The sequence below is a fragment of the Mya arenaria genome, chromosome 3 (assembly GCF_026914265.1).
Source record: "Mya arenaria isolate MELC-2E11 chromosome 3, ASM2691426v1".
In the NCBI taxonomy this organism is placed as follows: domain Eukaryota; kingdom Metazoa; phylum Mollusca; class Bivalvia; order Myida; family Myidae; genus Mya; species Mya arenaria.
Window position 1 is genome coordinate 37,491,310 of NC_069124.1, and position 272,961 is coordinate 37,764,270.

General features: G+C 35.2%; 3 protein-coding genes and 2 long non-coding RNA genes across 6 annotated transcripts; 1 reads left to right on the forward strand and 4 right to left on the reverse strand.

Annotated features, from left to right (window-relative positions):
- The first annotated feature begins 8,014 nt into the window (after window positions 1-8,014).
- LOC128229384 (ras-specific guanine nucleotide-releasing factor 2-like) lies at window positions 8,015-212,491 on the forward strand. 2 transcript variants are annotated; one of them, XM_052941274.1, is made up of 21 exons: window positions 8,015-8,134; window positions 14,531-14,697; window positions 35,773-35,851; window positions 61,185-61,387; window positions 83,766-83,848; window positions 84,687-84,762; window positions 92,100-92,299; window positions 92,579-92,750; window positions 104,222-104,309; window positions 108,478-109,185; window positions 128,980-129,106; window positions 133,204-133,313; window positions 138,027-138,133; window positions 187,425-187,601; window positions 197,684-197,781; window positions 199,670-199,754; window positions 200,890-201,087; window positions 201,449-201,528; window positions 203,430-203,547; window positions 204,140-204,208; window positions 204,752-212,491. In XM_052941274.1, exons 5-21 carry the CDS (start codon window positions 83,808-83,810, stop codon window positions 204,875-204,877), a joined length of 2,580 nt encoding a protein of 859 aa, XP_052797234.1. In that variant the 5' UTR covers window positions 8,015-8,134; window positions 14,531-14,697; window positions 35,773-35,851; window positions 61,185-61,387; window positions 83,766-83,807; the 3' UTR covers window positions 204,878-212,491. The 2 variants fall into 2 exon arrangements, with proteins under 2 accessions (XP_052797234.1, XP_052797233.1); XM_052941273.1 differs by lacking the exons at window positions 8,015-8,134; window positions 14,531-14,697; window positions 35,773-35,851 and adding an exon at window positions 49,723-50,177.
- Window positions 26,574-33,023, reverse strand: LOC128229386 (uncharacterized). Its single transcript, XR_008260086.1, has 4 exons — window positions 32,832-33,023; window positions 30,549-30,730; window positions 28,097-28,302; window positions 26,574-26,967 (listed from the first exon to the last, which is right to left on the reverse strand). It is a non-coding gene; the product is annotated as an uncharacterized LOC128229386 (long non-coding RNA).
- On the reverse strand, window positions 84,843-91,425 carry LOC128229385 (uncharacterized). The gene is made up of 2 exons (XM_052941275.1): window positions 90,411-91,425; window positions 84,843-89,799 (listed from the first exon to the last, which is right to left on the reverse strand). Exon 2 carries the CDS (start codon window positions 88,234-88,236, stop codon window positions 87,205-87,207), a length of 1,032 nt encoding a protein of 343 aa, XP_052797235.1. The 5' UTR covers window positions 88,237-89,799; window positions 90,411-91,425; the 3' UTR covers window positions 84,843-87,204.
- LOC128229387 (uncharacterized) lies at window positions 114,271-147,574 on the reverse strand. Its single transcript, XR_008260087.1, has 5 exons — window positions 147,451-147,574; window positions 144,490-144,564; window positions 144,224-144,300; window positions 138,225-138,349; window positions 114,271-115,022 (listed from the first exon to the last, which is right to left on the reverse strand). It is a non-coding gene; the product is annotated as an uncharacterized LOC128229387 (long non-coding RNA).
- Window positions 212,492-235,798: 23,307 nt separating the features above from the next.
- LOC128225996 (plexin-A4-like) lies at window positions 235,799-246,399 on the reverse strand. Its single transcript, XM_052935889.1, has 7 exons — window positions 246,344-246,399; window positions 244,951-245,975; window positions 244,248-244,457; window positions 242,470-242,610; window positions 242,089-242,201; window positions 236,537-236,639; window positions 235,799-235,828 (listed from the first exon to the last, which is right to left on the reverse strand). Exons 2-7 carry the CDS (start codon window positions 245,926-245,928, stop codon window positions 235,799-235,801), a joined length of 1,575 nt encoding a protein of 524 aa, XP_052791849.1. The 5' UTR covers window positions 245,929-245,975; window positions 246,344-246,399.
- Between the last annotated feature and the right edge of the window lie 26,562 nt (window positions 246,400-272,961).

Below are 272,961 nucleotides of genomic sequence, written 5' to 3' on the forward strand. Positions count from 1 at the left end.
AAGAATAAACTGAGGTATTATCAAAGCCTTGGTGTATTTGTCATCATCGACATGGTTTTGCAAAAACATAAACCTTAGACATAAGTTATTCACATATGAATAAAACTGTTCAAGTTATTTGAAATGGAACTTAAAAGGTATTGCCAGAGGCAGTATGCACATATATGTCAATGCCATTTACCCTGACTTAATCAAGTCTAACATATTACATGTACTATATACACAACTTAGGCAGCAACATATCTGTGGATTATAGTGATGATTTCTTAAATATTCCTGGTATAAACACAACATGGACAGCTACTCCCCTGAAGAATAAGGATTTCTAACATATTCCTGGTTCTATATACACATAGACTGTACCTTACCTGAGGACTATAATGATGATTTCTAACATATTCCTGGTACTATATACGCATAGACTGTACCTTACCTGAGGACTATAATGATGATTTCTAACATATTCCTGGTACTATATACGCATAGACTGTACCTTACCTGAGGACTATAATGATGATTTCTAACATATTCCTGGTACTATATACACATAGACTGTACCTTACCTGAGGACTATAATGATGATTTCTAACATATTCCCAGTACTTATATACACAACATAGACTGTACCTTACCTGAGGACTATAATGATGATTTCTAACATGTTCCCAGTACTTATATACACAACATAGACTGTACCTTACATGAAGACTATAATGGTGATTACTAACATGTCCTGGTACTTATATACACAACATGGATTGTACCTTACCTGAGGACTATAATGATGATTTCTAACATATTCCCAGTACTTATATACACAACATAGACTGTACCTTACCTGCGGACTATAATGATTATTTCTAACATATTCCCAGTACTTATATACACAACATAGACTGTACCTTACCTGAGGACTATAATGATGATTTCTAACATATTCCCAGTACTTATATACACAACATAGACTGTACCTTACCTGAGGCCTATAATGATGATTTCAAACATATTCCCAGTACTTATATATACACAACATAGACTGTACCTTACCTAGAGACTATAATGATGATTTCTAACATATTCCCAGTACTATATACACAACATAGACTGTACCTTACCTGGGGCCTATAATGATGATTTCTAAGATGTCCAGGTACTATATACACAACATAGACTTTACCTTACCTGAGGACTATAATGATGATTTCTAACATGTCCAGGTACTATATACACAACATAGACTATACCTTACCTGAGGACTATAATGATGATTTCTAACATGTCCAGGTACTATATACACAACATAGACTGTACCTTACCTGAGGCCTATAATGATGATTTCTAACATGTCCAGGTACTATATACACAACATAGACTATACCTTACCTGAGGACTATAATGATGATTTCTAACATATTCCTGGTACTATATACACATAGACTGTACCTTACCTGAGGACTATAATGATGATTTCTTACATATTCCCAGTACGTATATACACAACATAGACTGTACCTTACCTGAGGACTATAATGATGATTTCTAACATATTCCCAGTACTTATATACACAACATAGACTGTACCTTACCTGAGGCCTATAATGATGATTTCAAACATATTCCCAGTACTTATATACACAACATAGACTGTACCTTACCTGCGGACTATAAAGATGATTTCTAACATATTCCCAGTACTTATATACACAACATAGACTGTACCTTACCTGAGGACTATAATGATGATTTCAAACATATTCCTAGTACTTATATACACAACATAGACTGTACCTTACCTGAGGACTATAATGATTACTTCTAACATATTCCCAGTACTTATATACACAACATAGACTGTACCTTACCTGAGGACTATAATGATGATTTCTAACATATTCCCAGTACTTATATACACAACATAGACTGTACCTTACCTGCGGACTATAATGATGATTTCTAACATATTCCCAGTACTTATATACACAACATAGACTGTACCTTACCTGAAGACTATAATGATGATTTCTTATATATTCCCAGTACTTATATACACAACATAGACTGTACCTTACCTGCGGACTATAATGATTACTTCTAACATATTCCCAGTACTTATATACACAACATAGACTGTACCTTACCTGAGGCCTATAATGATGATTTTTAACATATTCCCAGTACTTATATACACAACATAGACTGTATCTTACCTGAAGACTATAATGATTACTTCTAACATATTCCCAGTACTTATATACACAACATAGACTGTACCTTACCTGCGGACTATAATGATTACTTCTAACATATTCCCAGTACTTATATACACAACATAGACTGTACCTTACCTGAGGCCTATAATGATGATTTCTAACATATTCCCAGTACTTATATACACAACATAGACTGTACCTTACCTGAAGACTATAATGATGATTTCTTATATATTCCCAGTACTTATATACACAACATAGACTGTACCTTACCTAGAGACTATAATGATGATTTCTAATATATTCCCAGTACTTATATACACAACATAGACTGTACCTTACCTAGAGAATATAATGATGATTTCTAACATATTCCCAGTACTTATATACACAACATAGACTGTACCTTACCTGAGGCCTATAATGATTACTTCTAACATATTCCCAGTACTTATATACACAACATAGACTGTACCTTACCTGAGGACTTTAATGATGTTTTCTAACATGTCCAGGTACTATATACACAACATAGACTGTACCTTACCTGAAGACTATAATGATGATTTCTTATATATTCCCAGTACTTATATACACAACATAGACTGTACCTTACCTAGAGAATATAATTATGATTTCTAACATATTCCCAGTACTTATATACACAACATATACTGTACCTTACCTGAGGACTATAATGATGATTTCTAACATGTCCAGGTACTTATATACACAACATAGACTGTACCTTACCTAGAGACTATAATGATGTTTTCTAACATGTCCAGGTACTATATACACAGCATAGACTGTACCTTACCTGAGGCCTATAATGATGATTTCTAACATGTCCAGGTACTATATACACAACATAGACTGTACCTTACCTGAGGCCTATAATGATGATTTCTAACATATTCCCAGTACTATATACACAACATAGACTGTACCTTACCTGAGGCCTATAATGATGATTTCTAACATATTCCCAGTACTATATACACAACATAGACTGTACCTTACCTGAGGCCTATAATGATGATTTCTAACATGTCCAGGTACTATATACACAACATAGACTGTACCTTACCTGAAGACAATAATGATGATTTCTAACAGTTCCAGGTACTATATACACAAAATAGACTGTACCTTACCTGAGGACTATAGATGTTTTCTGACATATTCCCAGTACTTATATACACAACATAGACTGTACCTTACCTGAAGACTATTATGGTGATTACTAACATATTCCCAGTACTTATATACACAACATAGGCTGTACCTTACCTGAGGACTTTAATGATGTTTTCTAACATGTCCAGGTACTATATACACAACATAGACTGTACCTTACCTGAAGACTATAATGATGATTTCTAACATGTCCAGGTACCATATACACAACATAGACTGTACCTTACCTGAGGCCTATATTGATGATTTCTAACATATTCCCAGTACTATATACACAACATAGACTGTACCTTACCTGAGGCCTATAATGATGATTTCTAACATGTCCAGGTACTTATATACACAACATAGACTTTACCTTACCTAGAGACTATAATGATGTTTTCTAACATGTCCAGGTACTATATACACAGCATAGACTGTACCTTACCTGAGGCCTATAATGATGATTTCTAACATGTCCAGGTACTATATACACAACATAGACTGTACCTTACCTGAGGCCTATAATGATGATTTCTAACATATTCCCAGTACTATATACACAACATAGACTGTACCTTACCTGAGGACTATAATGATGATTTCTAACATATTCCCAGTACTATATACACAACATAGACTGTACCTTACCTGAGGCCTATAATGATGATTTCTAACATGTCCAGGTACTATATACACAACATAGACTGTACCTTACCTGAAGACAATAATGATGATTTCTAACAGTTCCAGGTACTATATACACAAAATAGACTGTACCTTACCTTTGGACTATAGATGTTTTCTGACATATTCCCAGTACTTATATACACAACATAGACTGTACCTTACCTGATGACTATTATGGTGATTACTAACATATTCCCAGTACTTATATACACAACATAGGCTGTACCTTACCTGAGGACTTTAATGATGTTTTCTAACATGTCCAGGTACTATATACACAACATAGACTGTACCTTACCTGAAGACTATAATGATGATTTCTAACATGTCCAGGTACTATATACACAACAGAGACTGTACCTTACCTGAGGCCTATATTGATGATTTCTAACATATTCCCAGTACTATATACACAACATAGACTGTACCTTACCTGAGCCCTATAATGATGATTTCTAACATGTCCAGGTACTTATATACACAACATAGACTTTACCTTACCTAGAGACTATAATGATGTTTTCTAACATGTCCAGGTACTATATACACAGCATAGACTGTACCTTACCTGAGGCCTATAATGATGATTTCTAACATGTCCAGGTACTATATACACAACATGGACTATACCTTACCTGAGGCCTATAATGATGATTTCTAACATATTCCCAGTACTATATACACAACATAGACTGTACCTTACCTGAGGCCTATAATGATGATTTCTAACATGTCCAGATACTTATATACACAACATAGACTTTACCTTACCTAGAGACTATAAAGATGATTTCTAACATGTCCAGGTACTATATACACAACATAGACTGTACCTTACCTGAAGAACATAATGATAATTTCTAACATGTCCAGGTACTATATACACAACATAGACTGTACCTTACCTGAGGACTGTAATGATGATTTCTAGGGTGTGTAAGCTTATTTATACTCGTGCTCGGGCCTTGCCCATTTGAGAGTGCTCCATTAAGATTGTTAGTCATTTAAGGTTTTTGGAGCATAGTGCACAGACAGAATGTAACCCTGGTTAGAGCTACCATGGTTCTTTAATGTGCACCAGTGTATAGCACTGCCACACGGGATCCCCATTTAACATCCCTCCTAGAAGACGATTAGTATTTTTAGTGATGTGACGGGGAATCGAACCTGCCACCCCTGGATTGATAGTCAAGTGAGTTACCACTAGACCACGGATCCGCAACAAAATGGCTGATGATTTCTAACTTATTCCCAGTACTTATATTCACAACATAGACTGTACCTTACCTAAAGACTATAATGGTGATTACTTACATGTCAAGGTACTATATACACAACATAGACTGTACCTTACCTGAAGACTATAATGGTGATTACTTACATGTCAAGGTAATATATACACAACATAGACTGTACCTTACCTGAAGACTATAATGGTGATTACTTACATGTCAAGGTACTATATACACAACATAGACTGTACCTTACCTGAAGACTATAATGGTGATTACTTACATGTCAAGGTACTATATACACAACATAGACTGTACCTTACCTGAAGACTATAATGGTGATTACTTACATGTCAAGGTACTATATACACAACATAGACTGTACCTTACCTGAGGACTCGGAATTACTATAATGGTGATTTCTAACTTTCTAGGTACAGTAAAACTGCGATCGCTCGAGGACGCCGGGGTCCGAGGTGAAACCTCGAGGGAACCGATGTTTCGATCAACCCGAGTTTCAATTTCCCAGTCTGTTATGAAATATCTTTCAGTGTATTTTAAGTTTGAAGTTGTCAAACAGACTGTTTACTACGACACCGATTATGTGTTGCGTTGTGGAAATTGCTCATATGTTTAAAGGCTGTTGTATACTAAATGTATAAGACAAAAAAATTATAAATGAATAAATAGTTATGTTTAACTTAAAAAAAAGCAAATTTTCTAAACAAGCAACATTTAGATATGACAGTTCTTATTATGGCATTAGTCAGATTTAAGTTTTGCAAAATCAAGGATTAATAATTGGCACATATTGTCTGTCTCGCGAAACTGTTCAAACTCATAATTATCTTCTCAAATGCCTTTATCAACTGTTAGCAGTCATGCGTAAACAGTGATAAACAGTTTTTTCACATCTTATGAAATTTCGGTTCAACTGTCATCCCATTTTTTACAACTTGCAAACACCTAGCAATTGTGTTTATTTTTGAACACGCGATCGGAAAAAAAGTGTGAAATTATTACCTGGAGGGAGCCATAAGGATTTGTGCATGATTTGTGTATTTGGGACCGGCTATTGTACTTGACTCCTCGACTTATTTCGGTTTGATACAGCGTCAGTATATTTTATATGAAAATAGAAGGAAACATGTATTGGACCAAGCTCCTACCTTGAGGGACCGCAGGTTCTCGAACAACTGCAGTTTTACTGTACTTATATATAAATAACATTGACAGCACTCAATTTACCTGAGGACTATAATGATGATAATATGATGATTTCTTACATATTCCTGGCACTTTTGTCCATTTGGTAAAATTGGGGTGCAAAAATACATATATATTTATATTGACCTGACATTCACCTATAATTTGCAAAATTATATGAGTCATCTGGGACAATAAGAAGGCATCACTCTAGTTTTATTTAAGGTAAATCATCTTTGAAATTATCCGGTAGACAGTCATTCATTATTTGAATTAGTAATGAGTATACAATTTTGATTTGACCAGTCAATAGTCAGCTAAAATTTGTAAGCAATAATAAATTGTATTTGGACCATAAAATAATATTGCTATCTCAGATAATCAATACTTTTTGTATTTTTTAAGGGCCTGTATTGCACATACCATGAATAATCTCAACCACGATCAAATACTAAAATTGTTTGGGAAGTTCACTGACTTTTAACCTAAAACTAATAAATTCTGTTGAAAACGTTTTTTAATTGGTACAAAAAATGTTCAATGCAAATTACATTGAGAGAATGTGTGTATTTCATCAAATGCTACATCTACAGGTCTATTAAAATTTTCTCAACTGTTGCAAAAAAGGTGTAATTTAAATCTTATGAAATCACCTTAATAATTTCCCAAACAACCCTCTTGGTTATCATTTAATTGATAGATTAAACAAAACTTACCAATGTGAAGTTTAAACTCCTGTTCCCACAGAGATGACTGTGTGCTCCAGCTCTTTTAGTGGACTACTCTAGTTTATAGTTGAGCCTGACCTGTCAGTGTTGTTTCCCTTTAACAGAGGGCATTATGACGGTCATTGGCAAAGAGTCTCCTTTTGGATAGTGGGGCACATTTATGAGACTGTCCTCAACATCATCAAATTTGTTTTAGCCTGAATTCATGACACATTAAACTCTATTTCTTTTTCAAAAAAGGTATGAAACAACCCAAGACTAGGCTGATTGCATGAATTTATCCATATTTGCTGCTATCAGCAGTTTAGTGTATGTATTCTTTAAATACTTCCTAACAACTGTGGTCATAATAATTAGCATGATTCCTGTAAACCTTGGAGGGATCAATATTCACTAAGTGCATTATCTCTGTACTAAACTCTGTCTTATTGGAAACTTCAACAACTGACTTTCTCAATATTTTCTTAGCCTTTCATGTTTGCATTAAGGTTAACAGATATTGATTATTTGTTCCAAAAATATCATGGTGAAATGTATTTCCATAAAAATCTCAACTTTGAAGTAACTGCTAGTTGGAAGAATCATGTATAGGCAGTATAGGCCATGATTGTGTTTTTTTCATAGAAAACTCAGCTGGATGGTCAGTATTGGATTTTGTTATGTGAATTCTGTGTCAAGGTCTATATTTAGAACAGTATTTCTGAAAATAATTGATAATGTGTGCCTTTTCACAGAACTGGTGAATGTACAATGTAGAGTAGTGTCCCTTCGTGCCCTCAATGGCAAACTTAAGAGGGCAGGACTATTTTTACCCATGTCTACAGAAGCGAAAAGTATACAGGGGCTTTGTTCTACTGGGGAGGAAATTATTTGGACTAGGATATCGGTAATGGTGGTTTCAGTTTTCTCAGAAAATGCCTCAAGCTTGATGTTTTTAAATGACGATGTCTTACATTTCTTACTGCTAATTATAATATATATATATGCTTTAATATGACTTTGGCTGTGTTATATGTTTTAAAGGAAAAAATAAGTTTTTAAATGTTGCAAGTGGATCATTTGTCAAATTCTTATATCAAGCTGTTGAAGATGTTTATATAAATATCAGCATTTGTACATGCATTAAGTAAACAAAATGCATCCAAAGGAAATCAAAGCTGATATTTATGTTTATTATGTGGTTTCCTGGCCTAGCTTTTATTTCAGGATTTTGTTGAGCTAGCAGGAACAGGATTAGGTGGACTGATTAAAATTGGACAATTTTACATTACAGCAAAACTTTTGACTGATTATTGATTCTCAGACTCTTAAGTGCACAACCCCCAGTCCAAATCAGTTTCTAGCTTTATCACAGTGGATCACCCTATACCAGATAAAGTAGCCCAAATGAGATGTAAACAAAGTAATTTACACAGATAAGATCAGTATATGAGTATAAACATATCCCAGGGTCTGTAGACACAACTGTGGTGAATAGCTTTTTAAAACATTAATAAACTCATGAATTGGTGGTTAAGTAGAAAGCAAATGGGAAAAGGCAGAGTTAACCAAAATATTTTAATCAAATAACAAAATTCTGAATCGAGGATTTTCTTTATTAGTTTGTCAAGTTCCTTTGGTTTTAAGCATTTTAAGAGCTTCTTATGCACCAGTCAATTGTAACCACGGCCCTCCCAGGTCCGGGGAATAGCGGAGACTTTGACTTTCAGTCATGCCAAGCCCGGGTAAAATCCCTGTCCTGTGGGAACAAACAGCTGGTAAAATCCCCCCCAAATGCCCCTGCACCCCAGGGACCCTAGGTAAGGCCCAATTCCCCGCTATTTTTGATGCTAAGACAAAACCACCACATGCACCCAGCACTGCGGGGCCACCTGGTAGGTAAAAACATGGCCCATTTCCCCCCGGCTATCCCCGGTATACCCCTGGATCTGGAGGGCAGTGGTTGCAATTGACTGGTGCATTAGTTACATCTGAGAATTTAAATTTATGGTAATGTACTGAGTATAGATATTTTAACTCAGATACTGTAGGGAGTATAGCCTTTATGTGTACTGGGATGGTTGTGGCATTGACAATTGCGCTCTATGAATATTCTAAATCACAGTGTTGATATTTAGCATTCTTAGTCAAAGATTGTAAGTTTCAGAAAGGATATGTTCATTTTACTTTTTTATTTCTTCCTATTAACAATGCTTTGTTTAGACTTTGTACCGTCATTAAGTGATTAGCGGTAAGTATTGTGACATAACATCATATGACGATGTGGTATTGATTGTCCTGCATATGCTCTACCATATTTCATCTTGTTTAGACAAAATTTCTCTAATAATGTCTTAAATAGAAGTAGCTAGCCCTTTCTTTACTGGCCATGTCTAAACATGACAATGAAAGTTCTCCCCATCATTTACCCTGATTGGATGATGTATGATGAATATATATTGCATGAAAACATGTTTAAAAATAGTGGATTTTAGACTATGCTGAATGCAGATAATTTCCCTACTAACCAGGCACATCTATCGGCTCCATGGGCACTGTCATTGTGACCCCATTTGATTAACATTTCAAATAAAATGTATAGAGATTTTACGTAATCTATCTGACATCACAAAAGTTCAGGTAAAGTGTCAGTGATTGGGACCAACACCCTCCAATATTTTGTTGGCCTGACTGAAAATTTGCCGGTCCAACAATTCTTGTTTGAAAACTTGCTTTTTTAAAGCCTTTGTTGCTAATTTTACATTGACAAGGAATTAAACAAGAGTTTTCGTAGAAGTGAATACAATAATGATGTATGTGCCTGTCAAAAGCCAAAAAATAAATCATATTAAAAAGTAAACAACTTGGCCATAACTCTTGGGCCCAAAACACAATCTCATGAAAGGTCTCTATAAACTCTTTATATATATTATAAGTTTGCTTGCAATATGTCAACCCTTACTTAAGTTATTCAATACCAACCATTTTTCTATTAATAGTAACCTTGACCTTGATCCTAGGGGCCTCAAATGCAATCACATGAAAGGTCTCCGTAAACGCTTTCTATATACCAAGTTTAGTCACTATATGTCAAACCTAGCTAAAATTATTCAATATATAAGGTGATTTTGACGCTGCCCTCCCACCAGCCCGCCCAAAAAATATACTGTAATATATACATATCTACAATAGATACTACGTTACGTAGCTTTTACTACAAATTTCTTTTAAGGACAATACCAACCAACAAACTGCTTTTTAAATTGAAACTTGTCGATTGTAGCTTATGTACATTCTGTAACTCGGGTATTGAATCTATTGAACATTTATACTGGGAATGTTACAAGACACAACAATTATGGAATAAATTAAACAACTTCATAGCTTCAACAACAATTAACATAATTATAGGTAAACGCGAAGCTTTATTGGGAACAGTGACAAAAAACAAATACAACAACATATGCAACTTTCTTATTATTCTTATGAAATTTTATATACATTCAACCAAGTATAATAAAAGAACACTATCCTTTGATGCATACTTGACGTATTTGAGATTAAGGATTAAAATAGAAGAACAAATTGCGTTGAACAATGACAAACTTGAAACCCACAACAAAAAATGGGAAGTACTTAAACATACAATATAATTCAACAATAAAAAGACACAATTAGCCATACAAAGAACTCTTAGACTTAAAAAAACAACAGCAACATTAATGGAATCTAATACAGGGGACACCGATCGTATAAACATCAGACGATCGGGTGTGTATGAAATGTGTATGTGTGCGTGCGTGTGTGCGCGTGTGGGAGCGAGTGTTTGTGCGTGTGCATGTGTGAGAGCATTATTGTTTCTGAATATATGTATTTCCTATCAACATACATAGATATGTTGTATATGTTGAGAATTTAAAACTGTACTGATATATGTATCTATGTGAAAAATAAATGAGAAAAAAAAAAAGAAATTTTAAAAAAAGGGCCATAATTACATCTAGGGTTAAAATGGAGTTATGTAACCTTATTGTAAGATGGTCATCATTAATTGTGCGATTGTATTAAGTCAATTGAATGAAGGTTATAGAAGTGTTTTTTTATTAAAATCCAAATTTCCCCTTAAACTAACCTGCCCTAAAACTTCAACATTAGTTCCTAAGTCAATCAGGGGCCATAACTTTTATTAAGGATAAAATGGAGTTATGTAACCTCATTGTGTGATGGTCCTGAATAACTGTGTGAAGTGAATTGAATGAAGGGTATAGAAGTTATTAATAAATATTCCAACCTGCCCTAAAACTTTAACCTTAGTTCCATAGTCAATCAGGGGACATCATTTGTATAAAGGATAATATGGAGTTATCTAACCTTATTATGTGATGGCCCTGAACAACTGTGTTAAATATTAAGTGAATTGAATGAAGGTTATTAGACTTATAAGTGGAAATCCCAACTCGCCCTAAAACTTTAACCGGACGCTGACACTGACACCAACGCCGACGTCGGGGCAAGTAATATAGCCCTCTTTGTTCAGCGAATAGTTGGGCTGAAAAAGGTATAAAGATATTACCCGGTAACCAGATTTTTTTGCCAGGATTTATTCTGAAATATTTTTTTAACGACACCATATTTTGACACTTGAACTATCCTTTACAACGCTACAATGTGCATGACAAAGTTTATCATTTAGCGTTTCAAAACATGGCGCGATATAAACAGTAATATACATTATTTGGTAATATATTGAAAAGGGAGACAAATGCTGCATTGTGTTTGACTTCGGACATCTTTACTACGGAATATGACATCAGATTTATAAACAAATGATTATTTGACAATATATTTGATAAATCATGATTTTTGTGTCGCCTGAAAAGACGACATATAGGGGTTACTTTTGTCAGCGGCGTCGGCAGCGGCGTCCGCGTCCCATTTACGCTTGTCCGGGGTATATCTCCTAAACTATTAGTGGTATCAACTTGAAACTTCATATGTAGATAGATCTAATTGAGGGCAACTAAAGTGCACAAGAACTGTTACTCTTGCTTCCATATTTTTAGAGTTATTGCCCTTTGTTATTTTTCATGCTTAAAGTTTTGTCCAGGGCATATCTTGTAGAATATAAGAGTTATCAACTTGAAACTTCATATGTAGATAGATCTCATGGAGGGCAAGTGCAGTGCACGATAACAGTAACTCTTGCTTTCTTAGTTTTAAAATTATTGCCCTTTGTTAATTTTCATGCTTAAAGTTTTGTCCGGGGCATATCTTGAAGAATATAAGAGGTATCAACTTGAAACTTCATAGCTAGATAGATCTCATTGAGGGCAAGTGCAGTGCACAATAACAGTAACTCTTGCTTTCTTAGTTTTAAAGTTATTGCCCTTTGTTAATTTTCATGCTTAAAGTTTTGTCCGGGGCATATCTTGAAGAATATAAGAGGTATCAACTCGACACTTCATAGCTAGATAAATCTCATTGAGGGCAAGTGCAGTGTACAATAACAGTAACGCTTGCTTTCTTAGTTTTAAAGTTATTGCCCTTTGTTAATTTTCATGCTTAAAGTTTTGTCCGGGCATATCTTGAAGAATATAAGAGGTATCAACTTGAAACTTCATAGCTAGATAGATCTCATTGAGGGCAAGTGTAGTGCACAAGAACCGTTACTCTTGCTGCCATATTTTTAGAGTTATTGCCCTTTGTTAATTTTCTTGCTTAGGTTTTGTCCGTGGCATATCTCGTAAACTATAGGAGGTTTCAACCTGAAACTTATTCCGTAGGTATATCTGATTGAGGGTTCAAATGCCACCTACACTTGAAAGTTAAATGGCAACATCATTGTCTATAAATGAATAAAATGCCAATCTAACAGCTATAATGTCGACAGTAAATAATTCGTCAGGCGACACATCCAACTCGCGGAGTTCTAGTCTATTTACAAAATATATTTTTCTTACTTTTTAGCGGTGTTTAATAATTAATGATTAAATTTTTATTATTTTTTACATATGGACATGAAAACTGTCGGTCAGATGGACTGACTCCATAACAAATTTAGTCAGACCTATTCTCCCAAAGAGGGCTTTTCCCTTTAATCTAATGAACTGATTGACTTATGCTAAACACTTCTGTGAATTTTGACTTACATCTTAGAAAAAGCAGTTTGTGCAATGCATTATATATTCCTAATTTAAGTGGGAAAGCTATTAGTAAAGATAAAGTGTGTAAATTTTGACCGAGCTGTTTAAATTTCAAAAACGAATTGTACTGCTTTCAAAGAAAATCTGATAGCAATCATGTCTTTTCTGGATGGATAAAATATCTGACGATTGAAATCAGTATCTATTTTAGTTTAAAACTAACAATCAGGAGAAATATCATGTGCAAGCTTAATTACCTGTTGTATACATAAATATTGCTATATTGCATTGCTTTCATCTCACTAGTGCTACTATATCCGGTGTACGATGATCAAACATTTTAACCAGGCCAGGCGGTGGCAAACTCTCCTATGAAACTGAATAATTTCAGTAAGGGTCCACATATCTTGACCAAACTTGGTCTATAGGAAAAGTTTATGAATACCTTTCATGGGATAGCGTTTAGGATCCCTAGAGTCAAGGTTAAGGTCACTTTTACTAAAATAGGAAAATGGTTGAAACTGAATAACTTTAGTTAGGGTTGACATATCTTGACCCAACTTGGTTAAAGGAAAAGTTTATGGATACCTTTTATGGGATTGTGTATGGGGTCCCTATAGGGTCAAGGTCAAGGTCACTGTTACTAAAAATAGAAAAACTGTTGAAACTGAATAACTTGAGTTAGGGTTGACATATCTTGAGCCAGCTTGGTACATGGGAAGAGTTTATGTAGACCTTTCATTGGATTGCGAATAGGGCCCTAGGGTCAAGGTCACTGTTACTAAAAAGAGAAAAATGGTTGAAACTAAATAACTTTGGCATGTTCTCATACATACACACAACTCACAACAAATCAACTTAATTATAATTCTCACAACACAGGTTGAAGTTCTTCTGTCAATCATTGAAAACCTGATTTCTTCGCATTGCGGCGTATTCTTGTTATAGTGTTTTAGAACAGTTCAAACAAATTGAGTGTGCCAGTCAGTATTATATATACTAGTATTTCATGCTAATCATAATGTACACAAGTTTCCATGGCATTATAAGTTATAATCTTCAATATTCCTGAATCTAAGAAGTGATTAGAATTTATTCATTTCAGTTAAAATCTTAATATTTCATTTATTAATGGCAGTGCTGTTTTGAATACGTTACAGGTCCTCTTCTTCAAGTATTCCAAGAGAAATATCGCACAAACCGTGGCAGACTTCCCTCCCTTGGGGGCTCTTCAAAGAAGGAGGAAGTCCGCCAAGTATACTTGTTTACCAATCATCTGCTGTTGACTACACGTGCTAAAGAAAATGGCCGCCTCCATCTCGTCAAGGTACGCTTATCTCTGTTCTGCAGGAAAAGGTTGGCTATACTATGAATTATATTTTAATACATGTAGGTGTTGTTGTAGGCATCAGTGTTGTGTTGTATAATACTTTAACCCAGTCAGTGAAATTAGACTTTTGGAAGAACAAGCCAGAATTCTTATAATAGTGCATGACATGGCCATGGTTAACCTAGGCCAAAGTTCAAAACAGTAGAGGATAACACATCAAACCTATTACATAATTATGTAACCATGCAGTGACAAGATACAAATGTGTTACAAGTCCCATAATTCTGGCTTCAACAATTGAAGATACCAGTAACCCTTGTAGAAAACTGGATGAGTGTTGGTACCCGGTTGCAGTGCTCTAATGTAAGATTAGTAAGTTTAGCATGTTCCCTTTAAGCATTTATTGATCTCAAAGGGAATTTCTCATGTTTTGTAAAATGCACTTTTTTATTATGAAATAAAGAGTGGCAAATCATTAGCACTGTTAAAACTAAGTTACCAAAAGCTGGAACCCTTCAGCAAAGTTAATATTTACTCAATATTTGTCTATTAAGACCATAGTTTTCATAAGCGTTTTAATAACGGCTTTGAGTGATTCGTTATTGTATGATTGGTTGATCCACATTATCACATGATGTTATCAATATATTGTTAAAAAGTCAAAATATTCCTCTCTGTTGTATAAGTCCTGGTGGGCTAGTGGTTATGGCATCTGATTTTCTTGACTTTACCAGCTTCAACACCCAACTAAAACTAAAATACTGTTTTATACTTTAATTGTACATATTCTGCACTTTCGATATTATAGAGTGAAATAATGATAAAATAAGTGTTTTCAGATGTGTTACTTGGAAAACTAATTTTTGGTCTAAAAACATGAGCGAGTCCCTCAAAATAAAAATTGTGTAATTATACGCCATCTTACAAACAGTAACAAGCTTTTGACATTTTTTTCTGAGGATGATTTCAGGCCAAAATTGCCTCTCCAGAGAAATAAATGGTGAAAGACTGGTTTGTTTAGATTTATGTAAAAGGGAAGTCACTCACATCATCTCGATTGAGTTTGTACGCCGGTTAAAATGGCAGTTGAAGATCGGGATATGGTGTATCATAAAAGGTTTATTATTTTAATTTTGTATAAAACAATTATTAAACATGCATATAAATAAGCATCTCTATGCACTGCCGAAATATTTTTTGTCAGTGGTATGATAAGGTGTGAAAAACTTGCACTGTTTTTAAGCAGTTTAACATACCAATAGTACAAACTGGTGCGATAATAGTCTTGTTTTTTTCACACTGAAATGCCACGTTCTTTATACTTTCCTGAAAGTGTTGACATTTTGAGAACAAACACGTACACTATAAGGTTTTTGCTTTACAATTTTTTTTTTCATTCTGGACAGGTTATCATTTACAATACACCGTCAGAAAGAATATTTTGCTTTGTATTATAGTATTGCATGGTTTTAAATAACCATCGCCAGTTTCAAAACAATCATCACTGTGAACAAACATGGTGGCCAATGATGATTTAAAAAAAATTCAATGCGTCCTATATATATATAACCCATAACATAGATAAAAAGTTTTTTTCTCGATTTTTTCACAGACTTTTTTGCCTGCGCCTTATAACCACTATAGTCTTATAACCAGTCATTTACGGTATATAAGTACAGTCCCTAGAGGTATTTGTGTGCATTTTTGTCCAGAGATTTCATCGCTTATTTGTGTTGGGGAATGTCTGAAGTTCATTATTAGCATGGGTGGATAGCTGGCATTTTGCAAGTTACCATGGTAACCAAGACAACAGCCAAGATGGCCACTGTATAGCGAGCCGATGACTAATCTTACTGCTGAAAAATCAGTTATTTACCTCTCATTGTTTTCACAAACTAATGCAAGATTCCATTGAAAGATCATAGTTCTATAACATATAATCAATTCCCATCAGAAAAAATCCAAAAGAGGACCGCAGAAGATGTACTGGTAAGATACATCAGCCAATTACATATCACCACCTTATTCCTTATTGTTATATTATTAAACAAGCAACCATCTTTTAAAGTTATTTTACAGCTGCACTCTCACAGATTTACTTTTTTAATTTTTTGTCTTGGAACGAGCAAGTTATTGCGTACATATTATCTGCAAACCAGTGATAAAAGACTGCTGACAAAAGATTAGATCGCGGATTTCCAAATTTCCATTCCAAATTTAATGTTTCATGGCTAAAAGTGTTACTAAGTTAGTAACGGTTTAAGAAAAATGCTTAAAACATCAAATTTGGAGCAGAAATATGAACATCTACGATCTAATCTTTTGTCACATTTGTTACTGGTCACCCGACAGACCATACTTTTTACCGGCCCGACCATTATTTTTGTTTTCCCAAAAAAATGACTCTGTTAACCAAACGTCCCAGTGCCGAAAAATAACAATATATACTGTGAACAGGGCTTTCAATTTATCTGAGATCCAGAGAAAATATAAATGACTCAAAGTTGATGCATAAATTTATATTAGGCATCAACTTGGACCCAAAGAATTTCAGTGAAAGAGTCGGTTTTTGTTGGTAGTCCAATTTTTGTTGGTACTCCTGAATCTGAAGATGAAAGGAGCAGCAAACCATGTGCTGAATGTTTGTTTATTCAATTATATATTTCACATATATATGTACACATGTATATTTAACACATGCCAAGAGCAAAAAACGCCCCAAGTGACAAGTGAATTAAGACCAAAGTGTCAATAAGCAGCAGTCAAACTAAATGATGTGAATAACTCTTTATGTAAATTAATGGATATATCTTCAGCAGTTTTTGCTAATAACGCTGGCTTTGAAAAACAGCAATGCCTAAAAATAAAATTTATTCAATTTTACATTATTTATTAGCTTAAAAAAAAGGATACATTTTTCTTAGTATTATGAAGCAATTTTGTGTCAAATTGTCTTCGTAATATTTGTTATCTTTTATTTGATATTTCTTAATAATTCTGTTCCATTTATAAGTCAGATATATATATGCTGTCTCTTTTGTTGTTCAGATGTTTATCTTTAATTGATATAAAATATATAATATTTGGTATGAAATTGATGGTCATTTTTTAAGGAATACATTATTTTAATATTTATACTATTGTACCTTTAAATTATATACAATATTTGATACATATTATTTATTTCCTTTTTACATCTGATGGGTTTCATAATGGTTCCTTATTCTTAAACAAGCTGTTATTTCTTGTGTCTATATGTTTCCTATGATTTTAGCACCTTTATTATATTATGCTCTAGATCATCTTTATGCAACAGGCTTTAATAAGCTAGACAAGTTTTGATAGCTAAGCCTGAGTGAGACATTTCAAAGATTCCTGTTATTTCTTAACCTTTTAAAACAACAATATGTTGGATATAAAAGCCTTAAGGGTCACTTTTATTCAGAACTTCGAACTGTATGGTGTTCCATTACATTTTTTTAAGACTTTGTGTGTTACCAAAGCAAGGACAATTAATTTGTGTTACAAATACATATTTATTAGGAACAGTTTAATAAGGCATTAAATTTGGGTTACAAATTTATAATACTTAAACACTTGTGTTACAAGACAATTTTGATGACATTGTATGATTTATTTCTATCGGTGTTCCATAGAACTGCATACATGCGTTTATATCGTGGAGATTAATAAATCTTTAAAAACATTGCGAGTTGCGTCAGGACTTTTATCCACACATTCACGTCATATTACTAGCATAAGGTCTAAAAAGTGCATGAAACACACGTTTTTAATTACGTCCTGTCAATTTTAATGAAAGTGAAAAGAGAACTGTTGAAGGTAAATTGTTGTCAATGAACAGTTAAGTTCTATTTCAGGCGCGTAGTCTTGGATACTCAAGAACTTGTTCAAGTAAACTGTGGAAAAGAAAACCAAAAATTTAAACTCTTGAACTTCAAAAAGTACAATAAAAAATGAGGTACAATATAGATTCTTCAGAACTTATTTTCAGATAATTTTTCTCATTTTCACATCTTCTTTAAGTTTTTATTGTCAATTGAATTTCATCTTAATTTTGCCTTCCTATTTAAAACAATGTAGATTTCCATTAATTCGACCACTGTTATGTCCCTTATTATATAGCATGACGTGATCTTTTCCTCCGATTTGTCTGTAAGCATGAACCTTATCCAGATATTTTTGAAGAATCAAGCAGAGATGAAAACTTCAAGATGAAGATTCTTACATCCAAATGGGATTTAGCACACAATTTTTCCTTTCCGTCCAGGTAGAGTATCCAATTCTGTGTTTACACATACAACATGAAGTGATGATGTAGTATGCTATTTGACATTGAGTTTTTCTATAAAAAGTTTAAATGTTTTTCTTGAGAAGCATTCTCACACTCATAACCAGATAGCCTACATTAATTGTCAAACAATTTTATTGTGCTCAAAGCAAGATAATTGTTGTGTATCACATTATGTAGTAATGTTTTTGTTGAAATGACTGTTTATTTATAATATTTAGCAAAAGTTTTTTCATTACTCCAACCTGCTGTTTTAATAAAGTCAGTTAGCGGAACCCCTTTTTCAAATGCAAATGATGTGGCTGCCGCTCCATTTGTTTGGGCACTTTGGCATGTGGCTCTGATGTTGAAACAAGTAAGCTGTCATCTTTCCTAAGATATTTCGTTCTGTCAATGTATTCATTCAAAGTTTTTACAATGCATATATTTTCATCTGTCCTGTATGCATTTAACACAATTGGGTTCAAATGGACGCCTGGCCGACTCTGCTTGATCAGTTCCGAAACATGTATGACAATGCCTTCGGCAGTTTGATGAATATCCAACAGTTTGATAACATGAAGTGTTTGACAACGTTAAGCTGTTACAAGAAAAAACAGCATGCATAGTTTGCAAGATAGGGACAATAATGACCCTGTATCTATTTGTTTCAAATATTGTAATACAGTCTTCACACCACAAAGTGGTTTTGTACTTAGCAATGATGGTTTCTCATTGAATACCCCTTTCATAAACCTTCTGATCATTTCATCATTGTGAATATTTGTAATACCAGTTAATCTTAGAAAACAACTTATAGCCGACATTGTGGTATTTAATGTGGAGTAGCTTAATCCTTGTACAAACAATTGTGTAAGAAAGCTAACAACCACACTTATAGGTGCACTAAAGGGATAAGCCCTCTCTTCACAGCAACATAACCGTTTTGTAATATAGGTGTTATACTGGAGTTTTGTCCCTTGTCTCCAGGAGTTGAGAATGAGATCTTGAGCTGTTCCCGAAATGCCTCGCTTTCCGAAAGCTCGCCTGATATGCTGTTTTCATCTCCCCTGTTTTTGTTTGGTTGATGTTCTAATTTCAAAACGTTCTGGGTGTTTGGTACCACTAATACATAATGTTTTTTGTTAACTTCAAAAGATCTGGCCACCAACTTTGCGTTGGCCAAATTGGCGCGACAAGAATTGCCTGCGTTTTGTCTTCTTCCACCTTTTGAAGAATCCTCGACAGTAGACTGAAAGAAGGGAATATATAAAATAAATGCCCTGACCATTGTAAAGCAAATGCGTCTACAGCAAATGATTTTGGTTCAGGATGTCTCGATACAAATTTCTTCAGTTTGGTGTTCAAACCTGAAGCAAATAAATCTATCTCCATCTTAGGGAAATGTATAATTTCAATTTATTGAAGACCCCTTAGTCCAATGACCATTCAATATCATCATTAGTGGATCTACTGAGTTTGTCTGCTGTTTTATTTTATGTGTAACTTATTTATATATTTTTTCAACATTATGTATCCACCACTGTAAGGAAACGTCTATGCTTCTCTGAACGTTCATAAAGCTATCAAAATTACCTTTATGCTTTTACATTGGATTAGTTTTATCTTTTCAAGAGGCCTCATGTATAAAGGAGCGTGTTGAACACCTGGTTCTTCCTCGATTAGTTTACCGATCAGTTTAGAAAAGTTTCTTATTGTTGTTCTATTGGTAAAATACATGTCTCTACATACTGCGATAATATCTTGGCATTTCTCCTTAGTCAACCTTACTGTCATTGATACTGAACACAATACAAAACCTATAAATATAATCTTTGTTCATGGAATAAGAACGGACTTTTCTGAATTTACCGTTAAACCCAGGCTGTCCATTTATTTTACGGTATCAATTACATTCTGTGTACACGAATTAAAGTTATCTCCGCCCTAACACGAATCATCGATAAAGTAAACACTACTGTGACCAATGGACCTGAGATAAGCAAATACTGGTTTCATCAAATTTGTCCAAATTCTAGGGCTGCATGAATATCCCATGATTAGCGCGGTAAACTGCCACTTTTGACCCTCGAAGATAAACCGGAAATATTTACGATCTTGTTCTCTGATTCGAATTGAATAGGCGTCCCTTCAATCCACAGATGCAAGATAACAATCTTTTCTGACCATGTTAATTGCCGCTCGTAAAGATTCCATCTTAAATTGTTATTTTTCAACATAATGTTCATTGAAGTACTTAAGGCTTAGTATTACGCTTACGCGTCCATCTTTTTTCGGTCTAATAAAAATGGTAGAAATAAATTCATTGTTTGTGGTTTCTGGTGCCTTATCAATTTTTCTACATTCCAAAAATCTTTGTACTGCATTGCGAATTTAAGTATTGTCCTCGTCCGAAAATGTTATTGGTTTTGTTGCGGAATGTGGAATAGCTCAATAGTGCAACCTGTTATAGTATTAAGTATCCATTTGTATCTAGAAATTGTTTCCCATACATTATTGATATTATCCTTGGTTTTTCCAGCTCGAAAGTTTTCAGCTGTGCTGCAAAACGTACATTGATATCTTTACTTACAGATATTATTTTCGGTTTGTTTTTGTGTACTTTTGTTGTTGGCGTTTGACGTTGATAGTTCATCTGTGCTTGATTGTTGCGAGGAGGGTAAGCAGTGAACTTTCTGTTGTTTATCGGTGCCCCCGTCCTCTTTTCGATAAAAGGCTTGTTTGGTTGATTTGGTGTTAGTTTTGCCTTGGTTTCTTTCATTTTCTTAATATCTTCTTCCAGTTTGTCCCCGAATAGCATTGCTGCCGAGTGTGGGTTGTCACACAATTTTTGTATGCCGGTAGTAAATTGTTTTTTAATCTTTTGTCTCCGATTTTCGTTTGATGAGACAACTCTCTGTGCTAGTATTTTAAAAACGTCACCAACTAATTCTTTATTTTCCTTGTTACAGTCTGTTTTGGTAGTTTGCATCAATCCCACAACTGGAACAAGAGCCTGACAATGGACGGATTGTTACTTCTGCTGCCCATAAACGTAGGCCTTTGTCTCCGGTTTTAATTGATTCCACAGTATCTCGTCAACTTTGGTAACTTCAAGATTTTCAATGTTTTTTGGTCTTTTGTGTTTGTTTTGGAGATCTGTCATTTTTTCCTCTTTTGTTTTTGATCTCAATGATTTATTCACCACCGTTGCCAATCCATCTTGAACTGGATCTCCAGTTTCTATGTCCTGGATGAATAAATCTGACAGGGCGTCTCATTCATTTACTTCCCCGTCACAGACTCCTTCAATCTTATCAATAAAAACTGATCAATATCATCTTTATCTGAGCTCTCATAATCTTTATCAAGGCAATTCTGTTTCTCAAACGGCGAGGGGTCATCACTTTCTTGGGAATTCCCCCGTTTTAAGGGGGTCACCTCTCTTTGTAAGCATTTCATGCTTTCCGTCATCGTTTCCATACATCTTGATAATAGGCTCCATTCGGTAAACCCTGTTGATGAAGATGACGTGCTATTCCCCATTTTGTCAGCCTATCAAAAAGGCTCTCTTGAGGCACATGTTCGCTTTTACTTCCGCCCTGGCCATCTGCCAATTCCGCCTGAGAGGTAATATTTTTCTGTGTACTTCTCTCTCTTAATACATATAGTCGAATTTCTAGGACGTGGTATCCGTCCGATTTGCTTACTTTTTGTAGAGTATCATTTGTATTCATAATAACGACGTGGGATCCGTCGAATCATTTATATCAAATACAACAAATAGGACGTGGTATCCGTCATATACTTAAATGTAATACATCTACTCACGACGTGGGATTCGTCGTTTAATTCCGTAAAATACATGTAATTCCGAAGTGGTATCCGACGGATGAATTAATAATATATTTGTAATTCCGACGTGGTATCCGTCGAATAATGTGATAAAATACTTGTTAACCCGACGTGGTATTCGTCTGATAATCTTATAAAATACATGAAATCCTGACGTGGTATCCGCCGGATAAATTAATAATATATATGTAATTCCGACGTGGTATCCGTCGGAAAATTCAATAAAATACATGCAATCTTGACGTGGTATTCGTCGGATAATTGACAATACACATGTAATTCTGACGTGGTATCCGCCGGATGAATTAATAATATACATGTAATTCCGACGTGGTATCCGTCGTATAATAAGATAAAATACTTGTTATCCCGACGTGGTATCCGTCTGATAATATTATAAAAAAACATGAAATCCCGACGTGGTATCCGCCGGGTAAATTAATAATATACATGTAATTCTGAAGTGGTATCCGTCGGATAATTTGATAAAATACATGTAATCTTGACACGGTATTCATCGGATAATTTGACAATACACATGAAATTCTGACGTGGTATCAGTCGTATATTTAAGATAAAGAACATCTTTTATTTTCCAATTCCACCAATATAATTTTCCATTCGACGTAATTCGTCATATATGAACGAATTTGAAATGTGGTCTCCATTTCAAATACATTTGATACAACTGTGTAGTCGTGTCGTATTTTTTTTTCCTTTTGAAAAAGAATGCGATATACCTTCTCTGTACTATCAGTAATTATTTCAATTATTGATTTTCTTCAAACCAACAACTAAACTATTATTAACTAATTAATTTCTTGAGCATTGTATATTAATATACCCGCCATATATGTATTATTACATACCTCTGCTTCCGCATTCATGCTTGCTCTATCATAAATAATATCCGCTATTTTCACTATTCACATATTTATAGTTTCTAATAACTGCTGAGCAAATTTCGTTGACCGTTCTCGGTGCGCTGTAGCCTCGTAATGACCACTTTGGTTTGCTGATAAGCTGCGTCGGTTATCTGTGGGGCTCAGAAGGGATTTTATGTGTTGGATGAAATAAGCACATGTCATTGCATTTCCTGTGATAATAAAAACAAAATTTAGTCTATGTTATATGGAGTCTGATGTTTGATGATGCCTGTGTAAGTGATCATTTTTTTACAAATCCCAAATCAATCCTAAGTTATGTCTAAATACAGTTGCATATGATGTTAAACTGATTCAGGTAGATTTATATAAGTCGTTTCAAACTTTTTACTATAAGCAGGGTTATTTATTATTATGAATGATCGTCCTATTAAAGTACGTTTTAATTATATAAGAAATTAGATTTGTCCATATAATGTTTGTACTAAACAGGGATGAATAAATAGTGTGTATTCCGACATTTTCCCAATGTCCATTAGAGGTTCAGTTCAAGATGGCATTGGGTTTAAGGGCAATTATTTTGAACAATTTCTTATTTATATTGAATATAAGGAAAAATATATTTTTTGCTCTTCGCTCGCTTCTGTTTTTATGAAAACTGACAAAAATTTTTTTTTTTTTTTTTTTCGCTCGCTCGCTCCAATTTTTTTTGGCAAAAATCCGAGGAACTAAACATTAATTTGGTGTGGCCTTAATAGTATTTAAACAATCAATACCAAAAATCATGCTGTATTTAAAAAGTGCTGAGTGCCATGCAATGATTAGATAAATAATAAACTTTGTATTTAAAAAGAAAATGTCACGGACACATGCAAATTATGTCGAAAAAAAGAACAGCCCTGTTAATAAATTAATACCAACATTCTATACAAAGGATAACAATACTTTTTAAAAAAAACAACAACAAATATCCTGGTTGTTTACTACTTAGACCGCACGCTTGATTCGGTTTACGGACCCACAAGACATTTCGAATGCGCGACGGGCACCATGGTTAGCTGATACTGGTCGCTTTTCAGATAAAAGAGAAAGCGGCTACCAGTCTATCAATAAAGAGCTTTGAACGGAAAATTTTGATGCGTACTTTTCCAATATGTTCATATTCTTATTGCATTTAATCTGAGCGTATGCAAGAACATTCATGTAGTTAACCCGATTAACTCACTCGCTACGTACCCATTTCTTGTGCTTCATTAAAAGAACATACAATTAGCTTGTCTTGTTAGGAGAACTATTGTTATTGGATGTTTTCATTGTAATCAGTTCAGGTACTACTTTGATTATTCAAATTCGCTAACGGCAATCCAATCAAAATACAGCGTATGAATACATTACGTCAATGAACCCCAAGATGCGGCTTGAAAATGCAGACATCGCGGTTATGGCTATGAACTAGGCCACAAGTGCCCTAGTCCAATCAAAGCGCTGAAAGCGCTGCAAGACTGTCGGTGATGTTACTGAAGCAAGCAAACACTGCCGCTACGTTCTTTCAAATGAAACATGATCAAATGATTTCATATAAATGATGAACATCCTTTAAGGTAGATTATAAAAAGCACAAATATATTGGCTCTACTTAACCATGTATCTAATGGCCTTCAAAAATCTTAATTCAAGTTTCCTAAATGTTAACCGCTTTAAATCAGTTAAATGCATATTCATTATGTTAGAAATGCTTAAATATATGCTATTTGACGTCGCTTCAGTAAGCAATTACATGCCTTCATTTCATTAGGGTTTGTTGAAGCCAATGACTTTAAAATGCAAATACAATACAAACTATACCCAAGATTCAGAGGACATAATAAAAATATAACATTAAAATCTTGTTCAAGCTTAAAAATGCCCCCACAACTCCTATCAACAGATTCCACATATCTACAAAATTTGTGCTCTTTTTTGGTTACTTTCTTTGATATAAAAGTGAAAATATATATGCATGGTGCTGTGGCGTCATACAAAAAAAACTAATATCTGGACAATTGAATAAAATATGCATGGAACGAACTGACAGCTGGTTTTTCATTGACTTTGAGGCAGTTTTTAAATTTTGACCATTCAAAGTATGAGGGTAGTTGGTACAGTTTTCGATCATATTCAAATGATGGCTGATATTTGCTTATAAACATGTATCCTCTTAGCAGAAGGGTATAAGTAAATGACATAGTTTTAATGTCCATTATTGGAGTTGTGACCTTGACCTCAAAATCCAAAGGGTTCATCTGCTGGTCACCACAACCTAAATTTCAAGTTTGAAGGCCATGGGTGCAGGCTTACCGAGTTGTCACACAGGCAAGCTTTTTGCGTTCAATGTCTCTGAAACAAATCATTAGGGTTTACCTACTGGTCAGGCCCAACCTCGAAATTGTTGAAGGGCCATGGGTGCAGGCTTTGTCCAGTCATTATTAGCACAACCTTTAAGCATTCATGGTCACTGTGACCTTGAATTTCGACCCAATGACCCCTTAAATCAATAGGGGTCATATTATGGTAAGGGTTAGCCTCCATGTTGAGTTTGAGGGCCATAGGTGCAGGCATTGTCGACTTATCAGTCAGACATGCTGTAACACCTTCCTGTTCAAGGTCACTGTGACCTTTGACCCAATTAACCCTAAAATCAAACAGGGTCATCTACAGGTTAAGCCCAACTTTCATGTCAAGTTTGACAATAGGTCTAGGAGTTGTGGAGTCTACTGGCCGACATATGTGCAAAGCAATATACTCCTCTTTTTTGAAGGGGGCCTAATAAACTGAAATTGATTTAATATTTTTGTTTATTATTTTAATTAACTTACATTACATACAACAAGTACCATTTTGATAATTTTGAATACTCATTTGGGTATGTACATGGGTTTTGGTCTGATGATGAACCAGAAACTATATAGTGATATTCCCTCCTATCAATTCTAAATTAAAATAACCATGAGAAAATAAGCATGTTTTCACTGCACCATGAATAAATATGTCAAACAAAATAAATGTCAAGTTATTCATGATTAATTTCACACTGTTCTTTTGATGATTTACGTGCATTCCTGACGGCAGGTTTTCCCCATTTTCCCACACAGTTATTTTATATTGGCATAACAAGGTTAGATCTTGAGTTGGGTTTTCATTGCTGGACACTATCTGTTTGTCTCCACAGAAAACAAACTGGTGCAAATTTCACTGTGACACCTGCAAAAAAGATATTATATTCTAACTGAACTCTGCATCAATATTCAATTATTTTTATTGGATTTAGGAAATGTCTTTGTTTTAAAGGGTTTATATATCTTAATGCATTTTATTCAATTTAATGCATGATCATGCTGAACTCTTTGACATTGATAATGATGGATAAAACAAACAAGAGCTGTCACAGAGACAGCGCGCTCGACTATTCCGCCGCTTTTCGGTGTATGAATTGAAAAGTTTTGGCGAAATATGCATGGATCACTGTTAGATTAGATTTCAATAAAATACATGATGTGCTGAGATATTTACATAAATTGAATGGAAAATATTAGAGGTGGTACGCAAACTTTAACGTAAATTCTAAGTAAAAAAGTGGCATAATTTTGTCAAAATGCTTGATAGAGTTACCTCCTCCTGTGTACAGGTTGGGGGTATGATGGTGAACAAGCGTGCAAAGTTTCAAAGCCAGATGTCAGTGGACTTTGAAAATATTTGAGATGGATTGCAAACTTTAACGTAAATTCTGAGTAGAAAAAGGGGCATAATTTTGTCAAAATGCTTGATAGAGTTACCTCCTCCTGTGTACAGACTGGGGGCATGATGGTGAACAAGTGTGCAAAGTTTCAAAGCCAGATGTCAATGGACTTTGAAAATATTTGAGGTGGTACGCAAACTTTAACATAAATTGTAAGTTGAAAAAGGGGCATAATTTTGTCAAAATGCTTGATAAAGTACCTCCTCCTGTGTACAGGCTGGGGGCATAATGGTGAACAAGCTTGCACAGTTTCAAAGCCAGATGTCAATGGACTTTGAAAATAGTTGAGGTGGTACGCAAACTTTAATGTAAATTCTAAGTTGAAAAAGGGGTATAATTTTGTCAAAATGCTTGATAGAGTTACCTCCTCCTGTGTATAGGGTGGGGGCATAATGGTGAACAAGCAAATTTTAACATAAGTGCTTTGATCATTTAAGTCAAATTAATTAGACATGATAATGCATTAAAATTAGAAATATTTTTTGGGCATCAATCTATTGTGTGTGCCTTCAATCTTGAAATAAATTTCTTCTCAACAGAGGATCAATTTATCATTTTTTTTTAATAAAAATCAAGATTTTGATTATGACATACCTGCATAGTTAGTGGTCTCCATAACTGCTCAGAAATGCTCTCTATGACAAACAAAGTGCTGGTGTATGGCCAGGGAATAGTGCTGCTCCAACCAGTAGCGCATTTCTTCCTACAGGCAGACAAGCTCCTCAATATGGTTTCTGTCATGGCTGTGATAACAGTATGTAACAGCCCTTTTCTACTTTCCAGAAAATGAATCTTCCAATCTAAATTACAAATTTAAGAACAAATTTAAACATATGCACATGTAACAGTGTGTGTATACCACGTGATAAATTACGTCATATATGCTACGTCGGAAGGCAACATTTTGCTCAAAATGAAGACTTAAATCAAAGATAACTTTTCTTTTACAACACCATTTTAAATGAAACAAAGGGCAGTCAATGCCGCTTAAAGAGCCCCGCATTTTTTTTTATTTCCGAAATTTGATGAGGTCATTAGTTTCATCAAACACTTCGACAAACCTGTTTCCAAAATAATGTTTTGACAGTGCTCCGTCAGACGGCCGGATTGTGAAAAAGTTTGTCGAAGTGTTTAAAGAAACTAAACTGGCAATCAAACTCTGGTAAAAGACCGAAGGTTGGGGTCTGTATAAGTGCCGTAGTCTACGCTTTGTTTCATTTAAAATGGTGAAGAAATAGTGAAGTTATCTTTGTTTAAAGTCTTTTTTCAAATCAAAATATTGCCTTCCGACGTAGCATTTATGACGCAATTTATCACGTGGTATACACACACTGTGTAATGTTGTTAAAAACAAATCATTTAGGTGCCACAACACTATAAAATATTAGGTGAGAATTGAGCCAAATCACACTTAGTCATTTAAAGGGACTGTACACCTGGTTGGCACCAAAACAAGTTTGTTTTTTCTGTAACCAATCTCAGGACAATTATTTAATAAAATGTTTTACTCCTTGATATCATAATTTAAAAAAATATATATAAAAAAATTTGAGTCAGAGGCCAGTTTTGAACTGGGGTCGCCGAAATTGCATTCCAGTGTTGTATCCACTGTGCTACGAAGGTTTACTCTATGCGGTTGGAATATTTAAGCTATATACCTAACTTGGTAATACCACATGATAACATCGACTAGCCAATCACGCAGAAGGAATGAATTCTACTAGCTAGACATAACTACTAATATTTTTAATGGAAAAAAATAAGAAAAAACTGCAAAAAAGAAATTAATTGTAAACTATGTGGTACTTACGTTAGTAAATTTCAATGCACTGTATACCAAAATATCAAAATCAAGTTTATGTCGGTTTTCGACAATTTTCGCTTTTTTTCGCTATTTTATCATACGTTGTACAGCCCCCTTAAAGCTGCACTCTCACAGATTTACCGTTTTTACAACTTTTGTATTTTTTGCCTTGGAATGACCAATTTGCGTAAATATCTGCAAACCTGAGTGATATAAGAATGCTGACAAAATATTGCATTCCAGTCTTTCGAAACATTTCAGGTCGAAAACTAAGGTTTTTAACTTAAGCGTTACTAACGGTTTAAGAAAAATGCATAAAACATTTGGAACTTAAAATATAAAAAAAATTCTGACTAATTTACGGTATTGTCAACAATCTTATATTAATGGTTTCCATGCATTTTCGCATATATTGGCTTGTTCCAAGACAAACATAAGTTGCTGCACTCTCAGTCATAGATTGAAGGTTTTGACAACTTCTTTTACTTTTAAGCTTGGAATAAGCTAATGAAAAGCAGTATGAAAACTGATGATATAAGATTGCTGACAAAAGATAAGATCATGTTTTTTATATTTACATTCGTAACTAATGGTTTTATGGTAAAAAGCATTACTAACGCTTTACTTATAATCTGTGCTGCACTCTCACAGATTAAAGGTTTTGACAACTTTTTTCATGGTTAAAAGCATTACTTATACTTTAATACTGATAATGAGATTTTTATCATAAAACATCATCTTTTGACCATATTAAAATAAGAAAACAGTGATCCAATTTTTTCAGCTGTCTTTTTTTACTTCAAATTAATATATGAAAACAGCAATCCACTTTTTCCAGTTGTCTGTTATGACCAGTGTTCAGAAATTCGCATAAAAATAATTCATTCCAAGACCAAGAAATAAAAAGAAAGTTGTTAAAACAGTCAATCTGTGAGAGTGCAGCTTGAACTGTCAGAACATTTAAAGCGATATGCATTATCAGCCAAGTATGGACCTTAGGATTCACATCCAGGCTTCACAACTAGTACATTCATCAGCTTTATTGAACCAGGCACATTTATATTGGTAGACTAGCATTTTACCATTCTGTGCTGGCCAGTAAAGTTCTCAAATGAATTAGAATTCAAAATGTATATATACCTTTGTTCATTTTTTTTTGCCTACTCTGTTTCAACTGAATTTCCTAAACGAATGAGAAATTTCAAAAATAATTACAATATCTCAGCAAATACCTGCACTTACGTGTTTCTTGAACAATCTGTCAGCTTTGGTAGGCTCAGGTTTCACTTGAACCATCTCAATACTTATAGTCTTCTTGTCTGATGTATTGCCATCCTATTTTTAAGTCAGGTCAGGGAGCCATTAATAAGCTTTGTTCCAGTTGATGCTAACAATACTAGCCTTGTAGCTATGCACTTTTTAATCTGAAAGTTTACAAAAGAACATGGCTGTAATATTTAATAAAAAAAATCATAATTGTCAACCCCGGGATGATGGGTTCTAAAATAAACCTGTGAGAAAAGGTGCTACTGGTATGGTGCTTGAACCCACCACCATGTGAACAATTGCATGGAGATATATCAAACTGAGCTAACCGGGTAACTGATTTTTAGGCAGTTCCCAGCTTGGCTTGACTGGTGCATTATGCATTACAAAGACAATAAATCAAACACTTGAAGCACTAGTCCAAATAATGGGTAGTTAATTCTATCAGGATTCTGGGTTATAGCATCTTTCAACATAAAATGTCATTAAAACAAGAAATATTATCAGATAATGATATTAAATATGAGTTATGTACACACAAAATAAAATCCGACAAATTATTATGAGTTTGATGAGTGTTTATCTTCATTTCAAAACATAATGATATAAACTGTTATATATGAAGAGCACCTGCACGGCTGGAGTGCAAAGATTTACAACAATCGGAGCCTTTTGGCCATGGCCGAGTTGTTACGATTATATATACAAGGTGACTAGTCTATCTCGAAATTTACCTTGATGGTCGAGTTGTGGTTAAATGCATTAAATGCTTGTTTTGTGAAAAAATCTTTGCACTTGCACATGGTAAAAACTAAAATACAAATATAAACATTTAATATCTATTTCAAACATATTATAATTATATAACTACAATTTCAATACCTTTCAACCCCCACCCTGTTTTGCACAAACCCGATAAGATGTAAGGGATCAGAAAATTCCCATATACAGTACACTCCACGTGGAACTACCACTTTCTGTTTTCCACCATGGATTTTCGTTATTGCTGACATGACATCCAATTTATCTAAATCGGCTTTCCTTGTTCTTTTCACTCGTTCACCCACTGAGGCTTAACAGTGGACTGTATAATTACAATCGTCGCGTAACTCGGGAGTGAAAACACCACGAAACCCTAAGGAAACCAATAAGAATGTCCTACTAAACATGTAGCTGATTTTGTGTAATTAATTTAAATACTGTTCTGTATTGTGTTGTTTTAATGTTTTTCAGACTAACTTGCACATAATACGACTTGTAATCCTTTGACGACTTGTAATCCTTTGACGGAGCAAAATTTGCAATATATGTTGATGTCAATTTTTGATCCATATCTTACTCATTTGACTTTAGTCCCAGTTACTTAAAGTAATGTAAACATTTTGTTTGCTATGTATATTCAATTAATTTCTTTTAACTTTTTTACATTAAAACCTCCAGTTAGATAAAAAAAAATATGCATTTTTCGCAATAACAGACATGCCAGATAACCAAAAGTAGTCTAAATTCAGTGCACAATACGTCACTACGAAATTTGCGTATCACGTGACTTCCACATTGATAAAAATACTAGATTGAGTTTTAAACTAATAATTTCAAATTACTAACTAAGAAGTAATGGTTTCAATATATATTATAAACACAATATATATATATATTATATTTATTTAGAGAAGGAAATAGATTACGACAATATCTTCATACAGATGTAGATTGTTTGATTGAATATGTCTTCTTTCTTTCTTCACGAGAAAAAAATGATTTCGATGAACAGAATAGCTATTAATTGCATATGTCATTATTTATTTTCAATAGTAGCAAGGTCCGCTTTGAGGCCAATAAAACAACACGACACAATCACTGGCCATACTGGCAATAAAACCCTCTTCGGAAAAAGAGCAATCTCGGCGGAAAAAGAGAAACTCGGCAGATTTTAGCGATGAAAGTGGACAACTACTCGGCTGTCTGCGATAAATTAAAAACCCTTGGAGTGACCGAGGAAAGTGGTAGTTGCACATGGAGTGTACTGTAACACGTCTATTTTTTTTAGAATATTGAAGCACAATGTTCTTTTTTGATGGTTGATGCGTTTCAGATTAAACAACAATAAAAAATGCAAAATAATTTTAGTGAATAATCAACTCTGACTTGAAAGTAGCATGAAAACGTTACGGTGAAGGATTTGCCATATCATTTTTTTTTTAAATCGTAAAATGTCCGTCAACGCACAAATATTTGGACTAAGAGCGCTAGACGTACCTTCGGTGTCCAAAAATCGATCACTTCCTGGCAGCTCATTTCTGGATTGTCTCCATCTAAATTGAACGTTTTTAGATGCATACATTGATGCCATTTTGGCTTCGACGAATGTTAAAGCAGTAACACTTAATGCAGGTTGTTTTTTTGTAGAGGAACGGGTTCGAAGTAACATTCAATTTCATTTCTGCATAATCGCCGCCATATTGTATGACTTTAAAAACTACACCCAATAGTACAGAACAACAATAGGCATAACGTTGACACACTGTGATAGTTATAATCCGAATAACAAACACAAACAAATACAATAGTTTGATTGCCGCTGAAAAACAATCATTTGAAACAGATAAGCTATTTAACAAAATATTACATGACATGAACTCTTTAACCGCGTATGATTTATTTCTGAATAGCTTTCATTCATAAAATATGTTCTTCGCCGGGTCAGTCGGGGTCAGTCTTGAATGCCGGGATATATGTGACGTCACACGGGTTGCAAACATGTGGCGTAGCTTACTATTGGTTGTAGGGTAAAATGACTTCGTATGTAAATGCGTTGTTTTCATTATTTTGTTCAATAAAACTCATCAAATTGCAAATGCAACTATTCTAAGAGTACCACGCAATGTTTTGTCATGAAAAATGCAATAACGCGTCAAATACACATAAGCAAGTAATTGACACCCCACATCCACGTAAGTAGTTCTGTTCCTATGCAGGTGGTGTGTATTAATATATTCATGTTCAATATGTCGTGTCAGGCGACTAGTCGCGTTTCTGAAATACCGCTCTCTAAAGACTGTCAGCTTGCAGTCGACAGTCTAAAAACTAAACAAAATAAGCTTTAAAGATGCACATTTACTCCCAATTAAGATTTACCACAATTAATACTATTGTTTTAATATTCTAAAAAGGATGAATAAATGTTGAAAACAATGATTCTTATGAAGGATACCGAGTTTAATTTGAATAAAACTTGGTGTTTCTACCTTATGAAACTATAGTAGATCACAGTTAATCTTTTAGCATTCACCAATCATCTAATATTTTTGTGCTTTCTGCTATTAAATGCATGGTTAATTACAATCTTGTTATCAGTAATTAATATTTTCCACAAATGCATTATTTAGTTAGTAGTTAAAGGTTCATCAGTCAAAATTGATGTTTGTTATACATGTGTTTGTATTGATTTTGAATAAGAGAGTCACTTTAAAAGAAAAAAAGAATACAGGAAAAATCAAATTAAAATAAAATATTAAGATATTTTACCTACTTTTACCTTGAAATGACCTAGACATTAACATTGAAGTGGTCAATGTTGTATGTCAATTTGATGCACATTATTGTATAAAGTAATATTCATGTGAATATTCACTTGTATCTTTTAAAGCTGCACTTTCACAGATTGAGCATGTTGACAACTTCTTATTTTTTGTCTTGAAATAACCAAATTTTGCATACATGTCGGTAAGCTGGCAATATAAGACTGCTGATAAAAGATCAGATCGCAGTTTTACTTGCTTGAAAATTGATGGTTTATGTTTAAAAGTGTTACTAATGCTTTAAGAAAAAGGGAAATTTTGGCAGTTTTAAAACCAATTAAGATCTGATCTAATGTGAGTTATCTGAAATGACTGAATTGAAAGTATTGATGCCCAAATCAGCTGATTCTGAGACACAAAATGAAAAAGTCCTCAAATTGGTCAATCTGTGAGAGTGCAGCTGAATATTGCCATGTTCAATCACAACATTGAGTTTGCAATTATGGTATTATTTGGTCAGCACCATGTGAAGGCACTTTATGACACCACTCCATTAAAATTTAAATTTGTACATGACCATGGTCATTTATAAATTAGGATTTGAAGCATCAATGTATATTGATTACCATTTTAAAATACAAATAACATATATAGTCTATTAAGAAATGTTGCTTGTTTTTAATATTATAATCCGAACATTTCCAGCCAAAATCAGAATAAGGTGGTGGTTAATGTAATTGGCTGCTGTATCTTCTCAGTATTTCTGATGGGAAATGATAATATATTATAGAACTCTGCTTTTTTAATAGAATTATAATTGCACTAGTTTGTAAATGATTAAAGACAAAAGTTACAAAAATAACCTTGAAATGACCTTGATCTTTGGTGACTGTAATGGGCAGTATGTTATAAAGCTAATGACATCTGTTCATAACTTACTACAACAGTAAGAAAATGTTTGTGTTAAATAGGTTATAACATAAAGTAAGACAGGTCATGGGCCCCGAAAAGAATGGTAGCCTGCATGATGCCAACTGTCCACCCTCCCTAAAAATGAATTTCAGACATGCCTAAACACAAATATTCTGAGAAACGCTCTGGACAAAAAATGCACACAATTACCTTTAGGGACTAGACTATAAAAAAATTATGGCTGTCTTACCAAACTGTAAAATTCAAATTATAAATAAAGTACCATAACAGTTTAAAAATAACATTAGGAAGCACACGAAGAATGCTGACAATTCCTGTTTTTTATAGCTCCGATTTTGACTTAAATTTTGACTATCCTTTGCCTTTCTTTTTTTTCCATGTTTGAAATAAAAACAAAACCTACCTTTTCATGTGATAGGGCCCAGCATATACACACTTTATAATGGCAGGTTTCAATACACATTTCATTATCACTGGTTATTTATTATGCCTAATGTATGTCCCAACTGCAATCCAAACAAACACCTGCGAGAGTTTAACCTATTTGCATGTGCATTGAAAAGCTTCATATGAATCGGCTGCAGATCAAGTGGCTGCAGATCAAGTGGTACACAATGTGATGTCAACGTGCACTTGGACCAATTGGTATTTCAAACTTTTAGAAGCCTTGCTATCTTATAATACACAAAAGATAGCATACCAGTAACTAACATTATCATATTGTAACTATATTTATCTGATTGCAGGGTGTTGGAAAGATACCATTGGCAGAATGCACAATCATAGAAGATCCTAGCTCAGATACATTCTTCTTTGATGAAGACAGTAAGTGGACAATCTGTTTATGCATGTTTTACCAAGGATAAGATGACAATCAAATATATGATCGAATAATTGTGCTGGGATGTTTTGTATGTTGAGTAGTGATGGGCAATCGGTTGGATTTCCATTATCGCTAATTAGTCGAATAAATTGATTATTATCAAAGAATTAAGACAAATATTTTTTTGTCATTTTGCATCTAGTTAGTTGGTACCAGACAATGCGAATGTCCATCGGACATGTCCGGTATATTTCCATTTTAACCGACAAAACTTTGGTTTTGGTCAGTCACAATGACTGGTGAAAAATTACAGTCAGCACCATTTAATTTTCTGAAAGTTTTCTTTTAGTTTCTATTTGATAGTTTTCAATAAATGTTCAGTGTTATTTTTAACTATTATATCACAATTATGTGTTAGTCCGTGTATCACTATTTGTAAACCCATTTTTTTGGACATGTTTCCGTAAAGCCAAAAATACACGTAAGTTTCCTATTATTTGTTTGTTGTTGAGATGTAATGGAATTTATCGATTCCTTATCTTGTATATTAACATGAGGGCACTAAAAAGACAGTATTGAAGGTGATTCAGGTGTAAATAAGCGATGAATTGCCTAAGAATGTTGTTAAAATTGACGTATTTTGGACCTGAAGCCATAATATACAACTCCTTTGTGGCAAGTCAGCAGCCAAAAAGTGTCTGTGTTTACATTGAAATAGATATGTCAAAATAGAGAAAACCAAATACATTTAATACAGCATGCATTGAAAGTAAAAAGGCTTCTGTTCCAGATACAGTGTGAAAAAGTATGTCATGGGTGCTAGGTCAGAATTAAACATTTTGCTTCGAATGAAGACTAAAACACAGATACTGACTTTCCCTTTTGCACCATTTTCACTGAAACACAGAGCAGTCTATGCCGCTTATTTAAGAGCCCCTCTTTCGTTTTATCACCGGAGCTTGATTAGGTGATTAGTTTCTTAAACACTTTGACAAAATAATGTTTTGACAGTGCTTTATCAGGAGACGTTTGGGAAAAGGTTTGTCAAAGTGTTTTAAGGAACTAAACTCTCAACCAAACTTTGGTAAATACCAAAGGGATCTGTGAGTGTCCTTCTGACAGTGTTCTGTTATCTTTGTGTAATGTATTCGTTCGTAGCAAAATTTGCCTTTCACGAGAAGCATTTGTGCCGTATCTGGCACATGCAATTTATCACATGGTATCACAGACCTATCATGAAACCAATTGTACACTGAGATAGTGCAAGAAAAAGAAAACAAACAAACTTAAAACAATATGAAATGCATTTCTGGACACCGAACAATGATTGAACTTAATTCTGTTTTATACATTAAATATAACGATTGAAACAGTTGGATATATACAGAATGCAAGAGCATACAGTAGTTAGGTTTGACAACCGTGATGATCAGCGTTTAAACAACTATTCCAGTTTTATGCAACAGTTTGTGTGCGTGGCATTGTGAGCCTCATGCAGCGCCATTTTGTTTTCAACATATAGTATAATAATGAATAGTTTAACTTAAATGTAGAAGTCTAATTATTAGCTCGTTCAATGAAATTGAGTCACTTAGAATGTTCACACAGTTTAAGATGCACACAAAGTCAAGCACAAAAGTTTACACAGAGAGAAAGAGAGTATAATGTCTTTCACAAAGTTGTTACGTTATTGATTACTAAATCTTCACTACTTAAATGAAAACAGATTTCATTAACTCTTTCCTATTTAAAGAAGGCACAACTAATTGTTTGGTAACATTAAATTTATCCAATTTTACCTTGCGAAATAATACTCCATCTACTATGCATAGTGAATCCCATTGAAGCCACAAATTCCGTACTTCAACTGGTTCACCAGCAATTTCTACCTGGCTAAATTCTGACCATTCCTGATGCCGCCTTCTGCATTTTTTGCACCCTCCACATGGCAAGCTTGTAAGGACTGAGTTAATATCATAACAGTCACATTTCTCTGGATCACATGGAATCCGGCTGAGACTGTCACAGTTTAAATGCTTTAATCCCTTCCTGTGCTCAATTTTAAAATCAAATTGTGACAAAACCTCTAACCACCTGGCCATCTGGTCTGTAGGTGATTTGAACGACATTATCCATCGGAGACTCGAATGGTCCGTCCTAACCAGAAATTGCTTTCCCAGCAGATAATGTCTAAATTTATGCATGAAGGTTACCATAGCAAGTAATTCCCTTCTTGTGACACAATAACGTCTTTTGGTTTTGGTAAGAGACTTACTAGCAAACATGATAGGTCTCTCAACTTCACTCTGAGATTTCCTACACCATTGCATCTGAGATAAACATCCCCCTATTCCTGTGTCACTTGCATCAACATCCAGTATGAATAATCCATCATTATTTGGGTATGCCATCACTTCATTTCCCATTAATGATGATTTTAGATCCAAAAATGCTTCTTGTTGTTCTGGACCCCATCTAAACAACTGACCGGCCCCCATCAGTAAATTCAGTGGTGCTGCTCTAGTAGAAAATGATTTAATGAACCGTCTATAGTATGAGCAAAATTGGACAAAACTTCTCACTTCAGTAATATTTTTCGGGACAGGCCAATTCTTTATTGTAAGTATGTTATCATTTGTTGGTTTGACACCTTCCTCACTCACAATATATCCGAGAAAATTGACTGAAGTCTGGAAAAGGTAACACTTTCCAGGTTTTAATTTAAGATTCGCTCGCTTTTTCAAATATTTATTTAACCTGATCAAATGTTCCCCAAAATTCTTGCCAAAACAGATAATATCATCCAAATATATAAGTAAAGTTTTCCACTGCAATCCCCGAAAGATAAGTTCCATGCAACGTTGAAAAATACTAGGGGAATTTGATAACCCCATCGGCATAGTCACGTACTCGTAAAGTCTGTTTTTACTTGTGCAAAAGCTGTTCTAGGCCGGTCCCTTTCATCAAGTGCTATTTGCCAAAATCCTGAAGACAAATCACAACAGCTAAAATATGCTGCATCTTCTAAACTGTCCAAACATTCGTCAATTTTTGGCAAAGGATATGCATCTTTCACTGTTACATCATTTAATTGTCTGTAATCGATACATGCACGAGTAGATCCGTCCCTCTTTTTCACAAAACAAAAAGGAAAAGACCATGGACTATTACTTTCTTGTATGACACCAGCTTCAAGTTGTTGTTGTATAATTTTGTCTTCTTCACCAGCAAATGCACGAGGAACCGCCTTGGTGGAATTTTTATTGGTTGGGATCACCCAGTGTTAATGGTATGTTTAACAACATTTGTCCTTCCGAGGTCAGATGGTCCAGTTGAGAATATATCTTTAAACTCGTCTAACAAAGTAAGAAGCATTAATTGTTGCTCATCGTTTATGTCTTTTGAAGAGCGATCAAATAAATCTTGCAATGGCTTACTCCAACTTGATCTTATATTACTAGTGTTAAGTTTGGTTTTCTTAGAAGCTGATGTAGAAATTGCGTTCTCGAAACTGTTTCTTAGAATATTGTCTTCATCTAACTCTTCAATATATCCCAATGGAGTTCCTTTCTTTAACACTAAGGTTTCTTTGGAAGTATTTTAAAGTCTATTTATCACTTGTTCAGTCTTTAAAACAGCACTTCCAATGACTAGGTCTTCACTTAGATTATTACAAGTGTTAATTCTTTAAATTGGGCATATTTAGAGTGTAAGTCTTTGGATTTTATTTCACCTGATATAATACATTCACTATCAGCAGAAAGAATAGTGTCCTCTTTACAACTCACTCTGACAGCTCTAAATGGCACTTGTTCAAGCAGTATTTCATATTTCTGGCCACAAAGTTTAAGTCCATTTTTATTCATATTATAATTAAAGTGATGAAGAAAATCAAGTTCCAATAATCCATCTTCACGAATGGTAGCCACAAATACATCCCACTCATAAATATCTTTACCAATTTTGAAATCCAAGCAGGTTTTTCCTTACACTTGTAATAGTCCGTCGTCAGCAACTTCTAAACGCAAAGAAGAACTCACAGGTTGAAGATCTGGCCTTAAGTGATTCGGAATTTTATTGAAAAGAGCAGTTGAAATTATGGTTGCGCTAGCACCTTTGTCAACAACAAAATGAGCCGATGTGTCACATACAGATACAGGTAATAAGATAGAAGTCCCAAAATTTATTCCTCTACACTTCAAGATATCACTGTCTTTAGTTTGGACTAATACTGGGCCGTTGGCATTAGTCCTTTTCAGTTTCCCTTTTTAGTTGGGTCATTCAATTTTAAAGGACAATTTCTGGCATAATGTCCCATTTCATGACACTGATAGCATTCCACATCTTGCAAATAGTCCTTATTTACCTGTCGTTTTGACTGGTACTGATAGGGTTGCCTTCTAGCTGGCTTGCCATTTGAAGACATACCAGTAACATGCTGGGATAACTGGTCAATTTTCTTTCCCAATGATGTCTTGATGTCTCGACCAAATGCTTGCAGACGTCCTTCTGTGACAAAATCTGCAGGTGTAGCTTTTTGAGCAGATGTGGCATCTACACTGCGTAACCTGGCACCACCTTTTACTTCCTCTTTGAGACTGTGATATGTCTCCAAAATTGTGCGGGCTTCATCAACGGTTTGGGGGTCTTTCATGCCAATGAACAATGCAGCCTGCTGATCAACCAATCCCTTTATAAAATGGTGAACATTTAAAGTCTCCCTAGTAAAATTGTCTGCAGTCAGATATCCTTTGATTACCAATTTCCGGATATCTGAAACATACTCAGCTAGCTTTTCTTTTGGCTCCAGTTTCCTATTTTCAAGCTCAGCAAGATATGAAGAACTTGTCCTGCGTTCCTTATACCGTGACTCCAAGGCTTCCATCAACTTATCAAATGTCTTCATGGTCTCTGGTGTTGTTTGGTTAAATGCGAAATCAGCTGCTTCCCCTCGAAGACTGCTCTGTAATCGAAATAATTTCTCTCTATCATCCCATTGGCATGTATCTATTAGTGCTCTGAATGGTTGTGCAAAACTCTCCCAAGTTATTTTACCATCAAAAAGAATTTGTCTTGGTTAAGGTATATCATGCCTTTGCTTCTCAGGCTTGCTAATATCACTCGTCACTTGTTTTCTATAGAGCTCATGTACCCGTTCTAGTGTTTGGATTTCATCAATCTTTTGACATGAAATTTTATTCAACTCTTCCTGGTGTTTTCCAATTATAATGTCCTTTTCACGAGCAGATTCAGACAATGAATTTTCACGTGTTTCTTCTGAAATTCGTAATTTTTGTCTTAACCAGGGCTTTTTCTGCCCATTTTGGGAAAAAGACCCTAGACATTTTGGGAAATTTTGCGTCGTGAAAATGCGGAAATTGGGAAATTTTACAGTGAAAAGAAAAAGCTGTCTAGTCTCCTGTGAATAAGGAAATGATTTAATATTAGTTTATTTTCCCTTTAAAAGACCCACAATGGCTGAAATATCAATCCTTGGGGTGTAAATATCTATTGAAATAAATCATGACATATAATAGTTCATATGTCTGAATGTAATGAAAATCAATGATTTCTCAGTTCAATTACCAAAAAAACTTACAATCACATAATTTATTAGGATGTTGAAAATGAACCAGTACAGGTAAAAAGAATTTCTAAAAAAAAAAAAAAAAAAAAAATTCTTTTTTTTTTTTTTTTTGATTGGGATTTTTTTCTGAAGATTGGGAAAAATATCTTATATTTTGCTTTGGGAATGGGTCCGATAGTCGGACCCGTGGGTACTATAGAAAAAGCCCTGTTAACGCTGCTATTTCCTGCCTTAAATCAGAAACTTCACCACTCATGATGTCGTCTTCTTCATCAGATGATACATCCTGTGTAAGAGCTTGCTTTTTGGGAGGCATTTTGTCTAATAATACCTTAAATATCCACAGGCAAACAGAATGTCTTATTTAGTTGTCCGAACATTTCACAGAAAGTAAATCCAATCAACACTTCTGCTCTTTGTATGTATTCCATTATGGTATTCTTTGCATGTTTTCCTTTTGTAATGACAAAATGTTAATGGTCCTTTTAATGTCTTGTAAATCACCTTCCATATTGAAAAACACCTAAACATTAGTCTCTTCAGAATTGTGTTGAAGTCCAATCCCACAGCTGGACACCAGTGTCGCCGATTTTTACTTTAATCGGTGCTTTTAATTATTCGGTATTTTACTTATTAAGGAATTGTTTCCTTTTCTTTCTGCTGCCACCATCCAATATATCATTGGAAAAACAATTAAAATCATTAAGTGTCTAACATTTTATTTCTACACAAATACACAAAGTCTTGATTAATATTTACAGTTTAAAAATACATCTTTAATTAAGTCCAAAAGTCATTCTTTAATTTCTACTTAGTCTCTCTCCTCATCTCAATCTCTCATCTCAACTCCCATCATCTCAACTCCCCCTTTCCTCAGAAAGGCTCGGTTTATATATCCAGTTTTAAACGGACAGTGGCCGAAGAAATGTGGACAGTATTACATAATAGTGGCCCCGAGATAAGTGGACACTCTGGCCGAAGAAAGCCGGACACTATGGCCGAAGAAACCCCGGACACTATGGCCGAAGAAAGCCGGACACTATCATATAATACTGCATAACATTGACTGAGGCCACTGAATACACAAATGCATGATTAATATTCTCTCTAGAGACCTGGGAAGGATAAGAGTGGCAGAAAGTAGACATTACAGCTACTACTCAGAAGCTTATACTGATAATTTAGATAACACCATCTGTGCATAATAATTTCTCCCAACAGAAATACTAATTAAAAGAAAACTTCACTTTTCAGTGTTTTACATAACATTTTATAGATATAAAATTGCCACAATACAAAGTTTTATAAAAAAAAATGACAGGTGATGGATGTGCTTATCAGAGCAATAAAAAATGAAATTATTTGTCTCCAAGCATATTAAATACTGACACAATTTGTCAATTACTGATTGATCATTTAGTGATTATTTAGATCCTGTCTCAACCTTAGATGTGAGAAGTGATTATTGATACTTATGTGTCCTAAAAAAAATATCTAAGTATTTGAGGAAATGCCATTTATATTTAATTATGATCTCCTGACATAATTACTATTATGTTTTTATTTGTTAAAAACAAACATTTAGTAGGCTGAAAATGCAAGGCATAATAAAAGTACTGAATATTGATATTCGTTCAGCATTTCTTGTTTCGTGGTATAAAGAACTTATTGGCTGCTAGCAACTAACTGGCTGCAAGTTGCTGCGAATGATCTTGACCCCGGGACATTCAACAATTATGCCTAACAAAGGTAGAAGAATGAGACAATGGATTATTAAAGGATGCAGAAACAGCCAGGGAGATGTTTTACGAATGCTGGGCTTACTGAAATATGCTTTATTACCGAAAGACGGAGAAAATTACCGAAAGAAGCAAGAAAGTTACCGAAAGACGCCTCCTACACATTTATTTTTATTGTTCTTGTATTAACATGATATAAATACATTACCAACCCAAATTTTAGAGAAAAATATTGAAATATAATGATATTGTAGACATTTGAAAGTTCATTTTTCGAGATCGAATTCCTTGTTCTGACTCGCCAACTGAAAGACAGATAAAAGCTACCAAAATACACAATTTATCCCATTAACGTTCATACCCTGATAATGACATCAACCCCGCAATTCATTCCTTATATTTACACCAATAGTTCATTATTTTATTCAAGAAACGTTAAAAAAATGATGATGTTTTAACATCACCTGATTTTGTGTACTTGATGTGTTCAGGTTCATATTTTCCATAAGTAAGCAAATTTATTTAAGGAATGAATTGCGGGGTTGATGTCATTATCGGGGTATGAACGCAATTGGGCTGGTCTAAGTGTGTGGAGTCCGAAGGACTCCACACGTACTTTGACCCAACATCATCATTATCACCTGATTTATGATAAGGTGACAAAGTATTGACACATGTTTATTTACTATGTTCTTAAGTGACAGTTTGATATAATTGAAAGTTTGTTAATTGGGGTAATCCTTTTTCGGCAATGTCAGTGACACGTGTTGAGTAAATACAATAATAATGCATTAAAGGACCGCAGTACGTGTACATTTAATTTACACAATCATTTAATTGCCAGTAGTTTTTCACACAAATGGACGGCGTTCTTTAACCATATTAATTTTGAAAATTTATTTGATTTCACATTACAAACAATATTTAAACATTTTACCCAAGTTATATAGAGTGTCTACTCATTCATTAAGAATTAAGGTATATATGTGCAAATAATACTAAAATGATCTAGAGGAATTACATTATATATTAATATGTCCTAATTTGTTATGATATCAGAAGGAAATACATTAAGAAATGTACTTAGAATTGACATGTCGAACCGTATATGACTGTGTATTGACGACTGTAAGGGATGTTAAGTATATTAAGATCATATGGCTTATGTTTTCACTTATTTACATCATTATAAACAAAAATACATTGAATTCTTCTGTGTATTATTTAATACTGAAACTTGCTGTTTTAGCTAAGACAGTATGTTAATCACATGTCGATGTTTTGGAAGAATTAATTTACTATTCGTTTTGACATTGAAAATTTTACTATGTATTTTTTATCTACCGTTAGCAAAGCCGCTTCTTCTATTAAATAATTCAAAAACTTAATTTCTTTTACTTACTAGACTTTGGCACTGGTCCCCAAATTTTCTTGGTATAAATATATAAAATAAAGCATTTTAAGGTATAACTATTTCATTTCAATAATGAACAAATCTCCATAGTTACAAATGATATTTTTTATACATACTAATAAAATATCATTTGATTCAAGGCAATGCCAACATTTATACCGGTATGAACTTAGGTAGTTACAATTTGTTTTTTCATGATCATATTTAAGCATGGTGCATTCAATGGTAAATTTTAATATTTTCTTAATACTCGATGTCAATTTTATTGTCTTGTGTGAATAGTATAAAACAACGCATTTTCAGTTCATAAGCATTGCTTTTAACAAGGGATCATTTCTCCATATTCTATGTTATTCATTTGTATAGGTCATTTGTGTAAAGAATAAGCGAAAAATAAAATAAATATTTAGTATATAGATAGAACTGTGTGTATCTGTTTTGTTTTTACTTCAGTTTAACCATATCCATAAGTCGTATTTCAGTTGACGATGGGAGAAAACTCTTATTGGCTAAATAAAGGAAATTATTTTGTCAATAAACTAGTTATTTCCCCCCAAAAAATTGTAATTTTTGGCTACAATGCGTATAATAAATATATAAATAAGATTATTGAAAAATATATATACATTAGAAGTTTATCCATCTTTTGGTAAATAAGCGTATATCCCGATGTTTTATAATTGAAAAAGGCAATTTGCTGAAAACATGCATTGCCATTTCAAAATTCCATTGTTTAGAATGAGGTGACGTCACTTAACGGAAACTTGTTTACTTTTTGAAAATAATACAAAAAACAAGACATAGAAATATTTTGTGACTGGTTATCAAAAAGTTGAATTAGAAAACATCAGAATAAAGAATTAACGAGCATTCTGGTGAAATTTGTGTGAAAATCAACCGACGAAAAGTGAAATAAACAGGTTTTAAAATTTCGGTGTTGACAGAATCAGCTGATTGGAAATTCTGGCGATAAAAAATTGGCAACAAAGTTAAGTCGACACATTCGTTTGAAACAAGGTGGATGCTGATTTGAAGTTCCTTTTTGAAGACTTTGTAAGGTAAAAACTTTATTTTATCCAATTTAAACCATTTTAAACCTAAATCATGGATATGGAAAAATGGCTGGAAAAAGAAAGACATGTAAGAAGAAAAATAGTACACAAAAATCACCGTTGCCTCCTAAATCACCTATTTCTTTGAATAGTGAAATGTCCCAAAAAACAACCTGCTGCGCTTGTAGAAGCCAAGAGCCTCCTGACCAGATCAAAAGATATCCTGAAATACCCTGGATCCATTGTGATGGCTGTAACTCTTGGTGGCACTTAGAATGATCTTTTCTAAGAGTTGAAGATTTAAAGAAAATAGATAAGCATAAGATACTGTTTCCATGCACACTATGTATAATCAAACACTTCCCTTGGATTCAGTTTGAAAATTCAAAAGACAAAATTTCAAACAAGATATCATTTAAAAGTGCTGAAACCCAGACAGACACAGTGAGTACCTTCACCAAACTTCATTCTTGTTGAAAGCCCTATCATAAAACAGAACATTTCAAAAACAGAAAGTGTTAAAGAGAAGTCGCATGTTCCAAAGCTGCGTCAGGTGAACAAGCCTACATTATTGGATACAGAGAGCCACACAGACAATTTTGTTATAATTGATGGAATAACAGCTCCATCAGATTTCCAAGACAGCAGAGAAATTAAAAAGGAAATCATGAAACACAAGAAGGTGAAAGCAAAATACACTCATCCCTTATCAAGAGGTGGAATTGGAGTTCACACGGAGAACCAAGCTGACATTAGGAATCAAAGCGCTGAAAGCGCTGCAAGACTGTCGGTGATGTTACTGAAGCAAGCAAACACTGCCGCTACGTTCTTTCAAATGAAACATGATCAAATGATTTCATATAAATGATGAACATCCTTTAAGGTAGATTATAATAAGCACAAATATATTGGCTCTACTTAACCATGTATCTAATGGACTTCAAAAATCTTAATTCAAGTTTCCTAAATGTTAACCGCTTTAAATCAGTTAAATGCATATTCAGTATGTTAGAAATGCTTAAATATATGCTATTTGACGTCGCTTCAGTAAGCAATTACATGCCTTCATTTCATTAGGGTTTGTTGAAGCCAATGACTTTAAAATGCAAATACAATACAAACTATACCCAAGATTCAGAGGACATAATAAAAATATCACATTAAAATGATTCTCGTTCAAGCTTAAAAATGCCCCCACAACTCCTATCAACAGATTCCACATATCTACAAAATTTGTGCTCTTTTTTGGTTACTTTCTTTGATATAAAAGTGAAAATATATATGCATGGTGCTGTGGCGTCATACAAAAAAAACTAATATCTGGACAATTGAATCAAATATGCATGGAACGAACTGACAGCTGGTTTTTCATTGACTTTGAGGCAGTTTTTAAATTTTGACCATTCAAAGTATGAGGGTAGTTGGTACAGTTTTCGATCATATTCAAATGATGGCTGATATTTGCTTATAAACATGTATCCTCTTAGCAGAAGGGTATAAGTAAATGACATAGTTTTAATGTCCATTATTGGAGTTGTGACCTTGACCTCAAAATCCAAAGGGTTCATCTGCTGGTCACCACAACCTAAATTTTAAGTTTGAAGGCCATGGGTGCAGGCTTACCGAGTTGTCACACAGGCAAGCTTTTTGCGTTCAATGTCTCTGTGACAAATCATTAGGGTTTACCTACTGGTCAGGCCCAACCTCGAAATTGTTCACTGTGACCTTGAATTTCGACCCAATGACCCCTTAAATCAATAGGGGTCATATTATGGTAAGGGTTAGCCTCCATGTTGAGTTTGAGGGCCATAGGTGCAGGCATTGTCGACTTATCAGTCAGACATGCTGTAACACCTTCCTGTTCAAGGTCACTGTGACCTTTGACCCAATTAACCCTAAAATCAAACAGGGTCATCTACAGGTTTAGCCCAACTTTCATGTCAAGTTTGACAATAGGTCTAGGAGTTGTGGAGTCTACTGGCCGACATATGTGCAAAGCAATATACTCCTTTTTTTTGAAGGGGGCCTAATAAACTGAAATTGATTTAATATTTTTGTTTATTATTTTAATTAACTTACATTACATACAACAAGTACCATTTTGATAATTTTGAATACTCATTTGGGCATGTACATGGGTTTTGGTCTGATGATGAACCAGAAACTATATAGTGATATTCCCTCCTATCAATTCTAAATTAAAATAACCATGAGAAAATAAGCATGTTTTCACTGCACCATGAATAAATATGTCAAACAAAATAAATGTCAAGTTATTCATGATTAATTTCACACTGTTCTTTTGATGATTTACGTGCATTCCTGACTGCAGGTTTTTCCCATTTTCCCACACAGTTATTTTATATTGGCATAACAAGGTTAGATCTTGAGTTGGGTTTTCATTGCTGGACACTATATCTTTGTCTCCACAGAAAACAAACTGGTGCAAATTTCACTGTGACACCTGCAAAAAAGATATTATATTCTAACTGAACTCTGCATCAATATTCAATTATTTTTATTGGATTTAGGAAATGTCTTTGCGTGTTTTAAAGGGTTTATATAACTTAATGTATTTTATTCAATTTAATGCATGATCATGGTGAACTCTTTGACATTGATAATGATGGATAAAACAAACAAGAGCTGTCGCAGAGACAGCGCGCTCGACTATTCCACCGCTTTTCGGTGCATGAATTGAAAAGTTTTGGCGAAATATGTATGGATCACTGTTAGATTAGATTTCAATACAATACATGATGTGCTGAGATATTTACATAAATTGAATGGAAAATATTAGAGGTGGTACGCAAACTTTAACGTAAATTCTAAGTAAAAAAAAGTGGCATAATTTTGTCAAAATGCTTGATAGAGTTACCTCCTCCTGTGTACAGGTTGGGGGTATGATGGTGAACAAGCGTGCAAAGTTTCAAAGCCAGATGTCAATGGACTTTGAAAATATTTGAGATGGATTGCAAACTTTAACGTAAATTCTGAGTAGAAAAAGGGGCATAATTTTGTCAAAATGCTTGATAGAGTTACCTCCTCCTGTGTACAGACTGGGGGCATGATGGTGAACAAGTGTGCAAAGTTTCAAAGCCAGATGTCAATGGACTTTGAAAATATTTGAGGTGGTACGCAAACTTTAACATAAATTGTAAGTTGAAAAAGGGGCATAATTTTGTCAAAATGCTTGATAAAGTACCTCCTCCTGTGTACAGGCTGGGGGCATAATGGTGAACAAGCGTGCACAGTTTCAAAGCCAGATGTCAATGGACTTTGAAAATATTTGAGGTGGTACGCAAACTTTAACGTAAATTCTAAGTTGAAAAAGGGGTATAATTTTGTCAAAATGCTTGATAGAGTTACCTCCTCCTGTGTATAGGGTGGGGGCATAATGGTGAACAAGCAAATTTTAACATAAGTGGTTACGCCAACGCCGACACCGACGCCGACACTCGGGTGAGTAGGATAGCTCTCCTTATTCTTCGAATAGTCGAGCTAAAAAGGCATATGATTTGTGTACAGATTAAACATTATTGAATTAATTGTAAATGTGTTCTTTAATTAATAGACAAGTGACAACAATTTCCCCAGTCAAAAAGCACCTAAATAGTAACTTAACACTTCGGCCGAGATATTAAATGCAAGTTAACAGTATGGTACAAAATACCACTTATCAGCATGCTTTGTTAATTGGCATCCTACTAATCAGCATTTTTGTTAATCTCAAAGATATTATAAAACTGTCAAAACATTAACCCTTTAGCGCATGTATACATACGAGATAGGCCGACATAGCTCATTAGCAGATGTTAACGCATCTGACCGACCCTATACACTACTGGATGTAAACGCATCTCCCGCATATTTCAATAGGGTCATTTCAATTCTTCAATTTTGCATCTTTTTTTTTGTAAACAATATCCCGGATGTTTATAAAGCTAAAGCTTAACCTTTTGTGTATTGATTTTCCCTCGAAAATGTCGTCTGCTAAAACTTGAAGGTTATTATTTATACTGCCAATCACAGGTGTGAGATCCCACTGTGACGTAATAAATCCTCGAGGAATAGCAGTACTGTACAGTATGGAATTTCCCCAAAAACATTGATGCGTAAATCATTGAATATATTATGTCAGTTGAATTAACCATTAAAATCAATAAAGATTATAATTATTTGAAGATAATATTTTGTGTTACAAACAATAGAAACAATAAGTAGCCGAGAAAATGATGAGTAAATTTTCTGCTGAGCTAATTGATGGCCAGCATGGTTCCGGTCGTAAAATAGGTCAAGTAAACACATTTGTGCAAGCGTTTCATGATCTAGATCTTTTTATTCATTACTTTGAAAACATTTCTCGGCTTTCTTTTTGTAAAGAATTTTATGAGGGGGTAATAAAGTTAAACAGACACTCTGGACTGGATCTCTCAGCTGGATGGCACCGGATATTCCTGCCACATTATTGTGTATTATACACAAGAACATCAATTGTCGGCTTTTTAATCCATATGGGTCTTTTTTATGATAGGGGTAATACAATTTAGATCGATCTCAGCATTTTATTACGCTTTGATTTAATGCAATTATGACATTTCAAAGAAATGTTACAATTCCATCTTGAAAATGCATTCACAGATGAAACAAAATAATTTTATATTTCATTATTGACACCATTCATTAGATAATTTAATTATCTATAAAAATGTATTCACATTCAAAGAATTGGAAACAATTATTTGGAGTTATATTGATTTTAAGGTCATACTGCTGTATTCATTTTCTCATTTTCAAATATCCTGAAAATACCTATGCAGATAAGGACTGCTTATCAGTAAGTTGGCTATTGACTGGGAGGTGTAATCTGGCCACTAGTCTATGTGTTAAGGGTTAAAGAAGCAACATTTCCAAGTTGTTATTAATTATCTACAGTTTATAAAATTCTGACATAAATTTATTATTGGCGGGAAAATTAACATACACAATTCTGCATTTGTCTGCACTTACACTCTTGACCTGTTTTGACAGTCTGATTTGATTTATTAGCAGCGAATTTAAACTAGTTTTTACAAGTCAGAGGTAATATTCCTTCTGTTTCTCAATCAAAAACACTGACATTTTACATTACTCTGAACCATGACGTATTTTATGCGTATTTTCCCAAAACCTAAAAATAGTTTTTGTTTTCATTGTTTCCATCATTGTTTTTGACTGAAAATGAAAGGAATAAGAAATTCTACCGCTTTTAAATCCTACCTACCGCTTTAGAGACCTAAATCTACCTCTCTGTCATTGCCAAAGGTTCACAGATGTCTGTAACCAAAAAATCTAAACATGTTATAGCAGGAAATTACGATTTAGCCTTATGTTACTGAATACTGTTTGAAACATTGCGACAGGTAAACATTTGTTGTGACATGTACATTTTTAGTGTTTACCTGTCGCATTATGTCCTGTGAACAAAAAAAGGTTTTCTTGTTTTTTGAGGTACCTGTACGAAATTTTACAACCATAAAACAAACGTAAAACTTTAATTTTTGCGTTCGGAATCATGGAAATTACGCCCAGAATTAAGAACAATAAAGAACGATTTACGTACGCTAAACAGACGGAAACTGACCGTAAAAGTGGACATAATATTTAAATTAACCAGAATTTCGGAACAGGAATTTTTATAAAATTCTGTGCGTAAAAATTTCCGTACGTAAAATTAAGATAGAATTTACGTGCGCTTAACGGATGGAATCTGACCGTTAAAGTGGACGTAATATTTAAATTAACCAGAATTTTGGAACAGGAATTTTTCAAAAATCTGACCGTAAAATGGCACGTAATATTTAATGTAACTGGAATTTACAACATTTCTATAACTCAATTCACTGCTTTTCACTACATGCCTGCTTAAACTTTTCCAACTCTTGTTTAAATAAAATAATATAATTTTCTTTCATATGATTTATTATATTATATACTTTATTTACATTTGCATGAGTTTAATTTTTTTGTGATTTTAAAATCAATAAACTGATTATAATGATATAATCTGCAATATAAATGTATCATGAAATGAAGAGACATTAAGTCTACAAAGACTTATTTGAAAATAAAAGTTATAGTGTTTTTGGAATCGTCTGTGAGTTTAACGTCCATGGTTATTTTCACTTTTTTAACACAGACTCAACTTGCTGGATTGATGTTGCCTTTTTTTCCAGTCAGATCCAAATGTATTCTGTCCAGCAACTATGACGTCACACAATCTGCAGTAAAATTTAATATCATGTAAAATTATTTTATCACTAGTATCAAAATGCATCATTTTTAATCCATTTATACATTCTCAACATCCTCACAGCTTAAAGTGACTCCCTCATGATTTTGGACCAAAAATAAGTTTTCCCGGTTATGCATCTGAAAACACTTATCATTATTTTATTCATATCAAAATTGCACAAAAAGATACAGTTAAAGCATAAAAAAGGATTTTGGTTATAGTGGGGTTCGAACCAACGCCGGTTAAGTCAAGAAAATATTAGAAAACAGCAGGCTTGTCCACACAGCCACCAGGACTTATACAGATTGGTGGATATGTTGACAAGGATGATGCCCAGCAGTCAAACCCTGTTTTATGGCTTTGGGCAATGGCTAGAAACATGCAACAAAACACACAAATGCAAACATTCAATCAACATAGCCTGCATTTTAATTACCCACTACATAAAAATGTTACTCATCACAAATGTAATTTTGTTGTTTTTTACATGAGTAACATTACTGCTTAAAAACTATAAGACTACAAAAAACAGCATGATTTCCATATTGATATATTTCTTTCTGAATTAAAATACAATCCTTCACAAACCTTCTATGAGTGTAAGGTCTGCTTTATATGCTCCAACTGTTACTTTCAGATCTTGTTTTCTCCCTCGCCATTGAATATTAAAGCCATCTACAAGCATTTTAACAAAGAATAACATACATATACAGAAAAACATAATTAAAACTCACAATTTTTCTGTCAGACTTGTCACTTACAGTTTCTTAAGTTGATAGTTATTTAAGTTATTTATATACTTTTTATTATGCAATGTATCATGCATGTACATTTATATGGCTTTATGACACACTCAATTTAAACATTTCCCTTTTCCACATACAAACGTAAAGTTCTGACCATGTTTTCTATACAAATACAATCTGAAATACCATGTGTTATGAACTCATAGTGAGGGGAATAGCATTATTTTACTTATCTATAGCATAACTTTTTAAAAGACTCATAATTATGTAACAAATAGGATAAAATGAATGACACATAATTTAAGATACATTTTGAAATAAGTGTTTACCTTCAAACCATGAGAGATTCTGATTATATCCAGCAAAACAATAGGAATCTTCAGAAGGTTAAATCACCATGGCTGCCGTGTTTACATCAAGAAAACCAAAAAACCGCCTGAACATTTGAAATCCACTGATCTTATTGGCTACTAAGCCCTGATTCTCTGCATTCTCACTGAAATTCTCTGCCTGACCTTTGATAATCTGATAAGCCCAGGCAATGTGTACTGTGAGAAATAGCTTGGTCAATAAACTAAAAGAGCACACTGATAAAAGGCTTCTAATTTCTGAAGAATACAAAACTGAATTATTTATGTTCATGTTTTGCTTTAGAAAAGTGTAAAGTGTGTAAGGAAGAACAATTAACATTAATAAGGTTTACCGTTATAAACCAATAACATTAGAATGTATGTTTATCTTTTTTTGTGCTTTCTTAAACTTATGCAATGAAAATTTAATAATAATAATAATAATAATAATAATAATAATAATAATAATAATAGTAATAATAAAAATAAAATAATAATAATAATAATAATAATAATAATAATAATAATAATAATTAATAATAATAATGATAATAATTAATAATAATAATAATAATAATAATAATAATAATAATAATAATAAATAAATAATAATAATAATAATAATAATAATAATAATAATAATAATAAATAAATAAATAAATAATATTAATAATAATATTAATAATAAGAATAAAAATAAAGACAAATTCTGATGTCATTAAGAAAAAAAATGGAAGTCCCTATTTACGGCCAGAAAAATGAAATTTACGTGTGTCATGTAAAACTTACTCTGTTTTAGCAGTGAAAAGTATTTCAGAAATTTTCTAAGTTTGAAATTACGGCCAGAATCAGTTTCCAACCGTAATTTTGTAATATTTTGTTTATTTTCCGTATGTAAATGAATGAAGTTCCAGTCCAGGTACATAGCTTTCCTGCCCACAAATAAATTACTGCCAGATTACGAGCGTAAATATGATATTCCTGCCACTTTCCTGCCAAATTCTGGCCGGATTCCTGCTAAAAATTTCATACAGGTACAATCACACAAATTGGCTAAAGAATCAAATCAAATTAAGAAGTATAATATTCATGTATTTTATATATTTGTACAAGCAGAATATACATCAAATTGTCAACAAAACAATCGAAAACAAGCACTTACACTCTCAGCAATAATGATTAGTAGTACTAGGGACTAGCAGTTGAACATGACCTCGAGATAATAAAATAACCAGTAACAAATAGCTAAATACTATATTACTAGATTATTGATATAACAACAAACAGCTGCATGGGTTTTTATTCTTCATCATTTTCCATGGTAATTGTTTATATTTCATTAATTTGGTCATTATCTGCTTGTAAGGGCTATTTAGGCGTCCTGATGATGATGCTTTTTCTAGAGTGATTTCCTTTGTTTAATTAGGCAAAAGATTTTTGAGCAGAAAGATGAATAAAAAAAATGGAAAGATATTGAACACAGATTGGGAACAAGATTACACGTCACCTATACTTCAATTATTTGATACTGACAAAGCATTGTTGCTGATCATTGACTTTTAGCTGCAGCGACTATTACCATTATCAACTATCACTAATAGTTGGCCTACAACTTATATTCAGTGAATCATAATTAAATACATGTAAAATAAATAGGACATTTTTGAACATTTCTATTATTCCAAGTAAAGTAGTAGTTACAATAAGTAGAACTGTTTTAATACTGTTTATTTTGGCCTGTTTGCAAGTCATGTTAGAAAAACTTTCTATGAGAGCAATTTATATACACATCATGCCAGTAGACCACGCTCACTCTAATCCAGCCAATCAGCACATTATGCCAGTAGACCACGCTCACTCTAATCCAGCCAATTGGCACATCATGCCAGTAGACCACGCTCACTCTAATCCAGCCAATTGGCACATCATACCAGTAGACCACGCTCACTCTAATTCAGCCAATCGGCACATCTTGCCAGTAGACCACGCTCACTCTTATCCAGCTAATCGGCACATCATTCCAGTAGACCACGCTCACTCTAATCCAGCCAATTGGCACATCATGCCAGTAGACCACGCTCACTCTAATCCAGCCAATCGGCACATCATGCCAGTAGACCACGCTCACTCTTATCCAGCCAATCGGCACATCATGCCAGTAGACCACGCTCACTCTAATCCAGCCAATTGGCACATCATGCCAGTAGACCACGTTCACTCTAATCCAGCCAGTCAGCACATCATACCAGTAGACCACGCTCACTCTAATCCAGCCAGTCGGCACATCATGCCAGTAGACCACGCTCACTCTAATCCAGCCAATCAGCACATCATGCCAGTAGACCACGCTCACTCTAATCCAGCCAATCAGCACATCATGCCAGTAGACCACGCTCACTCTAATCCAGCCAATTGGCACATCATGCCAGTAGACCATGCTCACTCTAATCCAGCCAATTGGCACATCATGCCAGTAGACCACGCTCACTCTTATCTAGCCAATCAGCACATCATGCCAGTAGACCACGCTCACTCTAATCCAGCCAATCGGCACATCATGCCAGTAGACCACGCTCACTCTAATCCAGCCAATTGGCGCATCATGCCAGTAGACCACACTCACTCTAATCCAGCCAATTGGCACATCATACCAGTAGACCACGCTCACTCTAATTCAGCCAATCGGCACATCTTGCCAGTAGACCACGCTCACTCTTATCCAGCCAATCGGCACATCATGCCAGTAGACCACGCTCACTCTAATCCAGCCAATTGGCACATCATGCCAGTAGACCACGCTCACTCTATTCCAGCCAATCGGCACATCATGCCAGTAGACCACGCTCACTCTAAACCAGCCAATCGGCAAATCATGCCAGTAGACCACGCTCACTCTAATCCAGCCAATTGGCACATCATGCCAGTAGACCACGTTCACTCTAATCCAGCCAGTCAGCACATCATGCCAGTAGACCACGCTCACTCTAATCCAGCCAGTCGGCACATCATGCCAGTAGACCACGCTCACTCTAATCCAGCCAGTCGGCACATCATGCCAGTAGACCATGCTCACTCTAATCCAGCCAGTCGGCACATCATGCCAGTAGACCACGCTCACTCTAATCCAGCCAATCGGCACATCATGCCAGTAGACCACGCTCACTCTAATCCAGCCAATTGGCACATCATGCCAGTAGACCACGCTCACTCTAATCCAGCCAATTGGCACATCATGCCAGTAGACCACGCTCACTCTTATCTAGCCAATCGGCACATCATGCCAGTAGACCACGCTCACTCTAATCCAGCCAATCGGCACATCATGCCAGTAGACCACGCTCACTCTAATCCAGCCAATCGGCACATCATACCAGTAGACCACGCTCACTCTAATTCAGCCAATCGGCACATCTTGCCAGTAGACCACGCTCACTCTTATCCAGCCAATCGGCACATCATGCCAGTAGATATGAATGTAGGTATATTTTGTCACTAATGTGGCTGTATTTGTTGACTTACTGGATATTTCTGTGACTTAAGTGGCCTGCATTATCTGGTTTGGCGGAACATTGTTATCAGAAAGTTTTTGAACTAGAAGCTTTCTGGCACTATGATTCATTAGCCATTTGTCTCAAGGAAGTCCTACAGCTTCATTATTGAGGTAAGTATTGGTTGACGTTTAAACCATTTTGTTTACAAACAATGCGGAGGGATATCTAGGTCGCGTGTGATCAGTTTAGCCAATAGAATTGTCTGATATCTTCCTTACATATGTGTAAGATAAAAATATTTGTAATGGGTATATTACACGGAAAACAAGGGTAAGCATGTGAAAATATATAATATTAACATAATGTGATAAAATTGCCATGTTTCCATACCATTATGCACCTGAACACCTTTAAAGCAATACAATTAATAACTGGTTGGTTTTTCTAGGGGTCATAAAACTGCCATCTGCCAAATGACTTACCAGTTATTGGAAATTGGTCATATTGGGTCAATTAATTTAGGTTACTTTAATAAAGTCATTATTTAGTATAAATGTGTTACACTGTGTAATTCCAGATTTGTCAGGAATCTCTAATTTTGACAGAAAGGGAACAAAAGATGCTTGAGACTGTCTTTATTTACAGCAGCCTACAGTTTCATAATTTTCTATCATATTTTTACCACTAAGTAAAATGTTGTTATTTTATTTCTAACTTTTACAAATATGTACTTATTTGTTTGACAGTATATACATTATGTCCAATTACAAGTGTCATGTTAGATTAATTATAAAATAAAAAAAGTATGTGTAAACTCATGTTTAGGAAATTTAAAATAAACAAAATGCATATCCATTTATTTTTATGTTTAATATTTTAATATTTTTAATGGTTCAATAAAGTGTTATATATATTTTTTTCCCCCAAAACATACACTTTTAATGCAGATAAAATGAGTTTGAGTGCGTTAATGCACTTTTAGTTCCAATTAAATCGGTTTAAACACATTAAGAACGCACTTTAAATGCAGTAAAAATGTGCTTTTAACACAGTAAAAATGTGCTTTTAATGCAGAAAAAATAATATTATGCTTTATCGGTGACCGGGGTGAAGTGAAAGTCAGGTGACATTTGGCAGTTTTTCTTTATTTTGTCAAGACTTAAGGGTGTTTATCTTTAACCTAAGTTCCAAATATTCCAATATTTTTGGCTATATTAGTGTAAAATGAGTTCATTTTATTGGCCACTAAAAAATGAACTCATTTTACATTAATATAGCATTCGAATCAATCGATTACCCGGTATTTGAATATTGGAATATTCGTTTGCATCCCTAGTAAAAATGTATTAAAGTATGACCTCAAGGTAATCATTAGGTTTTCTGCAAGATTTGTGTATTTGGAACCAGATATCCAGTCCTCGACTTATTTAGGTTTTGAACCATTGTTGAACCATTTTATATGAAAATAGAAGGAATTATAGTCGGTACTTTTGAAGCCCGACCTCAACCAATCACCAGTTTTCAAACTACGACCTGTTGAATGGCCTCTTTATTGGTTAACGTCATTAATATCAATCTCAACAACCAGTATATTATTCCCCCTGTCTTTCAGCGCTTCGAACTGTTACAAATATATCGACAGCAAGGAATCTGCACATCGATTATGAAACACATCAATTTCTACTACATTTATAGGTGTTTTAATGCAAAAAATTACAATGCACTTTAAAATTGCTTATCAAGTACTTTCACATTTAAGATTAATAGATATATTCCATTACAAATCGATAACTTTAAAGTCGTAAACGAGAAACTGCTGTCTTAGCCAAACTACAGTATTTAACTTGGGGCAGTTTCGATGCCCCATTAACATTTGCCTTAGGTTTCATGACTCTAGGTAATATACCGTAAATTACTGGGTATAAGACGATAGGGGGTATTAGACGCAGGGAAAAAAATATGTGAAAAATCCGAGAAAAAAACTTTTAATCTATGTTTTTGGTTAAAAGACGCATAGAAAAAATGTCAAAATCGTCCGGCATTTTCAGCCACCTTGTTTGTTGACAGTGACAAAAAAAATTTTTTCGTGAAAATGGCGATGGTTATCTTTAAAACCATACAACCATACTGTCGAGAATGAAGTTATGTTATGCAAAAAATATTTTGACAGTGCCCAACTTTGTTTTTTATATGTAAGTTTGATTATTGTTTAATTCAATTTATTATTCAAAATAATATTGAATACCGTAATTAACAAGAGTTCGGACACCATAAATTAATTATTTTTTTCGCTCTCCGAATACATAGAAAATTATCATTTTTACATTTTATTTACATGTTTGTTTAACCTGCCTTTTTTCTTCATGTTTGGTTTTTACCACTTATTAATTTATCCGTAGTAATCAATGGTCATAAACTTATTTATTACGCCTATAAGTGTAAATCCTTCATGAAGTTAATTAAAACACCATTTTATACATGCACTGAACTGAATAAACACATTCTATCGGCTTCAGATCAAAGAGTCACACTGTGTGACGTCACATAACTTACAGTTATACCCACGAGGATCTCGTGGAGAGCATGGACATTGCTATGCAGGATTAATGTACGATTATTGCTTCATATAGTCTATAAGTGTGGTACAAGTTTGAAAGCTTATTGGCAGATCGTTTTACAAACATGCCATGTCGATGTTTTTTTAATCCCTTGATTGCCCTTGTTGTTTGTTTAATCCTCAAATAAATATATCACACATCCTTTTCAACAGGCAATAAATCGTTTAGGATGGGTAGTAACTAATTAAATTGTCACAGTGGTGTATACGGTTAGGTAATCTAGCCAGGCATTGTAAAGATAAAAATCAATAATCTTCGTCTGTGAAACTTGGTAACTATGAAAGTTATGATTGATGTATTTGGGAAATAATTATGGGTGTCCAAATATTTAGAGTGTACGAACTCTTAGGTGAATTATCGTAACTTTAATCGAAAAATGTTTTTGTTGAAATTATAAACGTCTTACGATATACCGTATCCCGATCTTCAAGTGCCGTTTTAACCTGTATATACTCGATCAATATGACGCGAGTAACATCCCTTTCTACATAAATCTAAACAAACTCTCGGCTAGAAATTGACCTCAGAAAAAAAGTTCAAAAAATTGTTACTGGGTATTATACGCAGGCATTTTTTTACATCAAAATCTGAGGGAAAAAAGTGCGTCTAATACCCAGTCATTTACGGTAGTTAGGATTTTTGAGCGACACAAGTCATACTAAAAAAAGTGGGGATCGAAACCCCATGTGCAAAACTTTATCACCTTAATAACATTCCACCAATGTTTTGGAATCTAACTGAAAAGGTTTTGGAGTTTTGAGCGACACAACTTCGCATAATACTTAATTTCAGTCCTACATATATAAATGTTTTACTGTGTGGCATCCAAGCATCTGTGCGTCTCTAATTTAAAGCCGTTAGGTCCAAAATGCCATTCATCAAAGTCTTTTAAAGCATCAAATGGCGCAGTTCTACACATCCTTTCATTTTCAGTCACTTTTTTTTTGTCACTTTTGAGTTTAATTTTCTGAGTTCCTAGAACATTTAGTGTGGTAATGATATATATTTCTGAACAACAATTTTAGAATCAGTTTCAAATACATGGAATGTCAATGTCTTGCTGATTTATTTGGGTATTTTATTTCATATGGACTTATTTTAACTCAGTAACTCAGTTTGTGATGTCATCCATTGTTCTTTTGTACTTCATATGGGTTATTGGACTGTGTCCCTAACTTTATTTTTACTAACTGTCCAAAATTTGACGAATGGAAAATCCAATATTTAAAGAATGGTTAGTCATTGTTCAAGTAATGGAGAGTGAATAGAAATAGTAGTCTGGTGTGAATAGAATACTGAAGAAACAAGAAGTGTGTTGACAAACCTTTTTATTGAGGTATAATAAAAAATTATAAAAAAGATATATTTTTTTATAAAAAGCGGATTTAAGTTTGTAACAACACAATGAAGGTTATATATTTGTATAAGTTTAATTGGGGTTTGGGCAGAAGCTAGGGAAAAGGAACATGTTTATTTGTTGTTTGTCCCTTAAAGAGCAGGAAGAAAAAAGTTTCCGTTATTAAGCAAATAATGCACAATATACCTTTCTAAATAAATGTAACAAAGTTTTTTGCCCATTTATTTCTCTGAAGAGCCAAATTCAGCCGAAAATCAAATTCAGAAAAAATGTCAAAAGCTAAAAAATTACTGTTTGTAAGACGCAGGAATTTTTTTAAATCAAAATCTGAGGGAAAAAAGTGTGTCTTATAATCAGTCACTTACGGTATTTACAATTTATATGTATAAAAGCACAAAATAATTTTGATTTGCCAAAGGGATTCACATGATTAGTATATATTCAATGGGTCAGCCAGTGTCCTATAAGTTGACAATAACACCATGAAATTCATGATTTGGATGTCGCTGTTTACATGTTTTAAAGAAGTGAAATGCCTCAAATTGTCCTTTATGTCAGCAAAAAAATACAAAAAAACTCAGCTCTGTGTGCCTCAGATTGTTCTTTCTCTGACATAATGGACAGGTTTTGGCTTTCAACCTCCCTTTATAATAAATACACTGTTACGGTAACAGTCACATTGAAAATAGTCTTTTATTTTTTTCCAGCAACATCTTTAGACTCATTATCCAGCGCCTTGAGTTCATCATCACAGAGCACTCTATTGCCAGTTTCCTCTGATAAGCTTGTCGACTACAATGGACTCGATTTTCGCCTCATTGTGGACTCAAAGAGTGGACCTCAGGTCACTGTGACATTCATTGCCTCAACGCATATAGAGAAAGCAGCCTGGTGCAGTGACATCAGTCAAGTAAGTCAGCAACGGGCGTAACTTGATTTGTCATATCAGATTATGATGAATTATTTTACTCAAAATTGATACTTTTGTGATAATTGATAAGTTATTTGCAAGTTCAATTCATTATATTTACACCTCAACTTCCATTTCTTATATGAATTGCCTTCCAGCAACTGTGATTATCATCCAATGAACGTCATCACATAACAATATACATGTATATTGAAAATTATTTATTTTGTTATTGTTTGTATTGTGTCAGCAGGCCCCGAGAAACTTAAATCAACATGCTAGAAAAATTCATTTATGATATGTTTTTTGTTGTCATAAGAGTCTTGGTATTATGTTTAAAAGTGTTTTAAAGTGATGTTTTTTTTCCTGTGTTATTGTGACGTCATTTGAAAAACTGTTTCCAGTCACGGTCAGGTTATTGTGTTTACAGAATGGGTGAGGAAGAACTACTGTAAGTTTTTTTTAAATGAAATGAAGTGTTTTTTAACAGTTTTTGAATTAAATAATGAACTATTGGTGTAAATATAAGTAATGAACTGCGTAATTGATGTCATTATCGGGGATATGAATGCATTAGGGCTAGCAAAAGTACAAACTCCACCAGCCCAATTACGTTCATTCCCTGATAATGACATCAATCATGCAATTCATTCCTTAATTGGGTGCTACTCCACCAGCCCAATTATGTTCATACCCTGATAATGACATCAATCATGCAATTCATTCCTTAATTGGGTGCAACAGTGATTTTTTATGCCCCTGAATGGAGGCATACTTTGGTAGTTGCATTGTCCATTCAAATAAAGAAGTGCATGAGTCTTGTCATTACCGGGGTATTATGAAAGCAGTTGGGCTGGTTTAAGTTTTTCGTGGCCTGCTGACACACTTTATATTATTATGCAATGATTGACGATCTGAACCTATCTGCAGATGCATTCATTTGAAAATATAAGCAATTGCCGAAAGGCCTTTCATTTAAGGAATGGAAGTTGAGGTGTAAATATTCAATTATGAATCAAACTAAATCACATAATTGTAAGGCATTGTTGGAAAGTGTGTGTTTTATAAATTTTGTCCCTTCATAAAGGAACATCAAGGTTATTGATTTCATTGATTTCATTGCAACTCTTTGTGTCTCAGACATAATGTTGTAACTACTAATTGTTAGTCAATTAAACTTCATAGAATTGAAGAGCAGCATTGGAAGGTGTGTTGGGTATAAAAATGTGTGCTCTAATCTCAATGTCAAATTGCACAAGGAGGTCAATATTGAATGAGACATAAGCATTGTAACTATGCAATGGGGATTCAATCAAACCTTATAGAATTGTCTAGCATCATGGGAAAGAGTGTTGCTCATACAATCTGTGCTCTCAACTCGAAGGTCAAGGTCACATTTGGCGGTCAATATTGCAAAATATGGATTTCAACTAAAATACTACCAACTTTTCTATATTATAGAGCAACATTGGAAGGTGTGTCATGCATAGAATTTGTGCCCTCATGTCAAAAGTCATGGTCACATTTGGAGATCAATATTGCACATTATTAATCAACTATTATGTATTTGACGGGATATTGGGACAAACGTGGTACTAATGCACCAGTCAATTGTAACCACGGCCCCCCAAGATCCGGGGGTATAACGCGGATAGCCGGGGAAATGGGCCGTGTTTTTACCATCCCGGTGGCCCCACAGTGCCGGGTGAATGCGGTGGTTTTGTATTGCGCCAAATATAGCGGGGAATGTGCCTTACTTAGGGTCACTGGGGTGCAGGGACATTTTGCGGGAATTTGACCATCAGTTCGTCCCCGCAGGGCGGGGGTTTTACCCGGGCTTGGCTAGACCTAAAGTCAAAGTCCCCGCTATTCTCCGGACCTGGAGGGGCCGTGGTTACAATTGACTGGTGCATAATACTAGACAATTGACCACAAAATATGACAAAGCTCGCCCAATATCAACATAAGTTGGCCAATATGAGTTTCTCCCGTTTTGATTGGCTACTAAACTCGCCAAATAAAGGCTTTGAGAAATGGACCATTTTCATTGGCTGTTGAAATATGAGAATGCTGTTAATTATTTTTGAAGGCAGCCATTTTGTTTTCTGTTTTGGAAATTGTGTGCTTTGTTTCAAACATATTTGGAATTACTAGCCTATAAAAAACTCAACCACTGTGTACGGTTTGATATTACAGTTGTATTTAACCTGTTGCTGGATTTTATGACAATTATATTTTTGGAAACGAACAAAAAAGGACGAAAAAGGAGTAAATAATCGTGAAAACAATTTTGAACTTTTGGCAAACGGTTTACGAAATAATCACTAAAAGATATGCTTCCTTTGACTGTACAGTGCCGTTTGCTTTATTTTAGTCTGTGCAATGTCACTATAAGGAATGCATGTCAAATTCAGCAAAGACTAGTGTATAAAAGCAGACTCCATGAATGAAAAAAGGGAAATGGGCATCAATATTAAGGTATTAGGATGTTTTTATCAAAATGACATATCATAGGTGATAGTTAATTAATAAAATACTCATGAATTAGGTGATTTCATATTGGCCTTGTTATTTGTCCTCAATCAGCTGTATTGCTGTTGTAATACAACTAACCTCAGAAATATGTATTGTAAATAGATAGATATAAAGAATTTGCCATAAGTAAAGCGCTACGTAAAATATAATAGACATACCGTATTATGCTATGCATAGGACGCACCTTTTTACCCCAGATTATCATCTAAATAAATGCCTGCATCCTTTCCATGCTATTAGGATTTTATCAGTTTTTCTTAAGTCCATTTTACCGAAATACGTTAATTCGCCAATATACGAAGATAATTACCGAATTACACAAGAAAGATATCGAAATACACCTAATATTCAAACAAATTTATTGTTTTTAATTTAATATATGTTATAAATGCCTCACCAAACTAAATTTTTCGGCTCCGATTTTGACATTTTACCGCTGTATCCTTTCTTTTGTATTAAGGGGTTTTACCCGTTTTCTCACCATTCTTTTTGCCTGCGTCCTATCTATGCTAGCGTCCTATACATAGTATAATATGGTATATGTATTTTCAAGTACCGTATTATATCATGTATAGGACGCTAGCATAGATAGGACGCAGGCAAAAAAATTGTTGAGAAAATGGGTAAAAACCCTTAATATATAAGATAGGACGCAGCGGAAAAATGTCAAAATCGGAGCCGAAAAATTGAGGTTGGTAAAGTATTGATAACATATAATGAAGTAAAAAAAATGTATATAAGGCATATTTCAATAACTGTCTTGTGTATTTGATAATTATCGTTGTATTTTGGTAATTTGGCGTACACAACAATGATATATGTCTTGACATTTTGAGAACATTCACGCATATTATAAGACTTATACAAATGCCATAATAGTCCCGACTGACAGTCAAATGTTGCAACTGTTGCAATAATCTCGACATGCCTTCTTAATGACAGTCAACCGTTGCAACCGTTGCAATCGCAACAAAACTGTGTATTGTCAAAACTGATGATTGTTTTGATAAGGCTTGTCGCTGCGGGGATTAAAGCATGTCGGCATAATTATTGCGTGTCGGTAATTAGCCTTGCCAGCGGAAGGCACGTCAGGTCAAGTGTGAACAAACAACCATAAGGTATTACCATCGCAATAGTTTGTTCTATTGATGTTTTTCTAATGACAGACAGCGGGTGTTTTTCACACCTTCGCACATTTGAAAAGATTTGATAGTGACAATAATGCTACTTTGCGTTATGCACATTCCTTTATTAATTTTTTAAAACAGTAGCTTCAACAAAATGTTATGTAAAATATCGAAACATTAAAATCATGAACAACGATTAATTGATATTTACCTCCTTTCCCGATTTTCCGTTGCCGTTATAACTCAATCCAGTTAAAGTGCTGACTCACATTGAGTTTTTGTGAGTAGCGTCCCTTTTATAAAAAAGTAAACACTCGTGGTTTTTTTTTCAATTTATTTCTCAATAAATCATTTTAAAGTAAACATTCAATATATTTTTGAGTGTGTTAACTTGCGTAATTTTACCTATGTCAGTTGTTCTCTTCGGTGACGCAGTACAGATACTTACTATTACCGCGTTCTTCCCGGTCCGATATTTTCGACCTGAAATGGACTTGGAAAAAACCCAGATGAAATTCTAATAGCATAGAAATGACACAGGCAATTTTTAAGACGAGAATTGGGGGTAAAAAAGTGCGTCCTATGCATGATATAATATGGCATTATTGTAAAGATAGCTTTAAATTGTATCCAAAATGAACAACATCTGCATAAATATGATAAATATAAAAATTGATGAATTACAACAAAGATGCATGCAGAATATAAAGAGTTTACACAGAATAACTTTACACTTAAATATAACATGAACAAAATATTCTTCATTGGTTGTTGAACTATCTGAAAATGCGTTACCACAATATTTGTGAAACCAACAGAAGCATTTGTCACATTGCACCATAGATGGCATGTTGCATATATACATGAATTTTCAATTTGCACATGTCTGTCGGTCATTCTGTCGGTAGACCAAAACTTGTCCGAGTGATAACTTGACAATTCCTGGAAGTATGGTCATCAAACATAACATGAAGGTTGGGCCTGACCATTAGATGACCCCTATTGACTTTAGGGGTGATTGGGTCAAAGGTCAAGGTCACCATGACTTTTAATGGTAAAAGATTGTCAAAGCTTGTCCGAGTGATAACTCAACAATGCTTGACCTATGGTCATCAAACTTAATATGGAGGTTGGAAAGGTTAACAAAGCTTCTTCAAATGATATCTTGGGTTGACATAATGTCATCTCTGGTTTATATTTGTTTATTCCGTCTTAATCCTATTGCTTTAACTGTTGTTGGAAATGCTGTAAGTTTTCCATTTCAAAGTGTTGAAATAAGTAACAATGAAACTATATTGGGGGTTTTACATTTATACCTGGGAAAACAGTCATGAATTCTGTCACACAGTGATCTTACTTTGGCGGCCATCTGAGGTGGGGATTGGTAACCAATATCATTCCAACAACAAGAACAACAACCTGTTCAAAAAAACATCATTTTCATCAACATCATCAGCATCAGCATCATCAGATCCATTTTAGACTTGTTCACTTAAGGCATTGTTTAAGGAATTTTTGGCATGATAATTGTGTAACTGCCAAAAGTGTTTTAATAGATTTTTAATTGAATATGATTACAATCTATGATGCATTCTATTTAACATTACTCTTATTATTCTCATTCTAATTCTAAAGCATTGAAATACTAAAATCAAATATTATTTACAAAGTGGAATAAAAAAAAAACTAGTACGATATTAAGGCCACACCAAATTAATACCTTGTTCATCGGATTTCCCGCACCTATTTCTTCAGAAAAGCAAAAAAAATATTTTTATTTTTTTATCACTTGCGCCCGCACCATCTAAAAAAAATTAGTTATTTTTTTAACGAGCGCTAATTTGTTAAGTAGAATGTATCCTTTTCCCTTATAACCGCGTTTTTCGATTGTAACAATTATCAATGCACCGGCTATTCTCAATCATGCAGCCGCTCTATTTAGAGTCAATGAAGGATATAGACCAGGATTCATTGAGCATCTAGATGATCAAGACTAAATTGGCAACATGAAAACATTTATTTCACTTCCTGATTCTTGAAAATTATGTGAACAAATGACAATTCTACCACCATTTAAAGTTTGGTTAAATTGTGTACAAATGTGTTTATTTGGCTCCCACTAAAAGTAAAAGTATATATACTGGGCAAGAAGTGCTGAATTTCATCGTGAATGACAGTGATTATGTAAAGTTTGAACTTGATTCTGACATGTTTGACGGGAATTCGGATGACCATTACAGTGAAAAGACAGTTTCCAATCGGTCTTCTATACCTACTACACCTGTCAAATTAAAAACTTCAGGTGTGTATTTTTAACTTCTTTGTTGTTTCGTTGTTAATATAGCAAATATGATGTATTTTTATGCCCCCTTTTGAAAAAAGTGGGGTATATTGTTTTGCACATGTCGGTCGGTCGGTCGGTCGGTCTGTCTGTCTGTCGGTCGGTCGGTCGGAATACCAAATGGTTTCCGATCAATAACTTGAGAACGCTTTGACCGAGGGACCTCATACTTGGTATGTGTATTGGTCATCACCAGCAGATGAACCCTATTGATTTTGAGGTCAGTGGGTCAAAGGTCAAGGTCAGTGTGACCTTTACATGAAAAACGGTTTCCGATCAATAACTTGAGAACGCTTTGACCCAGGAACCTCATACTTGGTAGGTGTATTGGTCATGACCAGCAGATGAACCCTATTGATTTTGAGGTCAGTGGGTCAAAGGTCAAGGTCAGTGTGACCTTAACATGAAAAACGGTTTCCGATCAATAACTTGAGAACGCTTTGACCCAGGGACCTCATACTAGGTAGGCTTATTGGTCATGACCAGCAGATGAACCCTATTGATTTTGAGGTCAGTGGGTCAAAGGTCAAGGTCAGTGTGACCTTTACATGAAAAACGGTTTCCGATCAATAACTTGAGAACGCTTTGACCCAGGAACCTCATACTTGGTAGGTGTATTGGTCATGACCAGCAGATGAACCCTATTGATTTTGAGGTCAAAGGTCAAGGTCAGTGTGACCTTAACATGAAAAACGGTTTCCGATCAATAACTTGAGAACGCTTTGACCCAGGGACCTCATACTAGGTAGGCTTATTGGTCATGACCAGCAGATGAACCCTATTGATTTTGAGGTCAGTGGGTCAAAGGTCAAGGTCAGTGTGACTGTAAGCTGAAAAAAGGTTTTCTGATTGTCCATATTTTATTTTCTTATATAGTAGACAGTAGAAATTTATATGTCACTAAATGCATGAGTTGAAGTATCAGTTTTCAGTGAACATCTAGTTTAATTATGCCCCCCTTCGAAGCAGAGGGGTTATATAATTGCTTTGCACATGTCGGTCGGTCTGTTGGAAGACCAAAGCTTGTCCGAGTGATAACTCAACAATTCCCGGACCTATGGTCATCAAACTTGACATGAAGATTAGGTATGACCAGTAGATGACCTGCCTCATATGCATCCAATGACAAATCAGCTGTCATTTCAGTCCATGCATATTTCATTCAATTGTCCAAATATTTCTGGCAACTTGGCGCTCAGGGGGCATAATGTTTGACAAACATCTCTTGTTTGTATTATTTTTTCCTTCAAAAATATACATTTAATGATTTATGCATGTTTGATTTTATTTTGCTACAGATCAAAGTATAGTGTTTATTTAATTCATATGCAATGCATGTTCAGTAATAGAAAAATAAAGTTTGGCTAAGAAACAAGCACCACTTTTCTTGTGTTATCATCAAACTGTTTCAGTAATGCTTACTACATTATACTACAATGAACATTTATGTATAATATTGCTTATTAAAATTTCAGATTCCTCCAACGCAGCAGATCATGAAATTCCTGTCCCCATGAGGCAACAAGGGCGTGCTCGTGGTGGAGGCATTGTTTGCCGATGAGTCAATGTTCGTGGACAGTAGGATGACGCTAAAAATTAACCTTGCTGACATTCCTATGTGCTTCATGCAATCCCATGAGTTTTACCATTCACAAAAAAACATCAAACAAGCCGGATTGTGTATATTTTGTAAATATTAGTCAAAAATGAAAAAAAAAGTGTCTGTGTGGTTGGAAAAAGGTATTAATCAGGCTTTTTGTAGCGAATAAATGTTTGTAGATTTTTTAGATGTTCATGTGTATATTTAAACTATGGAAATCATTTAAATGTTAAATATTTATGCTGATTGTTTTTTGTCTATGAAAGTAATATTGCATATTTTTGTATTTTCTTGAAATTTTCTTTGCTATATGAAAATTGACACAATCAGTATTTGCAACTAACAAAAGAAATAAAAGTGTCTTTTGTATATATGTTTATGTTTTTTATTACTTGTCTAAATTTGAACAAGATATCTCAAAAAAATAAGGAAAATCTGCAAGTTTAAAAAAGGAAGGTGTTTAATTTTGAAAAAGGCTAAAAAATAAATCTGGCGCTGGCTTGAATTTTCTGTGACATATTTGGTGCTGAAATGGTTTACAATACGGTGTAGGTTTTATGTAAATTCTCTTCCAGAACTTAGATGGCTACCAAGGCCAATTTAGTAGTCATTGCAAAAGTGATAGCTATAGTTTATATTTGATTGCAAATGCCTATATTCATTTTGTGATTTATTTTTCAAGTCACATTGTCTAGTCATTTCCATGGCATGACATATGGCAATAACCAAGTTTTCCAAAGGAAAAGTGGAAAACCTAGTTAATAGAGTTAGAAATGCTATTGGGCAGGCTGTGACCATTGGCGCTTGTGTCAAGGCTTTAACTTAGCCATACATAGGGTATTTTGAAAATTCTTTTTTTAAAAGGTTTAAAAAACTGGAGAACTGTGGTTTTGAGTTCCATCATATATTAAATAGTTTAAAGAAATACATTTGCTTGATCTCAAATAGCATTTGTTTGATCACAAAACTAATATTTGTATAGAATTATCTTTTAGTGTTATCATTCTTTCACTGGATGTTAATTTGTACTGTTTACAATATCATTGTTTAGTTAAAAAGTGAATAAAATGTGAGCAAAAGTGAGTTATATATTTGTTCGCTCTTCGCTCGCTCCTCTTTTTTGCTAAATGCAAAACAAATATTTTTATTATTATTTCGCTTGCTCGCCCCATTATTTTTTGGGAAAAATCCAATGAACAAGTTATCAATTTGGTGTGGCCTAAGATGTTTTGTTCAATAAATATTCCAGTACTGCACAGCATGACACTAAGATCAGAGATCTGATAGACAGCATAGGTCAATAAAGATTAAGATCAGTACACAGAAGCTGTGCACTATACACAGATTGGTGGGGTCACTTAAATATATAGAAGTCCAGTTAAATCCAAGTTATTGGAGATTACTTATGTGTATTGGCTGCCATAAGAGTGTCCAAAACAATATACGGTAAAACTGTCATCTCTCGAGGGGGCCAGGGTCTGAGTTAAAACCTCGAAGGAACCAATGTTTCGAACGACCCAAGTTCAATTTCCAAGTCTGTTATGTCTTTCAGTGTAGTTTAAGTTTGAAGTCATCAAACAGAATGTTTATTTCGACACCAATTATGTGTTGCGTTGTGAAAATCACTCATACATGTATGTTCAACGGCAGTCGTACACTAAATGTAGAAGAAAAACCAATAAATGAATAAATAGTAAAGTTTACTTTTACAAAAAGCACATTTTCTAAACAAGCAGCATTGAAATATGACAGTGCATATTATAATCATAATTATCTTCTCAAATGACCTAATATCAACAAATAGCGGTCATGCGTAAACAGTGATAAACGGTTTTTCACACCTTATCAAATTTCCTATCAACTGTCATCGCCATTTTTACAACTTGTGAAAATTTTAACACCTACCTTTTATTGCGTTCGACTTCTCGACTTATTTAGGTTTCGATGCAGCATTGGTATATTTTATATAAAAATAGAAGAAAAAATGTTCGGAACTACGCTTCGACCATGAGGGACCGCCGGTTCTCCAACGACCGCCTGTAGGAGCGACCGCAGTTTAACTGTTATACAATTTTTATTTGTCGCCTAACATCTATCTTTATGACATCCCTATAATTAATTACAGTTGAACACCGTTAATCCAAAATCGTAGGGACCCAAAAATTCATATCGAAATAGCGATAATTCAGATTAACAATTTTCAGAAAATGACAGGGTTTGCATTCGCGAATTGTAGATGATGTGAAATATTAAGTCGTGAAGATTGCAATGTTGGTTACAAATTATCAATACGATACATTTGGTTTGAGTGATCTTTCGTATACATGTTTTTTTAATTATTGTTTAATAAATGACAATAATAATAATTGGTTATAATACTTCTTAAAACAACATTTAAGATTTAAAAAAAAAAGAAAGCACATGACTGTATGCATTCGGAACATAGCACAGTTGGTTACCGGGCCCTTCTCCGGATTGTTCGGAAGCGGTTCAAGTTAGCAATGCAGCGATCAAATCTGATGAGATAGTCATTTTCAAATGATATTCAGGTTGTGTTAACCAGCAATTATGTACACACTACATCACACAAATTATTTGCTCATTTTTGCACAACGATGTTTGTAACAAATGCGTGCTCAATGTCATTCTTAAACAAGTGCTAATTGTGTTCCATTGTCACCTCAAGCCGATGCCAGAGTGCATTTGCAGTATGGTGTGAAAAACTATGAGACGATCGAGTTAAAAATAAGGATTGAGATATAGGTGTGAAATACCAAATCGGTACTGTATTTTTACTTCGAAATATCGATTTTTTCTGATTAGGAATTTCGGATTATAGATAAAAAATTTAGTTAAACAAAGCAGGAATAAAATCGGGACAGAAAAATAAAAAAATAATTAAGAAATAGCGATAATTTCGGATAAAAGGTGTTCAGAATAGCGGTGTTCAACTGTATGTGTGAATAAAGAACAAACACAAACGACTGCATATCAACTGCTTTCATGGATAATAGGAATATTATGTGTCAGAAATTTTTGAAGTATATAATTTTAAAGAAGTCAGTAGACTAAATAAAAGGGATGTCACAAGACAGCAAAGGTCAATTATGATTAAGTTCAGTACACAGAAGCCGTGTACTATACACAGATTTGTGGGGGTCACTTATAAAAGACCATTTAAATCATAGTTAGGCCACACCCAATTGATGTTTCATTCCGCAGATTTACCGCTCCTATTTTTAGCTCTACTGGCCAAAGGCCAGGAGAGCTTAAGCGATGGTAATGTGTACGTAGTATGTGCGTTCGTGCGTCCGTGAGTCTGTAAACATTTGCTTATGAACACGATACAGTCTTCAGATTTGATTGTATCTCGATGAAACTTGTACAGTATTTAGATATCCATTAGAGCTCGGTTCCTTTCGAAAACCATAAGGGCCTATGCTCTACTGGCTTGTTCTTGTGGTCATTTTTAATCCAGAGCATGTATGTATGGGTAAAAGACAACAGACAAATAGTTCACGTTTTGTGTTTGGGTTACCTGCAAACGTTGCACGTTCAACATCTGAGCCCAGAAAGTATTGTAAGCAGATTAGTTGCATGAACTATTTAATATGTGCCAAGTAAAGGTCATCTGACAAAAAAAATGCTGTAAAAACTGTACTCATGGTAAAAATCAACTGTAGACATGGTCTAAAAATCATTGCTGAAGCTTTAAGAATAAAAAAAAAAAGGTCAAAAGGGGTGGGGCCAGCTTTGGCCTCAGGGGCATATTTTGAGCCTTGTGCCTTATTCAAAATAGCAAGTGTTTGCAAAGCTGGTTCTGACAAAAAGATTTTCAAACATTCCCAATTTAAGTATACCAAACCTGTGAACCCCCGGGGATGGCCAATAATGACCCCAGGGGCATAATTTGAACAAACATTCACAAGCAATTGTGCTTAGATGGATGCACAAACACACAAAAAGATTTTCAAACCTTTCCCAATTTAAGTTAACCAAACCTGTGAACCCTGGGCGTTGCCAGTAATGACCCCAGGTGCATAACTTGAACAAACATTCACATACAAATTAAGTGCATTAAATACATCTTTTTACAGATACTAGCAAAATACCCTTGCTAATCCTATTTTAAAAACTGCTTTAAGACAATGAAAACAAAATTCTGATAGTGTAAATTATCTATAAATTAACATAGCTAAATGCCACATACAAAATGTTTTGATATTTGCTGTCAGGTAAATTAAACTTTCAATTCAAAATACCAACAGCATATAGCAAATCATGTTGTCATGTGGTGGATTGTATTCATACAAATATATATATATATATATATATATATATATATATATATATATATATATATATATATATATATATATATACAATACACACACCACCTAGCTTTAGAATTAAGTAACAATTTTTGGCACTTATTCTTAAAGGGACTGTACACCAGATTGGCACCAAAAAAAGTTTTTTTCTGAAACAAATCTCAGGACAATTATTTTTATTATGCCCCCCTTCGAAGAAGAGGGGTATATTGCTTTGCATAGGAATGTCGGTCAGTCGGTCCGTCGGTAGACCAAAGCTTGTCCGAGTGATAACTCAACAATTCCTGGATGTATGGTCATCAAACTTGACATGAAGGTTGGGCTTGACCAGTAGATGGTCCCTATTGATTTTAGGGCTCATCAGGTCAAAGGTCAAGGTCACAGTGACCTTTAATGGTAAAAGAATTTTAAAGCTTGTCCGAGTGATAACTCAACAATGGTTAGACCTATGGTCATCAAACTTGATATGGAACTTGGGCCTGACCAGAAGATGACCCCTAATGTTTTTTGGGGTTCATCGGGCCAAAGGTCAAGGTCACAGTGACCTTGAATTGTAAAAGGTTGTCCGAGTGATAACTCGACAATGCCTGCACCCATGGCCCTCATACTTGACTTTGAGATTGGTCCTGACCAGTAGATGACCCCTATTGTTTTTGGGGGTCATAGTGCCAAAGGTCAAGGTCACAGTGACCTTGAATGGTAAAAGGTTGTTCGTGTGATAACTCGACAATGCCTGCACCCATGGCCCTCAAACTTGACTTGGAGGTTGGGCCTGACCAGTAGATGACCCCTATTGATTTTATGGGTCAAAGGTCAAGGTCACAGTGACCTTTAATGCAAACTCAACAATTCCTGGACATATGGTCATCAAACTTGACATGAAGGTTCGGCCTAACCAGTAGATGACCCCTCTTGACTTTGGGGGTCATCGGGCCAAGGTCAGGGTCACAGTAACCTTTAACGCAAAAAAGTTAACAAATCTTCTCCCAGTGCTATCTCAACAATGCCCGAACCTATGATCATCAAACTTGACATGGAAGTTGGGCCTGACCAGAAGATGACCCTTATTGATTTTAGGAGTCATCGGGTCAAAGGCCAAGTTCACAGTTACCTTGAGTGTGAAAATGTTTCGAGTGATAACTCGACAATGCCTGCACCCATGGCTCTCAAACTTGTCTTGGAGTTGCGTCTGACCTGTAGATGACCCCTTATGATTTTTTGTGTCATCGGGTCAAAGGTCAAGGTTACGGTGACCTTCAATGAAAAAAGCTTGTCTGTGTGATAACCTGTCAATGCCTGCACCCATGGCCCTCAAACTTGACATTTAGATTTTTGGTGATCAGCTAATGACTCCTGGATTTAGAAGGTCATAGAGTCAAATGTCATGGTCATAACACACTCTATCTTCACTCCTTGAATGGTCATAATCTTAAAACTGCCTTAACGGCATCCAATATCAGTGACAAATCAGCTGTCATTTTGGTCCATGCATATTTCATATAATTGTCCATATAATCCTGACAACATGGCGCTCAGGGAGGGCATAGTGTTTGACAAACATCTCTTGTTTAAAATGTTTTACTCTTTGACATCATAATTGTAAAAAAAATACCAAAATGTAAAAAAAAATCGAGTCAGAGACCGGGTTCGAACTGGTGTCGCCAAAATTGCAGTCCAGTGTTGTATCCACTGTGCTACGAAGGCTCACTCTAAACGGTCGGAATATTTAAGTTATATACCTAACTTGGTAATATCACGTGATAACATCGACCAGCCAATCACACATAAGGAATGAATTCTACTAGGTAGACATACCTAGTAATCTTTTTTAATGGAAAAATACGAAATAACTGCGAAAAATAAACTAATTGCAAACTATGTGGTACTTCAGTTGCAGGTAAGTATCAATGCATTGTACACATCGATACCATGTTTATGTCAGTTTTCGACAATTTTCTTTTTTTTTCGCTATTTCATCATACGGAGTACAGCCCCTTTAACATATTGTATATAGGAAAACAATATGTCGCAATGTTGGGGAGTTTATAATTCTTTAAAGAAGTCGATAAACTAAATTAAAGGATTGTCACAAGCTATGTTTAAATGACCATGCCAAAGCTGGTACGCTGAGCTGCTACTGCTAGCTGCTATTTTATGTAATTACCGGGTATACTAACAAATTTCAAGTTTATACATTTCTGATTTATTAGCCACAATCTAATTACTATAGGATGTTATATCATTCATGTTAAATTACTCCAGAAAATTGTATATGTTATTTCTCCACTCATTGTATTGTAAAGCAAAAGAACAGTCAAGATTCCTTTAAGTTCATATATACATCATGAAAATATTGAAATTTATTATATAGACAAATAAAAGTTTTGTAATCTTTTGTATTATTATAACTTAACAGTATACTTAAAAGACTTACCGAGAAGAATGGTGCAACATAAAAAAAACATCCCTCCTCCAATCACAAATATTTCAATCAATAAGATATGCACATGTAATAACTACAAATGTAATCTAATAGAAAAACTAAAATAACTACATAACTTATAATATATATACCTATACTCTTCTTGCTCATTTTACCTTTGGGAATTATTATTTCAAAAATATTTTTGCATTAAAAATTGAATTCTGTAAATAAACTTCATTAATATTATCAAATTTAACATCTGAGGTTTATTTCTTTACAAAATATAATAAAACTTTTCTATATTTATCAGTTTGCATAGTGCATATTATTTAAAGTATCTTCAAATAAGCTATATTTCTAAATTTGCAATGTGTGAAAATCTTCTAAATCCTATATTCACCTATATTAGGAAACAAGTTTCAAGTTTTATATCAAACAACTCAGTTCATATAACATGACAGCATGAGCATGTGAAAAAGAAATTCATAATAACAACGAGGCTGTTGTAAAAAGAAAACATTCAATATACAAAGGTACAAAGCAAATAAAACAGGAGAATCATATGTTATACAATGCTTTATATGAATATGTATAGAGTTATAGAGTACCGGATACATGTGTTGTTGTACAAACATATTAACATTTTAGAACAGTTTTACTATTTTCTTCACAAATAGACACAACTTTTTATATTTCGACATTTGAGTGTTACACATACACATTAGAGATTTAAATTTGATGACATTCAGATTAACATAGTATTTTTATCAATAAATCGTTTTCTGCTTTTGTTTAAAGCTATACCTTCAAGTAAATAGTGATATTCGTCTCCAATGCTACTGTTTTCTTGACACAAAGGACACTTCCTTGATGACATATCAAGTCCAATCCAGCTTCCTGTCTCGATAGGAAGAAGATAGTTTCTGGTTCGAAATTTAGTCATAAACTTTAACAATTTATAATGTGTAGTTTTTAGATAATTCTCAATTCCGAAATCGTTCTTAAACAATTTATAATTGTTGCATTTACTGGAAGTGTTAACAATGCTATACCATTCATTTAAAAACAAATCTGTGAGTTTCTGTTTAACATTGCAAGTCAACCATTTATGATTTGGAAATATATGTGATTCCCATATATTATTAAGACCACATTTTATAAATATTTTTTTGACAAAAGAAATCCATAGAAAATTATTTCTACGTATGTTTACATCACAAATCAGTGGCGGATCTACCGAGGGGTGACGGTGCATTTACCAAGTTTAAATTCAAAACGTTGCCGCCTTGAAACTTTCCAATTCGGCTCTTATTAATGTCCATTTCTCGGAATCATGATAGAACCTTTGTAAATTAATACAGAATAATTTATTTGAAACCCTTTTTGAAATTTGTTGTCAAGTTGTTTTTACTTCAGTTAACATGAATGACAATGACATTCGAAGTTCAGTAGTGATTTGAGTGCAATCAATATACTTAAGTTACTGTAGGTTTATACAGTATTTATTCTACGTCATAAATGTGTGTCTCAGGTGGCCGAGTGGTAAACGACTTTGCCTCCCCCCCCATTCAGAAAGTCCTGGATCCGCCACTGCAAATATAATTACTTAACATTATCGTATACATAGTTGTTGCTAATTTTGGGTACAATGGTTATACAAGTTTTGTCCAATATGAAATCATTCTAGTCTCTATGTCAATTGATAACGGTTTGACGCCCGTTTCACCGTATACTATGCAAGATATAACTATGCTTGACTTAACACATAAAATATATTTCAAAAATTTAAGTTGAACTCTTTCTAAAATTTTATTATTTCCATATCCCCAGCATTCACAACCATATAGAAGTATAGGTTTTATCATTTTATTGAAAAGATCTATTTGCATATCAATCGGCAGGGCTAAATGCTTACATTTGCTTAGAAGGCAGTACATAGCTTTAAGTGCCTGCTTTGATATTTCAACCTTAGCTTTATAAAAAAGAGCCACTGTTGCTAAATACTAATCCTAAATATTTAAAACTATCAACCACGTCCAATGGATTGCCTTTATACAGAAATTGATAATTACATCTTCTGCCTTTCTGAATAACTAGAATTTTGGTTTTAGAAGTGTTAACAGTGAGGAAACAAATCATCAATTCAGATATTTTAACGACCACCGAAGATTTGTTGAGTTTTTCATGTAATATTAAAATAAAATATATTATGTGTTTACTCTTTATATTCCAATTGCAAAGTGTTCATAAAAGAAATAATATTTTGTTTCCTTTATAATTCTAGATATTAAACCAACTTTAATGTTTTGAAATGAGGCTTTTCCTGTTCAAACAAACCAAATAGTTTAAAAAACAATCAATTATGTTTTATTTTTAAAATCAAAAATCAAAAACAAAGTGAACAAACTATTTTACACTATTTTTACACTTGACTTAACTCATAAAAATAATTGGAATAATTTATTGACTTAAAAAATGAAAAATATCAATGTTAATTCACAAATTATAGGGCCACATGTTTAACCTATGATTTGCACTTTGATTCTAATTGTACTTATAGCCATGTAATATATATCTTAATTATAAAATGTAATATTCAATATGTTGAAACTAATCCACTTGTGTCTTGCAGAATGTTTTCACATAGATTTGATATCAATAATTGATTAATCAACCCTATATCAAATGTTGCTATCCATTTTGGATCACAAGATAACGGTTTATTTTATTAATATTTTGTTGTATGCAAAGTTGAAAACCCTTCTTTGCCTATGTTGTATGGGTTACTCTATTTCTATGTTGTATGCATTTCATACTGAGCCCTGAAATGGTCTAAAATCATGAAAAGACATTCCAAAATGATTTATTTTCAATAATCAATTATGGTAAAATCACTATTGATAGTTACAGATGTTGACCTTTCTTATCATTTTTAGCTCACCAGAGCACGAAGTGCTCAAGGTGAGCTAATGTGATCGGTCTTTGTCTGTCATCCGTCCGTAGGTCCGCCCGTCCGTCCGTCAGTCCTTCTGTCCGTCCGTCCGTCAACAATAGCTTAACAAATATCTCCTCTGAAAAAACTGGCCAAATTCAATGAAACTTCACAGGAAGCTAGTAACAAGGGATTATATGGTATATTTTTTAATTCTTCAAATTAGTCACTTTTAAGGCAATAATTGTTTTTTTCATAGGTTTATAAGTTAAGAAATATTATATCTCTTTATTTTCTAGAAGAATTTCATTTTTACTCAATGATGAATTAAATGATCAGACTTTTCCATTGATCTACATGTAAACCATTGTAATTGTACAATCTTATCTTTTACATGGTTCGTGAATACACCTTATATAAACAAGACTGTAACTCACACACGTAGATGGGAAGCCATGCTGTGTTGGATTGAAATTGAGACAATGTTACTGTAGGCTCTTCATAAGTATTTTATCAAATCCTCATAATTTATTGAAGTTATATATTTTATTGGATGGTGCGCTGTCCAACGTGGCAGTTGGTGGAGTATTGGAATGTTTTACCACCAAATGCCTCGTGGCAATTTTTTTCACCAAATGCCACCCAAACGTGGCAGTTGGTGGAGTATTGAAATGTTTTCCACCAAATGCCATGTGGCAGTTGGTGGCAAATTTTTCACCAAATTTGGTGGAGTATTTGAACGTTTTCCACCAATTTTCCATCAAATGCCAGGTTCAGTTTCTTTGATCTTTTTTCACCAAATGCCACCCCAATGTGGCACTTGGGGTGGCATTACGTGGCACTTGGTAGAAATAAAATCATGGGATTATGAAGTATGCATACAACAACCTAAGAAAAAAAAAAAAATCATTCCTTGCAGTCATTAAGTTTCATATGTAAACAAAATTACAAAGGATCACAGTTGTCATCTTTATGGGGGATTTTGTCTAAAAAAAAAATGTGTATAACATTTCTTTATACACCTTCAACTTTATTGTACAAATTGAATGATACTTTTTAAACTTAGTACATTCCTAGACTGAGTATTTGTCAATTCTTTTGGAAAAAAGTGAATCATACTTGACAGTACATGCATAAAGCTTATCTCTTAGTCAAACTTAAAACAAAGACAAATTAAGAGCCTAATATGTGTAAAATAAAATAAAACATGATAAGTCATGATGTTTTTTGTTGTTAATATGATAAAAAAAACAGTTACCTTTAATCAATCCATTTAATTAAACAAAACTGCACAAACTTTTTCTTACTATTCAAAGTTCCACAAATGCTATTATTACTGTCAGAAGATTCAAATATTTTGAGGAGATTTTCCAGCAGAGAGGTCATTCCAGTTTAAATCAAACATTTTCCTTTGGGGAAATAGCAACAGAGCACATGTACACAGAAAACAGTTTAACTCATCATTATCATGATCATGATAATCATCATCACATTGTTGTTATCATCATCATCATCATCATCAGCATCAGCATAAATAACAACATGTTGTTGTTTTTGTTGTCATCACCACCACCACAAACATCATGATCACCATCACCACCACCACAATCATCATAATCACCAATACCACCACAATCATCATATTCACCAACACCACAATCAACCACCAACAACACCACAATTGTCAAAATCAAACACCACCACAATCATCATAATCACCACCACCACCACCACCATCATCATCAATAGAACCACCAACATCATAATCATCATCAATAGAACCACCAACATCATAATCATCATCAATAGAACCTGCAACATGATGAAGAGTAGTAGGACATGTAGTTATAGTAGTAGTGGGAGAAATCCCCAAAAGTAGTATTACCAGTTAGTTTCAAATAGTAGCATATGTAATGATGCTAAAACCATACATGTGATAACGTCCCGGACGTCCGGGATTGTCCCAGAAATCGTATATCTGTCACGGAGTCACGGAGGGTGCATGTTTGTCCCGGAAAGTCATAAAAAAAAAAACGAAAAAAAAAATCTCGGAATCGGAATCGATTATCTTAATTTTACCAATGTAAGTCAGCTATTTTGCCTGTCCGGGACACTAGTCGTAAAACACAGGACATGTTGACACTAATCCGTTAATTGGTACGTGTGTCGTCGAGGTCATCGTCAATCACCCGATAAATGATATATCGGCCTATTGTTGTGCTTAACGAGTCGGGGAGGGTTCTTGTATACAAATTCATTGTTTTCATATGGATTTGTTTGGTCTTATGAATGATAGCTTTTAATTGATGAATTGATATTTTTCACACATTTTACCAACAAACGAGCATGAAGGTAAGTTCAAAGAAAGTGACAAAATGAGTAAAAAAACAAAATTAAAACACGGAAAACATCCCATATTCCTTTCAAATTTCAAAGTCGATACGTCTTTATACTTTAAACAACTTACGCGTCCATAAGGAATTTTAGTGTTTTGACCTTTTTTCCGAACTATCGTGTGTATTTTTACGCCGAAATAAAACTGACGATATGGGGTTTACAGGTGGTTATATAGAGTGCTTTAATCACGTGACCATGGTAAGTCACGTGATCGCTTTATACAGCCGATTGTTGACACGTCCCTCTATCAAAATTATATGCATCTCCAAATGGAAAAAAGCTCATCGACTGGAAAATCTTCTTTATCGTCTGGAAAATATTGTGTGTCATAAATTGCAATCGTTTTAAATGTGATGAAAAAATAAATATTTTGTAACGCATGTTCTCAAAAGCGCGGGAAAACAGGTGCCCGTATAGTTGTTTATTTCCTGTTTTGATGAAACCGAAAGTAGACTGCATATCCTGCTGGTTAGAACTTCATTTAAAGCCTGGGAAAATATCTGGTGGTTTTATTTTTTCAAGAAAATGCAGAAAAAAAACAACCATGTCAAGTAAAAAATACGTCTTGGCAGTCAAAATAGGTACATTTTCCCGACGTTAAAAATGACTAAAATAGCCCCAGATATGCTATAGAATGCACCACAGACGTTCCCTATTTAAAAAAAATTCCGGCATGCCCCCGGACCCCCCTAGTGTGCGTTGACATTACGACGAGTGTCCCGGAATCGACCCAAGAAATTATCACATGTATGCTAAAACAGCAGCATGAACAGCAACTGAATGCTATTCTTATTCCATGATTATTTTATGAGGGGAATTCTCAGTCACAACGTCTAGTTACTCAAGAGGTTGTCTCCTCAAGGGTCTGTGTGGGAGTCTTGGAACGCTAATGCTAATTCAAGGAAGTCCTTGTACACCGTTTCTCAAGTTTTATTCACAAGCTGGATAACCAACATTTATTTACAACATATAATGGATAGTCCACAGATATTACTTAAAAATGATTCTCTTAGGAGGTCCTAACCATACGGCTGTCAATGCTAGACTGATGAAAGCAAGTAACAATTTTAACAAGAAAGCTTTAGAACAAACATGGAATACCAAAGAGCATATTATTGTAACAAAATATTTTAAGATGTTCCCTTAAGGTATGTATAAAAGCAATAGGTGTCAATTGATAAACAATCATTCTTTGAATTTTGAAGGGATTACAGGAAGATAAAGCAGGAAGGATTTAATAATAGAACAAAGGTAGTTAAGATAAAATGAAGCCAAATATGAACCTACAAGATTATTACAAACTGTTATAAATTATTCAACAAACATCTTTATAAAAGCAGTCTGGAAACAGATTGTTAAATAATCAATAATAAAATGTACATGTTGTATTTTAACAACATGTCCAAAAGTAAACACTATTTTGTAAATCAGTTTTTAAGAGGGTTCTGGCAAAGTTAGATCATAAAAATTATAATGGTGAATTCTGCTGAGTTCCATCTTACAGAACTCTTGAGAAGTCTTTTTCACCAAATGCCACCCAAAAAATTAACTTTAAAGTTCAGTTTTCACCAACTGCCATATGATAAATTAACTAAGTCCAACTTTTTCACCAAGTGCCACATGAAAAAAAAACAGTTCAATTATACACCAAATGCCACCTCCTGTTGGGTGGAAATTTCATGGCAGTTGGTGAAATTCTTGATATTCCACCAAGTGCCTCCCATTTTTCACCAAATGCCACCCAAATCCATGGCATTTGGTGGAAGTTGGTGGCAAATTTAGGGAAGGGAAAAAATTAAACCAGTTTTTGAAACTATCGAAACCCCTACTGGAGGCGGGTCCATCGGTTCATTCCATCCAAAAACTTAAGTTAACTTTGAAAACAGCATGGCGGTAATTGATCAACCACATTTGTTGAAACTCAATATTTTTTATAACAATACCTTACAATGGGCAAATGAGCTAAATGAAAAAGGTACTATTAATAAGTGTGTGTTAATATATCAGTTTGTATGCTCCGCAATGTTGTTGAAACTGTTCACAAAAACATGTATTTGTTACTTCAAGCAAAATTATCAAATCTGGTTTCGAATCTGCTGAAACCATTGAAACCAAACTGAAACTGGTTTAGTTTCAACAAAAATGCCCAATGTTGTGGTTGGATGACCTTGACTGTGACTGCCTACGTTCTTATTTATGAAGCTACAGCAATGAAATTTGGATCATGTGTAGAGTTTTGAAAACAAATATCAATATTGTCCTCGGATGACAATGAAAGTGACTTTTTGACCTACTTTCTTTTTTTTTAAGGTGCAGCAATAACATTTTGACCATGTGTACAGTTTTGAAAACAAATATCAATATTGTCCTCGGATGACAATGAAAGTGACTTTTTGACCTACTTTCTTTTTTTTTAAGGTGCAGCAATAACATTTTGACCATGTGTACAGTTTTGAAAACAAATATCAATGCTGTGGATTACCTTTATTGTACCTTTTTGACATCTTATTTTTGAAGCTACAGTTTTGAAAATTGGATCATATGTACAGCTTTGAGAATAAATACCAAGCTATATTGATTACAAAGGTTAAACTCTTTTACTCAGGTGAACCTTTTAGGGCCATCATGGCCCTCTTGTTCATATAGTTGATTATTAGAACAATACTGCATATCACACTAATGTATTTCAGTGCATAGAGAATCTTCACTACAGTGATCTGCTAAATAGCTCCATGAGTGAATCATCCTCTGTCACCATGCCCCAGTCTGTCAGGTAGGAAACTTGTCACATATAAGATAAATACTGTCATATCTCACCATGCCCCAGTTGGTCAAGTAGGTAATTTATCACATTCAATGTACAATCTGTCGTAATTTTTTGTCACCATACCCCTAAGGTAGGTAACTTATCACATCAAATGTACAATCTGGTGTATGTCACCATACCCCTACAGTAGGTAACTTATCACATGAAATGTAAAATCTGTTGTATGTCACCATACCCCTACAGTAGGTAACTTATCATGTTAAATGTACAATCTGTCGTATGTCATCAAATTACTTTACTCCTTATAAATCTTACATTTTAATGTCAGATTTTTTTATTATTTTTTTAAGTATATTACTACTGTCTGTTTGCAAATGAACTGCATTTCAAGTCATTGATTTATTGAACAATTGTGGCTTTAAGTCTGCCTTAGTCTGGCAGTGAATTCCAAATTTAGTGCAACATCTATAGGTTGTTGATCAACATCCCCATAGGCATAGGAAAATGATTGCTGTCAGCCACTTGGAATATAATTTGACTTTTCACCATGAACTAATTACTAAGGAGGGGCACTCATATCTGTACAATTTGCATTGGGTTACATAAACCAACCAGTTAAATCATGCTCACAAGGACGGCACATGCAGTTGCAATCAAATCTTTTTGAAGTGCCGAAAATTTTCTGTTCAAAAGTGCTTTTGGGGAGGTACAAATTGACTGTCCATCTTAACAAAATAACATTGTGAGTGTGATTTTATAAATGTGTTGAAGAGTATACTTTGCTGAATTGATTTTCAAACAGAAGAATATACCTTTTTGTCTTTCTGATGTACCATTTTACCAGGTCTGATCCGAAGTTATTTCGAGATGATGTTGATATAAAGTTCAGTCGTACTCTCAACTCTTGTAAAGTACCACAGGTTAGTACATGCACTAAGTATTGTAGCTTACTAACTTGCTTTAAATATATTTATATTTGCACAGCCAAGTTTCTGCAGTTCATTTGTGGCAAAAGGGAAAAGGAAGAGTAACTCCGAAATGGTTGAAAATGTCTGGCAGATATAGATTTTGCCAGACGGATTTATTTTTTAAGTTTTAAATTAGGAAAAAGGTTTGTAGAGTTTAAAAAGCGATCACAAAGTTGGACGGCAATCGCTCATAATAAAATGTATGCAACATATAAGCGAACTAGATAAAATAGCATGGTGGGTGGAGGGGTGGTTCGCAGTTGATAAAATAAATTTGTAAAACTTCTCTGAAAAGTTTTCGCTGCTGCGCATCCAAAACGAGGCTAATTTATGACAGAGGTTATGTTGCACTAAATAATGTGCGGTTACACTAAACTTATTTATGTTACGATATCTCCAACCTCCAAGGCCAACATACAATGAAGAAAATTATAATAATATTATGTCTCACAAATATAAACCACTTTATAAATGGCTTATAAAGTATGATTTTATATTTGCACAGCCAAGTGTCCGCAGTTCATTTGTGGCAAAAGGGAAAAGGAAGAGTAACTCCGAAATGGTTGAAAATGTCTGGCAGATATAGATTTTGCCAGACGGATTTATTTTTTAAGTTTTAAATTAGGAAAAAGGTTTGTAGAGTTTAAAAAGCGATCACAAAGTTGGACGGCAATCGCCCACAAACACGTCCAACCAAGGAAGCGAGGCTGTGCAAGTACCGAAAAGAGATGTGTTTCCAACTATGTACAAAAGGCTGAATGAATAATATGGAAGCAAACGTGGCCACACCCCAATAGCCAGGTTAGAGACTACATAACAATAGTTTCAAAAAAGGTGAACAGTGAAGCAAAAATATGGCAAAAATTTAGCAAACAATATGAACAATACGTAAGGAAAGCTAAATAAAATATTATGCATTGTTGGTTGGCCACACCCCAATGGCCGCATTGTCAAGGGCAATGATAATACCTATGGCATAAAAAGGCACTTGGAATTCAAAATAACAGAGGTAAAAAGAAAGCAACAACATAGTTATAATGCAGTTGAAAAATGGCCACACCCCTATGGCCAAATTGTAACTTCAACCAATGGTAGACATATGGATATAATAAGACTAGAGCATGTCACAAAATGTACAAAAACAAAAACACAGTAGTTAATTCATGATACAGTGGCCACACCCCAATGGCCAGCATGTAACATGAGCACAGTTATTTACCCATGGGATACGATAAGACTAGAATAAGACAACAAGGTACAAGATATATACAAAGCATATGCCCTAACAGCAAAAACGGACATTTGTAACATAGGTAAACAAAACTATAAAATGAAAGGTATATACAAGAAAGGTTATTCTCCATTCGCAAGTAGGAGAGATATGTAGATGGCATGAGAACAAATAAAAATGAACCTAGAAGAGGAAAGAACCCAGAGGGAAAACACCCCCCAATGTCTTCCATAGGCTGCTATTATGTGAGGCAAGTCAGAGGTACGAGTATTAAGAACTGATGTTGGGAAGACGGATGTAGCGGCGGAAAGCATTTGACCGCCAGCGCCCCATGCGCATTATTTCATTGTCAGGGACCCCAAGGAGAGCAGCTTGGGTACAAGCACCTATCCGAAAACTGTGGAGTTTATAAGTACTTGGGGAAAGGTTAGCGTAAACAAAAAGTTCATTGAAAACGGACCGAAACTTCGCAACTGAAATTGGTGATGAAATGGAAGACACAAATAATGGGCCATCTTTGTCACCCCTGACTAGGAAGTAAGCCTGCAGGGCTTTAACAGGGCATAATGGGGATTTGGATTTGATCAGGATGGTTAGAGGTTTGTCAGTTTTCTGAGTTTTGTAATTATGTAAATGTAAGCGCAAGACTGTTGGGGAGACTGTAACATGTTGGCGTTGAACAACAGCTGAGAATAAATGTGGTGAAAGTGGTAACAATTCACCAATGCGGAAAAAAACGAAGAAAGCTAGAAGTATAATGGCACAGTAAAGCTTTTGCAGGTAATGTGAAGATTGGTACAAAGAAGCAACGCCTTGAATTAACAGTGTGATGTGGGTGTGTAATAGAGGAAGACGGGTGTCGATGTGTTGCTTGAGTTTACGACAACCCAACGTCATGCGACGGACTTGGGTATTAGCAAATGGGTCAGGAAATCCCAAAAGGGAATGAAAATAGGAAATGGCCAAAAGGTTACTGTTGATAGTGGAAGGTGAGATACCTTGTTTGAAAAGATGGGCCACAAAGGAAGTGATCAAGTCAACAGACGATGGCAGAACAGGCTGATGCGAAGCGAAGTTTGCATGGAAATCTTTGAATTTGGTCCATGATTTGGAGTACACTGCACGGGTCGAAGGTGCTTATGACGCCTCCAATAACTGTTCCTTCAATGAAGCAAGCTCAGAGGTGACACATGATGGGGTATGGGAAGTGGGTTTGGGTCCAAGTGAGGCGCGAGTCTTAGGGCCTTCTCGACCTGAAACCGAGGCAGAAGATCACACACCGTATTATGGGCGATGAGGATATGTTTAGAACGGAAACAAAAATTGTGTTCAAGGGCCTGAAGTACAATTATGCGAATAAGCTTCATCATGACAGGGTCCTTAGAAGTTTGGCTATTGAGGCAGTAAACAACGGCAAGGTTGTCACAGATGAAGAGGATGTTTTTATTATGCCAGCTTTTGCCAAACAGGAACACAGCTAATGTGATGGGGTATAGTTCCAGGATATTGATATGGTGGGATTTTGTTTTCTCAGTGAAGACACCATATGTCCATGAAGACATATGGGTACAGCCAAAACCTTTTGAACCGGCAGCATCAGTGTGTAAATGTAAAGTATCAGAGGATATGAAACGGTCACCAGTCAACAAAGTACAACCATTGTATTTGTCTAAAAAACTGTACCAAAGGTTGAGATCAGCTCGGCATTCGGCTGATAGCTTAATGAAGTGATGTTTGTTGGTTACGCCAACAGTTGAGTCATAGAGTCTGCGAAGGAAACAACGGCCAGGTTTTATGACCTTGCATGCAAAATTGAGATGATCCAATATGGATTGGAGCTGGTGTAAGGTAACCTTGCGTTGTTTCATAGACGTGGATAGCAAAGACTTAAGAGTCTGGAGCTTATCTTGTGGTAATCTGGCAGTGAGGGTCACAGTGTCGAGCAATATACCATGGACTTCAACTAAAGTTGAGGGCATAACTGTCTTTTGAAGTTTAATGGGGACACCAATGTCCTGGGCAAGGGAGAAAAAAAAATTAAGGTAGGACAGACATTTGTCAGACTGACGTTGGCCTACAAAAATAAAATCGTCAACTATGTGTGAAACTCGTTTAACTGAAAATTGGTTTTGTAGGATCCATTGCAAACATGAAGAGAAAGCATAAAAAATTTGGACAGATGAAGAAGCACCCATAGGTAACACAGTACCAAAATAGAAACATTTGTTTATGGAGAAACCTAGCTTATGGTAATCAAGTGGTGAAATGGGAATAATTTTAAAAGCTTCCTCAATGTCAGCTTTAGCTATGAGTGCACCTCTGCCAGCATCTAAAACCAGACGTGCTACTGTGTCAAAGGTCTCCAAAGGAACTGTTGAGTGTTCGGGTGGGATAGTGGAATTGACTGAAAGGGAGTGCCTTGAGAATGACAAGTCGTGAATGACACGAAACAAGGTGGATGATTTCTTTGGGACAACACCTAATGGTGAACAAATGAAATTGGGCAAGGGTGGGGCTAAATACGGCCCTTTAACTCGACCTAGCTTTATTTCGGAAATAACTTTTGATCGAACAAAGTCTAAATGGGTTGAAACGGAAGGGTGGTTGGAATGAATAGCAATTGAAGGTGTAGCTGTGGTACCCAGGGAAAATCCACTTTGAAAACCTTTCAATAGAAAAGATGATTTTACCTTTCAATAGAAAAGATGATTTTGCAGGGTCATAACCGTCCAAATACTTGGCAAGATCATTGGCACGTACCGGCGTTGGCAAAGGAATATTATTTGGAGGGATTTGGTGCCTTGGAGGAGGTAGGGTTTAATTTATGTGGGGTTCTTGAGGGCCTGTCAGGCTGGTACTGACGGACAGGTTTGGAGCATTTGTGGGCACCATGGCTATAGTCGGAGCAGTTGCCACAGCGGTGTGCAAGGGTGCACTTGGATTTAGGGCAAGAGCTTCACTGCTGGAATTCACAACAGTATCCTTTCCTATGCATGACATAGTTTGGCATGGATGATTGGGAAAATTGTTGGGGACAAAAAAGTACAGGGCTTGAGATAGAACAGAACAGATAAGTCTCTGTATGGAGATTTCCCCAAGGCACAGGGGAAGTGGCGCGGAGCTGTCGGAACTTCATATCATACATTAGCCAACAATGAGGATTAAAGTGTGCAAAGGATTGGATTACTGTCATGTATTTAAAAAGTTCAGGAGATTCCAATGGGTATTTGGTGCAGTAAATGTCAGCGTACCTCTGAAATGCTTTACACCATGTTGTAATGGATTGTATTTTTTTTACAGGTATTGTTTGGACAGATGTAACAGTTTGGTGGTCAGATTTTTTAATAGTTCTGGTTTCCTCAAGGGAACTGTCCAAAAAGATGAGACGACTTAATTCCACATACTCGCGATTGAGAATTTGTATACGTAACTTTTTCTCAACTGGTGGGTGTACAATGGAGAAAACGCCTAAATCAACCTGTGGAGGAGGCTCAGTGAAAATATCAGCATTGTCAACACTATTAACTGAAACCTCAGACACAGAGTCAGACACATCTTCCATGTTGGAAGTGCTGGCAGCCGTACCATCATGCTTGGACCGTTTAGCCTGGAGAAGCGATGAGATTTCCTCCATGATGTCCTCATCATTTGAAAGGGCCTCAGCAACCAAGGTGGCAAGGCGGTTCTGACCCGGCTGTTGAGGTTTGGAGGCCTTTCCTTTTCCCGAGGTCACCTCATTTGGCCGTCGTTTCGGCATACTGAAAAAGGTCAAAGCGGGAACAGTAACAGTATTACTAAGCAATATCGAGATATTGCCAACAGGTCATGGGAAAACCATATGACACAAAAAAGAATATGTGGAAACACTAAATGGTACCAAGACCAGGTGAAAACCACAATGTCTGAATGGAAACACTGAAAATGGTTACAAAACCAGGTGAGATCATAACAGAAACTGCCAGCGCGTAAACACTTAAAATGGCCCATAAGCCAGGTGAAACATGCATAAACAATGGCAGAGTGGAAACACTGAAAAAGATTCATGAACCTATGGTAACCACAGCAGATGGTCCATATAGCAGCTGGATTACCCAGACGGCTCATAAAACAGGTGAAACCACTTAAGATGGTGTAAAAATGGTAGTATGGAAACACTGAAAATGGCTCAAAAGAACCAGGCGAGTCCAAGACCCCGTGAAAAATTGTAATGTGGACATACTGTAAAGGTTCACAGAACCAAAAGTGTCCTACATATTCACAATGGAAGATATGGCAAGTATAACCACACTATGCACTGAGCAAAAGAGCCAGTCAGGTGTAGCCAAGCCAATCAACCAAAATAGAAAGCCACATGGCCATAAAGACATACCTGCTAGTAATGCAGGGACTGTGTTTTCAAAGGTAGCGCTCCGCGAAGAGAACTGCGCCTTGAACCGAGCTAAAGTACCTCCTCATGCCCCGTGAAGGATCAACATGGATACCATCAGGGGCAACATAATCTGTAAGGAAGCGCTTGTTATAGTTGTTCCTTGAGTGTCTCCAAAATATCATCTGAGGTGCACCGTAGAAGAAACCCTCTAACTGCGCATTTGTGTCAGCTACTTGCTGATTGTACACGGAGGCTCCCTGACGTGGAAGTATTTCGCTGATGATCACAACTTTACAACCTCCCGACAATAGATCCTGTGCAAAAGAAATAATAGCATTAGCCACTATAGAAGGAGTAGCAGTCGGATTGCAAAGGTCGTTGCTACCGATATCTACAAAGGTCATTGTGGCATCCAGGTCAGTAGCCATATGTAATTCCTTCCACAGAGATTTAGAATGACTGGGATGTACAATGGTGGCTCCTCCCTGTCCATGCCAAAAAACCTGCAACCGGCTGGAATCAATGTTCATATTAGCCTGTCCATTTTGGACACACCAAGAAGAGAGACGTCTCGTAAATGAATGGCCTATAATCAAAACGCCGGCCATCATTAGAACAAAAACCCTTTGTAATATTACATAAAATATTTTAATGAAGCTAAAATGCCACAACAAAGAGAAGTAGATCAAGACAGCGTCAGTAAACAAGAATCGACAATTATCCATTAGCAAATAAATTCGTCATGGACAAGGAAAATAAGGAAAGACGAAAACGTAGCTGTATTAAATAACAGACAAAATTGCGAATTTAACAATGAAAAGAAAGGTGAATTGATAAAATAAATTTGTAAAACTTCTCTGAAAAGTTTTCGCTGCTGCGCATCCAAAACGAGGCTAATTTATGACAGAGGTTATGTTGCACTAAATAATGTGCGGTTACACTAAACTTATTTATGTTGCGATATCTCCAACCTCCAAGGCCAACATACAATGAAGAAAATTATAATAATAGTATGTCTCACAAATATAAACCGCTTTATAAATGGCTTATAAAGAATGATTTTTAAAGGAGCATAGATTATCTGGCATTGTAACTTGTTGAATTTCTGTTTTCAAACAAACAAAGGTTTGGGGCACAATGGAAGGTTTGGTGTACAAATGAGTAGAGATGACCTTGTGCTGTTTGTAATCACTTGTTCATGACCCAGGTTGTGGATAAACAATTGCATAATCTTCAAATCAATAATTGCTATTTGGCTGCACTGTCTTATCAATGAAATCTTTAGTAGAACATTGTAATTAAAACTCTTTTATCTGTTATCATCAAATTATAAGATTATGTTATTTCTAAACCAAAGTAAATTAGACATCATTAGACAGTGTTTCATTGTTTATCTATTGTTCTGTATAGAAGGTTAGATGTAAATGTACTTTATAAACATTTCGTATTGCATATTTTATATATCATTATGGATTAATCATTTCCTTATTTATATAATATAAACAGATCAATCATCAAAATTGCTTGTCTAATTCCTTATGATTCATCCCAACAATTTAGTGAATGGCTTTGTAATTATATATCAACTTTTTCCTTTCCTACTATTGAGTAACGGCTTCTTCAATATTATATATCAACTTTATCAATAAGGTACACTTAGTTCATGACCTCACATTGTAAATCAATCAGATCCGGCATGGGAGCGTAGAGAGACTGCTTGAGCGCCTGACAGACCTACGCTTTCTGAGTATTGACTTTCTCAACACGTTTTTGCTCACATATCGCGTGTTCACGACAGGCGAAAAGGTCCTTGAGGCCCTGAAAAAGGTCTACCGATCCCTTGAGGCCTCTGGGTCAGATTCCGAGATGGGCAGGGATGGGGAGGAAAAGTATGAAAAAAAGTGTTTCACATTCATTACTTAATAATATTGAATGCATGACTTGAAATTATGAAATTTGTAAAACTTATGCAGCATGAAATTCTGAATAGTATACATAAGGCCAGCAAAAACAATAATAAAACTGTTTTATTAATTCATAGATTTGCTGAGCGAAAAATTAAACTACTACACGTGACAAAATATGAGATAAATATGCATTTAACTAGTTATTGCCCTGTGACTTTTAAAATATTTGTAAAAAAAATATAACTTGTAAATGTTAACCAGAGATGGTCTAGGAGGGGACTTGGGAAGCCCATCCCAGTTCACAAAGGAGCCACCCTCTATGGATCGTATTGTGAAGCCAAACGTTCATAAGATGGACAGAATACGACGTATCAGTACCGGATGTATGAAGCTGGAGGTCACTGGAAATACACTTAACCAAGCTGTTTCTCAGGTAATTTGCTTGTTCATACAAAGTAAATGTGCAGTGTCCATACAGATGGACCTGATACAGCATGTACCAGATGAATGAAGCTGAAAGTAACTGGTTCCTCCAAACTCCATACTGCTCCCACATATGTAATGTGATGATGATCTAACTCCATACAGCAGGTAATTCCCTTTTCTGTACAGTATTTATTGCTCCCACATGTCATGTGATGATGATCTAACTCCATACAGCAGTTAATTCCCTTTTCTGTACAGAATTTATTGCTTCCACATGTTATGTGATGATGATCTAACTCCATACAGCATGTAATTCCCTTTTCTGTACAGTATCTACTGCTCCCACATGTCATGTGATGATGATCTAACTCCACACAGCAGTTAATTCCCTTTTCTGTACAGTATTTACTGCTCCCACATATATGTATATCATGTGATGATGATCTAACTCCACACAGCAGGTAATTCCCTTTTCTGTACAGTATTTACTGCTCCCACATGTCATGTGATGATGATCTAACTCCACACAGCAGTTAATTCCCTTTTCTGTACAGTATTTACTGCTCCCACATATATATATGTCATGTGATGATGATCTAACTCCATACAGCAGTTAATTCCCTTTTGCTGTACAGTATTTACTGCTCCCATATGTCATGTGATGATGATCTAACTCCATACAGCAGTTAATTCCCTTATCTGTACAGTATTTACTGCTCCCACATACACAGTGTATGTCATGTGATGATGATCTAACTCCATACAGCAGTTAATTCTCTTTTCTGTACAGTATTTACTGCCCCCACATGTCATATGATGATGAACTAACTCCATACAGCAGTTAATTCCCTTTTCTGTACAGTATTTACTGCCCCACATGTTATGTGATGATGATCTAACTCCATACAGCAGTTAATTCCCTTATCTGTACACTATTTACTCCTCCCACATGTCATGTGATGATGATCTAACTCCATACAGCAGTTAATTCCCTTTTCTGTACAGTATTTACTGCCCCAACATGTCATGTGATGATGATCTAACTCCATACAGCAGTTAATTCCCTTTTCTGTACAGTATTTACTGCTCCCACATGTCATGTGATGATGATCTTACTCCATACAGCAGTTAATTCCCTTTTCTGTACAGTATTTACTGCTCCCACATGTCATGTGATGATGATCTATCTCCATACAGCATGTAATTCCCTTTTTGTACAGTATTTACTGCTCCCACATGTCATGTGATGATGATCTAACTCCATACAGCAGTTAATTTCCTTTTCTGTACAGTATTTACTGCCCCCACTTGTCATGTGATGATGATCTAACTCCATACAGCAGTTAATTCCCTTTTCTGTACAGTATTTTCTGCCCCCACATGTTATGTGATGATGATCTAACTCCATACAGCAGTTAATTCCCTTTTCTGTACAGTATTTACTGCTCCCACATGTCATGTGATGATGATCTAACTCCATACAGCAGGTAATTCCCTTTTCTGTACAGTATTTATTGCTACCACATGTCATGTGATGATGATCTATCTCCATACAGCATGTAATTCCCTTTTCTGTACAGTATTTACTGCTCCCATATGTCATGTGATGATGATCTAACTCCACACAGCAGTTAATTCCCTTTTCTGTACAGTATTTTCTGCTCCCACATATATGTATGTCATATGATGATGATCTAACTCCACACAGCAGGTAATTCCCTTTTCTGTACAGTATTTACTGCTCCCACATGTCATGTGATGATGATCTAACTCCACACAGCAGTTAATTCCCTTTTCTGTACAGTATTTACTGCTCCCACATATATGTATGTCATGTGATGATGATCTAACTCCATACAGCAGTTAATTCCCTTTTCTGTACAGTATTTACTGCCCCCACATGTCATGTGATGATGATCTTACTCAACACAGCAGTTAATTCTCTTTTCTGTACAGTATTTACTGCCCCCACATGTCATATGATGATGAACTAACTCCATACAGCAGTTAATTCCCTTTTCTGTACAGTATTTACTGCTCCCTCATGTCATGTGATGATGATCTAACTCCACACAGCAGTTAATTCCCTTTTCTGTACAGTATTTACTGCTCCCACATGTCATGTGATAATAATCTAACTCCATACAGCAGTTAGTTACCTTTTCTGTACAGTATTTACTGCCCCAACATGTCATGTGATGATGATCTAACTCCATACAGCAGTTAATTCCCTTTTCTGTACAGTATTTACTGCTCCCACATGTCATGTGATGATAATCTAACTCCATACAGCAGTTAATTCCCTTTTCTGTACAGTATTTACTGCCCCCACATGTCATGTGATGATGATCTAACTCCACACAGCAGTTAATTCCCTTTTCTGTACAGTATTTACTGCCCCCACATGTTATGTGATGATGATCTGACTCCATACAGCAGTTAATTCCCTTTTCTGTACAGTATTTACTGCTCCCACTTATGTCATGTGATGATGATCTAACTCCATACAGCAGTTAATTCCCTTTTCTGTACAGTCTTTACTGCTCCCACATATATGTATGTCATGTGATGATGATCTAACTCCATACAGCAGTTAATTCCCTTTTATGTACAGTATTTACTGCTCCCACATACATGTATGTCATGTGATGATGATCTAACTCCATACAGCAGTCAATTCCCTTTTATGTACAGTATTTACTGCTCCCACATGTCATGTGATGATGATCTAACTCCATACAGCAGTTAATTCCCTTTTCTGTACAGTATTTACTGCTCCCACATGTCATGTGATGATGATCTAACTCCATACAGCAGGAAACTTCCCTTTTCTGTACAGTATTTATTGCTCCCACATGTCATGTGATGATGATCTATCTCCATACAGCATGTAATTCCCTTTTCTGTACAGTATTTACTGCTCCCACATGTCATGTGATGATGATCTAACTCCACACAGCAGTTAATTCCCTTTTCTGTACAGTATTTACTGCTCCCACATATATGTATGTCATGTGATGATGATCTAACTCCACACAGCAGGTAATTCCCTTTTCTGTACAGTATTTACTGCTCCCACATGTCATGTGATGATGATCTAACTCCACACAGCAGTTAATTCCCTTTTCTGTACAGTATTTACTGCTCCCACATATATGTATGTCATGTGATGATGATCTAACTCCATACAGCAGTTAATTCCCTTTTCTGTACAGTATTTACTGCCCCCACATGTCATGTGATGATAATCTTACTCAACACAGCAGTTAATTCTCTTTTCTGTACAGTATTTACTGCCCCCACATGTCATATGATGATGAACTAACTCCATACAGCAGTTAATTCCCTTTTCTGTACAGTATTTACTGCTCCCTCATGTCATGTGATGATGATCTAACTCCACACACCAGTTAATTCCCTTTTCTGTACAGTATTTTTTGCTCCCACATGTCATGTGATAATAATCTAACTCCATACAGCAGTTAATTACCTTTTCTGTACAGTATTTACTGCCCCAACATGTCATGTGATGATGATCTAACTCCATACAGCAGTTAATTCCCTTTTCTGTACAGTATTTTCTGCTCCCACATGTCATGTGATGATAATCTAACTCCATACAGCAGTTAATTTCCTTTTCTGTACAGTATTTACTGCCCCCACATGTCATGTGATGATGATCTAACTCCACACAGCAGTCAATTCCCTTTTCTGTACAGTATTTACTGCCCCCACATGTCATGTGATGATGATCTGACTCCATACAGCAGTTAATTCCCTTTTCTGTACAGTATTTACTGCTCCCACTTATGTCATGTGATGATGATCTAACTCCATACAGCAGTTAATTCCCTTTTATATACAGTATTTACTGCTCCCACATATATGTATGTCATGTGATGATGATCTAACTCCATACAGCAGTTAATTCCCTTTTATGTACAGTATTTACTGCTCCCACATACATGTATTTCATGTGATGATGATCTAACTCCATACAGCAGTCAATTCCCTTTTATGTACAGTATTTACTGCTCCCACATGTCATGTGATGATGATCTAACTCCATACAGCAGTTAATTCCCTTTTATGTACAGTATTTACTGCTCCCACATGTCATGTGATGATGATCTATCTCCATACAGCAGTTAATTCCCTTTTCTGTATAGTATTTACTGCCCCCACTTTTGTCATGTGATAATAATCTAACTCCATACAGCAGTTAATTCCCTTTTCTGTACAGTTTTTACTGCTCCCACATGTCATGTGATGATAATCTAACTCCACACAGCAGTTAATTCCCTTTTCTGTACAGTATTTCCTGCCCCCACATATGTCATGTGATGATGGTCTAACTCCACACAGCAGTTAATTCCCTTTTCTGTACAGTATTTACTGCCCCAACATATGTCATGTGATGATGGTCTAACTCCACACAGCAGTTAATTCCCTTTTCTGTACAGTATTTACTGCCCCAACATATGTCATGTGATGATAATCTAACTCCATACAGCAGTTTATTCCCTTTTTTGTACAGTATTTACTGCTCCCACATGTCATGTGATGATGATCTAACTCCATACAGCAGTTAATTCCCTTTTCTGTACAGTATTTACTGCTTCCACATGTCATGTGATGATGATCTAACTCCATACAGCAGTTTTTTCCCTTTTCTGTACAGTATTTACTGCTCCCTCATGTCATGTGATGATGATCTAACTCCATACAGCAGTTAATTCCCTTTTCTGTACAGTATTTACTGCTTCCACATGTCATGTGATGATGATCTAACTCCATACAGCAGTTAATTCCCTTTTTTGTACAGTATTTACTGCCCCCACATGTCATGTGATGATGATCTAACTCCATACAGCAGTTAATTCCCTTTTCTGTACAGAATTAACTGCCCCTACATGTCATGTGATGATGATCTAACTCCATACAGCAGTTAATTCCCTTTTCTGTACAGTATTTACTGCCCCCACATGTTATGTGATGATGATCTAACTCCACACAGCAGTTAATTCCCTTTTCTATACAGTATTTACTGCTTCCACATGTCATGTGATGATGATCTTACTCCATACAGCAGTTAATTCCCTTTTTTGTACCGTATTTACTGCCCCCACATGTCATGTGATGATGATCTAACTCCATACAGCAGTTAATTCCCTTTTTTGTACAGTATTTACTGCTCCCACATGTCATGTGATGATGATCTAACTCCATACAGCAGGTTAATTCCCTTTTCTGTACAGTATTTACTGCTCCCACATACACAGTGTATGTCATGTGATGATGATCTAACTTCATACAGCAGTTAATTCCCTTTTCTGTACAGTATATACTGCCCCCACATGTTATGTGATAATAATCTAACTCCATACAGCAGTTAATTCCCTTTTTGTACAGTATTTACTGCTCCCATATGTCATGTGATGATGATTTAACTCCATATAGCAGTTAATTCCCTTTTCTGTACAGTATTTACTGCTCCCACATGTCATGTGATGATGATCTAAATCCACACAGCAGTTAATTCCCTTTTCTGTACAGTATTTACTGCTCCCACATACATGTATGTCATGTGATGATGATCCAACTCCATACAGCAGTTAATTCCCTTTTCTGTACAGTATTTACTGCTCCAACATGTCATGTGATGATGATCTAACTCCATACAGCAGTTAATTCCCTTTTCTGTACAGTATTTACTGCTCCCACATGTCATGTGATGATGATCTAACTCCATACAGCAGTTAATTCCCTTTACTGTACAGTATTTACTGCTCCCACATGTCATGTGATGATGATCTAACTCCACACAGCAGTTTATTCCCTTTTCTGTACAGTATTTACTGCTCCCACATACACATATGTCATGTGATGATGATCTAACTCCATACAGCAGTTAATTCCCTTTTCTGTACAGTATTTACTGCTCCCACTTATGTCATGTGATGATGATCTAACTCCATACAGCAGTTAATTCCCTTTTCTGTACAGTATTTACTGCTCCCACATACATGTATGTCATGTGATGATGATCTAACTCCATACAGCAGTTAATTCCCTTTTCAGTACAGTATTTACTGCTCCCACATACATGTATGTCATGTGATGATGATCTAACTCCATACAGCAGTTAATTCCCTTTTATGTACAGTATTTACTGCTCCCACATACATGTATGTCATGTGATGATGATCCAACTCCATACAGCAGTTAATTCCCTTTTCTGTACAGTATTTACTGCTCCCACATGTCATGTGATGATGATCCAACTCCATACAGCAGTTTATTCCCTTTTATGTACAGTATTTACTGCTCCCACATGTCATGTGATGATGATCTAACTCCATACAGCATGTAATTCCCTTTTCTGTACAGTATTTACTGCCCCCACATGTCATGTGATGATGATCCAACTCCATACAGCAGTTTATTACCTTTTCTGTACAGTATTTACTGCTCCCACATGTCATGTGATGATGATCTAACTCCATACAGCAGTTAATTCCCTTTTCTGTACAGTATTTACTGCCCCCACATGTCATGTGATGATGATCTGACTCCACACAGCAGTTATTTCCCTTTTCTGTACAGTATTTACTGCCCCCACATGTCATGTGATGATGATCTAACTCCATACAGCAGTTAATTCCCTTTTCTGTACAGTATTTACTGCTCCCACATGTCATGTGATGATGATCTAACTCCACACAGCAGTTAATTCCCTTTTCTGTACAGTATTTACTGCTCCCACATACATGTATGTCATGTGATGATGATCTAACTCCATACAGCAGTTAATTCCCTTTTCTGTACAGTATTTACTGCTCCCACATGTCATGTGATGATGATCTAACTCCACACAGCAGTTAATACCATTTTCTGTACAGTATTTACTGCCCCCACATGTCATGTGATGATGATCTAACTCCATACAGCAGTTAATTCCCTCTTTTTGTACAGTATTTACTGCTCCCACATACACAGTGTATGTCATGTGATGATGATCTAACTCCACACAGCAGTTAATTCCCTTTTCTGTACAGTATTTACTGCTCCCATATACACAGTGTAATTCCCTTTTCTGTACAGTATTTACTGCTCCCATATACACAGTGTATGTCATGTGATGATGATCTAACTCCATACAGCAGTTAATTCCCTTTTCTGTACAATATTTACTGCTCCCACATACACAGTGTATGTCATGTGATGATAATTTAACTCCACACAGCAGTTAATTCCCTTTTCTGTACAGTATTTACTGCCCCCACATGTCATTTGATGATGATCTAACTCCATACAGCAGTTAATTCCCTTTACTGTACAGTATTTACTGCTCCCACATACACAGTGTATGTCATGTGATGATAATCTAACGCCACACAGCAGTTTATTCCCTTTTCTGTACAGTATTTACTGCTCCCACATACTTGTATGTCATGTGATGATGGTCAAATCATAAGATGTCATTTTAAGAGTAATAATGTTGTTTTTATCATTTGAAATAAATTATTATTTTAAACTTTAAAAACAATAACATTTGATGGAAATTTCAAAAATTGCATAAATACTTTAAACAAAATAATATTAAACACTAGAATCCAGTTTGCAACAGTCAACTTTTGTGGCATGATATTTTTTTTAACCCCATCGCCAGGAAGGAAACTCAAGTATTTATACAACTTACCAGTACAGTCCAAACTTGCTATGTTGACATCGGATATCTGGACCTTTCGGTTGTGTCGACTTTTTTTCTCCGGTCCCGAATTTATTCCTTCTTATTAACCAGGTTTTCACATAGTGAAACCTAGTTATTAGAATGACAAACGTTGTTGTTCGGGCGGGGGGACGTGCGGGCGGCGTCAAACTCACCTATTAAACTGAATAACTTTAGTAAGGGTTGACATTTCTTGACCAAACTTGGTCTATAGAAAGAGTTTATGGGTACCTTTCATGGGATTGCGTTTGGGGTCCCTAGGGTCAAGGTCAAGGTCACTGTTACTAAAAATAGAAAAATGGTTGAAACTGAATAATTTTAGTTAGGAAAGACATATCTTGACTAAACTTGGTCTATAGGAAGAGTTTATGGATACCTTTCATGGGATTGCTTTTGGGGTCCCAAGGGTCAAGGTCAAGGTCACTGTTGCTAAAAATAGTAAAACGGTTGAAACTGAATAACTTTAGTTAGGGATGACATATCTTGACTAAACTTGGTCTATAGGAAGAGTTTATGGAGACCTTTCATGGGATTGCATTTGGGGTCCCTAGGGTCAAGGTCAATTTCACTGTTTCTAAAAATAGAAAAACGGTTGAAACCAAATAACTTTAGTTTAGGTTGACATATCTTGACCAAACTTGGTCTATAGGAAGAGTTTATGGATACCTTTCATGGGATTGCGTTGGGGTACCTAGGGTCAAGGTCACTGTTACTTAAAATAGAAAAACGGTTGAAACTGAATAACTTTAATTAGGGTTGACATATCTTGACCAAACTTGGTCTATAGAAAGAGTTTATGGGTACCTTTCATGGGATTGTGTTTGGGGTCCCTAGGGTCAAGGTCAAGGTCACTGTTACTAAAACTAGAAAAACCGTTGAAACTGAATTACTTTAGTTAGGGTTGACATATTTTGATTAAACTTGGTCTATAGGAAGAGTTATTGGATACCTTTTTATGGTATTGTGTTTGGGGTCCCTAGGGTCAAGGTCACTGTTACTAAAAATAGAAAAAAGGTTGAAAATGAATAACTTTAGTTAGGGATGACATATCTTGACCAAACTTGGTCTATTGGAAGAGTTTATGGATACTTTCATGGGATTGCGTTTGGGGTCCCTAGGGTTAAGGTCAAGGTCACTGTTACTCAAAATAGAAAAATAGTTGAAACTGAATAACTTTATTCAGGGTTCTCATATCCTGAACCAACTTGGTATAAAGGAAGAGTTTATGGATACCTTTCAATGGATTGCATTTTGGGTCCCTATGGTCAAGGTCACTGGTACTAAAAATAGAAAAACAGACACAGGCTGAAATTCTTCTGTCAATCATTAAAAACCTGGTTTCGTCGCATTGCGGCGATTCTTGTTCTATTTAAAATAAATATGCTTGTGTCGATTTTTCTATGTCGACTTTTTCGCTATGTTGATCTCCTATTTCAGTTCCTGTGGTTGATTTTCACTCGTTTTCCTAGTTTCTTATGTCGAACTGTAGATCGTGTTGTAGGTGCGTAAATATTCATGGCGGTTTGAGGCAAGTCGCTAAATTACCGTGCAAGTCAAAATAACAAACTGTCATAATTGGAGGTTAATTGGTAAGTGTAAATTATTAAAGTTGTTTGTTTATGTTTTTGATTAAAGAGGCATTTATTGCTCAAGCTGTTCATTGAAAGGCACAAGGAAGCCGATGACATCATGGGAAAATTTGACAACATTGAAAGTTACGTGACAAAGAATTTTCTCTACACTGCATGTAGAGAACAAACACGCATTAGCAGCCTTTTTTTTTTAAACCAGTTTAAATTGTCTCTTGAAAAAGATTGAATCCTGTATCTTATTCTATGTTTAATAGTGTTTGAATGTGTTTTAAGAATGTGCTATACTGCTGTGTATGATATCACGAATCTGCTATTTGAAAGCTGCACTCTCGTAGATATACCATTTTTACAACTTTTTTATTTGTTGTCTTTGAAAGAACAAATTTTTGCATAAATATATCTGCAAACCAATGATAAAAGATTTTCATATTTCCTTTAAAAAATTAATGTTTTATGGCTTAAACCGTTACTAACGGTTTAAAGGGACTGTACACCAGATTGGCACCCAAAAAAGTTTTTCTTCTGTAACGAATCTCAGGACAATTATTTAATAAAATGTTTTACTCTTTGATATCATAATTAAAAAAAAAAAATACCAAAATGAAAAAAAAAAAAATTGAGTCATAAACCTGGTTCGAACCCGTGTCGCCAAAATAGCAGTCCAGTGTTGTATCCACTGTGCTACGATGGCTTACCCTAAATGAGTGGAATATTTAAGCTATATACCTAACTTGGTTATATCACGTGATAACATCGACTAGCCAATCACACATAAGGAATGAATTCTACTAGGTAGAAATACCTAGTTATCTTTTTTAATGGAAAAATACGAAATAACTGCTAAAAATAAATTAATTGTAAACTATGTGGTACTTCAGTTAGTAAGTTTCAATGCATTGAACACATATCAATACCAAGTTTATGTCAGTTTTCAACAATTTTCTCTTTTTATCGCTATTTCATCATACGGAGTACAGCCCTTTTAAGAAAAATGCAAAAAAGATATATTTTTGAACTTGAATATAAAAATCTGCGATCTTATTTTATGTCAGCAGTCTTATATAACTGTTTCAATGGATTTTCGCAAAAATTGGCTTGTTCCAAGACAAAAAATGAAAATGTTGTCAAAACGTTCAATCTGTGAGAGTGCACCTTTAAGTTGTTGTCATGTGTCATATACTGTTTATGTACAATGTACAAGTGTATGTCAATGTAGTTTTATATCTGTTTTGTGTCATCCATAAACGTGAATTAAATGAATTTGACACAAATAAAAAAAAAATTGTCACTTTTTTTCAATAATAATTGGTTTTCAGAATTGCATAAATCGGATGTCGGACATAAATCAAACACAAATGTGTTGGGATTGTTGATATTTTTTGTAATTCAGATGTGTCAAATGTTCTTTATCTCGACTTTTTCTTCTAGGTCCCAAAGAAGTCGACATAATGAGTTTCGACTGTATTTCCCTTATGGTGATAATTAAAGAAGTCCAACTTCAACACAAATTATTTATTAATGAATTTTTTTTTCAGCCATTTGGCCTTCATCAGGTTGTAGGTTGTAGGTTGAACATTAGCATTCTTCACTAATACCATACAAAGACCATGCTATTCATACGAAAGCTACTTATTTATTAAAACATGAAAAACATTCAGCACAAGTAATATGAAAACAAAGCACAAAAACAATAATTTCATAGGCTGGTTATTGGACACATTTATATGTTCACTTTTATCAAAATATTTGGAGTTGACAAGTAAATGTTATAAAGGATATTTGTTGATTTCAGTGTTGTATGATATATTACAATAAAATCAATAAGTGTCAATTTTATTTCATGCATTTCTCATGTTTTCTACATTTCTTTCCTTGCTTAAGACACTCATGTTTGACAACAGTCAAGTGGGGAGTCTGAAATCAGGCTCACCTCTAATACACAAATTCAGTAGGTCCAGCAGCATAAAATAAGGTTCTACAGTGTAATGAGAAACTAAGTGTAAGTGCTGAATCACATTGAATATAGAAGTTTTTCTCAAGCCTGATAGTGAAAATGATCAAGTTATCAATCACCCATATTTTCCTCTCTTGCACCTATACTATGCATATGGTATGCATGAAATAAAGGTTTTTCTTCCATTCACACATTCACAGTTGGCTTCTACATCTGGTCAGACGACTACTGGGGACTCCTCCTCGCACTCGGAACAACGAACAGGAAAGAAACACATAAACTTTACAGGTACATAGTTCAGCAAAAACTGTGTTTTTTAGCTCACCTTAGCCGTAGGCTGAGGGTGAGCTATAAGAATTGATGAATGTCCGTCGTCTGTCGTCCATCATCTGTCGTCCGTCATCTGTCCACACTTAGTTTGTTAAAACTCTAGTGGTCACATTTTTGCCTAAATTGTCACGAAACTTGGTCAGGATGTTTGTCCCAGTAATTACTCGGACATGTACGAATATGGGTCATCTTGGATGAAAAACTAGGTGACCCCAAAATAGAAAAATATTGTTAACACTCTAGAGGCTATTTTTTCATTCCAAATATCCTGGAAATTTGTCAGAAAGGTTATTTCAATGATTTCAAGCTCAAGATCGAATAAAGGTCATCTGGGATCAAAAACTAGGTCACAGCCCAAGTTTGGAAAAATCTTGTTAACACATTAGATAGAGGTAACATTTTCAGCCCAAATATCCTAGAAAATTTGTTAGAAAGGTTGTTTTGTTGATTTCTAGCTGAACTTCGAATATGGGTCATCTGGAGTCAAAAACTAGGTCACAGAGCCCAAATATGGAAAAACCTTGTTAACACTCTAGAGGTAACATTTTCAGCCCAAATATCCTGGAAATTCGTCAGAAAGGTTGTTTCGGTGGTTTCTAGCTCAAGTTTGAATATGGGTCATCTTGGATGAAAAACTAGGTGACCCCAAAATAGAAAAATATTGTTAACACTCTAGAGGCTATTTTTTCATTCCAAATATCCTGGAAATTTGTCAGAAAGGTTATTTCAATGATTTCTAGCTCAAGATCGAATAAAGGTCATCTGGGATCAAAAACTAGGTCACAGCCCAAGTTTGGAAAAATCTTGTTAACACATTAGATAGAGGTAACATTTTCAGCCCAAATATCCTAGAAAATTTGTTAGAAAGGTTGTTTTGTTGATTTCTAGCTGAACTTCGAATATGGGTCATCTGGAGTCAAAAACTAGGTCACAGAGCCCAAATATGGAAAAACCTTGTTAACACTCTAGAGGTAACATTTTCAGCCCAAATATCCTAGAAAATTTGTCAGAAAGGTTGTTTTGTTGATTTCTAGCTGAACTTCGAATATGGGTCATCTGGAGTCAAAAACTAGGTCACAGAGCCCAAATATGGAAAAACCTTGTTAACACTCTAGAGGTAACATTTTCAGCCCAAATATCCTGGAAATTCGTCAGAAAGGTTGTTTCGGTGGTTTCTAGCTCAAGTTTGAATATGGGTCATCTGGGATCAAAAACTAGGTCACAGCCCAAATATGAAAAAACCTTGTTTACACTCTAGAGGTAACATTTTCAGCCCAAATATCCTGAAAATTTGTCAGAAAGGTTGTTTCGTTGATTTCTAGCTCAAGTTCGAATATGGGTCATCTGGGGTCAAAAACTAGGTCACAGAGCCCAAGTTTGGAAATATCTTTTTAACACATTAGAGGTAACATTTTCAGCCCAAATGTCCTAGAAAATTTGTTAGAAAGGTTGTTTTGTTGATTTCTAGCTGAACTTCGAATATGGGTCATCTGGAGTCAAAAACTAGGTCACAGAGCCCAAATATTGAAAAACCTTTTTAACACTCTAGAGGTAACAATTTCAGCCCAAATATATTTGAAATTTGTCAGAAATGTTGGTTTGATAATTTTTAAGTCAAGTTCAAATATGGGTCATCTGGGGTCAAAAACTAGGTCACAGATCCCAAATATGGAAAAACCTTGTTAACACTCTAGAGGTAACATTTTTAGTCCAAATATTCTGGAAATTTGTCAGAAAGGTTGTTTTGATTATTTTTATTTAAGTGTTGTGCTTGGGTCACTTACATGCAAACTATCAAAGCTATCACTTTCAGACTTAGGAATACCAATTCAAATGTACAATGTGAAATAAATAAACTGTTAAAGGATAAAATTGGACAAGCTTTCAACACCCGCAGACAATGCTCTTGTTAATACGTATATTATTTTTCCATGTTTTTAAGACCTTTTAAAAAATGGGTTGATTATAGTTTCACCTGCGACGTACAGGCAGGGGAAGTCCAGTATGTTATCCGATCAATATCTTAAGAACTGTTTATCCAATCAGGTGAGCGATATAGGGCCATCTTGGCCCTCTTGTTTCTTTTAAGCACACCTGAGCACAAAGTGCTTAAGGTGAGCTATTGTGATAGGTCTATATCCGGCTTCTGTTGTCCGTTGTCTTTGTCTGGCGTCAACAATTGTCATTTTCTCCTAAACCACATGGAGAATCTTAATGAAACTTTATAGGAATGATCCTTGGTGCTCTTTCAAAATTGTTCATAGAAATTAATTCCATGCAGAACTCTGGTTGCCATGGCAACCTAAAGGAAAACCTACAAAACTTTTCTTGACAAAAACCATGAGGCCTAGAGCTTAGATATTTGGTATGTAACATTGACTAGTAGTTGTCTACCAAGTTTGTTCAAATTATGCCCCTGGGGTAAAAATTGGCCCCACCATGTCTGTAACAAGTTCACTATTAATACCGCCCCACTTCACTGAGAGTGTAGTTTCTTAAAACACTTCGATAAACCTTTTTACAATACAGCCGTCTGACGGACCACTGTCAAAACATTATTTTGGAATCAGGTTTGTCGAAGTGTTTGATGAAACTAATCACCTTATCAAACTCCAGTAATAAAATGAAGGATGCTGCGGAATAGACGGCCCTTTGTTGCATTTAAAATGGTGTAGTAAAAGAAAAGTTGTCTTTGATTTAAGTCTTCTTTTTAGGCAAAATGTTGCCTTCTGACGTATATATGATGTAATTAATTACGTGGTATACACACACTGATGTTATGTAGGATGGAAATTGAGAGACTGTTACTTTAGGCTGTTCATATTGTAGTGTTATCAAATCCTCATAGTTTATAGCAGATGCTGCGGAATAGACGGCCCTTTGTTGCATTTAAAATGGTGTAGTAAAAGAAAAGTTATCTTTGATTTAAGTCTTCTTTTTAGGCAAAATGTTGCCTTCTGACGTAGTATATATGATGTAATTAATTACGTGGTATACACACACTGATGTTATGTAGGATGGAAATTGAGAGACTGTTACTTTAGGCTGTTCATATTGTAGTGTTATCAAATCCTCATAGTTTATAGCAGGTATATTTTATTGGATGGTGCACTGTCCGTCATTCGTGTGTCTTACACTATTGCTTGTGAAAATCAAACTATGCCTTGGGGTCAAAACTCACTATGCCATGAGGTTTCCTGTGGACTTATCGAAAATCTTCTCGTCTGACTCCGCTAGGCCCAGACCTTTGATAATTTGTTATGAGCATCATATAGTAGTCCTCTACCAAGATTGTACAAATTATGTGCCTTGGGTCAAATTTAGTCCCACCCTTTTTGACCTAATGTCTTATTTTTGAAACTACACCGAAGAAATTTTGACCATGTTCACAATTCTGTAAACAAATAACAATGTTGTGGTTGGATGACCTTGACTGTGACCTGTTAGCCTACTTTCTTATTTTTGTAGCTACAGCAATGAATTTGGACCATGTGTAGAATTATGAAAACAAATATCAATATTGTCCTCAGATGACCTTGACTGTGACTTTTTGACCTACCCGGTACTCTCATTTTTTTTAAGGTGCAGCAATAACATTTTGACCATGTGTACAGTTTTGAAAACAGATATCAATGCTGTGCTTGGATGACCTTTATTGTACCTTTTTGACCTTCCTTATTTTTGAAGTCTCTGTTATGAAATTTCGAGCATGTGTACAGTTTAAGAACATATATCAATATGGACATTATCAGGTGACTTTTAGACCTACTTTCTTAGTTTTGAAGCTACAGTTTTGAAATGCATCATATGTACAGCTTTGAGAACAAATATCAAGCTATATTGATTACAATTCTGTTTTTTCTGTTCTCACTTTTATTCAGGTGAGCGATTTAGGGCCATCATGGCCCGCTTGTTGTATAAAAAATCTTTAATGCTGTCAGTTTAAATTTATTCTAACTGTTTTTACTTTCTTAATATAACTGTTAACTTCGCACATGTCTTCTACGATTTATGAGATATATGATCGAAAACCCGAATTCTTTATGAAGACACACTTTTTCACACTTTTTGTTAGAAATATCCATAAATTATTTACATTGTATTGTACATCTTAATGCTTCCCCAGGATTGGCCCGTGAGGAGTCAATGGATAGCGATGACAGTCGGACTGAACTTGACAGTTTCCTCGGGCCTCCTAAACAGGCACCAATAGCGACGTGTGAGACTTTGTGTGACACAGATATACCCGACATACCTGCAATAAAAATGGACCAATCTCTTAGTGACATCGTGGTGTTAGGTACGGATTTCGGTGAATCATCATGCGATGATTTTGACTTCATAAACAGGAAATACCTTATGCCAGACAGTGCCACAGGTCTCTCTTTAAGTCCATCAGACTCATTAGACTCGTATCGAACTGGTTTGCGGACTGTGTCGAGTTCAGATACCCTGACCCCTGGGCCAAGCACCCCACGCCCAAGTCCCATCACCAGTCCCCTTGGGAGCCCAAGGCGCTCACTTCCGCAGCCCCTTAGCCCCAAGAGCGGTGAAACAAGCCCAAGGCGCCCATCAACGCCTGTCAAAATGCCTGGAATGTCAAGCTTATCTGAGACTCTTTTTGGGACTCCAACCACCCCACCGACCATCCGGCTTGGCATGCCAAATACTTCATCTCCTGTGCGAATTCCATCACCAATAATAACTACTACCTCACCAAAGAAAACGATACGATCACCAAGTGCTAGTCCTAAACTGAGACGAGCTCCATCTCCCATCAGTTATAGCTTCTCAGTTCCAAACATCGTTGCTCCACAAATCAAAGTCAAACATTGTAAGTATGCTATACATTTCCATAAAGTCAGACATGTGAACTCTACCGGCACAGTAGGTACAGTGTACCTCTATTCAGACTGTTCTACTGCTTTCAGATGGAATCAACCATAATTGAAAAAATGTTGGCCTTAAAATTGCATTTTACGACCAATAAGGTCATAAAATTATCGTTTTATGTAACTGCAGTCATCTGGTCACACATTGCTGGATGGCAGCGATTTACACAATGTGTGTGCCGTGATCCTGCCAATAAGCATATTCAGCAATTTTTTAGTTCATTGTTTTAATTATAAAATCCATAAAAAGTTGACAATCAATGGTTAATTGTATGATGTCAGTGTCCAGAAAAGAAACATTGGCATTTCATTTATGAAAATAGAAGTGACACATATGTCCTATTTGTTTATACAAGCTAGATGTGACATACAGTACTGGTAAAACCTAAGTTGCTAAGTTGGCAGTTCGTGCAAATCCAGTGCACTTCTAGTTACAAGAAGTGCACTTCATAGTGCACTAGGGTAAGATAAATGAAAAACAAGACGCTGATCAAATAAGGCTTCTTCAGTTTATAATAAATGCTATCTTTAGAGTGAAAGAATAATTATAAATGAATTTGACCTTTCATGAAAACAATATAGCATAAGAAAGTTAAATAACTGCAGCAATTTTTTCAATAAAGAAGACAAATGACACTCTTATTCAGAATCAATACATACACATGTATAACAAACATAAATTTTGAGTGATATACCTTTAACTACTTACTAAATTCTGTATTTATGAAAATATTAATAACAGATAAGGAGATTGTAACTGTGTATTTAAAGCTGAAAACGCAAAAATATTAAATGATTGGTGAGTGCTAAAAGATTTAGTGGGATCAACTATTGTCTTATAAGGTAGGAATACCATGTTTTCTGTACCTTTCTTTCCAATTTAACTCGGTATCCTTCATGGGAACTATTGGTTTTGACATTTATTCATCCTTTTTGGTATATAAAACAATTGTATATATTGTGGTAAATCTTATTTGGGAGAAAAAGTGCATCTTTAAAATACTTACATAATGATCAAAGAAATTGATGAACCTTCATTTAAATTGTAATTATCAGATTCAAAAGGTGATAACTAAAAGAAAGTAAAACATCAAAGCTCACACCTACATTTGAGTTCCAAGCTCAAACTGGGAAATTGTTGATTCAGGGATATATTTAGCAAGATTTTTTTCAACTTTTCTCTTTAACTTTCAATCCTATGTGCATTTGTGTGCAAAGTCAAAGTCCACAATGTATGGCAAATGAGGTAAATACAATATACATACATGGCGGCAGAAACATGTTTAAATTTAGAATGTAATAGTCCCAACATGGTTGTCGGAGAGTCATTAATTTCATACACATTTCTTTTTCATGGACAATATTGTTTATTCAAACAGAAGGTACAAGAGCATAAACAAAACATGCAAAGTAACATTCATACATACATAAAAGTATTCTACTGTATCTTCAACTGTATCGTTTTAAACACTGTACAAATATCCATGATTACAAAGTAAGGAAAAAAGGAAAGAAAAGTAAACATGCAAGTATATCATATATATTTTCATTTGTATGCTTAATATTGAACTATTATTCTACTATAATTTCATCGGTTTTTGTGCAGTGTCCATCCATCAGTCAGTCCGTCAGTCCGTCAGTCAACAATTGCTTAAAAAACATCTCCTCTGTAACTACCAAGCCAAATTCAATGAAACTTCACAGGAAGCTTCCTTGGGTGACCCTCTACAAAAATACAACAAGGGGTCACGATTGATCAACAACAACAAAATATCCAACTTCCTGTTTTGCTTTAAAAAATATCTTCTCTGAAACTACCAGTCCAATTTCAATGAAACTTTACAGGAAGCTTCCTTGGGTGACCCTCTACAAAAAATACTACAAGGGGATACGATTGATCAGCAACAACAACAACAGCAACAACAACAAAATGGCTGACTTCCTCTTTTGCTTTAAAAAAACATCTCCTCTGAAACTAACACTCCAAATTCAATTAAACTTTACATGAAGCTTCCTTGGGTGACCCTCTACAAAAATACAACAAGGTGGCACGATTGATCAACAACAACAACAACAACAAAATGGTCAACTTCCTGTTTTGCTTTAAAGAAACATCTCCTCTAAAACTAACAGTCCAAATTCAATGAAACTTTCCAGGAAGCTTCATTGCATGACCCTCTGCAAAAATACAACAAGGCATTGAGATTGATCAACGACAACAACAACAAAATGACCGACTTACTGTTTTGCTGTAAAAAAAATCTCTGAAACTACCAAGCCAAATGAAACTTTACAGGTACATGTAGCTTCATTACATGACCCTTAACAAATATAAAACAGGCATTGTCATCAGTAAAGATAAGTTTAAATTGCAACATTTTTATTATGCCCCCGAAGGTGGGCATATTAAAATCGCACCGTCCGTCTCAATAACTCAGAATAATATGGACAGATTTTAAAATAACTTGCCACATGTGTTCGGCATACCAAGACAACGTGTCGCGTGTAAGAACCGTGTCCCTACCTCTAAAGTCAAGGTCACACTTAGGTGTTTATTCACAATGGAATGCTGCATAGAAGGACATAGAGTATAGGTTGTCGTGTCCGGGCTGTAACTTTCCCTTGTATGGACAGATTTTAAAATAACTTGCCACATGTTTTCGACATACCAAGACGACGTGTCGTGTGCAAGAACCGTGTCCCTACCTCTAAGGTCAAGGTCACACTTAGGTGTTTATTCACAATGGAATGCTGCATATAATGACATAGAGTATAGGTTGTCGTGTCCAGGCTGTAACTTTCCCTTGTATGGACAGATTATAAAATAACTTGGCACATGTGTTTGAATTACCAAGACGTTGTGTCAGGTGCAAGACCCGTGTCCCTACCTCTTAGGTCAAGGTCACACTTAGTGTTTATTCACAATGGAATGCTGCATATAAGGACATAGAATATAGATTGTCGTGTCCGGGCTGTAACTTTCCCATGTATGGACAGATTTTAAAATAACTTGCCACATGTGTTCAACATACCAAGACGACGTGTCACGTGCAAGAACCATGTCCCTACCTCTAAGGTCAAGGTCACACTTAGGTGTTTATTCACAATGGAATGCTGCATATAATGACATAGAGTATAGATTGTTGTGTCCGGGCTGTACCTTTCCCTTGTATGGACAGATTATAAAATAACTTGCCACATGTGTTTGGCATACCAAGACGACGTGTGGCGTGCAAGATCCGTGTCCCTATTTCTTAGGTCAAGGTCACACTTAGTGTTTATTCACAATGGCATGCTGCATATAACGACATAGAGTATAGGTTGTCCTGTCCGGGCTGTAACTTTCCCTTGTATGGACAGATTATAAAATAACTTGGCACATGTGTTTGAATTACCAAAACGATGTGTTGCGTGCAAGACCCGTGTCCCTACCTTTAAGGTCAAGGTCACACTTAGTGTTTATTCACAATGGAATGCTTTATATAAGGACATAGAGTATAGGTTGTCGTGTCCGGGCTGTAACTTTCCCTTGTATGGACAGAATATAAAATAACTTGCCACATGTGTTCAACATACCAAGACAACGTATCGCGTGCAAGAACCGTGTCCCTACCTCTAAGGTCAAGGTCACACTTAAGTGTTTATTCACAATGGAGTGCTGCATATAAGGATACAGAGTATTGGTTGTTATGTCCGGGCTGTAACTTTTTCTTGTATGGACAGATTTTAAAATTACTTGCCACATGTGTTTGACATACCAAGACGACGTGTCACGTGCAAGACCCATGTCCCTACCTCTAAGGTGAAAGATACACTTGGTGTTTATTCAAAATGGAATGCTGAATATAAGGACATAAGAATGTAGGTTGTCAAGTATGGGTGGTATTTTTTTATGTTCAGAGGCAATTTAAAATAACTTGCCATATGTAATTGTTTTATCTTTAACTTTTCATGTACTGACCTTGTTCATAGGTCAATGTCACATTCGGGGGCATTCGTCACATACTGTGACAGCTCTTGTTAATTCTTTATCACAGAGTTGTGGCCCTTTCCTTAGGTGAGCGTTTTAGGGCCATCATGGCCCTCTTGTTTTTACTGATAAGTTTGTGTTATTATAAATATCAAGAGCCAGTCTAAGCTATTATTAAACCAAAATTTGGCACCTATTATAACACACACACTCATTCTCACGAGAATTGGGATATTAGCCCTATATAAAAACAATAAAATAAAAATATTCTAAACATATTTATTTTACTCGAAACAAACAGTTCAAACATTGAATAAAACATTGTGAAAAAATCTTGAACAACATTTAACAAACAATTTTGTTATAATACATGGAAATTACAACATAAACTTATCCTGTTTTCGTCTAGTAATGTACTCTACATTAACATTTTCTTACAAGGATACCCTCAGTTGTATCTAAAACACATATTTTCAGATAATTAATAGATTTAAACAGGGAAAGGTATAATAATTCTTGATGTCAGAATAGACAGTTAACTGTACACATCCATTTAAAATCTCCATTTTGGATTACACTAAGTATGTATATAAAGTGTATTTGGAAAAAGAATCGTATATAGTTGATTCTTACTTTGTTGAAAACATATATTTTTGACAAAGGTAATTTAATTTTATAAATAACCTATGAAAAAGACAGTGTATGTTTGATAATTAAAGATAGTAACATTTGATAACTTCAATGGTAATATCTTAAACCATATTGAAATGATTTGATATACAATCATACATTACATAGTTTATGTAAGGAAAACTAATATGGTTATCGTATAAATCAATGTTTTGTAACTATATAGGTAAGACTTTTACTTAGGATAGCTCTAGGATAACAAAACAACCATGCCAATACAAAAATAAACATACATTGCATGTGCATTAGTCGAATTCAAACTTTAAAAGTAACATTTATGCTTAAACCATTAACACAAATAAATCAACAATAATAACAATATCAAAAACAAAAGTTTTCAATACGAAAAAGCAAGAACATCTCTCAAGCACCATGTTTTGGATGTATCGAACATTACACATCTCACAGATTACGTGAATTTGTAAATTTCTCTGCGTAAATATATATCTAAACAAATGTCATTGTCTAATGTTTGATTGGAATTAACTATATCTGAATATTTGTATTTGATTAATCAAAATATACAGAGCAAATTGCTTGAAAATACTTCGTTGTATTGAACATTACTTAATCATGATTTGTTAGTTTGATGGTCAAGAAAACAATGTACCACACCTGTGACCTATATTCCATCTGGGTATAACTGTGTGCATTTGTCATGATCGGAGTCGGCCAGTTTAAACATTCTTTTTTGTTTTACCTGTCCCTATAGGAGCTTGGATAACACTCAATACATCACCCTTTCCAATCCATATTTTGTCTGTTGGCCTCGGCCACTAATAAAGTTCCCTTTACCTGACCATGAAGGAAATTTCAGTCTCGTCATCTTCCATACCGATGTATACTACTTTCCCGACATACCAATTGGTCTCAAACACTACAGCAACGTAACCATCAACGTTGATATCTATATGTGTTGCCACATATTGTTCGGGTTCTGTTAGATTTTTGACCAATGCAGTTTCAACTGCTACCTGATTCCGTTTAAGAGTTTGTTCCTCCTTCCATGTGCTGCAACGTTCACCTGACAAGCAATGTGCACAGAAACAGCTGGATTCTTTGACCATGACGCTAGACTGTCCATTTACAGATTTCCAAACGCGACTTCAACAGTTTTACCTGAAATATAAACAATTCACATTATCCTTTACAATGAAATGTTCGATACATTATAATGTAATGTTCGAGACTAAGTTTTACAATGAAGGCACCTAGACATAAGTTTATTATAGACTTATAGTTATAAAATGCAAGACCAATGCTTGGTTTCTAGCAAAATTGTATTTAATTGCTTTAAGAATCTCCTTCTTTCAAGTTATGTAATAAAACAAATACTAGAGCACGATACCAAAATAAAGCTATGTTTGATGACATTATTGTATGTTACTTGGTATTCATATACAAAATAATAATGTTTAACTATTAGATAAATCATTAAAAAGGGAAGAAATGTTATTTTATCTAATAAATATCACAAAAGAAACCAACATCCAAAGCGTTTCAAAGAATATATAAGTTTGTAATGTTCGATACCAAATATCGCGTACATTACATTCAATACAAAACATGTTTTTAATCATATATTTTCATGGTTTATATTGTCATGACTTACCCATTTAATACGGTTATAAGATGCTAAAATACAAAAATACATATACCAATATGTTACTTTGCAAATAAACAAAAGAATTTATCATTACAAACAGGTACATTACAAACCATTGTAATCAGCTAGGCAAATCAACGTGATTCAGTTTTCGACTTAACAAACATTGCCATCTTACAACCATCCATCGTGCTTGTTAATGAAATTAATACAACATCCAACATTTACCAATAGCATGGCGAAAAATGGATCTGGAACATTACATGCCATTTATTGATACTGCTAATTGATTCAACAGACTTCAGTGTATGCCATTATTGCAATAAATAATATTTGTCATAATGTTTCATTGTTTTTTATTTTGATATATCACGGTGGAGAACCCGCGTGACTTATTTGGTAAAGTGCACGGCAACAGATGTCAACAAGTCTCGATTCAGGTAAGGTTTTTAAAGATAACTTTCTTAATATTTGGAGAATTTTTGTGAAATAAAGACCATAAACCCCGCATTTAAGAGTTCTATCCACGGTAATATAGAACTTTCTCTAATATTCTAATGCTTTCCTGAAAATCTTGACCAACTGATTTCTCAGAGTTGAAATCTAAAGCAAAGTACACGGCTTTTGACAAATCTATCGCTTTACTTCATGTTAGCCGTAAATAATTCATACACAAATCTTATTTTAAGCAAATTTTATGTATTTTATAGTTTTCAGCGTGTACTGTTGAACTTCATATAGTTCTTTCAAAGGCGAAAATGAACTAAAACCAAATTGATGAAGTACACGGACATTTTAGGTTTGATAAAGTACACGGTCGTTTACAACCTTCAGTGTATATACTCATTATTTCACTGACTGGTGCTAAAACGAGTTATTATAAATTTATTTATTATTTTTATTCTCCAAATTCATTATTGAACATTGCTCCATGTTTGAAAAGACGCATTGTAATGGAGTGGCAATAGAAGAATGAACACGTTTTAACAGTAAGACCGACGGAGTCGCCTAAAGATGGGCTCATTTTCATGAATCATGGAAACATGTGTTATCACACTAAAATTCAGTCCCGTAATTTAACAATATATTCGCAATTGACGTATAAAGGGCTTGAATTTTTTGTAAAGGGTGTTCCACTTCTTTTTCGTATCGTATATGTAAAACGTGTTTGTATCCATTATGCATGGTAAACAGTAACACACAGATGCTTAATAACTCTTTATTTTGTCAGTTTTGAGAAAGAAAAGTGTTCTTGTACTTTTAATGTCTTCGATTGCTAGGTGATTTGATAGACTTATGATTTAGTGACATTCGTTTCATTTCAGAATATGAAGACTCCGACTTTATGCAAAGAATGCGGAATGGCATTTCAAAAAAAAACAAAAACATCTAGTAGACCACGACAGAAGGCATTCGTTTTTGCGGGAAAGTGTTTACACAGACACAGGTTAGTTTTTAGCTTTATTTTTTCGCAGAGAAATAAGAATATACTAACAGTTATACTTTTATTATGACTCCCCTCGTGTAGAGGTTACGATTTGCCGTCGTCTGACTGTGTTATCAACGTTTTTTAGCGGTTGCGTTTTTCACATAATAATGTGGTCCGTGTTTCAGTGGACAGGGTCGTTTAGTTTTATGATGCTGATTACACGATCAAACACTCATTGCGTGGCAGTAATATAGTGTTTTTTTATAAATTATATTCAAGTACTGACATTGCCAGCATTTCTCGCTAATTTGTGACATTACATGTCTTTTATAGGTGCAGCAATCATGGCGAGACAAAGTTGCATGTTTGCAAATATTGTGGCAAAACTGCTCTTGCAAGACTTGAAGATACATGAAAGATGCGAAAGCGGCCAATTGTAGCTAACCTGTGATGTGCGTGGGTTCAAATTGGGTGACACGAGCAATCTCAGTGATCAGATTTCAACTGAAACACATGGAAATGACACGTCGCAAATGTCTACACTGATGCTTAGCATTCAAGTTCAAATCTGGACTCAGCAGGCACGTTAAGGCGAAACACACCTAATCAGGACACATTGAAAGATCACAATGGTCTAGTTAGAAGCGCATTCCAGTATGTTGCCGAGTTAAAATAACGTTTTGATGAGTTTAACATTTTATTAAGATAAATAGCAAAACCTACTGTTACCAAATGATGCTCTTTCAAAATGTTCGTTTGTCTTACAGTACTGAAAAAAATGCTGTGTAAAATTAATATGAAAACGGATTGAGCATAAAACATTTTCACAAGGTTTAGAGATGCATTGTTGTCATTTTCCCATTGATGTCCTATAAACTCTTAACTGCATGTATCTTATATAATTCAGCAAGCTTTGAAACACAATTATTTTGTAATCACATTTCAGCCTTTAGTCTAGAACATTATTATGTTCCATGCTCAGCTCTTATCTAGATGTTAAAGTCTTAGTCCTAGCCTGTAAGTTGGTAATACAGTGTGCTCTCATTCCTTCTTGCTGTTTCCCATCTAACTCCGAGCCTCCATCTTTACAATGAGTTCCTGTCTGTATTGTTCGAACGACCACAGTTTTACTGATGTAGATCAGATAATATTTGTTCAGACTGAACCAAATAAAAGATTCAGCGTTACCTGAAAGGTTTGAACAATATGCTTTAAATGTGGAAATATATATAAACTAATTGTGATGTGCCTGTTTTATTGTTTTATATCACATCAAAATAAGAACATTCATGAAATTTATAATCACCACAAACGGGCCGCTAACTACAGAGATGTTTTATTCGCTGTCAGTCCAGATTATAATTTATAAGTAAAGCTATCTTGATTTTTGAAGAAATGTATGTATGATTCTTTTTTGTATGCATATTTAAAAGTTATCGAACTTATAATGGCAGACTTTCTCTTAAACTATCTTTCAACTCCTCATTAAATATGATTGCTAAATATTTAGTTATTTAGGTGTGCGTTATAATGCAAAATTTATTGATACAACTTAAATAAAAGCTAAACACTATACATTCTGACTTCACGCATAGAAAATGCTTATATAACTATTAGTTTGTAAACCGCACTTTACTTTCAAACATAAACTAAAATGACCGTGTACTTTATCATCCTAAAATGTCCGTGTACTTTATTAATTTGGTTTTAGTTCATTTTTACCTATGAAATAACTAGAAGTTAAACAATACACGCTGAAAACTATAAAATACACAAAATTTGCTTAAAATAAGATTTGTGTATGAATTATTTACGGCTAACATGAAGTAAAGCGATAGATTTGTCAAAAGCCGTGTACTTTGCTTTAGATTTCAACTCCGAGAAATCAGTTGGTCAAGATTTTCAGGAAAGCATTAGAATATTAGAGAAAGTTCTATATTACCGTGGATAGAACTCTTAAATGCGGGGTTTATGGTCTTTATTTCACAAAAATTCTCCAAATATTAAGAAAGTTATCTTTAAAAACCTTACCTGAATCGAGACTTGTTGACATTTGTTGCCTTGCACTTTACCAAATAAGTCACGTGGGTTCTCTCATATCAATTTACTATATTTTGTGAAGAAATTCGTAAGTCTATTGTGTTCATATAATGAACAGTGCTTTTAATAAACTAAGTGATCACGGACATTACAACGCAAATAGAAATTTTGCAACATTATGTTTTGACATATTTATGCCCCCCTTCGAAGAAGAGGGGTATATTGCTTTGCACATGTCGGTATGTAGGTTGGTCGGTCGGTCTGTCGGTAGACCAAAGCTTGTCCGAATGATTACTCGACAATTCCTTGACGGATGGTCATCAAACTTGACATGAAGATAGGGCCTGACCAGTAGATGACCCCTATTGATTTTAGGGGTCATTGGGTCAAAGGTCAAGGTCACAGTGACCTTAAATGGTAAAAGGATTTTAAAGCTTGTCTGAGTGATTAAACAACAATGCCTAGACCTATGGTCATCAAACTTGACATGGAGGCTGGACCTGACCAGTAGATGACCCCTATTGATTTTAGGGGTCATCAGGTCAAAGGTTAAGGTCACAGTGACCTTGAATGATAAAAGGTTGTCCGATTAGTAATTTGACAATGCCTGCACCCATGGCCCTCAATCTTGACTTGGAGGTTGGGTCTGTCCAGTAGATGACCCCTATTGATTTTGGGGTTCATCGGGCCAAAGGTCAAGGTCACATTGACCTTGAATGATAAAAGTTGTCCGAGTGATAACTCGACAATGTCTTTATCCATGGCCCTCAAACTTGACTTGTAGGTTCTGCCTGACCAGTAGATGACACCTTTTGATTTTGGGGGTCATCTAGCCAAAGGTCAAGGTCACATCGACCTTGAATGATAAAAGGTTGTCCTAGTGATAACTTAATAATTCCTGCACCCATGGCCCTCAAACTTGACTTGTAGGTTGGGCCTGACCATTAAATGACCCCTATTGATTTTGGAGTCATCAGGTCAAAGGCCAAGGTCACAGTGACCATGAAGGCAAACTCATAATTCCTGGACCTATGGTCATCAAACTTGACAGGAAGGTAGGGCCTGACCAGTAGATGACCCCTGTTGATTTGGGGTTTTATCTGGTCAAAGGTCAAGGTCACAGTGACCTTTAACACAAAAAAGTTAACAAAGCTTCTCCCAGTGATATCTCAACAAAGCCTGGACCTATGAACAGGGGGTTGGGTCTGACCTGTAGATGACCCCTTTTAAATAAAAGGTCATCGGTTCAAGGTCACAGTGACCTTGAACGCAAAAAGCTTGTCTGTGTGATAACTTGACACTGTCTGCACCCATGGCCCTAAAAACTGACTTGGAGGTCCATGCATATTTCATTCAATTGTCCAAATAATCCTGACAACATGGCGCTCAGGGGGGGGGGGGGGGCATAATGTTTTACAAACATCTCTTGTTTTTAAATATTTTGTCACTTTCTTTAAAGAGATGATCTATGGTTCTGTTTGTAAGATGTTAATATACGTAACAAAGATAGATATGTTCGTGAAACGTCCAATGGTATGTCTATTTATCTTGTGAAAGTCGAGTAATGTAAAAAGCGACAGTCTCGAACATAACATTTCGCAGAGTAATGCTGCAAATTCTAATGCATGAATTGATATTGAGACGATTTTATTGACCCAATGTGGTGGTTGGATCCTGTATTGTTATTTTGTTTAAAAAAAAAAATTAACTATTACATGCACTTGGAGCACAAAGTGTATGGCGACATCAATATCCCAATTCTCATGAGAATGATTGACACAGTCATAGTTATACACATAACATACACATATGAATGTATGTCATCATACACATGCACTTATGTCTGTCTTGAAGTTTATCACAAGACAAATAAGCTATTCATTTAGTATATGCTATCTATTATAATAAATTTAAACAGAATATTACAAACATACAAATTTTCTGTAATTAACATAACAGTATAGCTGCAACTGACTCAGTATTTATATCCATCCAATTACCTAATCTTTAGAAAAAAAAGTTGTTACAAATCTATACAAATTTGTCTGTGTTTGCTTGGATGTCTATAGAAGTATAGTTTGAGAAACTGATTACGTTCATTATTTAAAAGCTTTAAAACAAAAAGTGAAATTTGTCACCTACTTTTTTTATTACAATGATTACATACTCATTCATTTAGTAGTATTTTGTGCCAGTTGCAAATTTCAATAGGCATCCCATGTGTCCTTGTTCTAAATTTAATAAATGAGAACAATTGTTTGACATTTTACTGAGATAGTTTTCAAGGCCAAAATCTTTTTTGAAAATTCAATAAAAAATACTGTTTCTTGCATTTTCTCAATTCAACGCCCAATTAATCATTTAGCTTTTGCTAAACATTGTGTTTTAATCACTTGGGATTTATTACCTCATGACTTAGCCATAAGTTTTTCAGACCACATTTGATAAGGATTGTTTTAATGAAGTGCGGTATATCCAAGGATTTTTTTCCTTGAAATGATATTGTTTTATGGCGTATGTACCAGAGATTAGAGTTTGTCATGAGTGTTTTTGTTTGGAAGAAGAAATCTCCTCTAAAAGGCTACACTATTTTCTTCTTTATAATATCAATCGCTAAATGTTTCATTCCTGTTTCGCGGTAAATTATATAGTTTCAGTGGCGGATCTACCGGGGGGGCACATAGGGCCCGTGCCCCCCCCCCAGCGGGCCGGCAAGTAATGTTGTTGGGGGCACATCTTTATTGATTTAACTGTACAAATAAGTTGTTTTGGCACAATTTAAATTTTATACAAGCATTTGAGCAAATAAACAACCTGATTATTGAGTATAATATAGTATACGACACGAAAAAGTCTCTTGAAAATGACATCGGGGCCCGAACATTCGATAAAAAAAATCGGCGCCACATTTTACACAGACAGCTGATCAAAAGTAGACAAATATGGCTGCAGTTATACGCGTAAGTTTACTGTTTTCAGAATATATCATATACCTAAAATATAACTTGTTTTAAACTGTTAACATGTGCACATTATATGTTTGTCATTGCTTTTAATAATGTCATTGTGTGCCAACAAGATGTGTGTGCGTGATGTGCATTTAACAAAAGTTTAAATTCAATATGTTGCCGCTTTGAAACTTTCCATTTCGGCCTTTATTATCGTCTAGTTCTCAGAATTATGCTAGAGCCTTTGTAAATTGATACATAATAATTTATTTGAAACCCTTTTTGGAATTTGTTGCTAAGTTGTTTTTACTTCAGTGAACTTAATTTTATAACAATGACATCCGAAGTACCTACAGTATCGTTGAGTGCAATCAATATACTGTAGGTTTATATAGCACTAATTTTAAAACTTAATGATGCGTGTCTCAGGTGGACGAGTGGTTAACGACTCAGCCTGTTAATCCGTCGACCCTGGTTCGATTCCCCTAAACGGCTAGATATCTTTGTTGTTTTTTGAAAGGTTTATCTCAGTAAATGATATCTTTTTAATTCAATTGATCTGCCAAACATTATTGTCAGTGAAAACAAATGTAAATTCCATGTCATTATATGATGAAGATAATGCATTCAAATATTTTTTGATATGTTTATAATTAGTTGTGCCCCCCCATTTAGAAAGGCCTGGATCCGCCTCTGAGTTTGGCGTTGAGCGTTTCAATTTGAGTATATATTTTCAGCTCACCTTAGCCGTAGGCTGAGGGTGAGCTATTAGGATTGATGAATGTCCGTGTCCATCGTCTGTCGTCCGTCCACACTTAGTTTGTTAATACTCTAGTGGTCACATTTTTGCCTCAATTGTCACGAAACTTGGTAAGGATGTTTGTCCCAGTAATTACACAGACGAGTTTGAATATGGGTCTGGAAGAAAAAGTAGGTCACATGACCCAAAAAATAGAAAAATCTTGTTAACACTCAAGAGGCTACTTTTTTAGTACAAATATCCTGGAAATTTGTCCTAAAGGTTGTTTTGTTGATTTTTAGCTCAAGTTCAAATATGGGTCATCTGGGGTCAAAAACTAGGTCACAGAGCCAAAATATGGAAAAACCTTGTTAACACTTTAGAGATAACATTTTCAGCCCAAATATCCTAGAAATTTGTCAGAAAGGTTGTTTCATTGATTTCTAGATCAAGTTCGAATATGGGTCATCTCTTTTTTTCGGTGGTACTTTCTGTGCATTTATATATGGAATACAACCTCAGATGTGAACTTTTTTTGCATCGGTGTGATAGGAAATGAGTGGATTATTAATCAGGACATGTGATGGTGAATGATAAAAAGCAGAAAAAGAGAAAAAATCCAACAAAAAAGAAAAATAGCAGTCAAGGTAGCCAAGGTGGTGATATTGGATTTACAAAATGGGGAGTGAACAAAGAAGCCAAAAAGGGAGACACTAGAATGGATTAAACAGTGATCCAGGGTCAGTGAGTAATTCTCAAGTGACTGATTTGCTGACAAATTGGTTATCACCGCAGACAAACAGTAATTTAGATAAGAGTGTGTTTTATACAGCTGGCTGTTCAACAGCATATCAAGATAACGGTACTATAGCCTTCCAGAATATGGCGCAGATAATCCTCGGCACTCCAATGGCTTTGGTCAATAGTATAGCCTCTCCCCAACAGTGCATTCAAACTCTGCAGATGTATCAACAGATTACACAGACACCGCACGCTCAAGGAAATACACAATTAATTTCTTCCGTACAATGGTACCTCCCTACAACACCAACAACAGCAGCAGCAGCAACAACAATAACAATGTAGTCAAGGCAATCAGGGTCAAAAGTATGTTTCAAATGCTGACATTGTTCAAATAATCACTACAAAGTTTGATGAAATGAATGGAAGGTTAGCAAAATTAGAGACGCTAGAGCAAAAAAATACTGAAGTTGACAATAAATTGAACAAACTATGGTCTGACGTAGATTCGCGAGTTCAGAAAGCGACCGAGACAATAGCGTTGCTAGAACAAAAAGTGGATGTTAATGATTTCAACATAGACACTGCACAGAAAGATATTATTCAGCTTAATTTAGACAGATAACAGCATATGAAAAGAGTCTTTAACCGACATTCAAGCCAAAGGAATGATAAACAATCTAATTGTAGGCGTATAGCAGAGAGAGGGAGTCAAGGCAACCCAGATACGGCAGAATATACCGAAGCGGCTGTCCAAGAATTCTTCAAGAAAGACATGAACATTCCAGATGAGATAGTTCAAATGATGCAATTTGAGAGAATCCGACGATTTGGTGGGCAAAGGCAGGGAAAACCCAGAACAATTTGCATTGTCTTTTAAGAATACGAAAGACAAAGACACGATAAAGTCTCACCGGAAGAATTTAGACACAAAGAAAACCGGGCTCTTTATTCACAATAAATACCCCCCTGAGGTAATTGCTCAAAGAAAGAGGCTGGTGCCTATAATGCTGAAAGCAAGAAGTGACGAGAAAGAGGCATACATAAAATACAACAAGTTGTACATCGATGGTAGACTTTATACAAAGGGGAAATACGACACTGCTGAATAGGATCCACAGGAGGGCAATGTTAAAATTGGCATATGGAACTGTAATGGACTAACAAATGATAAACTAGAAAACAACGGATTTTGTGAGATATTATCAGAATACGATATTATATGTCTATTAGAATCATGGACAAATAAAGATAGCAACGTAGACATTGAGGGTTATAAGACACTAAATTTTTATAGAAAGTTTCAGCACAGAAGAGCGCGCAGAAATAGTGGCGGGTTTGTTCTATATTATAAGACGAGTAAAGAAAAGTGTGTGCAAATTGTAAAAATCATTTTGACACAATAATTTGGTTAAGACTTGACAGAGGTTATTTTGAGACTGACGAGGTCATTAACATAGTATTCGTATACATATGGGGCAAAAGTTCACCAGCTTATAACGTAGTGAATTTTAACCTCTTTGAAGTGCCTAAGAAACTGATAATATAAATTGTAAATAACTTGGAAAGTATATGTAGGCGGCGATGTCAACGGTCAAGTGGGCCTTAAAAAGTTTTTTTCTAAATTTTGATGCACCAAATCCAGACTTAGATACCTCGAATTATACACTGGATGTTCAAGAAGTTCGCGTTTCTATGGATACTACTGTCAACAATCATCAACTAATAGACTTATGCATTGGAACTGAGCTTCGTATTTGTAATGGACAAATACCAAAAACAGACAGGTATCCATTTTGTGGACATATGGGAAACTTGGTTATAGACTACCTTTTGTGCTCAGGTAATGACCGTTTTATCTTAAGATCAATGAGAATCAGCGACTTCACCATTTTCTCTGATCATGCCATAATTGAATTTAATCTGAATGTGCGAGAGATTAAAATTGAGGACGCTATTAGAAGTGAAATAAAGTGAATACAAGGGGATGGTAGCAAACGTACAGAATACAGAAGGAATCTTATAACAAAATTGCCAGATTAATAATATTTTCCGTAATGTACAGAACACGGAGCAAACAACTATTGACAATGTTACCACACAATTCACTAACCTAATTGATGACGTAGCAATTCCGTAATTTAAAACTTGTTCTCGGAGAGTAAATAATCACCAAGTATGTGTTAACACTTCAGTCATTAAAACAAACAATTGGTTTGATGCTGAATGCTATACAGCTAAACACGAGTACAACGTAGCATTAAATATGTTTAATGGAGAAAGAAATAGCGTTAATAGAGTAAATTTACTCAAGAAAAAACGGCTTTATAAACTGTTAATAAAACGTAAAAAGAAACTTTACAAATTTTTAAAAATCAGACAAATTGAAGCCCTGAAAACAAAGACACCTAAGAGTTCTGGAAGTATTTTTGTAAGAATAAATCATCTAAAGGACAATTATTGATTGTAAATGAATTTTACGACTATTTCAAAAACTTGGTCGACGAAATAAACATTGTAACCAATGAAGAGAATGAACAATTCTGTGACCAAAAATTACCTGATGATGACCCAATATCTGATGAGCTAGATGAAGAAATTGCAATACAAGAGGTAAACGATGCGATCAGAAACCTAAAAAAAATACAAAGCTGGTTTAACGGATGAGCTTATTAATGAATATTGTATTGAATCTCTGGATATAATAGCGGGACATATGACAGACCTATTTACTCTCATTTTCTCATCGGGTCATTTTCCAACACCATGGATGGAAGGAATTATCGTTCCTGTCAAAAAGGGCGACGACTCCGTGACTAACAACTATAGGGGAATAACTCATATGAGCTGTTTAGCAAAAATATATTCCTCACGAATAAATAAACGAGTGACTAGTTTGTGTGAGAAATACAACAAAGTAACGAATGCAGAGTTCGGTTTCCGTAAGGGTTTTTCAACAACTGACGCCATATTCTGTTTAGAATCCTTAACTGAAAGAGGCTAAATAAGGGACTTCGTCTATATTGAGCATGCATGGACATGAAGAAATGTTTTGACTGCATGAACAGAAATGCTCTGTGGTTAAAGATGTCTAAAATAGGAAAAAATAGTAAAATGCTTAGAACTGTGAGATCTATGTATGCTTTTGTTAGATCTTAAGTTAAACATTGCAATCAATATTCAGATTTTATCGAAAGATCGGTTGGTTTAAAGCAAGGTGATAATTATGCCCCCTTTTGAAAAAAGTGGGGTATATTGTTTTGCACATGTCGGTCGGTCGGTCTGTCTGTCTGTCGGTCGGTCGGTCGGTCGGTCGGTAGGAATACCAAATGGTTTCCGATCAATAACTTGAGAACGCTTTGACCGAGGGACCTCATACTTGGTATGTGTATTGGTCATCACCAGCAGATGAACCCTATTGATTTTGAGGTCAGTGGGTCAAAGGTCAAGGTCAGTGTGACCTTTACATGAAAAACGGTTTCCGATCAATAACTTGAGAACGCTTTGACCCAGGGACCTCATACTTGTTTTGTTGTCTTCTTTTCTGGTCCATCTTTATAGAAGACCTGAAACTATATTTACAGACATTGATAGTGGAATGACAATAGAGGAAATCAGTCTTATTTTAATGTTGTATGCTGATGATATGGTGATTCTAGCCGAAACAGTAGAAGACATGCAGCACAGCTTGGACAATCCTAAGGCATACTGTGATAGATGGGGACTAAGAGTAAATGTTGATAAAACAAATATTATTGTGTTTAGATGTCGCAGTCGTTTACAAAATGATGAACACTGGATGTATGGTGCCACTTCTCTAGAGATTGTAGACAGCGTTAATTATTTAGGAATGATTTTTAACTGTTATGGGTCATTCAATTCAAATGTACATCTGTTGTCTGGAAAGGCTTAAACGTGCTGTTGTTCAATTTAAAAGAGTTTAGTTTTACAGCGAAGACAAAATGCCAATTGTTTGATGCGTTTGTAGTGTCTATACTCAATTATTCATCAGAAGTTTGGGGCTTTACAAAATCCAAAGAAATCGAGCGTATACATTTGCGTTTCTGTAAAATAATTTTAGGTGTTAAATTGTCTGCAAGTAATGCTGCTATCTATGGTGAACTGGGAAGACGCCCGCTATTCATAAATAGATATTATAGAATAATAAAGTATTGGTTAAGTTGCTGTGTTCAGAGAATTGCATAATGAAAACTTTACATGTATGTTCCTTGAATGATTTACTGAATAACAAAAATAACTGGTTGTCAAATGTGAAAAACTTGTTGTATATATGTGGTTTTGGTGAGGTATGGGATCAGCCTTATTTAGTTGATAAAGATATATTTTTACTAAGCTTTAAACAAAGATCATATGATTGTTATATGCAAAACTGGAGAGATGATATGATGAAAAATTCAGTATGAAATGTGTATAAGGGAATTAAGGTTAGCTTTGAATACGAAATTTATCTTAATAGTAATATTCCCCACTATTTGTTAAAATTATTAACACAAATGAGAATATCATGTCACAGTCTAAGAATTGAAACTGGGCGATATGGAAGAAATGGCATTGACAGAAATCTAAGATACTGTGAACTATGTAATACAATACTGTGGACATAAAAGATGAGTATCACTTCTTGTGCATTTGTAATAAATATAAATTTATACGCAAGCGATATTTACCTAAATATTATGTTGAAAGACCTATCATGATAAAAATTTTAGAGTCGATAAACACACGAAATGAGACACTTATTCCGAAATTAGTGGCTTTCATAAATTGTGTGTGTTAAATATGAACTAATTTGTTAACTAAATGATGTGTTGTTGTTGTTTCTTTGATGTTGTTTTTTGTATCATGTAATTAATTGTTTCATAAAAATAAGACTTATCATATATTTGATGTGTTTGTAATGTATTCTAAATGTAATACTAAATGGTATATTGACTATTGTTTATATGTAATGATCATGTTAATGGATGATGAACTGTATGTTTAATTAAATCCAAATAAACTATTCTATTCTATTCTTGTACCAAATAAAAATGAAAATTAAATTGATGGCATGTTTGCTCAAACTGTTAAGCCAGTTTTATTTGATAATAATTATCATACCAATCTAGCAAATCTAATTAATTTGCACCTTTTGCGAAACAAATCAAGGTGTGAAATTCTTACTATGGACTGCTAAAATGACATCGAGCATGGAGAAAAATCGACCCTGGAGAAATCGAGCCATCCGATCGAATTTGATATGAACATTATAGTAAAAAAACTGGTCCTTTCAATCCAGTTTGCACCAACAAGGATATTGTGCCAAGCGATATTGAGCCTTGAGTTTTGACAGAATAATGATATACTGGGTTGATTTTTTACAGCACTTTATACATAAAACATTGCTTTATAGGGTGCAAATGTTCAATCTTATATATCACAAATATACTATTTCAAGCTGGTGATGTTATTTATTATAATTATAATGCATTATACATGTTGTTGTACCCATGTGCTGAACTGATTTTTACATCATATTAAAATGAGTCCAATGTGCTGCTTAACTGTTACAGTCAGTTCAGAGGCTGACATGACACCGACAGTTACGCCACGCAGCAGTTTTGCCTCCCAGATTGATGGGTCCCCACCCCAGGCACGGGCCGGAGCCGTTGTCACCTCATCTAGGGCCTCAAAAAGAAGGTAAGCGATTATGTTTTATCATGGCTGATTTGTTGATTGCCTATCAGATGGGCAGGTTAAAACCACAAGCCCACTATGGGACCATGGCTCCTAAGGGACCCTTATCACCTCCTCAAGGGTCCCCAGGGACTATCATCACCTTCTCAAGGATCTCCAGGGAACATCATCACCTTCTCAAGGGTCCACAGGGACCATCTTCACCAACTCAAGGGTCCTCACAGACCATCTTCACCTTCTCAAGGGTCTCAAAGGACCATTTTCACCTCGTCAAGGGTCCCCACGGACCATCTTCACCTTCTCAAGGGTCTCCATGGACTATTATCAACATCTCAAGGGTCTCCAGGGGCAATCTTTACCTCACCAGGGTCTCCAGGGACTATCTTTACCTCTCAATGGTCTCCAGGGACCATCATCACATTCTCAAGGGTCTCCAGTGACCATCTCTACCTTCTCATTGGTCTCAAAGGACTATCATCACCTTCTCAAGTGTCTCCAGGGACCATCACCACCTTCTCAAGTGTCTCCAGGGACCATCATCACCTTCTCAAGGGTCCCCATGGACCATCATCACCTTCTCAAGTGTCTCCATGGACCATCACCACCTTCTCAAGTGTCTCCAGGGACCATCATCACCTTCTCAAGGGTCCCCAAGGACCATCATCACCTTCTCAAGGGTCCCCAAGGACCATCATCACTTTCTCAAAGGTCTCCAGTGACCATCTTCACCTTCTCAAGTGTCTCCAGGGACCACCATCACCTTCTCTAGGGTCTCCAGAGACCATCATCACCATCTCAAGGGTCCCCAAGGACCATCATCACCTTCTCAAGTGTCTCCAGGGACCATCACCACCTTCTCAAGTGTCTCCAGGGACCATCATCACCTTCTCAAGGGTCCCCAAGGACCATCATCACCTTCTCAAGGGTCCCCAAGGACCATCATCACTTTCTCAAAGGTCTCCAGTGACCATCTTCACCTTCTCAAGATTCTCCAGGGACCATCATCACCTTCTCAAGTGTCTCCAGGGACCATCATCACCTTCTCAAGTGTCTCCAGGGACCATCATCATCTTCTCAATGATAATCACAGACCATCATCACCTTCTCAAGGGTCTCCAGGGACTATCATCACCTTCTCAAGGGTCTCCACAGACCATCATCACCTTCTCTAGGGTCTCCAGGGACCATCATCACCATCTCAAGGGTCCCCAGGGACCATCATAACCTTCTCAAGGGTCCCCAAGGACCATCATCACCTTCTCAAGGGTCTCCAGGGACCATCATCACCATCTCAATAGTATCCAAGGACTATCACCACCATCTCAAGGGTCTCCATGGACTATCATCACCTTCTCAAGGGTCTCCAAGGACTATCATCACCTTCTCAATGGTCCCCAAGGACCATCATCACCTTCTCTGGGGTCTCCAGGGACCATCATCACCTTCTCAAGTGTCTCCAAGGACCATCATCACCTTCTCAAGGGTCTCCATGGACCACCATCACCTTCTCAAGGGTCATAGGGACCATCATCACCTTCTCAAGGGTATCATTGGACCACCTTCTCAAGTGTCTCCAGAGACCATCATCACCATTTCAATGGTCACCACAGACCATTACCATCTTCTCAAGGGTCTTAAGGGACCATCATCACCTTGTCAAGGGTCTCCAGGGACCATCATCACCTTCTCAAGGGTCTCCAAGGACCATATTCACCTTCTCAAGTGTCTCCAGGGACCACCATCACCATCTCAATGGTCTCCAGGGACCATTATCACCTTCTCAAGGGTCTCCAGGGACGACTATTACCATCTCAAGGGTCTCCTATGACCATCATCTCATTCTCAAGGGTCCCAAAGGACCATCATCACCATCTCAAGGGTCTCCATGGACTATAATCACCTTCTCAAGGTCTCCATGGACTATTATCACCTTCTCAAGGGTCTCCAAGGACCATCATCACCTTCTCTAGGGTCTCCAGAGACCATCATCACCTTCTCTAGTGTCTCCAGGGACCATCATCACGTTCTCAAGGGTCTCCAGGGACCATCATCACCTTCTCAAGGTCTCCATGGACTATTATCACCTTCGCAAGGTCTCCATGGACTATTATCACCTTCTCAATGTCTCCATGGAATATTATCACCTTCTCAAGGTATCCATGGAATATTATCACCTTCTCAAGGGTCTCCAAGGACCATCACCACCTTCTCTAGGGTCTCCAGGGACCATCATCACCTTCTCTAGGGTCTCCAGAGACCATCATCACCATCTCAAGGGTCCCCAAGGACCATCATAACCTTCTCAAGGGTCCCCAAGGACCATCATCACCTTCTCAAGGGTCTCCAGGGACCATCATCACCATCTCAATGGTATCCAAGGACTATCACCACCATCTCAAGGGTCTCCATGGACTATCATCACCTTCTCAAGGGTCTCCAAGGACCATCATCACCTTCTCAAGGGTCTCCTAGGACCATCATCACCATCTCAAGGGTCCCCAAGGACCATCATCACCTTCTCAAGGGTCCCCAAGGACCATCATCACCTTCTCAAGGGTCTCCAGGGACCATCATCACCATCTCAATGGTCTCCAAGGACTATAATCACCTTCTCAAGGGTCTCCACGGACTATCATCACCATCTCAAGGGTCTCCATGGACCATCATCACCTTCTCAAGGGTCTCCAGGGACCATCATCACCTTCTCAAGGGTCCCCAAGGACCATCATCACCTTCTCAATGGTCTCCAGGGACCATCATCACCATCTCAATGGTCTCCAGGGACCATCATCACCATCTCAAGGGTCCCCAAGGACCATCATCACCATCTCAATGGTCTCCAAGGACCATCATCACCTTCTCAAGGGTCTCCAAGGACCATCATCACCATCTCAAGGGTCTCCATGGACTATCATCACCATCTCAAGGGTCCCCAAGGACCATCATCACCATCTCAAGGGTCCCCAAGGACCATCATCACCATCTCAAGGGTATCCAGGGACTATCATCACCATCTCAAGGGTCCCCAAGGACCATCATCACCATCTCAAGGGTATCCAGGGACTATCATTACCATCTCAAGGGTCCCCAAGGACTATCATCACCATCTCAAGGGTCCCCAAGGACCATCATCACCATCTCAAGGGTCCCCAAGGACCATCATCACCATCTCAAGGGTATCCAGGGACTATCATCACCATCTCAAGGGTCCCCAAGGACCATCATCACCTTCTCAATGGTCTCCAAGGACCATCATCACCATCTCAAGGGTCTCCAAGGACCATCATCACCATCTCAAGGGTCCCCAAGGACCATCATCACCATCTCAAGGGTCTCCATGGACCATCATCACCATCTCAAGGGTATCCAGGGACAATCATCACCATCTCAAGGGTCCCCAAGGACCATCATCACCATCTCAAGGGTCTCCAAGGACCATCATCACCATCTCAAGGGTATCCAGGGACTATCATCACCATCTCAAGGGTCCCCAAGGACCATCATCACCTTCTCAAGGGTCTCCAAGGACCATCATCACCATCTCAAGGGTCCCCAAGGACCATCATCACCATCTCAAGGGTATCCAGGGACTATCATCACCATCTCAATGGTCTCCAAGGACCATCATCACCTTCTCAAGGGTCTCCAAGGACCATCATCACCATCTCAAGGGTCTCCATGGACTATCATCACCATCTCAAGGGTCCCCAAGGACCATCATCACCTTCTCAAGGGTCCCCAAGGACCATCATCACCATCTCAAGGGTATCCAGGGACCATCATCACCATCTCAATGGTCTCCATGGACTATCATCACCTTCTCAATAGACCTTCTACAAAGACCATCAGGGACCAATCGACATATTCTCAAGGTTCTTCAGTGATTATCATCTACTCCTCAAAGGTCCACATGCGAAAACCTTAACCTTAGCTTTAACTCAAGAAAAATTATGCCTCTTTTACAACTGAAAGCAACAGAACAATAAATCAAGCATTGGCGTTACTCTCTGCAGCTCTCTTGTTGTATATAACAATGCTTTTTGAGATGATGGGGTTGAGAAGAACAAAAACTTGTATTTTTTATTTTTTTTATTTTGAAGGTCGAGTTCATCAGCAGCAACAGCAGCGTTTGCAGCAGCAACAGCAGGGTCAGGTTACTCACCAGACCAATCTTCGAGTCGTGTACAGAGGTTTCTTAGCGCTGGGGCAGGTATGATTTAATATAACATTTAAATTGGATTTCTTTGTTTCACCAAAAAAATATTGAACCCAAGTCAACATGCAGGTTATTATGTAACAAGTTACTACTAGTATGCTCATAAATTTGACTTTTTTAATAAAATGGAAAAGCTAGGAACCCTCATAAGATATTCAATTCCTGTAAGTTTTGATAAAAAAAAAGTGCAGAAGCAGAAAAAAATATGTTTTTTTGTCAGCATATTTGTTCATATTCATGAAAGAAGTACATATTACTGGTCACATCAGGGCCATTGACCGCTTCTCAATAGCCTTCTGCCTGATTGCAAAATGTGCCGAAAAAAAGATAAAATTGTTCAAAAGTATGTTACTTATTTAATCTGGTAAAGGTAAACATTTCAATGTTGATAACTTTGCCTGCAATGTTGGCAGACTCCCTTAAAATCATGAACTGTGGTTTGAGAAGTACATCACACTTATTACAAATTAATGCCTCAATAGACCAGTGGTAAAGAACTCATTAAGCATTTAAGTCTCAATCAAATCCTGCTGATCAAAACTATTTAATATATTTATACTCTCACAAAGCTTGAGGGGGTATATTGGAGTTACCCTGTGGTCCATCTGTCAGTTTGTCGGTCCATTACAATTTTTCTTGTACAGAACACAACTTGTAAACTACAGGATGGAATTTAATTAAACCTCATACAATGGTAAATTACAATGAGAGGTAGTGCAAGGTACAGGAACCATAACCATTTAGCTTATTACAGAGTTATTGCCCTATTTTGATTGTCCAAAGAATTACTTTAAAACTGCTGGATGGAATCTGATAAAACTTCAGACAATGATAGAACATAATAAGGGAAAGTGTAGAATGTAAGAAATGTAACTCTTTTTTAGCTAATTACAGAGTGATTGCCCTTTCTTACTTTTTTGTTTAGATAATAACTTGAAAACTATTGGATAGAATTCAATAAAACTTCAATAATAGACGATTAAACATAATGAGATGAGCACTTTATTAAAACCATAACTCTATTTTTGCTACTCACAGAGGAATTACCCTAAGTTCCTTATACTTGTCCAGAGCATAACTTGAAAACTATTGCATGGAATTTAATTTAACTTCATACAAGAGCAAAACACAATGAGGGGAATGCAGTGTACAAGAACAATCACTATATTTCAACCTTATTACAGAATTATTGCCCTTTGTCAATTTTCCTTTTCCAGAGCTTAACTTGAAAACTACTATACGTGTACAAGAACCATAAATCTATTTCAGGTTATGACAGAGTTATTGCCCTTTGTTGTAGTTTTCTTGTCAGCAGCTTTACTGCTAAATTACTCCATGGATTTTGATTAAACAACATGCTTTGGTTAAGCATGATAAGCAGAAATGCAGAGTACAGTAACCTTGCAGTTATGGCCTCCTTTCAAAAAAATACTTTGCCATTACTCTTTCCAGGTGATGTTTAGGGGTCTTGTTTTTTTCTATTTTTAAACTTTCAGAATATACTTCACTTCATGTCTGTAAATGTCCTGAAGGTAGGAATAAGACAACCTGTCGCATGCAAAACCAAAGTCCCTACCTATACCTATAAATCAAGACCACACTCTAGCGTAAAATCATGCCAAGGAGAGTGACTTTTATATAATATTGAAATAACTTGTTTCACAATCATTGTAAAATAAATAAGTTTAAACTAAACTAAGGTCAAGGTCTTACTTAAAGGATTATCTTGATGGAATGCCGGTTTCCTATCCGTGTTGTAACTTTGTCATGCAGGGAGGGATTTTTGAATTACTTGGCTCATGTATTCAGTACATAAAGGCAACCTGTGCATGTTCCTGGTACCTATCTCAAAGGTCAAGGTCAAACTTAGAGGTTAATTATTTGAAATGCTGCATATGGAATAAAGTTGGTCTTGTCCGGACTGTAACTTTTGTCATTTGCAGAGGGATTTAGAATAAATTGGCACATGTATTGGGTACATATTAAAAGGCAATGTATGGTGTGCTTGACCCGCAACCCTACTTTAAAGTTCAAGGTCAAAGTTGAGTTGTACAAGGGGGAGTCAATAAGTTCGTGAACGAGCGTTTTAAAAAAACAAATGCACGTTGCGTTTAATGAAATTTAATATACACAATAACAAATATGTTTTCAAAACATGTACAAAAAATAAATATGAATACAATAACAATTACTAATATAAATAAAAAATACAAAATACCCATCTGCAATACCGCGGCGCACTTCGGAACAATGTCATGACGTTGACGTTATGGGCGTTGCTGTTTCTCAAAATACTCTCCACTCTCTTGGACACATTTCTGATGGCGGAAGACCCATTTCCGGTACACCTCTGTAAACCATGTCTCGGACAGGGACGCGAACGGTGACTGGACTGCGCTGCGGAGCTCTGCCAGACATTCGAAACGTCTCCCGCGAAGATCGGCCTTCAGTCTTGGAAAAATCGCGAAGTTCATAGGGGCGAGGTCAGGTGAGTACGGTGAATGATTGAGACGCTCAAATCCTAAAAAGTCAATCGTCATCAGTGTTTCCTGTGCACGGTGGGCCGGGGCGTTATCTTGGTGAAAGATGAGATTCTCGATCTCAACATCCGGGCGCTTCTTCTGGATGGCGTGAACGAGATCACGGCGCAGAACCTGTGAACAAATTAAAATATAATTAGGGTATTAATCATAAAAGAAACAAACATGAAACACTTTATTATTTTTGTAAATAAGCATTTATTTAAAATATAATATTTAAATCCAACTAATAAAACAATATTTTTAGACTTTTAATACTGTTTACCTTCTGATAATAACCCGCGTTGACGGTCTTGTCAGTGGGGATGGCATGTGACAGGAGTATGCCCCGGTGATCCATGAAGACGAGGAACATCACTTTTTTCGCTGACTTGATGACCTTTGCTTTCTTTGGTGGCGGTGAAGAGGGTCATTTCCATACCATTGACTCAGCTTTTGTTTCAAGGTCATAGAAGTGTAGCCATGTTTCATCGCACGTGACGATTTTATTAAAGAAATGGTCGCCTTCTCTGGCGTGACGTGCCAGAAAGCACTGTGACGTTTCCACGCGCACGTTTTTTTCATTTTCCGACAAAAGTCGCGGCACCCATCGTGCTGAGACTTTCCTCATTCCCAGATCGTTTGTAATTATTTTATGCATTGTGCCGTGCGATAAATCAAACATATCTGCAAGTTCGTCGATGCTTCTTCGTCTGTCGGTAGAAAGCTCGGATGCAACAGCTAGCTTCAATGAGTCACTGGTTACCGGTCTTCCTGTTTGTTTGTCATCGTTGATGTCCTCTCTCCCATTTGAAAATCTCCCGTGCCACTTGTAAACTAAACTTCGCTTACATGATTGTCCGGTGTTTCCCTGGTTCATGAACTTGTGCGTGTCGGTGGGCGCCATTCCGACTCTAACGCAATGCTTAATGACAGCCCGCTTCTCAACGTTATCCATTGACGTCATTTACTTGAAGATAATCCTAGTGTGGGTATTTTAAAAGGTCAGCGCACCGTTGTTGTTTATGGTATGATGTCAAAACTTCGTATATACATGATCGACACATCAAAGTGACGTCAGTAAAAGTCTCGCCTGAATCACATGCTCTTTTCCCGCAAAAATGACGTACTTTATATAACATTGTTATGTTAGATACAGCGCCATTTCAAAGTGCGCCGCGTTGTTGACAGTGTATAATAATAAATCAATATAAAATATTTAAAATATGAAATAAGTTAGTAATTAATTTCCATATTTATTAAATCACATGTGAAATATGATGTTAAAAACAATTCAAGAAAAAAAAAGATGTACAATAAGCGACAAAAAGGGGTCGTTCACGAACTTATTGACTCCCCCTCGTACTTGCTGTAACTTTGTCATTCACAGAGTGATTGAAAATAAATTGGCACATGTAAAATGTTAAAATTTCAAGGTCAAACTTAGAGTAAAATCACTATGGAATGCTGCATATATGCACTTCGTGTTTCGATGTCCGGACTGTTACTTTGTCATGCATGCAAAGATTTTAAAATAATTAGCTTATGTGTTTTGGTACATAAAGGTGGTGTGTTGCATGCAAAATCCATAGTTCAAAGGTCAAGGTCTTGTATTTTATCATAATGGAATGGTGCGTATATGCAGATATCCTATATATTCTATTCTGTCTGTCATGTTCAGTCTGTAACATTTTCACCAAGCTGGACTAGTGGGTTTTTTCTGGGTTCTCCGGTTTCCCCAACAACACAAGACCTCACTCTCACACAACATTGTGCCAACGAAAGTGACTAAGTATAGGTTCTCATAACTTTCTTCACAGTCGTTGTAAAATATAATAATGTTTTAATTAAACTTTTCATGCGTTGATGTGTCATCCAATGACCTTACTTCAAAGCTCAAGGTCACTCTGGGAGTTTAATCAACATGGAATGCAAGACCCACATCTCTATCCCTTACTTCATCACTCCGCCCCCCCCCCCCCCCCAAATAGAAACAAAATTGAGATCATTGGGTCTTCATATGCTTATAGTTTATGTTAGCTCTTCCTTAATGTATGAATACACATTGGGGCATTCATCACATACTGTGACAGCCTTGTTTGAAAACCTTTAACATTTGATTATCTCAATATTGCAGCTTATTGGCCTTAAACTTCTATAAACTAAAGAAAACAGTTATTTATTCTAGGTGCAACTGACCCGCGTATGTTGAAGAAGCGCGAGTCTGTGATCAGTACAGCGGCCACCATGCGAGTACTGAACATCCTTAAACACTGGGTCTCAAAACACTCTCAGGTCAGTGGATGTTTTTAAGGTAGGAAATAAAATAAAGTTATGGAGCCCAACAAATCAAATTTGCAGGTGCCCTATAGGTTAAAGTAATCACCCTATATCTCTTTCTGTCCGTTTGTCCATCTGCATCGACGTTTGTTGTTTGTGATTTTGTAAACATTAGGATGTTGGAACTGCCGTCCATCTGCCCATGCGTCTGTTTGTTCCCAAAATGCCTCCCTAGACAAAGAAGTATGTTGTGTAAAATATCAATTATGAGGGATTTATTTTTGATGGAGTAGTTTGTATATAATGACTGGTTTACACAATCTGATCATCAGTTGAAAAGTCTATCTCAACAAATTTAATGGCAACATTACTCACTTACTCACTCGACCCATAACCAAATAATCCATAGAAGGGTCCAGTAAACAACCTGGGAGGACATCTGGTTCAGAAATTGTGCTATGTTACAAGTGCATGCATGTGCTGTCATTTTGTTTAAATGAAAAAAGTATAATAACAAATTATTTACTAATCAATAATTCAACATACCGGTACATGCATGCATACTGAACATTTACTCAAACAAAATAAAACATGTTGGTGACGTGTAGCAGACATTGTAATCTTCATGACTTAATATTTTATGTCACCAATAATTTGGGACTGTTGTTATTCTCTAAAAATTGTTAATCCGAAATATCATAAATCCAAACTTTTTATCTGGGACCCGACAACTTTGGAATAACGGTATAATTTTAGATTAAAAAAATAACTATAGTGATGTTACTTAACCTTTACTTTCTTTTATAAGAACTTTGAATATATATAATTGAACAATTAACTGAGACTTACCTTCGTAGATGGGAAGGTGAAGGTTGATTGTAATTTCATCTTCTGCAATCCCCAAAAGAGCTCATCACGAGATAACGCAGCTACCGCAGCCGGTAATAGCAGGTTTTAAGAGTGCCAATAAATTTTTTCAAAAATTATAGTTCAAACGGGTGGGAATAGAAATGGGTTGAGCATCATGAGCTCTTTTGGGGATTCATTTTAACAAACAGTTCAAGAACAGATTCATACAAAAACAAAATTCTATGCATTTTCTATATGCTTGATGGTACCGTGGTAGGGATGGCCTACTGTTAAAACATGTTCCTTTCATGAACGGGGATATAAGTTCATTTTCATGAATGTTAATATTGCTACAAAGTTTTAAGAAAGTGCTAATAGCACTTCTAGCTGTATTTAGAACACTGTATTTACAGCCAGCCTTGTACAAGTTTGATAGGTATTTTAAAACATTGTTTAGATCTGGTTTAACCGGATTAATCTTTGATCCACAGTAGTCAATCCATTTTTTTAATATAAACATCATATTGTTTCTTTGTTGAGTTTCTCCATGATTGAAGGGTGAGATTTCTAGGGTCTCTTGGTATTTTTTGCTTCTTAAGGGATTTCCTGATAATCGAAAAAGTCCGAGTTTCATTTTTTGCAGTGGGTGTACTGGATTGTTGTGCAGGGATAGAATTGTCTGCGGTGGTGGTAGAAGGTAACTGGTATTGCAAATTAGTGGCAGAAGACTTGGCCACCATGGCTGTGTTGGCTATATTGGACACACCAACACTGCCTCTGTTTTGTCTTCCACTATTTTCTGCAAAACCCGTGCAATGATGCTAAAAGGTGGATACATGAAGAATAAATTATTTTCCCAAGAAAACGAGAAAGCATCTATTTTGTAAGCTTTGTGGTCTGGATATCTAGACACATGAAGCAAAAGTATTGTGTTTAGCCTAAAAGCAAACAGATCAATTTTCATATTTGGGTATTTCTTTGAAATTTCCGCAAACAGTTTCTCAGACAGTGACCATTCTGAGTCCTCATTTTTTAACCATGACAATTTGTCTGCATGGGTGTTTTCTGAACCAGGTACATGTGCTACAGTCAAATGAATTTTCCTATCTATGCACCATAACCAAAGATCCCTGGCTAGTTCATTCAGAATGTTTGTTCTTCCCCCGTAATTTTTTAAATATGCAACACTCGTTGTGTTGTCCATGAAAACTTTTATGTGTTTGTCATGTAAGTTTTTACAGAATGCTTTGATGGTAAGCTGACAAGCTTTTAATTCCAATATGTTAATGTGTGATTTTTGTTCTTCTGTCGACCATAAACCTCCAGTTGTACCATTTTCTGTTTTGTTAAAACCTCCCCATCCTTGCATTGACAAATTGCTGTATAGGACAAGGTCTGGGGTGCCATGAGATATCTTTTTGTAAGATGTCCTGATATTTTGGACCCACCATTCAAGAATTACGTTGACTGACAATGGTATTGTCATGAAGCTCTTGAAATTTCCTTTATGCAGTCTTTATTGTTCATCTTTTACTTTTTCCAGGGGTTTTATATATAAGTCTGCATGTTCTACACCTGGAATTGTTGCGACCAATTTTCCAATGAGTTTAGCAAAATTCTTTAATAGTCGTTCGCCTTACTAACCTCATTTGCTGGCACAACTTTTGAATTTTCTTTCCTAGAATCAGTTAATCTGACTGTCATAGTTAACGAGCACAGTAAAAATCACAGGAAAACAAGTCTTTGGCATGGTTCCAAAACAGATTTTTCAATATCAATTGTAAGTCCTAATGAGTCAAAACGTGTTATTGTATCAACAACATTTCGTTCACATTGTTCTCTGCTATTGCCTTGCAAACATGAATCATCTATGTATGCTGTACTAATATGTCCACGGGATCACAAGTGTGCAAAAGCTGGTTTTAATATTTTTGAAAAAACCCTTGGGCTACTAGAAAGACCGATAACTAGGGCACAGAATTGGTACTTTTTTCCTTGAAAACAAAACTGCAGAAACTTCTTGTCATCTTCATTCATAGCAATTGAATAAAACGCGTTTGCTAGATCCACGGATTTGAACCAACATTTTTTTTGCATGGCTGAGATAGCTGTGGACAACGTTTCCATTTTAAAATGAATTTTGTCTGTGTATTCTTCATTGAATGGTTTAAGGTTTAAAATCATTCTAATTTTATCATTTGATTTTGGTCTGTAGAATATATTTGATATAAATTCTCCTACTTCTGGTTCATTGTTAACTTCTTCTATTATGTGTGCTTTCAAAAACTGTATAATTTCTAAATGTATTAAATGTTCCTCTTGTGGACCAAATTTGTATGGTGTTTTGGATTCCATTTGTGTTTGAAGCTGTGGCTTTGCCCTAAAAAAGACTTCTTGTGGCTGTCATTGTTGTTCGCAACAATGATTTTGGTTGATTCAACTGTTTTCAGGGTTTCTTGTAGTTTATCAAACAACTTCTCTGCTGTTGAGTCAAGCTTTGCAAGATGTCGATACTTGGGGGCCAGTTCTCGTTTTATTTTTTCTCTCCTCATTCCAGTATTAAGATTCATTCCATTTGTTAGAATTTTGAATGAGTCAGACAAGTGCGTCTTCAATACTTTTTCACCTGAAGTCTGTGCATGATCCAGTGCTTTTACAATTGGCACTGCAGCTTGTGCCAGGGTGGCATAGGTTTTCTGCAGTATAAAGTCATTACTGCAAGTTAAGATGGCTTTAGTTGGCGCCAGAGAAAGTCTTCAACAGTTGGGACTTGCAGATGCTCGATATTTTTGAGTCTTTGATTTCTTTCATTTTATTATCTTCTGCTTTATTTTTTATGGCTTTGTTTGAAATTTCTGCAATTTTTTTGGATGTTTCATCCCCCATTTGCTCATTTTCCGCTACAAAATGATCTAAGTCTGCCCAGAATTCGTCATCAGAACAGTCATTGTTTGGTTCAAGGAACTGTTCAAGGTCATCAGAGCTGTCTGATTCCGATTCAGAGGGCGAGTCTTTAGCCTGCTATTTGGAGGGCCCGGGTTCCTCATCATTTTCGTCATTTTCCCGTCCTCTCTTTCGTTTGATTTCAGCAACCTATTTTTTGAGGAGATTTACTTATAGTTTTATACAGAGTAAACAGATTTTCCATAAAGTTATAAATAACTTGTATCACGTGATACGTTAAAGTCGCATTAACTTTTTAGATAAGTCGGCTTGAGCGTATGTAAAACACACACATGTGAATGAGTTTGCGTTATATCTTTAGACAGTATAATATTACTGTGTCAGTTCGCGCATAAGTAAAATCGCGCACCACGCACACATGTTTAAAAGTAGGTCATAATGGCGACCTGGGAACAAAGGGTTTTCGACCAATTATTGAACGCGAATTCTGATGGAATACTTCAGATCTTGAATGCGTTTAGCAATTTTTTGTTCATTATTTCGAAACTCATGTGTTAATTTAATTAGTTTGGTCGATTTTCTACCTTAACTTGTGAATTGTTTGACTTTTAGTCGTATCGACAATGGGGAACATCTCGGAATATCGGTGTATTTTTCCACTGTAATGTCAACTACCTCGGTGGTTTGCCGAGGGTTTTATTGAGACTTTTTAAAGTTAGTTGCCTTTGGCAAGCGCAGATTTTCTGCGACTGTAATATTAATCATGCATGGCATTTACCAATGTGTGGAAGCGTCTACATCTGTAGACAGTACATGTATAATTGATCATTGTTTGTATGTCACAAACGTCGTCCTGAATATTTTGTCGTGAAATGCAATTGAACAAAGTCTTCTAGAACCTGGAAATTCACATATAAGGATTTAAATACAAATATAGCAAATTCTTACCCGTTGATGTAACCGACAAATCACGATTTTTAAATATTTTAACTTTAGATAAAAAATCCTGCTTTCCTTGCTGCTGATAAGCCTCGTTCTGCTATTACCGGCTGCAGTAGCTGCGTTATCTCGTGAGGGGCTCTTTTAGGGGATATGCAGGAGATGAAATTCATCCCAAATATCACAGAGAAAACAATTTATGATCTTATAGCAACACTTTTACTGCATGGCCCATATCTGCATAGTTATCTCAGTTCAAATTACTCCCCTGTCAAATATGTGATCATTTATTGGCCTTGTCACCTCCTGTATGACTGTTCTAGTTTGTACTGCATTTCAATCTGGGAGGTTGTCATACATGCAAGACCAATTCCAGAGGATTTTGACATTTTTGTTAAGAATTCTAGGGGATTTTGACATTAGACCAGGTGTTTTTCTGCATTTTCTCAATATTTATCTATTCAAAATGGCTCTACTAAATTCTTCTCCTGGATTATTGACATGTAATTTCACTATATAGTCCAAGTGGAGTATTTTTTCTAGGCGTACTTTGAATAATATAGATATGAGTGTTTGAGGCGGAACCTAGTCGGATGGTCAAATTTCAGTTTACTGGCAGATGTTCATACAGTGATCTCATGGAGTTTAATGAATTTCAATTGCATGTGTGCAATAATTTACTGGCGCAAAACATTTAATTGACTTAAAAAGAATTTAAAAAATGAATAATCATACTTCAGCTTACTCAATTAAATCTGCATTTCAAATATAAATCAATCATTAGAATTAAGATACGAAATAACTGTAAAAAAATAATACAAGCTTAATATTGTTTAAATTCAAAAGGGAAAAAGGAGTAGAAATTAAGAAACAGTTGAATGAGTACTTCCCTTCACTTTTGTTAATCAATTCTTTTTTATTGTCAACTGATTTCAGTGATGACCCCATTTAGTTCTTCTTCAGAGAATTTCCCCATTCAATCACATACTCTGAAAACAAAAACATTGATTTTTTATTAATTGGCAGTCATACATAAAATGTTATTTTGTAAACTAGCTGTATATATATGGTTGAACAAACAATTTGTATGGTTTCTTGCAGAACACTCATTTATAAATTATAGCGTTTAATGCGGAATTCATTATTAAAAAAAAATAGTATTGTTACTCAACACATTTTGTTAATAGCTGAAATTTGAATAGATGACTAATAAAGATAACATTGACTCCTGTAACCAACCTTTGATCAACATTCTGTTGTTCGTATGAAAAGAATAAGTTTAGAACATAATTATGTTTTGGGTCCGAAGACGTAATGATTAGAAATTTCTTGAATACACTTTAAAATAAATTACAAACTCAATTTATTTTTCCAAACAGATGGTATAGCAATATTGAAATGTTTTCTAACCACATCAGAGTTTCCTGGGGTTAACCGAGTGGAGATGGTGGACATGTGTTTCCTTGGTGATCTAGGAAATGCTCCAATAACTGTAATGATCACTTTTAAACAGTTAAATGTTTACTTAACTTTAGTTGTTTACCCAAACTATGTTATTTTAATATCACTGCTCCCATTTCTACTGATATTTATTTTGAATAACAACTTAATTTAATATCTATGGTAGATGGGCACTAATTTAGAGCCATAGAGGTTTAATCGAAAAAGCCAGTTAATACCTTTGCTGTGAATTCTGTTGATGGAGCTGATGCAATCAAATTGCGCATATGAAACTCTTCTGTGTAATGTGGCTTCTGAAGAAAAAAAAACATGTATATGCAGTTATTTGTATTAAATGAATTATTACTTAAAGATTGTTTTTAAAATTAAGATTAGAACTGTTCTGTTGTTTATATGAACATAATATGTCAACTCGGCATATTACGGCAAGCTTCGATCATGACGAGAACACCGACATCAATATTTGTAACTACTCAGAAACTTTGGCGGAAAGCTGAGGCTGAATGTTGATTGTTTTTTGTTGCACACATGAATTTCTTGCGTGAGTAATTGCCACCGAAAAACTGGATGTACTAATTTTTTTCTTGTGAAAAATGTTGTCAACATTATGTTACAATGCTGAAAAGTTGTACCCGGTACTCAACCTGGCATTGGTTGTTTTTAGCTCTACTGGCCAAAGGCCAGAAGAGCTTATGTGATGGTAATGTGTACGTAGTATGTGCATCCATGCGTCCGTGCGTCTGTAAACAATTGCTTGTGGACACGATACAGTCTTCAATTTTGATTGTATCTCGATGAAACTTGTACAGTATCTAGATATCCATTAGAGCTTGGTTCCTTTCGAAAACCAGCCAGATCCGCCCATGCATGCCTAGATTATGGCCCTTGATAGTATAAAAAAATGCTATTGTGTAAACAATTGGTTGTGAACACGATACAGTCTTCATTTTTGATTGTATCTCGTTGAAACTTGTACAGTATTTAGATATCCATTAGAGCTCAATGGTTCCTTTCGAAAACCAGCCAGATCCGCCCATGCATGCCTAGATTATGGCCCTTGATAGTATAAAAAAATGCTATTGTGAAAACAATTGGTTGTGAACACGATACAGTCTTCATTTTTGATTGTATCTCGTTGAAACTTGTACAGTATTTAGATATCCATTAGAGCTCGGTTCCTTTCGAAAACCAGCCAGATCTGCCCATGCATGCCTAGATTATGGCCCTTGATAGTATAAAAAAATGCTATTGTGTAAATACTAGCTTATGAACACGATGCAGTCTCCAGTTTTGATTGTATCTCGATGAAACTTGTACAGTATTTAGATATCCATTAGAGCTCGGTTCCTTTTGAAAACCAGCCAGATCTGCCCATGCATGCCTGGATTATGGGTCTTGAAAGAATAAAAAATGCTATTTTAAGCTAAGTCTATTTTTAGCCAAGTCTACATGAGCGAAGTCTATTTCTAGCCAAGTTTACATGTCAAGTCACAATTGCTTGTGAAGGTTTGTTCAAATTATGCCCCTAGGGTCATTACTGCCCCCCACCACCAAGATTGTCCCGCAAGGGACCAGTGCGGCAAATGCAAACGACCTCGGTGACGTTGGCGGAGGCCCAGGGAAGAGTTCTCTTTTCTTTGTAAGGGATGGACTCCACCCCCCCCCCTTAAATTGGGAAATGTTAAAAACCACTATGCAAATCCTTGCTATTTTGAACAAGGCTTTATTTAGTGGTCCACTACCATGGTTGTTCAAATTATGCCCCTTGGGTCAAAACTGGCACTGCCCTGGGTGTCACTATTTTCCTAGGGACTTATTTAAGAAATATTTTCAAAATCTTCTTGTTTCAAACCACAAGGCCCATACCTTTGATATTTGTTGTGGAGCATCATATGATGCAATTGAAAACATTTGAAATAATGCCCCTTGGGCAAAAGCTGGACCCACCCCTTTTTACTTACTTATTAATTTTTAAAGCTACAGTAATGAAATTTTGACCATGTGAACAGTTTTGCAAACAAGCATTAATGTTGTCCTCGGATGTCCTTGACTTTGACCGACTTTTTATTTTTAAAGCTACAGAAATGAAATTTTGACGATGAGTACAGTTTTGAAAGGAAATATTTTTTACCCTCAGATTACCTTTACTTGGCTCATATTAAAATAGTTCATGCAACTAATCTGCTTACAACACTTCCTGTCCTCAGATGTTGAACGTGCAGCGTTTTCAGCTAACCCAAACACTAAAAGTGAACTATATATTTGTTGCCTATTACTCAAACGTACATGCTCTGGATTGAAAATGACCACAAGAGCCATGCCAGTAGAGCATAGGCCCTTTTGGGCCTATTGTTTTAAAATATTTTGAAAAGCATTCAGTGAATAAAAAAATCCTTAATCTCACATGCACAACTATAACTAGATAATCAAACAAAATAATTGTGAAAGTGAGAACACACAACATGAATTTCAGAACCAGTACTATCCGTGTAAAAAGCAAAATAGAAAAGTTACTTCCATCTTTCACGATAACTCGCTTGTTTCTTTTGATTTTCCACCCGTAGCACGCACCGTTTGTTTTTTGTTTCGCTTTTCATATTTTGTAAGAATCCTCTTCTAATCCCCATCATTTTCATTAAATGCGGCCAATACCCCATCTTTTGGAAAATACAAGCAACAGTACATGTATAACCATAACCCCTGAAGTTCAAATGTTTTCCTGGTAAATTTTTGAGTTATCTGTAATGAATGACATTTCAAAAGTGCAGAACATTTATGTCTAGAAGTGATGGTTTCCATTTGGGAATCTTTAGAAACACCTGACCAGAATAAATACAGGGTAGCATTAGCAGGGGGACAGTCTGACCAGATCGGCACATGATAACGTGAGTTTTTTTATACAGCTGGATCATGTACCCCATTAATACTTACTGCCTATAAGGCTTATTGGGTAGTTAAATATAGTCTTTCAATATTGTATATGATGGCCTCGAATCGAGCTTAAGTTAATAATCTATTCGTTACAGTCTTTGCCGAGTTTAATTCAACCGCTGTAAGCAATTAATGTGATAATATCCTAATAAGTGTCAAGTGACATTTTGGTTCATTGAATCTTAGTATGAATATATATCATGGTGTCATGCTTTTAACTTCCCTTCATATTTTGATGTTTAGCTTACCAGAGCATGAAGTTCTCAAGGTGAGCTATTGTGATCAGTCTTTGTCCATTGTCCGTCCGTCCATCCGTCAACAATTTCTTAAAAAACATCTTCTCTGAAGCTACCCAGCCAAATTCAATGAAACTTCACAGGAAGCTTCCTTGGGTGACCCTCTACAAAAATACAACAAGGGGTCACGATTTATCAACAACAACAACAAAATGGCCAACTTCCTGTTTTGCTTAAAAAGCATCTCCTCTGAAACTACCACTCCAAATTCAATGAAACTTTACAGGAGGCTTCCTTGGGTGACCCTCTACAAAAATACAACAAGGGGTCACAATTGATCAACAACTACAACAACAACAACAACAAGAGCAACAAAATGGCCAACTTCCTGTTTTTCTTTAAAAAACATCTCCTGTAAAACTACCAGTCCAAATTCAATTAAACTTTACAGGAAGCTTCCATGGGTGACCCTCTACAAAAACACAACAAGGGGTCACGATTGATCAACAATAACAACAATTTGGCCCACTTCCTGTTTTGCTTTAAAAAACATCACCTCTGAAACTACCAGGCCAAATTCACTGAAAGTTTACAGAAAGCTTCATTGCATGACTGTCTACAAAAATACAACAAGGCATTGAGATTGATTAACAACTACAACAATAAAATGGCCGACTTACTGTTATGCTTTAAAAAAAGTCTCTGAAACTACCAGACCAAATTCAATGAAACTTAAATGAAACTTTACAGGTAGCTTCATTGCATGACCCTTTACAAATATAAAACAAGGCATCATCATCATTAAAGATATGTTTAAATTGCAACATTTTTATTAATGCTTTATCACAGAGTTGTGGCCGTTAGTTTAGTTGAGCGTTTTAGGGCCATCATGACCCTCTTACTTATTTTAGTTGCATCTTTCATTTTACAAGGTGTATGTGCTGTACAGATAACAACATACCTTTTACCATTGCTGTGTGAAATGTAAATAATAAAGGGAACAAAAACAATAATTTCTCATGACTTTCAAGTTAATTTATATTTTGCTTGAAAATGTTAGTTCAAATTTTACGCTCCATTAAAATGTTTAAGTAGGATATTCCTCCCCAGAAGTCACATAGAAAATCTGAAGTACCAAATTCTGTGTAACACAAAAGTATAAAAGTTCACCCTTAATTTGTTTACGCCTGGAAATTCCAATACTGTTACACCTAGAATCTACAAGAAACATGTGTATATTAATATGGGGGAAATAATAATTTTGTCCATACTCCAGGCAGAATTCACTGATTCCATGCCAATTCTTCCTCAATTCTTCCCAAGAATCCATCCCTTCATTTAGGACGGGTGAGCATCATTTTTCTACATTCAAAACTATTTCATCTTTACTTCTATATAAATCACATATCTTTTTGAGACACTGATGAGTTTATATCATATAGTATTATAAAGTGATAATGATATTTTAATTAAAGTTTTCTTATAGATCTTATCAAGTTATTTATCATAAATATTACTATTATGTTATTTTTTTTGCATTTTACTAGTCCGACAGACACAGGTAAAATTTTGTTTGCATTAAACTTGCATAAGTAAATTCATAAACCAGGTTGAAATGAAATCCACTATACTTATATCTGTGCTTTGAGATCAGCTGAATGAGCCATAGGGATAAGTTGTTTTGATCTCACTATAAGACTGTGTATAATCAAAGTGCTGAAAGCACTGATGGACTAGGGCTTCATTCAGGGGAATGTTGACAACCATGTTCTAAGCATTGAAAAAATCGGCTCACATCACAAGGGGTCACTGTTTAATGGGCTAGCTAAAACTTCTTGCAAGCTGCAAAGGAATTTGAAAAAACTAGTTAAGTGTGAGTAGAGTGAGGGGGGGGGGGCTAAAGCGTTAAATCAGATAAAGTTCTTTTGAATTTTTCAAAGTCGTTAAATAAGACTTGTACAAATTAATTACGTGGTTGGCACACATACTTCTTTAATTTGATCAAATCCTTTTATATCAAAGGACTGTTATTTGCAGTTTCAGAGAAGATTTTCAATGATGTAATTATATACTATATAGAAAACCTGTCACCTCTTTTTCAGGGGAGCTTTAAACCACAGGGCCATACTTTAAACAATCTTTGTAAAAGACATCTACATTGTACACCTATGTCAGACTGCATACGCAATGCTATTAGGAAGTAGTTTTTATTTAAAAAGTGAAGAATTATTTTCTCCCTCTTAATTTGTGCTTGGTATTCAATTCATATAACATGTTACCATGATAACTTAGTGCTGTTGATAAATATTAGGCACTGCCTTCTGTCTTATGCTATTCATATTACTGCTGCAGACTTTTGTACATAGCAAAGCAAGTTGAGTAGACTAAGATGAGATGAATATCGTTTTTAAAGTATGAAATATTGAAATGTCTTTTAAATACTTTGACCATCAAATTTCATAACATGGTGTCAGCAGTTCATCACACTGCTAGTGAGAATGGAATACCAAACATAATTTTATTTTTTATTTTATACTAGGGATGGCAACGAGTACCCGGGTACTCCAGTACTCGATCGAACGTCCGAGTACTTGAGTACCAAATCACTACTCGAGTACTCGGAAAAATAAATAAAAAAATCTATAAAAATCACCAAATACACGATTTACAGACAAAATATCAGATCTGGTTAGTTGCCAAGAGGAAAATTTACGGTCCCTCTTATACCCGCTGCGTACACAATTGACCTCAATCAATTAGTTGACAGTTGTTGTGATAGTTGCAAACTGTCAACAAAGGACCCTTATTTCAAATTAGCACTGATGTCAATTAGCGAAGTTTTGATAGCGGTACTTTCACCTACACAATTCTATTGTATACCAATTAGAGTCCTTCCACCAAACAATGGACGCTAACGAGCGAAAGAATATCGACTGTTTACGAGAATTGATTTCTTAATGGGCGTATTTTAACTATTTTTGCAATGACTATCACAATTGATTGGTTGATATTTTAAATCAAGAATTATGAATATTAATGGGGTAAATTAACAACAATTACACAGTACGAAAAACTATCATTTAAAAAAAAAAATTGTAGAGTAAACAACTCAACAACTGAACTTCGTATTGAATTTCGTTCACTATTTTTATGTTTGCTATTAATTTTCGTTCATTGTAATTCTGATTGTTGTTCATTTCTGCAGTGCATACTTGTATAAAATGAAACAAATATGACACATTAAAAGCCTGAAACAACATTTTTTTTCTTTTTATATAATTTTTTGTTAAAATAGTAAAAATATGTAATGAAAGTTTACTTTAAAGGTGAAAATGACCAATAATACGACCAACACACAATATACTTCATTAACGATACATGTATACACAATCTTGTCTTTGCGAACACATATTCAATTTATCCGAGTAATCGAGTACCCAAGTACTCGATCGAACGATCGTCCGAGTACTCGAGTATTAATTTTACTACTCGTTGCCATCCCTATTTTATACCCGTCATCAATCCACATGCAACACATATCACAAAATACTTGAACCCATATTCCGCTCTAGTGCAATACGGCCATATACCACTCTTGTGACGTCCCCTCATAACAAGTATGTTGCGCAATAATAAATTGACGTCATTAAACCAATGAGTGCATCCTTAAAATGAAATTTATTATGCAAAGATGTGGCTTCTAAGTGATCTAATCAGTAATGTATATAATAAAAGGGTTATTAGTACTGCGTTTTGATCCGAATATGGCGGAATTTCATATTTGATTCTGGTAGTTTTTTGTAGATTTTGATTTTACTCGGCTTGTGCCTTGTGAAATCCGAATCTGCAAAAATCTACTTGAGTCGAATACAACCTCCTGGATCAAAACGCAGTACTTATAACCCTATTATGTACAAAACCTGTTACCCCATGGACAGCATCTTTAACCCACAGGGCCATTGTAACTTTGAACAATCATTGTAAAAGACAACTACATACATGTACAAGATGCTTAAGGAAGTAGTTTGGAAAAATTAAGAATTATTTTCTCCATCTTAATTTGTATGCATTAGATAACTCAATAAATGCAGCAGTTGGCCATTCTTGTATTGTCCTCTGTCACTGTCCTGATTTCTTTCCTGGCACTCCAAATTGAATATTACTGTAACATTTGGAGTGCCAAGAATTTGTTGGATTCCTAGGCAACAGGTATCAGGTGTTGCAGTACATCTAGCAAATACTTTTCACCCGTCATTGTAAATCTAAAAAAGCTTTCATTTCGCAAAAGTAGTTCATATAACTATATTAAGGTTGCTAAATCAGAGTTTGTATAATTCTGAAAACTAGATGTGCCTTTAATTGCAGCAATTTGAACTCCAACTCATAATGTCAATTAAGCTGGTTATGCAATACTGCAGTTCCTTGATGTGGGGATTGCTTTATTTACTTGAATAAACAAACAGTTCTTGCATTGGAAAGTACAATGTATTAACATGCATTTTTCTTGCCCTGACTCCATCCAAGCCTTAAATCTTAGATCAACATGTACTTGGGGCTATGTGTAATATCAATGAGAACTATAAATTATGTTCAATTTAGTGCCACTTATAATATATCATTCCACATACAAAAACACTAACATGTTCTTTAAAACCAATATCCTATTGTAAGTGCAAGCCAATGAAACAAACACCAACAGATCCCTTCAGGGAAAAGCATGCTCGACCCTGAAGGGGTCCACTGGTCTTTATATACACTAACTTCTCTATTCTCACATAGCCCGGGCTTTGCTAATTTGCATATTACCAACCAAGTTTACATCCGGTATGAACATACTTCCGTTTTATATGGAATATTATTATGAACGCACCTCCGCCGCTGTAGACCTCTGCCGCCTACAGGGGACCGTTACACTTCAACCATCAGGAAAGCAGAGCTTTAAAGATTGTTGAAGTTCCAACTTACTATGCCTCACAGGACAGCTGAGCTTTCTAGCAAGTGCATAGAAGTGGAGACTATGAACGCACATCCGCCGCATACAGCGGACCGTTACACTAAGTTATGATAAAACCATTGCCAAGTTGGTAATTTGAAAAGACAAGAAATTATATCTGGTCAGGATTTGACATAGTCTTTCTAGACAGCTGGACTTGTTATGCAGTTACTTTGAAAATCTTCAAAAGCTAAACTGAACAAGACTGGAGCAAAGAACTCACAATACCAAAAGGGGTTTTAAAGACTTACGAGATCATTCTCACATCACCTATACTATTAGTTCTTATCTACAAACTGAAGTCAACATAATAATTAATGTTTTACATAAATATTGCAATGAATAAAACATATTGCAATAAGTGCCAATAACATAGCAATCAAGTATGATCACTATAGGCCTAAACATGAGATTTCAACATTTTCCTGATAAACAATAAATAATGTTACTTAACAATTTTCTCATTTTTTACACAAGCTGAAAAAATGGTCTCTTTTTGAATACTTCACATATTTCATGGCTTTCATCATTCAAACTAACATTTCGCTTGTTATTTCAATATTCATTGATTGTGAAAACATTCATAAATGATGGTTAAAATTAACATTCATGCTAATCTGATGCCTACCAAAAGCACCTGACTGACCAATCAGTATCCAATTTTGGCAGGGCTTATTGGTGGTTCATTGAAATCAACTATCACCTCCCACAATCTGCACTGATCAACAGTAGTTAATGAATTGTTTCAATTGTTCTTATTTTCATAAACTTAGAAAACAACTGCAGTGAATAAAATTTATTCCTCATCACTGAGAGAAAGTTTAGAAAAATGAACGGAGCCGAGTTACATCTAGTAGGATATCAAATCCTACAAATGTATTCATCATTTTATATAACCGTATTTAGTAAATGTTAAATTTTTGAAAGTTTAAAAAGTTTCATTTTTTTGTATATCAAAGAACATTTGTGTGTATAATTTTGATGATATTTTGTGATTCATTTAATTTCATTCTTGTTTCATTTAGTGTTCAATCCCAAGCTTTCTTGTTCACATTTAAGTGCAAGAAAAGTCACTTAATTATGATCTGAATAAATTCATTATAATGTAAGGTCTCATATTGTGCTTTTTAAAAATAACTTTTTTCATCTGTTTAAAATTATGTCAAATGTAGTGCATTGAAATTTTATTACGGTATGAGTTTAAAGCTGCACTCTCATTTTGACAACTTTTTTATTTTTTGTCTTGGAACGAGCCATTTTTTGCGAAAATCCATGGAAACTAGTTATTGGACGGTGCCCCTCAGGGCCCGTCCTAAGTAGGCACATCAGCCGAGCAAACTTAACAAGCCAAAGAACGCCAGTGCGCTCAGTAAATAGTTCTCATCATTGTTTTGAATACACAGCTGATTTAAAGTGGCTGTTACATAGTTTTTTTCTAAAATGTCTGGGCGAATAGTGAGAGAAGTGGGTCATGTATAATTTATTGCCAATTGGTACTGAAATCAAATTTTATATTGATAAATCATTTCGCCAATATTGACTACTGCATGGAAATAGTTCCACTACATTACTACAAAAATGCATTCGGAACTCCTCGGCCATTTTACTGTATCGATAAAAATAAATCCGTAAATGTTTCGAACTGAATACTGAAGTACATTGTTGCTAAGGCCAAAAAAAAAAAATGTCTTGTTTCTGGTCACATGCCTCAAAAAAAACAGGGTCGGTAGGTAGGTGATTTTTTTTTTTTTTTTTTTTTTTTTTTTTTTTTTTTTTTTTATTCAAACCTTTGGAATGAAATAGTATAGCGTTTGAAAAATGATGAAATATTGTCTGCCAATACAACATCATCAAATATGGCTTAAAGGAAACTGGACACAAGTTATAACCATATTTATGTATTTATTAGTTTAACAGAACAACAACAGCACTATTACATGACAAGAAGCAACAAGTCCAAGACTAGAATTTGAAATAATCTCAAGAAACAATTGTCATTCTTTGTCAGAAAACAAATATAAACATGGATGGAAGAAACCGTAATACTGGGTATTTAAACATCACAGAGACAAAATATCATTTTATTAGATTCAGTGATTTATGCAATGCATAAAACTATGTCTGTGATAACCTTTAGCTGTATATTTTTTTTATGTTTAATATGAAAATTTTGAGTCAGATATTTATCTAAATATTTTTTTCACAGGTTTTATAAAAAATGATGTCTTTGTTCTGATCATATTTACACACACACGCACGCACGCACACACGCACGCACACACACACACACACACACACACATATATATATGAAAATAATAATAAAATGACATGTGTTTATATGAATAAATCTATAAACATTTTCACCTGTTCATTATTCATTCAAGACATCCCCATGTCCCAACCCCATAGACCAATTTATCAAGGTATATATATATATGCATTCATAGCCAAAACCTTCGTGCCAGCCAGAAGAATATTGAAGGCATTCAAAGTGGTGGCTATTGGTACCCCTTTGGTACTGCTCGTTTCATCTGGTGTTGCAGTTACACATTGCAGTTTCAGTGATTTGATAGGATAGAACCCCTTTAGGTCACCAATTGTTAGTTCTGGATCAATCTCGAATAATTCAGAATCTGGCCGTACATCGGTCTGTAAAAAAATAAATATATGCAGAGCTTCACATAAATCTCTTTTATATTTATCCAGCAAACCCTTTCTTCTATGTGAGCAGGACTACAGTACTGTTAAGACCAAACTTGACAGTTAGTGAACTTCTTGTTCACTATCAGTTCACTATCAGTGCACTTCATAGTGCACTAGGGTAAGACAAGGAGAAGACCAGGGAAAGACTAAATGCAGACAAGAGGCTGACCAAATAAGGCTTCTCCAGTCTATCATAAAAGCTATCTTTACAGTGAAACTTCGAATGATGTGTGTAGTTTAAACAGATGTTTTAATGTTAATTAATATATAGAGAATAATTATAATCCATTAGGACCTATCATGTTAATAATATAGATTTATTAAATTAAATAACTGATGCTGTTTTTGAAAAAAGAAATTGTCAAACAAAGATATTTAAATGTTGTTGTTTTTTGTTGCCTTTATAAATATGCATTGCATTATTTTGATATTAATTGATAGATATAATGATATAACTTTGGTTCTGGGTTAAAGGGCTTCATCTTCAAACATTTATTGAACTTAACGACGAGCCTTTATTTAAACTATAACAATAAGTTCACAAGGTGATAATAACAAGTTGTTTGTTATTTGAAATAGTTAATCATCAAGGTTCACACCTTATTTTTCCAAGCTCAAACTGTGAAATTGTTGTGCCATTGTTGAATCATTCAAAGGTTATATAAACCAAGATTTTCTTCCATCTATTCTAAAACTTTCAATTTTATGTTTATTTTTGTTTAACAAATGTATTATGATTTAAGGTGACAGCCTAACAGCTATCATTATCAAATAAGTACACCATTAATTATTATAGTATATTTTCTAAATTGTACCCAGATTTATTAATTGCATTTCTAATTTGAAACACATAATAGATAAACATATATTTTAGAGGTTTTGTATAATTGGTTTCGCTGCTTCATAATTAAATTAAATACTTTCCATTGCAGGATACCCAAAGCCTTCTTTAAGTGCCCCCCCCCCCCCCAGAGTACACAATTCTGTGTATTGATCTTTATCTTTATTGCCTCCTGCTGTCTATCAAATCACAGATCTGTCAGTGTTTGACTTATCGTTTCATTTTGATAACTTTTTATATCATATAAGAATAAGAGTATTGTTAGATATTATTAATAATATCCCATTTATATGATTTATATCATACAACATAAATGTAATGTTACTTTATTTGTTTATTATCCACTTCTCATCTCTCAAATTAATACATTGGCTATGCATATATTGTTTATGCAAGAATTGGTTGTGTATCAATAAGACAATGCTATTTTCTACTCTAAATGGTGTCACCTTCAAATGGCCCGAACCAATAAACAAATACACAGGAAATTGGCCCTGCAATGACACTAGTGCAATAAACAAGGGATACACAGCAGTGAATTAACATGACAATCTTCTTAAAACTAGGCCTTTGAAGGAAACTCAATATATTTGTTTACCAATTTGGTTTTAGAGAAGAGATGTCAACAAATATGTTTTTATTTAAGATGGAAAATAGTTTATATTTATTATATTTTGTGTTGCAACTGCATTATAAAATAAAAATAATAATTCTTAAGGACGCTTTTCATCATTTGTTAAGAGTAGAGATATTTAATATTTACTATGCATATCATGTATTTTAACATCAAATAGCAAGTTTAACAGAACTCATATTCATCGTAATGCCTGGTTAATGATTGGATGCATAGGATAATTCCCTTTTTTGCCATTTTTAATGTTATTACAGCAGGGTTCCTGATACTTCCTGTGTATTGTTTATTGCCTCGACCTATTGGGCCTAACATTGTTACAATGGGTAATCTCATTACAAAAGTATGAATAAGCATTTTATCATTTTCTGAAATGAAAATTTAAGGCCTGGTTAGTTGGCCATTTGGTAAGATATTTCCCTTTTGTGCTTTTTTTATATATAAAGATAAATCGATACATTCAGTATCAAATGCTCAAACTAGGCTTTTAAGATGTTTATTTATGATCAGTAATGAAATTAATCGTGAATATAGTTACGTAACAACTATACAGGAAAGTTTCAGACAATTGCAATATCATTTAGATTAGTATTTATAAACTTTTTGATGAAGTTATAATGTAATGCATATATGAACAAGCTGTTTCTGAAGAAATAGCTTGAGCTGGGTTTTTTTTAAAATCTAATCAAGGTATTTTGTTCAACACTGCATGCATTTTATTTCTTCTTTTAAATTACAATTACCTTCTTTATAATAAACATTGGTTTTGCGTTCACAGTTTGAATATATAATAGTGCTGTTCACTTATATACTGAGGATTCATAATTATTAGTTTGTAAATACTAATTGACTTAATTAAATGTCTGAATTACCAAAAAAATGTTTGGATGTTACAATAGTAGCACAATTATATTTATAACACCCCTATTTTCAAATATTGGCGTACAAATAAATTTATTGTATTTATTTAAGAAATGTTTTATTTTTATTTCACCTACATTAGAATTAAAAAATTGACAAATATGACCAGTTTATGATGGGTAGAAACCCCTTGTCTTTAGTTACTGGCCCATTAAATGATGAACATCATAAAGTCATCAATAAATGCAGTATACTAAAATGTTTTATCACAAGTTAAACAATTAACTGCTAGAGGCAATGATCTTATCAGTAAAATTAAGTCAATATAGTAAGGCCAATCTGAGTGGACCAGGAAAATCAATACTGGCTTATCTAATAAACTACAGACTACGTTAGTTTATCCATAGTGCACAAATTGTTCACTACTAGTGCAATCCTAGTGCACAAGAGTGTAAAGTTTGGTCTTAACAGTACTGTAGTATTGCCTCAAAAAGCTGGGTGTTACAAGATAGGATTTGATGGATACACAAAGAAAATATTTATCATGAAAACACAAAATATGTTTTATATCTGGAGCTCTTTTTATCTAAATGACCACAGTTCCTACTTTATTTATTAAAAGCAAACTGATCAAATAACCCAGATAAGAGATCGCCCCCTCATTCTTCTATCTGCTTTAATTATAGTATCGGGCACCTAACTAAGTGTAATGTCAATGGTTCTTCATACAGAAAATTAATTTTAATCCTTTAAAACATTAAAAACGAAGGTCCAAAAATGAAACGTTTTAATATGACGTTCGGTATTTGAGAGAGACGAAGTATTTAAATCCATTCACTCAGCATAATGATTCACGCTTCGTCGGCATTATTTTGCCTTAATTCGTCCGATTCAAATAAACCTTGTATATGTGTATAGATAGTCTTTTGAATTACGAAAATGTCGGTGCCAAAACTGTCATTCTTGGTCGAGGCATTATTTGTTTTACGATGGCCCTTTTACGATATCTAAACAACCATACAACTTACCGAACATTTAGCTTCAAGTCGGACATTTTTGCTCGCCATGTAAATCGATGAAAAGACTTTTTATTGTTGTTTGCGAATGGGCAACTTTAATGACACTACAACCGTCGAAGTGCGAACATTTGTCTATTTTTATGGCTATCAAATGCGTAACAGACGTCGTCTGCGCAGGGCCAGCCATCTTCGAGACGGCCGTATAAAAAACACGTCACAAATATAATATTACTGTCGGATAGCGCGGTTTACTCTTCGGCGCCGGGACCGGGAATCCCGGCTCACTTTACGCTAATTATAAAAAACGGTCTTTACGCTATAAAAAAAAAACGGTCGGGGGGTAAAAAGTAGGGTCGGTCGGGTGACCAGAAACAAGACATTTTTTTTATTTGGCCTAAACATAATTAATTCAATACTTTGAACTATCGAAATATTTTAAAATATATATCATGCTGTAGACTCTTTAAGTAGAATCATCAAAATATGATGTGTTAATGGCATGACCCAAAATGACCCGGTTTATCCAAGATGGCGGATGAATCAAAACATGTCTGTGGAATTTCCAATGTCAAATTGGATTTAAGGCATCACACTCGAGTTTTACAATGGATTGCTAGTGCTAAAAAGGAGAATTAAAAATAATTAATTGAATAACATCATCACCTTGTGGTCAAATTGGCTGAATTTAACGCAATACAATTAATGACTGATATACATCTGGTGAAAGGTCACCCACGACTAAAAGTAAGTTGCAGTAAAACACGGAAATACAAACTTAGTGAAAATCAAAAAAAAACAATGACGTCGTTTTGCTTCGTGCCAATAATTGTTGCAAATATTGATGTGAAAAATAATGATAATATAAATAACTCGAAACAACTTGCATCTGCGTCACAGTTGTCATCTTTCTGCATAAAACATACATTACAGTACAGTAGGTACTTCAGATTTTCTTTAAAATGCACCAGTCAATTGTAACCACGGCCAACCCAGGTCCGGGGATATACGGGGAATAGCCGGTGAAATGGGTCGTGTTAATGCTTGTCAGGTGGCCCCACATTGCCTAGTCCAACTACACATTGCCGGGTGAATGCGGTGGTTTTGTCTGTTTTAAATACAGCGGGTAATTGGCCTTGCCTAGAGTCCCCGGGGTGCAGGGACTTTGGTGGGGATTTTACCAACTGTTCGTCTCCGCATGGCATGGAATCTAGCCGGTGTTGGCTGTACTGAAAGTCCAAGTCCCCGCTATTCCCAAGATTTGGGGGTGGGGGGGTGGGCGTGGTTACAATTGACTGACCAGTGCATAATTTGGTTCACTTTATGCCATGTTGATCTGATTCCTACCATAGTAAAATATTTTCTTCAACTGTAACAACACTTCTATATTAAACATTGCATTGCAAAATAGGAACACGAAAGTTTCACATAATTTATCTTGAGCCAATATCATTGTTTAATCACACAAGTGTGTATAATTACACAAGTGTTTCATTAAACACTTAAATTCCGATCAGCTTCTGTCAACATAGCATTGCCATTTTGGACCTATCTAGCTGATGCGCGTCATCTTGAAGCTCAATATACATCAAGTCGAAAATTATAGATGTGTTCACTATGTGACGTGCCATATCAAAAATGGTAAAAAATCATTCAATGTACAATTATTTGAACTAAATAAACTTAGTGCTTGAAATGTCATTCTTAGCTAGGAGAAAAAGTTGGATGTGGACATGAAGACTCGCCAAAACAAAACTTGTCCAAGTCTCTGAAGTTGCTGTTTATTTGGACTAGTCAAGTATTAAACTTTTCAACAAGATAAAGTTACTATAAATGATCCTGGCATTAGGACATGGAGCTAGCCTGTCTGTATTATCTGGATGGTGCTAAGCCCCTGGTGAGCCTTAAATGCCTTGATTTGAAATCTGCCACTTATTATTCTCTATCATTGTCTACACATTTTTTAGGTAAGTGTAAAATACAGTATCTTCTTGTATGTTAAAATTAACAATGGTTAAAGATAATGCATAACTTAATTGTGCATGCTGGGGATATCTATATTGTATTCATGCATATAGCTTTACGGATATTTACAGTGTTTAAATAGCTCAAAAGGGTCTTACTCAATGAAAAAAAAAAATCAAAATACTAGAATGTAGACAGGATTTTGACATTTTTTGGCAATTAATTAAATTCAAGGGTGTAGCCAGGCTGTACTAAATGTGAGAGGCTATGGGATGGGGAATCCCTGTAACCGTAGGAGGTTAGGGGGGGGGCTACTCCCCACGGAATTTTTTTTAAGTGATTTTTAAGGCTGTGTTAGCTATCTAGCACAGAGAAACAATGCTTTCTATAGCTGATCTACCCTTTAAGGTTTTATTCTGATGTCAAAACATAACCCTCGACTTTGATGCCATGTTTGACCATTTTTTTTCATTTTTCAAATTGATGTTACGCATGTGCGTAAGTGTGTAACGCTGGCTACGCCCCTGAAATTGTTCTGTTGCAATTTTGGGCAAATCATTCTCATTGGTATGCCTATAAAGCATCAAACATGTATGTCTAAAAAAGATCAATAAAAACAAGCCATATTACTGAAATGTTCAAGGCCAACAGATCCCTTCAGAGAAAATCATGCATAACCCTTTTATCTACATATATTCTCCCTCCAAACAGAGACCTGGTATGTTAATTTGCATATTTAATCCAGGACATCCACATACTATGAATGCATTCCCCCTTTGGCAGAATGTTACATTACCCTTATTCGTTATTTCAATTTATTTCTGAAGACAGCATGAACTTTTATAGAAAAGCAGGGTTCCCCCAGGGTTCTAAAAAGTTGTCGCCACTTTTTCGCGGGGGGTTAAGGGGGCCGCGATAGGCCCCCTTACGGGTCCAGGGCAGCGCCCTTGTGGGGGCCAAGGGGGCGAAGCCCCCTGAAGCTCATGGGGTTTAAGCATTTTAAGAGCCTTAAATTGCATTTAATTAGCACATTGTCGTGCAAATCATAACATTTTGTTGTACATGAAGCACAAGATATTAATAGCAAATTGTTATTCTGTTGACAAAATTCATTGTATATGGACTAGTATATAAATAAAAAAATATTGCAAAAAATGTGACATAAACATCAATATGTTGATTTCAGTCTAATGCCTGCATACAATAAAAGAATACATTTGTGAAATTATGAGATAAATTTAAAATAAATGGAAACTCAAAGAAATATACATTGTCAAACTAGGGCCATAACTTTCCTAATAGAAATTTGTCTACCTACTCTTTACTCCAGCCAACATATTAGAAGCCTTATCAAATGGGGTTTAATCCTATTTATTTGATTTCTGTTAATCTTTTTGACACTTTTTAAACTCTTAGAATGCTGAATTTATAGCAATTACAAATTGCGACAAAACCGAAAGCAAATCTATTTTTAGCGCGTAAACGTCATTACGAAATTTGCATATCACGTGACTTTCCGACAACATAAAATTCTACGATTTGCATATTTAAAACTAACACGATAATTACGCAATAACAAGGCTGTTGAGCTATATATTGAAATTGTTTGCTAATAAGAGACATAACAGTTAAAGGATGTCATTGTTTATCCGTGAAAGCAATAAAATTCTGCAATAATTAGCGAGGTGTTGACTGGGCCGTGACTGCTTGCCCTAATTATCGGATTAATTTTTGTTGTCGCACCAGCAGATGCGCTTGATTTATGACAGTGACAGAATCGATTATCATGCAGGCCGCATGGTCACCACTTAAGTCATTTTAAGAAAATATTTTAGAAAAAAATCGTTGTCGCCATAAATTCGCCAAATTTGAAAAGTTGTCGCCACTTTTGCGATTTTGTCGCAAATGGCGACAATGGCGATCGCCAGCGGGAACCCTGAAAAGGAGTGTCAGTAATTTAGTCTGACAGTCTGTGATTTTTTTTTCAATCAGAAGGAAATTTTGCAATTTTAACATGGCCATGTTTTGACATGCTTGCACAGTGTGTGAATTTTGGTCAAAATTGTGCTTGATTAATTTTGTGCTAATGCGTATATCATGGACTTGACATATTTCTTAGTTACCACATGGCTTGTTCCAAAGGGTAAAGCATTTGGAAATGTCAGTTCAAACCTGATAAATATGAAATTCTTTTCCTTAATTCAATTTTGATATTTTCAAAACACCCTCTTTTTTAAAAACTTGTTTTAATAGATGTTTATGGATAAGAAGACTCTTAATTTGAACATCAACTTGTTTAGACTAAGAAATAATGAGCCCTTAAAGCTGCACTCCCACAGATTGACTATTTTAACACCTTCTTTTATTTTTTGTTTTGGAAGGGGAAAAATAATTGCGTAAATATATATGTGCAAACCAATAATAAGATATCTGATAAAATATCAGATCTTAGATTTTCATATTTATGTTCAAAAATTGATGCTTAATGGCTTAAACTGATACTAACGGTTAAAGAAAAAATGCATAAAACATCAATATTGAACATAAGTATAAGAATCTATGATCTGATTTTTTGTCAGCAGTCTTATATTACTGGTTATGCCCCCACAAAGTGGCGGCATATAGGGTTGCCCTTGTCCGTACGTACGTCTGTCTGTCTGTCTGTCTGTACGTACGTACGTCCCGAAGATTGTTTCCGATCTAATTCTTGAAAACTGTTTGTCCAATCCTCACCAAACTTTAAACACATGTTTGTGACCATAATATCTTGATCAAGTTCGATAGTCATGGAAATCGCTTTATTCCATGGATTTTCACAAAAAAATGGCTCGTTCGGAAACAAAAAATAAAGAAGTTGTCAATACTTTCAATCTGTGTGAGTGCAGCTTTAACAACAAAAATAGAACAAACCTACAATTAAGCAAATGAAATTTCAGATAGGTATAATTGAAGTGCTATTCTTAATCATTAACAATTTCATTCTTCAAGTTGGGTTTTTCCTCAGCCTACTGTCACTCACCTGATGCACAATCCCTGCATAAGATTTTACGTCGACAATGAATTAGACAATGAGGTTGTTTTCGAAGTCAATTAAATGACCTAAAGTAACTAGCTTAATGATTAAGAAGGGCTCATTATCATCAATCACTCCACCCATTCTGAATAATGTTTATTCATATAGATTTTATTTTTTTCGTGTTTTTTATTTACTTGTATACTTTATATCCAGTTAAATACAGCCATCACACATTTTTTCTCTCCTAAATACACATGGGGATATCAATATAACATTGGTCTATTTCTATTGGTCAAAAAAATGTCACGACTCCCAATATTTATGAAACACCGCTGTTGGTCAAGGACAGGTCACGCGGTGACACCACATTTTTCCATTTTCCAAATTTAAATTACAACAAAATGGCGTCTTTATTCGGATTTGATGAATATTTCAATGAATAAATAAAACATTTAAACAGGAGAACAGGTTGTCAACGTTATACTTACATTACGGGGTTAGTAGGTGACATAGTATTGGAAATATGGGGGGCAAGAATCCATATTTAGGTTCGAGCTTCACTCCACTGCAATATGGTTTCCTTTACATTAAATATCCCATATCGCGGGTTACCTACTGACCATGGAACTTATAGTATCCTTCCACATGTTTTTAAACAAATTCATAGACAAGAATGTTTTTTTCAAATGACAATTTGTCATTTTGTATTCATTGTAATGAAAAAAATGTAAAATTAAATTTCCAACCAATTCTTAAGAGGAAAATGTGATATTTATCTTATCTCCTGATAAAAACTTTCAATCACGTTGGGTACTGAATGGGGTACTATATATTGGTTTAAATAGTAAATGACGTCATGAACACATAGTAATCTACGACTTCATCTTACCGGTGACCATTATGATGTCACAATTAAAAAGAGTTTAGTTTTTTGTTGTTATTCCTTTCTGCTGTACTTGATATCACCTTTATATGTATTCTTCTTACAAACAGTGTGAGAATGATCGCATGATTCTTTGGTTTGAAATTTTTCCTGATACAAATTTTTGAGAATAGCATCGCTTTAATGGTACATGTATCCTGTTTTTAGCTTGACTATTCGAAGATTATGGAGAGCTATATACTACTCACCCAAGCGTCGGCGTCACACCTTGGTTAAGGTTTTGCATGTAAGCACCTTTAAGTCATTATCTCAGCAAATACATCATGTATTGCATTGAAACTTTAGATATGTTTTATGCCGGTCGGGACGCGCTTAGTGCGGCTGTCGAGAGTTGTCAAAATAGGAGGTCGCGGGAGTTGTCGGGTCGCTGAGGAGATTGTTCCCGAAAATGGGAGCTTCACTGACTGAGCTGAATAATGAAGATGAAGTTTATTTGAAAATCAAGTCCTTTATTTATTACGAAAGCAAACACACACATATATATATATATATCAATAAACACAAAGTACAAATAGATGTTACAAATACTTAAACTAATTTGGGGAAATTAGCATACAACTCGCTTTTAAAAATGCATGTGAAAGGTTAACTGGTTGACAACATTTCATATTACAATTAGTTTTATTTAATAATTGTTTGTTTAATAACTTTAATAAAATGAACTTTATAAATACTTGCAAACAGAAATAACATCTGTACATTTCTAAGTGAGTTCATATTTTAAGACAAATAATTGAATAACATAATTTCCACATAATTCAAACTTCTTATTATATGAATATAACTTCTAAATGTTTTAACAATAAATTCACAAAATATTAAAACTATTATATTTTAAAGTACTTTGATAAAATAAATTGAGTTAACCACAAAAAGTAATATATAAAAATAATGACAACATACCTGAATAATGAAGATGAAGTTTATTTGAAAATCAAGTCCTTTATGATTTTCAGGACACAGGCTTCATCTTAAATACTAAGTTTTTAACAATATGATACAGATCTCAGATTTGATAAGCATCATTAAATCATTAACTTGTCAGTACAAAAATTCTAAAATTGAAGCTGAGTATCCTGAGGGATTGTGCTACTGTTTTGAAGAAAAATATATGATAGGTTGACATCAATTAAGGTAATTAAAGGAAACCACTTAGCCTAAGGTGGCCAAATTATTAAACTTAAAAACAAGTTAAGAATCTAAAAAGATATTTATTAACTGCCAAAAATATTATACAGGCTGCAGGCATTAATATGTTTACATGATGTATAGACATGCAAAGTTCGAAAAGGAGTTTTAGTCATAATAGTTATTCTTAAACTATATCTAAATAAGTAATTCTGAGTTATTTAACAAAATATACATATTATCCAAATAAAATAAATATGTGTAATTTACAATTATCATTTTTACATAAATTTATATTTAATTTATGTAACAAAAATTTGGGGCATAATATTCCCCCCTACTACGGAGACTTTGGTCCCCAAAGTTTGAAAAGAGTTGAATATTTAGGTTATAATATTAAACATAAACATAGTAAAGCAACCGCAAATCAAATTACCTTAAACAAGTATGCAGTGACATATATGTAGGGAAACAAAATAATAACAACTATATATAAATCGATGAGTATGACATGTCGTGTTGTTGGTATAGTATATCATGTCATGAAAATGTCCAACTTTCTTTTATTCATTTGTTATAGGCATAATAAAAGTTGAAGAAAACTAGGTATATTGTAGTGTGACCTCAACAATGAGGACATATTGACGTCTGCATGTGATTTCTAAACAGTTTTGAAATATGTCGGAATGTAAAATATCTATTAGTATATAATTACTGTAGTGAAGAAATAACAATAGCACAAGAAAAACAATAATGTCAACATGAGAACTGGTAAGATTCATACAACACCTGGTATCCCTGAAAGTTAGAAAGGGTTTTAAAACACCAGCAACGATTCTGAGGAAGAAGAGAGAGAGCTAGAGCACTTATTTATTTCAACAAGCTTGTCAAAAGCACCTATATATTGCAATAGGTTTGTCAAATCAGAATCATTACTGAGTTAAGAAAGAAGAAGATAAGACAGAATAGCGCGCATAAAAAATAAAGGGGTACCTAGTCATTTGAAAACTTACAGAACATCACGGTATATTGAAATATTAATGCAACATTGTTTTTCATCTGAGCTTTCCATTCTTATGATACATTTGAAGAAATTTATGCTCGTACTTCATCGTCTCTTCAGCCCATTCAGTGCACCACACTTGCCAGTCTTCTGCCCTGTTCCTTGGGTTTCCAGAAAACTTTGGCAATGTGATTGCTCCCATTTCGGTTTCCTCTTCCCTAATTACCTCAAAGACGATAGTCTCTTCGATGGCCAAGTCACTAATATCACTTAGGTTAAGTGAATCCTCGTAGGCAGTTCCTGTCACAGCGTCTGGTGGCTGTTGCTCACTGACTGTACTGCGCAGGTAATACTGTCGATTTGCTGGCGTTGTCATTAATCGCCGGTTTCCCCACCAAATCTTTTATGCCGGTCGGGACGCGCTTAGTGCGGCTGTCGAGAGTTGTCAAAATAGGAGGTCGCGGGAGTTGTCGGGTCGCTGAGGAGATTGTTCCCGAAAATGGGAGCTTCACTGACTGAGCTGAATAATGAAGATGAAGTTTATTTGAAAATCAAGTCCTTTATTTATTACGAAAGCAAACACACACATATATATATATATATCAATAAACACAAAGTACAAATAGATGTTACAAATACTTAAACTAATTTGGGGAAATTAGCATACAACTCGCTTTTAAAAATGCATGTGAAAGGTTAACTGGTTGACAACATTTCATATTACAATTAGTTTTATTTAATAATTGTTTGTTTAATAACTTTAATAAAATGAACTTTATAAATACTTGCAAACAGAAATAACATCTGTACATTTCTAAGTGAGTTCATATTTTAAGACAAATAATTGAATAACATAATTTCCACATAATTCAAACTTCTTATTATATGAATATAACTTCTAAATGTTTTAACAATAAATTCACAAAATATTAAAACTATTATATTTTAAAGTACTTTGATAAAATAAATTGAGTTAACCACAAAAAGTAATATATAAAAATAATGACAACATACCTGAATAATGAAGATGAAGTTTATTTGAAAATCAAGTCCTTTATGATTTTCAGGACACAGGCTTCATCTTAAATACTAAGTTTTTAACAATATGATACAGATCTCAGATTTGATAAGCATCATTAAATCATTAACTTGTCAGTACAAAAATTCTAAAATTGAAGCTGAGTATCCTGAGGGATTGTGCTACTGTTTTGAAGAAAAATATATGATAGGTTGACATCAATTAAGGTAATTAAAGGAAACCACTTAGCCTAAGGTGGCCAAATTATTAAACTTAAAAACAAGTTAAGAATCTAAAAAGATATTTATTAACTGCCAAAAATATTATACAGGCTGCAGGCATTAATATGTTTACATGATGTATAGACATGCAAAGTTCGAAAAGGAGTTTTAGTCATAATAGTTATTCTTAAACTATATCTAAATAAGTAATTCTGAGTTATTTAACAAAATATACATATTATCCAAATAAAATAAATATGTGTAATTTACAATTATCATTTTTACATAAATTTATATTTAATTTATGTAACAAAAATTTGGGGCATAATATATGTATTCCCAACTATCTAACCTACTAAATTAATGAAGTTAGATAACACTTATTTGAATTTAATGCAAAAAATGGGCCTTTATTATTTGACTTTGAAATTCTGGTTAAGGTTTTGCATGTAAGCACACATAGGTTGATATCTCAGCAACTACTTGATGTATTGCATTAAGATTTTATACAATAGTACTCAACCATCCAACCTTCCTAATTAACCAAGTAAGATAACTCTAGTTTGCATTTAATGCAAATAATGACCCTTTATTATTCGACTTAAAAATTCTGGTTAAGGTTTTGCTTTATTATTTGACATATAAATTCAAATACATCATGTATTGCATTGAAACTTTATACACAGGCTCCCAACTATTCAACCTTCTTAAATAATCAGGAAAGATAACTCTATCTTTTATATTTTATCATTTTTGCCCCTTTATTATGCAACTTAGAAATACTGTTTAAGTTTCAAGTATTGGACTTAAAATTTTCCATGTAACCACATTCATGTTAATATCTCAACAAATACATAATGTATTGCATTGAAATCTAATCTAATTTTACAGTGATCCATGTTTCGCCAAAACTTTTTAATCCTTACACTGAACAGCGGCGTTATAGTCGAACGCGCAGTCTCTGTGACAGCTCTTGTTTACTAGAGAAGTAAAACAGGCTAGTTGTTTTTGTTGTCTTTACTTAAAGAATATTTTGATAAAAAGATACTAAAACTCGTCATCATATAATAGACTGTATTATACAACTCGTCAAGGAAATATGTTAGTAAGATCGACAAAGGCTAAGTTATTTACACATTTCCTGAAGTTGTTGAATATGTTTTTTAAAGCTTCATCAATGAAAACTTGACATCAGTACTGTTTTGAAAACAAACATATATTTATATATGTCGTTCTCGGATGACCCTGACTGGGACCTTTTTGACCTAATTATTTTTTAGAGCTATAGCATTTTAGACAGTTTTGAAAACAATATTTAATGTTGTCTTTTGATGACCTAGATTGTGGCCTTTTGACACACATTAAAATTTGAAGCTTCAGCCATGAAATTAAGACCATTAATTCGAACTCAAAAATCAAAATTGTGCTTTGATAACGTTGTCCTTTCGACATACTTTCCTATTTTTAAGCTACTTCAATGAAAGTTTTTTAGTACAGTTTTCAAAACAAAAAGCAATGTTGTGCTTTGATGACATAGGATATGATTTTTGACATACATTCTATTTTTGAAGCAACAGCAAAATTTTTTAGACCATGTGTATAACTTTTAAAACAAATATCAATTTTGTACTTGGATAACCTTGATAATTACCGTTTGACCATCTTTTCTATTCTAAGGTACTGCAACGAAAGTTCAGTAAGTTTTGCAAAACAATTATCAATGTTGTCCTCTGAGATCTTCTTTACTGTGACCTTTTGACCCTCTTTCATAAAATGTACTGCTTTAAGAATAATTATGAATGTTGTGTTTGGCTAACCATGATTGTGACATTTTCACTTACTTTTTTATTTTTGTGGCCTCTGCAATAAAATGTTGCTATATTTGGAAAACAATTCATCATTGTTGTTCTCGGGTTACTTTAAAGGGACTGTACACCAGATTGGCACCAATTTTTTTTTCCTGTAACGCAACTCAGGACAATTATTTAATAGAATGTGTTAAGCTTTGAATCATAATTATAGAGAAAGGACCAAAATGTAAAAAAAATAGCAGTCCAGTGTTGTATCCGCTGTGCTACAAAGGCTTACTCCAAACGGGTGGTATTTTTAAGCTATATACCTTCGTAGACATACCCAGTAATATTTTTAATGGAAAAATACAAAATCACTGCTTAGCTGAAATAAATTGTTAACTATGTGGTACTCAGTTAGTAAGATTCAATGCACTGTACACATTAATACCAAGTTTATGTCAGTTTTCGACAATTGTTTTTCTTGCAGATTGATCATCTTGTGCACAGTTGCTTCAGCTAAGGCCTACGTTTTTAATTTTGAGTACAACATTGAACTTTGGACCATGTATACTGTTTTAAAAAACATCTGTTAATGTTATGCTTCAGTTATCTTGATTGTGTCCTTTTGGCGTATTTGTTATGCAACTGGAATGAAATTTTGACTATGAAGTAGTTCTGCAAACAAACATTAACGATGTTATTGCCAGGTGTCCTTTTCATCAACTTTTCAAAGCTACAGCATTAAGATGAATAATTATGTTTGGAAAATAAATATCAAGCTTAGATATTTGGTTTGAAGCATTGTCTAATTGTCCTCACCTAAGAGTGTTCAAATTATGCTTCTATATTCAAGATTAGGTTCCGATGATTTTCTGTGTTTATAAGAGAAAGGACTTAGTTCTATACTTGCAGCAGACCGAACAATGTCACCGTCCATCAGCACTTTCAGTGCTTTGATATAAGACTGCTGACCAAAATTTAGATGGCAGATTTTTATATTAAAGTTAAAAAATTGATGTTTTAAGCATTATTCTTAAACTGTTAGTAACGGTTTAAGCCATAAAACATTAATTTTCGAACGGAAATATGACAAACTACGAGCTGATTGTTTGTCAGCAATCTGATATCATTGGTTTGAAGATGTTTACGCAAAAATTTGCTCTTTCCTAGACAAAAAAAAAAGTTGTAAAAACGGTAAATCTGTGAGAGGGTAGCTTTAAACTATGACAGGAATAATTCAAGGGAATGATTTTTGTGATTTCTAGCATTAAAATTGTCTGAATCGCATGAAAATTTATAAATTATGTAAGGTATTCTCACATTGGTCACACTTTTTGAACTTTGTGCTGTCTTTTTTTGTTTGTCTCAAATTAAAACAGCATTGGCTTCACTTGTTGTTTATGAAAGGGACTGTACACCAGATTGGCACCGAAAAAGTTGTTTTTTTCCTGTAACGAATCTAAGGACACTTTTTTAATAAAATATTTTACTCTTTGATATCATTATTGTAAATAAAATACCAAAATGAAAAAAAAAATTGCAGTGAAGTGTCGTATCCACTATGCTATGAAGACTTACTTTTACTGGGAGGAATTTTCCAGATATAAACCTTACTCGCTCATATCATGTAATAACATCAACGGCAGATCACGCATAAGGAATGAATTCTACTCGGTAGATAACCTAGTAATCTTTTTTAATGGAAAAACACGAAATAACTGCTATTAATAAATCATTTGTAAACTATGGGGATCATCTGTCAGAGATAGTAAGTTTCAATGCAATAATTGTACACATCGATACCAAGTTTATGTCAATTTTCTACAATTTTCTTTCAATTTTTGCTTTTTCATCATTAACTGAGTACAGCCCCTTTTAACTGTACCTTATAATGTCTGTGACTTATCAAATATTTACCGTAATAGTAAGGCCAGAGTTTTTTTATCTTTAGATTTACGGGAGATTTTTCAAAAAGTTGGGTAAGGAGGAGGAAATAAAAATAAAAATAAAATGCGTAAAATGTCCCAAAGGAGAAATAAATAAAAATAAAACGGATTTTTCTCCGATTTTTTTTATTTTTTAAAACTTCTTATATCATGAAGACAAAACACACCTTACTTGTGTCAGTTATTTCATAGGCTGAAAAAAGGGTGATAGATCACCATAAAGTTTCAAAAGCATAATTAAAAGATCCTTTTAATGACTGAAAATATTGACCTCAACACTGTGAGTTCAAGCGCTCATTGAAATTAATTGTATATATTTGTTCGAATGCATCTATGCATATGAGGTGCATATATTATCAACCCATGGATTTTATGAAACATGTCAGTGTAATAAAGAAGTTTAAATGGCCAATTCTAACCTTTTGCCCACAATATAAGCATATCCTTTCCATTGTGAAGTAATCAAACATTGAACACAGTTTCAGACACGGTATAATAAGGAGGTCAAATGTGTTTTTTCTGTCTTTAACGAAATAGCACCGTGACAATTTACCGTGATGTGGTTTTTACATAGAAAATATAACCAAAAAAAAGTAAAAGCCCTGATGGAAATTCCTCTTCACTTCAAAGTTTGACAGGGCTTACGGATACACAGACAGTCAAAATCTACATTTATGTACTTCACCAAAGAAAATTCGGGAGCATTCAGATAAATTTTACAGACTAAGAATCAGTCCTGAAAAATATCCTTCTAATTCCAGCTATGCCCGTTGGCAATAAGTAACGGATAAGTTTGACTTCTTGCACTGACTGCCAGATATCTTATGTTCAGATTTTTTCTCTTTTATCGGAAACACACACTATGTTATTATTACATCATTTTCAGTATTCTATAACGATTTCAATTCGAAATCATTATTAAACTAATTAACAACTACGAATATCACGATACCTTGTGTTTTTCTCTTCAAATATGTGATTGTGAAGCAGTGTGTTCAATGCTCCCCAGAGTCAAATTCAGAAAAAAATATCCATTTTGACTATGATGAACACGATATCATTTTGCAGTTTGTGTTTGTCAGAAGCTATACATTTTTGCGCTGTAATCCAATTCATCCTTGTTAATATACGACGTGCGCCAACGACTTTTAATAGACAATACAACCCACGAATTTCTGTCTCCTTATTTTGACCGGAAGTTTCGCAATCATTCCAGGAAACGCGAACAACATACTGAATCTACAAAAAAAATCACAATAAACAAGCTTTAAGTTCACCACGGTTTGATTTAAATAATGAAATATAAACATCGGAACGTTTTTTGTAGAAAAACATTTCTATATAGCTGCAGAAATTGCGAGAAATAAGGGGTATGACAAAAAGTACTTTCACTTTTGACAGGACGTTGTTATGGTAACGGGTACCTGTTCTGTTTCTCCGCGTATTTCCGACTGGTTTACGTGGTTTGTGCAGTAAAAAGACCGATAATGAATGACAATTGGTTCACCAGTTGGTTCTGAGATATGTGTTATAGAACACTAATTTTATTTTGTTTCTTAACATTGGAGCAACGTTCGTCGGAAAAAATAAAAATAAAACTACGAAAATGAATTTTATTTTTATTTGGGTTTTGCAATATTTAGGTACGGCGCTCCCGTAAATCTAAAGATATAAAAACTCTGGCCTAATGGTCTACAACCAAGATTTGTTTTAATTATCCAGGTTTCAAACTGCATTGTGTATGCGATTGGAAAGTTAATCTTAAAAGCTCACTTACATGTAGTAAAATTTTTACAAATAACATTCACCCTGCAAGGTACTCATATTTGGATGATACATAAAGATTTGCACAGTCATTTATGTATACTTGCATTTATTGATAAAGGATACCTTTTTCAAATCTTTGATTTAGATTGCAAAGTATAACTTATATAAATAAATATATATTCTTAACTTTATCTGAATACACAAGCTAATGCATCAGTCAATTGTAACCATGCCCCCCGCCCCCCGGTCCCGGAATAGCGGGGACTTTTACTTTCGGTCCAGCCAACCCCAGCTAAAATCCCCGCCCTGCGGAGATAATCTGATGGTAAAGTCCCCACCAAATGCTCCGCACCCAAGGGACATTAGGTTAAGCCCCATCCACACTGTATTTTCCGGGAAGACCTGGCACTGCGGGGCCACCTGAAAGGTAAAAACATGGCCCATTTCGCCGGTATACCCCCGGATGTGGGAGCTGTGGTTACAATTGACTGGTGCATAATGATCCATAGTGATCCAATCTCATGCCAAGATGATTTCTGGTCTGACATCGCGAGGTCAGTTATTCTTAAGCATAAAAAAGCCTGGACAGCATTTGAGAAAGACTGTTGTGAGGTTAAATCTTCATTACTTTACTATTCCACAACATTGGGTGATAAGGGAACTTTATTGAATATTTTGATTTTAATTTTGTTCCCTAAACGCCACAAGTCAACTGATTTAATTAATACAAATTCAATTCTATCTCCACAATATTCGGCAGTGCATTGTTAAATAAAACTCAAATGTTACACTTGTAAATTATTTAACCAAATACCTTTCCCTCAAATATTTCACAAATTTATATTGATCTATCAACAACAATGCATCACCATACTGTATCTCTGACTGATTTTTATGCCCCCTTTTGAAAAAAGTGGGGTATATTGTTTTGCACATGTCGGTCGGTCGGTCGGTCGGTCTGTCTGTCTGTCGGTCGGTCGGTCGGAATACCAAATGGTTTCCGATCAATAACTTGAGAACGCTTTGACCCAGGAACCTCATACTTGGTAGGTGTATTGGTCATGACCAGCAGATGAACCCTATTGATTTTGAGGTCAGTGGGTCAAAGGTCAAGGTCAGTGTGACCTTAACATGAAAAACGGTTTCCGATCAATAACTTGAGAACGCTTTGACCCAGGGACCTCATACTAGGTAGGCTTATTGGTCATGACCAGCAGATGAACCCTATTGATTTTGAGGTCAGTGGGTCAAAGGTCAAGGTCAGTGTGACCTTTACATGAAAAACGGTTTCCGATCAATAACTTGAGAACGCTTTGACCCAGGAACCTCATACTTGGTAGGTGTATTGGTCATGACCAGCAGATGAACCCTATTGATTTTGAGGTCAAAGGTCAAGGTCAGTGTGACCTTAACATGAAAAACGGTTTCCGATCAATAACTTGAGAACGCTTTGACCCAGGGACCTCATACTAGGTAGGCTTATTGGTCATGACCAGCAGATGAACCCTATTGATTTTGAGGTCAGTGGGTCAAAGGTCAAGGTCAGTGTGACTGTAAGCTGAAAAAAGGTTTTCTGATTGTCCATATTTTATTTTCTTATATAGTAGACAGTAGAAATTTATATGTCACTAAATGCATGAGTTGAAGTATCAGTTTTCAGTGAACATCTAGTTTAATTATGCCCCCCTTCGAAGCAGAGGGGTTATATAATTGCCTTGCACATGTCGGTCGGTCTGTTGGAAGACCAAAGCTTGTCCGAGTGATAACTCAACAATTCCCGGACCTATGGTCATCAAACTTGACATGAAGATTAGGTATGACCAGTAGATGACCTGCCTCATATGCATCCAATGACAAATCAGCTGTCATATCAGTCCATGCATATTTCATTCAATTGTCCAAATATTTCTGGCAACTTGGCGCTCAGGGGGCATAATGTTTGACAAACATCTCTTGTTGATTTTCATTCTTGGCTAGAAAACAAAAAGTGAGCACAACAGTATCTTCAGAAAAAGAACTTGTATGGTATGCACCAGTCAACTGTAAACATGCCCCCCCCCCCCCCCCCCCCCGACTTTCCGTCCAGCCAATCCCCGGTAAAATCCCTGCCCTGCGAGAACGAACTGGTGGTAAAATCCAGTGAATAACCCCGCACCCCGGGATTCTAAGGTAAGAGCAATTCCCTGATATATTTTGAGGGAAGACAAAACCACCGCAATCACCCGGCATTGCGAGGACACTAGTTCTGGCTTCCATAACTTTAATGTTGATATTTATTTTTTTGATGTTTACAACACGTCCAAAAAGGTAATATATAATGTGTTCGCTAAAGTTCTTTAGCTACCAGGACACCTAAAAGGTAAAAACACAGCCCTTTTCCCTGGTATATCCCCGAGGGGGCCATGGAAACAATTGACTGGTGCATTATAAGAGAGGAAATCAAAATTGAGCATGCAAGATTGTTTTATCAATGGCGATGGTTTATCATAATGTCATGTACTTACACTGAGAGTGGCTCCAAGACTTTTCTATGCACATAGGTTAACAATCAGCTTATTCACAGATGCTGTGCACATATTCATACATTTGGCTTCATTTAGAATAAAACTTTATAAATAAGTATGCGATATTTTTTTATCTCCATTTTGCAAAATTGAAATCACATGATTTTTTCAAACGAACTTGTATTGCTGGAAAATTGACGTGTCAAATTAAAAATGCTACCCACGGTAAGATGAAAATAAATCCGTTTGATGGTGGTAATCATTCAATGGCGGCTTTATTGATAAATTTCCTCAATAAAACACTATGAAATTCACATCATCAACATCCGGAAGTAGTGATAACATACATGTCTGAATCATTTGGCCGCTCTGATCAGAGTAAATTTTGAGGTCAATAAGTAGACTGGTACCCTGATTTACTTTTCCTCAAAAATATAAAGATATACAGGTATGCGGCATATGGTTTTTAGTTAACATTAATAGTGTTTGAACAATAAATACCAAATATCATGTTGTATTTAAAAAGTGCTAATTGCCATGCGATGATTAGTTAAAAAAACTTTGTATCGAAAAGAAAATATCACGGAAACATGCAAATTATGTCGAAAAAAAAAACAGGGACCGACTTCGGAATACCAACATTGTATACAAAGGATAACAATACTTTTTTTAAACCAACTTTCCTGGTTGTTTTCTACTTAGACCGCACGCTTTATTCGCTTAACGTATGAATTCACAAGACATTTCGAATGCGCGACGGGCACCGCGGTTAGCTGATACTGTTTTTTTTTCGGATAAAAGAAAAAGAGGGTACCAGTCTATCAATACAGAGCATTGAACAGAAAAATTTCGATGCACATTTTCCAATATGTTCATATTCTTATTGCATATAATCTGACCATATGCAAGAACATTTATGTAGTTAACCCGATTAACTCACTCGCTACGTATGAATTTCTTGTGCTTCATTAAAAGAACATACAGTTAGCTTGAATTGTTAGTAGAACTATTTTTATTGGATGTTTTCATTGTAATCAGTTCAGGTACTACTTTGATTATTCAAATTCGCTAACAGCAATCCAATCAAAATACAGCGTATGAATACATTACGTCAGTGAACCACTAGATGCGGCTTGAGAATGCAGATAGCCTGTTTATGGCTATGAACTAGGCCACAAGTGCCCTAGTCCAAAAATCAAATTCAGCTTTGAAGAGCTTTAAAGATCATGAAAGGATATTGCTTTAATCCAATAAAACAATAGAAATGCAAACACATTTTGTGATATGTATTGTTTGAAGATTTATTATGAATTTAATATACCGGTATAACAAGTCTCACAAGTCAACTCAAGCCATAGAACACAGTAAAATGTTTGTGCATAATCTTTGTTGTTTTAAATCTGAAATTTATGCTATATACTTTAAAGAGCTGGCAATAAATAAATTTATATATATATAGGATTGTATTATATGACAATTTCCTGATTTATCAGCTTTGCTATCACTCTCTTAAAGGTGTCCTTTGCAGAATAAACATATATGCACACTTTTCCTAGTAAACAGACTTGGGATCATTTTTTTGCAGATAATTTGTTGAAATGTATAGGATAGACAACCAGAGGACTTATCTATAAGATAAGATAATAGCGGAGCATAGCGATGGTGTATATTTCATAGTACACTCTTGCGCACAGTGGTCAGAAAATGGATCATGGTGAGCATTATTTGATAAGCTTATAGAGAGCTGAATTTTCTACCTTCTGTACCCTGTGGAGTGAGTAATGCCCATGAGGTGTCTATCTGACTTAGGCCACAATTGAACTAATTAGAGATGTTTGTCATTATATAAGGAATACAGATGCAGCTCATTTTACACATAAGGGCTATTCCATTTAAACATATGAACCCGGGGGGGGATGGCAATATTTTAAATCATATATGGTGGGGTGTCTTTCTTGCTAATTTGCATCTGAAGGTGGTTGTCAAATTGTGAAATTTGCTTCTGATGGGGGCTGTCGAAATCTTAATCACAAATGACGTAAAGGTGTAAACCTCTTCAGACGGATCAGAAATTTATATTTTGTGTTACCTCCCTTACAGTCTTTATACTTTGTGGAATTCCTCAGTGTTTTCCATTGATCGCAACTTCACAATAGACCATAATCCTTTGTGGCATGGTGACTTTCGGTTTCTTTCCGGCTATACCGAAGCCTATTATAATAAATAATAGCACTAAAATCGCATTATTTACTACACAAGGTTTGTTATAAATTATATTTTTTAATCAGAATTTACATTTTAAATGGGTTATAATACATCGTAGAAATATAATATTCACGACATCTCAGATATAGATCGCTCAACAGACTACTTAGACAGGAGGAAATGGTGGGTGGGGTTGTTCTGAAAAGTGAATGCTGTTACTACTTTTACTAATTTGATTATTATTTGTAAGAATAGACAAAACATTTGTTTTGAGAACCTTATTTCTCTGTCTGTCTGACTGTCACAATTAAATGCCGAATCTGTATGTACAATATATCCGCAGAAACTTGACACAATAATTGTTTAACTGCTGTGTGCACAGTACTATAATACCATATCATAGACATGCTACATTGGAGTTATTATCCCATACTGTAAGGTGTTTCTTTTTAAAAGAATTGTCAGTTAATTTTTAATATTATGATGGCCACCAGACTAGTCCTATACATGGTACACCCCATGCCTGGAATACAATCAACACCAATCAGACTTATTGCTAACCCTTTTATAATTTTTTTCATACTTTTGCTTATACTGCTCCCTTTCTTTTTCTACAGGTATGATTCAAATATGCTGATGTTATGTTTGAAAATGTTACTTCCTATCAAGAACATCACTAGAATTGATTTGGCTGATTGTACAACCAGGACAGCAAGTGAACAGTGATGGACAGCTAGTGCTGGTCGACAAACTACTGCTGGTTGGATAACTTTTGTTTATTGGATGGATATTTTGGTTGGACCATAAGTGTTGGTTGATCAACTTTTTAAAATTGGACTGTAAGTGTTTGTTTGAACACTAGTATAGATTGGACTGCTAGATGGACAGCAAGCGTGATGGACAGCTAATGTTGTTTGAACTGCTACTGTTGGTTGGATAGGTATGTTTATTGGACAGCTTTATATACTGATTGGACCACAAGTGTTGGTTGAACAACTATTAATAGATTGTAAGTGTTGGTTTGGCCAAAAGTGTTGATTGGACTGCCCTTGATGGATGGACCTCTACTTTTGCCTGATTTGACAGCAAGTGATGGTTGAACTGCTGACTCTTAGTTTGACAGCTATTGGTTGAATTCACATTCATTGGTAGTGTTTGTTAGACTGTTGTTTTTTTAGTCATAATTATTGATTGTCATATACGTATAGAATTAAAAATGCTTATGACTAAATGCATATTATTATTACAGGTACAAATATTCAATATTAATATTTATATTATTAACTTTTGTTAAGCATACTTCAATAATGTTTTACAGTATGCTTTTATATTATTAACCAGGTTTTCACAAAGTGAAACCTGGTTATTAGAATGACGTACCTCGTTGTTCAGGCGGGCGGGCGTCCGGGCGGGGGTCAGGGCAGCGTCAAACTCACCTATGAAACTGAATAATTTCAGTAAGGGTTGACATATCTTGACCAAACTTGGTCTATAGGAATAGTTTATGGATATCTTTCATGGGATTGTGTTTGAGGTCCCTAGGGTCAAGGTCAAGGTCACTGTTACTAAAAATAGAAACGGTTGAAACTAAATAACTTTAGTTAGGGATGACATATCTTGACCAAACTTGGTCTATAGGAAGAGTTTATGGATACCTTTCATGGGATTGCGTTTGGGGTCCCTAGGGTCAAGGTCACTGTTACTAAAAATAGAAAATGGTTGAAACTGAATAACTTCAGTAAGGGTTGACATATCTTGACCAAACTTGGTCTATAGGAAGAGTTTATGGATACCTTTCATGGGATTGGGTTTGGGGTCCCTAGGGTCTAGGTCACTGTTACTAAAAGTAGAAAAACGGTTGAAACTGAATAACTTTATTCAGGGTTGACATATCTTGACCAAACTTGGTATATAGGAAGAGTTTATGGATACCTTCCATGGGATTGCATTTGGGGTCCCTAGGGTCAAGGTCACTGTTTCTAAAAATAGAAAAACAGTTCAAACTGAATAACTTTTTTTAGGCTCCACATATCTTGACCAAAGTTGGTATAAAGGAAGAGTTTATGGATACCTTTCATGGGATTGCGTTTGGGGTCCCTAGGATCAATGTCACTGTTACTTAAAGTAGAAAAAACAGTTGAAACTGAATAACTTTAGTCAGGGTCCACATATCTTGACCAAACTTGGTATAAAGGAAGAGTTTATGGAGACCTGTCATGGGATTGTGTTTGGGGTCCCTAGGATCAAGGTCACTGTTACTAAAAATAGAAGAATGGTTGAAACTGAATAATTTTAGTCAGGGTTCACATATCTTGACCAAAGTTGGTATATAGGAAGAGTTTATGGATACCTTTCATGGGATTGCGTTTTGGGTCCCTAGAGTCAAGGCCAAGGTCACTTCACTTATAATAGAAAAACTGTTGAAACAGAATAACTTTAGGTAGGGTTGACATATCTTGACCCATCTTGGTATAAAGGAAGAGTTTATGAATACCTTTCATGTGATTGCGTTTGGGTCCCTATGGTCAAGGTTACTGTTACTAAAAAAAGAAAAACAGACACAGGCTGAAGTTCTTTTGTCAATCATTGAAAACCTGGTTTCGTCGCATTGCGGCGTTTCTTGTTTACAATAGTTTTATAAGATATTTCAATAAATTACAATTCTGTACAACAATTTTTTGTTGTTTTTCAATTATTTTTAAAGATAGACACATAAATTTTCTTCAAAAATAATAAATATGTCATTTAAGTTTGCACAGCAAACAAATTAAGAGTTCATGGTGTAAATTATATTCTGATTCTCATCAAAATATATAATATATGTACAGTTGCATTTTTTAATTGTATTTCACATCAATTTCTGATGCATCATTACGTTTGATGTGATCTCTTTGCCACCTTGTAGTCAATGGGCTTTTAAACGCACCTGAAGAAAGAGGCTTTGCCAATTTCTGAGGAAAGATATAAGGGTGTGTTTGAAACTTTAAAGTTAAAATAAAGTTCTCTTTGTCAAATGGACTGGAGATGATGTGCCAAGTGTGGCGTCATACCAATGAACAGTTATCCTAATACTTCTGAAATTCTGCATTTATACCAGCATTCCAAATCAATCAATTAATGACATGTATATCCTGATATAGTAATCATTAAACTTTTGTGCTGATATCTAGCTTAACCCCAGCAGGTCACAATTTAAGTTTAGAAGTATGACTAAATTAAAATAGTGTTTGGTTTTATCCCACTACATTTCTTTGGTTACATTCTAGCTCATTTGTTTGTTTCAAACTAAAACATTTATAGTCTGTTTAGCCAAACCTGTTGAACGGGTGAAATTTTAATTTTTAGCTCTACTGGCCAAAGGTCAGAAGAGCTTATGCGATGGTAATGTGTACTTAGTATGTGCATCTGTGCGTCCGTGCGTCTGTAAACAATTCCTTGTTAACACGATACAGCCTTCAGTTTTGATTGTATCTCAATGAAACTTGTATCTACATACCCATTAGAGCTCGGTTCCTTTCGAAAACCAGCCAGATCCGCCCATGCATGCCTAGATTGTGGGCCTTGATAGTATAAAAAATCAGTGCGTCTGTAAACAATTCCTTGTGAACACAATACAGCCTTTAGTTTTGATTGAATCTTGATGAAACTTGTACAGTATCTACATATCTATTAGAGCTCGGTTACTTTCGAAAATCAGCCAGATGCGCCTACGCATGCCTAGATTTTGGGCCTTGATAGTATAAAAAAATGCTATTGTGTAAACAATTGCTTGTTAACAGATACAGTCTTCAGTTTTGATTGTATCTAAAAATAGAAAATGGTTGAAACTGAATAACTTCAGTAAGGGTTGACATATCTTGACCAAACTTGGTCTATAGGAAGAGTTTATGGATACCTTTCATGGGATTGGGTTTGGGGTCCCTAGGGTCTAGGTCACTGTTACTAAAAGTAGAAAAACGGTTGAAACTGAATAACTTTATTCAGGGTTGACATATCTTGACCAAACTTGGTATATAGGAAGAGTTTATGGATACCTTCCATGGGATTGCATTTGGGGTCCCTAGGGTCAAGGTCACTGTTTCTAAAAATAGAAAAACAGTTCAAACTGAATAACTTTTTTTAGGCTCCACATATCTTGACCAAAGTTGGTATAAAGGAAGAGTTTATGGATACCTTTCATGGGATTGCGTTTGGGGTCCCTAGGATCAATGTCACTGTTACTTAAAATAGAAAAAACAGTTAAAACTGAATAACTCTAGTCAGGGTCCACATATCTTGACCAAACTTGGTATAAAGGAAGAGTTTATGGAGACCTGTCATGGGATTGTGTTTGGGGTCCCTAGGATCAAGGTCACTGTTACTAAAAATAGAAGAATGGTTGAAACTGAATAATTTTAGTCAGGGTTCACATATCTTGACCAAAGTTGGTATATAGGAAGAGTTTATGGATACCTTTCATGGGATTGCGTTTTGGGTCCCTAGAGTCAAGGCCAAGGTCACTTCACTTATAATAGAAAAACTGTTGAAACAGAATAACTTTAGGTAGGGTTGACATATCTTGACCCATCTTGGTATAAAGGAAGAGTTTATGAATACCTTTCATGTGATTGCGTTTGGGTCCCTATGGTCAAGGTTACTGTTACTAAAAATAGAAGAATGGTTGAAACTGAATAATTTTAGTCAGGGTTCACATATCTTGACCAAAGTTGGTATATAGGAAGAGTTTATGGATACCTTTCATGGGATTGCGTTTTGGGTCCCTAGAGTCAAGGCCAAGGTCACTTCACTTATAATAGAAAAACTGTTGAAACAGAATAACTTTAGGTAGGGTTGACATATCTTGACCCATCTTGGTATAAAGGAAGAGTTTATGAATACCTTTCATGTGATTGCGTTTGGGTCCCTATGGTCAAGGTTACTGTTACTAAAAAAAGAAAAACAGACACAGGCTGAAGTTCTTTTGTCAATCATTGAAAACCTGGTTTCGTCGCATTGCGGCGTTTCTTGTTTACAATAGTTTTATAAGATATTTCAATAAATTACAATTCTGTACAACAATTTTTTGTTGTTTTTCAATTATTTTTAAAGATAGACACATAAATTTTCTTCAAAAATAATAAATATGTCATTTAAGTTTGCACAGCAAACAAATTAAGAGTTCATGGTGTAAATTATATTCTGATTCTCATCAAAATATATAATATATGTACAGTTGCATTTTTTAATTGTATTTCACATCAATTTCTGATGCATCATTACGTTTGATGTGATCTCTTTGCCACCTTGTAGTCAATGGGCTTTTAAACGCACCTGAAGAAAGAGGCTTTGCCAATTTCTGAGGAAAGATATAAGGGTGTGTTTGAAACTTTAAAGTTAAAATAAAGTTCTCTTTGTCAAATGGACTGGAGATGATGTGCCAAGTGTGATTCTTCCTACAGTGGTAAATCAATGCAGCAACAAGATATATTGAACCATAAAACACGGTGACTATTGAGTCTCACATGAAAATGATGGTAACCCTACAAATCTTGGGAAAATGTTGTGAATTAAAACAGAAATGGTTCAATGCCTGTATCATCATTAACAGCATCCATATAAGGATGGGGTTTGGAAACTTGGAAGTAATAAATTTTGTATGCATTTTCATTGAAAATTTTTCAATGAATTAAAAACTTTGACCTTTAATGCTTGTAAATTTTTAATGGCTTCTGAAGGAGATTATTCCGCGTCGATAAAAACCAATCAGGGTAAGACCCCCAAACGGTTTATTTGCTTCTGTATTGAGGAGGTCCAGTTAAGGGGGTTATATGTTTAAATGGAACATTTCCCCAAATGTGTTTTAACATGAATTTTGACCTTATTAAAATCAAGGATGGAGACACTTTTAAAGAAATTGGAAGTGTTTTTTTTTTCCAGGGAATAAATGTAACTATAAAATATTCATTATTATGAAAAAAAAGCTTTGTCTTTTCTTTAAAGGCTTCGTCTTTTGTTTGAAAAAGCCAAAGTCAAAACAAAGCCCCCAAAACAAATTACAAATCTTTATTAAACAACAATTTAAATTAATGAGAAGTTGTTGTGTATATTTGATATATTTAAGTTACTGCAAAAATGACACTTTTTCAGGTGTTAGTTTCCATTGGACATGCACTAACCCCATGACAAAGACAAAAAACAAGATGTGGGAAAATGATGTTGTTGACTTTAACAGTGCAAAATCACTCAATCCTGGCGATTTTTTTAACAATTGTAAGGTTTTCGGGTTTAGAAAAGGTGACGAAAATAAAAATCTTGAGGTGGAACAATACTTATTTAATGGGGAACCAGAAAACATAATTCTTACATTTCAAGGTAGCACGTGTAAGATTATAATAATGTTCAAAGGAGGCTCAATCAACAAAAAGTTGAGCTAAAAGTTATAAGACAGTTTGAAATGCCCACTAACAATAGGTGTGTTGTTAAACTTTTTGCTTAATACCTTGAAAATGTACTGCCCACTGGTCCATTCTACAGGAAACCTCTACCAAGAATGCCCATAGTACCAATAATGTTTTTCTCTCAAATAATCGGAGGAAACACATTAGGGACCTACATGAAAAATTTGTTTCAGGAGGCTTGTTTAGGCACAGATGTCATGAATATTAGTAACCATTCCACCTGAACCAAGGATATCTTTTGATGAACAGGCTATAATGAGTCAGAGCTGCCACAGAAGCACTGCAGTGCTGGACTACAAACAGTCTTCAACAGAATTGAGAAGGAGCCTAAGCGACATGCTGCAGCTGCCGATGGTTCCAATTACAATGCAGCTGATATTGTGTCAATATTTTATTAGCAACAACAATATCCACTCTTTTTACTACAATAAAATGGAGCAAGAATTATGTTATGAAAAAAAATCAAGTCAAAATACAGAGCAAAATGTTATTAAACATAATTATTGCGTGGATGTTTATCAACCGTTTTAATAAATAAAAACAGAGTAATCTTTAACTCTATAAATCATGTATATATATGTGAATGGTATATATAAAAATTGATTCGTTAATACATGAATATTGATTTGTATGTGTTTATATTTCTGTATTTCATGTGCACTGTTTCACACACATGTATACGGCTCTTTAGAAAATAATGAATAAACGATGTGTTTAGTTATTTTTGAAAAACTAAAAAACTTTTTTGTTAAAACATGGCGTCATACCAATGAACAGTTATCCTAATACTTCTGAAATTCTGCATTTATACCAGCATTCCAAATCAATCAATTAATGACATGTATATCCTGATATAGTAATCATTAAACTTTTGTGCTGATATCTAGCTTAACCCCAGCAGGTCACAATTTAAGTTTAGAAGTATGACTAAATTAAAATAGTGTTTGGTTTTATCCCACTACATTTCTTTGGTTACATTCTAGCTCATTTGTTTGTTTCAAACTAAAACATTTATAGTCTGTTTAGCCAAACCTGTTGAACGGGTGAAATTTTAATTTTTAGCTCTACTGGCCAAAGGTCAGAAGAGCTTATGCGATGGTAATGTGTACTTAGTATGTGCATCTGTGTGTCCGTGCGTCTGTAAACAATTCCTTGTTAACACGATACAGCCTTCAGTTTTGATTGTATCTCAATGAAACTTGTATCTACATACCCATTAGAGCTCGGTTCCTTTCGAAAACCAGCCAGATCCGCCCATGCATGCCTAGATTATGGGCCTTGATAGTATAAAAAATCAGTGCGTCTGTAAACAATTCCTTGTGAACACAATACAGCCTTTAGTTTTGATTGAATCTTGATGAAACTTGTACAGTATCTACATATCTATTAGAGCTCGGTTACTTTCGAAAATCAGCCAGATGCGCCTACGCATGCCTAGATTTTGGGCCTTGATAGTATAAAAAAATGCTATTGTGTAAACAATTGCTTGTTAACAGATACAGTCTTCAGTTTTGATTGTATCTCGATGAAACTTGTACAGTATTTGGATATCCATTAGAGCTCGGTTCCTTTCGAAACCCAGCTAGATCTGCCCATGCATGCCTAGATTATGGGCCTTGAAATGATTAGATTATGGGCCTTGATAGTATAAAAAAAATGCTATTGTGTAAAAAATGCTTGCGAACATGATACAGTCTTCAGTTTTGATTGTATCTCGATGAAACTTGTACAGTATTCAGATATCCATCAGAGGTTGGTTCTTTTCAAAAACAGTGATGTTAACCACACAAACCCAGCCAGTAGAGCATAGGCCCTTTTGGGCCTCTTGTTTTTTTTATGTTTTTGGGCAAAAAGTCTGTAAAAATTGTAACAAACTAGCCTGGTTTGTCATCTACAAATCCCCCAACCACACAATAAAAGTGACAAGATAACCATCAGATTAACACGACCAGCTGCTTTGTTTTGCTACAATGAACATTGGATATCTTCTAATTGGCAGACGCTTGTATTCGGTCTAAACACATGGTAGATCACATAAGACACATTTTAATGCAAATATTTGGATATTAATCTCCGTTATACTTTTTACATGTCTGAAATAAAACCTACCCTTTTTCTTATGATCAGACTTTGCATATATTCACACTAAATGGCAGGTTTTAATACACATTTTATTAATCGATATCTGCAATTGTCAATGGATGATTTTTTCATCGCAACAGTGAATGCCATTTGGTTGGATTGGAGTGAGCGTGGTCTAATGTCTGAATGTATTACCACTCGAAAGTTTGACAAAAGTAAAAGGAAAAAAGTCTGTAAAATTTATTAAGTTGTTGATTCCATCAACTTTTAAAATCTAACGGTCTCCCTACAATTATAGCTTCTGGTCACATTATCTACGGGCCCCGTATGATCTTTTGGAGGATGCCATGATAGTATAACCATACGAATATTGCAGACAAGTGTTGTGAAGCTTGCAGATGTCAGGTTTATACAATTTTGATTCCTCAAGTATGTCGTACGGGGACCGTTCAGAGAACTTAACACAATGCGGGCCCTGTGCCACCATAGCCAGTTCTCTGGTCCTGTAATTGTAGTATCATACAGACATGGTAGTTGACCATGTGACTCTCGTGCAATAGTTGTGCGAGCACCGGCAAGCTCTTTCTGGGGCCCTTGCAACCTGCTCCCGACTTTGAATATTTCTGCAAGCTTGGGGGCGAAGAAGCGGGATCTTGCCAAAACATTTTCACAAAGTTTCACAATTTTGCAAACTGTCCACTGACAACATACTTGTACGGAGCTTTGTAGCATGGACGTGACCAGGGTATTAGTTTTCAGAGTCCAGACCATTTGTAAATTTGTTCTCAGGTATTAAAGAGCTTGGTAGTTGACTTCAAGGTTGAGGTATTGTTTGAACATTAGCCTGCTACCTGTGCAATAAAAGCTAGCCACGTTTATACTTGGCTCATAAATACATTGTTTTATTGCAGGATTTTGAGTGTGATCCTGCACTGAAGGGCTCAGTTATTGACTTCTTGGAAGAGATGGTGTGTAATGCTAACCTGTTACCAGCGGAGCACAAGGCCGCTGCTTCCATTCTCCGCACACTTTCAAAGGAATCAACGGAACCTAAAATAGATCTCACAAAGCTCCTAGCTCACCCTGAGGTATTTCTGATGGTTTTAAAGTAACTCGCTCATGGTTTGTAAAATGCACTTTTTTATTTTACGAAATAAAGTGTGGCCAATAAAAAATAAAGTCCTTAACAGGTCAACATATCCACCACTTTTGTTTTAGTCCTGGTGGCGGTGTGGACTTTACCAGCATGGGTTTGAACCCCACTAAAACCAAAATACTTTTTTTATGCTATAACTGTATTTCTTTCTGCAATTTTGATATCATAGAGTAAAATTATGATAAAATAAGTAGGGATGGCAACGAGTAGATAAATTAATACTCGAGTACTCGGACGATTGTTCGATCGAGTACTCAGGTACTCGATTACTCGGAAAAATTGAATATGTGTTCGCAAAGACAAGATTGTGTATACATGTATCGTTAATGACGTATATTGTGCATTGGTCGTATTATTGGTCATTTTCACCTTTAAAGTAAACTTTCATTACGTATTTTAACAAAAAATGATATAAAAAGAAAACAAATGTTGTTTCAGGCTTTTAATTTGTCTTATTCGTTTCATTTTATACAAGTATGCACTGCAGAAATGAACAACAATCAGAATTGCAATGAACGAAAATTAAAAGCATACATAAAAATAGTGAACGAAATTCAATACGAAGTTAAGTTGTTCACTCTATAATTTAATTTTTAAATGATAGTTTTTCGTACTGTGTAATTGTTGTTGACCTCATTAATATTCATAATTCTTGATTTAAAATATCAACCAATCATTTGTGATAATCATTGCAAAAATAGTTAAAATACGCCCGTTAAGAAATCAATAAATTTTCGTAACGGTCGATACTTGCTCGTTAGCGTCCATTGTTTGATGAAAGGTCTCTAATTGGTATACAATAGAATTGTGTAGGTGAAAGTACCGCTATCAAAACTTCGCTAATTGACATCAGTGCTAATTTGAAATAGGGGTCCTTTGTTGACAGTTTGCAACTATCACAACAACTCTCAACTAATTGATTGAGGTCAATTGTGTACACAGCGGGGATTAGAGGGACCGTTAATTGTCCTCTTGGCAACTAACCAGATCTGATATTTTGTCTGTAAATCGTGTATTTGGTGATTTTTATAGATTTTTTTATTATTTTTTTCCGAGTTCTCGAGTAGTGATTTGGTACTCGAGTACTCGGACGTTCGATCGAGTACTCGAGTACTCGGGTACTCGTTGCCATCCCTAAAAATAAGTGTTTTCATATGCATTACCGGGAAAACTAATTTTTGGCCAAAAATCATGAGCGAGTCACATTAATTGTCAGGCAGCCAAACATCTCATCATCTATTCACTTTCATGGAAAGAAACAATTTGAGGGATGAAAGTTAAATATTTTTAAGTTAAAAGTTTATCTATAAGATTCGTTTTCATCTGTTTTTATGCGATGGTAATGTGTACGTAGTATGTGCGTCCGTGCGTCTATGCATCTGTAAACAATTCCTTGTTAACACGATACAGCCTTCAGTTTTCATTGTATCTCGATGAAACTTGTACAGTATCTACATATCCATTAGAGCTTGGTTCCTTTCGAAAACCAGCCAGATTCGCCCATGCATGCCTAGATTATGGGCCTTGATAGTATAAAAAAATCAGTGCGCCTGTAAACAATTCCTTGTTAACATGATACAGCCATCAGTTTTGATTGTATCTCGATAAAACTTGTACTGTATCTAGATATCTATTAGAGCTTGGTTCCTTACAAAAACCATTATGGGCCTTGATAGTATAAAAAATGCTATTGTGTAAACAATTGCTTGTTAACACGAAACAGTCTTCAGTTTTGATTGTTTCTCGATGAAACTTGTACAGTATTTGGATATCCATTAGAGCTCGTTTCCTTCGATAACCAGCTAGATCTGCCCATGCATGCCTAGATTATGGGCCTTGAAATGATTAGATTATGGGCCTTGATAGTATAAAAAATGCTATTGTGTAAAAAATGCTTGCGAACATGATATAGTCTTCAGTTTTGATTATATCTTGATGAAACTTGTACAGTATTCAGATTGTCATAAGAGGTTGGTTCTATTCGAAAACCAGCCAGATCCGCCCATGCATACCTAGCTTATGGGCCTTGAAAGTATCCAGAAATCAGTGAGTCTGTGAACTATTGCTTTTGAACATGCTACAGTCTTCAGTTTCTATTGTATCTTGATGAAACTTGTACAGTATTTATATATCAATTAAAGCTTGGTTCCTTTAAAAAATAGCCAGATCCGCCCATGCATGCCTAGATTATGGGTCTTTAAAGTTTAAAAATTGCTATTTTTTAGCTAAATCTATTTTTAGTTAAGTCTACATGAGCAAAGTATATTTTTAGCTTAGTTTACATTTTAAGTCACAATTGCTTGTGAATGTTTGTTCAAATAATGCCCTTGGGGTCATTACTGGCCATGCCCCTGGGTTGACAGATACTAAATTGGGAAATGTTAAAAACCTATTTGTCTGAAACAGCTATGCAGATCCTTGCTATTTTGAACAAGGCTTAATTTAGTGGTCCACTACTATGGTTGTTCAACTTATGCCCCTTGGGCCAAAATTGGCACTGCCCTGGGAGTCACAAGTTGCATTACACATTTATGCAAACTTACATATATATTTAAAGAAATGGTGTTGTCGACGTCATTGTGCAAAAGCTTTAACCTTGGCTATTACAACTAGAAAACATTCAAGATATTCAAGTGAAACTTTGTTCGCATGTTGCAAGAGACAATACACAATGTGAGAAAAGATTTCAGCTGGCATTTTCAATATTAATTATCAAACTGAAATTTGAAGGGCTTAGGCCAGAGTTTTTTATCTTTCGTTTTACGGGAAATTTTTCAAAAATAAGCGCCAGGAGGAGGGAATAAAATTAAGAAAAAGATGTCCAAAAATGAGTGTCAAGAAAAAAAAGAAAAAAGATGGATTTTCCGTATTTTTTTAGTTTTTTCGGAAAAATTTATTGAATGTATGTTTTGAAGTTGTTGAACTTGTTTTGTACTCCATACTGCCTGTTATATAATAGATCTGTATAATAAAGTCAAAACAAGATGTCATTTTCACAAGTAGCCACAATAATGCACCAGTCAATTGTAACCACGCCCCCTCCTCCCAGGTCCGGAGAATAGCGGGGACTTTGACTTTCAGTCCAGCCAATCATTGGTAAAATCCCCGCCCTGCGGAGAGAAAGTACTGGTCAAATCCCCGCCAAATTCCCCCGCACCTCGAGGTAAGGCCCTTTCCCCACTATTTTTGGCGCAAAACAAAACCACCGCATTCACTAGGCACTGCGGGGCCACCTGGAAGGTAAAAACACGGCCCATTTCTCTCATTAACCCCTATATACCCAAGGACCTCGGGGGCCATGGTAACAATTGACTGGTGCATAATCTGGTGCATAATGCACGTTTAAGAAACTTTTTTTAACATTTTGGATATACATTTTTTATTAATATCATTTTGGGTTCATATATTTAGATAAACAACACATATGAAATGTCTTTGAGATACAAGAAAAGAAACAAGGTATGTAACTCAAACTTACCAGATTTCACAGTATAGTCCATTTTTTATAGTTTCTTAATCAACATACAAACAATCCATTTTAAAATGGGTGACATGAAAAGAGGACCCAATGCCCATTAAAATGGTATGCGATATGTTGGTAAAACTTTATCGTCTTTAGACAAACAAGCCAAATCTAATGTCACATTTTCGTCTTTTTCTGTTGTCACTGTCAGAAACTGTACAGCAAATTCCAATTATCAGTGTATCCCCGTGTAAACCGGTCTACACACAGAAATATTTAAGAAAGTTTATGCTTTGGTATATAGAAAATACAATTCCGTTCTGAAATATCACAAAATGACAAACGCACTGATTTTATGAACAACAGTGTATCAGTTTTCAAAAATCCACTTTCATTAAAGGCGGTCATTTTCCTTACAAGCGCTTGATAATAAGCAAGTTTTAAGTTTTATTTTCATCATGGCATATAATATGCATGTGATATCACAAAACAATGTAACATATTTCAGTTGACATCATAAGCACGAACCGCCGGCTTCCGCCATCTGGGAAATTGTGCGCGATAATTTTTGTTGTTGTGAAATTAGCATTAGGTTTAATAACACTAAATTTTATTTTCTATCGGAGATCGAAAAAACGGGCGGCGGAAAAAATAAAGTTAGGAATTTGAATCTTTTTCTTATTTGGGTTTTGCAATATTTAGGTACAGCACTCCCGTAAAACGAAAAATAAAAAACTCTGGCCTTATCTTGTTTTTTTAGAAATTTCTATATCATAAACATCTACTGTATTGACCACATACAATTTCTTGAATATTTTTTCAGCAAGATTTTAATAAGGTGTTAAGATTTGGTATATTCAATGAATATTTTTACATGGTGGTAGGTGATGATATTGTCAGGACAGTGGCCTGGCAGAGATTTGGATGTTTTTGGATGTTTGCTTGTAGGTAAGGATTGACTGAATCATAGAAGCAACCAATTGTCTTTGTTCGTTACTGTTTCTCTTAATGTCAGCAAAATACATCAGCAGTACCTTAGATTGCATGATAAATGAAGTTCCTCCTCTTCCTCCTCTAAGCAACACTCCCCAATGTTGATATTTGTTCAAATATGTGGAATGTCAACTAGTGGAACCATGTGCAAGGGGACTGGCCGTTACAAGCTGGGAAAACTAGTTGATGTTATCATTGTATACAATTCTCTTATTGATCTAACTTTTTAACTCACCTGAGCACAAATTGTCGTCTGTCGTCCGTCGTTCGGCATCAACAATTGGTTATAATCATCTTCTTCTCCTAAACCGCTTGGACAATTTTAATGAAACTTCATAGGAATGATCCTTGGTTGGTGCTTTTTCAAAATTGTTCAAAAAAAAAAAAAATTCCATGCAGAACTCTGGTTGCCATGGCAACCTAAAAGAAAATATCAACAATTGGTTATAATCATCATCTTCTCCTAAACCCCTTGGACAATTTTAATGAAACTTCATAGGAATGATCCTTGGTTGGTGCTTTTTCAAAATTGTTCAAAGAATTGAATTCCATGCAGAACTCTGGTTGCCATGGCAACGTAAAGGAAAATGTCAACAATTGGTTATAATCATCATCTTCTCCTAGACTCCTTGGACAATTTTGATGAAACTTCATAGGAATGTGTCTTGGTTGTTGCTTTTTCAAAGTTGTTCAAACAACTGAATTCCATGCAGAACTCTGGTTGCCATGGCAACCTAAAGGAAAATATCAACAATTGGTTATAATCATCATCTTCTCCAAATCCCTTGGAAAATTTTAATGAAACTTCATAGGAATGATCCTTGGTTGGTGCTTTTTCAAAATTGTGTAAAGAATTTAATCCCATGCAGAACTCTGGTTTCCATGGCAACCTAAAGGAAAGTGTCAACAATTGGTTATAATCATCATCTTCTCCTAAACCCCTTGGACAATTTTAATGTAACTTCATAGGAATGATCCTTGGTGCTTTTTCAAAATTGTTCAAAGAATTGAATTCCATGCAGAACTCTGGTTGCCATCGCAACCTAAAGAAAAATGTCAACAATTGGTTTTAATCATCATCTTCTCCTAGACTCCTTGGACAATTTTGATGAAACTTCATAGGAATGTGTCTTGGTTGTTGCTTTTTCAAAGTTGTTCAAACAATTGAATTCCATGCAGAACTCTGGTTGCCATGGCAACCTAAAGGAAAATATCAACAATTGGTTATAATAATCATCTTCTCCAAATCCCTTGGAAAATTTTAATGAAACTTCATAGGAATGATCCTTGGTTGGTGCTTTTTCAAAATTGTGTAAAGAATTTAATCCCATGCAGAACTCTGGTTTCCATGGCAACCTAAAGGAAAATGTCAACAATTGGTTATAATCATCATCTTCTCCTAAACCCCTTGGACAATTTTAATGTAACTTCATAGGAATGATCCTTGGTTGGTGCTTTTTCAAAATTGTTCAAAGAATTGAATTCCATGCAGAACTCTGGTTGCCATCGCAACCTAAAGAAAAATGTCAACAATTGGTTATAATCATCATCTTCTCCTAGACTCCTTGGACAATTTTGATGAAACTTCATAGGAATGTGTCTTGGTTGGTGCTTTTTCAAAGTTGTTCAAAGAATTGAATTCCATGCAGAGTTCTGGCTGCCATGGCAACCTAAAAGAAAATATCAACAATTGGTTATAATCATCTTCTTCTCCTAAACTGCTTGGACAATTTTGATGAAACTTTTTAGGAATGATCCTTGGTTGGTGCTTTTTCAAAGTTGTTCATAGAATTGAATTCCATGCAGAACTCTGGTTGCCATGGCAACCTAAAGGAAAATGTCAACAATAGGTTTTAATCATTTTCTTCTCCTAAACTGCTTGGACAATTTTGATGAAACTTTATAGGAATGATCCTTGGTTGGTGCTTTTTCAAAATTGTTCAAAGAAATTAATTCTTTGCAGAACTCTGGTTGCCTTTGCAACCTAAAGGAAAATGTCAACAATTGGTTATAATCATCTTCTTCTCCTAAACCGCTTGGACAATTTTGATGAAACTTCATAGGAAGGATCCTTGGTTGGTGCTTTTTTTCAAAATTGTTCAAAGAATTGAATTCCATGCATAACTCTGGTTGCAACCTGAAGGAAAAATTGCAAAACTTTTTGGGCAAATACTATGAAGCCTAGTGCTTAAATATTTGGTGTGTAACATTGTTGATTGGTTATCTACCATGTTTATTCAAATTATGCCCCTGGAGAAAAATTGGCCTCAGACCGTGGGCTACAAGTTCATTATAAATACACTTTGTTAAAATCTGATAGTTATGTAAAGTTTTTTTTTGAAGCAAGGGCTATTTTTAGTAACAAGGGAATATATTTTAAATTTTATTAAGTCTTCAACATAGTCACTTCTGAGGTAATTATTGTTCTTTTTTTAGGTTCATAGATTCAAATAATTATTATACACTTTATTTTTTAGAAGAAATTTCATTTTTACTTAATGGTAAATTTAATAATCAGACTTTTCCATTGAACTTCATGTATATTATTGTAAACTTCATGTAGATTATTCTAAGCTACAAATCTTATCTTCTTCTTCACAGAAAAAAATGATAAAAAACACTTAAAGGATGGTGATGTTGTCCTAGATGGAGGAAGCAATATTAGAATATGTTTTTAGAGCTTAAGGCAGATTATTGATATTATTGAATGGTGCACTATTTGTTGTTTGTGTATCTATACTAAAAGTTATTTTAGTGTGGAAGCAATTTAACAAAGTCCTGTCAGTGTGCAGCCAACTGAAAAAGTCCTGTCAGTTGTTTGTGTATCTGTACTAAAAGTTCTTTCAGTGTGCAAGCAATTTAACATAGTTTTGTCAGTGTGCAGGCAATTACAAGAAGTCCTGTCAGGGTGCAGGCAATTGAACAAAGTCCTGTCAGTGTGCAGGCAACTGAAAAAAGTCCTGTCAGTGTGCAGGTATGAGAATCGAATTCTGTCAATGTGCAGTCAATCATCAAGTCCTGTCAGTGTGCACCTCCTTAGCAATCAATGACAACCTTAGCAACCAGATAATTATCTAGCATCCACTTACTTTCTAAGCAAACAAAAACTTTCTTAGCAACCACTAGCTTCATAGCAACTACCTACATTGAAAGCAACCTATGATTTCTTAAGCAACCTATAACCTCTTTAGTGACCATTGACTTACTAAGCAAAACTATCTACATCCATAGCAACAAATGACTACCTTAGCAACCACTGACTTCATAAGCTTCAAATGACAACCTTAACAATACCTACATTCATAGCAACCAATGACTTTTAAAGCAACCAGTGACTTCCTTAGCAACCAGTGATGACCTTAGCAACAATATACTTCATTAGCATCCACTCACTGCCTTAGCCAACGACTTTCTTAACATTCAATGACTTTCAATGCTAGCAATGACACCTACCAATTTCCTTCGTCCATAGCAACTAATGCAATGAACGTCATCTACAACCAATGATTTCTAAGTAACCATTTATTACCATTGCAACTAATTTCTTCCTAAGCAATCTCAAACTACCTTATCCACCAATGACTTCCTTAGCAACAATTGACTGTCTTATCAGTCACTTGCAACCTTAGCAACTACCTACATCCATAGCAACTTACAACTATTGTGATCGTTTTTTGTCCGTCATCCGTCTGTCAGTCCATCCGTCTGGCCGTCAACAATTGCTTAAATAACATCTCCTCTGAAATTACCTGGCCAAAGTAAATGAAACTTCACAGGAAGCTGTCTTTGGTGTCTATCTACAAAAATACAACAAAGGGTCACGATTGATCGACAACAACAACAACAAAATGGCCAACTTCCTGTTTTGCTTTTAAAAACATCTCCTCTAAAACTACCAGTCCAAATTCAATGAAACTTAATAGGAAGCTTCCTTGGGTGACCCTCTACAAAAATACAACAAGGGGTCACGATTGATCAACAACAACAACAATCTGGCCGACTTCCTGTTTTGCTTTAAAAAACATCTCCTCTGAAACTACTTGTCCAAATTCAATGAAACTTTACAGGAAGCTTCCTTTGGTGACCCTCTACAAAAATACAACAAGGGTCACGATTGATCCACAACAACAACAACAACAACAGCAGCAACAACAAAATGACTGACATCCTGTTTTGCTTTAAAAAAATATCTCTTCTGAAAATACCGCTCCACATTCAATGAAACTTTACAGGACGCTTCCTTGGGTGACCCTCTGCAAAAATACAACAAGAGGTCACGATTGAACAACAACAACAACATCAACAACAAAATGGCCAACTTCCTGTTTTGCTTTAAAAAACAGCTCCTTTAAAACTACCCGTCCAAATTCAATGAAACTTTACAGGAAGCTTCCTTGGGTAACCTTGTACAAAAATACAACAAGGGGTCACGATTGATCAACAACAACAACAACAAAATGGCCGACTTCCTGTCTTTGTTTAAAAAAACATCTCCTCTGAAACTACTTGGCCAAATTTAATGAAACTTAACAGGAAGCTTCCTTTGGTGACCCTTTACAAAAATTCAACAAGGGGTCATGATTGATCAACAGGAACAACAACAGCAACAACAAGATGGCTGAGTTCCTGTTTTGCTTTAAAAAAACATCTCCTCTGTAACTACGACTCCAAATTCAATGAAACTTTACAGGAAGCTTCCTTGGTTGACCCTCTACAAAAATACAACAAGGGGTCACAATTGATCAACAACAACAACAACAACAACAAGAAAATATCCAACTTCCTATTTTGCTTTAAAAAACAACTCCTCTAAAACAACCAGTCCAAATTCAATGAAACTTTACAGGAAGCTTCCTTGGGTAACCTTGTACAAAAATACAACAAGGGGTCATGATTGATCAAAAACAAAATGGCCGACTTTCTGTTTTGCTTTAAAAAATATCTCCTCTGAAACTACCATTCTAAATTCAATAAAACTTTATAGCAAGCTTCCTTAGGTGACCCTTTACAAAAATACAACAAGGGGTCACGATTGATCAACAACAACAACTATTTGGCCAACTTCCTGTTTTGCTTTAAAAAACATCTCCTATAAAACTACCCATCCAAATTCAATAAAACTTTACAGGAAGCTTCATTGCATGACCCTCTACAAAAGCACAACAAGGCATTGAGATTGATCAACATCAACAACAACGACTTACTGTTTTGCTTTAAAAAATATCTCTGAAACTACCAGGCCAAATTCAATGAAACTTTACAGGTAGCTTCATTGCTTGGCCCTTTACAAATATAAAACAAGGCATCATCACCAGTCAAGATATGTTTAAATTGCAACATTTTTATTAATGCTTTATCACAGGGTTGTGGCCTTTTGCTTAGGTGAGCGTTTTAGGGCCATCATGGCCCTCTTGTTCATAGGTAGGGTCGGGTAACCCGTATTATTTTAGGCCTTACCTTTATTTTATTTTGTTTAATAGCAAGTTATTGATTTGGCTTTAAGATACTTAAGCAATTTGCAGCCAATTATTGTAACATACTGTATGTTTGATTTTCAGACACAATCAAAGGACACTTTTGACACCCTATCTGCCTTGGACATATCTGAACAACTCACATTTCTCGATCATCAAATATTTACCTCAATCAGGAGCGAGTAAGTGTCTATTTCTATCCAGATCATTTTGCGATTGACATGTTATTCAATGTAATGCAATTCGCAACAAATGGAAACATTATTACTTGTAAAACTTTAACAAGTTAACTGTAGATAAATTTGGCCTTAATATGTTGGTTCAACTAGATTTATAAGGCAATGCCAAATTCATGCTAAGCATCATCTGGTGGGTAGCTTTTCAGCCATCTGAATGAAAAGAAAATGACACATTTAACAAATTGTTGTTTTTAGCTCTACTGGCCAAAGGCCAGAAGAGCTTATGCGATGGTAATGTGTACGTAGTATGTGCATCTGTGCGTCCGTGCGTCTGTAAACAATTGCTTGTGAACATGATCTGCCCATGCATGCCTAGAATATGGGCCTTGATAGTATAAAAAAATGCTATTGTGTAAACAATTGCTTGTGAACACGATACAGTCTTCAGTTTTGATTGTATCTCGATGAAACTTGTACAGTATCTAGATATCCATTAGAGCTCGGTTCCTTTCGAAAACCAGCCAGATCGCCCATGCATGCCTAGATTATAGGCCTTGATAGTATAAAAAAATGCTATTGTGTAAACAATTGCTTGTGAACACGATTCAGTCTTCAGTTTTAATTGTATCTCGATGAAACTTGTACAGTATCTAGATATCCATTAGAGCTCGGTTCCTTTCAAAAACCAACCAGATCCGCCCATGCATGCCTAGATTATGGGTCTTGAAAGAATAAAAAAATACTATTTTTAAATAAGTCTATTTTTTGCCAAGTCTATCTAAGCGACGTCTATTTCTAGCCAAGTTTACATGTAAAGTCACAATTGCTTGTGAATGTTTGTTCAAATTATGCCCCTGGGGTCATTACTGGCCACGCCCCCGGGTTCACAGGTTTGGTATACTTAAATTGGGAAATGTTAAAAACCTTTTTGTCTAAAACAGCTATGCAGATCCTTGCTATTTTGAACAAGTTTTCATTTAGTGATCCACTACCATGGCTGTTTAAATTGTGCCCCTTGGGTCAAAACTGGCACTGCCCCGGGGTCACAAGTTTCCAAGAGACTTATTTAAGAAATATTTTCAAAATCTTCTTGTTTCAAACCACAAGGCCCATACCTTTGATATTTGTTGTGGAGCATCATATGATGACCGTCTAGCAAAACATTTGAATTTTAGCCCCTTGGGCAAAAACTGGCCCCAGCCCCCACCCCTTTTAACTTACTTTTTAATTTTTAAAGCTACAGCAATGAAATTTTGACCATGTATACAGTTTTGCAAATGAGCATTAATTTTTTCCTCGGATGTCCTTGACTTTGACCTTTTAACAAACTTTTTTATTTTTAAAGCTACAGAAATGAAATTTTGACCATGAGTACTGTTTTAAAAGCGAATTTATTTTACCCTTAGATTACCTTTACTTGGCATATATTAAAATAATTCATGCAACTAATCTGCTTACAACACTTTCTGTCCTCAGATGTTGAACGTGCAGCGTTTTCAGCTAACTCAAACACAAAAAGTGAACTATATATGTGTTGCCAATTACTCATACGTACATGCTCTGGATTGAAAATGACCACAAGAGCCATGCCAGTAGAGCATAGGCGCTCTTGGGCCTCTTGTTTTCCTGTTAATTAGGTTCTGAAATTCAAATCTTATTGACAAACAGAAATATAGAATCATTTTGGTATTGGGTTATTCTGGAAAACCTGAATCTATTCAGGTTGGAAATGAACCAGGATCAAATAAAGTGAACTGAGTAATGTTCAGATATGAACTACCAGAATAAACATTAATATGATGTGGACATTAGTTAAGAACTATAACTGTTTTTGCTTAATATCACACAACATGTATGTGTATGATGTAATGGTTTGCTGGTTTTGTTACAGGGAGCTACTAGGTCAGGCTTGGATGAAGCATGACAAGGCAATGAAGGCTCCACATGTACTCCTTGTCAGTAAACGCTTCAATGAGGTATGTAAAGGATCATGGATATCAAAAGTAAAGAAGAAGTCAAAGGTTGTACAGTGAAACTGCGTTCCCTCAAACAAGCGGTCGTTCGAGAACCGGTGTTCCCTCGAGGTCGGAGCTTGGTCCCGAACTTTTTTCCTTCTATTTTCATATAAAATATACCCACGCTGCTTCGAAACCTAATTATGTCGAGCAGTCGAGCAATATCCTCGGTCCCAAGTACACAAATCGTGCACAAAACCTTATGGCTCCTTTGAGGACATAATTTCACACTTTTTCCGGAACGCGTGTTCCAAAATAAACAAACAATTGCTAGGTGTTATAATTTTTGCAAGTTGTAAAAATTGCAATGACAGTTGAAAGGCAATTTGATAAGATGTGAAAAACCGTTTTTCACTGTTAACGCATGACCGATATTAGTTGATATGGGCATTTGAGATGATAATTATGAGAAGTTAATGACGAGAAGTTAACGCTTTAGATGTGGTCAGAAGGTTCTTTGAATTCACTGCCGATGCTGACCATGATCTTCAGATGCTCTGTACGCTGTCATGTCACATTACGATTGAACAGTTCGAAACCGACAAGATGCGCCAATCAACAATCCTTGATTTTGCGAAACTTAAATCTGACTAATGCCACAATATGTACTGTCATTCAAATGTTGCTTTTATGAAAATGTGTGTTTTTTTGTTAAAATAAACATTTCTTTTTATTCATTTATTGTTTTTTCTTTTGCGTTTTACATTTAGTTTACGTCAACTTTTGAACATATTAGCGATTTCCTCGACGCAACACATAATCAATGTCGTAGTAAACAGTCTGTTTGACGACTTCAAACTTAAAATACACTGAAAGATATTTCATATCAAACTGAAAAATTGAAAATCGGGTCGTTCGAAACATCGGTTCTCTCGAGGTTTTGGCTCGGTCCCTGGCGACCTCCAGCGATCGCAGTTTTACTGTAATTGAAAATGATGTCATGAACAGGAAATCAGACTATCATAAATATATATAAATGGAATACTAATTAGCAAGTACGTACTTCAGCATTTGCAGCTGCTATTGTTTTGGGGGCTTGAAACATTAAAGGCTTCAAAATATTCTTAAATCTGTATGAAAATGATTTGTTTATCAGGTGAGTCGATTGGTAGTGACGGAGATCGTAAGTCGACAGATCTTGCAGGACCGTGTGGCGTGCATCGAGAAGTGGGCAGCCATTGCTGATATCTGCCGATGTATGCACAACTACAATGGGGTTCTCCAGATCTGTGCTGCGTTTGTCAATAGTTCTGTGTACAGACTCAAAAAGACATGGGAAAAGCTGTCAAAACAGGTATGTTGAAATTAAATATAATTCTGTAGGTTTTTTGTTTTTAGGTTGAAGAAATCGAAGAATAGTCTTAGTGTTAGTGTTGCTGTCGTAGTCATTGTTCAACCTTAACCATAGTTCAAACAACATTTAGGATATTCAAAGAAACCTGGTACACATGTTGCCAGAGACATTACGAACATTTATAGCAAGACCCACAACACTAGCTGTAGTGATTGTACAGTTATGCCCATTGTTTTGTAACTTTCAAACATTCAAACATTGAGTACACTATTAAGAATGTACCATTAAATGTTGCTTATAGCTCTAATAATTGTGAAATCAATTGTTTAAAATGTTTTTTTTATCTTTCTCTCTTACTCAGACAAAGCAGATGATTGAAAGACTCCAAACTCTCGTGTCCTCAGACGGTCGCTTCAAAAACATGAGGGATGCATTACACAGGTTTGACAAATTAACCAAAAAGTATTCTACAGAAACATGCCTACATAGTATTGGTAAAAATGGTTGAGTAATTATGAAAGATAAACAATCCTTTCTCTTAACTGCAATGTAAGGAATTATCACTGTTGTTTATCTCTATAGTTGACCAGATTCAAAAGCAAATATTGCAACTTGTCTTATACTCTTAATCTATTGGATAATGCAACCATGTGCTGTGATTATGTCTCCCCAATTTATGGGGAGACATATTGTTTTTGCCCTGTCAGTCAGTCAGTCAGTCAGTCAGTCCGTCACTACATCACACTTTGTTTCCGCTCAATAACTACAGAACGCTTGCACCCAGGAACTTCATACTTGGTATGCTAATTGGCCATGAGTTTTTGATGACCCCTTTTGATTTTGAGATCACTAGTTCAAAGGTCAAGGTCACATTGACCTTGAGGTGAAGAAATGTTCTCCGCTCAATAACTAAAGATCCTTTGGGTCCAGGAACTTCATACTTGGTATGCTTGTTGTTCATGATATGGGTCAGGATGACCCATATCGATTTTGAGATCAAAAGGTCAAATGTAAAGGTTACCTTCAGGTAAAAAACGATATGTTGATGGTGACCTTAATCTTAAAAATGGTTTCTGCTCAATAACTAAAGAACGCTTGTACCTAGGAACTTAATACTTGGTACGCTAGTTATTCATGACTAGAAGATGACTCCTATTGATTTTGAGATCAGTAGGTCAAAGGTCAAGGTTACCATGACCTTGAGGTGAAGAAACGGTTTCCACTCAATTACTAAAAAACACTTGCAACCAGGAACGTCATACTTTGTATCCTTGTTGGTCATGACTAGTAGATGACCCCTATTGATTTTGTGATCAGTCTGTTAGTCAGTCAGTCAGTCCATCAGTCTGTTCGTCACACTTTGTTTCTGCTCAATAAATAAAGAACGCTTGCACCCAGGAACTTCATACTTGGTATACTAGTCGGTCATGACTAGTAGATGACCCCTATTGATTTTGAGATCAGTTGGTCAAAGGTCAAGGTTGCCGTGACCTTGAGGTGAAGAATAGTTACCGCTCAGTTACTAAAGAACACTTGCAACCAAGTGTTTAATACTTGGTATGCAAGTTGGTCATGTAGATGATCCCTCTTGATTTTGTGATCAGTAGGTCAAAGGTCAATGTCACAATGACCTTGAGCTGAAAAATGGTTTCGGATCAATAAATAATTAACGCTTGCGCCCAGGAACTTCATACAATGCAAACCTTTGTTTACATTTTCCAATATCATTCAACAACACTTTTTTCTCTTCACTATTTAATACAGATGAATAAACCAAACTTCACTGTTGGTTCGTGTCCAGTCCAAAATTACAAATTTCATTTCCATCATTTATTTCTTCTCAGCTACGACCACACAATAGGGGAGACAAGCGCTTTTTTCAAAAAAGCAATCTCTAATTTTATTTACAAAATTTCTTTTCTCAGTATCTATCCATACTCTGTTAACACTGTTCTTTACTCAGTTAACATTGTTCTTTACTAGTTAAACATTGTTCTCTTTTCAGTTAACATTGTTCTTTAACATTTATTATAGTTCTCTACTCAGTTAGCATTGTTCCTTAGCAAGCTATTATTATTTCTACCCAGTCAACATCATTCTCATAAAATTTAGCATTTTATTTACTCAGCATTTTTGTCTATAATCTGTAAAATTATTCTTTTCTCAGTGAATGCCAGTGTTCTTTACTTGGTAAATAGTGTTCTCTTTTCTGTTAACATTTTTCTCTACTCATCATTTTTATTACACAGATGCCATTGTCTCAGTGCCATTGTCTCTCACAATGTTCTCCTCTTAATTATCATTGTTCTTTGCTCTATTAACACACCCTTGCTTTGATGAAGGTGTGACCCCCCTTGTATTCCATACCTGGGCATGTACCTGACAGACTTATCATTCATCGAGGAGGGCACGCCAGACAGGACTGAGGACAGCCTCATCAACTTTTCCAAGATGAGAATGGTACAAAATATTTCCTATGTTATCTTTTTATACTAATTTTGAAAAACTAAAAATTCTAAAGTATTTGAAAAAACAACAACAATATTATGACATAGTTGTGTAATTGAAGGTCTTTTTTAACTATTGATATTTTCGTTAAAGCTTAAATAACTTATCTGTTTTGCGTCAAGTTATATTACAAATGTATTTGCTCAATTTCTAATGGATATTTAAGTGTAATTTAGACCTTTGAATGGTTAGAATTGATATGAAATAGTTTAATTTCTACCATAACACGAAAAGTATAAAAGTTAAAAGAATACTGAATACTTCAGTGCAAGTGTTTGATATAAATCACAAGGGTTATAGGGAACTAAGGTGTATTATAATATTAAGTTCCACCTTACCATTCTGAAATAAGAGTTAATGAATACTAGACAAAAACAAAGATAACACTGTCAAACATGAAGATTCAGTCAGCATAGTAAAGTCTGCAGTATTATATCGTAACCTCTCTTCAAAATATTTGTTAATAATATTTATACTTTAAAAAACATAATTTAAGGACATTGATATGCAATATCTTTTACTATTTGTAAAAATCGTTATGCAGATTGCGCATGTGATCCGGGAAATCCGCCTATTCCAGCAGACACCATACAGGATTGAACATCACCCAAGGGTATTTAGGGCAAAGTTAAGGAGTATTTCCAATTTGAAGAAATGGCTATAACACTCTGTTTTTACACTGTTTACTTTAAGTATTTTGAAAGTCCCAACGCTAAGTCATATTAAAGATAAAGGTTGCCTAACATAGCAGAAAGAATAAATAGTTTTATGAACTGTTCAATACTTGCATTGCATTGTATTATTAGCTTGTCAGTCAGTTTTTCGAAGTATGTGTATTGTGAAGGCCTTTGTGTCTTTGTGTCACTAAGGTCATAGTAAAATTACTTGAACCTTGGCAATAACTCAAAAATTTAATTTCAAGTGAAACTTGACACACAAGTTGACTACCTACATGAATAGCATCCCGTAACTCTGGCTTTAATCCTTGTTGAATTATTCCCCTTATTTGAATGAATAATAAGCATTTGCATTAGCTTTGCAGAGCCCTTTTTACTCACTTTGAATAAACAAGATACACTGCCATTAAGTATTGAATATTATAGGGCTTATAAAATTCCCAAGTTTTAGACATCAATGCGACCTTGCAATGTTTCAGGTGACAAACTACCTTCTGGATACCACACGTCTTTACGATGATGAACAAACTTACAAAGCCTCTCTGGATATCGAGCCCAAAGTCTCACGGTTGTCAATGGCATCTGCCACACAGGGATCAACTTGATTAGGACTTTTTTGCTTCTCCACCATTACCAAATATAACTGTGATGTCATTATGGAAAGGGAATGTCATTCCTGTGTGTCATTTGTGATAGTTTTAAAGTTGTTGAAATTGAATTGATGGAATGTGTTTAAGGTGTTATTTATAGTGTTTGTTGTAACAAATTGTGAAGTCTGGATTTTTAAACTGTTAATGATTGTGAAAGGAGTGTGTTCTATTTGGTTCTGCAGATCTACTAGTTTCCATACATTCCTTTGTGAACTTGATACTGTGACAGATTTGTTGCAAAATGGATACAGTTACTAGTTACTGTAAAAGTTGGAAGATGGACTGTTTATATAAGATAACATATTGAGTTGGTTTGAGAAAAGTATGTCATACAGCATTCTATATAAGCTCTGTAGAGCTTTTGAAGCCAATTAAATGTTTGACTTGAGACAATATAAAATGTCAAGAAGTGGAGATTATGATGTTGTAATTTTTTTTCTTGTTAATCATGTGTCAGACGTTCATGATGGAATATTATGTTAAAACTTGAAAATGAAATTTCTACTGGAGATGGAGTTCTTGGAATACTGAAGCTTAAAACAAAGCTAAGACTAGCCAGCATGGTAATTTACGGCTTTAAGTGCAATGTACATATTTCTCTACAAATCATACAGACCAGTAGAAAATTGAAATAATTACTGCACCTTTATCAAGCATCAAAGTGGACTTAAACCAGATACAAATCTAATGGATGTAATTATGTGTTAAATATGGATGTTGGGAATATGGGAATTTAAACCTAGAAGAATTCCACTCACATTTGCTTGATATGGTTTTTGATTTCCTGTGGAGTGAATCCTTAAATTTTGAAAAATCATGTGAAATTCTGCATCTTATATATTTGTGCAGACAGTACTTCAAGGAGATAGATATATTTAAATCTTTTTTGTTCCTGAATATATGGCTTTCCTTTGAAATATTTTTTTATGAGTAAAGCAACTTAGTTTTTTGCTTGACTATTCAAAAAATAAGGAGAGCTTTACTACATGTGCTCACCCTGGCGTCGGCATCACACCCTGGATTAAAGTTTGGCATGTGAGTACCTTCATATATTGCATTGAAACATAAGATGTGTGCTCAAAACAATACAACCTACTTCAATAAAGAATTTAGACAACACTGTTTTGAATATAATGCAAATAATAAGCCCTTATTAATTCAACTCAGAAATGTTCGTTAAGGTTTTGCATGTAACCACATTTAAGTCAATATATCTCAGTCAAAACATGATGTATTGCATTGTAACTTCAGACATGTGCTCCCTACTATCCGACCTACTTCATTAATCAAGTAAGATAACTGCAATAATAACTGCATATAAGGCAAATGATTGTCTTCATTATTCAACTGAAAAAGGTTTTGCATGTAAGCACATATATGTTAATATCTCAGCATCTACTTGATGTATTGCATTGAGACTTAATACAACTGTACTCAACCATGCCACCTACTTAAATAATCAAATCAGATGACTCTATTTCGCATATAATGCAAATAATGGCCCTTTATTTTTCAACTTAGAAATTATGGCTCAGGTTTTACATGTTACCACATTTAGTCAATATCTCCGCAAATACATCATGTATGACATTGAAACACTAGACATGTCTTCCCAACTATGCAACCTACTTCTTTAATGAAGTAAAATAACTATATCTTTCTTATAATGCAAATTATTGCCCTTTATTATTCAACCTAAAAAATCTGGTTAAGGTTTTGCATGTAAGCTCACGTAGGTTAATATCTCAGCAACTACTTCATGTGTTGCATTGAGACTTTAAACAAACTGTACTCAACCATCAAATCTACTTGAATAACCAAGTTAGATTAGCACAGATAGGTCAATGTATCAGCAACTACCTGGCCCCAATTTCTCGAAACTCCTTAAGCTTAACAGGCTTAAGTAGCTTATTTCAATTAGCCTAAATACCTACTAAAATGAATTTTGATAAATGAAAAATGGTATATTGTTATTATTATAATGATAATTCCTATCTAAAGTATATACACTCTTAAAGAAGGTAATATTATGCAATTTATTGAACACCAAAAATAGTGAGCTTAGCTTAATCCTGTTATAAGAGACTTAAGAAGTTTCAAGAAATCGGGGCCTGATGTATTGCATTGAGACTTTATACAATGGTATTCAACTATCCAAACTACTTGAATAACCAAGTAAGATAACTCTATTTAGTATATAGTGCATATTATGGCCCTTTATTTTCCGAATTAGAAATATTGGTTATTTTTTTGCATGTAACCACATTTAATTTTATATCTCAGCAAATACATCATGTATCATTGAAATTTTGGACATGTGTTCCCAACTATCTAACCTTATTAATTAATCAAGTTAGATAAGCCTATCTTGCATATTATAATGTCAAATATTTTCCTTTATTATTTGACATAGACATTCATAATATCTCTTCATCTACTGAATGTATTTGCATTGAGACTTTATACAATGGTACTCTACCATCCAGGCTACTTGAATAAAAACAAGTTATATAACTCTATTTTTCATATAATGCAAAATATGGCCTTTATCATTCAATTAACATGTAGAAACTTGTGTAATAGGTTTTGCATTTAACCATATTTAGGCCAATATCTCAGCAAATACATCATGTAGTGCATTGAAACTTTAGACATGAATTCCCAACTAACCAATCTACTTCAATAATCAAATAAGATAACCCTATATTGCATTACGGTAATGCAAAAATGCCCTTTATTATTTTACTTTAAAATTCTGGTTAAGGTTTTGCATGTAAGCACAAAAAGGCTAATATCACAGCAGCTACTACATGCATTGAGACTTTATAAACCTAATTATCAAACATACTTTAATAATCATGTTGGATAACTCTATTTTGCATATTATGTGAATTATGGCCCTTTATTAGTTGACTAATAAATTCTGTTTAAGGTTTTGCATGTTGTCTACAGTGATCCATGCATGTTTTACCAAAACTTTACAATTCTTAAACTTAAAGCAGCAGAATAGTCAAGCGAGCTGTCTCTGTGACAACCCCAGTTTAAAGATCTGTTTTATAATAAAAGTTTTTCATGGCCTTATTTTTTCCTAAGAATTATAGTGTTTGAAATAAGGTGGTAATAAAGTAGTTTCTTTTTGTTTTCAGAACAAATTCATGTAATTTTCATGATAAGTGATGAGATTATTTTATTTACATATTTTGAGGTTTGATTTTCTTGATAGTATGTATTCATATATTTCTAGAATTGCAATAGAAGTTTTTAATATTTAATAGAGGTTATGATGGTCCAGCGTCTACGAAAATGCTTAATTGGTAATTATGCTTTACCCTATTGAGCTTTGTGTGGCAAAATGTCTCATTTGCGTACATTGACATCTATGTAAAATTATTTGTAGAGCCTATTTTGCTGAACAAAGCTCACTTTACAGTGCAGAAGTAGTGTTCATTTTATAACTCTAATATAGGCATACACTTGTACAATATTAAGTTAGCTGTTCTGGGTTTTTTGATGATTTAAAGTCGAGGTATTGTAATAGCCAACCAACATAAAAAATGAAAAAGAGATTGAACTTCATTCTTACAGGGTTCATTGCAACTACAAGCTGTGCTCTATTTACTCATTCTCATTCATCAGATGTTTGATGGTGATAAATCTTATCTCTGATTCAATCGCTGCCAATTCGAGTGCAAAACTATAAATATATTATTTTCCTGATGTCATAGTCGTCCAATCAAAAGGCTTGTTACTTTAAGCATACTAAACTATCGAACACTGACCATCCATACTCTGTCTTGCGGCTTATTTAATTTTTTATCAAGTTAAATAAGCAATCTGCTTTGATACGAATATGAAGTTTCGTAGCAAATATCTTTTTCAGCGATTTACATTTAAAACACATGTCATTTAGGTACTTACTGTAATTTCATAATGGACCCATGAAGTAAAAGTTTAAAAGTGTATAATAAAGACAACCAACAAATATTGAATTAAAACTACAAAACAAAAGATTCACATATTTCACAATTGTATGCTTATAAGGCAAGTATTTTTAAGGTCAATATGCTTTATTTTTTATCGGGACTATAAGGGGGGAGTGGGGGACAATATTGTGCGAGTGTTCTTTGGGGATGAAGCTGTGTAGGGTGGTATATTGACGTTGACACAATTAATTGTTCACAATCAGTTATGATTATCAAATATACATTTAAAATATCCAAGCAAGTTCCATATATTGAAATACATATTTAATACGAAAAAGTAAATGACGGGAATATCGCCAAATTATTACAGTCAAGAATATTTACTTATGAAAAGCCCAAAAATTGTAAAAACAATCAATTTATGTGGTATTTATAAGTATTTTCCTCTCAATGTCCTCTTGCAAGTCATAAACGATGGCCAATATTAAATAATTTGCCCTGCATAGATGACACATGGAGGGGCCATAAACCAATATCGCTCATTCCAATACACCCGAGTCACCCTTCAGTTTCCCTGGATCTAAATTATTCAGATGAATTTAGATGATTCATGTATGTTTAATATTGAACGACAGATATATCTGTCACTTATTGATACCTCTTTATCAAGAGTTTTAAAATCAGTTTTTTTTCAGTTTTATAGTTGATTGCATAAAGCAATACACAATGTTTATAGCATAAACAAAATGGTTCAATCAAATGGGTACTATAGAACAGTATCGAGGTATTTTCAAGAGCATACAATGTTATACAAAAGTGGTTTCTAGGTTTAGTTATTTGAAAGAAGTTTTTATGATATTCTAATCTATTTGCAAAAAACAGGAATTTTGAAATATTATAACATACATGTGATAACGTCCCGGACGTCTGGGATTATCCCGGAAATCGTATCTCTGTCACGGAGTCACAGAGGGTGCATGTTTGTCCCGGAAAGTCATAAACGAGTCGGGGAGGGTTCTTGTATACAAATTCATTGTTTTCATATGGATTTGTTTGGTCTTATGAATGATAGCTTTTAATTGATGAATTGATATTTTTCACACATTTTACCGACAAACGAGCATGAAGGTAAGTTCAAAGAAAGTGACAAAAGGAGTAAAAAATGTAGTTGGTCCTGTTAGTGTATGTTCTTCAAATGAAATACATATTACACATAGAAAATCTATTGTATTATTTATTCATTTTTATTAATTTATGCTGTTATGATTATAAAACGCAATAAAATTGAAATCCTTCAGTTGATGTTCTTGTTCAAACCCACAAATATCACGCCCTGCAGAAACCGCGGGTCTTTCTCCTGACGTGACAGACACGTCTCTATCAAAATTATATGCATCTCCAAACAGAAAAAAGGTCATCGACTGAAAAATCTTCTTGATCGTCTGGAAAATATTGTGTGTCATAAATTGCAAACGTTTTAAATGTGATGAAAAAATTAATATTTTGTAACGCATGTTCTCAAAAGCTCGGGAAAACAGTTGCCCGTATAGTTGTTTATTGCCTGTTTTGATGAAACCGAAAGTAGACTGCATATTCTCCTGGTTAGCCCTTCATTTAAAGCCTGGGAAAATCTCTGGTGGTTTTATTTTTTCAAGAAAATGCAGGGAAAAAAAACCAAGTCAAGTAAAAAAAAACGTCGTGGCAGTCAAAATAGGTACATTTTCCCCATGTTAAAAATGACTAAAATAGCCCCAGATATGCTCTAGAATGCACCACAGACGTTCCCCATTTAAAAAAAATTCCGGGGGGGAGGGGGGGGGGTGCTGGCCGGACCCCCCTAGTGTGCGTTGACATTACGACGAGTGTCCCAGAATCGACCCAAGAAATTATCACATGTATGATTATAAATAGGTTTCTTTTATTTTGAGGTCATAAGAATGTTAAATTGTTTTAGTTGGCCAATGGAAAAAAATAATTTTTTTTAAACAATTTATTCATTAGTTCTTTGTATTTTGGGCACTCTAGATGAAAGTGGTATTCCGAATCAATTAAGTTCACGTTGCAAGATTTACGAAATCTTTCATTTTGGGGGGTGTTTGGAGGTCTTCCAGTTTCAATTGCCAATTGCTTACAGTGATGATGTTCGAAAAAAATTCGCTAAAGTTTTTTTTAAATGTTTTCAGTTATTGAGTCAAAATAAATTTCTTTTTCAAATGTATGTTTGTATAGAGCAAATACTGGTTAATTTTGAGTTGTTGTTAACTTCAGAGTACCATTATTACCAAATCAACATTAAAAAGGACCAAAAAGTTATCATATCAAATGAACATTAAAAAGTATGAAATGAATTTCTTTTATGTATCACAGTAACTGGAAATATTTATACTAGTTATAAATAAGCTATGTCGGTTTTAATATTTTTCTTCTATATATATATGTATTCTGTATGAGCCAAATGGATATATACGGCAATTTTACGTCCTTGCCATTATGTTGGAATTTTAATGAATTGAAGATTACAAAATATGCGGTCCATGTGTCATTTATAATCATACAAGAAATATGAAAAGCCTGGACTTTTGTCTCATATCGGTTGTCTTCAAGATTCCTAATTTTAATTGTGTTTGTTAGGCTCTTTTTCATTGGCTAAAGGCAATCTCCACGGTTTGCCGATTCCAAGAGAATCTATAGATAGAAAACAGCGAAACGTCTCAGATTCGGGACGATTGAACCAGAGTGTGGTAAGCATAGCATCATCACTCTGGTGAACGAGAATGTATTTATTGAATTTTCACTCATCCTGAACAGATCTACAAAATATTTGAGTTATTAAATGACTGTTGTCTTATGTGTTTTAGCCAAAACATTGTTGCTATTCTCCATTTTATCAACATCTTTTGTGTATGTTATATTTTTTTATAAATGCTGTAATTTCATGTTAGATGAATACCGGTATATGTTCATGGTTATTCATATTATTATTATTTTTATAAACAATGTACATTTTCTGGTCAAGATGAAAGGTTTAGGAGAGTTTGAACTTGTTATCTGCTTTCTTGTTTAAAAGTATACATTCATGATATCAACTTCTTAATGGCAATTTCCTATTAGGCTGAAGTTTCAAATATCTTTAGTATTACATATTTAGAGCAAATTGTTTACAATTAATTTCAAATGTACTGCCTTACATTTACCCATTTTTAGCTCTACTGGCCAAAGGCCAAAAGAGCTTATGCGATGGTAATGTGTACGTAGTATGTGCGTCCGTGCGTCTGTAAACAATTGCTTGTGAACACGATACAGTCTTCATTTTTGATCGTATCTCGATGAAACTTGTACAGTATCTAGATATCCATTAAACTCGGTTCCTTTCAAAATCCAGCCAGATCTGCCCATGCATGCCTAGATTATGGCCCTTGATAGTATAAAAAAATGCTATTGTGTAAACATTAGCTTGCGAACACGATACAGTCTTCAGTTTTTATCTGCCCATGCATGCCGGGATTATGGGTCTTGAAAGTATAAAAAATGCTATTTTAAGCTAAGTCTATTTTTAGCCAAGTCTACATGAGCGAAGTCAAGTTTTAGCCAAGATTACATGTAAAGTCACAATTGCTTGTGAAGGTTTGTTCAAATTATGCCCCTGGGGTCATAACTGCCCCCCCCCCCCCCCCCCCCCCCCGCAAGGGACCAGTGCGGCAAATGCAAACGACCTCGTTGGCGGAGGCCTAGGGAAGAGTTATCTTAATTTTGTAAGGGACGGACTCCCCCCCCCCCCCCCCCCCCCCCTTAAATTGGGAAATGTTAAAAACCTTTTTGTCTGAAACCACTATGCAAGTGCTTGCTATTTTGAACAAGGCTTTATTTAGTGGTCCACTACCATGGTTGTTCAAATTATGCCCCTTGGGTCAAAACTGGCACTGCCCTGGGTGTCACAATTTTCCTAGAGACTTATTTAAGAAATATTTTCAAAATTTTCTTGTTTCAAACCACAAGGCCCATACCTTTGATATTTGTTGTGGAGCATCATATGATGCAATTGAAAACATTTGAAATAATGTCCCTTGGGCAAAAGCTGGCCCAACCCCTTTTGACTTACTTATTAATTTTTAAAGCTGCAGTAATGAAATTTTGACCATTTGAACAGTTTTGCAAACAAGCATTAATGTTGTCCTCGGATGTCCTTGACTTTGACCTTTGACTTACTTTTTATTTTTAAAGCTACAGAAATGAAATTTTGACGATGAGTACAGTTTTGAAAGCAAATATTTTTTACCCTCAGATTACCTTTACTTGGCACATATTAAAATAGTTCATGCAACTAATCTGCTTACAACACGGCCTGTCCTCAGATGTTGAACGTGCAGCGTTTTCAGCTAACCCAAACACGTAAAGTGAACTATATATTTGTTGCTTATTAATCAAACGTACATGCTCTGGATTGAAAATGACCACAAGAGGCATGCCAGTAGAGCATAGGCCCTTTTGGACCTCTTGTCTTTTTAGCCCTGCCATTTTACTGCCAACATTGACTAGTTGTTTATCTTTATCTGTTTGTTTTTGTTAAAGAAACAACATAGAGGTATTGACGTATTGTCATAGCATTGTGTCATCGAAATGTCCATGGCATTGCACAAAATATTAATCTTGGCCATAACTCTTTTTTTTCCAAGATATTACAATCCCCATAACTCTGGCACTTGTTTTCATATGTTTAATTCCTTGCACCAAATATTCAGTTTACATTGAAACCTCTGTATAGTATAGATTGATAATACTGAAACAATTTTAGTTTATGATGACGTTTGTAATAAAAAGAAGTAATTTGTTGTTTATGCTTATAAAAATATGCCTGATGTTTTTATGCTCCCCAAAGGGAGAGGATATAGTTGCTGCTTTGACAGGCCGTCCGTCATACCCTTGTCCCGTGAATAACTTCAAAACGACTATTGCCGGGGATTGAAATAAAACCTGGTATATATATATAGATGGCAATGAGAGGAAGTGCGGTGCATAAGAACCATAATCCCACCATGCATATTTATTAATTATAAGTTATATCCCCTTAACCAATTTTTCATAATTGGTGCTTGTTCAGGCCATGACTTTAACATAACTGCTGGGATTGAAATAAAACCTTGTTTATAGATAGATGGCAATGAGAGGAAGTGCAGAGCACAAGAATCATAATCCTACTATTCATAATTATTAAGTGATCTCCCTTTTATTATTATTTTCATAATTGGTGCATGTCCCGACCAAAACTTCAAAACAACTGATTGGGTTAAAAAAACAAACATGGTATATAGGTAGACAACAATGAGAGAAAGTGCAGTGCACAAAATTTATAAACCATCATGCATATTTATCAGTTATCTTGCATAAATAATTGTTTTCATGATTGGTGCTTGTACGGGTCATATCTTGAAAAATACAAAGCGATTGAAATGAAACTTTAAATATAGATAGATGGCAGTGAGAGAAAGTGCAGTGCACAAGAGCTATAATCCTGCCCTGCACATTATTAGTTACCACCCCTTTACCTGATGGTCCTTATCTTGGAAACACTAAATGGAACCGCAAGGCCAATACAGCAAACTTTTTCATTCAAGCTTAAACTATGATAAAATCTGTGAAACTTTTACCTTAGATGTTTATGGTTCAATTGTAAAAAATGCAGAGTGAAAACTTTATGTTGTTAAAATCCAATAGTTATGTAAATTTTACTCTAGTGACAAGGGCAGCAAATCTTGCTACATTGTCTCTACTCTTGTGGGTCACAATGGAATTATGTCTCCTCCATAAATGGGGAGACATATTGATTTTACTTGAGTTGTCTGTTTGTCACAAATTGTGTCTGTTCCATAACTCTTTAACCGCTGGAACGATTTTTAATTAACTTGACACAAATGCTAACTATATTAAGAAGATTTGCAGAGCTCATGTTTCAGCCAGCTCGGTTCAAGGTCACAGTGGAGGTCAAAGGTCATATGATTATTAATTGTGTCCGCTCCATATTTCTTGAACCCCTTGAAGGATTTTGAAATTACTCGCTACAAAAGTTTACTTTTTGAGACCATATGCAAAGTGCATGTTACAGCCAGCTTGTTTCAAGGTCAAGGTCACAATAAGATGTCAAAGATCATTTGTCACACTTTGAGGTCAAAGCCTATATGACTATTCATGTCCACTCAATATGTCTTGAACCCCTTGAAGGATTTTGAAATTATTCGCCACAAATTTCCCAATGTCAAATGTCCTGGAACTCAGACAACCACAGGGGAAGACATCTGTTTTTGATTTTAAAAACAACCGTTTAGTTATTGTCTATTTTCAGTTACAAGAGAATAGATTTTTTACCTTATTTATTCTTCAAAAGATAGTCACCTTTAAGGTAATGATTAGTGTTTTTATAGGCTTATAGGTGAAGTAAATTATTATATATTATAGAATTTCATAGAATTACCTTGTTGTTGTTTTTTTTTCAAATATTGAATGTAATAATCATAGTTTTCTATTGAACTAATCCATTTTACAGAATTGAATCCAGTCCCTTGCATGCATCTTATATCAACATGAATTTCAATATTTTGGTTTGAACAAATTCAATGCTCAGTGTACCATCCAGGCAGACTGAATGGTGAAGTAACAGTTTTTGTGGACATCAATGCAAAAGATGGTAGAAACAGAGTTAAAACTGAAATGAAAACAAATAGCATCTAAACCTGCTACGTAATACCATGGTAACCAGCCAAAAGTAAACCTTACAGAAATATACGCTCTGGGCAGTTACCTAATTCCAGAATCGTCTAAATCACCAGAGCCCCGTTTCAATAAATATCATAAGGTTTAAGATTGTAATTTTCTAAGTGTAACTTTGTTTTTGTCGTAAGCTGCGTTTCAGTAAAAATATAATAAGGAGATTTGTGGCATAGATTCTGTCCATAACTTTACAGGTGACTGAGAATTCTTAAGCAATGCAAGGTTTACGACTAAGATATCTTATTGAAACAGGGCCAAAACTTATTTTTATTTCAAAAACAGTAGCTTTATTTTCTTCGTATGAAACTTCATTGGAAAATATTCAGAAAAGCACTGAAGCTGACCTTTTTAGGGTTCAGGACCCCTAACCTGTTTTTTAGGAGATTGACATGGTTCATTGTAATGGTACAGTGTAACCTTGAGCTATTTAGGGAAAAGAACACATTTACAGTGAAACGCAGAAAATATCAACAGCATGTCTCTGCAATTCATCAACTGGACTCAATCGGAGCTACTCTGCCATTTTTATTGAAAACAATGTCGGATATATATGTACAGGTTACAATGTCAGAAATCGGTACACTTTAATATACTTGCAAGTAGATCGCTAAGTAATGTTAATTTAGCAGTTAAACTTATTAACTTAACTCTTGGGAATCTTAATTATGTTTGCAATAATACATTTGACTGGCAATCAATTTAGAATTAAGATATACAAATACAAGTTAAAGCACTACATTTAGTTAATATTACATAATCAAAATTTTACAAACTACTTCTATTGATGTACTGGCATACATCCGAGGTTGTTTTCATAGAAAATGGCCAAGGAGTTCCGAATGCAACTGGGCTATAAGTAAAGCTATATTATATAAATGAATTTATTATATCTTTGTCAATATCATATATAGTCTGCTCTCTCCCAGGGAGCCGAGCTAATTTATGACCTAATACATATCAATTGGACAGTCTACTTTTAAGCTTGTCTGATTTTTTTAAAGTAAAAAAATCAAGTTAATGTCGTAGTTGTTGACAGTTTTGTGGTCTGCAGAGTCATGATTTTGATCTTTGGTGTACCTCAAATTCCCTTCAGGATATTCATATAAAACTTAGTGCACATGCTACCAGTAACAATAATATTGCCAATTGCATTATGCATCCTTGTAGCAAGACTCAGCACTCCAGCTAAAATGATTGTGGAATTATGATTGTATACATAGTCATGTATGACTAAGAAAAATGGAAAACATTTAGCATTCACTTGTGCTCTTCACTTTCCCATATGCATTTTTCCAGTATGGGTGACCAAGTGGGAAAAAAACCTGATTCATGTAAGTAATTAAAGTAAACTGCATTGTCAGGTTTTCAGCTTGATAAACAGATGCTGCTGTCTTGCCATCTTTCCTATGATACACTACACCTTGCCACCAAATAAGTTTAAGCTTTCAACTGCTTTTGAATGAAAGATAGATATATATGAATTTATGTATTGTGACACAATTATAGCCCTTTTTGGCAGCCAGTAGTATGTTAGCAAGTAATTTGTTTAAATAAGGTAGACTTTTGTATTTCATATTGTGTTTGCACAAATTTGTGAAAGTTTTTTTTCCTTTTGCCAATATTTGGGACCATTCCTCTCTAAACGAAGTTAGTAAATAGCAGTCTCAGACACAGTGATTTGGTGGGAATGAACTCCTGCTTTGGTGTCATTTGACCTGTTCAAAATCTAGTGACATTTAACCTAAACTATTTATTACTAGAGAGTTGGTAGAAGTGAAAAATAAATAGTTACGATTAAATGTCACTAAATTTTGTACCGTTAAAATGACACCAAAGCAGGAGTTCATTCCCATCAAATCACTGTGGTCTCAGAATGCATAAATATTCTGATTTTTTTGTATTATAAATCGATACAGCAGCATTACTGAGAGGAATTTTTTTATAAGGGATTGATGTGTTCTTGTTCAAACACATAAAACACTTGAATTCCAAAATTCCAAAATCCACTTCTGTTTTCAAAGCAAAGCAAAATTGTGACAAACGTGTTTTCAAATGAATTCTTTCTTCATAGTTTTCTATTCCCCATTTCAAACGTTATGTAAATACTTTTTATGTGTTTTGTTTTGTGGAGTCAGTGCTTTCACCTTACATTGATATATATGTGTACTTTGTGAATAGTCAATTGCTTTTAGGGTTCATGATCATGCGAACTTTGACTTTAAAGCAATTTCTCTTGTGCATATTTGATTAATGTTTCTTGAACACATGTTAATTGTCAACCCTTGTATGTTGATCAAAATTAATAAAAACCTTTGTTTATTGCTTGTCTGTCAGTTTTGAATTCCAACATGTAAGGTCAGGATCACTGTCAGTTTGGAATACCAACCTCTAGGGTATTAGTCACTGTCAGTTTGGAATACCAACTTCCACTGTCAATTTTGAATAATAACCTCTAAGGTTAAGGTAGTTTTTAATACCAATCTTTGAGGTCTTGGTCACTGTTAGTTTTGAATACCAACTTCTAAAGGCAAGGTCTTTGTCCATTTTGAATGCTACAATTATTGTTGACGTCACGTCCGGTGTACACAAACAACTTTTAAAATTTATAGCGTCTTCTGAAAAGAGTATTAAATTATTTTTAACGTTGAATATTGCTAAAAATCGACGGAAATTTTTTTAATAGGCAAAGTCATGTATTACCTTCGATTTGACATAAAATATGCCGGGAGAATGGATATAAATGTGAATTCAAATGTTCCGGAAGACAGCGTCAGACAAGTTGAAGAGAGGAATAACAGCTTAACCCTTTCACTGCCAACGCTGAAATTACCATATGACATTGCCTGTGCCAAACGTGTAATTAAGCGCATTTCAAGATGGTCGCAATTTAGGAAATAAACATATCAGTATGACAAACGTTCAGTAAACGTTAAATAATTCCGTTTCTATTAAGCGTTTGTAACCATTGTGGTTTTAAATGGAAGGTAGAGATTTACTGGGTATTTTTAATTGAATCTGGGAGTAGAATTTTTGGTCCCAGATTGAATGAAAGGGAAACTTATGTAGTACCGGTTTTAATGTGTCATTATTTACCTGTTTTATTATATCATGTTATATCCATTATACTAATGCGTTAACTTACATTTCTTATAAAGGAAATCATTTGCAGTATATGATTTTTAGCTCGACTGGCCAAAGGCCAGAAGAGCTTATGCGATGGTAATGTGTACAAAGTATGTGAATCCGTGCGGTCGTGCGTCCATGTGTTCGTGCGTCTGTAAACAATTGCTTGTGAACACGATACAGTCTTTAATTTTGATTGTATCTCGATGAAACTTTTACAGTATCTAGATATCCATTAGAGCTGGGTTCCTTTCGAAAACCAGCCAGATCCGCCCATGCATGCCTAGATTATGGCCCTTGATAGTATAAAAAAAAAATGCTATTGTGTATACAATTGGTTGTGAACACGATACAGTCTTCATTTCTGATTGTATCTCGATGAAACTTGTACAGTATCTAGATATCCATTAGAGCTCGTTTCCTTTGGAAAACCAGCAAGATCCGCCCATGAATGCCTAGATTATGGGCCATGAAAGTTTTAAAGAAATGCTTTCTATTTTTAGCCTGGTCTGCATGAGCGAATTCTATTTTTAGCCAAGTTTACATGTACATGTAAATTCAAGTCTAGAGTTAAGGGAGACAATTTGCAAGTCTAGGATTTTGAGAGACAATTTGCTTTTTGCTTCTGCAGTTGATTTTGTGAATTACTCTGCCTTGTTCTTGTTGAAAGCCCAAAGGCCATTTTTTAGCTTTAAGTTCTGTAGTTTGCGCATTCATCTTAACAAAATTGGTTGTGAATGTTTAAGTTATACACCTGGTGTCATTACTGGCCACACCCAGGGTTCACAGGTTTTGTAAACATAAATCTGGAAAAGTTTGAAAATCTTTTTGTGTGTTCGTGCATCCATCTCAGCACAATTGATTGTGAATGTTTGTTCAAATTGATCAATGTTGTCCTAGGATGCCCTTGACTTTGACCTTTTGACCAACTTTTTTGAACTTTTAAAACTACAGAAATTTTAACTATTTACAGTTTTGAAAGCATTTTTTTTTTGTCAGATAATTTTTACTAGGCACATATTAAAATAGTTCATGCAACTAATCTGCTTACAATACTTTCTGGGCTCAGATGTTGAACGTGCTACGTTTTCAGGTAACCCAAACACAACACATAAACTATATGTCTGTTGCCTTTTACCCATACATACATGCTCTGGATTGATATGACCACAAAAGCCATGCCAGTAGAGCAAAGGCCCTTTTGGGCCTCTTGTTTCTTATTATTACTATTCCTCTTGTTATTATCATAAGAATTACACTGAAGATACAACATTTAACTGAAAATTGAACGTGATGTGCAACTGTCAAAGATTCGTCATATGGCGCATTCCAAGAACGTACACCTTTCTTGTGTCTCGGCTTGTGAATAGGCACTGACCACTTCATTGCAACCTTCTTTTGTATAAAACAAATCATTTTGAAAGAATAGATGCGTTTACAGGGTATACATCATAAAAATCATAACTAGAGAGTGATTCGGCTATACGAACTTAGAATCATAAAAATATATTTATATGTTTATGTTACCCTTCATCAAGGCCTATACTAGAAAAAAAGATATATAGACCACTAGAAATGCCATAAATTATACTGATAAGTTACTTGTCAACAACAAAAGGGTGACGTGTTTAACAATTTAATTAGGGCATATATGAAAAAATGCATTAATGAATGCTTGAATGAATGAATGAAAGAATGAACGAACGAACAAACAAAAGAACGAAATACAGTAAAACTGCGGTCGTTCGAACAAGTGGTCGTTCGAGAACCGGCGTTCCCTCGAGGTCGGAGCTTGGTCCCGAACTTTTTCCCTTCTATGTTCATATAAAATATACCTACGCTGCATCGACACCTAATTATGTCGAGGAGTCGAGCAATATTCTTGGTCCCAAGTACACAAATCATGCACAAAACCTTATGGCTCCCTCGAGGTCATAATTTCACACTCTTACCCGAACGCGTGTTCCAAAATAAACAAACAATTGCTGGGTATCAAACTTTTCGCAAGTTGTAAAAATTGCAATGAGAGTTGAAAAGCAATTGATAAGGTGTGAAAAACGTATAACACTGTTAACGCATGACTGATATTAGTTGATATGGGCATTTTAGAAAATAATTATGAGAAGTAAATGACGAGAAGTTAATTGTGAGAAATGTAAATGAGTAATAAAAATATGAATAAACACTACCATATCGATCCAACATCGGAATCTCTGAAAAGTATTCATTTTGTCACTTTGCTTTGCAATATGGCCATTTGGTAAATAAAAATCAATTTTTTAATTTATTAATATATTTTTTACATTTTATATTTAGTATACATATAGTAAACGACAGCCTTTGAACATATGAGCGATTTCCACAACCCAACACATAATTGGTGTCTTAGTAAACAGACTACTTCATACTTGAAATACACTGAAATATATTTCATAACAGACTGGAGAATTGAAAATCGGGTCGTTCGAAACATCGGTTCCCTCGAGGTTTAGGCTCGGTCCACTGCGACCTCGAGCGATCGCAGTTTTACTGTAACAAACAAACGCTCGAATGAATAAATTAGTGAGTGCGTGAGTGAGTGCGTGAGTGAGTGAGTGAGTGAGTGAGTGAGTGAGTGAGTGAGTGAGTGAGTGAGTGAGTGAGTGAGTGAGTGAGTGAGTGAGCGAGCGAGCGAGCGAGTGATGTAATGATGGGGAGGGAGGGAGGAAGGAAGGAACGAAGGAAGGAAAACACTGTTTGTGGCAACCCCGTCTACATATGCCACATACAAAGCGCATAATGCAACCTCGTCTACATATGCCACATACAAAGCGCGTAATTTAAGCCTTCTTAAAGTGATCTTTATCTTTATTGCCTCTTGCTGTCTATCAAATCTCAGATCTGTCAGCGTTAGCTGTGCAGTACTGGAGGTTTTATAAAAGAAATCAAAAGAACATCTTATCGTTTCATTTTGTGTACTTTTTAAATCATATTAAAATCATTATTACAATGCTTTAGAGTAAGAATAAGAGTTAAAAATGTTAGATGCTATATATATTAGCTCATTAATATGATTTATTTTATACAACATAAATGGAATGAAACCCCTTTTCCTTTATTTATTTATTATTATGTACTTCCCATCAGTCAAATTAATACATTGGCATGCATATATTGTTTATGCAAAAATTGGTTATGAATTAATGAGACAATGCTATTTTCTACTCTTAAAGTGTCAACTCTAAATGGCCCTGAGCAAATAAACAAATACACATGAAATTGGCCCCTACAATGACACTAGTGCAATAAACAAGGAATGCACAGTAGAGAATTAACATGACAATCATTCCTTAAGCTAGGCCTTTAAGGAAACTTCAATATATTTTTACTAATTTTGTTTTAGAGAAGAGATGTAAATAAATATTTTTTATAAAAGATAGAAAATAGTGTGTTTGTTTTTTTTTGTGTTGCCAACTGCACAATTAAATAAAATACTATTTCTTAAGGACACTTCATTTGTTTATCAAATTGTTAAGAGTTACAAGAGATGTAAAAAGATATTGAATAGTTTGTTTCTTGTCATTTTAATTATGTTCATCTTATAAAGTCAAAAATCTATGTACAGATTTTTTAATAAACATGAAATTGAAATTGGTAGATAATATCACGGACCTATAAACCTATGCTTTAATATTGACCATGCACATCATGTATCTTAACATCAAATAGAAAGTTATAATAGGAACTCATATTCATTGTAATGCTTGGTTAATGGTTGGATGCATAGGATTCCCTTTTGTGTCATTTTTAATGTTTTCATAGCAGGGTTCCTGATGCTTCCTGAGTATTGTTTATTGGCTCTGACATATCCAGGGGCTAATACTGTTACAATGGGTAATCTCATTACAAAAGTATGAATAAGCTTTTTATCATTTTGCTGAAATTCAAATCATTTTAATGCCTGGTTTGTGGGTCATTTGGTAGGATATATCCCTCATGTGTTTTTTTCTGTGAAACTCTGTTTATTGGTTTATGGGACTATAAAAATAAGGGCTCACACTTTTATATTAATCTCTTTCAAACATTTTAATTCAGCTTATATATCATTTCACAGAATTCAAAAATATCTGGTCATAATATAGACTATATATTTGTATACACCAATCATAAACAAAGATAAATGCTTTGTTTTTCTGTCTGTCACAGGCTGAAAAAGATCAGTGGGCATCGATGGGGGTCATTCAATATCAAATGTTCAAACTAGGCTTTTAAGATGTTCATTTATGAAAAGTAATGAAATAAATCACAAATACACGTTACATCTTCACAAGATAGTTACAGACAATTGCAATATCATTTAGATCGGTATTTGTAAACATGTTGATGAAATTATAATTTAATGTATAGGAATTGGGTGTTTCTGAAAAAATAGCATGAGCTACTACCGGTAATTTTATTTTTTGTTATGTTATGTCATGTTACTATTTTTATATCATTCTAATTAAGGTGAGGTCTATTTTCAATACTGCATGCATTTTTTTTCCTTTTAAATCACACTTTCTTTTTTATCCTAAACAATGATTTTGGATTCACAGTTTGAATATAGTAGTGCTGTTCACTTCTATACATAGGATTCAGAATTAGTATTTTGTAATCACTAATTGACTTTAATTAAATGTCTGAATTACAAAAAAAAACATAATTGTTCGGACGTTACAATAGTAGCACAATTATATTATATAACACTCCAATTTTAAAATATTGGCTTACAAATAAATTTATTGTATTTATACAAGAAATGTTTTATTCTTTTTTCATCTACATAAGAATTAAAAATTGACAAATATGACCAGAAAATGGCAGGTAGAAACCGCTTGTCTTTACTTAATGGCCTAGTAAAATGGCTCATAAAGTCATCAATAATACTACTTTATCACAAGTTGAACAATGAACTGGTAGAGGAAATGATCTTATCAGTGAAATTAAATCAATATAGTAAGGCCAATCTGAGTGCACCAGAAAAATCAATACTGGCTTATCTAATAAACTATAGACTACATTTATTTATCCATAGTGCACATCTTGTTCACTGGGAGTGCACTCCGAGTGCATAAGGGTGTTAAGTTTGGTCTTAACAGTACTGTATTACACCGTGTTCAAAAAGAAAGTTAAATAGTTTGACAAATGTATTTTAAATACATGAAATGTTTTTAATATGTTCCATTGTTATTTTATCTAGTCCACTATATATAGCCTTGTATTTTTGATAATGATTTCACAGATTTTTCAATGTCTCCTTCGATTATTCAACTATATTGACTTCATCGTTAATCACGCATTTTCAATAAGTAAGTGCGCTTCATCTATATTAAAAACACATACAAACATGTCTGTAAATTGCTGTTTTATTGGCAAAACATGAATCTATCAACTTTAACTACACAAATTCAAAACCTTTCGAACATCAAACAAATAAAACTTTTTTATGTGTGATAGAAATATACAACCCCAAAACATTTTTTTTCCCATAGGAAATGTCCGTTACATTGAGATAACACTTTAGTTAGCATACATTATTTCAATATGTGCAATACACGACAACATCTTTCTTATTCGGTTTCATTAACAAGATATTACTGTTTTCAGTTTATGTCAACAATCAAACATGTCCGGCTTTTCAATATTTCTTATTAGAATTTTACAAGTTGGTATTTTTCCAAATTATTGAAAAATCTGAGATAACGTTATGACGTCCATTTCCTTACTACATATATATCTAATTTCTCTTAAAAACACAATGTGAACTATATTTTCTATAACATTTCAATACTTAATCATATAAAAATGTATAGTTCAGATTATAAACAAATAAAATACTGACACATGTTATCATGTTTCGACACAAGGTAATTGTAACGAACATTTCAATGCAACTGAAGTATGTAACTAAGACAGATATAGATGTACAAACTTGCAACTGATCTTAAACGTGGTATCGTGTGTGTATATAATTGTTATCGATAGATAAACAGAGTCTTTTGAAACATTTTCATGCCAACTTGATGAAAAAAACTTTTGATGACAATGATATTTATGTGACATTCGTGATAAGAATGACACAAGTTCTACCAAGTCCAGCCTCATGTTCACATAACTGTGTAGAAACTTACACACACTGGTCATAGAACTTAATTGTAAGTTTGTAGCATATATGTTTTAAAAAACTCTAACTCAAATCATATCATAAAAATTATCAAAATATTGAAATGTACGTTACCAACTAGTTTGTATCAAATAAAGTGTTCATTGTTATTCTGTTATCACTTATATGATCACTTATCATTGATACTAAGTTTCTAGAGTCACCGAAATATGGCAAATACAGTCATAGTGTGTATTTCTTTTGGAGATAATTAATAACACAACTTGTGCAATTCAGTTGTAACGAACACGTCAAATACAACCATGCCATTTAACGTTGGTTAAACAATTCTTCTACCAGCTTGGTATCGGTTGGGTCTAACACCAGCATGCGTTTCGATTTGCCATATGGCAAAGGGGCTGATACTTTGCAAAGGATATCACTGTTTTCCACCCATATAACGTCTGGTTTTGCTGGCCACTGGTAAGACTTTTTCTTCTTTTCCAGAAAGGACACTTCTACAGTTTTGTCGTCCGCGTCAACATCCTTTACTTTACCAATGTACCAATTCTCGAGATAAACAGCAGCTATATAGTAATTTTCTTTTATTTGTGGTACTTTTCTAGCTGTGCTGGAACTAGGAACTGGTACACTGTTATCAGACTCTTGAGTGCTTGATATAGGAATTAAAGAGGCAGTGTTGTCTTCTTTAATCTTGTCGGATGGTGAGGGTTTTGACACTTTAGACACGAGTTTAGGTTTCAGTTCAATGCTTTCATTTCTCCACGTGTTACATGTGGATCTAGCCGAGATGATGCACACGTCGCAATAACAGCTAGTGTTACGTACAGCAACAATATACTGGCTCTTTCCTTTGACTGCGTGAAGCTGCATTGTTCCAGTGATAGGCTTTAGCTGAAGTTTAGCTGTCTCAATAGCTTTCTCTTGACAATATTCAGTTGATACGAATATAAACTGTACTTTTTTCATGGTGCAGTGAGTAGACTGTGTCCACGCGTAAAAGTCCGATGGATCTTGTATGGCAACCTTTCCAGTTTTTACAGCACCATCGGCCATACGTTTAACCGTCCCCCCAAGTCCATCACAGGGACCTTTACCGTGTCCGGCTTCCCAATAATTCCATGTTGCTTCTATCCCATAGATACTGTTGTGGCTGGCTATACTGTGGAAGATCACTTTGTTTCTGTATTGGGAAGTCGGACTGTCCGTCCAGTAGTGGATGCATTTGGTTGCAGGATTAATCAGTTTTACTTCCGGTATCAGTTTATCAATGAAAGTTAACACTGTTCCAGCGTTATGTCCCATTTCATCTGATACAACAACTATACTCTTGTGAAATATTTCATCGGAGCCTGTTGACTTGAAATAAATCACTATAGGATGTAGAGTGACACTGGTTTGATTCCAGTATGCTGACTGGATTTCCTGGACAGACTTGCATGAGTAATTCTCGCTAAAATCCATATGCACAATACAATGATTCTTGGGTAAATTTTCCTTCAATCGTTTCATTTCTTTGTACTGCGTCTTAATTCTCGTGACATGTTCATCAAAGTCATCAGCCTGTGATGTGACGTGCTTGACAAACGCCTTTGTCATCTCGGAGTCTACTATTTTCATTACGGATTTCTTCTGTCCTTTAACTTCGGTCTGTACATGCTTCCATTGGCCAACAACAATTGTCTCTGATGTTATATTGTTCTCAATATCCTTAACTATTTCAACTTTTCGTTCAAGCATCTTTTCCCCATTCACTGGCGTGTCTATATTTTGTCTTTTAGCTGCCTTTAGTGTCATCGACATGTTCTGGTGTCTGGTACACAAGCAGGTGTCCCTTGTGATTAAGGACGTCAGAAGAATGTACTGTGGGCGGATTCTGCAGAAAGATGTGAACGACAATTTGATACCTGGGTTTTCACTGAGAAACTTTTGATACAACGATGAGAGGTTATCAGTGAGAACTCTCTTTCGGGTTTTCAATCCATCTTCAGATTTCACGCAGTCTGCTTTGCCGGGCATATTCCGAGAATTATCATCTCGTTGAAGGAACTCTATAACTTTTTTCTTTTGTTTTGCTACATCTCTATAACGGCCGATCTTCTCAATTTCAACGCTTTTCGAATTGACCTTCGCCATCGTATTTCTACTCATGCCGGTTTTCGCACCAAGTCTACTTAGTACCCTGTACTTTCTCATAACCTTACCAGCTACCAGGTTTTGTAGAATTTTCTTGGTCTTAACTGGTACTTTTCGGGCTGATAAACTGATCTCATCGCAGATGGCATTCGCAAAAACGAGCTCTTTTTGCACTCTGGTACCTTGTTCAGGGGTAAGTTTCAAATGTTGCACTAGTCTCGCAGATTTTGATCTTGGAGTACTAGGACTTGAACATGCTTTCCGCTTTGTCCTTTGCATTGTACGCAGTGTGCTGCGATACTTGCGTTTCAAATTTTCATATTTCTCTTTCAATGCCTTCATATCTGTTTTGGCTTTCTTCAGCTCCTTCGAGATTCGCATTCTTGGGCCATTTGCTCTTTGTGGAAAGTTCATTCTAACCTGTAACAATCTGTTACGTTCATCTGAAGGGACACGCTCATAACCACTAGTGCTTGGAGGCTCTGTTTCATTTCCAACTGGATTTTGGGCATTTCTTAACAGTGCTTCTGCTACTTTTTTTGTTGTGGCGATATTGTTTCAAATAATCTCTGTTTTTCTTGTTACGCTGCTCTCTTTTCCCCCTTGAAAGCTCACTATTTGAAACATAGGTTCGTTTCCGCCTCTCTCGTTCTTTTGTCAGATATTGTTTGTGATTCTTTTCTTTTAACCGCTGTCGATACGCCTTTTGAATTTCAGCTCTGGACTTGACCATTTCTGAAAAGATAAATGGGGTCGCACCAATAAAATTACGAAGTTAACACTCTGAAATGTTCGTTACTCTGGGATGACATGTTCGTTACTTTTGTTAAGGCATGATATTCAGGGAATTAATACATCTGCATGTGCGTATATCAGTTAATTTCAAGACATTTAATATATTTCAATAAGACTGTAATACTTTAAGGGACATATTGATCGCTAGTTCAAGAAAAAATCCGTACATAATATATGCACTAAACATATATTGCATTTTATAAACACTGGTGCTCTGAAAACAGTAGCTCGATAATATTGGGTTTATATATCGAATCAAATAAATTAAATTTAGATACACAATGTATTCTTGAATGTTCATCCGTATAATTAATTTGTTTTATTGTAGTAAAACTATTTCTTATAACTCTAAGAAAAGGCGGTTTTATGGTGAAATGTTCGTTACCGTTTCGTAACGAACATGTCACATCAATATCATCCCCATGCATCATGCACATTTATATAGCAGCAAAAATATTGATCTCATATGGTTTATGGAGTTATTATCGATCAGCGAATATATTCCAACAGCAATATTAACAGTATATCTAACACAAATATTGGATACTATAGGTGACTTACCTCTGTTTCTGTGGAATATGAAAAATTCTTTCAAAACAAGTCAGGCTCATGTTAAATCGCCATTTTGTTACGTCATGTCATCAACCTGAATGACGTAATAATTGTTTTGATAGATATAGCACTCATTTGCGAAAGTTATGAGTACTCGGTAACGGAGTGGTAACGAATCTGTCAGTAACGGAATCTTACAATTTCATTGTTTTTTGGAGATGTTTCGCATAAAAACATATGTTGCACAAATGTTGTTGTGTCTTTGTAGTTATTAATATATGTATTTTGCATTGATAATGTTATAAAACATGCGTATGTGTTCTTAATATAAATAATGCAGGTAACGAACATGTCGTTTTGAAGTCGTTCGACCATGATAAGTTTTTTCTATTACATTTTCTATTATACATTTACTAAAAACAAATACCATGTTAAGCTTAATATATTAAGCTTTGATAGTAGTTATATGAAAATGCTTTAATATCAATTATAATCAATAGGTTAGTATCGTGTAGCTATTTCTATGAGCGGTAACGAACATGTTTTTTTAAATATTTGAATATTTGTTTTTATGAAAACAGTCTTGTTGTGATATAGAATAAATTTGGTCAAATCCACGAGTTACGTTTTCTGCTTTACATTGGTACAATTAAAGAGTTAAATTGTGTGTACTGGTGGTACCATAGATAAAACAAAACAAAACTGTTATATGTATTGTGGTTTGGCGACAGTAACGAACATGTCAAAATTGTAACATTGAGCTGATATTTTTAAATATAGACTAGATATTTAAACTTTTTTTAAAGGTGGTCTGAATAGACCATGGGCCGTAGTGCATTTTGGCAGTTTATGTTTGTACGCAGGGTACAAAACGTCTCTGGTAAATTTGAGGCGACACTAATTGCACTTACTTATTGAAAATGCGTGTAATAACCTCGTTTGCACATGGTTCATCATATATTAAAAAATTAAACAAGTCTTTAATACCTGCTTCACTTTTGCTCTTGCCTATCAATTCTAAAATCTCCAATATGTACGAGGTCCTGTCACTGTTAACGTTACGTTTCGTAATTTTAACATTTTATTTTTATGTTTATAATGAAAAAATGTGTATCTTAAACATTTTACTTTTTTTGTTTAGGTTAATTCTATATCTTTCGATTTTTATAATTTATAAAGATACCGTGCTCTATAAAAATTGTTTTGCCTTTTTGCATTTGCTAGCAGTGCCCTTACAAACAATTTTGAAGCCAGAAGACGTTTTGTAACCGGCATATACAAAAAATGTCGGAAATGTTATTTCCAATTTAATAAGCCTCTTGAACACACCCAGTACACATGACGCGAACAATATATAACACATGATGCTGACAACATACAGCACATGAGGCTGAAAATATTAAACACTTCACTCTGACAACGTGTAACACATGACGCTGACAACATATAACACATGGCGCTGACAACATATAACACATGGCGCTGACAGCATAAAGAACATGATGTTGACAACATATAGCACATGGCGCTGGCAATATATAACACATGGCGCTGACAACATATAACACATGCCGCTGACAACATATAACACATGGCGCTGATGATATATAACACATGCCGCTGACAACATAAAACACATGGCGCTGACAACATATAACACATGGCGCTGACAATATATAACACATGGCGCTGACAGCATAAAACACATGGCGCTGACAACATATAGCACATGATGCTGACAGCATATAACACATGACTCTGACAACATACAACACATGACGCTGACAACATATAACACACGACGCTGACAACATATAAACACATGACGCTGACAGCATATAACACATGAGTCTGACAACATATAACACATGGCGCTGACAGCATATAACACATGATGCTGACAACATATAACACACGAGACTTGAAGCATATTACACATTACGCTGACAATATATAACACATGACGCTAACAACATATAAAACATGACACTGACAGCATATAAAACATGAGGCTTACAACATATAACACATGCCACTGACAGAATATAACATATAAGGCTTACAGCATACAAGACATGACGCAGACAACATATACAACACTGCGGTGACAACTTATAACACATGACGCGTACAGCATATACCACATGAGACTTACAAGATGTACACATGAGGCTTACAAAATATAACACATGACACTGACAATATATAATACATGACGCGAATAACATATAACACATGACACTGACAACATATAACACATAAGGCTTACAACACATACCATATGAAGCTTACAACATATTACACAATAGGCTTACAACATATAACACATGACGCAGACGACTTGTATATTACACAAGGCTTTCAACTTTTTCACATGACGCTGAGAACATATAACACATGACGGTGAAATCAGATAACACATAGCACAGACACCATATTCAACACGAGGCTTACAGCATATACCATATGACACTGTCAACATATAACACATGATGCTGACAGCATATAACACATAACGCTGACAGTATATAACACATGACGCTGACAATATATAACACCTGACACTGACAACATATACCACATGACGCTGATAACATATAACACATGACGCTGACAATATATAACACATGACGCGGACAATATTTAACACATGTGATGGATAACATATAACACATGACGCTGACAATATATAATACATGACGCGGACAATATATAACACATGACGCGGACAATATTTAACACATGTGGTGGATAATATATAACACATGACACTGGCAATATATAATACATGACGCGGACGATATATTACACATGTTGTGGATAACATATAACACATGACACTGACAGTATATAACACATGAGGCTTACAGCATATAACACATGACACTGACCGCATATAGCACAGAACGCTGACAGCATATAAAACATGACACTGACAGCATATAACACATGAGGCTTACAACACATAATACATGACACTGACCGCATATAACACATATGGCTTACAACATATAAAACATGACACTGACAGAATATAACACATGAGGCTTACAACATATAACACATGATGCTGACAATATATAACACAGAACGCTGACAGCATATAAAACATGACACTGACAGCATATAACACATGAGGCTTACAACACATAATACATGACACAGACCGCATGTAACACATATAGCTTACAACATATAACACATGTCACTGACAGCATAAAATACATGAGGCTTACAGCATATAACTCATGACGCGGACAATACATTACACATTACACATGGCGTGGAAAATATATAACACATTACACTTCCAACATATAACACATGAGGCTTACAGCATATAACACATGACGTGGACAACATATACAACATGGCGGTGACAACTCATAAAACTCATATATAATATACTACATGAGACTTACAACATATACACATGGGGCTTACAAAATATAACACCTGACGCTGACAACATATTACACATAAGGCTTATGACATATACCACAAAACGCTGACAACATATTTTTCATGGCGCTGAAAACAAAAAACACATGACACTGACAGCATATAACACATGAGGCTTACAACACATAGCACATGACGCTGACAATCTATAAAACATGACATGGACAACGTATAACACATGACACTGACAACATATAACACATGACGCTGACAATATTTAACACATGATGCTGACAACATATAAGACATGACGCTGACAATATTTAACACATGATGCTGACAACATATAACACATGACGCTGACAATATATAACACATGACACTGACAATATAAAACAAATGACGCTGACAGCATATAACACATGACGCTGAAAATATATTCCACACGAGGCTAACAGCATATAACACATGACGCTAACAATATATAACACATGACACTGACAATATATAACACATGACGCTGACAATATATAACACATGACATGGACAAAGTATAACACATGACGCAGACAACATAACACATGTCGCAGTTAATATATAACACATAACGCTGACAATATATAACACATGACGCTGACAATATATAACACATGACACTGACAATATATAACACATGACATGGACAAAGTATAACACATGACGCAGACAACATATAACACATGACGCTAACAATATATAACACATGACGCTGACAACATATAACTCCTGTCGCAGTTAATATATAACACATGACACTGACAATATATAACACATGACGCTGACAATATATAACACATGACGCTGACAATATATAACACATGACATGGACAAAGTATAACACATGACGCAGACAACATATAACACATGACGCAGACAACATATAACACATGACACTGACAACATATAACTCATGACGCTGAAAACATATAACACATTACACAAGACGCGGAAAATATATAACTCATACGGCTAACAACATATCACACATGACGCTGACAACATATACCACATATGGCTTACAACATACAACACATAACGGTGAAAACATATAAGACATGACACTGACAATATATAACACATGACACTAACAGCATATAACACATGAGGCTTACAACACATAGCACATGACGCTGACTATATATAATACATGACATGGACAATGTATAACACATGACACTGACAACATATCACACATGAGGCTTACAACACATAGCACATGACGCTGACTATATATAATACATGACATGGACAATGTATAACACATGACACTGACAACATATCACACATGAGGCTGACAGCATAGTATACATGACGCTGACAACATAATAATATATAAGTGAGGACATTTTGCCTGTACTTTGGGGAAGTTTTAATTTTGGATGGGGACATTTTGACCATAGGACGTTTTAACCTTGGGACACTTTAACCTTCAACCAAACGTTTTACAAACTAAGTGTTTTCCTTTCTTTTGTTTATTGGTACGCTGAGCAAAAATTTGGAATCAGAATTTAAATATCTCTTTCCTTTTACGAAATAAAGCTGGAACCAATTACAAATCCGACTTGTAGGATAGAGTGACGGCCCTACGGCTAGTGTGGCCTACCGCAAATATTCTTTAAAAGTCACAGACCTTAAAGTTATTGACCTATAGGAACGTGTGAAAGTGAAGTGATGATTTCCATGGTGTTCCTGAAAGAAGCTGGATTCTGAAAATTTGCCGTGGCCAGAAAAAGAATAGAAACCCTTATAAGGGTAATGCATAACGCGCGAAAAAAAGGTCAGATAACGACAGAAAATGGCTTAATTTTTTAGCTAGACTGCCCACAGAAAAGAAACCAGGGTTTTACCACTGCCAATGGACACGACTCAAACTGGGGTGCTGGGTGAATCTAGAGTTTTGGCCAAGTGGGGCTGGGGTGCTGGGTACATCTCAAGTTTTGGCCAAGTGAGACTCTGGTGCTGAGTACGTCTAGAGTTTTGGCCAAGTGAGACTCTGGTGCTGAGTACATCTAGAGTTTTGGCCAAGTGAGACTCTGGTGCTGGGTACATCTAGAGCTTTGCCCAAGTAAGACTCTGGTGCTGGGAACATCTAGAGTTTTGGCCAAGTGAGACTGGGATGCTGGGTACGTCTTGAGTTTTGGCTAAGTGAGATACGGGTGCTTGGTACATCTTAAGTTTTGGCCAAGTGAGACTTGGGTGCTTGGTACATCTGGAGTTTTGGCCAAGTGAGACTTGGGTGCTTGGTACATCTCGAGTTTTGGCCAAGTGAGACTTGGGTGCTAGGTACAATAAGAGTTTTGGCCAAGTGAGACTTGGGTGCTAGGTACATCTAGAATTTTGGCCAAGTGAGACTTGGGTGCTTGGTACATCTAGAGTTTTGGCCAAGTGAGACTGTGGTGCTAGGTACATCTAGAGGTTTTACCAAGTGGTACTGGGGTGTTAGGTACATCTAAAGTTTTGGCCAAGTGAGACTGGAGTGATAGGTACATCTAGAGTTTTTGGCCAAGTGAGAATGGGGTGCTGGGAACATCTAGAATTTTGGCCAAGTGAGACTGGAGTGATAGGTACATCTAGAGTTTTTGGCCAAGTGAGACTGGGGTGCTGGGAACATCTAGAATTTTGGCCAAGTGAAACTGTGGTGCTTGGTACATCTAGAGTTTTGGCCAAGTGAGACTTGGGTGCTTGGTACATCTAGAGTTTTGGCCAAGTGAGACTGTGGTGCTTGGTATATCTACAGCTTGGGCCAAGTGAGACTGTGGTGCTGGGTACATCTAGGTTTTTGGCCAAGTGAGACTGGGGTGCTGGGTATATCTAGAGTATTGTCCAAGTGGTACTGGGGTGCTGTGTACATCTAGAGTTTTGGCCAAGTGAGACTGGGGTGCTGGGTACATCTAGAGTTTTGGCCAAGTGAGACTGGGGTGCTGGGTATATCTAGAGTATTGGCCAAGTGGTACTGGGGTGCTGTGTACATCTAGAGTTTTGGCCAAGTGAGACTGGGGTGCTTGGTTCATCTAGAGTTTCATCCAAGTGAGACTTGGGTGCTTGGTACATCTAGAGTTTAAGCCAAATGAGACTGTGGTGCTGGGTACATCTAGAGTTTCAGCCAAGTGAGACTTGGGTGCTGGGTATATCTAGAGTTTTGGTCAAGTGGGACTTGGGTACTGGGTACATCTAGAGTTTTGGCCAAGTGAGACTTGGGTGCTTAGTACATCTAGAGTTTAGGCCAAGTGATATTGGGGTGCTGGGTACATCTAGAGTTTTGGCTAATTGAGACTAGGATGCTTGTACATCTAGAGTTTTGGCCAAGTGAGACTTGGATACTGCATTCAACTTGTTTTGGCAAAGTGAGACTTTGGTGCTGGGTATATCTAGAGTTTTGGCCAAGTGAGACTTGGTACATCTAGAATTTTGGCCAAGTGAGACCGGGTTGCTGGGAACATCTAAAGTTTTTGCTAAGTTAGACTGGGGTGCTGGGAACATCTAGTTTTGGCCAAGTGAGACTTGGGTGCTTGTTACATCTCGAGTTTTGGCCAAGTGAGCAAAGGGTGCTGGGAACATCTAGAGTTTTGGCCAATTGGGTGCTTGGAATACCCAGAGTCTTGGCCAAGTGGTACTGGGTGCTGGATACATCTAGAGTTTTGACCAAGTGAAACTTGTGGTGCTTCTTACATCTAGAGTTTTGGTCTTGCAAAACTTGGGTGCTGGGTTCATCTAGAGTTTTGGCCAAGCGAGACTGGGGTGCTGGATACATATAGAGTTTTGGCCAAGTGAAACTGTGGTGCTTGGTACATCTAGAGTTTGGGCCAAATGAGACCTGGGTGCCTGGTACATCCAGATTTTTAGCCAAGTGAGACTGGGGTAATTGGTATATCTAGAGTTTTGGCCAAGTGGAGTTGGGGCACTTGGTACATCTAGAGTTTTGGCCAAGTGAAAGTTGGGTGCTGGACGGTGTTTGTAGCCCGAGAGCAGTGACTTGTATACTTCTGCAACAGCCCTGCCTCTTCACTGATTGTTGCCAGGAGGTTTCCCAGTCTGAAAAAATAGTTATAACAATATTTGCAAAATGTAATACTAGTATGATATTTTGAAAATAAATTGATATCCTGCATATATATATATATATATATATATATATATATATATATATATATATATATATATATATATATATATATATATATATATATATATAAATATCACTTAAATAATATTTATAACTATCATTTAAAGCAATTCATTACTGGCGATATGTTTTCAGGAACATAAATAAATAACCTCGTAAAATCATAATCATTGTGTTTTGAGATATAGAATTGCTTTTCTCTGTGTGACAATATATCAATCTTATATTCTTATTTCTGCAAACAGACCTTGTTCTTAAAGAAACCACAAATGCCAAAACATTGAAAAGGCCATAAAATGTGTTGGTATGTTGGGAATTGCACAAATACATACACAACAAGATCAACGCAATGCAGGTACCAACACATGTCTGTTATTTGTCAGTCAAAAACACTAATAATTACAAACAGAAGAATGACATTTGCTATATAATTGTGTACATTATTTATGAAACCATGAATAGGGAAATCTAAAGTAAGTGTTTTGATCAACTTTTGAGATATTGCAGAGCTTAAAAAATTAAGACGCCATTATAGAGACACCATAGCCTTAACAATAAATCAACCTCGGTTTTTGTTTCGATACACATACAAGAATAAATAATAAAAAATATCTTACTGTACTTTCCCCAATTTTTACTCCCTGTGGGCTTATTGAAAGTGTAATGCACCCATCCACAGATGAAATCCATTTGTCTTTACATTCAGACATTTTTGAGAGCCTGAAATAAAACAAATCCGAACTTTATACTGCTATTAAAATATATATTATGTGTAAGCATACTTTTTACTATGCAAACACTATTCATACCACGTACAGGTGTATACACGAAAATGAAAGGAGAAAGACTGACTTAAGGAGTCTAAACAACAGCAATTACAGGGGTAAACATGATTCTAAGAGTATATACACTGACAATTGAGGAAATCAACAGCGATGACTGGAGTAACACTTACTACAGGAGTATTAACCGCAAAGAGAGAGTGTAAACCATAAGAAAATGGCGATGAGAGAGCTAACACTGACTACAGTTCTACAAAGAAAAACATTGAGATGGGTAACACTGACAACAGGAATATAAACAACGGCGATGAGAGTGGAAATACTGACTATAGGTGTATGCAAAAAATCGATGAGAGGGATAACACTGACTATGGGAAAATAAACAACAGCAATGTGAGGGGTAAATATGATTATAGGAATATAAACACTCAAAATGAGAAGGGTAACGCTGACTACAGGAATTTAAACAACGACAGTAAGAGGGACACTGACTTTAGGATAATAAACAGAAATAAGAGGGACAACATTGACTTTAGGAGTATAAACACCCAAGATGAGAAGGGTAACACTGACTTTAGGAGTATAAACAACGGCATTGAGAGGGGTAACACTGACTATAGGAGTATAAGCAAAGGCAATGAGAGGGGTAACACTGACTATAGTAGTATTAACATCAGCAATAAAAGGGGTAAAAATGTTTACAGGAATATAAATACCCAGATAAAAAATTTCACACTGACTATAGGAGTATAAACACCCAAGATGAGAAGTGTCACACTGACTATAGGAGTATAAAAACCCAAGATGAGAGGGTCAACACTGACTATAGGAGTATAAACAAGGGCAATGAGAAGGGTAATAATGACTATAGGAGTATAAACACCAAAAATGAGAGGGGCAACACTAATTATAGGAGTATAAACATGCAAGATGAGAGGGGAACACTGACTATAGGAGTATAAACACCCGAGATGAGAAGGGTCACGCTGACTATAGGAGTATAAACACCCGAGATGAGAAGGGTCACGCTGACTATAGGAGTATAAAAACCCAAAATGAGAGGGTCAACACTGACTATAGGAGTATAAACAAGGGCAATGAGAAGGGTAATAATGACTTAAGGAATATAAACACCAAAAATGAGAGGGGCAACACTAATTATAGGAGTATAAACATGCAAGATGAGAGGGGAACACTGACTATAGGAGTATAAACACCCGAGATGAGAAGGGTCACGCTGACTATAGGAGTATAAAACCCCAAAATGAGACGATCAGCAATGACTATAGGAGTATAAACAACGACAATGAGAAGAGTAACAATGATTATATGAGTATAAACACCTCAAATGGGATGGGCAACACTGATTATAGGAGTATAAACACCCTAGATGAGAAGGGAACACTGACTTTAGGAATATAAATACCGGCAATGAGAGGGGTAACTCTGACTACAGGGTTATAAACAACAGCAATAAGAGGAGTAACACTGACTATATGTGTATAAACAACACCAATGCGATAGCCAAAACTTACTACAGGAGTATAAACAACAGCAATGCGAGGGAAATACTGATAACAAGAGTATAAATAACGATGAACAGAGGGGTAACACTGACTTAAGGTGTATGTGCAACAGCGATCAGAGGAGTTACACAGACTATAGGTGTATATAAAACGGGAATGTGAGGTTTAATGCTGAAAATGAGTTTATGAACAATAACGGTGAGAGGGGAAACAATCGGCTCAGGTGTAGAAACAACCGCGATGAGAGGGGTAACACTGACTTCAGGGGTATAAATTACGGCAATGAAATTATAAAAAATACTATAATAGAGTATAAAACGGCAATGAGAGGTTAAGAATGCCTAAAGGTTTGTAAACAACGGCAATGAGATGGTTAACATTGACTAAAGCCGTATAAAAAACGGCGAGGAGAGGGGTAATATTGACAATAGGAGACCCACTACATATAACGGCGATCAGAGGGGTAACATTGACTACAGGAATATAAATAACGGCGATGAGAGGGGTAACACTGACTACAGGAATATAAACAACGACAATGAGGTGGGTAACACTGACTATAGGCGTAGAAACAACAGCAGTGAGAGGGTTAACACATTCTATAGGAGTATAAATAATGGCGATGAGAGGGTAACAGGAGCATAAACATGAGAGGAGTAACGCTGCACATAGATATATAAACAACGGCAATGAGAGGGAAAACACTGACTATATGAGTATAAACAACAGCAATAAGAGGGAAAACACTGACTATAGGAATGTGAGCAACAGCAATAAGAGGGTTTACACTGACTACAGGAGTATAAACTACGGCGATGAGAGATGATACTTTATATATATAGAATAATAAACAAGGGAGATGAGAAGGGTAACTATGAATACAGAAGTATAAACAAGGGCGAGGAGAGTGGTTAAATGGATATAGGAGAATAAAAATGGATATGAGAGGGAAGCATTTACTACAAAAGAATAAGGAACAGCGATGAGGGGGCTACACTGACTAACTGAGTATGAAAGGCGATGAGATGAGTTACACTGACTACAGGAGAATAAACAACAGAGATGAGGGGGTAACACTCACTGCAGGTGTATAAACAACGAAATTGGGAGGGTTCACAATGACTACAGGGGAATAAACAACAGCGCTGAGGGGGTAACACTGACTACAGGAGTATAACCAAATACAGTGAGAGGGGCTGTATTGACTTCAACAGTATAAACAACAGCGATGAGAGGTTTCACTGACTACAGCAGTATAAAAAAAACAGTGATGAGAGGGTTACACTGACTGCATGAGTATAAACAGCGATGGGGGGTAACACCGACTACAGGAATATAAATAACAGCAATCAGAGGTTACACTGACTACATGAGTGTAAATATTATGGCACTTAGGGGGTAACACTTACTACAGTAGTATAAACAGCGTCAATGAAAAGGGTAAAACTGAATTCAGGAGTATAAGAGCAGTGATGTTTAATCAAAACAGTTTTAAAAAACACTGAAGAGATCCGAATGATCGTTGATGGCACATAGAAACAATCATAACAGGAGATGTGTAACCAGTGAACAAAAATGAAGCAGCAATTGAAGGGGGAGCAACTATAACTGAGAGGTAATCAAAGGCGAAGGGAGGGTAACAATGACATTTTGAGGTGTATCAACGATAAGCAATGTCAATCAAAATTTCAAATAAAAATATAACAGAATGAACAATGGCATGAAATAGACAAACATCATTATATATTCAAAATGTATTCTAGTCAGAAATATATCAAAGAAAGTGTAACATATACTGTATTATAGTTACGATAAGACATGTAGTCTATTATAGTAATATTTTCATTCTTCACACACTACCATTTTTAGCAAAAAAAAAATGTCATATGAAAGCGCTCGACTATATGCCGTTTTGTCATAGAACCTGTCAAAATATCAAGAACAAAGAACGGTTTGTCCTTAAGTTAAAATGGATTAATGTTACCTAATTGTGTAATGTATGTGAACAACAGTTACTGTGTGGAGTAATTATGAAGTCCATTGGAAAAACATAATTTAAGATCTGAGTTTAAACCCAAATCGCTATAAAACTTTAAACAAACTGTCTAAATCGATCAATGCCCATAATTAGTTTTTAGGAACATATGTTTCATAATGGTAATTTTGTAAAGGATGACGTCCATTGAACAAACATTATTTGAGACCCCAAAACCTTTAACCATTTTTTCTAAGTCTTTTAATGGCCATAATTTTTTTATAGAGGATACTATGGGAGCCGTATTGCATGATGACCACCAATAATTGCATGAAGTCAAAAGTCCATTGAATGAAGGGCAAAAGAGTTGTAAGTGAAACTCGTCCTAATGTTTTAACAAAACATTTTAAGTCGATCAAAAGCCATAGTTTGTGATCAGGATAATATGAAGTTATGTAACCTAAGTATGTGATGGCCTTGAAAAACGTTGTGAAGTATGAGGTCCATTGAATGAACGGTATTGGAGTTATACGTGAAAATGCCAATTTGTGCTTTAACGTTAACCCGACTTTCTAAGTCAATCAAGGGTCGTAGTTTGTATCAAGTATAACAGGGAATTATGTTGCCTCTTTTTATGATAGCCTTCAACAATTTTGTGAAGTACAGAGTGAATTAAATGAAGTGTATAGGAGTTATTAGTGAAAATCTCAAACTGCCCTAAAACATTAACCAAACTTGATCAATGTCGAACAAATCGATCAATGGCCATAATTTGTATTTAAGATGATATTGGGTTATGTTACTCATTGTGTTATGGCTTTAGACAAGTGTAAAAATTGAACTAATGGTTTTGGTGTTGTAAGTGAAAATGCCAAGTTGCTCTTAAATTTTAACCAAACTTACCAAGTCGAACAAGGGCAAGAATTCGTATTTAGGAAAGCATGGAGTTGTGTAACCTAATTTTGTAATGGCTATGGACAACTGTGTAAAGTATGACTCCTGTTGGGGTTATAAGTGAAAATGCCAAGTTGCCCTTAAACTTAAAACCAAAGCTTAAAAGTCGTCATCATTTTTATTTAAGATAACATGGAATTATGTAACCTAATTGTATAATGGCCGTCAATAATTGTTTGAAGCATTAATTGAAATGATTTAAGTGTAAAGGAGTTATAAGTAAAAATCCCAATTTGCCTCTTAAACTAAAACTTAACATAACATGTCCTAAAACTTTAACCTAAGTTCTCAAGTAAAAGTGTAAACTCGCCATGAAACTAACCTGACGCCGATGCAGACACTGGGGCGGGTGTTATGGCATTTTTTTCGAATAGTCTATCTTATGTTGCAAAAGGTATAAGTTTTAGAAAGAAAATGGCTGAAATACTTATGATGTTAACTATTCTGGTTTCTCAAGTGTATTTTGTATTTAACTACACGTATCTGAATCGTATTAATATATCAGTAGCCTCTATGTTTACACTCAGTGCATTGGCCGTTCGAATGAAATGATACTTAGATAAAGACTATTTTAAAATGCTTATTTAGTAAGACCACACAAAGAGAGAGGGGGAGAGAGAGCAAGCAATACAACTAAAGACACTTTGAGCAAAAGGCGGACACCTTTACCACTGAAGGTACTTTTCAATTATGAGTAATAATATTATTTTTGAAAACCAACATCATAATAAGAACATCCTTAAGAATGTTTCGTTGTCACCTTATCCAAAATGCTTTTAATACTTTTTTGATCTGCAAAGAATCCATTTTATTTATTCTGACTTGTTTTCCTCGTTGGATGATAAATCATCACTGAAACATAAACAGAACTACTGCAATCAAACAGGTTTTTAAGTGATCTCTTATTGACGAAAAAATAAGACTTTACATACTTGTTTGTGAAAACACACCAACCACAGTGAGGGTCTTTCAACTTCATTGTTTCAGATTCTACGCATACCGATACGCCAGACTCATTACAAGACCTCGCGCTTATTTTGGAAATCTGAAAATCACACCACAGTATAAAAGTGTTCATTCAAGACTCAGATCATGCAGAGTATTTGGATTTGCTTACATTAGCCGTGTTCATTGTCATTGTGGATCTGTGAATGCTATTATCTTCAACTATTTACAATTGATTGCCATCATTCATCAAATGTTGTTGTTTATAACATGACAAGGATGTCGATCCCATTTGTATCAAAAAGACCATGCAAATGTTTCATTAAAAACGCGGATAAGCTGAAATGGAGATGAATTGAATACATTACCTTTGATTTTGTTAATGCATATAAGGCATCACCATCGGGGAAGTGGTACAGGTCATGTATTTGATTGTCTTCTTTGCTGGTACCAACAAGTACACTACTAGTATCATATTCGTGCAGTGAGCCATCTTCAAAGATAGAAAACTGAAAAATAAAATAAAACCTTTATTTACCTTTGAACTTATCTATTAACAAGACGAACGTTTTCCAAAAAGGTTGATGTTTAAGTTATTAAATTGTATTAGATTGAGTTGACCCATTCCTGTCGCCATACTGCATTTACTGCCGATTTATCAATGATTCTCTTAATTAATGCTTAAGGACATGACCTTCTTTTTTCATTTTTATTCCAATAGTAATTGGGCATTAATAAAATTCCATTACGGTAAATCTACACCTCATTAGTGGGAACATTAAAATATGATTTTTTAAAAACTTCAAAAACCTATAGAAGTATGTTGTACGATAAAAAATAAAAAAATGATAAAATGGTCACATTCACTTTCCTGTGAAAATATTTTAAATCCGGCAAATGGTTGCTGGAGAGAAGTTTTCAATGTTTCCCATATAGATACAAGAAAGTAACTAGCCCTGCCCCTGAAAACCATTTATTATGAATCACAAGGGTAAGAGAATTTGATATATATTCCCATGAGGATTATTTCTTTGAAATTATTTTGAAATCAGGGTTATTGTTCCTGAAGAGTTTGTTCCATATAAATATATAATGGTAAGTGGCAACCATTTTTCATGAACCAAAATGGGTTCAAGAAATTAGATATAGGGTAACCTAAAGACCATTTTGTGAAATTATGTTTGAATCGGTCAAGCGGTTTCTGAGAAAAATAATATTTTTAAAAAATCCATTCGGTTGCCATGGAAGCCAGAACTCTCCCAATAAACATTTCTGTAAAGTTTAGTTTAAATTGTCACAAAATGTGTTTAAAGGAAATTGTCGACGACGGAAGAAGGAAAGACTAGGCCTTATCACACTAGCTCAGGTGAGCTAAAATTGTGGGCCGTTCAAGGGCCCTAATTTGGATCCGGGAAAAAATCAGTTCTACAACCTTATAATGTGATGGCCGTTAACAGACAGGTAAAGAATTAAGGCAACTGAATGAGAGGATTAGAGGACATTAGTGAAACTCTCAATTTGTTCTAAAATTTTAACCGAACTCAATTTCCCCTCGAACTTTAACCTTACTTCCTAAGTCAATCAGGGGCCATAATTTGTATTTAGGATGAACATGACGTTATGTAACCCTATTGTAAGATTGTCATGAATATTTGTGTAAAGGAATTCAATGAAGCGTGTGGAAAGTAGTAAAAATCCATACTTTCCTAAAACTTTAACTTGACACAATGTTTCATAAAACTTTAACCTAAGTTCCTTAGTCAATCAGAGGCCAAAGTTTGTATTCAGGATAATATGGAGTTATGTAACGTTATTTTGAGATGGTCTTGAAATTTTTTAAAGTATTAAGTGAATTGAATGAAACGTATTGGAGTTATAAGTGAAATTGTAACCTTGTCCTAAAACTTTAACCGCACACAGACGCCGATGCAGACGACTGGGCGATTATTATAGCCTCCTTATTATTTCCACATTTTAGGAAGGGTTTTAATACAATAATGCGCAAATGAAAATGTTTCATTTCAAATTTGCGCGCATTACACCAATTTCCGAACATTACAACAACCACCCTGAATATATTATAATTCATATTTGATAGAAATTTATATTTAAAGGGGTTTAGTCAAATCAAATTAAAGCTACAAACCTGTATCACATGTCCGTCTTCTGTGCCAGCTAGAAGAACCAATTTTTCATTGACAGTTGTTGTAAACAATTTTGTAATTTTTCCATAAATGTTGTGAACACTATAGTTGAAGTTTATTTGGGTTTTTCCAATGACACCCTTGTAAGAACTCACATCTGTCATATTAGCTGCACAGGTAAACTCTGGTAAAATAAATTCAGTGTAGTTTTTCTGCAACAGAAAGCAAACAATTGCGCATTCACTCATTACTCATGATTTTCTACAATTTTTTAAAAAGCCACAAATATATTTCTTTATATTAAGGACTGATTTGAAGTCATGCATTTCCTATATATTGTATATTTTTATGATTGCTCGAAATGGCGTCTCTGATTATAACAAATGTGATTTATTTCTAATATACTTTCTATTGTAATTCATTACTATCTGCCTGCACAAAATGGTAAGATCTTGTTTCCCTACCCTCACCCGCCCCTCAACATGTAATTAAAACCAGAAATAAAGACCCAAGTTGTAGAATAAATTTGTTGATAAAACGACGCAGTTATCAGACTCATTTAACTAACCATTGTTTCTAAGAATTTGATCCAGATATTTTTCAAACTAATATCAAACTTTGTTCTTACATCGGTAGAACATGGCATGCATGGTGTCAAGACAAATGCAGTAAAATGAGAAAATACATTCATATACATGTACTTACTGGATCATCGCATTTAGGAAGTTTGCCGAAATTATCTAGATAACTGAGATCATTATCTAAAACACAACTCCCATTAATAAAATCTAGCTTTTCATCAACTAAAGAAGAGTTTAATTGTCGTATGTCTTTAAAGCAAATAACACTCTCGAAAGGTCCATCCGGCTTTGAAAATGATGCAAAGACTGTTCCATTCACAAAGGTAGCATCAGTCAAAACATTATAACTCTCTCCTCTTACTTGACAAGCAATTTCTGCATCTATATATGTCTGGTAGGATGCATCCCTCTGACAAATCCTTGCCAGCTTCGAAACTTTATCTTGGGAATTATAATACATATTTTGATGTGTAAAAAAGTAGGAAAAACCACTATGTTCAAGAACTTGTAGATACTTTATGCAAAAAGGATGATTATTTGGTGGAGATTTCTTTAGTTTCAAACTTTTCTGTGAACCCTGATCTACAACACTTGGTATTTGCATGGTTGTAAAATTCCAACTTGCAATGACTTTGAAATTACTGTCATCTTCAATGAATGAGGCATTTACACAAACTGAGCGAGCTACCATCAAGTCTTTGTTATCCTTAGTGACAAGGCCAACTGCTGGGGAACCATGATCTACAGGTACTTTTAAACTGCCAGTTTTATTTTCTCCACCTAAATCATACAGATCTAGCTGGCTACAAAGTCCATTATTCCCAGTGCCACAGATAACAATTTTCTTTTCGTTCTCGTTAATCAGAAGTAGCTGGTTTACACTGTTTGTACAGTTTGACGTACACGTTTGTATAGTTTCTTCATGTCCTAAGGAAGCGTTCAATTTATACAAATTCTTCCCTCCTCCAATATAAATGTACTCCTCAAAGACAGCAAGTTTTGAAAGCACATCTTTGTCTGAATGAAAGCTTAATTGTCCGACTACATTTTGCAGTGACAACAAGATCAAACCGATATCTACAACTGTCAAACGTCTTGACATGGTGAAGTTGCAGCTGAATGTGTGTCTGATTGAATCCAGAAATGACTCTTGAAATAGAAATGTCAATAAAGTAAATTGTTTAAAATGTCATCAACATTTATTTATTTTGTTCATTAACCAATCTTTTGGTACAATCAGCATGTATGAAGTTGATGCTCAACAATTTGAAATGAAGGCACAAATGCCTACTAATATAAAGCAAGCTTTCCTTGAGACCACTTACCATCTACATAAAACAATAGAACAATTGAATATCATGAACGGTTTGTTAGTACTGGCAAATGTGTTTCACACAATGTTGATGCATAAAGGCTATCAAAATAGCCCAAACTTTTTCGCTGAACAAAATATAATATAGACTGTACACAATCAAAAATGCATGGTATTTAATGACATTATGCTAAAAAATACCTGCCTTAGGAAAACTGCAAGCAGCCTTTTCTACATTATTTCATCTGTCGTCTTTCTAAAAATTGGAATATCTATATTAAGAATATATCAAATTTTACTAACGTACAGGGCTGAGTTATAATGAATGAATTGAAACTAACTCAGATTCAGTTTTAACTGTTTTTCCACTTATAGTAAGAGTAAAAGTGAATGCAATCTCATGAGAGGTCGCCATAAACTCATCCTTTATGTCGCAGGACTTGTTTTTGACAAATTGAAATTAATGATAATCTTTAAATGTGATTGTTTATCAGGAGTCATGATTCAATATAACCAGTTGCTGGAGTAATATAAATAGAAAATACTAGGTTAGTGCCGTGGATGGAGGAAGTTTATCTGGCAAGGCGGAGGAATTTATCGGGTAAGCGAAAAACCATAAAAAGCCTTAAACGTGCATTAACATGGATCAGTCTCAAAACATTATCTGATGATGTAACAATTATTGCGCAAGACACAGAGTACAGTACACAGGTCATATTCAAGATCACGAGTGTTTACAAACAACGCAACATGTTAAATGGATTTAATTTATGTTTATAGTGTTGGATGTTCAGAACTGCACCGGCAAAGAGATCATTCATTTCTGTTGTAAGTGAGATTTTGTCATACACCACAAAAATGGAATAAACAATCGACGAGTATCGTTGAATGCTGTTTCACTGTTTCCAGAATTTGCGGGTGGGGTAAGATTTTCACATCACATGTAGATTGTCAGGTCGATTGTTTTGCCAGTGTCATTATTATGCAGATTGGTGGGAGTTTATGGGCGAGTGATTTTTGTGTTCGATTGGTGGCGGTCTATTTATAAGATACTGAAACAGTATTTGTGCTTTTCCTCTGACATTGCAGAATATAGAAAAAGAAGTTCGTGTTCGCGTCACATGACCACCTGACTGTAGATAAACATCATGTGGTCTACTATCCTAATAAACTAAAGTTTACACGGCACCTTGTTATTGGACCGATTTGTATGCAAGTGACAGGATAAATTACCGTTTCTCTATTCTATGATTCTTATTATTTCTCAACTAAAGCTCCGCCCCTACTGTCCTGTGATCATTATAATTCTGTTCAACTAACCTTTCACGCATGACTGTTTTTGATATGTCAAGTGCGATAATCATTGCATTTGCCATTATCGTTTGATGACGTACAGTCATACCTTTTGCTATTAATAAATATCTCGGATATTATTGCAGTTATTACTTGGCGACTCAACAGAACCCTATAATTTATGCCGGCTTTGAGCTACCGTCGACATTTATAACAAGTTTGGTCTCGATATGCCACCCCTAACTAAAGATACTCAGTTTCATCCATTTTCTATGTTTAGAAACTTTAGACTACTTAAGTTGCAATGTTAAAACCTCCCGGGCAATAAGATTTTTTTTCTTATACTATTTTAACTCAATCACACTTCAGCTCTGTCGTCTTAAGGTTTAGTTAGAATTGCAGAAGATTTATTTAGATATTGCTGTTTCTCTATTTTCCATCTTTATTTAGATTTTAATAAATACAATACTAACAGTTCATTTCTAGCCCCCTTACGTAAAATGAATTTTATCAAAAATTTCTATATATTACTAACAGTAGCTGAACGGCTAAACGGACTCAACATGAGCAGCTGCCAATGATGACCCCGAACCATGATTATAAACAGTCTATAGTCCAAGTCAGCAAATAGTTCCTTTCTTTTACAGTTGAGTACTGACGATGTTTTTTTTTCTATTTTAAATTGCTCTATTGCGTAGTTTGTTAAACCAATGGATAAGTTTTTTATATAATAAAAGTGCTTCCAGAAGTCTGAGTATGGACTTTCCGAACTGGTGACCGTTTGTAATCATCAACACTGATAAAGTGATGACAGAAACTGTGATTGTGGCTTATTGTATATGTGTTGTTAAATTTATATTTTTAAAAAATCACAATCATCAGTTTGACAAAAACAAGAGCTGACGTAGGACAGCACGCTCGAAAATATGCGACTTTGTCTTAAAAATGAGTACAATAATGATGTAATGATGTAATACGTGCCTGTCAAAAGCAATACAAAAGACAAACAAAAAAGTAAACTAGGAATGCCGCAATGCAACGAAACCTGGTTTTCATTAATTGGCAGAAGGAGATTCAGTTTTAACTGGGGAGTTTCTAGTTTTTATAACAGTGACCTTGATCTCGGATCCAGCATTCACATAGACGTCCTTCATTAACTCTTCCTACATAACAAAATTGGTCACAATATGTCAACCCTAACTTAAGTCATTCAGTACCAGACAGTTATCTTTTTTTAGTAACAATGACATTTACCTTGACCATAGGGTCCCAAAACGCAATCCCGTGAAAGGTCTCCATAAACTATTCCTATATACGCAGTTTGGTCGCAATATGTCAAGTTGGTAACCCTAACTACTTAGTAAGAGAACTAACCAATTTTCTAGTTTAAGTAACAGCTGTGACCCTGACTTTGACCTCTGATTGTTTTCTATTTTTACTAACAGTGACCTTGACCTTGAATCAACTAAATTTATTCGATACCATATGAGAGTTTGACACCCTCCTGGCATGCCAGCCCTTCGCAGCAATGGCGTACGTCATTCTAACATCAAGCTTTCACTTTGCTCAATAATATTAAAAATGTGCCTGTCAAATAGAAAAGAAAAGAAAAAGGTCAAACAAGGGTCATACTTTGTTTTTAGGGTAAATATAGAGCTATGTAACCTAATTGTGTGATGGCAGTAACCAACAGTGTGAAGTACTAAGTCAGTTGAATGAAGGGTAAAGAAGCTTTAACGGAAATCCCAACTTTAATCGGATACAATGTGCCCGTAAACTAAATCTAAGTCTCTAAGTAAATCAGAGGCCAAAACTTGTATTGATAATAATATTGATTTAAGTTACCTCATTGTGTCATGGTTCTGCACAACTGTTTTAAGTACATGTATTAAGTGAATTGAATAAAGGGACCTATTGGAGTTATCAGTGAAAATGAAATCTTGCCATAGCATTTTAAACGGAAAACAACACGGACGCCGGAGAGAGTAGTAGTATTTTTCGAAGAGTGAAGCTAATAAAACTGTTATGAAACCTGATATCTTTGTTCACAGTCTAACAGGTTCTCTACCATTTATCTGCGTTCTTGATGCACTGACGAATATTAAGCCTATAATTATTGTGCCAAAAAACTGATATGAAAGATTTGAATAGAATTAAACATTAATTCACCTGCATGTTTAAAGCTGTGGGTACATTATAAATGCATGACACATCCATTTAACCAATAAAATTGCAGAACGGCAGTCATCTAGGCTAAATCATTAAGATTTTCAAGGTTTGCGAGTGTTAAAAAGGTCCACATTCTTAATCACTAAGATTTTTCTTCGTGTCATCATACAATTACTGAGCGGAATTGCCCTGAACACCATGATGGCTTTATAGCATAGCATAATAAGCTTTCCGTTCAATATTTGATTACCAGTAACTTAAGTAACTCTTTAATAAGTATAACATTTAAATACAGTAATCAAAGTTAATAATACGTCGTATAATGTCACTGACCTGAGTACCAACTGTTATCGCCAAGAAAATTAAAAGTTTGTTCCCTATTTTACTGCAAAAAGGGCCAGTTGGTCGGTACCTTTCTCTTTTTTTTCTAGGTTAAGCTGCATTCCACAGTATCGCCATTTTGTCTGGGCTAATGTGCTAACTACTGTGCTTAATAAAACAATACGTATATGTCTCTTTCCATTGGTATAAATTTTTATAAAATATATACTCTAAGGAAAAATATTAATGGTCATAAAAGCATTTTTGTTAACAGGTAATACAATTTTGGAACATGGTGCACAAAAAGAAGCTCGGTACGGAAACAACAAATAAACATCTTTAAATATTATAATGATGTTTGTACCAGTTAAGTACAATGAGTCATTAACGTGATTTTCAATAAGCACTTAGGAGAAATATAGTAACAATTTTAATCTCATTCAAACTGTATTATCAATAGTTTAAGCACCTGATACCCAAGTTATTAGAATGTAATAGTATAGCATAAGATGTATTGTTTAAATTCCAATCACAAGAGTTGCCGTTTAAAAAAACTATTTTTTACAATATTAACAAGTAAAACGTAAAATCATTAGTGTGCATATAACACTTATATATATATATATATATATATATATATATATATATATATATATATATATATATATATATATATATATATATATATATATATATATATATATATATATTGCCTCCCTTTGTGATATGATCTTTTTTATATGATAACAAATACATTTTTGTTTCATAGTAAACAGTAATGAGTAATTCAAGATAAATGTGAAAACAAAGGAATACAAAAGGATTTTACCGTGCCTTATAATCTGGAGTATTTACCTGGTTGGTTAACAAAGGATTACTTGAACACTTTTTACCGTCCAATTAGTGTGGAGAATAACGGTTATAACCACAGCGTTTATGGCCCCCACCATCGGCGCCCAAGCGCCGACAGCGGAAGGGGTTATATTTAACAATTCATGCCCTGTGACTGAATGCATGACATGATTAACAATGGATATAAACGATTATGATCAAACCTATATCAAGTCCCTACATACTAACGGTAATCCAGGGGAAGACAACCTACGTTCACCGAATGTTGACTTTGTTAGAAGTTGTGTCCCCTCGACCGATGATGATAATTTAATCGACAGAGATGGAAATATCCGTAGCGCTCAATTACACAAACGTCCATACACTGCAACACCCATTGCAGACGAACTATCGTCGTTTCGTCTAGATGAGGTCGTTATGACACACCTTGATGATTATTTACGTGGCCTTACTAAAGACCTGTACATTGCAAACGTCCTTGATCTCACGTCATACTCGGAGGAGTCATCACCTCCTACGAACTATCAATGATCAGGAATCTCAGCCACTGGGTATCCTTAAGGATAGACGCAATACCCCGAATGGCACAACAGCCGCACAGAAGTACGCAGATGACTGTTGTATTCTCCAAGAATACATAAATGGTAACGTATCCGACGTAAGGAAACTGCTAAAGAAAAATCTCTTAACCAGTCAACCTCACAGTCCCAGCCTACCCCATCTTGCCCTCGCCGGTTGGTGTCCTCTTCTGGTAATGTAGAGTTAGAGACAAATGCCCTAAAGGAAAACTTCGCCATTATGCAAGCTGAAATAGCTGGTTTGAAAGCTTCCGTAAAGGAAGCGACGCAACAGGTAGATTCCTTAAAGTCGGATATCTCGTCTGTTAAAACGGAACTGTTATCGTGCACTAATATATTGACTAAGCACCTGAAGCTCGGAGGAGAATCAGAAATGGACTTACACTATTTATCTAAAGGTGTAAGTGCGCTGACTAAACTCATTTCAAAGCTAGAACATTCGCGAAACGATCAAACAGCAGAATTGAGTTCTTTGCGCACCTCAGTAAGGGATACAGCGGTAAACATATCGCAAATTAAAGATACAGAAGCCTCCCTAAAGAACAGCATGAAATTAAAACTAAATGAAGTAAAAGAACAAGTTGCTCTTGAAATTTGGCGTTCCCAAAGTGACTATGTAACGAAGAAAGATCATGAAATCTCCGTCAAATCCATTTGTACAAAACTGAAAAACCGTGAACAATTTGTCCCATCCAATTCTGATCACACCAAATTACTAGTAAGTGCTTTTGAAAAACTCACAAACTCTCTTAACAGTCAGCTGGGCACTTTGTGTTCTAATGTAGAACAGGCATTACAACCACTAAATTCAATCAAGTTACCGGCGGTGCACGAAGGGCAAGTAACTTGCACCCAGGACAAGCAACTTGTAGCCTCTCTTTTCACACCGGAAGTGACCAAGTCCACAGTAGCAAATCCCAAGACCCAAACTGCCAACGAAAAGTATCGAACGAATGCCGATAAACCGCAATCCACCGCCACTTTCATTGCGACCCCCAAACGGGGAACAGCCTCTTGGCGGGCGGAAAAGGAAGAGGTAACGGTGTCCATCGACATCCCAACGGAGGTAAATGGAGACGCACATCCTGTTGCGCACCACACTGAGTCACTCAATATCACGGAGCAGGCAGATGGTTACCAGCAGCAACGCCGACGCAGAGGACTTTTCAGCACCGCCACGCGTAAACACTTCAAATCATACGTGCTTGTTGGTATTAGTAACGAAAGTGATCAAGAAGGGCTTGAGGACTTTCTGGAATATGATATGGAATTGCAATGTAAACTCGTTAATTTTCTGGCAACATCTCGTACTGACTCTAAAGTTGCTCAATTCGTGGTTGACGACGAGCAGGCCGAGTACATCGACAACGAGGCTATATGGCCGCCCGGCATCTCATGCCGCCCTTGGCTGAAAATGAGAAACTACTTAACAGCGATACGAGCGTCACGACGACGACAACATTGTAGACTAGTTTTCTCATTTTATCTGTACAAAATGGACTTACGCTTCATGTCCTACAATGCAACGGGTGTAACAACGGCAATACCCTACATCATATCCGAACTCCGTGAAAAAACACATATCAGTCTTTGGTTTATCTGAACATTGGTTACTTGTAAAAAAAATAATTCAGACACTTTAAATTACATTGACAGTCACTATTGTGCCCACACAGTAGTATGTTCAACTCCTGGTTTTTTTCAATGGCCTCTACATCGGGAAAGGCGGAGTGGCCATTCTATGGCACAGTGATCTAGATGACAAAGTAGAGATTATATCGACCGGAAGTGACAGATTGGCCGCTATTAGGCTCTGTCTCCATGAAAGTTCAATTGTAGTAATACAAGTCTACCTACCCTCAGCGAACCACCCTCTAAAAACGTTTAAAACGGAAGTCGACGCTCTATCAGACCTCTGCTCAACATATTGTGGTAGCAACCATATTGTAGTGCTAGCAGACTTTAATGCTAGGTTCCACAGCTCTGCCGTCATCTCTGAAATACGTCCAAGAGACGCCTACGTAATCAACATGACGTATTTAACCTTGTAGCAGTGACAGAAACTGCTATCTGTTCCGGCGCACCCTTTACCTTTCATCCATACGCCGGTGGACGGCCATCACGTATCGACCATGTGCTTCTTGACGAAAGTCTGTTAAACCACGTAATCTCATGCAGTGTACTTTCAGATGCCCCTCTAAATGTATCTCGGCATCTGCCAGTGTTTCTTCACCTTTATATGAATATAAGTATGGTAGAAAACATCACATCGGAACCTCTCCGGCGCATAGTCTACAAATGGGAAAAACCCAATGAGGTAGATGCATACAAAAACACTGTAACAGAGCGCTTACTAGCCACTAATATTGACTATAGTTGTAGTAATATCGATGGGGCATACTCTGATATTGTGAGATGCATAACAGTGGCCGCCGAAACATGTGTTTCAAGACGTGAATACAAGAAATTCCTAAAACCATACTGGTCTTCGGCACTGAAAGAATTGCACCAGCAGCTCAAACTTTCACACCTAGCTTGGTGTTGGGCAGGGAAAATAAACGGCTCACAGGAACATGAAGCGAATAAAAAGCTCAAGCGCATCTTTCGACGCCAACTCAGAGCAGCCGCACATGTGCATGAAGAGGCAGAACTCCGTCGTATCGATAAGATAGCAGAAATCAACCAGGGTTCATTTTGGAAAATGGTTAACTCGAAAACGCCGTAATGTAAAAAGCAGGGAAGTGAAATGGTGTTTAATGGACATAACGAAAACACCACCGACGGCCTTCTGGGCGGCTGGCAAACCTATTTTAGTAATCTTTATCATTATGCTCAGAACCCAGACTTCGATGAAAACCAAAAGTTAAGTGTTGAAAATGATCTGTTGAATTATGTCAGGACAGACGTGCATCATCAAACAAGTGATATTTTGCTCCACACCACATGCGACGTCGAAATGCATAAACTTATAAGTGAACTGCCTAGCAACAAAAGTGCCTCGCTAGATAATATTTCCTATGAACATTTAAAAAACGGAGGGCAGGTTCTTACCTCGTGTTTGACCAAACTGTTTAATTTAATTATTAAAGCTGAAGTATTGCCCCAACAGTTTAAACACGGACTTACAGTTACGTTGTACAAGGGTAACGGCAAACCATACACTGAACCGTCGAGTTACAGAGCTATTTCTCTACTTCCTGTTATTTCGAAGCTGTTTGAAAAACTGCTAATGTCTCGTATAGAAAAAGCAACATTATATCAAAAATAAACACACTACAACATGGTTTCCAGAAACACAAAAACTGCAAAATGGCATCGTTTATTCTCCAGGAAGCACGTGATTACTGTTGCGAGCGCGGAAGTGCGCTGAACGTCTGCTACATGGACGCCTAGTCTGCCTTTGACATGGTCTGTATTGACGGGCTGCTGTACAAGCTTCATCATTTCGGTATCCGCGGGAAACCTTTGCGTATTATTCAGGATTCTTTTCGTGGCTGTTCCAGCCGTGTCATGCTCAATGGGTACCTATCAGCTCCCTTTTGTATACAGCAAGGGACGCGTCAAGGCAGTATATGCGCTCCGTTCTACTACATCGTGTACGTGAATGATTTACTTAACGAACTTCAAACCTCCCCACATGGGCTACAGATTGGAAATCTACAATTGAGCTCCCCAACACAGGCTGACGATATAGTATTGCTTTCAATCTCCCGCCGTGGCTTAAACGAGCTACTCAACATATGCTATAGATACGCAAGCACATGGCGTTTTCTCTACAACTCGGCCAAATGCGCGGCAACAGTCTTGCGACGGAAGAAAGTCATTGGCTGCGACCCGCAACCGGCCGTATACGGAAAAACAAGTATACCAGAGACGGACGTATATAAACACCTGGGAATCTTACAGTCAAGGAACGGAAAACACCCATATGACATTGACGCTATAAAGTGTAAAATTCGGGGTACATTCCTATCAATAACAGGAAAGGTGTCAGGTCATGCTGGACCGAATCCGGCCACGGCGTTGAAGCTCTACAACACATGCGTCTTACCACGCGCATTGTTCGGGTGCGAACTTTGGAACGGACTCACGCGAGGAGACATACACCAACTTGAAGTGGCCCATCACTTTTGCCTAAAAAGAGCACAAAATCGTCCTCATCTAACAAGGTCAGATATGGTAACCGCTCTTGTAGGTGCCACCTCATTAGAGTCATATATCGACAAGCAGAAACTGACGTTCTTTGGGCTACTGTGTAGGTCCTCAGCACAAAGCATCGTGAGACACTTACTGCTACACAGACACTTCCAGTACAAATATTGTGCTACACAAAAACTAGGCTTTATGCCTGACATAACGCGAATTCTTGATAAATATGGACGTTCACCTTATTTATTGAACCTAGTCAAAGTGTCATTCCCAAACAAGTACATATGGAAACGTGTCTGCAAAACAGCTGTCTACAACCACGAAGTGAATGCATGGAAAGCGAGAATGGACACAAGCTCTGACTTTGATCTGTTTAAACAGATCCATCCGCATCTGTGCCTATCAAGTGTGTGGTCCGTCGCGAGAGCTCGTCCCGAGAGCCTCTCCCTCATGAAGCTGCTAGCATGTCTTTGCTGCCAGCGTCCACCAGACCAGCCGATTGATTGCCGTTTATGCCATCGACAATGCAGCCATGAGCTCGAGCACTTGATGCTCAAATAGCAATAGCTATTCGCGACTTTTATTCCTGGAGGCGATTAAAAGTTTGAGTGGACCGATGTATGACTTACTTAGTACGATATCGAGACAGTCCTTCATTATATACACACTTGGCAAAATCGACGAACATTTGATAAAGGTACTCGATGTACAATTATATGATTTTAATGAACTTGATAATATTTTGGGAGACCTAGATAACCCGATAACATACGATGAAGTTCGTAAAGCTGTTGCCTTGCTTAAGAAGAATAAATCTCCGGGTGAAGATAAATTGCTAAATGAGTATTTTATTGAAGCATGTGATATCTTAGGTGGATATATTACAGAGATTTTCAATAGCATTTTAAACTGCGGAAATTTTCCGATAGCTTGGACTAAGGGAATTATCATACCATTACACAAAAAAGGCGATAAGACTGACGTTAAAAATTATAGAGGAATAACTCTGTTAAGCAATTTTTCGAAACTGTTTACATGTGTACTTAACCAGCGAATATCAAAATGGTGTGACGAAAATAATGTTATTTCTGACGCCCAGTTTGGTTTTAGAAGAGCTCGGTCTACAGCTGATGCAGTTTTTATTCTTCACTCTATTGTTAAAAAATATGTAAACTTGAACAAACGATGATATTGCTGTTTTATTGATATGAAACGTTGTTTTGATTCCATATATTTGAATGCGTTATGGTTGAAGTTGTATAAATCCAATTTAGATGGTAAAATGTTACGTTTTATACGCAGTATGTACCAGTCAGTTAAGTCCTGTGTAAAACACTGTAATAGTTATTCAGATTACTTTGATATCGCAGTAGGCTTAAGGCAAGGGGAGATAATGTCCCCAATAATGTTTTCTCTATTCGTTGAAGACTTGGAATTATATTTACAAAATAGAAATGATTGTGGGTTAGCTTTGCATGATATATGTTTAATTTTATTACTATTTGCCGATGATATGGTCGTACTTGGTGAAACCCCAGAAGATTTACAAATGTCACTAGATACATTACATAATTACTGTACTACTTGGGGTTTAGAGGTAAACATTGCTAAGACAAAAATTGTGGTATTTCGCAAAAGGGGTGGTGCAAAACGAAATGAGACTTAGATATATGGAAATGAAAACGAGGAGATTGTTAACGATTTTAACTATTTAGGCGTTACGTTGAATTATACTGGTAATTTTAATCTTAATATTAAATATTTAATCAAACACTGTACGGTAAAGGTTTAAAAGCAATGAACACGTTGTTGTTTAATTTAAAAAGGTATGAATGTAAACCAAGGCTAGCACTGCAGTTATTTGATGCCTTCGTTTCATCTATTATTACATATGGTTGTGAAATATGGGGATTTACAAAATCTGCACAGTTGGAGAGGATACATTTGAAGTTTTGCAAAACTATACTTGGGGTTAGACAAACAACATCCAACGCTGCTATATATGGTGAATTGGGTAGATACCCGTTACATATTAATAGATATATACGGATTTTAAAATACTGGTTTAAACTTAAGAAAAGCGATAATATAGTTATTCAATCGGTCATTGAAGATGCTATGTTAGATATTGATAATGATAAGTCAAACTGGTTTAGTAATGTGAAGAACCTTCTTACACGATATGGATTTTATTATGTATGGTGTGATGATTCACAGATAAACGAAAACCATTTTATTTGTATTTTTAAACAACGTCTTATAGACGAATATTTGCAGCAATGGCAACGAAATGTCAACGAAAATGGTATTTTAACTTTGTATAGAGAACTAAAACCGCATTTGAATTTGAATATTATTTAGAAAATATCGCGTCAAGAAGCCTGAGAATTGCTATTACAAAATTACGTATCTGTTCCCATAATCTAAGAATACATACTGGTAGATATGATAGACTTGAAAGGAACTTGCGTCGTTGTCAATTATGTGATTCTAATGAATTAGAAGATGAGTATCACTTTATGTTTAAGTGTTCATTATATGTTATGTTAAGACAAAATTATATTAAACGTTATTACAGAGTTAGACCTAGTATGTTTAAACTTGTTCAGCTGTTAAATACACAATATAAATCTGAAGCATTTATGTTAGGTAAATATATATCGGAAGCATTTAAGATTCGTAATACATTATTAATGAATATATAAACCATATCATTAATTGTTCATCGTAATAAGTAGTTTTTTTGATTTTTTACATTATCATTTAGAATATTTAAATCACGTTTTACCTTTAAGTTATGATATTTAATTCTATTGTCGTCTGTATTCAATTATATATTGAAAATGATTGTTCCAACATGTATTCATATACAAATATCAAATAAAAACCTTGTACTAACTTTGATGATTGCAATAACACATTTTTCAGTTCATCCTTTGTATGTCAATATCACCAGTCGCTATCAGCTTAGTTTAGTTGTAATGCTGATATGTTTATATGTAACCATAACACACATACTGTTAAATTTACGTGTTATAGAATATGTTCTGTTCTGTATACTTTTTAGTTTGGTAGATTTGTGATTTACAATTTCAGTTCATCCTTCAAAAAAGTTGATTAGGCCACAACAAATTGATCATTTGTTCTTTTTCGGGGGTATACCGGAGATAGCCGGTGAAATGGGCCGTGTTTTCACCTTCCAGGTGGCCCCGCAGTGCCGTTGGTTTTACCCGGGGTTGGCTGGACCGAAAGTCAAAGTCCCCGCTATTCCCCGGACCTTGGGGGTCGTGGTTACAATCGACTAGTGCATATTAAAGTGGCCTGTTTCTTACGGGCATTGAAGCTATGTAAAGGCGAGGTCTTGAAAGGGAAACATCTTTATTCCACCACCTGCTCTAATATAATGACCGGTGCCACATTTGCAGATTTGTTTAATACTGCTTCAATTGTGTTGTCCCGCAATTTGATCGCAATTTGATCGGCAGTGTCTTAAGTAATAGTAAAGCACTGGATCTTATTGCCATTTGTTATATATTGAGACAGATTTTCATGTGATTCAATCAAAACCTTTTCATTTATATTTAAACTAAGAACCTATGTTTGCAATTAAAAAGCATTTCTTGACATATTGCATGATAAATTTAGTAAGAAATAAACTCTGAATTGCCTTAAATTAAAAAAAAGTATTTTAATTTTTTTTTCGCTCGCTCGCTCCTACTTTTTTGGGGCAAAATCCGTAGAACAAATGATCAATTTGCTGTGGCCTTATAATATTTATTTAATAGTTCACACTACACTGTATAATTGTAATTGTAATATATTTTTATTATGTATATGAAACACAAAACACTGTATAGTTTACGTGTAATAAATTCTGTTCTGTTCTGTTCTGTTCTGTCATATACTTTTCATAATGTTCAGTAGTACATTTAAGAATGTTAAAATATAACTTTTCAAACGGGAAGCGTACCTTTGACTTCATACATCTGGCAAACAGATGACTTTTGAGTGTCATTTTAATGTTCGTGCGACATATTTTATTCCATCCTCATCTGCGGTCACAGCGAAGTCCTTCTGTGAAAATCAAGCAAGATTTTCTTGTCCTCTACTCCCGAAATTCAACTTAAGGTCCAGGAACACCTTTAGAAAAGTGTCAAAACAATAATTCTTGTAAAATTACCACCTTACATGTACACCCTGTTGAATGGGTATACATTAAAATCCCAAAGATGGACCATCAGCAAAACACAATGTGCAGTGTGTGTCTTATGACCTGCTGATTGGGAGACCCGAAGATCTCTGTAACAGAACTAACCAGAGCCTGGTTTGTTCACACAGCCGGTCAAAACAATCAATTCTTCATTTGCATGCTGTGCACTGAACACTTTCAGCTTCCTATGACTTCAATAAACTTATCAATGATAAAACAAATGATCAATAACTACCAGGAAAGAAATGCAAATAATGAAGTTTTTTAACTAAATAAATAATAAATAAAAATTTATATTACAGTAAAATTGGCTGAAATATCTGAAAAATGTGTTTTGCTGTACAAAATTTTCCTGGCGGAGAATTTTTCCAGGCGTACTTTGAATAATAAAAAAATTAGTGTTTGAGGCAGAACCTGGCTGGGTTCTTGGGGCGAAATATGTAAGTGAGGTTGGATGGAATTCAAATTCCGGACGGAATTAGAGGCTATGGACGGATTTTCATATTAAGCTTCAATTTTAGTTAAGCCAAAAAAAAATACCTGTGTTTCCGGTAACCTGACCGACCCTAATTTTTCCTTGCCGACCCTAATCTTTCTTTTAGGCATAAAAGTAAAAATTAAATATATCGTCGTTATTTTCCTTGTTTGTCTGTCTCTGTTCCCGGAGAATAATCTTTCATTCCTGTTTATGTATTACCGAGACGCTTTGTCAATAGGGAAACCAAAATGGCTGAGTTCTGCGATCCCTGTCCGATATCTTCAAATTGGCAACTGCATGTTTATGGTCCAAACACGTGGTTGATCACAGGAGACACATTTTGCTGTCTTTATAATGAAAATATTTAGGATATAGTTCGCGGTGTCATTTATCCATGTCATAAATAGAACTTACTTTTTTACAATAGGCTTTCCGTATTCATGCAGGCTTCTTACGATTAGGCTTTGCGAATTCATGCAGGCTTAACTGGTTCACATTTCATTAATCGTTACATTAATTTATTCGCAGTTATCAATGGTTATTTATTTCGCCTAATTTAAGTCCCATCAACTGAAATCCAAACAAAAACCTGCGAAAGTTATAAAAACACATTTATAGAAATGTGTCGGCTGCAGATCAAACGGTACAATTTGTGACGTCAGAGCACGAGCGGTATTAAGATCAAAGGTGCGTGGCTATGGTTTGTCTAAGCTTTACTTAATATATTTAACTTTTCATAGAAAAACAACAAGCAAATTGCTTTTACCAGACGTGTAATTGTGAACTTAGCCGGCATGGTACCATATACAATGACTATGAATATAACAGTATTCATGAGACATACAGAGCCAGTTACAGTACCCTACAAAATGATATTCAGCTGTGACTCGAATCGCCCACGAAAAACCAGAGATAAAAACATAATGAAAAAATTCGCTCTGGAAACGTGTACCCATTTGTCCCTTTCTGCCGGTGAAAGGTTACGAGTCACAATGTCGGGCCTCATCTACTGAATATCTTAACAAAACCAATGAAAAATAATTTCAACAAATAAACATGATCAATTTCACATAAGACAAATCAATAACATTTTATAAATAAAATATTTCTTGGAAAATTCGATATGAACGGTATGCAATCGTCAGGTAGAATGACCAAATTATCCAATATAATACTGCACGAAAATCTCGTGCATAAACCAATCAATATAAACCAGTACCGCATTAGACAATTTTTACTTCGCTATTCTACGAAACGCTCGTAAATACACGTCTAAGCTTTACTTAATATACTATATATAACTTTTCATAGAAAAACAACAAGCAAATTACTTTTACCAGACGTGTAATTGTAGAAAATAAAAAGAACGGGCTGGGTGCGTTTATGATATAAGATTTACAAGTCCAAAGATTTACAAGTCCAAAGATCGAGACACTTCCAGTCTCTTCTCAACAGAATCGGCAATATATCCATCTTTACTAGACTCGCATTTCCAGCGACCATGTCTCATCAGACAACGATCAGAGACTCCAGAATTTGCTGCCACTGTGCCACCACCTGAACGTAATGAATGCAAACCAAGCTCTAAGTTTCCTGCAACTTCTTTAAGCCTACTGACTAAACATTCTCGAGCTCTAGTGTAACTGAGCGGTTTGTCTTTGTATATCAATTTACAACTAGAATGAGATCGAAAACGTGGTCGAAACAAAAATTTATCTAAAGATGTATTTTGCTCGGATAAATTAAGATATTTCTGTAACAAAATGTATGGACAAGCAACAGAGCTCTCTTTTGATATCAAAACTTCTTTACCAAATCTATATTGATCTGTTTTACTCTTTTTCAAACTCAAAGAAAAATATGAATCAAAAAGCTTAACATCGTTACATCGCAAATTATTTCATTCATCATAACGTAAAAATCCAGCAAAAGACAAAACAATCATACACAAATCTCTTACAACAAGCAAATCATTGTCGTTCAAATGGTTGTTGCACAATTGTATCAACATTTCTGACGTAACTGGCTCTTTTTTAACTGTAGGTTTTGAACAGCAACGTTTAGCAGTCTCTAAAAGGTTTTTTATAAACATATTATCCGTAGGATCTGAATAGTTGCACAAATTATGCGCCAACTTAATAGCGTATACTGTTGCGGAAATTACACTGGCGGAAAGTCTTCTGTCAATTAAATAAGTCACATATAAAGCTACATATATTGGAGATGCTGGTAAAGCCGATACGCCCTTCGGCATGATAAATTGTTCCCACTTTTTAAAATATGAATGGTATTTCACATTGGTATTGTCACTTTTACTCCCCGTAATCATGGTGGCATTCTTCTTCGGTAATTCCCCAAACTGGCTGCTGTCTACGTCACCACCGACAACTTCCGCCTCTATGGCCTGCTCGATGCGCAGCCCTTCCACAATTTTTCCCCGTGCCTTCGTGATAGCGTCATCCGGTTGAGCTGCGGTAACGTCCTGCAGACTGGAGTCCGCTTCCTGCAGCTTGTCGAGCACGTGCGCGTTGGCATTGAACTGTGCTTCATTGCCTTTCCTCTTGAATACATAATTATTGTTCGCTGACAAAGTATTCTGAATTTGCGAACTCAAATCCCTTTGCGTTGAATTTAAACGTTGCTCAAATGAAGATAATTTATTGTCAATAAGTTTTTCAATGTTCGATAAAAGCACGTTTTCCGAATCCATGCCGGCAAAATGAACATGTACAAAATTCGATATGAACGGTATGCAATCGTCAGGTAGAATGACCAAATTATCCAATATAATACTGCACGAAAATCTCGTGCATAAACCAATCAATATAAACCAGTACCGCATTAGACAATTTTTACTTCGCTATTCTACGAAACGCTCGTAAATACACGTATTTAAACTGGTCGGTCGGATACCGTATGATACCATTTGATTGCCAGGATTTCGTCTAGGCTGGTAAGAAAATACCATACGATCGAAAAAATATAATAATCAATAATCGTCGTCTGGGAATCTTAAAACAATGACCGAAATGTTTGAATTCACTACGAATATAAATGAAACTTTGATTGTTATGAGAATAATGATGATAATAAAATAAGATACGTAAAATAAATCCATATCCGCGTTTACTTGTTCTATCATTAACCTACCTCCACATAAGAGAGCACACAGTTGACAAGAAAATCGGCGATTTTCTTCAAGCAAATTAACAAATTTAGTTGATAAATGACTGTTTCGCTAGAACATTATCATCGATTTGTAGAAATTGAAGTGCTGGATTTGTTCTTAAAACCAATCGCGTCTTATAAAGGAGTATTGTATACAATAAACACCAAATTTCATGGGCTTAATTAGCGGGAAAATACGGTAGTCGAAGGTAAGGAAATGATTTCAGACATTAAACAATGCTCTTTTTTTACTTTTTGTTAAATATGTAAAGCTTAGATGTTATATAATTGATTTGATGCAACAGAATTTTGTATGAAATCGAAAATGTAAAAAAAAGAAAAAAAAAAAAAATCCGACCAACCGACCCTTTTTTTTTCGCCATGTTACTGGAAACACAGGTATTTTTTTTTGGCCTTACAGGCGGAATTTCAGATTACGGGTGGATATTTAAAAAAATTTAGACGGAGTGTCAGTTACGGGCTGAATTTTAGTTTACGGGCGGTTTTTCATACAGATGTCACATGGAGTTTAATTAATTTTAATTTTATGTGCGCAATGATTTACAGGCGGAAAATATTCAAAATAAATGGAACTAAAAAGACAATGTGAATAACCATACTAAAGCTTGCTTAATTTATTCTGCATTTCAAATATTAATTCCAAGTATAATAAAAGTTACAGTATAATAATTATCATATTGGCTATAAAATATAATTCCAGTCACTACGTAGTACACTCCACAGTAGAGTACTTCCCTATTGTTAATCAATCTATTTTATAATTTGTGAAACCTTATCGCACATACGTGTTCCTTTCAGTTGTGGCCTGATTTAATTCTACTTCAGGGAACGTCATGGAATCATGTTCTGTCATATCACATACTCTGAAAACAAGACATTATTTTTTTTATTCAACAGAAATTACAAACTTTCTTATCATAAGATACCGAAAGCATTTTTTTCCAAAAAGAAAACACACTTATAAACTTAGGCAGAGTTATGAGAAGAGTGCTATAATGCTGAACTCTGTGTATCATCAGGTAAACTAAGTCTTAGGTAGATTATTTTGCACAATAATTTGTAAAAGGGTAACCATGAGTCTTGAGTTCTGTCTAATGTTTATATTTTAGGCAGTAATACCTAAAATGGTATTTATTAAACAACATGTACTGGTAATACAGTATCTACCTTCAAGTATTGCCAGTGGTCTAGCATATTTTTTATTTCCTCTCCAGGGCGGGGCTGCCCAATACCTGTCTCCCATGGAGTTCGCCAGTTCATTAATGGTGAACACTTGGTCAAGGAGGTTGTACATGAAGTTATTTTTAAGACTCCCTTTCCAGAGAGCATTGGTGCATGTTTCGTTCTGTAAACCCCACTGTGAGGTTAAATAACCCCACCTGTAAATAAGTTGAAACCATGGAGTGTTTGCTTATATTGTATATTGTAAATTGTAAATACAGTTTAAATGGTATCCTTTTATTGAAATTGTATATTTCAGGTTTATTTGATATTATTGTATAATTTACACTCCTGAATTGAAACATGATCTATGGAATTAAAACCTGTAACACATGCTGTCAACAATTACAGAAATAAAGTCATACGTAACATGCCGTATAACAAGACTGTCTGATTTGTATTTCAAATTTATAAAATTAATGCTTTTTGTTTCAGTTTTGTTATGAAAATATTATTTATTTTTACTTAGTCACAAACTTCTGAGGTTTTATTTGCCATTATAGTATTGTAACTATATGATAGAAGAATTAGGTGTAACTGAATTTGGAGTGTTTCTTGCAGCACACATTTAAAAACTTAAGCGTTGAATGCGGGGTTCATTATTTTCTGATAAATGTTGTTAATAAAACATTTTGTTAGGAACTGAAATTTTATGGGTGGACTCATTAAGGTAACATTTACTCCTGTAACAACCGTTTGACTAACATTCTGTTATTTGTATGACAATAATAAGTTAAGAACATGCTTATGTTTCGGGAACCCAGATGATCACAGTGATGACAGAAGGTCAAGCAATATTGAAATGTATTCTTACAACACCAGAGTTGGCTGGGGTTACAGGAGTGGAGACGGTTGACACGAGTTTTCTTGCGAAGTTGACCTTCTGGGTTGCTCCGTCGTAACTGTAAAAATAGTTTGATTAATTGCAACAATTACCATATAAAAATTAAATGATGATTAATCTTTAGATGTTTACACAATCCATATTATTTTAATATAATTGTTCTCACTGATTTCTACCCTTAACTTTATATAATATCTATGGTACATGTACACTAATTAAGCACTTCAGAGGTTTAATCGAGAAAGCCATTTAATACCTTTGCTGCCAAATCTATTGATGGAGATGCAGTTGTATTCTGCGTGTGTAAGTGGCTGCTGAAAATGCAGTTATTATCATTTCATAAATTTATTAGTTTAAAGATTTTTTTAAAAAGTAAGACCAAAACCCTAATTTCAGAATAATGTAGAACTTAATAATCATTTCGTTGATTATAGGAACATATTCAAATGAAGATAATATGTAAACTCGGCAGCGGCAAGTTTCATTATGATAACACCGACAGCAATCGTAACTTTTCGGAAACATTCGCAGAATGCCGAGGGTTAATGCTCGTGTTTTTTTCCTTGCACATACATGAATTCCTTTGTGAAGTTCAATGATTGCGAGATATCACAGAAGGAAATGATAAACTAATGTTTTTCGGATGAAAATTATGTAACAATGCAGAATAAGGTATTAAAAGGTGTATACGGTAGAATGGTCGTAATAAACATAATATTGATACCCAACAAAATATTTTGTAAAACATAAAGCACATAACTTTTACTCGATGTAAATCAAACAAAATAGTTTCAAAAGTGAGAACAGACAAACACAATTTCAGAACCAGTCCTTGCAAAACGAGAAATAGAAAAGTTACCTCTATTTTTCACAACCACGTACCCCTTAGAATTGTTGTTTTTGATTATCCACCGGTCTCACACAGCATATATGCATTTTATTTCGTGATTCAAAATTAATGTAAGAATCCTCAAGCCCGCATCATTTTCATCAATCACGGCTAATGTTCCATCTTTTGGAAATACACACAACCATACAGTTTTAACGTTAGTTATGCAAGTTCAAATGTTTTCTTGGTAAAAATTCTAATTATCCGTTGTTTAATGATGGATCGAAAGCCCGGTACATGTACATGTATGTCTATCAGTAATAGTTTCCGTGTGGCCATCTTGAGAAACACATGACCGGAATAAATAATGTTTAAGGTTCGCAAAGGGAAATCCGACCAGATTAACGCAAGATAAGGCGAGTTTTTATTAACAGCTGGATCTTGTACCCCATTGATAACCCTTGAGGCTTATCAGTGAGTCAAATATTGTAGCACAGTATTGGCCTCGAATTGAGTGGAAGTTAATTTTTATAGCCTATTGGGCCCAGGTTAGTTAAATTGCTATAAGTAATTGATGTTGTAATATCCCAGCAAGTGTCATAAATAACATTTAAAGTGGACTTAAAACTTCATAACAACGAAACACTGCAATGCGACGAAACCAGGTTTTCAATGATTGACAGAAGAACTTCAGCCTGTGTGAATTATAATTAAGTTGATTTGTTGTTTGTATGTATAGGAACATGCCAAATTGGTTAGAGGATATACACAGAAGACTGTGAGGAAGCATGTGTCACAGGTAGGAGAACCACAGTGAGGCCCGTAATGGAAAAACTCTAGTCCAAACAGTTTTCCACTTTTATCGAGTGTAATGGTTATCCAACATTCAATAACTTTATAACAACGGTTTCAAATCCTGACAATATATGGTAATCCAAATGTCCCAGTTTTCTTAACAATTTCAAAGTGTCCAAAATAACTTATATAATTATCGGAAATCCTTAAAACATGCAGAGATCTGCTTTGTTTCACATTTAAAATTTATTTAAAAAAAAGATGGTAAGAAAAGTTGGAAAATGGTCTAAATTTAAATCATCATTAAATACAAGGCTGTATGCCTAGTTTTTATGAACAAACTTTGAAGTGTACAAAATTTGTTTTGTATAGAGAAAACAACTCATATTTACATTTTTATCAAACTTTTTTTTAACTAAATATGGAATAAAAAAAAAAAAACATGAACAAATTCAATTTCATTTTTTCTTGAAATAACCTGAGTTTACATGTCTCCCAATCATTATTTAAATAGCTCTAATGTCAGCATACATTGATAGAATGTTGAATTTTGACTCAGTCACTCAATATTTTTGGAGAATTTGATTTTTTGTACTTTTTTACCAATGAAATGTAATATTCGAAGGTATTTTCTTTATTTTCTATTTAAATTGTGCAATTAAATTTCAAAAAAATTCATGTTCATAGAATTAAAACAATAACAAGTAACATTAACAATGACATCAAAGGAGGCATTATGATTTCACTTCACGGAGCAAAAATAAAACAGGAACAATATCTTAAGAATTTGTTACACTCCTGACATATGTAGATTACAACCATTATATAGATTTCACTTAAAATTTCTCAGTATAAATCAAAAGAAATGCAATTACAAAGTAATTGAAAGCCAGTGAAACATTGAAAAACAAATTAAGCATTGACACATTGCGATTTTATATAATCTGAGAAAGGTCTTTCAAAACCATACAAAAAGTCTACTGTAACTTAATTCTTGCTCAACTTGTAAAAATGCAAAACTCAATTGAAATAACAGTAAAGCACTACAACAGTAACACTTTTATTTCATTAAACTAATGGTATTCAGTATTTTATTTAGGAAATACTCAACCTTACCATTTTTTTTTAAATAGCCCATTTAAATTTCAACTCCCTGACAATATAAAATGGTCAGTTTATATACATAATAAAGGAGTCAAATTTTTTGAGAATTGCTCTGAAGTGACATTTAAAGCTGCACTCCCACAGATTGAACGTTTTGACATTTTTTTTATTTTTGTCTTGGAACAAGCCAATTTTTGCGAAAATACATGGAAACTAGCTTTATTAAAGACTGCTGACAAAAATTAGATCGCAGATTTTTATATTTACGTTCAAAAATTGATGTTTGGAGCATTTTTCTTAAACTGTTAGTAACGGTTTAAGCCATAAAACATTAATTTTTGAACGAAAATATGAGAATCTGCGATTTGATTTTTTGTCAGCAATTTTTTATCATTGGTTTGCAGATATTTACGCAAAAATTTGCTCTTTCCATGACAAAAAATAAAAAAGTAGTAAAAATGGTATATCTGTGAGAGTGCAGCTTTAAAATAAAAATTAATTGATAAGCAATCAGAGACATCCCTATACGCTATATATGATAGGTATGAAACATGATGATAAGATGGGGAAATATTACTCAGCCTATAGCATTTTTATGATTCTTACCTATCAATTAGATAATATTTAAAAGTTAAACTATATAGAAATGTCCACAAGAGAAAATGAAATAATATAAAAAAAAATATTCAAAAGCACATATGCAGCCACAAAGTCACACGGTGACACATGCATAAGAGTGGAAATAAATATTAATGGGAAAAGGTAATCAGTTTAAATAAAGATGATTATGTTTCTTTGCATGGCACATATAGATATTGTTATCATCAGTGATTTTAGTGAATCATCAAACTCTGGTGCTGGAAAATGAAACTGATTTAAAGGAACTAAGTGTTTACAAATATTTGGATTTCGATAGATTTTTAAACTTTGTTAAAAATAATTCATTTTACTTAATATCATTATGAAAAATTAAAAGCTGCCAAGATATGTAAACCCTGACTAAAGTTATTCAGTTTCAACAATTCTTCTATTTTTAGTAACAGTGACCTTGACCCTTAGGGACCCCAAACACAAATGTTAAAGTATATAAATACGCCCGAGGGTTCACACAGAGATGACGTAGCTCATCAATTATGTAGAATCAGTCTTCAGAGCTAACTCCAAACTATCATAGAGGCCCATGATAAGTTTGGATGTTGTGAAATTATGGAAAAAGCGTTCACGCTGGGATATGGGAGGGTGGGTGTGTGAACCCTCGAGGAGTTTGCAGTCGATAAAATCCAGATTAAACTTCACCTTGGTAAGTTTCGTTTAATCTATCAATTTTATCTCCTGCATAACTCTTCGAGTGGTTCCCACAGAGTTTTTAGAGCCGCTTATTCTATAATTTAGTAAAAATAAAATAATATGAAAGATAATGTCATGAAATTTATGTTTCTATATTCATATTAACATTGAACAAACATTCAACATTGTACAAATAATTTTCAGTCACTAGTAGAAGTATGTTAACTCATTATAATAACTGTTCAATTTCACAATCTGCATGTTTGTGTGTGTTAACTTTATTCCAGAAACGCATTCTGTACTGTTTTCTGTTTCTGCCCAATTGGTTTGTTGTAGAAACGGGCAAACATTGTGGCGTTACTCCATCCTGCTGTCTTTATAATGGTATTTAAAGTAACACCATTGTATTTCGCTGCACTTGTTGATGCTGCCCAGAACACTATGTGGTTTGTATTGTTCGCCAAACTTGGCCTTAATCAACACTGTTTTAATCCACCGAGACACCGTGTCCCTTGTGGCAGCCCTATAGGGTTTTTGTGTCGTTATTAGCAACTGTTGTGTAGTACCACGCAAATGTTCTGTACGGTGCATATATTCTTGAAACACTTTTACTATATACAAAGTTTGTTATTTATTGAATAAGGTTCTAATTCAATTGGTTGTAAAAATTTACCTGGTTTTGTTTGTTTCAACTTTTGATTTATGCAGATAATCATTTTTCCATCTCCAAAATAGATATCTTGTAAATTCAGTTGATGAAGTGTTTGGCACCTTTTTGACGTCAATAATAGAAAAAGCATACAAAGTTTACATGACAAATTTAATTGAGTGAGATTTTCAGGTAGTTGTTTCAAGTAATTAAGAACAGTTTTAACATCCCAGATTTGTACATATTTGGGAAAAGATGGTTTCAATTCAAAAAAGCCTTTCATTAATTTGTGAATTAAAAGAGAGTTACTGAAATCTTGCCCACCACAAATACTTAGTAATTGGTTTACTGCTGATCGTGCTGTACCTAATGAATCATAGCCCAATTTAGCTTTAAACAGTCCTGTCAAAAATGAAACAAATTGAACTTCAGTTGGATTAAAAGGTTTAATGTGTGAATCCTTTGTAAATTTCAACCATCGTTTAATGTATGTGCTATATGTCTTCTGTGTTGATGTTCGCCAAGAAGCCATTATGACTTCCACTGAATCATTTGAAAATCCTTGTTTCCGTAATGCTTCCCTGATATAGGAAAAACTCCCATCCTCATTTGCTTGAACGGATGGCGAACCTCTTGCTTGTGTAGTAATCGTAGATTTCTCTGTGGGGATGGCAGTTGAATCTAATCGTGATTCAGTAGACTCATAAGGCGTGGCCACCAGCTCTGAGTCGTCCATATTGGCGCAATCAGTACTGCATCCCCTTGATCGAACTGAAGTTTCTGTAAAATCTTGGGAATGAGGCTGAAAGGTGGAAAGATATATAACATATCATGATACCATTTTAATGTAAAAGCATCAATAGCCATTGCCTCAGGTTCTGGGTATCTAGCAACATAATGAGCTTTCTTGGCATTCAGCCTAGATGCAAACAAATCTACATAAAAGTATTGTTTCAAGACTTTGAAAAATGTTTATATCAAAGGACCATTCTAGATCATCATTAAATGTTCTTGACAGTTTGTCAGCTTCATAGTTAGTAGAGCCTGGAATATGAGCTGCACTCAAATGAATATGTTTTGATAAACACCACATCCATATGTCCTTTGCTACTTTGTTTAGTTCTAATTTCTTCCCACCAAGATTATTGATATAAGCACATGAAGTTGTGTTATCAGTGAGAATTCGAACATGTGTATTAGTTATTGTTTTACACAAAGATAACAATCCAAGTTGGCAAGAACATTGATGTGCAACAGTTGATCCTCCACAGACCATACACCATTTGTGTAACTATTTTCGGCAGCTATGTTGGCCCCCACCCAAATAACGAGCTGTCTGTACTCATTATTATGGAAGGCTCCTCTGTTCTGATTGGTTTGTAACTTTGATCAAGATTGTCCAACCACCACATAAGCTGTTCTTTCACTTCTAGTGTTATTTTCATGAAAGAGCCATAACAACCTCTTTTCCAATTTAGGTTTCGTTCTTTGACTTTCTCTAATGGTTTATAGAAAAGCCTAGCGTATCTAACCCCTGGTTCACTTGCGACAAACGTCCCAACTAATTTTGCAAATTTCCTTATAGTTACGAATTTACTGCTCATGATCTCACAACATAATTCCTTTATGCATTTTATTTTCTCTGATGTTAGTCTTACGGTCATCGTTTCAGAGCACAATATAAATCCGACAAAACAAATCTGTTTGGATGGTACAAAACTGGATTTCTTATCATTTATGGTGAGCCCTAGTTGGTCCATTAACTTAATAGTATTTAAAATGTTGTCTTCACACTGACTGAATGTGTTACCCTGTAAACATGAGTCATCAATATAGGCAGTGCTTATATACCCTTTTTCCCTTAATGTTGCAAAGACAGGTTTTAATATCTTAGTAAAGACTCGTGGTGCGGTTGCTAGACCCATCACTAATATTTTGAACTGAAACTTTTGTCCTGCATACCAAAATCGAAAGTATTTTCGATCCTGTTCATTAATTGGAATGGAATAATATGCTTCAGATAAATCAACTGATCCAAAATAACAGTCTTTGGTCATTAAATTAATTGCGGTTTGTAGCGTTTCCATTTTAAAACGAATATGTCGCATGTGATTATTGAATTGTTTTAGATTCAAAATGATTCTTATTCTTCCATCTTTCTTTGGTCTGATGAATATGTTAGAAATATATTCCCCTATTGCAGGTTTGTTGGGAACCCTTTCAATTATATCACACCTCTCAAAACGCTGCAATTCTTCCTCTAATAATTGCTTTTCTAGACCACTCATATTTAGAGTGTTTGGTGGTCTGTATTGCACAGGATTAGAGGCTAACTCTACTCTATAGCCGCAAATTGCTTCAAGAATCCATTTACCATGGGTTATTTTAAGCCATTTATTGTAACAATGTTTGGTCTTGCCAGCCTGAAAGTTATCTAGGGTATTTATTAAAGTGTAATTTCGACTACCTGTTCATACAAAAGCATTTATTTCTTGAGAGGGCCCTTTCCCTTCAATCCTGGTTGATTGGGATACTTCTTCCCGTAATTTCTTGATTTCATTCCGTAGTCTGCTTGTTTGAAGAAGCGTTGGTTTTGCCCCGTCTGATTGAAGTTGTGGTTTTGTCTGAAGTTGTGATTTTGTCTGCTTTGGCTTGAGGAGGGGAAACTACGAGATCTCTATCAGAACCTATGCCCATTGTAACTTGAGTGTGACATTTCATTGCTCAGCACACTGCATTAAGGCTGAGATATTCCAAAATATGTTTTCTAAGCGCTTAAGATTATTACAAGGAAACATTCTGACCAAGTGTTAAGATAACCTGACTATAAGGTAACCATGATCTATTGACAAAAA

Bases quoted from the DNA above. Each gene is read 5' to 3' on its own strand.
- LOC128225996 (XM_052935889.1), bottom strand. From the start codon at position 245,928: ATGTCAAGACGTTTGACAGTTGTAGATATCGGTTTGATCTTGTTGTCA. The intron at 242,611-244,247 runs GTTTGTAGCTTT...TTTATTTTTCAG, and splicing joins AAGACGGACATGTGATACAG to TTTTCTATCTTTGAAGATGG. The intron at 235,829-236,536 runs GTAAGATATTTT...CTATTTTTTCAG, and splicing joins TAAAAATTGGGGAAAGTACA to ACTGGGAAACCTCCTGGCAA.
- LOC128229384 (XM_052941273.1), top strand. From the start codon at position 49,874: ATGATGAGTAAATTTTCTGCTGAGCTAATTGATGGCCAGCATGGTTCC. The intron at 83,849-84,686 runs GTAGGAAACTTG...CCATTTTACCAG, and splicing joins ACCATGCCCCAGTCTGTCAG to GTCTGATCCGAAGTTATTTC. The intron at 84,763-92,099 runs GTTAGTACATGC...TAAATCAATCAG, and splicing joins ACTCTTGTAAAGTACCACAG to ATCCGGCATGGGAGCGTAGA.
- LOC128229385 (XM_052941275.1), bottom strand. From the start codon at position 88,236: ATGGGTGCTTCTTCATCTGTCCAAATTTTTTATGCTTTCTCTTCATGT.